This window comes from Podarcis pityusensis (assembly GCF_964106645.2).
Source record: "Podarcis pityusensis genome assembly, chromosome: 7".
Taxonomy (NCBI): Eukaryota; Metazoa; Chordata; class Lepidosauria; order Squamata; family Lacertidae; genus Podarcis; species Podarcis pityusensis.
This window is the reverse complement of record NC_138031.1, coordinates 20,464,536-20,687,509: the sequence shown is the minus strand read 5'-3', so window position 1 is coordinate 20,687,509 and position 222,974 is coordinate 20,464,536. Positions and strand designations below refer to the sequence as shown.

Below are 222,974 nucleotides of genomic sequence, written 5' to 3'. Positions count from 1 at the left end.
GCTTCCCCCATAATCGTGTTGCGTTCGTCCCAACTAAGAAAGGAAGAGGCAAGAATGAGAGAGCAGGTGGTGCTCACCGACACTGCATTGCTCAGGCTGCCCCATTAACGACAGTCACATTATTATTATTTATTAAATTTGTATCCCTCCCCCCATACCTGCATGTCTCATGACTTCTCTTTCGATGATGGGACTCAACACTGGGTTTCCTGGTGCAAGATCCAGATCCACTTAGTTCCAGCAAGGTTGGTCTCCTTGTACCTTAAGACACTGTCGGCACAGTTAGAGGCAGACACCCTCTGCGGATGCCACTATTCACGTTACAGCTTTGTTTCACACGCCCAGAGCTAGACCGGAGCCATTGTGTTTTGACAATACTAACATTTATCTCAAGGTTTCCCAGACTTGGTCTCCAGCTGCTGGCGGTGCTTTTTAAATAGCTAAATAAGTATCTGCTGCTGTTTTTTGCTTTTATGCTGCTGAGCTTCACTGAATTGGTTTGATATCATTGTGTGTGATCTTAGATTCAGAGGAAGAGTTCAAAAAAAATTTTTTTTAAATGCAAAGACATATTTCTGCTCCAGGTGAGATTTAAGCAAAGTCTTAGTGCTGAACAAACTAGCCTTGATTGTAGAATCATTGAACTGTAAGGCACCCAAGTCACACTTGTCAGAGTTCACTGGCAGGCATTATTAATTAATTAAATTTATATTCTTCCCTTACTTTTGAAAAACAAAAGCATCACAATGGGCAAGCGTTCAAGAGAAAAGTGTCAATCAGCACTTCTCCCCTCCTACGATATCCTGTACTGAACAATGTTACTAACGCTGTAAAAAGCAAATACTTTCCTTCTGGGAAATGATATATAATGAACTGAAAAAGGTATTTAAACATACCTTCTTGAAGAAACCAGAGGCCTTTCTCCTGGGCATTGTCGGCCAATTGGTGCCAAAGAAGGACAGAACTTTTTTTATGTATGCCACAACAGCAGCAAGAATACTCATTGCAAAGTATTGGAAGACACAAGATCTACCCACTCTGGAAGAATGGCAGATGAAGGTGATGGACTATATGGAACTGGCAGAAATGACAGGCAGAATCCGAGACCAGGGAGAAGAGTCGGTGGAAGAAGATTGGAAGAAATTCAAAGATTATCTACAGAAATATTGTAAAATTAATGAATGTTAGAATTATGTTGGATAGTAATTAAGTGGTTTCCAGCTGTAATGCTTTAAGGGAATATGAAAAAAGGGTTATAAATAGGTAAAAATTTAATATTATTACTTTTAAAGGATTTGCTGAACCAACAGATTGAAGTGGAATACAAAAAAGGGAGGTATGAGGAGGTCCGGGAAATAAGTCAAAGGAAAATAAGTAATGGAAAATCTGTGTGTTTTTAACTATTTTTATTTTGTATTTTTGTCTCTTTTTTTCATTTTTATTGTAATATTTTAAAAAATCTTAATAAATATCTTATATAAAAAAAAGCAAATACTTTCCTAGTCTTTTTGCTATATTCTCCCCCCCCCCCCTTTTTTTTTTCTTTTTAAAGTTGCCCATCATTTGGATGAACTGTGGTTGCTTTTTTTGTTTTGTTTTCAGGGATGATGTCAATCACAAATGTGGTCAGACAGCAATCCATCTGCATGGAAATATTAACTGCCGCGAATCTATTTGCCAAAATTCCTCCAACATGGGTGTCTGGAAGCCCATGCCCCTTGCTTGAACTTCTTCAAACAAAGTTCACAATAAATCTGACACCCCATAAAGCAACTGCTTCCATTAGCACCCTACGGTTGCTCTGGCCAAAACCCTGCAACTAGATACCTCCACACTTGTCTGCTGCCCAGCCGAGTCTGACTCCATATGAGGTGCTCAGAAATTCCATCTTATACACACATCACTCAATAAGTCACACTAAGTTATCAAGAAAACAGCATATTGCTTCTTCCCCCAAGTTATTTTGCTTGGAATACAGTTGAGGCTTGAATTATCAGAAACAAGAAAATTCAGGCACTTTAAAAAAAAAAGTGTTCACAAGTGGGAAGAACTTTCTGAAATTCCAGTAAATCAGTAAAATGTAGGAGCTACATGTCGCTGTCATTTCAAACGACATCTAGCCAGTGTAAAATAATAAACAAAACTTGCTAGGTCGCATGTCATATACTCTAGTAAAAAAAAACATACACACATCAGAAATTTGCACAAATCCAGAAACCAAAAGAGTTAAATAGCCTAATTTAAAATATGCACATTTTGCTCATTTGCATATACTCACTATTTTCAGTTGTTTTAAAATGTTTTTAATATTGTGTTTTAACTGCCCTGAGACCTATTTCCTAACTCCTGAAAATAAGGTTTTATCAGGTATCACTCAATACCTTTAAAGCCTATAGGCTGCATTCATGAGGACTAGAATCTCATATTATTAAAACTAAAAAAAAATGAGAAAGTATTTGCAGGACAATGAATTCAGTGGTTTTTGCACACAGACTGCTATTTAACTAAAGCCGTTATAAGGACCCACTTCATTATTCTCTTATGGTTATTTATTTCCTTCTCTAGCATAAAATATGCCTACACTGGCAGTTGTGGGATGCTTGTGCGGTTGTGTATTTCACATGGACAATTCCATCCTGTTATTTCCACATCAGGGGAAGCCTCCAAGCTAAGAGTTCTAGACAGCCTAACCAGTATGACAGCACCTCAGAGATCTGAACGTCTGAAGGGTGTCACAAATGGGCCACCATCTGATAAACTAGTGAAATAGTGTTTAAAGGTGAGCACGACCCTTGGCAGCTTTTGCTTGAAGAAATTAATTTCTCCAGAACGGATGTAATTCCTAAGCGCATGTTACAGATGGAGACGCAATTCCTGCTCCAAGCAAGGAACAGCAGTGCACACTGTGCTCCTTTTGAAGAGCTTACCAAGAGTGCGAGGTGAAAAGATGAAGCTAATTTGACAACTCAAGCAATGTCACATGCAATAAAAAAGTATCTATTGATGGGCTCGTTTCTTTGCGTGCGCGTACACACACACACACACACACCGGATCAAGTACAACCATGTTAAGAATAAATACTTCAATATGGATTAGTATCTGGCTGCCATTCAGAATTTTTAAATGATCGTCAACTGCATAATTGCCCAGAGACGGCTCTAACTCGTGCTCTGGTCATTTGCAAGGATTTTTCTTTAAAAATCATTAAAAACAGATAATTCCAGAAGCAACCCACAGATCACACGATATTTTGAGGGGCTTCTAAAAGACAACACACAAGAGAATCTGTCTAGTCAAGGGAATCTGTGCAGTCCAACCTAAAGAAACGTGTCTAATTTCTTGTGTATATTGTGGGAAGGTTGGGCGTGGGTGAGATATGAACCATGTGAGAATCAAGCAGAACGAGGGCAGATTGTGCACCCATTGTCCAACCCCCAAAGTTAGGCTTAAGCAAGTTACATGTTAGCAGCTGCTTGCTTCGTATATATCACATATTCTCAATAAAGCCCTGTGCTTTGTGAGGGTTTGACTTCATTTTATCCGGGGACCTCTACATTGCCCTGCATTAAAAATGGATCTTCAAACAGGACTTCTCAGAAGCAAGTGGGTTAGGAATACCAGCCATTCAAAGAAAGACTGTGTCTTCTGAATAAGTGTGACCTTTTTTTAAGTCAACTGTCCCAGTCAACAGTTCTTTCAGCCAACCAAGCAGGGGGCGGAGAAAGGCTACAAGTGCTTGCTTGAAGAGGCTGTGTATCTTATTAAGATGCTAAAGAGCTTTTCTTCTTCTGCATGATGTGCCATGAAATTGATTAATTAACATGGATCCATTATTGAGAATTCATTCATGCAGCAGTCATTACCTGATCTCTGCTTACATAGACTTAGGATAGATTATCCAATTAATGGGGGATTGCAAGCGAGGAGAGATGGGGCAGGGATTGTTGCGCCGTAAAATCTTAGTCCCTCCCATCCTCATACAGAAGATACGATCTAATTATTAGCTATGCTTGGTTTTTCCTTATAAGAACATGTTTACTTTCGCATAGCTGTCAAGCAAAAAAAAAAAAAAAAAAATAAGAAAAGCCTGAGAGAAGCCCTATAGGAAAACTCTATATACAATGCTTTAAATTTACCTTATAATGCCACTGCACATAACATCATATGCTAGCTTTCCCACTGACCAATTTCATAATTTCCTCTAGATTTTCCAAATAAGGTAGACAGCATCCTTTGCATTCAGTAGAGCAGGGAACCTGTGGCCCTGCAGATATTGCTGGACTACAAATCCCATCAGCACCAGGCAGCATGGCCAATGGCCAGGGATGGTTGTGGAGTTGCAGCCCAACAAACATCTGGAGAATAACTAGGTTGGGGAAAGCTGCTATATGGGGAAAGAGGTGAGCATCTATTAGTAACAGAACCCCTCCTTGTTCAAGTGGTTAAACATGATGTGTGGCTCTTCAGTTAGGAGGGACAGAACCAGCTCTTGTTAACATATGGGCTGATTAAGGTGGGCAATTCCGTCCACTAGTCATCTGAGACCAGCTCTGTATTTGTCCTGTGATTATGCCCATATAATTATGGAACTGTCTAGTCCTTTTTTTGGCACAAACACACTCTCTTCGAGCCCTTCTCAAAAAGTCTTACCTTAAGCCTGGCAGGGACTATTTACAGAGTCTGAGGGCAGGTCAAAATACAGGTTTTTATGAAGGGTGTGCATGTCTTCGTTTCTGAAACTGGGCACACATTTACTCGGGGCCATAGGAGTTGAATGTGCTCATGGAATTAGTGGGATTCTGCGGTCATGCAAGGACAACAAATTCTGTACTCTGATTGTCAGACTGCCGTGAACTCAGTAGCTAACCTCGTTCAATGTTGATGAGACTTTAGGTGGGGATTAGGGTGAGTAAAGGAAGATTTGTATGAGTTGGGGTGAGGGCTGAAATTCCCTGCCCATTTTTGAGGGACCCAAGGGACGGTCTTTCAAAACTTCTGATACCACAACCAACAATGGAGGTTTATCATACCTTCAGCTCTCTGAAAGTACTCATCAGCTGTTGCCAGCTAAAACGAAACAGGATCCCCAATGCGACTGTCATAAATAAGTTTTGATTGGATTAGAGGACAACGCAACTAGATAAGATCGAAATAGCTGTGAAATTAGCACACACGTGGTCTATTGTCTGCTGTCCCTTTATGTGATACTCAAACGTGCCCAGCCTTGAGGGTTGCTGATTATAAAGCAAAATGGGAGGTGGGTGTATTGTCTTTACAACAATGGGAGATTAGAAAGCAGCAAATGCAGCTCAAACCAAGATTGAGAAATTAGGAAAACTGGATTGCTGAACTAATTGCGGAGAAAAGAAAGAAAACGTGTGAGAGATTGCAACATTAGCTCTCCTCAGGCATTTGTAACGCAACTTAAAGTAAACATACGAGAGAGGAGTGAGCCAGCTTGGTCGCATTGCTTTCGCAAAGAGATTCCCTGCAGAGTTTACAACCCTGGAAAAAAATCAGGTTTCTAAAACTTTCCAGTGCTTTCCCCTTCATTACTGCACCTGCGCTGCTTCAGCCAAAAACTAATGTGCTTTTCACCTGAGAGGGTGGAGAAGGGTGAATTACATCCTTATTGAGGACCTCTGTGTATTTTGCTTAATGTGGGCACAGAACTAACATACTTAAACCAATTCGCACATACAGCTCTTCAGTTCAAAAGGAATCCTGCTTTGAGGAAGGGAGCAGAACAATAGCCATTGCTTTGTTGTTACACAACTGCTACTGACCTGTGTGTAACATCTAGCCTGATCCTACCCAGCCATCTTGTTTCGGCTGCAATGGCAACCAATAAGTTTCAAGGTTCGTGTCAAGTTTTTGGTGTTTAATAATAATTCCGTTCAGTCCCTGGCTCCCATATATCTCGGGTCTCTTCATCTAGCCAGTGTGATGTAGTGGTTAAGAGCGGTAGTCTCGTAATCTGGGGAACCAGGTTCGCGTCTCTGCTCCTCCACATGCAGCTGCTGGGTGACCTTGGGCTAGTCACACTTCTTTGAAGTCTCTCAGCCCCACTCACCTCACAGAGTGTTTGTTGTGGGGGAGGAAGGGAAAGGAGAATGTTAGCCGCCTTGAGACTCCTTAAAGGGAGTGAAAGGCGGGATATCAAATCCAAACTCCTCTTCTTCTTCTTCTTCTTCTTCTTCTTCTTCTTCTTGTCTCCAATGTGTTCTTAGACATATAGAGAGAAGAGCACCCCACAACATCTGTGTCCCTGCTGGTTGCGCCTCAGACTTCTTTGCTCTGAGCAAAAGGTTTGGAGGGGAAATCATTGCATGTTCAGCTGAACATGTTCAGAATACGCCACACTATGAGGAGCACTGTGTAGTCTGTTTTCCTAGATGCCCAAACAGGGCCTGCATCTTTTTACAATTCCTGGATGTCAGCATCAAGTTTTCCTCTCAGAACCTGCTCCAAGCTCCACTTCCATTAGAGTTGCCATATGTCCGGAATTTCCCGGACATACCTGGAATACTGCAGTCAGAAGCAGTGTCCAGGCAGAAATTGGCTAAACGTCCGGGGAAATCTGGATATATGGCAACCCATGTTGGCAGTGTCGTTTTTGGCAATTTCCCTTAAAAACAGCTCAAAAATTTTTGGGTCTGGATTTTCACTTTTTGAAATACAGTGGTACCTTGGATTACATACACTTCAGGTTACATACGCTTCAGGTTACAGACTCTGCTAAACCAGAAATAGTGCTTCAGGTTAAGAACTTTGCTTCAGGATGAGAACAGAAATTGTGCTCCGGCGGTGCGGCAGCAGCAGGAGGCCCCATTAGCTAAAGTGGTGCTTCAGGTTAAGAAGAGTTTCAGGTTAAGAACAGACCTCCGGAACGAATTAAGTACTTAACCCGAGGTACCACTGTATGGCAACCCTAACTTCCATGCAAAAGGAATGACGTGACAAACAGAAGAATAAATTCCCTTCTCAAAATCATCCCTTTTATTGGTCTTCTGCAGGTGATTCAAGACACATCTTTTCTGAGTGGTCTTTTCTTAAGCTGGTTAATTTTATTTGTTCTTAACTAGTTCTTTAGATTGTTGAGTTTGTTTTGCTTTGTTGACCTATCTTTATAACTCTCAAGGCTGTGCACCAAGACAGATAAAACAAACAGACTTCAGTAATAAATATATGAAGGTGAGAGGCCCAGTCCACCCTGTGCACACACCCCAATACTTGGGACCTTCCCAATACTTAGAGCACAAAAAGCTTTGAAGACAGAAGAATTACATAAACTGGGCACTGCGAGGAATGGAGTTACCCCAAAACAGATGGCTGTTCTTAAGATATCTCACCAGCATGTTCAAGTTGATTCTTTCACCTGAAAAATGGAAGGCTCCACTCCAGGTCACACAGAACCATCTGTTGGCAAAGCAACCAGAGTTTTGAGCTAGCCTTAAACCTAAAAAAGCTGAGATTTCTCGTAACAGCAAGAGCAAAGATATTAACAAGCCTAGGCTATTAATCCTGTTAAAGTGTTTTCTTCCTAAGGAAAATCCGATTCTGGATGATATCCAAAACCCATCAGTTTGGAACGACTTGGAGTAGTTGAAAAAGCATTTAGGTAATACCCACTTTTCTTTTCTTTTTTTAATCAACAACATTTAATAGTTCCCCTAAGCTATTTGATGACTGAGAAAGTGATAACATTTTATAATGTTACCTGTTCTTCCCGCAGTAGTATTTTAATTTTATGCATTAGGCTCGTATTTGCTTTACTCTGTTATTTTATTTTATTTTTGGCATAAGACCCCAAAGATGGAAAGGAAAAGACACATTAATGATCCACCATATTAAAGACCTGCTCAGAGGACTAGAACTTTTCTCATTTCTCTATGTTTATGCAATCCCATCTGTTTCAACTGCAGTCCCATTATAACAATTGTGAGGAATAGCTCCAGGCTAAAAGCTGGCTGCACATTTCCTTCAAGCTGAGCTGCAGTGATGTCACAGAACATCCACGAACATTCCAACTACTGAGAGGTAAAGGCCAGCCACATGCTATAAAAGTAAAACAATATAGAATGCCAACATTCATACAAATGAAGCCACTGTAAGAGGAGCATGAAGCTGGAGTGCTGCATGCTGTCGGAATCAGGAGGTTAAATGCTATGCTAGATATGTTAGGTACTCGAAAAGTTTCGTAAGCAAGATACCCTTCCAACTGACTGCCATGTATCATCCTTATCTCTTTAGCTTGAGTGGTTACTATACTCAAGAACTGTCACATGCTGGTTTCTGGCTCAGAACATTAATCTCCCCTGGTGTGATATACAAACAAGACTAGATGTCCTCATCCCAAGTGGATAATGAATACCCAGTGTTTCATTTGTTACTGATGCTAACATTAAACAGTAGCAGTGCAAGATCAGGAGCACCATTTACCTCAGTTTGTAAAAACTGAGATCGAGAAGAAAAAGAACAGGACATCCTACCACTTGTCTGCCTCCAAGGTCCCCCAAAACTTTGCTTCTCATTCTGAAGTTGCAGTTAAAACAAATTAATCTGATGGGTTTCGTTTCTTAGCTGGCAGTTCTGCTGTGTCTTCTGTTTATGAAATTAGTGGAAGTTTTTCTTTCATTTCAGAGTTCCAGGGCATTAACTTTGGTTTTACTGCTGCTACGACTGTCATGCTGCAACTGTGGTGGATATTTAGAAGAGCGCTCCAAAATTTGAGGCAATTCGTGGTGTCCTCCCCACCTTCCAGAGAGCTCCAAGTCACTGTCCCAAATAGCATTCATTTCTCCTTGTAAACTCATTACTGGCCTCCCCTGTCTTCAGGCTCAGGAAAACTTGCTGTGAATATTTATCCCATCTGCCCTTCTGTTTCCATCCTTTGGGAATCATGAATATATTTGGCATAATTGCCATTAGAATAATATGATCTTATAACACAGGGATGGACACTCATTCCAGGCCATTTCAGTTTTTGCATGGGTTCATTCACTTCATCATTTGTACTTATTTAAATACATATTTTGTCTCATTGCATCCACTTCTTCATTTATTATACCCTAAGATACATGTTTTCTTATGCATTTTATTTATTTAGAAGCATTGCTAAACCACTTAATATCTGACAAATCTTTATGCAATACACAAATAATACAACAACATACTATAATAAAGAGTGAAATGCAACATAAAAGTACAGTAAAAGAATGCATAATATAAAAACAAGACTTCAAGGATGACAGAATCCAATCTTGAAGGCTCAGAGAAAGTCTGGGCAAAAAAGATATGTCTCTACAAGATGTTCAATGCAATTCATGCATGATGCTTTACATGGCACAGGGAATGGTATTTTACAGTGCAGGAGCAATGGCGGAAAATGCCCATTTGGAGGGTCACTGCCCTGTAGCGTGCAGTGCCATGAGCAAAATTTCCCCGGATGATCTCATTGATCTTCCATGTCTATACAATTAACCTGGTCTTAAGTTGTTCAGGGGATTATATGGTGGTAAAAAGGCCTTTAACAAAGCCCTGTAGCTGATCGGACTTTTGTACTCTTTCTGAGCTGAAAATTGAAGCGCAACAGTCAGAAAGTGTGAAATCCAAAGGATTCCTGAATTAGTCCAGGAGGCACAAACTATTTGTTGTTGAAAGTTGCTTTGAGTTACCTTCGGTAAAGAATAGAAAAGTGGCTCACAAGTTTTAAAAATATGATTATTATTCACTTACAGATGCGGACCGAACAAAATTAATTCTCACAAGGCCAAACAGCTACTTCAGAGCCAAGAGAAGAGGCAGAAGGTTTGCACTGTGATCTTTACTGTGGGCTCCTCAAAATGACCCATCAGGAAATCTAATAATCGACAACTGCATTCTAGTGCAATCTTTTAAGATGCTGCACTCAACATGACCACAGGAAAAAACCAATGATAACACGAAGTTCTTTTGCCCTTGCAGCTGTCTTTCTCCTTCATAAAAGAGAAAGAGGTACTCCAAGGGGTCGTTCTTATAAAGCCACATGGGTATATGGATACACAGTAAGCATGGATGTAAAAGCATAAAACTGTCACTGAAAATCCTGAAAAAAACTGTCACTGAAATCCTTCTATGGCCATGGATGCACATTAAGGCAGAACACAAAAATAGTAAAATGAAATGTCAACAGAGCAAACAGAAATAGAAAGCATATGGCAAAGGCCCACACACTTGACCCAGCCCCACCAAAAATGTCCTCGGTTCCTGATCTCAGTTTAATCCATCACAATCTACTACTGTCTTTGGTTACATAATGTAAGATTTATCCCACGTGTTGATGAGAGTATACAGACTAAGAACATTAGGAAGGGGTCATTTTTTAATAGATTTTTATGCAGAATAGAGCTATCCAAGTCACAGAATATGACTTCCCTCACTACTTCCTGCATTTCCTCCCTACATAACAAGACTGTTCAGACACTGTCCCATATCAGGAGGCTAAAGTGAACACGCCAACAGATAAACTGTAATTAATTTCATTTTTCCCACATAAGAGAACAACAAAAAAGGGCATAATCTATCTCTAATCACATTTGAACCAGGCAGTATTATGACCGTAGAAACACATTGTCCTTACTGCACCTGTACATTAATAAGCTTGATCTAACTTCTTAGGCCGCAATCCAGTGCCCTGTCCTGGCTCCCACCACAAAACAAGCAAAGAATCTCACTTGTAAGAAATAAAAAAGAACTTTATTCAGGCAAGAAGTGGTATAGGGCCCAGGAGCCGCATCTCAGTTCAAGGTTCAGAAGTTCAGAACCAGTGGAAGCAACGAAGATGTCCCAACAAATTTCCCCACCCTGTCTGCCAAGCTTTCAAAGTCCAGCCGCGGCACACTCACTCGCCTTGTTCACCTTGTGGGAATGTTGGGATCAAAAAAACATGCTCCACAGGGATGGGGTGGGCTGCTCCCATCTGTGAAGGCAGCGCATGGACCTCAGCAACAAGCTTGCATCCTACTTTTTGGGCTCCTGTTCAGTCACTGCCTTCTGCCTCCTTGACTGCTCAAAGGCTTCCTGAGCCTTCACTGAGGCCCTTCACTTTGCAGGAAGAATAGGGGTGTGCAGAGAACTGGCATCCCTGGTCCCCCTCCTGAAGTGGCTGAAGTTGTGGTGGAGATTCCTTCCTCCTCCAACCCAGGTTTCCCACCATTCAGGCCTCCTTGGGTTTCTACCTCCTCCTGTATCTACCAATCCCAACCCAATCCCAACAGCATCATGGGGCTCATGATGACTGCAGCCCACTGCTCCTCAGGTTTTTTGGACTCCAACTCCCATCAGTCCCAGCCAGCATGGCCACGTTGTAGCCCCAAACATCTACAGGCCACCAGGGCTGGGGGAGGTTGCTTATTCACATACTTGCCTGGTATTGAACAAAATTGAGTTTCTTTAGGAGAAGAGATGTAGAGGTCGGCTGTCTTGAACTGCTCATGGTTTAAAAACTGACTCTTACCTGATGTTGCTGCAAAACAACATTCTATACAGCATGCCCCAGGATCTCATAAACATGTTCTATATATATATACACACACACACAGTCACAGGCTGTCCTTCAGCACTTGTGTGCTAACAGAACGAGGTGGTGTGTAAGTTGGACGGTTCCTCCGGGTTTTTGAAAAACAAGAGACAGTGTTCTATCTATCTTAGTTAAACAAGCACGGCTTGAGTCAGGAAAAGAGCTCATAAAAACTTTTTGGCATCTGGCACGCTTACCTCCCGGACAGTGCCTCAGGGCCATTTTACATCTTCTGGACTCTGCGATGGTTGGGCATGGTATTGTGTCTTTTGCTGGCTTTTTCACAATTTGCCTCGTCCGCGTTTCCAAGCCCCACTTAAATCCGCAGGTCTTGTTATTTCTGCTGCACGTCCCCCATTCACTCCAAGGGCCCACTTCACAGCCTTCTGAGGAAACCAACATACACAACACAGAGCGCTAGTTAACATCTTCTTGTCATCTGATGCACATAACCTGGCTGCTCCAAAATGAGGAGCAGAGGGTGGGGGTGGCAGAGAGGATGAAGAAATTCAAAACTTCATAAGTGGCAGATTTTACTGTTCAGTGTCTGATGGCTTTATTAGAGGAAATTTCCACAGGCTGGCCTTATTTAATCCCACTAACTCGAAGAGCTGGTTCACAAACAAGCCCTGAAATGTGTTGTGGGGAGGCAATGCAATTTCTAGTCTACCATGAATTCTCCACACCTCCTTCTCTCCCGATCTTACAGTTATCTTCATTTTCCTTCCAGTTGCTTTTGAGAGGTGTTCCAACAATTTTAAATCAGATCTGGGGAACTGTTGCTGGGTTATAACCAGTGCTATTTTTCTAGAAAAAGAGGTGCTAGAACTCACCATGAACACTTCCCTCATTCTCTTAGAATGGCAAAGGTGCCCACCTGAAAGGTGCCAGAACTGAGTTCTGGAGAGCTTTGGCTGAAAGAAAGCCCTGGTTATAACTCCCATCATCCCTGATCATTGGCATTGCTAGTTGGGACTGACTGATGGTGGTTGGATTCTAACATCGTCTGGAGAGCCACAGGCTCACTGCCCCAATTTAAATAGTGGAAATCTCAGGTCTCTTCTCCGTTTGTTTTGTTTTTCTGGTTGAACAATAGGTTTAGATCAGAACACAGGAATGTAAGAAGACATTCAGATGGATTATACCAAGGCAACATTCATATCAATCATACATTTAAAGCTCTATGATACTGTAAGCCGCCCAGAGTGGCTGGGGAAACCCAGTCAGACTGGGAGGGGGTATAAATAATACAATTATTATTATACTTTAAATAGTCATGGCTTCCACCATTGCATTCTGGGAGATGTAGCTTGTTAAGGCTTATCAGAGTGGTAACAGGATCCCTATTTCCCTTCCAGAGCTATGGAAAGATGGGTTCCCTACCAACTCCAAGCAGCCTTAACAAACTAGGCTGGGCACAAAAGCCTTTCGCTTGTTCTTTTTTAGCATTAGGTTTCAGTCTGGTTTGCAGACACGAGTCACCAAGCCACATTAGGCATTGTTTAAAAAAAAGAAAAATGAGAAAGACCATTTCACGGCAACCTATGCTCTCCCTTTTATTAAGATGCAAAGAAAAATCAAAGCAACTCAACACAGGAGTGGCTTCAGAGTATCCTTACTTGGAGAAAAGCCATCAGGTTTCAGAAACAGAGATTTCCCTAGGACCCATTATTTCTAGATTTATTAACGGTAAGAAGATGAATTGCATTGCTCTAATGTTATTATAGCACATTAGCTGTTTCCATCTAACTTATGTACCAAACACTCGCCAAGGTTTTTATGCAGTGAGGTAATGTGTGAACTTGTAAACCTATCTCGATGTCCAGAAAGGTTTAGACCATAAGCATGATCATTATTCTAAGTGTTCAAACAGAAACAAAAAGGCAAGTACGAGACATCATCACTAACGTTTCATGGTTGAAAATGTGGACATTAATTTTATTATTCTAACCCTCCGATTCTCACTGCCTTAGAATTCCCATCATTTGCTGCTGGTAGTGGTTGGGAGGGGGAATGCACAAGAGAAAGAAGTGGAACTACATGCTGTAGAGGGGAAAGAGGAAAGGATGCAATTTTTGAGAGTAGACAGTATTTTTCTCTGCTTGTTTTTGCCAGTTTGCATTTCTTGGTGCAGAAAGTAGTGATCTGACGTGTAGAGATCTTTCCTATTCTAATTAATTCAAGAGGCTTCTGGAAGCTTCTTTGTGTGAGGGAAACAAGCAGAAGGTTCATGATGTTTGGGTTATTTCTTCAGAGAAGCTGAGTACAGCTGGTTTAAACTGGTTCTGTTATCTCTTTCAGTCAAGGTCATGCAGACTATAAAAGTAAGGCCAGAAGGAGCCTGGGTTTCACGTTCTCTTTCTATCTTTCTTCCTTCTGGTGTGGTGTTGTGCATATAGTGTTAAAGCTTAGTCTTAGAGGTTATCATAAGTTTAAGTTAAGTCTGCTGCAACTGGATTTCTTATGGACAGAGCCAATCCTGAATGTACTGGATTTGTGACCATTATGCTCATTTGCCTTCAGTAGCAGTAAAGTTCTACTGGATGAAATACAATTGCCTTTGGTCTATTTTTTGGGAATCCTGCAAAGTGCTCAAATTTTTACTCTGCTAACTATACATTGGAATCTACTCTGGATCAATATTGAGCAGAATTTCATGACAATTTTATGTTCTGTTAACCAGAAATGGCTCACTGGGTGGCATGAATATATGTATATAAGAAGAGCTGGCTGGATGAGGCCAATGGCCCATCTAGTTCAGCTTCCTGTTCTTACAGTGGCCAGCTTGTGGGAAACCCATAAAGAGGATCTGAGCACAAGAGCACTCTTGGTTTTAAAAGGACATCCCAAAAAACAGAAACACTGATTTCTTGGGAACAGGTACCGGAACATCAGGACTGTTACTAGTAAATAGAGAAAGTTGGATTGTATACAAGTGGGTGGCACAACCTAATCAGGCAAAGTGGAAAATAATTTCAGAAACCATTCTGAATCAGTGGGGAGGATCAGAAAGAGGTAATATAGAAGAGATGTTCAATAAGCACTCACCCACACATTCCATGGTCTCCTCTAAAGGTGCAAAGCCGTCAGGACATTCTCCAAAGCAGCGACCCCGGTAGAGATAAAACCCAGGCTTGCACTTTGTGCAAAAATCTCGACTGAAGCAAGAATCACAGTTCTCTATTCTGCATCCTAAGAGGTTGGAATAACAAATTTGTTTATTTATTTCAGGTTTGCAAATTCATTGAGTGATGCAGCAGCAAAGAACATAGCAGGACTCAACCATTTAAGAAGAATGGGTTCAGAGCTTACTCTTAAGAACCTAGGAAAAGCCCTGTTGGATCAGGCCAGTGGCCCACCTAGTCTAGCACCCTGGATTCACAGAGCTCAACCAGATGTGCTTGGGAAGCCCACAAACAGGTCCTGAGTGCAACAGTGTAGTTGTTTTCATCTAGGCTTTTTAAATATATATGTATCTTGAGCACAGTTTTGTAGGAAGCTGTGAAATTGTATAAGTAACCAGCATGTTAGATGTCAATGAGCTCCTGCTTCTTGACCCATTACACCAACCCACAAAAAACAAATGTGAAAAGGGGGTATTATCTCATCCATTGTGTTGTGAACTGCCCTGAGATCTATGGGTGAAGGGCGGCATACAAATTTAATTAATTACATTATTAACTAGCTAAAGGTAAAGGGACCCCTGACCATTAGGTCCAGTCGTGACCGACTCTGGGGTTGCGGCGCTCATCTCGCTTTACTGGCCGAGGGAGCCGGCGTACAGCTTCCGGGTCATGTGGCCAGCATGACTAAGCCGTTTCTGGAGAACCAGAGCAGCGCACGGAAACACTGTTTACCTTCCTTCTGGAGTGGTACCTATTTATCTACTTGCACTTTGATGTGCTTTGGAACTGCTAGGTTGGCAGGAGCAGGGACCGAGCAACGGGAGCTCACCCCATTGCGGGAATTCCAACCGCCGACCTTCTGATCGGCAAGTCCTAGGCTCTGTGGTTTAACCCACAGCACCACCCACGTCCCATACATTATTAACTAGTCAATCATTAATTGATTTGCAGAAGATTTTAGCTAGTGAAAATTAGCAGCATAAGAGAGCATGTTGAATTCTGCTGCCTTTAAGTAATTTGCTTTCAAATATGCACATTAAATGGGTCTTGGCATTCTGGTGGGATGTGAATGGGTGGTCCTGTATCACACAGCAGAAATGCTGGAAGGAAAACTATCGCTATATAATTGTTGCCCTCACATCCAAGAGATGCAACCATCTACAAGGTCAAGTATCAGTTGTTGATTCAAATCTGGTGGGGGGGGGGAATGTCTCATTCAAGTAAATCCTCCCCCCCTTTATAAATGGAAATCTTCCATTTAAAATATTAGGGCTTCTTTTATACGAAAAGGCTGCATGTTGTTACCTGTAATCTTGACTCAGTCTTGGGGAGTTTTGTCCCTAACACCTTCCTGTTTTAAATTGAATGGAGAATACACATGGTGTTTCCTTATGTGAAACCTTAACTTTCCATTTCTTGGCCACAGATCATAGCTAGATAGTCTGCGATACATTTCTTGTGTTTGCCTTTTCTGGCAGCCACTCTCTTATGTTTGGTAGATTCCACGCCACTGGAATGTTTATCATCACATTTTGAGAAAGGCTGACTATTCTTCATATAGCAAGCACCCAAACCAAGTTTTCTATGGCCAGCAAGTTCTGCAGACAAGTGAATCTGAATGCTAGACTTTGATTACTTATATTTCAGTTCCATTAACATGCATTGAATGCATATGTTTAGCCTTAGGTTTAGGGATGTAAATAAAGGGAAAAGAAAACACTACAGGCAACATCACACTTATGGATCATATGTGTCATATCCTCGTTAGAATGCAGGGATTAAACCATAGTTGCCCTGTTATGATGCAACAGGAAACTATGGTTTAAACATAACAATTTATGTCATATATTTATACACGTCTTAATACCAAGGTAGTCTCTAAGAGGTTTAGAAAAATTATTATGATCTCAGTGACAAAACCAGGCAGGCAAGGCAGGAGCATGCAGTTTGTTCTTTGGCCAACAACCCATGGTTTATTGGCCTGTGACTCTTACATCAAAAATGAGCCACAGATTATTACTGAAATCCTAGACATGCCAGCTGAAATTTAGGTCCCACCAAGTTCAATGAGACTTTCTCCTGTTTACGTAGGTACTGGATTCAAGCCTTAAAAGGAGGTGTGCACATACACACTCAAGTTAACTAACAAACATGAGAACACGTCTGCACAACATATTTCAGTTTGCAATGAATTCCAGTTTTCAAAAAGCTGTTAAGGCCCCATGAGTTTTATGGACACAGCACAGTGTACAAATCTAGAATGGTCACAACCATGCTTTTAAAAAACGTTATCTTGTTGGGGAAATAGTATAACACGCAATAGATAGACCCAAAATGGCACATGCTTGCTAGGCCAACATTGGCACTTGCAATCCTTGTTAACTCAGAAAACTGTGGGAGGTTTGCGCTGATAAAATTTGGGGTGGTACACTGGCGTATGGTTCTTCCCCACCATTAAAAACGTAGCATGAGGTAGTGGTATAATCAATCCAAAAGCCACCGTTCCATAATGCAACAGGCCAGATAGAAGCATGAGAATTATAATCAGGGAGACTAATGCAATAATTCTCACATCTAAATGCACTCATAGTTTATCTCTGGGTTGTGTGAAGAAATAGACTCATTATCTGTCCTGAATGACACTCTCACCTATTCAGCTGTATTGGATGGCTGTGGATTCTGGTAATATGAGGAAGGAAGAAAAAACCTTCTTTTCATCCATTTTTCCAATGCCATGCATAATATTATAGACTCCTATTATGTCCACCCTTAGTTGCTTTCCCCCCCAATCTAAAAAGCCTCAAAGAGTGTAGTTTTTCCTCACAGGGGATTTGTCCCACCCTCCTGATTATTTTGGTTACATTTTAGTGCACTTTCCCCAGTATCCTTTTTGAGATGTGGCCATCAGAATTGGACACTGCATTCCAAGTGTGGTCGCACCATAGATTTGTATCGAAGCATTGCTATGTTGGCAGGTTTATTTCCCAACGATCCCTTAGCATGAGATTTGCCTTTTTCACAGCCGCCACACACTGTGTTGACATTTTCATTGAGCTCAATATCTCTTCTTCGGTCACTCGCTCACCGCTGCCAAATATTTCTTATGAAAGCTGGTTTATAATGCTTTTTGTTTCTACCCAGAGTGGTTTCTGATCCAGCATATAGTGAAACGTGTGAGAGGAGGCAGCTTTTCCCCTTTTTCTCTGCATTTATTTATTCTATTAAAGAGAATTTATATGCCTCTTAATCAGGCAAAACCTTTAAGCAGTTTGCATATATCCAAATTACTGATTAAAATCAGTCGTTAAAAAACAAGTTTGCCTTTACAAATTCCAAAATGAAACCAACAGTTCTAGAAATATATGTTATAAAATAAAATTGCATGTTGAAGTTCATGTCAGATTTACCATGTCTGGGTTGCCTTGCTTAAGCCAAATATATTTTTAGTAGGCACTGAACATGGTGCAGTGAAGGCACCTGCCTACGATCAATGAGCAAGGAGTTCCAAAGTGTAGCAAGTGTTGCCACACTGAAGGAGCTATTTCTTGCAAGTGCAAAGCAAACATGGCATGGCTGTTCCCATGAAGACCTTCACCTGATGCTCCAGATCAGCAGTTCTCAACCTATGAGTCCCCAGATGTTGTTGGACTACAACTCCCATCATCCCTGAGCTCTGGTCTTGCTAGCTAGGGATGATGGGAGTTGTAGTCCATCAACATCTGGGGACCCACAGGTTGAGAACCGCTGCTCCAGAGGGTCCTCCAACTCTCTGGAACAAATTTGGAGGAATGCAAGGCAAATAAAGTTGGCAAAAATTGCCTCTCCTCTTCTGTTAATGGAGGTGTGAGTTGGACCCAAAAGGAAACAACTGGAACCATCCTATTCCAAAAAGAGGGTTTTCAACACTGTTCATGCAGCTCTTGTTCTGCTTACATACGTACATTTATTAATGCATAATAAATTGCTATTTTACAGATATGTAAGGGGTGCTGTCGAAAGTGTCGGTTTTCTCTTTCTGCCTCTCTTTGCTGCCAGGGGAGCAATAACGATTAATTTTGTTGTTATTCCTGGATCGGGACACTCCACCAATGTACAGAGCCATAATTTGCAGTTATTTCCTTTGCTGCGTCACTGTTTTTCTAATAGGCTCAAAACTTTAGCCTGAGGCTATCTCCTGACTCCTGTGAGTCGTGCTGAACGTTAGTGTTGTGCATTTAACAGACCCAGAAGGGGTGTTCTCAAGTTACAGGCAACAGCAGTCCAATCTGTGCACACAAGGCGTTGAGCTGCACAGTGAAATGTTCAGTGCTGGCACAATCTATGTACCTGAACTGTTCCAAGCCAACAAGTGTACACAAAAGTTCACACAAATTCTTGCACATGCGTATAAGACTGTTTGTGTTCAGTGTAACCTGCTAACAACCCTATTGTCCAGCAGTGGCTGGTGCCCCTTGGGACTGGTGGGGCCGAAAATAGAGAAACCAACAATAACTGGAGCCAGAGCCATGGATTAGCAGAGTCAACTGATTCTAGTTTTGTCCTCATTCTTTCCCTGCTGAGTTCTGTAAGTGGGAAAACACTTCAAGAGGAGGAAACTGTGCAGGCAGTGGATTGGTTGCAAGCAAGAATGCAGGCAGGTAAGGGTTAACTGGGAACAGATGGACGTTGGTGGGACAGTGCTGCATTTACCCAAATGAAGAAGCCTCTACTGCTCTCCATGGAACAACCAGATTTGGCAGGACCACTAAAACCACACACATCTAGGCCTGGTATAAAGATTTGCTCACAACCCACAGAAGGTCTGGCTCCATGCATACTACTTCACCACAGGTGAAGGAGGGATAAAGAGGAAATGGAACCACTGCAAAAGAGACCAAAGCCTGAATCATAATCATAATATTTTTATTATTTATATCCCGCACATCTGGCTGGGTTTGTCCAGCCACTCTAGGCGGCTTACAGCATATCTAAAAACCTAAAATATCAAGTGTTAAAAAAACTCTCAAAACAGGGCTGCCTTCAGATGTCTTCTAAAAGTTGTGTATTTTAGATGTCTTCTAAAAGTTGTGTATTGCTTGACATCTGAAGGGAGGGCGTTCCTCAGGGAGGGCACCACTACTGAGAAGGCCCTCTGCTTGGTTCCCTGTAACTTCACTTCTCACAGTGAGGGAACCAGCAGATGACCCTCAGAAGACAACCTCAGTGTCTGGGCTGAGCAATGGGGGTGGAGACACTCCTTCAGGTATACTGGGCCGAGGCCATTTTGGGCTTTGAACGTCAGCACTAATACTTTAAATTGTGCTCAGTGACCTTCTGGGAGCCAGTGAAGATCCTTATACGGCAGCCACTTCCAGTCACCAGTCTAGCTGTCGCATTCTGGATTAGTTGTAGTTTTTGGGTCACCTTCAAAGGTAGCCCCACGTAGAGCGCATTGCAGTAATCCAAGCGGGAGATAACCAGAGCATGCACCATTCTGGCAAAACAGTCTGCGGGCAGGTAGGGTCTGAGTACCAGATGGAGGTGATAGAGAGTTGCCCTGGACACAGAATTGACCTGCACCTCCACAGCCCAGGAGGAAGGAGTCTAAATTGACTCCCAGGCTGTGTACCCGATCTTTCAGGGGCACGGTTACCTCGTTCAGGACCAGGAAGTCCCCCCCCCACACACACACTCGGCCCCTGTCCCCCAAGAATAGTATTTCTGTTTTGTCAGGACTCAACCTCAATCTGTTAACCTCCATCCATCTGCCAACCGCCTCCACTCACACAGGACCTTGACCCCCCCTCACTGGTTTTGATTTGAAGGACAGGTAAAACTGGGTATTTTCCAGCCTAAACCCCCTGATGATCTCCCAGCGACTTCATGTAGATGTTAAAAAACATGGGGGAGAGGACAGAGCCCTGAGGCAACCCACAAGTGAGAGCCCAGGGGACCGAACACTCACCCCCAACACCATTTTCTGGACACGGCCCAGGAGGAAGGAGCGGAACCACTGCATAGCAGTGCCCCCCTCTAGAAAGTCCAGAAGGATGTCATGGTCAAATATCTCAAAGGCAGCTAAGAGATCCAGCAAAACTAGGAAACAGCTTTCACCCTTGCCCACTGGAGATCATCAACCAGCACAACCAAGACAGTCCAATGATGGGGCCTGAATCTCAATTGGAAGCGGTCCAAATGGTCCACATCCTTCAGGCATGCCTGGAGTTGTTCCAGGTCACCTACAACAACCATACTTGCTAGAACAATCAGTATGTGTTAAAAACACACACACAGGCATGGAAGTTGTCAGGTTGATAGAAGTTGTCAGGTTGACCACAGCCACTCCTTAAGTATCTTATGTATCTCCACGACAGGTCTGAGGTATGGACTGGAATAATTTTTGACCGGGGGCAGCCCTACGATGAGGCAGAGTGAGGTAACTGCCTCAGGTGGTGAATGCTGAGGTGTAGGGAGTGGACAGAGCTGTGAGCACCATGAGGTCCACTTTACAGCCCCTACACTAGCCTGCTGGCCTCAAGTACAGTGGACAACACTGTTTTTCACCAGTATTGTGGCAAGAGTCAACTAGCTGTCAAATTGGCTTTTGTACGTGCCTTGGGAGAGGGCGCCATCTTTTCCTTTGCCTCAGGCAGCAAAACGTCTTGAGCCGGCCCTGCATTTTACTATGTCCAAGAAAGAGCCCCTCTCTATCAGACCTGCCATAGCGTTGGTTCAAACCTCCTGTGACACGCGGACCAAAACCCAAAGAATTCCTGTTGCCTTGGAGACCATGTGGTGCCCTTCATATATTACTGGACTCCAACTCCCTTCAGGCCTAGCCAGCATGGGCAACAATCAGGGATGAGGAGGAGCTGTAACAGTATCTGGTGGGTACCACGCTGGCTACCCCTACTTTAGAGGGTGATTACTTTTCTTCCATCTGGCAAAAATAAATAAATAAATCCATGAATGCAACTTTAGCAATGAAATTACATGGCACACAGGAAAAAAATAACTCTAAACAGTCTTGCAAATTTGAGATGCCTAGCTCATAGCTAGTGAAGAAAATTAGATTTGAAAATGCACCTTTTTTTCATAATTTTAGAGCTGCTGCATTGAGCTGCGTGGCATTCACACTGTTGTGTTTGGCAAGAGTGGCACTTTTCAATCCATGTTAACATTTTCCCTAAGATACACAGGTTCAAGCGCTTTTCTATTGCAAATGCAAAAATGTTCCAGAAATAAGAAAAGGTCGAAGACTTCTTCTGCTCAAAGATATTCAGAGTGCAAGCGTTTTACACCAAACTCTCCTAAGACCCCCTTCTGTAAAAAACAGTAGGGATTTTGAATGCAGCCAAAGCTATTTTTAAACTGCAAAAACAATGTCAGAGCAACAGACAAAAAAATGTTCGGAGTCAGAAAGGGCATCCAACACCAGGGAAGAAGAATTTCATATTTATTTGTGTATTTTGAAAATGTATGAAAGATAGTAGGGCAGGGTCTTAATAACTTGCAGGATCATATTGGATAACACAGCAACACACAGCAAAAACAGGGCCACCGATATCAGAGTTAAAAGGCAAGATGGTGAGCTGGTTTGGACACATAATATTAAACCATAGTTAAGTGTTTGTGAATGAGCTGCAGTGGCCCATATGCTGGCGAACTCCCCCTTCAGGGTGACCATAAGGACACTTTTGGAAGCTTCCACAGTTTTCAATTGCTTGCTATACCATCTGAATCCATACAAACTGTGGTTGATCTTAACTGTGGTTAGTAGAAACAAACCAACTTCAAGCCATGGTTTATGAAGCCAGCCATTAATCATAGTTAAGGTCAATCTCTGCTTACGGTTCAGCTGACTTTCTAAATGGCAGTTAATCTAAAACGAAAGCAGAACCTTCTATCTCCCCCTTTGCAGCTGTGCCAGAGCTTGCTAAAGCTCATGTTCATGCTAAGTAGCAATGAAATGCAAAGTGGCAATTGACAAGTGGAAAAGAAAACCAGAATACTGAGCCTTGCATGACCCTCTTACAAGCTAGAGTGTCCTAGAGGAGGAGATGGCTGGAACCCTGAACAGGATCATTCCTGTTTGGAAGTGAGAATACAATGCAACATTGAGGGATAAATCCCACTTGCACGTCCTACCACTGAGCTTTGACTCCTCCCCACCAACGCAACTTTTAAGAAGAAGCTAGAGATGCATTTGCCAGAAGTACTTTGCAAGGAAGAGACAGAACTGGGTGATCTCATCCAACACGCAGAGCAGTGAAAGTGAAGAGAATCACATCACCTGCCCTGACCAGATTGAGAGAATCTGTGGCCCTCGAGCTCACATCAGCCTCATCCAACGGTCGTGGATGATGCAAACTGAAGTCCAACAACATCTGGAGGTCCACCACTGAACTAGCTAAATCAGGAAAGAATGGTTAACTCCTTCCCATCTTCAAAGGCCCCCCCAACCTTCATTGACTGGGGGGCCATCTCACAGCAGAGGTTCATATTTCTCTCCAGCCCCAATGCCACTGCTGCAGATAGCCAGGGAACCAATGTTGCAGTTGTTGCTCAACAGGAGTCAGGTGACACAAACAGCAAATAGGATTACAGTGGTACCTCGGGTTAAGTACTTAATTTGTTCTGGAGGTCCGTACTTAACCTGAAACTGTTCTTAACCTGAAGCACCACTTTAGCTAATGGGGCCTCCTGCTGCTACTGCGCCACCGGAGCACGATTTCTGTTCTCATCCTGAAGCAAAGTTCTTAACCTGAAGCACTATTTCTGGGTTAGCGGAGTCTGTAACCTGAAGCGTATGTAACCTGAAGCGTATGCAACCCGAGGTACCACTGTACAGTGGTACCTCTGGATACGAACCGGATCCGTTCGCATCCTGAGGCGAATGCAACTCGCATCTGCGCATGCGCAGGTTGCCGCTTCCGCGCATGACGTCATTTTGACCGTCTGTGCATGCGCGAGCAGCGAAACCCGGAAGTAACGTATTCTGTTACTTCAAGGTCATCCCAGAGCGTAACCTGAAAGCACTCAACCTGGAGCAACTTCAACCCGAGGTATGACTGTACAAGTAAAGGGTTCAACACAGTGCATTACTATGCTTCAGTATATCCTGACTCATCTACTGTCAGATCTTTCATTACTGCTTAATGGCCCTCCAGCTGTTTTGGAACTACAATTCCCATCATCCCTGGTCGCTGGTCCTGTTAGCTAAGGATGACGGAAGTTGTAGTCCAAAAACAGCTGGAGGGCCAAGTTTGGCCACCACTGGCTTAAAGACAGAAAGGAACTTGAGGGCTGAGACAGCTGGAATGAAGGAAAAAAATGAGTATAACAAATCAAATGATAATGATAATGATGATTGTATTTATACCCTGGCCATCTGGCTGGGTTGCTCCAAAATATGGAATATTCAGGAGGAAACAGACAAAAGCTTAATGTGAGAATTAAAATTCATTCATTTTTTTCTTAGGATGCATGGTTTAATTGCACTATACTACTGATTATATTAGATTTAGGGATGAAACAGGAAAACACACAGAGAAATACTGAAGTGTATTATTGCTTCATTAATAATACAAAGCATAATGTTGCTGTTATTGTATGAGGTCACATTATTTGGATTTGAAAGACAAAACAAAACAATCAGTACAATTCCTAAAAATAAATAAAGGGTGGTACTTAACTATGTTTTACTCAGAGCAGACACATTGAAATTAGTGGGCCTACTTTGATCATGCTTATTAGTTTCACTGAGTATACGCTGAGTAAGACACACCTGAATGGAGTCATGCATTTCACTCCCATGTCTCAAACATGATGGCAAGATTTATGAGTGCAGCAGTACCTCAGGTTAAGTACTTAATTCGTTCTGGAGGTCCGTTCTTAACCTGAAACTGTTCTTAACCTGAAGCACCACTTTAGCTAATGGGGCCTCCCGTTGCCACCACGCCGCTGCTGCGCGATTTCTGTTCTCATCCTGAAGCAAAGTTCTTAACCCAAGCTACTATTTCTGGGTTAGTGGAGTCTGTAACCTGAAGCATCTGTAACCTGAAGCGTCTGTAACCCGAGGTGCCACTGTATACAAATCCAAGCAGTCTCGTACCCTGAGATTTCAAAAGAAGTTATTATCCAGTACATTTATCCAAAGGCAGTTTCATAGACATAAAGGGTTTGTTTGCATATAATGCTAAACTGTGGCATAGCCAGCATTGTTCTGTGCACACAACTTAGGGAAACTTGTATCCAAACTTATTCTGCTGGTGTGAGAGCTTGACTACTTTGTGCTCTGAAATCAAAACATGAAAACTTCCAAGAATTTCAATAGTTTTGTGAGAAGTTATCATAAAGTGAATGAAACTAGGCAGAGCTTTACCTGGAAACCTTCGCACCAAAGAAAAAGGACTGGAGCTAGGTTGCAATAATAAGTACACTTATAAGTATACATAAGGCCTGCTGGACACAACTGGATTTACCTCGGAGTCATGAACAAAATTACCCGAGTTCAAGTCCCACTGACGCGCATGGGGAATTGTGGAGAACTGCAGGACTATCTTGGAAGCGACAAAAGGGCATTTCAAGTTAAGCAAGAAGTTCCAGAAAGAGAATTTAATTCATCATGTCAAACTGACATTTCAAAAAATGAGCGCATACTCAGCACCAGAACCAAGATAAATAAAACGGTAACATAAATCATGAGTTCAGAACACAAAACAGTGCAAGCTCCCATTGAAATTAAACAGGAGTTGCCCAACATCAGAGCTCAATGCACAGAACAGATAGCAGGTGTTATCTCTTCTGCTCAGAGAGATGGGGAGAACCAGTGGCGTTTCTTTCTGGGGGGATGCAGGGGGATGCATACCCCTAAATATTTTGTGAATCTTTGTACTTCTGTCCATTTACTGTATTTATTTTTCCCAAATTGAACTATAAAATGGTGATTTTCTTGAGTCAAAATGAGAGTATCCCTAAACATTTTTTTAGAACAAAAGCACTGGGAAGAACAGATTCTGATCTCAAAAATATACAGTGGTACCTCGGGTTACCTATGCTTCAGGTTACATACACTACAGGTTACAGACTCCACTAGGCCAGAAATATTACCTCGGGTTAAGAACTTTGCTTCAGGATGAGAACAGAAATCGTGCAGCGGCAGCACAGCGGCAGCAGGAGGCCCCATTAGCTAAAGTGGCGCTTCAGGTTAAGAACGGACCTCCGGAACGAATTAAGTACGTAACCAGAGGTACCACTGTATGAACACTTACAAACAATTGTAATTGTACCAAGCAAGAGGTTTGTTTCAGTTAATTACCTCCCCCCCCCCATAGGCAGGGAACCTGTGGCCCTCAGTGTTGCTGGACTCCAATTCCCATCAGCCCCAGACAGCATGGCCAGTGGTCAGGGATGATGGGAGTTGTAGTCCAACAATACTGGAAGGGACACAGGTTTACGACCTAAGGGATGAAAGAAGTTCCAATGGATAATAAATTTACAGCCGATTGAGGCTTGCACTTGGAATTGCTTGGGAATTCTAAGAAATGGGAGGGGAACCAATGCACTTTTGACATCAGTGGTTCAAGACAGGACAGTTTTGAAAGGTTCAATCTACCAACTTGATTCAAAATAGCATCTGATAGTATCCAAACACCAGATGAAAAACTGCTCCTTGATCTCAGGAACCATCATGTAAAATGAGCGCCTGGCGTTCTCTGGTCCATGGGGTCACGAAGAGTTGGACATGACTAAACAACAACAAATCTTTAGAGGTGTCCAAAGCACAGTGACCAGACAACTGGAGATTCTTTTAGGAAGGAATGCCTACAATGTATTGGAGTTGTCTACAAAAGTATCGTCTTATGTTCTCCACCCTCACCAATAACTTAGTTTTGAAATTACAGATTTTTAAAAAAGAAACATGAAAGGAAACTCACTTGAACATCTGTTCATGTCTGGGGCTCGCAGACCGTAGTACCCTGGCGGGCAGGAATTCAAGCATTCCCCATATTGCCTCATTCCTTCCCTTCGGAGAAAGAAGAACAACTTATGCTGACATCTGATGCATCCATTGTCCTTTGAGCAAGACAAACAGCCTTTGCAAATTGGATTTGGTCCATAGTTGGCTGTGGAATTAAAAAAGAAGACGACGACAACAACAGTATTAGAACCCAAAAATAAGCATGTGGCAATATTTATCTTCCCTTTAAAAGCCTGCATAGAGGAAAAACAACAACTGAAGGAGAGGGCAGGGAACTTCAGCAGACATGATAGCAAAGTGGGCACTTCCAATTTGCTTTGGAAGTGAAAGCTCCATTCACTTCCCCTCCCCCCCCCCCATGCCATGTGGTATAGTTTAACAAGCCAAAAATTATTACTATACGTGCATAATACTAAATGAAGTTGGAGAGCAACTTAAGCGAAGTCAGTGGACAGTGGTGTACAAATGGGAGCAGCAACAATAAGGATTGGGTTCAAAGGAGGAAAGTGGTTTTTACTTCAGCATAAGCCTACCTTTTCCCCCACGGCTGCATCTGCAGTCTAAATTTGAGGTCATTTAATCTGTCAAAATATGGGGTAGCACTAAATTAATCTCTTGTTGCACTTGCAGAATGTTGCTCAGCACAGGAAAGCTAGTGGACAGAGAACAGTGGATTTAATTTGAAAATTGAAACTAAGAGAACATTCTTTCCATTTGTGATATTTTTAAAAGAATGTGTAATTAAAAAAAATTAACTGTTCTTTTCTAGTTAGAAGATGGCCAAAAATAAAAATCTACACCTGTGAAACTAGCATTCCCTGTTGATTTCAATGGGGCGTAACTTAAGTCTGGATCCAACCCACTGTTGCGTATTCAGGAGGAAAACAAGCAAAAAATGGAAGGCTGAAAGTGGCTCCACGTGGAAGCAGACGAATTCCTGTAGGCCAGGTCTATCAATGGCTATTAGTCATGATGGCAATATAGAACTTCCATAACCAAAGGCAGATTGCCACTAAATACCAGTTGCTGGGGAGGTAAGAGCAGCAAAGGACTATGACTTTCCAACTATGTTTCTGGGCCATAAACATGCCAGTTTAGATCTTGTTTTTGAGAGTTTCCTACCACCAGTTTCACTTCTATATCCCAACTTCTTGGTAGCCCTCCAAGAAATCTTTATCTTATGATGGGACTTTGGATCAGCCAGGGTCTTGAAAGGAGAATCCTTTAAGTCTTAAAAGTTTAAGATGTGCGCCAAGAAGACAACCAGATTAATCCATACAAGGTTTATTAAGTGAAATTCTAGCATAAATAGATCAGTGGAAATTAAAGCCGGCATTAGATAAGACTAATGAGCAAAGACAGAAGCTGCAAAAATAAAGGCTTATGGATTACTGGCTTCTAATGCTTATTTAACAGCAGACCGCATGTAGCTCTTCTGTGGCTCTTGCGCATTTTGAACATTACTTAATGCAGCTTGGAAAGCATTGCCTGTTAAGGGCCTGACGACGAGACAACTGCTTAATGGGCATGTGCTGTGGCAGGATGAAGGAACCCACAGCCTGGAGCTGATATTCCAGTTCTCTGTAGCCAACCATAAAGACTCTCCCAAGGCCTCTGTACTCTCCTTGAACATTTGGCCTGTCCTGTCTTTCTCTTGCACTATCTTCTCTTTGACACCCCCCCCAATCAAGCGGTATATGAATTTTATGAAATAAAATAAACAAATGTACCCGTCTCTGTAACAGAGCGTACACTACTTTTTTAACACCTGAAGTGTTGTGCACACAGGTACACAGACTGTACGCTTGTTGAATGTTGCATGTGAATGCTTTTATGAGTGCGCAGCTTAACTATTTGTGTACACAGAGACGGCACTCTGGTGGAACGTTATGTGTGAACACCTCTAAGGAAGTGTCACTTTGCAAACAAGGAAGGGGGAAAATGGAGACTGTTTTTATTCCCAGGGGCTGATGGGTTTTAAAAACCTTTCCCCCACATCCCACCTTTGTAGCTATCCTCACTTAACACTTTGAACTGGGAACTTGAAGGAAAACCCATTGCAAAAGAAAGACAGGCCAAATCAGTTTCCTGACAACAAACCCATTCTTAAAAACCTTTCCTCTGTCCTCATTTTTAACACAGTACTGTATTTACCCCATTATTCGTGGCTATGAATAGCTCAATCAGTAGAGCGTGGGTAAATAAGTAGTATGATTCTTCTTACGAGTATAAAATTAGTAACAAGTCATTGTGCTTCATATAAATGCATTCAAAATACAGTGGCACCTCTGGATGTGAACGGGATCCATTCTGGAGCCCCATTCGCATGCAAAAGCGAACGCAACCCATGTCCGCACGTCTGTGTGTGCACGGGTCGCGATTTGCTGCTTCTGCGCATGATGTCATTTTGACCGTCTGCGCATGTGCGAGCGGCGGAACCCGGAAGTAACGCGCCCCATTACTTCCGGGTCGCCGCAGTGTGCAACCCGGAAGTACTTATCCCGAAGCTACTTCAACCCAAGGTATGACTGTATCACTATATTTGTCCAAACACAATCTATGTCTAAAAGCAATCTCTCTGTATGTTGCAGGAGTAGGCAAGCCTTCTATCCATCGTTCAAAGGGGGGCATGGTATTATCTTTCCAATGAATCAATTATCAGCCTTCAAGCAGAAGTAAGAGTTAAGAAAGAGAAGAGGATGCTGAACTAGATAGATTCGGCAGGGATCTTATGTTCTTATAGTATCCTACAGGAAGGCATGGATATACAGGAGCACTCCTGCAGTGAGGTGAAGATCACACTGGGCCATTTGTTGCAGACAGCATGTGTGTTTCCTGAGGGAATCCCTGCATTTCTTGGGTGGTTGGAAACACTTGGGTATAAGGCTTGTGCCTGTCAATGACAGAGACATGTAAGTGTTCAGAAATGCATTGGCTGTCACTACAACTAAGTTTAATTGCACATCCATGCGCCTAGGGGAGACACACAAATATATGTCTCCAAAGTATAGTGTCCAGATCAAGAGAAGTAATAGTACCACTCTATTCTGCCTTGGTCAGGCCACACCTGGAATACTGTGTCAAATTCTGGGCACCACCATTTAAGGAGGATGTTGGAACGTGTGCAGGAATGTGTGCAGAGAAGGGCAACCAAGATGATCAAAGGTCTGGAAACCAAGCCTTATGAGGAACTGAAGGAGCTGGGTACGTTTAGCCTGGAAAAGAGGAAGCATGTTTGTTTTCTCCAGCTCTGGAGGGTAAGACTTAGACCAATGGCTTCAAGTCACAAGAAAGGAGATTCCAACTAAACATTCAGAAAACCTTTCTGACAGTAAGAGCTGTTTGGCAGTGGAAGAGACTCCCCACAAGAGGTGATGGACTCTCCTTCCTTGAAGGTTTTTAAGCAGGGGTTGGATGGCCATCTGTCATGGATACTTTAGCTGGGATTCCTGTATTGCAGGGGGTTGGAGTAGATGACCCGGGGGTACCTTCCAACTCTAAGATTCTATAATTCTATATACATGGAACTATATCCTGGTTGGCATTACCAATAACTATCTGTCTTTGCCTATTTCCACTTCTTCCATCACCACTCCCCACACCCTTCTATGTATCCCGCTAACTACAACCTGCACATTGTTGCCATGTACTTATGTCTCAAATATTGAAAACTAAATTTGTTTTTGTCAAGTCTTTTAATATCTGAAATATTTCAGCTTGCTGCTCTGGACCAGCGTTAGTCTCACATGCAGGTGAATAAACAGAGATTTAATTTTTTCCCCTTTGATGGCTTGTTTATTTTGTCTTTTATTGTAAGTTTCAACTTTTTCCAAGCCCCAAAATCTGCAGGGATCCAAAGATGTGGCAGTCCAACAAAAACACAAGCCCAACACCAGATCTACCCAAACAGCAAAAGGCGAAAAAACACACACACACACGTTTGAAGCATTTAAAAAACTGAAGCAAAGTGAAAGAGAGCAACACCTAAAAGTCAAGACGTGCAGTGGCATAAGGAGGAAACCCAATAACATGAACTGGTGTTGGCTACTTTACGCTTGGGACTCATTAGTCATAAAGCTAAATGAGAAACTGAACAAAAAGCAGGCAGGGGTTGTACATTTAGGGAGGACGGGTGGACACTGTTCAACGTGATTTCATAGCTGCCCTCCGAAGCTAGGTTTGAGTAATTGAAAACACAGAGGAAAGGAGAAATTTGGGGGAATTGCTGCACCAACTTGAGAGACTTCATGTATCCAGCTCCCCCTTCACATTTCATAAGAAATAATAATAATAATAATAATAATTGCATTTCTATACTACCCTTCATCCGAGGACAGTTATGTTTACAACATAAAAACACACACACACACAAAATACAGAACATCGTAACAAACAAAAACAACACACTTTTAAAGGCTATAGATTGTTTCATTAGCCAAAAGGCTGGGAGAAGAGGAATGTATTTGCCTGGTACCTAAAGATATGAAATGAAGGCACCAGGGAACCATTCCTGGGGAGAGCATTCCACAAGTGGGGAGACACCACAGAAAAGCCACCGTTCTCATGTTGCCACCCTCTGGACCTCATGTAGATGAGGCACACGAAGATGGGTGCACCTAGCGCAGTATTTGCTGCACTGTATTAAAAGCAGGTGAGTCTTCTATATCAACTGTTACCTTGATCCTTTTAGTGGCAGATGACAGGAACTGAACATGTGGCATTCTTCATGAAAAGCCGAGCGTTATAGACCTTTCCCTTTGGGACAGAATAAGCCAACTGGGGGTGGGTGCTGGATGTATAACTTATTTGCCCATTCTGTTTTCACACCACACTGCTCTTGCCAAACCCCCACATACCTAGTCTTCCCTAAGGGAAAGCAGATATGCCACTCAAACCTTCACACCCTGAAAGCTGCTCCCGAAGCAATGATGGACATCAACTTGGATGCCTTTAAAAGAAGACCACACAAATTCCTGGAGAATTGTTGGCATCCATCTGTCTCGAGAGACAATAGAGGGCACCTCTGGCGTGAAGTCAAACCATTGCATTAATAGCAATAAACTGACCTTCCCGGGGCGCAAGCCTGGGCAGTGTGTATGGAGGTCCTGGCTGTCCCCCTTCTTGGCCTCGCTGATGTGGTCCAAAGGAACACAAGCAATACATCTGACACCAGCTTGGCTGCAGGAGTTGCCAGAAAGAGGCGTACAAGGTGCCATCCAACCACCTTAGCGACTCCAGATCTGTGTAGGCTTTACTCCTTAGCCTTTTCATCTCCCGAAGGTATCCCGCAAGGCAGCAGAGGTTTAGGATCCGAGTTTCGTTCGCCTTCCCACGTTGACAAGCCCCATCTGCCCCTCACTTCCCTCTACAGCACATGTAGAAACCACCTTCTTGACCATTAGACCTACTATTGGTTTCATCTGCTCAATCCGCCTGAGCCTGTCTTTGGTGTTTGAGACCCATTGGATGAAGGCCATCAAATGGTTACCAGTCATGGTGGCTATGTTCTAAATCTACTGCCAGAGGCCTCTGACTGCCAGCTGCTAGGATTCATGAGTGGCAAGAGTGCTGTTGCTTTGGGGCTTTCCATAGGCATCTGTTTGGCTACTGTGGGAACAGCCTGCTGGACTAGATGGGCCCCTAGCCTGATCTAGCAGGCCTCTTCTTCTGCCTTTATGACAGGTGCAGTTCACACTGGGGCTGAGCTATGTTGGCAGATGATTCTCCCAAACGATACCTATTCTATTCTTAGGAGGGACAACTTCCTGCATTTCCGTTTCAAATGATATTGCCAAACGGGGTGGTAGGAAGCTCACCGGGTGATGTGTCCTGCGTCTACACAGATAAAACTATCCTATTCAAGTAAATGTAAATAATGGTTTTATTGTCATTGCATTAGGTCATAACAAATCAGCGGCAGAATTAGAGGAAAACAGATATGCATGGCCTGAAAACAGTATGTAATAAACCAAGTAACTGGAAGAGTAGGGTGTCCCTGGAGTTATTTATCACCGACAGGGGACTATTTCTGAGCATCATTGTGGTTCAGAAATAAGCTGAGCAACTTCATGATGTTTGTGGGGACATAGCTCAGCTGTCTTACAACCCCGGGAGGGGTCATTCCTTGTCAGAGCGGTGATGTTGAGTTTTTTTTACTAGCTCTGCTATGGCTTTATTAGCAAAAAAATTCCAGATATTACCAGTGGATGGTGTAATGGGCTGCACATGAAGCCATGTACCATGGAGCTGAGTCAATGCAGTATACTGAGATGGAGAGGGGTGCATCAGTGATGAGGCTGGCACGGTGCAAATTTGCCAGCAGAATTGGCTGCCCCAGTGCATGTGCACTGTGCCAACCTTGCCAAAGCTGAACCCTTCCTCTGCTGCAGCAACTCATCTCGGATAGAGTTCAGGTGAGCAGTGCAGCCCCACTGTACCATCCCCTGCAGCCAGTTAGAAAACATCTACAAATAAAGGGGGAATTAAAAATTATGCATCTTTTGGAAGCAGTGGGTTGCAACCAGCATTGCTGCTCCACGGCTGCAACTGACTTCTGCAGTGCAAATTCCTAAGCAGTGCCCTGTGTGCCATCAAAATGTTCTCCAGAAGGTTGGGAGGCCCTGTGGAGCCTGTCTGGCAGAAGGCAACACAGGGCGAGATGAGGAAGGGGAAGTTCCACTGTGCAAGTGATGGATATGACCTTGTCATTTTTACGTTTTTATTCTTAAAAGTGCTGCTAGGTTCAGACAAGGCATGTGGAAGTGTGAGTGAGAGACGATGTATCTGTTTTGTAAGGCTATAGCTGATAGTCCATTGCGCTGGGGCTTCAGGCGGGCCAGAAAAACTATCACAAATCATCCTTACAGGCCAAGGAAAACACTGAAACAGCAGTTAAGCTTGATTACAAAACAGCGTCGAGTTAAAAGTGGGTAGCAAGTAAAAACGCTATCCCACTAGGACTCTAGCAAAATAAAATAAAATAAAGTAATTGCTCCATTCTTAGGATAGCCTTAGACCCAACAGGAAATCCAAATTGCCCGATTTCTTTCCCCCCGCCTCACTCCATCGCCAAAAAAAGTTTTGACTTTCAGTTCAAAGTACTTCATTTGTATCAAAGTCAGGCTGGTGTAGATCACTTTGAAACTCCCACCCTTTTCACTAAGAGTCTAATTATGACTGCTTTGAAGCTAAATGCCATGGATATATAATGCATGGGCCTTCCCTTTGGATCCATCTTCCTTTTGAACTCCTCCTTACCTCTTGTGCACCAGCAGTTAAAGTGTGAGTGCAAAATGGAAGGGGTCTATAATTAGCAAAAGGGAAGGGAAATCCCTCGAGATGTTGTTTTTAAAAAGTGTCCTTGAGAACATGCGCTCTTTACAGCTTACTATTTAGTTAAAACACTCAGAACATGAGCTTAACACAGACAAGCTACATTTTTAAAAAAAAATAAAATAAAATTAGTGTCTCTTAAAATCTTTCTAAAGTCTCTATTTCCTAAAGGAAACAAGGACCTCGCCAACTTTAATTATACTTTCCTCCAACTGGAACACTCTGTAAGTCTTAAATCCCTTACTTACTTTTTATTGCCAGTAATTAGGCAGAGCAGAAGTTGCCTTTCCAAAAGACAAAAGCTGTTTAAACATTAGGAATTAGGAGGAATCAGATAACCTACTTCAGCTAATGCATCTTTTTCTAAGCTCTTTTAGACATTAAAAGCAACAACTTGGTTTTCCTCGAATGATATTTTAGGCCACAAACTTGTCCCAGATAAACAAAGTTTTAAATATTTGTGTATCGTTTATATAGTCTTATTCCCGAGAGATATTTAAACAAACTTAAATCCAGGCTGCCTATTTGCAAGGAGTTAATCTGACGAGATGAAGGCTAAAATGTACTAATAAAAGCTGTGTGTTTTTAAGAGCCTAATATTGTGCTAGGTGCATTACAAATTAAAAACAAGACCCCGCCGGAATAATAAAACCTACAGAATAACTTGACTGGCACCTGACCTTAGAATAATTTAGCTCCCCTATGCATGTGCAATGTCTGATCACAACTGAGTGCCTTATTTGTACAAGATTTTTAAGATTTACTTCCATACAGGGGAAAACCTCTATCCACATGTATCTGAACCCACAGAAAGCACTGTTCTGCATTGGAAACACTGCTCAGAACAGGTGTGGGGAGCCTGTGGCCCTCCAAATCTTGAGGAACATCAACTCCCAGCCTCCAAAGCCAGAATGACCAAGGGCCAGGGATAATGGGAGCTGTAGTTCAGCAGCATCTCGAGGCCCAGAGGTCACCCGCCCTGGGAATGATTCCTCAGATTTCAAACAGCTCTTTGCTCAGTAACAGGTTTACAATCTTGAGGAACATACAGGGAAACAAGAGTGAAATAATTTTGGTCCTGTTTAAGAGAAACGGATCTGCACAGGACACCAAGGGGATGGGGAGACTGTATACTGGACATGCTTCAATGGGAACCTCAATAACCTATGTTACATTTTTCATACTCTGTGCTAGACTTAAGTCTGTTCCGCTCTGCATATACGGTCTAACACTGCACCAATGCAACAGGAGAGATTTGAATAACTGCAGATGCAATAGCATCATAGTTATCCCTCCGGCACCTAGATGAATATTTATTTTATTTTATATTTTGCTCTCCCAAGAAGTTCTGGGTAGCATCTGCTGGAAAATAGAATTCATGAGGATCTCAAGAAAAAGCAATTGCCCAGTGGAAACCTCTACCCCAGAAGCCAGTTTATAGGTATCTTTCTTGGCAGGATCCAAGAAAGGTAGTTCATAAGGGACTGGCAATAACGTTGCCTGCTAAACAGGCTCATTAATGCAGGGGTAGCCAGAACGGAGCCCTATAGATGTTGTTGGGCTCCAACTCCATCAGCCTTAGCCAATATGGCCAATGGTCAGGATTGATGGAAGTTATGGTTTCAACAAATCAGGATGGCATTGGCTATTCCTGGATGAATGGCCCATACTTTTCCTGCATGCATAAAGAAGTCAATCACTGAATACAGGCCACCTGAAACATAAAGTAAGGCTGAAAAGGAAACTTCTGCAGTTCCCCAGAAGGTACTAACTTTCGACTTAATATACTTTATGATGCCCAAGTTATCTACAAATCTCAGGGTAGATGCGGCCAAAGCTGTTGGCCACATAACTTCAATTATAGTCTAGACATGCAGATGGGCACAGGTCACAGTGACATGATGTCTGAACCTAGGTGCCCGAGGGCACATTTTAAGTTGGCACTCCAAATCCAATTTTGAGAAAAATTTCAAGTATTGCCGTCATTTGAGACATATTCGGGGCCTATTCAAGAAAAAAACAGGAAAAGCTGACACATTCTTAGACATGGCATTGTAAAACTCTAACCCACCTGCCAACACTTCTGTATGTTAAGTGGGAAAATCTGGCATGGTGATTAAGACATTTCCTATTTACTGGCTCTTTCAATCCCTTTATACCTAATGCTCAAAGCTAAGCTTCGATCCAACTAAGAAAGGTAGATTCCTCCAGCCCTTTAGGGCAAAGCCTTGCAAAAAGCTGGGTTGCAGCGTACAAAGCTCTCAAGCACCAGGTTTTGGAAGCCATGCTAAAGATGGCTTTTTGCCTTCTCAGCCAAAGGATATCCAGCCAAATTCAGTAAACAATATTCCCGTAGTCAGATGTCCAGCTGAACAGCAGCTTGTGACGGCATAGAGCTGGCAAATGCCAAAATGTCAGGCAAATTTGGAAAAGCGCCAGGCATGTACAACAGATGCATCGGGGGAAATGAAGGATATTGACAGGAAGCCAGGCAGGAGTGAGAAATATGGGGAGGATGGCAGGAAGGAAGTGGCGCTCACGTGAAAACAAAGGAGGAATGGAAAAACACACACATAGTTGGAAGTCAAATAATAATAATAATAATAATAATAATAATAATAATAATTTATTATTTATACCCTGCCCATCTGGCTGGGTTTCCTCAGCCACTCCGGGCAGCTTGCAACAAAACACTAAAATACAATAACCTATTAAACATTAAAAGCTTCCCTAAACAGGGCTGCCTTCAGATGTCTTCTAAAAGTTTGGTAGTCATTTTTCTCTTTGACATCTGGTGGGAGGGCGTTCCACAGGGCGGGTGCCACTACCGAGAAGGCCCTCTGCCTGGTTCCCTGTAACTTGGCTTCTCGCAGCGAGGGAACTGCCAGAAGGCCCTCGGTGCTGGACCTCAGTGTCCGGGCAGAACGATGGAGGTGGAGATGCTCCTTCAGGTATAATGGACCGAGGCCGTTTAGAAGAATATAAAAAGGCAGAAGTGCTGGAAGCAGTGTCAGAAACTCAAATATATAAGGTAGGTGCGAAATGGCTCCTTAAACCAAGGATACAATCGCCAAAATGGAATGTCTAGTTGCCATTTTGGGGCAAGATGGCTCTAAAGTCTTAGATGATGGGGACTGATTATCAGTTAAACATCTGGCTAGTTCAGGTGACAACCTTGAGAACGTTAAGGTTAAGAACTTTGAGAACTTAAAAGTCACCTGACAGTCCGCATCTATATTGGCCTATTCCTACCTCTTTTTCTTAATGGTGGCATGGACCATCCATAACGTCAAAATATTCTTCACAACTGTGGGGTAAGTGAAGACAAGCTGCAAAAATTAGCTGTAACATCGTTCGCCGCTCCTGCTCAGGCTGAACAGAATAAGCATGTGGGTTCCAGAAATTCATTCAGATTGTGCAGATAAAATATAGCTGATAGAATTCTACAGGATGGGGTATTAGTGTGTGAAAACAGTCCAGATCCAATGATCCTCAGATGGTGCAGATGTCAGGCAGCATCCTGGAGCCCAGGCATCTTCACCTGGTCACAAGTGGCCGATAGCTAGGTGCAAAATGCACCTGGCCAATTTTGAACACTGGCCGCAAGCACCATGGCTGTTTGCTAACATCAGGGGTGTGGAACTGGATCTGGCTGGTGGGCCAAGTCATTACCTCCCCCCACTCCATGCCCATGACCAAATATGGAAGAAGCATTGGGCACCTGTCAGTCACCTGATCTCATAATGATGTAAAAGGTAAAGGGCCCCTGACAGTTAAGTCCAGTCACAAACGACTCTGGGGTTGCGGCACTCATCTCGCTTTATGGGCCGAGGGAGCTGACGTTGTCTGCAGACAGCTTCCGGGTCATGTGGCCAGCATGACTAAGCCGCTTCTGGTGAAACCAGAGCAGCACACGGAAACACCGTTTACCTTCCCGCCAGAGCGGTACCTATTTTTCTACTTGCACTTTGATGTGCTTTCAAACTGCTAGGTTGGCAGGAGCTGGCACCGAGCAACAGGAGCTCACCCCTTCGTGGGGATTCGAACCGCTGACCTTCCGATCGGCAAGCCCTAGGCTCAGTGGTTTAGACCACAGCACCACCCGTGTCCCTAATATAATGATGTAAAGTCACCCCTTTTTTGTTCACATGGTATGAAATGAAATCATGCAGGCGAATGCACAGCCGCAAAGCCCTTTGCAGTGACCTCCACAAGGCCAGGTGATCAGGCAGCTGGGAAACCCCTTTGCCCATCATGCCACAAACCATTGCTACAGAGCGCTCTGCAATGTGTTGTGGAAGACCTGACAATCAGCTGGTTGTCAGGGCCTTATAAAGTGAGGCATTGCCAGTGTCGCTTATCAGCTGGTGGGCTGTGTCTGCAAACCACTTTTGACTGAGTCAAGATTTTACCTGCCTCATACTTGACACTGTATAGGACATCAGGTATCGGACAGGTGAGTGTGGCATCGAAAAAATGGCCCCATGAGCCAAATGAGGAATCCTGAAAAGGGACTACGTAGGAAGCTGGTAGACTCTCCTTCATCTGAGGTTTTTAAACAGAGGTTGGATGGTAATCTGTCAGGGATTCTTTAGATGGTTCCTGCATTGCAGGGAGTTGGCTTAAATGATCCTTGGGATCCCTTCCAACCTTAAAATTCTATGGTTCTATTACATTATTATGAAACTGTGCTAATTTTAGCTGTTTCCCCATTTCCTTTGTTTTAAACCGGTTTGAGCTGATGCTTTTTGTGGAAAGGCAACATACAAGTAAAACAATGATGATGAATGAGTTAATAAAATACATTTTGTCATTGTAGGACAGCCCCCAGACTGCATTTTGCCAGTATCTTAACATATGGAACTTCCATGCAGTTTCCCACAACTTCTGTGACAGTTTTGCATTTAACTCGTGAGCTCTGCAGAATTAAAACCGGGCATCAGGATGCGTCCATGTTCACAGAACAATAGCCATTGCGTGCAAGAGTTCATCACTACAATGACAAACAAGTGTGTCAAGTTTTGGCTTTAAGTTAAACCACTTCCTCAACCCGGCTTCTTGACTATGGGGATGTGTGGGAGAAGAGCCTTCATAAACAAGCCTGCAGGGGGAGGAGTCCACATGATTCAACTCTGAAACAAACTTTACTAATACTGACGTATCAACACACAACGAAAAGCTACGTTGAGCATCCTGACTGCAGCTGTTCAGAAGCGAATGCAAAACGCATCCATTGTATTCCATAAAAATCTAATGATACATATCACACATAATAAAGAGATAATTTCTAGATCACCACTGAACTGGTTGATTTATTCTATTAAAGGTAAAGGTAAGGGGATCCCTGACCATTAGGTCCAGTCATGGCCAACTCTGGGGTTGCGATGCTCATCTCGCTTTTTTGACTGAAGGAGCCAGTGTACAGTTTCCGGGTCACGTGGCCAGCATGACTAAGCCGCTTCTGGAGAACCAGAGAAGCGCACGGAAACGCCGTTTACCTTCCCGCCGGAGCGGTACCTATTTATCTACTTGCACTTTGATGTGCTTTCGAACTGCTAGGTTGGCAGGAGCAGGGACCGAGCAAGGGGAGCTCACCCCATCACAGGAATTCGAACGGCCGCCCTTCTTATCGGCAAGTCCTAGGCTCTGTGGTTTAGCCCACAGTGCCACCCGCATCCCTCATTTATTCTATTAATCATGCTATATTACAGTGGTACCTTGGGTTAAGAACGTAATTCGTTCCAGAGGTCTGATCTTAACCTGAAACTGTTCTTAACCTGAAGCACCACTTTAGCTAATGGGGCCCTCCATTGCCACCATGCCACAGCTGTGCGATTTCTGTTCTCATCCTGAAGCAAATTTCTAAACCCAAGGTACTATTTCTGGGTTAGCGGACTCTGTAACCTGAAGCGTCTGTACCCTGAGGTACCACTGTACTTTGAACAACAGTTTGTGAAGTTTAGCTTGCCAATACTTACTGGGCATCCATAGTATCATCCGCTGATACATTCAGACACCACTTTGCAGTCACAGACATCAGTACCTGCTTGTGTGTATAAAATTTCATTTACTGCTGGAATACAGGGAGCTGACCAAGTCAGACAGGCCATTGGCCCACCAAGCTCAATATTATTCACTGAAACTGGTAGCAGCTTTCCAAGACAGGGACTGCAAGGGGAGAGTTCTGTTTTTCATTTTATTCCTGAATGCCCTGTTAATTTCATTTTCAATTGTCACAGCAGGCATGTCCAACTCCCAAGAAACTGCAATCTACTCCCAGTATTAAAACGCGGGCAGTGATCTAACCATTATCATCGAAGTGAGGAGGAACGTGCGTGCGGTGGGTTGGTGGAAGGAAGGGGAGGAATGCCCAGAGTTCCTGAGGTTTTTTTAGGGGGGAAAGACCAGAGTTGTTGAGCTTGTTTTAGGGAGGAAACACTAACCATTAACTACAACGCTAACAAGTGCACAAAACAATAAAACCAACTAATGTCGGCAGCAGACTATAAAAGATCACCCCTTTTGGACTTCCAGGTCAGCGCCATCGGCAATGGCGGAGTTCCTCTGACTGGGAGGAACCCGCTCCGTGAAAATCGGGTCTTGCCGCGGCGGCAAAGGCGGAGACCCTCTAAAAATCCCAGGCGGAGGAAGCCTGGGAACGTGGGATTCGGCTGACACCAGGAGCGCCTCCCCTACTCGCAGGGAAACCCTTTTTCGGGGATCCGAAGCGACATGGGGTGAGTGGCGCGGTGTTTTGAATCAACCGCTACTTTTACGGAGTGAAGCCGCACAGCCTTTGCCGGAGAGCGCTGACTTTTTCCTGTGGACAATTGGACTCTAAACAAGTACCCGTGAGTAGAACGGAAAATTGAATTAAGAAACATTTTAATTTGGCACTGAAGCGGGAAGGCTCTAAACAGGAAGTCCGCCTCCCGTTTTTTGTAAATAGATTGAAGCAAAAACTTTGAAAGCTAAAGTCTGGAAAGTCGTATATAAAGGTCTAAATTTCCTTCAGATATTACCACCAAAACCCCTCTTGGAAGCAGGAGAAAAGGGGGGGAATTTTTGACTGTTTAAGCCTGCAGGAGAGAGAGTAAAGAAAGATAAATATCCACCGTCTCAAACCTAGGAACGGGGTGTCAGAGACAGAAATTTATGGGGAAGTTCATCGACTGTGAATGGAACGTCTTTTGACAGATAGTAAAAAAAAAGAGAAACAAATTGACTCCAATGTTGCTTCTTGCATTCAAAAGAAACAAAGTATTTGAAAAATGAAAGTAATTTTTGTCCTGCTTTCAAAAGATGGATACAAATAGAAATTGTCTCCTCTAGAGGGAGCTTGTTAATTTGTTGCCGGAGTTGATCTGGGGATTTCACAGCTGTAAGATTAGGATCGTGAGACCAGACTCTGACCTTGAATAAAAATGTGTTTACAAGAAGTTTTGGTGCTTGCTTTTTGCAAGGCAAGCACCTTGCTGGAGCAGATGCATGAGAAGATGGATTTGATGACTGTTGCAGTTAAAAATTTTGGACAAACGGCGAATACCCATATAGAAACCATTCAGGAACCAGCCCAGGAACTTGTTTTGACAGGGCAAGCGCAAGTGCAGAAGATAATGGAGGAGGTTGCTGTTGAACCTCAAGTAACACAAATGGAGAGATCCGAGGCCTTGCAGGAGCATAAGCCACTGTTCTTGAAGTTTGAATCTGGAGTGGACCAGGGGGGACCTGGAGTTGTGAGGGATCTTAATCTTGGAAGGACCTTGAAACATGCTTTTAAATACTTTCTGGATTACAGTGTTGACTGTGGGGAATGGGACTGTGGGGAATGGGCTGATCTGCTGAGGAGAGATGGAGATATTTTTGGATTGGTGTCCCCCCGAGACCAACCCCCCGATGAGAAAGGAAATTAAGAAAAAGATCAACAAAAGACAAAGTAAAGTGCAGGTATAAACAAGAAGAAGATCTGCAGAAGGGACATGGAAATCACTTAAGAGCCTCGGACATAAGATCACCAGGTTGATGGACTAGATGGAATGGACAAGAAGGACTGACAAAACCCGAGACCAGGAAGAAGAGACGTTGGATGAAAATTGGAAGAAAGTTTTTAGAAAAATCTATTTTGAGAATTAGTGTAAAATTAATGAGTATTAGGAAAAATGTTGGAATGAAACTATTTGGCCTTAGTAGAAATGATATAAGGAGTTATGTACATTAAGTTTTAAGGTTTTTTTTTTCCTTTTTTTTATGGTACGATAAGGTTAAATAAATTAAGGTAAATTGAATGACAGAATATAGTGAAAGATGGAAAGGATTTGCTGAGTTAATTAAAAGGTTAGATCTTTAAGATAAATTATATAATAAAACTTGAGAAAGATGGAAAGAATTTGCTGAAACAATTAAATTAGAATACAAAAAGGGAGGTGTGAGGAGGTCGATGAAACAAGTAAATGAAAGATAAAGATATGGAACATTGGATGTGTGTTTTAATGTTATTGTGGGGGTTTTTTTGCTGTATTGTTGTGTTGTTTTTTATGTTTTTCTTTTTATCTTTGTCATTTTTGTTGTTTTCTTTTTTTCTTTTTTCTGTAATTCTTAAACTTTTAATAAATATCATTTAAAAAATAAAAAATAAAAGATCACCCTTTTGACGCTACGTAGGGACAGAGCGAGGGTGTGTGTGGAAACATTGCTTTTAATCCCGTGATCGACCATGATCATCCAGGGATCTACCTGTTGATCGCGGTCGGCCAGCTGGACACCGCTGGTCTACAGCATCATTACTTTCATTTCTCTCCCTACTAGATCTTTTTTGTTACTTTTTTGTTTCTGTGGACCTGCCCAGACATCCTTTGTGTTTATGATGCAATTGGGGAATCTGTTTGCAACTGCAAACAGTTTTCAATAATATTTGCACCTGCAAAACAAAATCAGGGTGATCATGCTGCTTGTTTCGGGACGGTGCATATACCGTAACTTCCTGATGAAATCCTGTAGCTTTTTCTACCACAAACGTGCTGGCTTATTTTTGTCCCATGTTTGTTGTGCTATATAGTCCTCCAGTCAGCAATAATGTGGTTAGGTTAGGGAATCATAGAATTGTGCAGGTGGAAGGGACCATGATGGTCAACTAGTCCAACTTCCTGCAATTCAGGAATCTTTTACTCAGCATGGGGCTCAAACCCACAGCCCTGAAATTAAGAGTCTCATGCTCTACTGACTGAGCTATAGCATCACAGAATAAACTAGCGCAGGATATAACCACTTGCTAATGCACTATTTTTGTGTTAGGAACCTGTGGCAGAATATTCATGAAATAAAACACTAGCCTGGAAGGACCCTATTTTTATTATTATGGATACCAAGACTGTCATTTGATGTCTAACTCTGGTCTTTTCCATGTAAATGGGACACGTTTTTTAGGCATTGCATTACAAGATGTGCCAAGCTTCAGGCAGGTTGGAGACAAGGACAAGCAATCAAAAAGGAGTGACATCTTCTAAGCTTCCCAACTTGACTGTTTTCATGTCTTTTGAGCATTCAGATCTCTCCTACCTACAGAAGGTTCCCTGTACACATCAATTTGTTGAGCAATGCAATGCCTCCTATGAGAAATGAACGGCAGCAACAAAAATAAAAGATTTCCATTTGTTTCTTCCATCCATTTTGATATCATCATTAATTTTTGACAAACAAATTGGTTAGGCATCTGCTCTGTTTTTCATTAATTGCGAATGTGAATGCACACCTCTCCTTCTCGGTTTCAGATAGGCAGAAATATATTCCACATCACTAGTCTTAACTAGCGATGGAGACCCCCAATATAGTTGCCATCACAACCACACTTACAACAGGGTAACCGTGACGCAGGTGGCGCTGTGGTCTAAACCACTGAGCCTAGGGCTTGCCAATCAGAAGGTCAGCGGTTCGAATCCCCATGACGGGGTGAGCTCCCATTGCTCAGTCCCAGATCCTCCCAACCTAACAGTTCGAAAGCACGTCAAAGTGCAAGTAGATAAATAGGTACCGCTCCAGTGGGAAGGTAAATAGCGTTTCCATGTGCTGCTCTGTTTTCACCAGAAGTGGTGTAGTCATGCTGGCCACATGACCCAGAAAAACTGTCTGCGGACAAACGCCCGGCTCCCTTGGCCAGTAAAGCGAGATAAGCGCCGCAACCCCAGAGTCGTTCGTGACTGGACTTAACTGTCAGGGGTCCCTTTGCCTTTAACCATGAATAAGATTGTACTGTTTGAGCAACTTCACTTACTCATTTTTCCACAGAGATTTCTAGCCACAACTATCTAGTCAGGATCTCAACAATTCTTCCTTATACTCTACGAACAGGAAACTCCCATTTTATTTAATGCATTATTCTGCTCAATTTATGGGTGACAGGATTGCTAGAGCTGGCCACTCAAAATGTTAGTTGTTTTCAGATCTTCACTGCCTCATATCTGATAAGACAAACTTTGCTGTGACTTCGGATGCCTCCAATTAGGCTTTTATGAATACATCATTTTCTATCTGCCTTGTACAGAATGCCATGCAGCTCCCATTTCCATTCTGCTGCGCTGCATCTTCTGTTTATTTGTGCCATATGAGGAATGGAAATCAAGTTGTGAATACAATCGATATTCACTATTTGCTGTTGTTTTCCGTCCGCAAATGATGTGCAATTACACTTTTCCTCACAGAATTTTTGCATTCTGTTTGCTTTGCTTTGAAATAAATGGGGTGGTGTGACATAACTTACATAATTGTGTAGACTGCACAAATTATGAGATTTCACCACAGCGGACAATGAGACAAATAATGTAATTTTTGGTGGAAGATGAACTGCAGTGGAATGGAAACGCTGCTGTGTGTCACAAACATGGGACGGAATAGGAAAAAATTCCTTTTTACATCCCTGCTGAACACACACACATTCCAGTTATCTGGCTCAGGCTGTTGTAGGTTTAAGCAGTTTTCCTTTTTAAATTGAATTTCCTGGCTTCTGATGACATAAGTGGGTCCCTCTGTGTTCAGTTTCTCTGTGCAATCACATATGCATTACAAGTGACTTTACTGTGCCTTATTATAGGAAATGAGGTGCTCTCACTTACCAAACACCAGCTTCTCGTTAAAACTCCATGAATGCACAAACAAGTGTGCCTTTGTCACAGGAGCTCAAGTTCAAATGCACAAGGATCAGATAATGGTTTCTGGTGTGTTTTTTTAAAGGAGTGTACATGGCAGCATGGTTCCACTTAGATAAGAAGCAATCTCAAGAAGTATCTAAATCAGATGCTCTGGGACTAAAATAAGTCCTAAGGGATATATTTAGGCTTTTTCTCCCCCATTTATTTATCATGCACTCTTTCAGCCAGATAACTGGAGCATCTAAACATACACAAAACTAAGCGTTTTAGATATCCACAGTAATATTCTGGTGACGTTAATTGTATCATTAAACAATACCTTGTCTTTCTAAATAAACAAACAATAATGATGCTTCATATCCCAATAAATAAAAATCCCTTCTCTGATCCAACCTGTTATCATAAGTAACATAACACATAAAATTCATAACACAGCACACTTCTAAAAATACACAACATAGCAACCCAATATACAGTGGTACCTTGGTTTACAAACAGTCTGGTTTGCATATGTTTTGGATTACAAATACGTCAAACCCCGAAGTGCATGTCCCGGTTTGCAAACTTTTTTGGGATTAAAACCCATTTTTATTTTACTTTTTTGGGTTACGAACAATTTTTTTTGGGGGGGGAGGCCCCACTGGTAAAAGCGCGCCTTGGGTTACAACCTGTTTTGGTTTACAAATGGACCTCTGGAACAGATTATGGATGTAAACCAAGGTACCACTGTATAGCGATTAATTAATTGCAACAGGAGCAGGTCTGTGGCCAAAGAGTTTTCTGCAGGTGTTAACTGTGGCATCTGTGCTGGTCCTACCTTTGCCCCATCATAATCTCTTGCACCCAGCAGATCTAGGGGTTAGAATTGCTTTCAAGGCAGCCAGCAGGTAAAAAAGTGATCTCCCCATTCTGGCTGTTGAGAAAATTAAATTCACTCAAGGAGCACTTCGTTGCACATTTGTGCTCTTCTACCTGTATGCCCCTTCTCTTCCCCCTCGTTATAAGAGCACGAGAAGAGCCTGCAGGATCAGGCCAATGGCCCACCAAATCCAGTATCCTGTTCTCACAGTGGCCAACCAGATGACTGTGGGAAACCTGCAATCAGGATCTGAGCACAAGAGCGCTCTCCCCTCCTGTGTTTTCTAGCAACTGGTATAAATAATAAATAAATAATAATAATAATAATAATATTTTTTTATTTATATCCCGCCCTCCCCAGCCAAAGCCAGGCTCAGAGCGGCTAACAACAGTAAAAGTAACACAGTTTACATAAAAGCACAATAAATTAATTGAAATACATTCTAAAATCAATTCATTCTAAAATCAATTCAGAGTCAAATTAATGGCAACCATTGGGCTAGAGTTCTATGAGGATTACAGAACGAGGGAGGGGTCAGACTGTGCCTTGGCCGAAGGCCTGGTGCAACAGCTCTGTCTTGCAGGCCCTGCGGAAAGATGTCAAGTCCTGCAGGGCCCTAGTCTCTTGTGACAGAGTGTTCCACCAGATCAGGGCCACGGCGGAAAAAGCCCTGGCTCTGGCTGAGGCCAGCCTAACCCCCCTGTGGCCCAGGATCTCCAAGATGTTTTTGTTTGAAGACCGTAAGGTCCTCCGTGGGACATACCAGGAGAGGCGGTCCCGTAGGTACGAGGGTCCTAGGCCATATTGGGCTTTAAAGGTTAAAACCAGCACCTTAAACCTGATCCTGTACTCCACCGGAAGCCAGTGCAGCTGGTATAGCACCGGGTGAATGTGATCCCGCAGCGAGGACCCTGTTAGCTGGTAAAGGAATATTGGTGATAAAGTATGCAATACTTAGCTGATTCAGCAAAAAAATGAATCGACCATGAATAATGATCTATTTAACATCATTGTGGTTTAAAAACATAATAATTCTTCCAATAATAAAGGGCTGTTCCATGCTTGGTCAATGAATGAATGAATGAATGAATGAAAAGAGGGGGACAAAACTAAGACCTCAAAAAGGAGAGAACCAAAATCATTTTGAGGAACAATTTATTATCCCAACATCCCTGCATTTTATGGGCTGAATATGTTAACAGGAAGTGGTGAACTGTCAGAGGTATGTGTAACTATGCCTAAATTATAGTTGTAAAAACCAGCTACCCCAATTCTTAGAGAACTCCTAGTTAGAACCTACTCAGATTACACAAAGATAATAAAAGGGAATTAAGCTCAGAAGCCAAAGGGTTCCTTTGCCCACACATTAAACATGAACCTAATTACCAGTGTTCCCTGGAATGGCTGTCTGTTGGGCACAGCGCTCTTATGAAACAAAGAAGATTTATTCAGCCTCGTTGCAGGATTCCACAGGGCTGAAACGGCTATCGCTACGGTTAGCAGAGTGTTTTCAATGCCATAAAAATGGCAGCAACGGGGAGGATAATTACTCTGAGCACTTTACTGATAGAAGACATCCACAATAACATAAAAGCAACCCTGCTGGATCAGGCCAAAGGCCCATTTAATGCAGCATCCTATTCTCACAGTAGCCAACCAGAAACCCATGGGAAGCCCAGAAACAGGATCTGAATGCAACAACATACTTTGTGATACAACGGCTACAGTGGTACCTCAGGTTACATACGCTTCAGGTTACATACGCTTCAGGTTACAGACTCCGCTAACCCAGAAATATTACCTCAGGTTAAGAACTTTGCTTCAGGATGAGAACAGAAATTGCGCGGCAGTGGCGCAGCGGCGGCGGGAGGCCCCATTAGCTAAAGTGGTGCTTCAGGTTAAGAACAGTTTCAGGTTAAGAACGGACCTCCGGAACGAATTAAGTACTTAACCCAAGGTACCACTGCACTTGTATTCAGAGGAATACTGCTAGCCAACAGTGGACAGAGAAGAAAATCATTGTGGGTACTAGTCAGTGATAGCCATTATCCCCCAGGAACTTGTCTAATCTCTTGTAAAGCCATCCAAGTCAGTGGCCATTAATACATCTTGTTGGAAAGAATTCCATGGTTTAAGTATGCACTACATAAAGAAGACATTTATTTTTTGGTCTGCCCTAAAACAGCTCTCAACATTCCATGGGAGAAGCCATGGCTGAAGTTCCACCATAGGGCTTTAAATGTTCAAAATGAATGCGTCCCAGGTTATCAAAACGTTTCAAGCTTGCTGGGGAATGAAAAGAAGTCCTCGACAAGACCCAGAAAACCCATTATGCACGCCTTGTTGGAAATAGCTGCTTTTTAATGGCCTGCGGCTAAAAAGGTCCATAAATACTTTTGCTTGACAACAAGGAGGTAAACAGCAAAGCATTGCAGCTTTCCAGTGGGTGGGATTGGAGAAATGAAGGAGGAGGGGTGCACACTCAACTTCCGAAGAATCTGACTTTATAAAAAAGATGGCCAAGTTGTCCCAATGTAAGTTCTCTAAGCCATGAAGTTTGCTTGGTGGAGCTGCATTGTTCTGCTGAGTGGAGAGAATGCTTGTTGTCGGATGCAAGATGCAGAAGTGCAGTATGAGCCATTCAACAGCTAAGGTTTCTGCCCCAGCTCTCTCTCTGCCAGTTGGGAAGGTCTGGCATCTTCCATTCCTAATCTAAGTCCTGCCATGATTCCTGCTTCTACAGTAGTGCATACAGTGGTACCTCGGGTTACAAATGAGAGCCAGTGTGGTGTAGTGGTTAAGAGCGGTAGTCTCGTAATCTGGGGAAACGGGTTCGCGTCTCCGCTCCTCCACATGCAGCTGCTGGGTGACCTTGGGCCAGTCAGACTTCTTTGAAGTCTCTCAGCCCCACTCACCTCACAGAGTGTTTGCTGTGCGGGAGGAAGGGAAAGGAGAATGTTAGCCGCTTTGAGACTCCTTAAAGGGAGTGAAAAGCGGGATATCAAATCCAAACTCTTCTTCTTCTCTTCTTCTCTCAAGCACAGTATGTATTCTTCATATGCTTCAGGTTACATACGCTTCAGGTTACACACTCCGCTAACTCAGAAATAGTGCTTCAGGTTAAGAACTTTGCTTCAGGATGAGAACAGAAATTGTGCTCCGGCGGCGTGGCAGCAGCAGAAGGCCCCATTAGCTAAAGTGGTGCTTCAGGTTAAGAACAGTTTCAGGTTAAGAACGGACCTCCAGAACTAATTAAGTACTTAACCTGAGGTACCACTGTATACAGTAGCTGGAATTGTTGATGATGTCACAAAACTGCTTGTCACTTATTTATAATATTATTACTATTACTATTATTGATTTCATTTCTATACTGCTTTATATTTCTAGGGGGGGGGGGGGACTCAAACCAACATGAAAACATCAAATGAAACAATCCAGAATAAAACATTACAAAAGAAAGTCAAATATAATGACGATTTCAGATCATCTCCTGGTTCTGTTTAGGAACCGTTTCTCCCTCCATGCAGGTGGAAAGGGCTGTTCCAAAAACAGGACTCCCAAAGGTCTTCAAGAGTTGCATGTGCAAAAAGAATTCAGCAGCAGAGAATGCCAGTGTGATGCTACACGCACACACATCCACACACAAAAAGTGTTCATTGTACATGCTAGGAATCCTCAAAGGCACTACCCAACAGCAGGGTGTCAATGATAGTATGTCTCAACTGATAAATACAGAAGCTACTTCCACTGCCAGAGGCTAAAATATCTAAATTAATAAATATTTCTAAACTACAAGAAGGCTGCTCCTTTCAAAGGGCTTTTGGTTTGTTCCCAAAGTAGTTCTGTTTTCATTAGTAGCTCTTTTTCTTTTTCCTTCACTGATGCAGTTTTGGCTTTTAAGCCGTTGTAACACTTGGGGATTACAACATGTTTGTGTTAAAATTATACCCTGCTTTCCTTCAGAAGCCCTCGGAGCAGCATCACATGTGGTCCGCAGCTGATCACTCATCCAAGGCAGCGTACAGAACCAGACCTACTTAGCTTCACCAGTCGGACCTGCTTGCCACTTGCCTGCAAGATCAACTCCTGGGTTCTCCCAAAAACCATTTCAAAGGGATGCGGATCACATCTGCAGATGACACAAAACCTGGGAGGGAAAGCAACTCCCAAAGAACAGAATCGAGATTCACAATAATATTGAGAGGCTGAGAGCACCAGGCCCAAACCAACAAGATGAAATTCAACAGGTATCAGTGTAAAATATCCTACATTGGTACAAAATTATCCAAAGGCACAAGCAGAGGTCCTGATTTCGCAGTAGTACATGTGACGGCGGCGGGACCTCGCTATCTTAAGTTCATCAGTCTCCATCTGGTAGCAGCCACACTTTCCACCATTGCAAACGCTTGGGTGGTAATTCAACTTCAATGTTTCCCAAACTTGGGTCTTTTGGGACTATGACTCCCATCATCCCTAGCTAGAAGGACCAGCGGTCAGGGATGATGGGAATGGTAGTCCAAAAACAGCTGGAAACCCAAGTTTGGGGAACACTGAGCTAGAAACTTGTGCTAGCTAGCTCAAGGATTAGTGCTAGTGCGTCCCATGACATCCTTGATTCTGCTTCAGAGGGCAGGCAGAGGAGAAGGGGAGAACTTTGCAATGTCCATGGAGAAATCCTTGCATGAGATGGAATAATCTGCTTAGTGCTACAACACATATGACTGGTTGTATTTACAGTGGTACCTCGGGTTAAGTACTTAATTCATTCCAGAGGTCCGTACTTAACCTGAAACTGTTCTTAACCTGAAGCACCACTTTAGCTAATGGGGCCTCCTGCTGCCGCCGCACCCCCACAGCACCATTTCTGTTATTATCCTGAAGCAAAGTTCTTAACCTGAAGAACTATTTCTGGGTTAGTGGAGTCTGTAACCTGACGCGTATGTAACCTGAAGCGTATGTAACCCAAGGTACCACTGTATTAAGAATTGGTTCCCACATGCATGCTTGGGTTTAAGGTGTGTCTGGGTCACAAAACGGTTGAAGACTGCGCCCTTAAAGAACTTAAATCATCACTGTGATTGCTAAGAAAGAAGATGCAATCTTAGGCTTCATTGATGGAAGGAGATTGTTTGGACCATGGGTCCATTCAGACTTGGGGGAAACCAAGCATTTGTTTTCCTGCTTATAATGTGAATGCTTCTGTCCTAGTTCCTTACACACCTTTTTACACTGTATTTACCTGCCGTATCATGGAGCTGTGGCTTTTTGATCAATAAACCACCATACTGTACTAAACATCATCCACACCAGAGGATATGGTGAGATACAACAGCAGACATCATCTGACATGTCACAAATCAACTTGGCATCCTTTATGCACACGCACGCTTCTGTTCCCCTATGATTCAGCCAGAAAAGCAGCAGGAAAGAAGCATATACTAGAATATTCCCCCAAATTCCACAATTTTCTGGGTTAACGGGGTTGCAAACTGATTTTCCCTGTAAGTGATTAACATGGAAAGGAGAGATAAACTTGCTCTAGATCACACAATATTTCCAGAAGTGGTTTTTAAATCATGTGAAAGAACACATGGAAACTATTGGGTAAGGAAACATTGAGGAAATACAATAATGTGCTTTCTGAATGCAGCCAATGAGTGGTAATAATTCTACTCAATTATGCACTGGTCAGGACAAACCTGGAGTGCTGTGTATCCACCTATAGATGTCACATTTTAAGGTCACTAGTAAACTGAAGCATGTCCAGAGGAGGGCAATGAGGATGGTGAACCTAGTTCTATGAGATACTGGGGGCACTGTATGAAAATGGCAATACAGTCATACCTTGGATCCTGAACGCCTTGCAAGTCAAATGTTTTGGCCCCCAAACGCCGCAAACCCGGAAGTGAGTGTTCCAGTTTGCGAACGTTCTTTGGAACCCAACGTCCGACAGTGCTTCTGTGGCTTCTGATTGGCTGCAGGAGCTTCCTGAAGTCAATCAGAAGCTGCGCTTTGGTTTCCAAATGTTTTGGAAGCTGAACGGACTTCCGGAGCGGATTCCGTTCGACTTCCGAGGTACAACTGTATATAGGTATATTAACAGAAGAAAACCTGCATGTGTCAAAATACCTCTGGGGTTCGCCATGGATTGCATGCAGCTAAATTTTACTATGACTTGACGCACTGAAATTAATGAACCTATGTTAGTCAGGTCTATTCATTTCAATGGATCTAATCTGAGCAGGACAAAGAATGGTATTTAAACAACCTTCTCAGGGGGATGTATCCATACTGTACTTAAATATATTCTTCCTCTCCAACCCTCACCACCACCACCACCCCAAGAGGCTACATGACAGGCAAGAATTCAACAGTTACAGTTTCTCCAAGCATACTGATGGGGAGGGGAGAAAGTGGCCCCCTCTCAGGCTAGCTATTAAATGGCCCAGATACTTTCTTGCCAGAAAAAAAGTGGAAACCATTTCCAAAATAAAAATAAAAATCAAGAAGCTGATGAAGTGTAGAATTTATTTCATGTGGCCAAAATAACAACAATAACAACAACAACAATAATAATTTATTTATACCCCGCCCATCTGGCTGGGCTTCCCCAGCCACTCTGGGCGGCTTCCAAAAAAATATTAAAATACTGTAATACAAACATTAAAAGCTTCCCTAAAGAGTTCCCATTGCCACTCCACATTTAGCTGTCAGGCGTATGTTTTATCATGTTCAGGGAAAAGGTGCAAAGAATTTATCAGCAACATACTCAAGAAATGAGTGCAAGCGTGTCCCATCAGCCTTGATGAAGCAGGGAAATGCAATCCCTGGCTTTACAACGTGAGCTTCAAAATGTACTTGCATTCCACGCCGAACTATTGTTACATGCTACGTACATACAGAAAACTTCGCTTTGAAGTGGCTCTCCATCCAGAAGCGTTGGAAACAACTATTTCCAAGTGTAGTTAATACGGTACTTGATTGCAAACTGCTTGTTTGCCTTTTCTTTTTCTTTCTTTTTTTAAAAAAAGAGTGCTAATTCCTTTAGGAATTATGAGCTGTTTCTTTCAGCTGCACAACTCAATCGGTCTCTGCCTTACTTGCTGCTGGCTTAAATCTTGAGTGAATTAATCTTGGATAGAAGGGTGTCTATAAAAGAAGGCACTTAAAAGCCCCCATGGATGTTATAGCGCTGATGGTTTACCATTATGTGGTATAGCAAAATTTTATCCTGCCATTACTAAGAGCATACATATGGAGACCATTAAACCCCTTCCTTTCTTGTGGTACAACCCTGAATGGCTGCATTATGCCACTATTTTTTTCCCTTTTTTAAAAAAGAGATTTTAACCTTCACCAGCAGTTCAAAAAAAGAGAGGCGAGAGACCTCATTTGGCATGTCAGAGAAAAGCACAAGAAATATCAGCACTCAAAAATTTTAAAAAAGCTATACCATCTTGCCTGGAATTCTTTTAACAGAAGTTGCTTAAGGGTGTGGATTTTCCATAATAAGATTATTATTATTATTATATTATTATATATTATTATATATATTTAATTATATTATTATAGCGATGCTACACACACACACACAAAATGGGTGAACTCAAGACACTCTGAATAACAAAACATACTTTAACATGTTTTAGTTTAAACTAAGGACAGTTGGGCCAGGTTTAGACATAATGACAAACTATGCTCAGCTTAAACCTGGAAGTAGATGATTTATTCCTCATACTCACAGCCATACAAGAGGAAGAGAGTGAAGGAGGAGAACGTTGGCATCTGAGGCTTGAGCAGGACAGCTTCTGCAACACTTTTAAAAAAATCATCATTCTGCTGGCACCTAAACCATTACCAATAGTCCGAAATCCACAGTTCCAGACTGAATTTGAACTGCCGACACATCTACGCGCCACCGTTTCTAAAGGTGACTGTGTGCTGTGTTCCAATGTGCTTTTCTCAAGCCATAAAGAGCACACAGTGGCATCATCAAAACTCTCAAAGTAGCTGCTTCGATAGTAAAATGGCAATTGTTTCTCAGATGCCGTTGCTAACATTTTCCGGACAGATCCCTGCATGAAAAGAAGCACAGAATCATAGAACTGAAGAGTAGGAAAGGACCCTGGGAATCATCTAATACAACTCCCTGCAATGCAGGAATATGCAGCTGTCCGATACAGGGATTGAACCTGCAACCTTGGCGTTATCAGCACCACGTTCTAACCAACTGAGCTATCCAGAAGGGGCAATTCAGAAGGTGAAGTTTTCCCCAGCATGGAGACACATTGGTGGGGAAAGTTGTGGCTTGCTGACTATGGATGACATTTATTGCATTTATTCATTTGACAATATTTATATAAATCTTTATTGACAAAACAACAACTTCTAAGTGCAGCTGTTAAGGACACAAGTGATCCCCAGCAGAGAATAATAGAGGCTGCATTTTCAGGTAGAAAGTGAGGCTGCCACATGCCTGGCAATGCGCAAGCCCCTGCGGCAGTGCTGCTGCTGTTTTCTTATTCCCAAGGGGATGCTCACCTCTGATGAGCAGATAATCAGTTTTCTGGGTTAGCTACTCAACTCAGCAAGGAAAAGGCACTCCGAAATTGGCACGCAATACAGGCATACTTTAAGTCACAATCACTGAATTTTATCTTGGACATCGCTACCCGGGCATCCTGCCAAGAACATTCAAATATTATCGTGATAAATCTCTCTCTCTCTCTCTCTCTCTCTCTCTCTCTCTCTCACACACACACACACACACACACACACCACAGTGTGGAAGTTGACTACTGCCACAAACCTAGCAAGAGATGAATTCACAGGGCAAACACACACACATACACACAACATTATTAGTCAGACACAATTTTTAGCTTGGGTATTTTATTTTATTTTTTTAAAATGCATATTCTGCGATACCATCCACATCCACCACATCATCAACACAAACTACTGCTGGACATAATTAACAATAAAGGTAAAGGTACCCCTGACCATTAGGTTCAGTCACGAACAACTCTGGGGTTGCGGCACTCATCTCACTCTATAGGCCAAGAGAGCTGGTGTCTGTCTGCAGACAGGTTCTGGGTCATGTGGCTGGCATGACTAAGCCGCTTCTGGCAAACCAGAGCAGCGCATGGAAACGCCGTTTACCTTCCCGCCGAAGTGGTACCTATTTATCTACTTGCACTTTGACGTGCTTTCAAACTGCTAGGTGGGCAGAAGCAGGGACTGAAGAACGGGAGCTCACCCCATCGTGGGGATTCAAACTGCCGACCTTCCGATCGGCAAGCCCTAGGGCTCTGTGGTTTAGATGACAGCGCCACCTGCGTTACTTCATTAAATAAAAAACCTTTTAAACCTCCTGTGAACTACAAACTTCAGAATATTTATCCAGCTTCCCTCCCAAAGTTAGCTAATGAAAAGAGGTATAGTTTTTGAGCAACCTCTCTCTCACTGAGACACAACCATATTGGATGCTCATTACGCCACTTGTGCATGACTTATTAAATCTCAGCAACGGATCAGGGAGGATGATCTGGACTGTGACCAAGGAGTGTGTGTGTGTGTGTGTGTGTGTGTCTTTGGCCAAGTCTTCTATTTAAACAATCACTTGATCACCACAGACAATCTGGAATTCCACAGAGGCTAGTTTGTGGAATTCGCTAAAGGTGAGTGATCAAGCTGGTGTTTTTAATGTTTTACTTTAAATCAGGCTTCCTCAACCTCGGCCCTCCAGATGTTTTGAGACTACGATTCCTATCATCCCTGACCACTAGTCCTGCTAGCTAGCGAGCAAAAACATCTGGAGGGCCGAGTTTGAGGAAGCCTGTTTTAAATCATTGTAACCCACACCCTGGGACTTGCTGGTGAAGAGCGAGCAATAAGTTTAATGATGGTGATGATACTGATAAAAGTTTTTTGGTGAGTGCCTTTTATATTGTGGTTCTGTCAGTATGGCTGTCCTACTAAGTATGTTGCAATTCACATACAAAATTGCCTCTTGATCTTTGAAGTGGAAAAGCGGGCAACATGCTCCTTTCTGACTGCTCTGTCAAGAGCTGCCAGCAGGTCTCACACAGGGAAACTTCCAAACTTCCATGCCAGGATCTGCTGGGGAGAGCCATCCATTTTGTTGAAGGTATTGGATGCAGGCTATATTCTCTCACCCCAGCTTCCCAATAGCCCCTGGTGACTGACTAGGTTAGAAGAGTTTCCAAGTCAGATCTTGGCCCGCGGTAGCTTCATGTGTTTGCTTTTTCACCTCTCCATGTTCCTGACTTCTGGCATCCTTCTCTCCACTCACATATAACAAGCACTAGCAACGTGCAAATCCCACTCTGCTCAAATTGGATTCAGGTCATCACTTATGAGCAACCTCCATGAGTGACAGAGAGAGATATCTATCTTTTCCAAGATTTCTGAATTGGCTTAAAACAACATTTTCGACACATGCCTGTTCTCACAATTGCAACTGTAGCACAAGAACCAACAGTGCACTACCGAAGCCAGGCATGGCCAAACTTGGCTCTCCAGATGTTTTGGGACTACAATTCCCATCATCCCTGATCACTTTTCCTGTTAGCTAGGGATGATGGGAGTTGTAGTCCCAAAACAGCTGGAGGGCCAAGTTTGGCCATGCCTGACCTAAGCCATTGCTCAAGTCTTGGCATTACATAGAGAGAGAGAGAGAGAGAGAGAGAGAGCGCAATTTGGTGTTGGAAGGTATAGGGTCAGGGATGCGGAGCCTCAAGCCCCAAATGCTAGCCAGGCCTCTCTTTCTGATCCTCTGGATTCTCCCCAAGCCGCATCCTATTCATATGCCTCCCATGAAGGCTCCATGCCCTCCTTGGGCATCTTTGCCTGGGTGGAATGTGTTCTTGACCTGACATTGCACCTCTTGCTTGCATGAAAGGAGAGATGTGTAGGTGTAGATGCCTAGAAACCTGTGTTTGTGTGTCTAGAGTGTAGTAACTGTACAAAGTTCCACCCAAGTATGTCTCCGGCCCCACCTACTTCTGGCACACAGCTCTGAGTAGTTTTCCCATCTAAAAATGTGACCCTCGGGCTGAAAAATAATGTTCTTCAGCTCTGGCATAAGTGGTGTCATTCATCAGATTTCATTGTGCAGACTGAAAGACCCAGGATGAGGCCTCTTGTGGGGCCCACAAGCAGGATATGAGTGCAACAGTACTCTCCCCACTGATGTCCTCCTAGCAACTGGTGCTCAGTAGGATACCATCTCCAGTATTGAAAGATACTACACAACCATCTTGGCTATTGACAGAAAGCCATTCTTGGCTTTCCTTCCAAGAATTTGCCTAAGCATTTAAAGACAGCCAGGTTGGTAGCCATCACTGCATCTCGTAAGAGAAAATTCCATAGTTGAGGAATGCACTTTGGCCTGTCTCGAGTCCTACAAAATTCAGCTTCATCAGATGTTCCACATTCAAATTATTATGAGAGGGAGGAAAACGCTATCAACTTGTAACAAGCTCCATTGCCTTTTTCTCTGAACTAAAAAATCCAAAATGCATAACCTTTCCTTGCAGGAGGAAGTTGCTTCAACCTCTTTATCATTTTCAGGCTTGACATACACTCCCCATCAGTTTTCCTTCCCATATGGAAATGGCACCCGATGACAGTAGGTGACAGTGTGGGTACCCAGTACCCACAGGAATCATGGCAGGACCTAGATCAGGAATGGAAGATACCAGCCCTTCCCATCAATCAGGATGCTAAGGACTGGACCAATAATAATAATAATGATGATGATGCAGGATTAAGTAGGATAAGGACACCCAGCTAATAAAGCCAAGCATTAACAGCAAAAATTTGTATTATGAGTTCAAATGATGCTGCCTTAGACTGAATCAAGCACTGATCCATCTAGTCTAGCATTATCTGTTGTCCAGCAGCAATCTCCCATGGTCTCAACTGGGGATCTTTCCAAGTCTTGCTACCTTGCAATACTTTTAACTAAAGATGCTCTAGCTTTGAAGCCTTACTGAGTTATCGCTTCTATTGGGCTCTTCTCCTTATCCGTAAGATATTATTTCACCCTTCCTGTTCCATGGACAAATTCTGCAGCACTGACAGAACAGTCTGCTGGATCTTGAGCAAGGACTGTCCTAACAACACAACCCTTTGTTTCAGATGGCGTCTCTGGCAAGTCTGGAAACTCCTGCCCCCAATTGGCTCAGGACTTCCTACATTTCACAACAAAGATGCCCACAGCTTGGTTGAAGATCAGCACTGCTGCCAGACCGATTGTCATTACATGAAGATCATAGTGACAACAATTGACCCAAACTGGCACTTGGAACAAAACAGGGCATTTTTCTTGAGTACCAATACATGGTACTTAACATCTATTCTGCAACCATAAATCCATAAATATTTCACACAGTAATCACATAATTCATAAGTGACAACCACACGTTTAACATGTTGCAAATGTTCTCATGAGTCACTATCTTTTTCTGTTGTTGTTCTTAATTTGTGGGATTCTTTGAGAACATAATCATCGTTCTAATTACAAGACTAAGTATAGAACACTGGAATTGTTACATCTGCAAGAACATTTGAGGGGGGTGGAGAACTTTTCATTAGTGCTGCAACCCTCAGATTTAAATTGTAATGGAGGAAAGTTTTAAAAATAAAATATAATCCAATAACTATTGCCCAAATTCCAGCCTTGCTTATTAAGAAAGCCTATCACATTTCACAATTGCCAGATACACAGCAATCTGAGAGGCCTTTTGGTACTCTGCAGACTTTAAAGACACAGGCTAATTAAGGTTTTGCATCTTTCCTATATTTTATCCATCAGAACAGGAGGAAAGAGTTTCAAATTTCCACACAACATTTTGGGTTTCTGTTGTTCTAGCACCAGCAGTTCACAAGGTTTTGGATAGGTTACAATCTTCTATAGGACTAAACAGTGCAACCCTATAAAAGCCTAATCAGAATTAAGCTGCACTGACTTACTCCCACGTGAGTATATTCAGAGTTGTAGCCTAAAACTTAGAAAATGGAGAAAGGGAGAGTTGTTCAGTTCTACTCCAGAAAAGCTTTTTGCAACCTGGATTTTGTGTGCTTTTGAACTGATAATACCAAAAGAAGTGTTGCTGGATCAGGCCAAAGTCCCATCTACTCCAGGTAGATCACCTTAAACAGGAAGCTCTGAAGCATAGGCACCACCACCCAGATATCCATGTCCAAAATCCTGCTTCAGCTGCAGAGAACCTTTGGCCCTCCAAATGCTGCTGAACTACAACTCCCATCATCCCTGGCCAATGGCCATGCTTTCAGAGACTGCAGGGAGATGTAGTTCAGCAAACACCTTGATGGCCAAAGCTTTCCCACACCTGTCCTCTCTCTGGTTAAACAAAGAAACATGGAGCTTAGCCACATCCTTTGCTAGCAAATGATGGGTCATAAAATGTGGTACAAAGTGTTCCCCTAAAGTATAATACTAATCCAGCTACATTATCAAGGTTTAATCCTACAGAAACTAGCAAGGCAGGTAGAAAATTGGAACTACCTTGTTGCAGACACTAAAATTCCACTGACCACCATGGAGCTCAAGGGCCTTTTGCTGTGATCATTGATTGCAGTCAAACATCATCACTCCACTGGGCTTTGGGTGGTGATGTAGATACTGCTTTTGCCCATGCCAAAGGACACATCAGAACACATGACATGGCAAGAGCAGGGTCTTTTCCATCGTCTGAGCAGAGCTGCGCAGCTTCACTGATTTTAAATGGCTCTACCCAAGAGCACAAGGCTTAGCAACTTCTGACGGAGCTTATCACAACTTCTGCAATCAATCGCAAGCTACCTGCTAAACTCATCACAGCCCCAGTATGCAATAGTAAGCCACGTTGCTACAAAAATAACGGTCTGCAAAGGTAACCAGCCAGCAGAGGACTGGCTTTTGTTCAAGTACAACAATATATATGAGTATGAGTATGAATATGAATATGACCAAGACCACCAAAATGTTAAGAGGGATTCAGAACAGTAGCAAGGAGTCCTTTTCGGCTGATAATTTCATTTTTAAGAGGTATCACATGACTCACAGCAGACACTGCTGTTAGCACAAGCTGAGGAATTATTTAGTCCTGGTAGATATTAGAAGTTCAGTGTCTAATTTTTAGGGTTTTTTTGTTTTTTTTTACAAGACACAGCTGAAAGCCTTTAAGAGACTTTACATGGGAGTTTCAAGCAGGGTGGGTGGACCATCGGGTCCCACAGCCTAAACAACATAATGGACAAATGAATTTCCCCAAACCACTTCAAATGCAAGAATGTCCTATTGAATCTCTGCAAAGGCTGCTTCTAAGTTTATAGGAAGCCCAGTAAGATTTATTTTTTTTTAAAAGGCTACTCCATACTCACAGGTCCGGTTTGGCATAGGACAGCTTCCTAACCACTTTCTTGGCATTGCCTCAAGATGTGGTAATGGCTAGTAGCTTGGATGGTGGCTAAGAGGATAGGACTGTTACCAGCTATTAGCCACAACAGAGAAATGCAGCCTCTGTGTACAAAGGCAAAGCATTTCTGAATACTAGATATTGGGGGGAAAGCAATGGGGAAAAGCTACTGCCATAATGCATGCTATGTTGTAAGCATCACAGAAACAGTGGGGAAGGACCATAACTGAATGGTGGGGCATTTGCTCTGCATTCAGTATGGAATCATAGAATTGTGGAGTTGAAAGGGACCCCTCCTTATATAGGAATCATTTCGCCCAATCCAGGGCTCGAATCTATGACTCTGAGATTAAGAGTCTCCTGCTCTACCAATGGAGCTACCTGGATATTCCAGATGCAACCCCCAACATCTCCTGGTAGGGCTGGGAGAGACCCCAGGTTGAAACCTTGGAGAGTAGCCAATCATTGTAGACCAGGGATAGAAAACCTCAGCCTTCCTTGTAGTTCTCCCCAGGCCACACCACTCCATTGAATAATGCCTCCTGTTTGCCTGAATGGAGGAGAGAGGGAGGGGTGTGTGGGAGCGTGAGAGAAACTAGCCTGCTGTACCAAGTCAAGATCTGCATTCATCACCCTGCCCACTTTCACTTCTGGACCTACAACTGGCATGCAGTGCATGGAAGGTTGCCCAGAAGGAAATGTGTGTGGGGAAAAGAGGCAAAGCAGCGCTATACTAAATGGACCAATGGTCTGACTCTGTATAAGGCAGCTTCCTTTGTTCCAGAATTCAGGCTAGGCGCAAAACAGCCTGAACCAGTTACATTATCCTTATAACCTCCAGAGCTCCTCGTCAGCTTGCCAGCTTGCTTGCAGTCTAGAAGATGGAGGCTGTATCACTTTAAAATATTGTTACGTGTTTGGATGCCAGAGTCTGCTGGTGCAAGGGCACCCATAATTCTTGAATTTAGTAACAGTTAGAATTAATCAAGTTTTGGTTAAGCTGTGCCAAGCATGGAAATCCCTGGATGTCGCTTATGCCAATGAGCCAGGCCAGCTTGGCAGAGCTAGCTGAGTTGGGTCATGAGGAAGACAAAGGAAGAAGACGGCAAAGTTGCGAACCCATCAGGAAAGCCACAAAAGAGGCCATCGGGAAATTCAGTGCCCTCCAGCTGTGTGTCAGAGAGACAGAAAGGGGTTTGGGATTTCACTCTGGATGAGGTAGGCTGCGGAGGGGAATCGTTTCACTGGGTTAGCAGTCAGAAGGAAGGAAGGAAAGAAGGAAGGAAGGACAGATCATTGTGTGAGCTCCCTGGGACAAGGAGACACAGAGATGGATTTTGGGCTGTCCTTGAATCCATGCTGCACTTATGGGGAAGATGAGACCCTCTTTGAGATGTGAACACTGGAAGCCCCTCCATTGTAGACTCAAGTTGTATATATCTGTAAATAAACCATTTATCATAAAGACACCATAGTCTCCGCTGTGCCTCATTCCAAAAGAAAAAGCAAACCCTGAAATCTTGGACACTGCTCGGCAGAGACTGGGGTGGCATGTAACAATATGATAACACTGGAAACAAGACAACTGCACACACTCCTATAATGTCATAAAAACTTTTGCTCCTAGGTTCTACTGAACAACCAAGGACCCATGCACTTGTTTCACCCTCCTCCTTCAAAGTTACACTTTGGTCAACAGATGGCGTGATTGGGTTAACTTATTTGCCCCTTTTCCATAATGAAAAGCACCCAGAGCACCATACAGAAAACATTCAAAACATGAGAATACAAATTTACGAAATACAGAGCCTGATAGTGATGAAAAACAACTATTAAACAAACACAATAAGTTCAATACTGGAAAAAGAAAAACAACCCAATCTAGGCTTAAGTACATAACTAAAAAGAAAACAGGAATTAACTGACAATATAAAGTTTCTGTATAATTGGTATAATTGGGTTTAAATTTGGAAAATCAATAAAAAAAGAATTGTAAAGGCAAAAAAAGAGTTCTGGTACTGGTCTTCCTGCACTTCAAGGAGCCTGGTTCAAGTACAGTTGAGGAGAGAGATGTTCTCTTCCCAGGCTAGATGAGATGCAGCTGGCTCCAGAGGAGGTTGGCAGCAGCAAAAGAAAATGTTGGGGAGGGCAATGATGGTCAGTCTCTTCCCCAGCCTCCTGGAACTACCAACTGCTGCTGCAGGCCTTAATGGTAAAGGTAAAGGTATCCCTGACCGTTAGGTCGTCGCGGATGACTCTGGGGTTGCGGCGCTCATCTCACTTTACTGGCCGATGGAGCTGGCGTTTGTCTGCAGACAGCTTCCAGGTCATGTGGCCAGCATGACTAAGCCGCTTCTGGCGAAACCAGAGCAGCGCACGGAAATGCTGTTTACCTTCCCGCTGGAGTAGTACCTATTTATCTACTTGCACTTTGACGTGCTTTTGAACTGCTAGGTGGGCAGGAGCAAGGACCGAGGAACGGGAGCTCACCCCGTCGCGGGGAATCGAACCGCCAACATTCCAATCAGCAAGCCCTAGGCTCAGTGGTTTAGACCACAGAGCCAGCCACGTCCCTCTGGTGCAGGTCTTATTGAGGCACATCTTAGCAGCCAAGCAAAGCCACAATCCAACTACTTGCCACCCAAAAAGTAGGTGCAGAGGAAGCAAATTATTGGTGCTATGAAAGCCAACTTTGTCCATTGTCCATTAGGGCTGGCCCTAATTTCATTCAGCCCACAGAGATGAGTGACACAGGGAGTCCTTCCATACTGCAGCCTTAAGAACATATAAAGATCCCCTGTTGGATCAAGCAAAATACCCACTTCATCCAGAATCCCGTTCTCACAGTAGCCAACCAACACCCCAAAACACGTTGCTTCACAAAAGCACCAGTTAATTGCTTTGTGATGTAAGGAATGCCCCCCCCCCCCCAGAATACTACAGTAAAAAGGGGTGAATCTCTGATTGCTCCTATTTTATTTTATTTGAAATTCAAAGGAAAAGAAAACCCACCCCTGCCAAGTGATTGCTTAAACCACTTGGGCATTTAGGCAAGCCCTGAACAGATCTACTTCATGCAAAATGTGCACTCAGTTTCAATAAGTTTTGTTGGTACAGACGGCAAGCTCTTCACCCATTTTAATATCTGTTCATCAAGTTATGATAGGCATCAGTAAGCAACACCGAGCACTCAAAACTTCAAGAATTTCTTGCTCAAGACTCCAGAGTGAAATGAGCAACAGATGATCCTTGTCAACAATTTGCTAGTTGCCTACTGCATTCTGACTACCATATTACAGAATGCACACTTCATATCTGGTTGGTATTAGAGTGCATAATGAAGAACATATTTACATCCTGTATTTTTCCAACTCCATCCACCACGTTATAGGATTAATGAGTCTTGAGTTCACATCAGGAGCCAAATTGTTCTAATAAAATATGAAGTAGTGCTTATCGGCTCAAGAGGCTGGAAGGGGCACAGTTCACATGGTCATCGTCCTCTACAGTATATTTCCAACTCAGAGGAAAATTCAAACAAGACTGTGTTTGACTGCCATTTGCCTCTGAAAGCTGCTGAGGACAGGTTGGGTCAGAGTTCCAGGCATTACCAATTTTACAAAGATCTATGTCAAAGATCAATTCAGTGAGGTTTTTTCCTCCATGTACAGAAAATGTGGTCAGAATTATTAAAAGCTAAACTAGTTATGTGAACCTAAAAGGACTCTCCTACAATCCCGTGAGTCATTTCCACACTGGTAACGTTGGGCAAAATATGTAACCAACCCACTTCTAAGGACCAGTTGATTTGGTTGGCTCAACATCACATGGGCAACACCAGCATACAACCAAACCAGGAATTTGTCCCAGATGTAATTGCAGACATAGCGATTAAGAAGGGGGGCAGGATGTATTAACACGCCAAGTGACATTTCACAGTAGTGGATATTAAGTCCAGTACAGGCAGTGTGCATCAGAGACTAGCTGAGGATTAATTCTGTTCTTCCAAAGTAGTTTGGACACCCACCCAAATGACAGAACAACCAATTGCCTGAAGGTTCTTATTTCCAAAGGTGTCCAGTCCAGTGTTCAAAACTCCCATTGTTCTAGGCGCATTTTGCGACAGGGAATTTTATTAGCGCAAGCAGTTTCTGAGCTCCGGGAGTAGTACTGCACCTAAGATTTCAGATTAAAACTGCAAAGTGGAAGGAAAGGAGGACTTTTTTCTGCCTCCCCACTTCCAGCTACTCTCTGAAGACTGGAGAAGAGACCCTCTTAAGAATATTAGGGGGTGGGCAGGGAAAGGACTAGACCATATGAAAAATGAACATAATATTTTAGCTGCAGTTCCGTCATTTTCAGCTTTGTATTCTTGTTATTAAAAAAGCGTGCCTAGACTTTCCGTTGTTGCGCCCATAACCTAGATTTAAGGTGCCATCTAGCTACTAGCTTTCATATCTCAGTTTCTAATACTGATCCAGTCATAGCTATGCCCATGCACTGTAGTCAATAAAGTTGTGGCCTGATTCGATCCCATTTCAATCATGTTGTGTCTGTTATTTTACCCTCTGTCAGTGAGGTGGAGGAAGAGCAGAGCCTGGGCCTGAAAGTGGTCAAAAGTGGCTTGGCTAATTTTGGACACTGGTTCCAGGACTGCAACTCACCGATTCCCTTTGCACAATGGCCTTCACATCCACATTAGCCTCTTAGTTTAATGGGGATACCTGGCAACTTATTATTATTATTAATAATTATTATTATTCATTCTTTATATCCCACCCATCTGGCTGGGTTTCCCCAGCCACTCTGGGCGGCTCCCAACCGAATGTTAAAAACAATACAGCATTATGAAGTATACCTTGCAACAGAAAATTCACAGAATCCTTATTTAATGAAAAATTCCCAGGACTGGGAGACTGGCAGGGATGCAGGGTGTGGGGTGTGGAACTGAGATGAGACTCAAACTGGCACAAAACAAACATACATTTGTAGCAAAGATACACAGTAAGTTTTTGGTTAGCTACCGAAGTGCCAACAATCTAAGGATTTCCTAGACGACTCAAGGGAAACATATGAGCTACACATGCAATAGTGAGAGAGCAGCGGGGGAGGGCACACATATTTTCGCTCTAAAGTGGAATAAAAGCCACAGAATATAAATGAAAAAGAAGTTAAGACTTTTGTAATTAGAAAGAGCCAGCTGCAGCTAATAAGGGGAAGGAATGTCAAACTGGGGAGGAGGGTTGTTTAACTTTACAGCAAAGGAGACACTGAACCCTAGTAAATTAATGGGTTCTTTCATTGTACGAATTCTGGTTAGAAAAGCTACAAATTTGGGAGAGGGGGGAAGAGAAGAGTACCGGGGGCTGATCTGGTAAGAACACAACTTCTAAATGGAGGTCTCCCAGTCAGGTAAATCTTTGGCAAAAAAAACACTAATCCGTGTCAGGTGACGCTTCTTGTATTCAACCACATCCAGTTGATCTCCTCAAATATTTTCCTTCCTCTCCTCCTTAATCTTTCCAGAGTGTGTTTAAGTAGCACAGACTAATGTTATTTTACCCAAAGAGCCTCAGATTACAGCCGGCTGTACATGCCGTAAGTTTCACTTACTGGTTGCTTGTAAAAGCTATTAGGAGAAAACATCACGAGATCAGGCCCGACTTCAGATTCAGGTTGGGAAAGGTTGCCTTTCGGTGCTTTTCCCCAAAGTGGAGAACTGCATGTTCGTTCCCCTGCTAATGTTTCAGTAAGTCAAGTAAAGGTTGAAAGCTGCTACCTCACGCCCCCCCCCCCCCCGCCTACCCGCTCCAAGACATTTGATGGAAAGAAATTTGGAAGGGAATGAAAATGAGATCTTGAATTCTAACTCCAACTGGCTGGAGAGCGGAGACTTTTTTAAAAAAGAAAAAGAATGGTAAAAGTGACTTAAGAAAGGAATTGCTTCTCTGGGTGCACAGACACATGTATTTTGTCCCACAGCCACAACTGCCCCTGGGCAAAAGAGGGAATGCAGGTTTTTGAAACGATAGGAAAGCCTGCAAAACCTGTTTAGGTGACGCGGAGTGCATGCGCTGTGATCGGATGCGCTCCACAGGAGCTGCCTTCGGGTCACTGAAAAGCAAAACCTAGCATCTGTTGAAGAATGATCATCGCAAGAGGTGCAGAACGCCCTTAGCAAGGAAATTTCTTCAGTTTCAGAAGACTGATGGCCAAGAGAGAAACTGGCCCGATTTTTAAAATTACGAGCAAACCAGAAGACACTTTCCATTCAAACACATCGACACCCAACAAATGTAAATGATGCTGTGTGTTTCAACACTGTCTGCAGCTGACCTGGAGTATTTTCGGTTGATGCATTTCTGACATCAAATATGCTCCTGCCATAACTGAATTTGGTCCATTTGCTGCAACTCACTTACATGCAGAGAACACAGCTATGTATCAAGGAAAGTCAGCTAGGAGAAGGGCCGGGGAATAAATTTTATTCAGTTCGCGACTAAATGCAAACCTACAACATTTGCTCTTTCTGAAACAGTATCTGCACTGAAAAACAGCTAACATCAGAAAGTCACGTTTCCTCCAAATTTTGCTGTGCAATCCTCCAGCCAAGTAATGTGAACAAACATATTGCATACACTGGAGTAAAGTGTGCATATAAACACATATGTTAGTAAAACTAACATACAGAAATGCATTGTATCAGGGATCACTGCTTTGCAAGAAATGTGTGTATTATGCAAGAATGCATATAAACATGTGTACAGTCTTACTTTGGATCTTGAACACCCTGGAACTCAGACGTTTTGGCTCCCAAACACCGCAAACCCAGAAGTTATTGTTCCGGTTTGCGAACATTCTTTTGGAACCTGAACATCCAACAGGGCTTCCGCGGCTTCTAGTTGGCTGGAGGGGCTTCCTGCAGCCAATTAGAAGCCACGGTTTGGTTTTCCAACATTTTGGAAGTCGAACGGACTTCCGGAACAGATTCTGTTTGATGTCCAAGGTACGACTGTATATTAGTAGAAATTCATGGGTGAATTTTCATGAGGCCTTAAAAAAAACAAAAAACAAAACTGGAAGTGTGGAGAAATGAACTGAAGGCTGAAGAAAGACAGAAAAAGCAAGAGAAAGACTAATTGACAAGTTCGCTCATCCCTAACTATCATGCCTATAATGCAACAAGCAACCAAATCAGATCCCAAGGATTCTCTGCTTCCAAACCCTTTAGCGCCACAACTACCATTTTACCTACCAACTCTACAGAGAGTACTCCATCTATGGAAAGTGGCAGGAATACATGAAGCTGCCTTATAGCAGGTGAGGCTATTTATCCACCTAACCTAGTGCTGTGTGGGTGGGCAGACGTCTTTCTCATCACCTACCTGATCTATTTACCTGGAGATGATAGGCACCAGACCTGCAGCCCTCTGCATGCAAAACAGGGCTGCCTTCACACAGCAGCTTATTCCATCTCCCTGATGTCTCCCCAATTGCTAATTTCTGCATCACACTATACTTGAGATTGCACACAATGTAAAAGCCACTTACAGAAAACTAAGCACAGGCAGAGAGGGGAAGTCCTGTTGAACAAGTAGAAACCCTTGTGTTAGCAGAATACCACCCTTGGACTACAGTTTCTGCTTAAAAATCATAGTTCTGATTCTTGCCCAGACATCTAAACACTGAACTCCATTAAAAAGGAATTTGTTCAGGTTACTTTGGGATGTGGAGAGTCCTTTCAAATGTGGAGAGAACCACCAAATCAGCCGCCCCATTTTTAGGTACCCCTCTGCTGCGATTTCCCCTCCCCTTCAACAGCTGACAAGCCGCCCCCTGAAATTAAGCCCCGAAGTGAGACCAACCTCAAATCAACAATTATATCTAACAGTAGGAGGGAGTTGTGGCAACCCCATCTAATTCAGCAGGATTCCAGTCCCACAACAAAGAAACCACAACCCTCCATCATCTCAGCATCCTCGAGTTCTCTGTGCCCAGCTGAACTCAACATTGCATTGATTTAAATTAAGAAAAGGGGGAGGGGAAAAAAACCCTTAACTACTTTCAGACACTTATATTTGCCAATGAAATATCCATGCCAGATTGCCAGGAAGCAGATCCCTGGCTAGAGAGAGACCATGGTTTTAAGCAATCTGTTAGGTGGCAGAACTGAGCCATCCTGGCCCATAGCGTGAACATTCGTTCATTTTGTCTCACTGTCAAATAGGGTTTTCATAAGTTTTGATTTCATTAAAAATCAATAAACTAATTTTATAGGGAAGGAAGAATGCGCAAAAATATATATCTAAGAACGGGAACAACACGGTAGGCAATATAGAGTCAGTATATCACAACAATGGGATTTAAGTTACTTAAAAGCCTTTATACCATATTTACATCTGATCAGAATGATAATAATACAGTTGTACCTTGGTTTTCAAACAGCCTCATTCTCAAACGTTTTGGCTCCTGAACAATCAAAACTCGGAAGTGACTGTTCCGGTTTTCAAACATTCTTTTGGAAGCTGAACTTCTTACGGGGCTTCCACAGCTTCCAATTGGCTACAGGAGCTTCCTGCAGCCAATCAGAAGGCGCGCTTTGGAAGTCGAACAAGCTTTCAGAACAGATTCCGTTCGACTTCCAAGGTACGACTGGAATAATTTTATTATGCATATGCCACCCATCTGACTGGGTTGCCCCAACCACACTGGGTGGCTCCCAACAAAATATTAAAAACACAATAAAACACCAACCATGAACAACTTCCTTGAACAGGGCTGCCTTCAGATGTCTTCTAAAAGTCAAATAGTTGTTTATGTGTTTGACATCTGATGGGAGGGCATTCCATGGGGCGGGTGCCACTACTGAGAAGGCCCTCTGCCTGTTTCCCTATAGCTTCATGTCTTGCAGCGAGGGAACCACCAGAAGGCCCTCGGAGCGTGACCTCAGTGTCTGGGCTGGACAATGATATAGCTCTCACAGGGAAACATGTAACCAATAGATCATTATTTACAAATAAAATTAATAAATATACATACTTAACACTTGTACAGGGCCTCAAAGCACGTCGTCTACATTGTCTAGTTGTAATCCTTCCAACAAACCTGTGAGTTAAGGCAATATGATGGCTCCCCATACTGCAGATGGGAGCACTGAGACAGAAAGTTGCCTTCTGAAAGCCAGCGTATAAGTTCCTTGCTGATGCAAGATTTGCACCATGTTTTGACTCACAACTCAGCTTCTTTGCCACTATGCTAACCAGATGAATGGGTATCCATTCATCCATAAAAGGATCTGAATCATCTCACTTTTTATAGGCATTCCTTTGTTTTGTTGGTTCATTAAAGCCAAGGACCACATCTGTCTACATCTTGTTCTACTGTAGAAAAATCCTGACTTGTACACTTGCATGCTATGTGATATTAATGGCATGAATTCAATTAACATGCACATCTTTTGTTATCCTGTGCAAATAGCAGCCATGGGGCAATCTGAGCAGTTGCAGATGGTAGGGATTGGGATGTGGCAGTAGAGTGTCACTCTATCCTCCAGACAAAAATTGCCTGTGTGGTTGGCATTGCAAGGAAAGCTCCCACTGGTTCCAATGGAGGCTTCCCTTGAAATGCAAATAGCAGCTGCAGAGAGTAATAATAATAATAATAATAATTTTTATTTATACCCCGCCCTCCCCAGCCAAGGCCAGGCTCAGGGTGGCTAACAAGCAATAATAAAAACAAGTTGAATGAATACAACTTAAAAACAAGATTAAAATACAACATTAAAATATTAAAATGCAGCCTCATCACAGGAGGAGAAAGGAAAAAGGAAAAAGAAAGAGGGGGAGGGAATCAAATTGGCTCCAACACAAAGGCCAGGCGTAACAACTCTGTCTTAAAGGCCCTGCGGAAAGAAATCAGATCCTGCAGGGTCCTGGTCTCACGAGGCAGAGCGTTCCACCAGGCCGGAGCCAGTGTTGAAAAGGCCCTGGCTCTGGTTGAAGCCAATCTAGCTTCCTTAGGGCCCGGGACCACTAGGGTGTTGCCATTTATGGACCTTGAGGCTCTCCGTGGGGCATACCGGGAGAGGCGGTCCCGTAGGTACGAGGGTCCTAGGCCGTGAAGGGCTTTAAAGGTCAAAACCAGCACCTTAAATCTGACCCTTTACTCCACCGGGAGCCAGTGCAGCTGGAAAAGCACTGGGTGAATATCAAGGGCAGCCCCGCGTAGAGCTAATTACAGTAGTCAAGCCTGGAGGTGACCGTCGCATGGCTCAATATGTTTTTGTAAGTATATTAAGGACCATAGAAACCTACAAAACATATTAATGGAGTCAATATTGGTGGGGAGGAGTGTGCACACCACAGGCAGGAATGCCTCCACCATGCTGCCTTCGGTTCACATGCAACCATCTGGTTTGAATGCAATCCATGGTTTATGAAACTAAGATCAAGTGCTGTGCTTCCCCTCCTCTCACTGCTGCCCAGCTTTGGCATTTGAGTCCTGGTTAAACCATTTCCCCATTGTGTCCGAAACAGGAAAATTACTTAACATTAGTTTACTAACCAGGATCTGGAAGCATATAATGCAGTAACAGGCTTTCCTATTTCATCATTCATAGATAACATCTGTACAGAGTGACGAACTTGAAAACATTGCTATGGGAAATGTTCATTCTTCTGACTGTAGCCGAGTGTCTTTTGCTATCCATACAGGCTCTTTTGTGGATGGTCACAGTAGGAGAACTTGAGTTCAGGAATAGACTTTACATAAGGGTGAGGAACTGGCGGCTCTCCAAAAGACACTCAGCTCCCAACAGCCCCAGTCAACAAGGCCAAAGGGAAGAGATGATGGCAGTTGTAGCCCTAAGAACCTTTGCAGAGCCCCAGGTTCCCCATCCTTGCTTTACATCCTAAACCCAAAGAGAAATGAAACATCAAAGTTGTGACCCTTTCTCTCACAATGGCTATGTCTGATCCTCAGGTGCAGAGACCGGATGCCATTGAATAGCGGCTGCTGGGGAACAACAATGAGACCAGCCTCTTGCCTTCAGTCCCTGCATCCGGGTACTCAAATTGAGAAATACAGTGGTACCTCAGGTTAAGTACTTAATTCGTTCTGGAGGTCTGTTCTTAACCTGAAACTGTTCTTAACCTGAAGCACCACTTTAGCTAATGGGGCCTCCTGCTGCCGCCAGAGCATGATTTCTGTTCTCATCCTGAAGCCAAGTTCTTAACTGGAGGTACTATTTCTGGGTTAGCGGAGTCTGTAACCTGAAGCGTATGTAACCCGAGGTACCACTGTACGGATGTGGTACAAGAGGGTACCTTTAGTCCAGTCCAGCAACTCTTCTCAGGGTGGTGTAGCGGTTAGAGCAGAGGTAGTCAACCTTTTTATACCTACCACCCACTAATGCATCTTTCTTGATGGTAAAATTTCCTGACCACCCACCAGTGCTCAATGGAAGGAGGATTCAGCTTGTGCATGGAACACCCTACCGCCCACATAGAATCCTGAAATGCCCACTAGTGGGCAGTAGGGACCAGGTTGACAACCCTTGGGTTAGAGTGTCGGACTAGGACCTGGGAGAACAGGGTTTGAATTCCCATTCAGCCATGAAGCTCACTGGGTATCCTTGAGCCAGTGTGGTGTAGTGGTTAAGAGCGGTAGACTCGTAATCTAGTGAACCGGGTTCGCTTCCCCGCTCCTCCACATGTAGCTGCTGGGTGACCTTGGGCCAGTGACACTTCTCTGAAGTCTCTCAGCCTCACTCAGCTCACTGAGTGTTTGTTGTGGGGGAGGAAGGGAAAGGAGAATGTTAGCCGCTTTGAGACTCCTTCGGGTAGTGATAAAGCGGGATATCAAATCCAAATCCAAACTCTTCTTGAGCCAGTCACTCACTCTCAGCCTAACCTACCTCATCACAGGGTTGTTGTGGGGGGGGGGGGTAAAGGGAGGAGGAGCACTATGTATGCCCCCTTGAAGAAAAGAAGGTAGGGTGTAAATGCAAGAATTAAAACCATAAATAAATAACATTCTTATAGAGTATTGCTTTTAAGCTGCTGGATCAATGGACTAAGGAGAAGCACAAACAGGTAGCTTTTCTCAATAAATAATCATTCACCCTCATCCTCAAAATGCTGCTTTCAATCTGCACAAATCCTGCATCCTGCCATTCACATGGTGGTGGGTATAGTTGCATGACACGAGTTTGAAAACCCTCACCTTGATTAGGTTATTCACAGCCTTTTTTCTCCCTGCACACATGCCAGGAGAATAGAGGAAGGGGCAGTTGTGATCTTGGTATATGCCCACCTGCAATGTGGATACACAAACATACACAGTGCCAGGACCACCTACATCTGTTTCCAAATCTGAATACTGTGGGGTATTGCAGACTCAAACTGCAACAAGCTTTTATTTTCAGGATGAAACCAGTTTCTCAAAACGTGCTTTCCAGGGACAAAAAAATTAAGCAATGGATCTAGATTGAGTATGGACTGCATAGAAAAAAGCAAGTGCTAAGTCTCCACTGATCCCACAATGAAATGCGGTGTGTGCGCAGCCTAAGAAGCCGTCGAATGCATTTATCGGGCATTACAAGTTCCCCAAGCAGTGCACTGCACTGCCACGGTTTGCAGAAAGAGCCAGGTGATCCCCATCCAAGAATGCATTAGCAGATCAAAACGACATCAGTGCATTAGCAATCTTGGAAAGCCAGCTCCTGAAAGTGCTATCAAAACACGAGCTGAAAAATCAGGACGGGCTTTTCCTCGTAATTGGTCTGCTGGCTTGCAACCCACATACGTTTTGAAATATTTGCAAGAGGTTTGTGAGGGGAGCACTATCCTTTCCCGGCTCTCCAAGATCTGTGATGACACCTACCTGCAATGCCAGCAAAACAATTTGAGATGTTGGGCTGGTTATCCTACGAATGGAGGTCATCAGAGCGGGGCCTGTTAAGCACGGCTGAAGCACGGCTCTTCCAGAATTAGCCAGAAGCTAATTTTTTTTAAAAAAAGCTTCCTGCAGAAGCACAATTTGATCTAGCAGTGCCCTTCTCTGTGGCCGAGACCTTCCTACCTGGTTGCCTAAAGCCACACATATGAACACATGCACACCATACATTAAAAGCACCCCTCCAAAAACCCAGAGAACTGTAGTTCACTGGTGCTGGGAATCATAGCTTAATAATAATAATAATAATAATAATAATAATAATAATTTATTATTTATACCCCACCAATCTGGCTGGGCTTCCCCAGCCACTCTGGGTGGCTTCCAAAAAAATATTAAAATACTGTAATACATCAAACATTAAAAGCTTCCCTAAACAGGGCTGCCTTCAGATGTCTTCTAAAAGTCTGGTAGTTGTTGTTCTCTTTGACATTGTAAGGAGCAAACAAGGTTCCCATGATTCTTCGGGAGTGGAGTTCTGTAAATGCATAAAGTTTATGCAGCCTCAGACATCCAAGCCCCATTCAGCAAAGGTTCCCAGCAACGCTCTGCCTTGTTTGCAAGCAATGCTAAGCTGAACTATGGTTTAGCATGCTGGTGCATAGTGAGAAAGTCACAGCCACTTTGCTTATCTCCCACTCCTGCTACTCTTCTGGAAGTTAAGCCGTGGTTTGGCTTAGCATTATATCCCAAACCCAGGCTCTTCGTTTGTCTGCCCCCAAACAAAACAAGAATAGCCCTTGGGAACAGAATGTGGCTTGTTTGGAGTAGGACAAACTATAAGCCCAGGATTCAGATGTAAGGCTAACCCAAGCCACAGCTTAGTTCCTGGTAGCACAGGAGGAGAAATGAAGCAACCATGATTTTCTGACTTGCATCCATGCAAAGCCATAGTTTATTTTAGAACTGTGTACAAACCAAGCCACAGTTTCTTCTGCGTAGGTTCAGCCCATTTCCTATTGAGTGCAGGGAAAGAATGAGTAATTAATGCTTGAACAGCTTCTCTTAATTGCCCCAATGTCATATTCTGTTCTATGGCAGGGGAGGGGGTAATTACAGATTCCTCCGATATCTTCCCGTTTTTATAACAAAATATACTATTATACCACTCTCTCGCTTTTTAAGAATAAGGCAAGGCATGCATTCATCCTCACTGCAGAAATAGAAGTTGATATGAAGGTGAGTTAAGAGAGGGCATTCCATGGGTAAAATAAAGACTTACTCATCACTGATCCCACACCCATCAAGAAGCAATCAATTGGGCTAAACCTGCCAATTTAGAATAAAAAGGCACAGGATCCACAAAAGACTCAAAAGTGTGAATTCATATCACTTTGTTTAAAAAGGAACCGGGAATAAATGTGTTAAATTATCACATTAAATCTGGGATGCCCTTTGAATAAGGATGGTGTCATGTGGACAGGGTGGAAAACCTAAACACATGGGATGCACATAACGCACTGCAAACTAGGGTGTGTACAGCAGGGATGTCCAACCGGTCGACCGCAATTGACAGGTCAATCCCCTGGTGCTAGTGGTCAATTGCAGTCGAACACAGGCTCACTTTGAAGGTGACCCAGAAACTACAACTAATCCAGAATGCAGCAGCTAGACTGGTGACTGGGAGTGGCCGCCGAGACCTCATAACTCCGGTCTTGAAAGACCTACATTGACTCCCAGTACGTTTCCGAGCACAATTCAAAGTGTTGGTGTTGACCTTTAAAGCACTAAACGGCCTCAGTCCAGTATATCTGAAGGAGCATCTCCACCCCCATCATTCTACCCAGACACTGAGGTCCAGAGCCAAGGGCCTTCTGGTGGTTCCCTCATTGCGAGAAGTGAGGTTACAGGGGAACCAGGCAGAGGGCCTTCTCAGTAGTGGCACCCGCCCTGTGGAACACCCTCCCACCAGATGTCAAAGAGAACAACTTTTAGAAGACATCTGAAGTCAGCCCTGTTTAGGGAAGCTTTTCATGTTTGATGCATTACTGTATTTTAATATTTTGTTGAAAGCTGCCCAGAGTGGCTGGGGAAGCCCAGCCAGATGGGCGGGGTATAAATAATAAATTATTATTATTATTTTCCTCCACGGTGGAAGAAGTATATCTGTTCTTCAATCGCACACGATCGCAAAGATGGAAGAGGGAGTTATTGCTGCCGGGTTTATTAGTTGGCTATTGATTTATGCTGTGCCCCCCCCCCTTAAAAAAGCTCAATAACTTAACAACTTTGGGTCGTTGTCGTCCCCCCGAAAAAAAATGGGTAGATCACTGGTGTACAGCATTAGTGGGCTTTTGCACTGTAAGGGAACAAATCATAGCAAATTCACAGAGAAAGAATAGCAGCTTAAGCCTGCAATCCTATACTTGTGTCTATTTGGAAGCAAGTCTTCTTGAGTTCTATGGGGCTTACTCCCAGGCAATTGGTTATGGGATTGCAGCCTGCCTCATAGAATTCAAAATACTCCAAAATAATTCTTAACATGACTGTCCCATAACACGAGAGTTCTGGATTACAGCAGAACAGTATCCATGTTCCTTCGGAATAAAGTTTCACTGCGCTCAGCAGGGCACAGGATCACATCCATTTTCCCTCCCCTTTTTTTTCCATCTCTGCAGATCTGTGAAAAACCTACCCCAACACAAAAAAGGGCACATCCAATATTAGAAAGGCTTTCTTTGAGGAGGTATTCCACTTAAAAGCCAAACCACTGACACCACAGAGCTCTAGTGCCGATGCATTAAAACAGCATGAAAAGATTTGGATGGGCAACCTAGAGCCTAATTGTCAGGCAGTGTTTGTTTAATAAAAAACTAATTTTGACAGAGCAGGGAAGCCGAGCTTATTTCTCAAGTTTGGAAGGATAGAGCAAAACGCTGGGAATTATTTGCTCTGGGCTTGCCTGACTATGCAATTGTGACTGTTCCGCTTAATCCTCTGCACACATTTTTCCTGATAGGAATAGGTACCTATCACTATCCTGTCCAAACCTAATTTTGAAAGGGCAGAAAACATGGAACTGTATAACACACACACACATGGAGTTGTGCAGAATAGAGATAAATGTGTGTAAAGCCCATCCGAAAAAATCAGTAAGTGGTTTATAAACGAACTTTATTTAACTGGACACTGGATTGCATTCATGGGGCTGCTCCTGTATGTTTTAAACCAACATGTTGGAAGTGTGTTGCAACACTTTTGTTGCTGTTGCTGTCAATGCAAAGCTACTTTGGGAGGAGACCATCGGGAGCAGAGAGGGGTTTAACCCTTTTGTGCAAAGCCCGTCTTCCCCACACAATTCCAAATGCATGTTTCCACACATTTGAAACCCAACACATTTGGTGGGGGGGACTGGGACAGGCTAAAGAGCAAGAAATCCATGGATGGGATAAAAATTAAGCACCTCTTCATTCTTCTCTGTTGTATATTTCACCATCCCCAAACTGATTTTCTTTGTTTTAAAAAAAGGCACCGATACACTGTTGCATGCATAAATGCATAACATGTACCTTGCCCCTTAATAAAGCTTGTGTTTCTTTCCTCCCCAAATAACTCTAGAGACCCAGCATATTTTATGAATTCCAGAAAGCCCCTAGTGTACATGGCTAGGAAAACAAACAAATTGGATGGTTTGTGAAACTCTATATAGCACAGCCACCATAACCTCCCAGAAGAATATTTGCTAAAATCCAGCCTTGTACATACTGACATATGAATATATATTTCATTCTGCCTGTGTGTGTGTTTTTAAGCTGTATTTTAAATACCATTAGTCAAAAGAAATGACAGATTTGCTTGCCATTCTCAACTGGATGCGACTCCACAGAGGAGATGATCTACGCCAGGAATTTTATTTCATTAAGAAAGTGATATTATGGAGCATCTGAGATCACATAAGAGACACAAGAGAGAGCCAGGAAGGTTCTACATGCCAGTACCCCACAGTGTGTGCCTGATTATTTGCAGATGGGTGTGTGTGTGTGTGTGCAGGGGAAATTGTTACAGGAATCTTAATTCCATGTTTCGGCATTCTGCAGTAAGCATCGCTTTTACCCTCCGCTATACGCAAAGATTAGCCATTAACATCCTAGTACACATTCCTTTAAATTAGCTGAACACTTTGCATTTTCATAGACCACAATAAAAAGCCCAGGAGTGACAGCACAGACTAACTTCAATAAGTCAGCTGTCAACACCAATTCTTATGCAGCCAATATCTGAACATGCAACAAGAAGCTAAGCTAGACTCAATCTCTTTGGGGCAAGCTAGTCATCCCATAAACACAACCACTGGTCTAAGATCAACTCGGGAACATGGGATCAATTAAAACCAGCTTATGGGACTTTCTTTTTTCTTTTTAGCAGGAGGGGAGTAGAAGAGGGGGATAATTCGCACAACGCGGGTTAGATTTAGGTTCTCCTGCTACGCAGTTCTTAAGCCGTCTTGCAAAAGACCGTCTAGCCTGGGGTCTGAGGTAGTTCCACATTTAATTAAAGGCACACACTACAGCTTTTATGTTGACAAAGGAAATTCAACTGGTCACTAATCAAAAGAAGAGTATGATGTTTTAACCACTCACTACCAAAAAAGATAAAAAATAAGTTTAAGCTACCTGGTAGAAAGTGGGGAAAAAATCCGCATGCTACACTTCTACAGAGAACACTACTTTGCACAATTTTGCCATCCCAAATTTCTTAGGACTACTCGATCCTCAGTGCAGTTTTCATGCACTCCTGAAAACCTGCAGTTGTATTTCACAAAGCTTTAGCAAAAAAAGCGACCGGGTTTTAACGTTACCCGACAAAACCTGGAAAAACTTATCGGAGGAGGAAGAGAGGACTACATACAAAATTGATTTTTAAATGGTAGGTGGATTTTCGGAGATAAAAAGCGGGAAAGTATATGCATTCCCTACAGACCTTTTCAAAACGACGCAGGTGAAAAGGTGCAGTGTGTGTTTCTGTCCACATGGGTGCTGTTATATCAACATTTCGCTTGTTCTGTCAGCTACGGCTTCTTGCTGATGGAAAGAGATGATGAAGCGAAACATTTATTGCGCCTAAAGATTCGGTTACTTCCCTGTGTATCCTTGTTAAGCCCAAATACCTGCTCATCCGGGGATTCAATAATATACACCATTTGCTTTTAATTGACATTTCCACTATTCTGCATCTAACTGCTGTTGTTTGCGTGTTTTAATTCTTTATGCTTCACTGCCAGTTTTTAGTTTTTCTGCAGACTTTGTTTAACTGCTGAAGCTATTTTAGCTGCTTTCCAGGTTGTAGTTTGGATGGGCTGGATCCAGACTAAACTAATTGCACTTGAAATAAATGGTGCTTCAGTTACATCATTGCAAACTCCTCCCCCTGATTTCAACGGGAGCCACCTGCAATTAGCAGAGCACAGACGTAACTCAATATGTCTGATTAATTTCATTTTTAAAAATTCTGTCGTGACCCACTATGGAAGGATTATTCCTTTCAGTTTCAATGATATGTTTTAGTGCACAAATTACCTTCCCTTTGCTGTTTTAGCATGATTTTTATATCAATTTCATGTTGGTCCATTTTTAGGCCGTTTTGGTAATATTGATGCTGTTTGTTTTTTTAAAAAAATGCATTTGTTTTAGGGATTGAGTTGTCTTTGTATATTTTCCTGATTTCTGTAAGCGTTGGTAAACAAAAAAATCTAGAAATAGCACAATTTAAAAATCCCTCAAAGACACCCAATAAATACTTATATACATAAACAAGCTGTCATTAAATCAAAGGCCTAACCAAACCCAAACATTATAAGGCTAGAAAGCAATCAAGGCGAGCTCCACACTCCAAGGAACAACTTTCAAGTCATTAGCATGATACAATTTAATCTATATAATCCAAATCTACTACCACTTCCCTTCAGGCAAAGCTTAAAAGAAAACAGTTTTATATTAAAGTCGCTTGGTCAGCTTCAAGGCAACCAGCAGGAAATAAATTAAGTGGAGTCTTTTTTTTTTTTTTTCTTTTATTGAGGCGAGACAATGGGTTTGAGTGCTTCAGAACTTCACTTGGGACACAAACTGCGATACGCACAAAATTCGAACTGCAGTGACAACTGTAGCAACTGATGCCAAGGATCGGAGTGGTGGAGAGTGATCAGCCAAGGGAAATAAAAGAATCTTAGTGTTCTGTCACCGAACAGGAGCTCAAAAAGGATAGACTGAAGATGCAAAGACTGGTCTGTTTTGGACAGAAACAAGCCCTCTCACCAACCGGAGGAGATGTTTGGTTCATTCACATGTTAGGCTTAACACTGATGTATGAGGTCTCTATAAACACACAAGCATTTGTGAGAAATAACAGATTCGTTGATCTGTACAGCTCAATTGTTGCGTACATGGACAGTCAACCTGTGGAACACTACCTGTGAATAACCATACAAATAAACGTGCAGCTTAATCTGTACACAGGTTGTACACCCGCTGACCGTAATGTGTGAACACAGCCCAACACATGGGTGTTTGTTCCTAGAAATATAATCACTGCAAGAACTAAGGGTGCAAGCCTGGATTATTTACCCAGAAGCAAAACCCGCTGAATTCACAATTAGGACTTTCTCTCCGGCGAGTATTACAGGACTGCAATCGAGATAAGAGAGTATGAAGGAATCACACTAGTGCTGGGAAGGGACTGAAGACAAGATAATCCAAACAAATATTCTGGCCCACAAACCAGGATACCACATCAGCCACACCACAAAGTAACTCACACCATTCCAAGCAGTGTGGTTAACAGGAAGTGCAACCAACTTCTATTTCCTGTTTCACACTTCTTTGCAGCATGCCACATGTGAGGCTGGTGCATCTATCCTGCGAGGAGATGCATATGCTCTCCGTGCAATGATAGCTAATGCATCCCCCTGTGAAGATGATGTGAAAAGATAGAAAAAACACGAAACAGAAAGCAAAAGTAACTTCATACTTCCTTCCCTCCCTTGCCCCCCTCTCCAGCTTAAAGTCTCAACAGCAAGGAACACAAAAGACCCTTAAAGTCAGAAGTATATTCATGGAACAGCTTACTAGTCACCTAATAAATAGTCACCTGTCTAGTCGCCCACAGCAAATTCAGATACAGCTCTAGGAAATCAGAGAGTTCCCCCCCCCTCCTTTTTTTGACCATTAATGTGCCATAAATGGCAAAGTTTTAAGCCCATGTGTTCCTTTTTTCCCTTCTTTTTACAGACTCATTTTCAAGGCTGTTTTAATAAAGCAAACTCAAGCGAGTGAGTCAAGCCGCAGAACATTGGGTGAGGGGACAGGGGGAAAAACCAGTGGAAATGGGTTAACTACGTAATCGGACCTGGAGGAAAGTGACTTGCTGTACTCAAACTATCAAATTTCCCCCAAAAAGCAACTTTCTACATCTGCTGGCATAAGTCTTCTGGAAATGATAGGGCTGCCAATCACTGAAGAAAGTGAGAAACAGATCCTCAAGTTATTAGGTAGATCTCAATGAATCACTACTGAGCTGCAACCGTCTTCTTGGAGCAGCAAAGAGTACCAACAGAGAATAGATTTCCCACATTCTCTTGATTTCCCAAACAGGAGAGGCACAGCAAATGAGTTTGTTCTATCAGCAACAGCTCAAAGCAGCAGCATCAAAACAGTCCTGTCATTCTATGCTGTGAACTGGGGAGCAACACACTAAACTAAAAAAAGGGGTGAAATGAATGCCAGCTGATGGAGGGACTAATGGGGGCCACCATGCCTGGCTAGCTGTAGAATTCTCCCCTATTCAGTTGGAGTGAGAATTCCTCGCAACCCTTAAAGCAGGAAAGTTACAAGGTACACTTACAAAAATGCACAGGAGTCGCAAGATCAGCCGTGAAAGTGAGCAGCATTCAGTTGTGAGCACGTATAGCAGACAACCACTATTACTGCCCACATTAGAGGATTTACTGTCACTCTTTGATCACTATCTAGAAATCAGATGCTAATGCTGCAATCCACTGCACACCTAGCGATAACAAAGTCCCACTGAAATCTGTGTGACTAAGCATGTACAGGATCAGACTCTTATTTCCTATAAGACAACCTACTGCCCAGTATACTCTAGGTCTAGGAGATCCATTGAAATGGATTTATGCTGTAAACTCAGACTGCCACACACCATCCCTTACACACACACACACACACACACACACACACTTATTTATTTTTAAAGACCTTATTCAATGACTCTAATTGAAAAAGTTAACCTCTGTCAATCCCCCAGAGGGACCAGCCTAGAGGGAGGGCAGGCATGTTCAGCTCAGAACACCTAGAGCAAAATTATTATCTGCAATTAGCTCCTGTTTCCTTCGCTTGGCCCATGAGCTCTCTACATAGAAAGGTCACATCCTGTACTCCATGTAAACTTGCTTGCAATCATTATCATCCTCCAGCTCTGATTCACAATCGCCAGCACACCGGGGGGGGGGGGGTGTTTAACAACTTTTTAGCCCACCTTGACTGCCGTTCCAACAGAGCAACTACAAAGCATTAAAGCATAAACAGGCCGTTCAACTTCAAGTGGCTAAAAATGCACTTTTCCCACCCCAATCCTACACACCAGCAAGCCAGGGGCAAAACTAGGTTTTATTTCACCTGGGTCAGAGACCCAGTTTGGCACACACGCAACCCATGTGCATTTGCATGTACACACACAGGATGGGAGTCTCAATGGCACCCCTCTGGAGACTTCGCCTGGGCAAAAAAAAACCCTGGCCAGCCTCCCCCCCCCCTACAGCTCTGCAGCAAGGCTGTGGTCCTTTGCACACTTACTGCAAAATCCACAGTGCAGCACAATTTGCTTCTGTGTGAAGGTGCATATATATAGGATCAGCCTGTTACCCACATGCCTGGGACCGATTTATGAATGACCCTAATTAGGATTAGGATGTCTGAATCAGACAGGAAGGGCTCAAGGGCTTTTAATGGGGTATCCCTCTAATGGGAGGGGGGAAGCTTGTGAGAAAAGGAACTTTCTTTTTTCCACCATGGAAAGGGAAGGCCAAATGAACCAAAGTAACCCTATGCAGCCTTTTAAAGCTGGGAGAGACTCGGATGCCATGTCAGCTACTGGAGGCCACAAACGGGCAAAACCAAGTGGGGAAAAGGGAAGCCAGCCAGCTTGAGGAAAGATGTAGAGCCGGGAGGTGGGGGGAGGTCCGGAGTAGCCTGGGTAAGACGCTACTCACCTCTCTTGCTGCGTCTCCAGCGGCCGCCTTGGCAGTGACTGTAATCCATACAGTTCAGGATGATCAAGGCAAAAGAGAAGAAACGGAACTGCATCCTTCGGCTCCGGGGACTCGCGGCAGCAGCAGCAAAAGGACGGGGGCTGCAGGTCGCCGGCAGCGGCGCCGGGGAGTCACCAGAAACCGCCCTCCTTGGAGGCGGCGAGGGGACTAGGCAGAGCGTGGCGCGCAAGGCAGGACCGCAGCGGCGGTGGCAGCAGCAGCAGCAGCCAAGTAGCTCACACGCCTCCGGAGCCCCTTAGTACATCCAGCGAAGTCCCGGCAACTTCCAGCATCTCCTCGGACCTGAAAGACGGAGGAAGGAAATAAACGTTAAACACGCGCGCGCGCGCGCACACACACACACACACACACAGAGAGAGAGAGAGAGAGAGAGAGACATAATACGGAGCGATCAATACTGTAGTTTTAAGGCTGCCTGCAACCCTGTACACTCAATTACCCGGGAGTAAGCCCCGCGGAACTCTACGGGGCTTACTTCCCAGTAGACACGTCCAGAACCGCCCGTTGGGCTTTGCAAACTCTTGGGAGTAAGCGACCTTGACTCCGACGGGGTTTACTCTAGAGTAACCAACCAGACATTGGGCTGCATCGCTAGCAACCAAACCTATTTCGAGGGCTGGATCCGCATGAGCGCGGACAGTGTGGATCTAAGCCATTCCTTTGCTCCGGCTCCCCGCCCCCCCCCCCCAGTAGATCAACCTTTAAGGTTGCCTGGAAGCAAGGTGGGATCGACGCCGCCCGATCCTGGTTATCTCCAGGTTGGGTCCGCTCGATTCCGACGAGCCTCGCAGCCCGATCCTCGACGCGCGTTCTCCGGGGCGCAAACCTCGCGCGGCGTTTCCCTGGCCTTCCAGGTGAGCGCGATGCAGCCGATCCTGCGCACGTGTTTTGGGAAAGAAGCCCGGCCGCTCGCAACCAGGTCCTTTTAAACCTCGTGCGCAGGAAGCGCGCCCCGGCAGGAACGAAACCGCGCTAACCCCAAACGTAGCCACACCCTGCCCCCAATTCAAGAGTCGCGCTGATTCCACTCGACAGGGCAGCCGGGCTCGCCCCCTTAACGACCGAGACGCTCAGAGGTGCTTTAAATAATGCGGGGGGTGGGGGAGGAAGAGGGAGGGGGAAAAGAAGAAGACCGAAAGAGAAACCTCGCTTTGAATCAGGGGCTGGAGAGGCGCAATCCCTTGTCGTTGCGCGCGCAAAAGCGGAGTTTACCTACCCTGACGGCGGGCGCCAGCCTGTGCACGCCGCCGGCCAGCTCCTTCGCTCCCCAGACGGCAGGTCAGCCGAGCGCCTCGCCTCTGCTGCCCACTAAACAACCTGGAAACACGTGGGCAGCCCGGCGAAGTTTGGGGATTGCAGCCGCCCTGCAGTTGCTGCTGCCCGGCGCGCGTTTGGAGAGCCGCGTTCGCCCCCGCGCGCTGCTGCTGCTGCTCCTTCTCCACGGAGGGATCCCGGCGCCAGTCCTACCCAGCTCCGCTGCGGCACAGAGGTGAGCGAAGTTCCCGTCCTCTGGGCTCAGCAGGCTGCTTTCCCGCTACTTCTCTTATAACAGCGTCGCGATCATGTGCGCAAAGCCAGCCCCGCGGCTGTTCGGGGTGATTCCTCCGGCGCTCGCCCGGAGGCAGCGGTAAGCAGATGGCGCTGTGCGCCACAGCATTTCCCCTTGGCCGGCGCCGCCGCCTTCTGAGGCCTTGCTGCTGTTGCTGCTGCCTTTCTCCCAATGCCCCAGGTCAGGCATCTTAGAAACTTGTTTCCCACCAGCGGCAGGAGGCAGTGAGGTGACCCAGGCTTCACCGGTGGCATTGCTGCCTGTCGTGTGCGTACCAGTTAAGGAAGGTGGGAGTCGGTGCTTGCAGGTCACTGGTAGAGCACGTGTTTTTGCATATCCCCGTTTCAAGCCGACAGTCCAGAAGAGTTGTCTGAGACCAGGGGAAAATGCTGCCCATCAGAAAAAAAGATGCCTCGCTCATATCATTGTCCCATGAGCATGGTGGATTAAGTGATCTGATTCATTATGAACTAGGTTTGAATACTGCCCACTTAAAACACAGCTAGGCCATTCTTTTTTCTCAATTCTAAGGTAGTTGTGTCTATTCACTTCAGTGGATCTACTCTGCATAGATAGGACTAGCATTGAAAACCACCCAGATTGAGGGGGGGGGGGGAGATGGACAAAGTTCTGCTGCACCATCTTCCGCTGGTGGAACAGGTGTGTTGGATACCACGCAATGCCTAGCAAAAGTTTGAGATGTTAGATTTAACAGCAAAATTGACATATAAGTAAAAGGGTGGGGGACCAAGAAGAGGTTATGTTGAAATGGAAACCAATTTATTCATTATTCCAGAAGAAATATTTTGCTTCCCCATTCCCAGTGTGACTTCATAACGTTTTAAGGTGTTTATCCTACCATGCATTTAGGTTATATAATTACAGTGTTTTAATGTCAGTAATAATATATGTGAATTATTTAATAAAATGCTGATTTTTGAGTTTTATATATCTCTTGTGCAACAAGTTGACAATTTTCATATCTTTTTAAAAAAGTCATACTGAATCTTGAAGCTGGGAACCTTTCTTTGGCTGAAGAGATGGGTAAAAAGATTTTGAATAAATAAGCAAATTAAAAACCCCGCTACAATCTCTGGATATTTTAAGACTGCAGTCCTACACACACTTAGGCAGTAAATCATATGGAGTTCAGTCAAGCAATTCTATGTACTTAGAATGGCACTGCATGTCATACTGAAAGGGATAAGCACATTTTAAAAAAATAATAATTTGCTTCTTTTTGGCCTCAAAAGCAACAGATACCAAGAAAATTAAAACGTAATGCATCGTTGTTGGTCTTGGCAGTGAGCTCCATTTTTTGAGCAGTGACATAGTCACCCTTTTAAAAATTTTGAAACCTTCCCTTTGGATTGCAGTCTTTGGGAGCAACAAACCTCTTGTAGCATAGCTCCACCGATTATGCTCTTGTGGAAGAACTATGCAACAGAAAAAGATTAACAATGGATTGAAAAGTCAAATGAGGGTGTCGGAGGATCTACAGCTGCCATCTGTGAGAAATTCTCCATTTTGTTCTGATGATAAATGAAGCAGGAAACAGTCCAGGAACTATTGTTGTCATAATTTGTTTGGAGAAATTGTTATAATTGTTACACAATTGTGCCTTTCACTCATATACATGATCATAAGTACAATTGTACCTTGGCTCTTGAACGTAATCCGTTCCAGAAGTCCATTCGATTTCCGAAAATGTTCGAAAACCAAGGCACGGCTTCCGATTGGCTGCAGGAGCTTCCTGCACTCAATCGGAAGCAGTGTCAGATGCTCAGGTTCCAAAGAACATTCGCAAACCGGAACACTTACTTCTGGGTTTTCAGCATTTGGGAGCCAAAACATGCGAGTACCAAGGCGTTCGGGAACCAAGGTACATAAGAAGAGCCTGTTGAATCAGACCAGTGTCCCATCTCGTTCAGCATTCTGATCTCACAGTGTCCTGAACAGTTGCCTTTGGGAAACCAGGGAGCAGGACCCAACAGCAAGATCCCTCTCTTCTCCTGTGGTTTCCAGCAGCTCGTATTCAGAAGCATTGCCTTCTAAAACCGTCTTGTTTTAGCTACTTATAAATTGTTTTCCATTTTATTTTCATGGTTTAGGGGGCTCCTGTGACTTTCTCTGTTCTTATTCAGCAGCTGAAAGGGGCCATTGAAGTAAATGTCTTCTCCCTGCTCCTTAGATGTTGTCGCCGTTGCTCTTGAAGTCAACCGCACCGAAAGCCATTGAATTGTGTCTGGATCCTGCCCATTCATAAGCGTTTCCTGCTGACTTGTCAATTAGTGACCTCCCCGTCTCCAACCAGCAAGGGTTGTGGCCCTGCTTTGTTCTGTGTGTCGTGCCAATCTTTTGGCACGGAATAAATGCCAAATAGCCGGAGCCATCGTAGAAAACGGCCAACGCAGCCAAGTAAAGGTCAGCTTCAACATTTGAAAGTATACTCGGAAACCCTCCATCCATCTGTGTTGTCTGTTTGGCTAGGTTAATCATGAGCCTGTAGTTCCAAACGTTTAAAGTTATCAAGGTTTCAGAGCGCGTTCCTACCAAAAACAAAAAATAAAAACCTTCATTGGGGAGTGTTTATAAAAATATGTCCCAGGGGCATACGCCCTCAGGTTTTTGTGTATTGCTACATTTTGTTCCAAAGTGTGATTGTAATTCCTCTTCCTGGGAGCACTCGGCTAATTCATTCTGGAGGTCCGTTCTTAACCTGAAACTGTTCTTAACCTGAAGTACCCCTTTAGCTAATGGGGCCTCCTGCTGCCGCCCCGCCACCGTGCGATTTCTGTTCTCATCCTGAAGCAAAGTTCTTAACCTGAGGTACTATTTCTGGGTTAGCGGGGTCTGTAACCTGAGGTACCACTGTATTTTATAGCAGTATGGAAGAGGATTTGCAGCTCTGCAGATCAGAAATGTATTCCCCAGTCCTCCATCCCATTCCAGATGACTTGCTATAAACCAAAGATGGAGAGACTTTGGCCCTTCAGACGTTGTTGACTTCAACTTCCAGCATCCCTGACCATTGGCTCTGCTAGCTAGGGGTGATAAGACTTGGGAGGCCAATGTTGAGGGGAGGGCACAGGCTCCCCATGCCTGAGGGGGCCTATGCCAGTTCAGTTCCCCCTTTTCTTCTACCTTCCTTTTTTTTCCAGCTGCCTCATCAACATTTCATGATTCAAACTGCGTTCACTCAAACATTTGACTTGGGTAAGTGAGAGTGTCTCCATGCTGTAACATGACTTGGGAATTCAAAAGGTATTTGGGTTAAATTAATATAATTTAGTTTTGCTTGGTTAGTAGAATGTGTTTAAAAGTGCATAAAAATCATTGAAAATGATTGCCAAGTTCTTGCAGTTATATATTATTACTATTTAGCAATACCTAAATTAAAATTCTTTGGCTTTTGGAAAGCAGCTTATGTGCTTCTTCATCAAATGTAGACTTACCAAGCTAAACGTTGTCCAGTCACAAAAATAATAGCAGATTTGAATTCCTCACACTGAAAGAGATATTTTTAAGACCCCCTCACTGGAGAAATGTGCAAAAATTTAGTTTCACCTCCTAAAATGACACAACTTACAGTGCCATCCATATGTTCCATGCATGCAAGAAGAACCCTGTATGTTATTAGTTCCATGTATTAGTTGCCATAGGCGACTTGGAACAAGACTGGTTAAAAACATCCAATATTGTCAGCACCAATTTTAAATGTATAAAAACAAAATGACAACAAACTGGAAAAGCCACAGAACCTACCTCTACAAGCAAAATAACAGCAACCACCAGAATTCTACTGAATCCGGTTTATCTTCAGGAAAAGCGCTGTGTGTGTGTGTGTGTGTGTGTGTGTGTGTGTGTTTTCTCTGCCAGGAGTGGGGAGGGGAGAGGCAACCAGAAGGGACAATGCCCACGACACTCTCTCAAAATTACAAATTTGCCTGTGGGTCAGGAAGGGCCGACAACGTGGTGTACTGAACATGCCTATATCAGAACATCCCTATTTTGCAATAGAGAACTTGTAATGCCTCACTGGACAGTGAAATGCAGATTTTTGCCAACTGATAATAGCAAAGGGAGTCTGAAAAGAATCTTGGACAATTAACAATGTTTGATAAGCTCCTGACAAAGTGTTTTGACAAAGAGGCTACAGGCCCTGTGGGGCTTGCCAATGGATTTTTTTGGGAACCGCAGAACTATATAGATTCAGCAGTTGAGCAAGCAGCACAAAGTGAAGTCTCACAGCTCTGAAAGTTACAGATAGGTAGCCGTGTTGGTCTGCCATAGTCAAAATAAAAAAAATCCTTCCAGTAGCACCTTTAAGACCAACTAAGTTAGTTCTTGGTATGAGCTTTCGTGTGCAAGCACACTTCTTCAGATACACTGAAACAGAAGTTGCCAGATCCTTCTATATAGTGAGAAGGTGGGGAGGGGTATTACTCAGAAGGGTGGTGGGAATTGGAGATTGGCAGATAGCTGAGATGAGCCTGCTGACGACTCTTAACGACTGTAATAGGTCTTACAGGAAAAGGCAAGGGGTGAGAAGGTGAGAAATGGCTTAGTCATGTATAATGGGATAAGAATCCAATGTCTTTGTTCAAACCAGGTCTCTCTATGGTTTTAAGTTTGGTAATGAGTTGCAATTCAGCAGCTTCTCTTTCCAGTCTATTTCTGAAATTCCTTTGTAGTAAAACAGCTACTTTGAGATCTTGTATAGAATGTCCTGGGAGATTGAAGTGTTCTCCTACTGTAGGAGAACACTTCAATCTCCCAGGACATTCTATACAAGATCTCAAAGTAACTGTTCTACTACAAAGGAATTTCAGAAATAGACTGGAAAGAGAAGCTGCTGAATTGCAACTCATTACCAAACTTAAAACCATAGAGAGACCTGGTTTGAACAAAGACATTGGATTCTTATCCCATTATACATGACTAAGCCATTTCTCACCTTCTCACCCCTTGCCTTTTCCTGCAAGACCTATTACAGTCGTTAAGAGTCGTCAGCAGGCTCATCTCAGCTATCTGCCAATCTCCAATTCCCACCACCCTTCTGAGTAATACCCCTCCCCACCTTCTCACTATATAGAAGGATCTGGCAACTTCTGTTTCAGTGTATCTGAAGAAGTGTGCTTGCACACGAAAGCTCATACCAAGAACTAACTTAGTTGGTCTTAAAGGTGCTACTGGAAGGATTTTTTTTATTTTAGCTCTGAAAGTCTAAGGCCAGTTAGAGGATATCTGTGAAGGTTACAGCAGGTAGTTCACCCTGAAAATTGACCCATCACCGCAAGTTCAGCATGATCCAGACATATCAAGAACACATAGAATCAGAGAACTGTAGAGTTGGAAGAGTTGTTTTTCTTCTGCCTTAGAGCAGTAATTGCGGTTAAACAAGACCAGAATGGTAACAAAAAAATATGGACTAGTGAGCAAAGGGGGGGGGGGTCAGAAAAACAAGCAGCATACTGGTTCTAAGATTAAAACCCCTGACAGTTAAGTCCAGTCGCGAATGACTCTGGGGTTGCGGCGCTCATCTCGCTTTACTGGCCGAGGGAGCCGACATTTGTCCACAGACAGTTTTTCCAGGTCGTGTGGCCAGCATAACTAAGCCGCTTCTGGTGAAACCAGAGCAGCAGCAAACACCGTTTACCTTCCTGCTGAAGTGGTACCTATTTATCTACTTGCACTTTGGGACTCCATTTCTTATATGCAACCAATGACCATTCCTGCTCTCTGCTTCCTGTACTTTAACCACTTAACAGTTCATAAGAGGTCCCTGTCCTGTTGTCCCAGGACTGCTAAGTTTGCTCATGAGCATTTGGTGAGGGACTTAATTAAAAGTCATTTGAAAGTCCAAGTATATAATATCTAGGAGATCACCTGTATCGACATGATAATTAGCAATCTAAAAGGTTAAAGATCCGCCTTATTTACAGAATCCACACCTCTTCTTTAAGAAGATTTGTTCTTCTACTGCATCAAATATATATGTGTGTGTGTGTGTGTGTGTGTGTGTGTGTGTGTGTGTATAAATGTTTTCCATTAGTTTACCCAGAGCAGACATTATGCCAACTCGTCTTTATTTTAATAATAACATTAATAACCCTCATCTCTCTTTTTTGAAAATGGTGTTTGTCCACTTCCTAGTCTTCTGGTGTGGAGACTGGTCTAAGGAACAAGTTACATGTTTTTATTAGATGATCAGCAATTTCACATCTCAGTCCTGCCTACCATGCAGATTCCTAAGTGGGGAATAACCAATATATGCTGAAGTCAGAACTGCTATTCTCTTGACATCTAGAGGGAGCATTGCTTCAACAAGAGTGATAAAATTCTTCATTCAGGCTTCAGTGGTTGATATGATAACACTAATAAATGCAACTCATGATTTCCAAGCATAGATACGGTCTTGGCTGTAATGGACCATGCATCCCCCCCCCCATTACCAAGGCTTTTAAAGTATTAAATGTGATATTTTGTACCCCTTCCTTTCATTAACCATGTGACTTGGCTGTTTGCATTCCTAGCTGATCCAAACCCATCTCCCCCAGTCCGAGACTGGTTCCAATGCCTCACTGCTCAGTTCTGTAGCATTTCTTTCTTGGTTTGCTCTCTTTGGAAGCGCCAGCCAGAGAGAGGTGGTCTTTTGTTGTCTTGGAGGATCTGCTTTCCCAAATGAATTTTGCTAGGCTGCCACGTGGACATTTAAGAGGATTGGCTTGACTTCTCCATGACCAGGTGCACTGAATGAGCAGGAAAAAATTTGTAGGGAGAGAGTACCATCCATTGGCATTAAAATATTTAAAATCACAGGTGGGCAAACTGCAGCTCCCAGAAGCCCTTGGAAATAACCCGTTATTTAATCTCATCAGAGTTCCTTCCTCTTGATCAGTTCCTTTTTTATTATTCTTTTTTTAACAGTCTGCTTTCCCTTCTTTCTATCCAGTTTCAGAACAATCGGAAGGGGCGGTGTTTTATTTGATAAACCGCCCGTTTTATATTTCCTTTTTCTTTTATTCCTGATTGGTATGGCTTGGGAAAAACAAATGTTTCCTCCCAGCAGTCATAAGAACAAATTAGGTAGGAAACAAATTACTTTGACTTGCTTTCTGGAGCAGTTGCCGTATTGGTCTCTTGTAATAAAAACACAAAAGAAATAAACCCTTACTGGAAAGCAACCTGATCAAACTTAGTTCAGAATAGATCTGCCTAGGCTTGAGAACTGAAGCAGGGTGCTGTCATAGCTGTCCCAGATCAGGAAGGCATGTGTCCGATAGTTAACTCTTTACTGACAAGAAAAACACTTAACAGCAGCTTCCATAGTGCTGCAGATACATACGCTTCTAGCCTCTATGCAGTGGTCTATAGGTCTGGGTCCTATGAAGCAGTTGCATCAACAGTGGGGTGCCTCCCCTCTTCCTGCTTATATACCCTGCTCTGACATGATGCATCACTGCAATCTGAGACTGCCCCTGCATTGAAGTTTTCACTGCTCTACCCTTTTCATGCCCCTTTTGGTTCTAGGAGACAGCAGGGATGGGGAAGGTGAGTTAATGGACTCATCTGTCAGCTGAACAGCCTCTTCTTCCACCGCATCTGGTGCACCTTCTTATGCCTTGTTATGCTTAACTCTCCCTCCTCTCCTGGCTCCAGCTTTGCAGGCGATGCCACACTCCATATATCACTGGTCCCCTCTTATGGGCACTACTCTGGTCCCCTGCCTCTGCCAAACACTCTGTAGAGCCCTGCCAGTCCCTGCCAGGTGTTGGGCTTTTGGAGACAGAAACCAGAGTGGAAATTGCTGGTGTTTGTTTATTTGCTCCATATCTGGGATGCAAATCAATCCTGCTAATACAACTGGTATTCACTGCTGTTGCTTTCAGTCCATCATCGATACACAGTTGATTATAACTCTTCCCTGTTTGTATTGCACTGAAATGAATGGAATGGGATTGCCACAGTGGCACTGTAACTTATGTAAGTTGCATCGTTTTGCCTCATCAGACAGTGAGGCAAATAGCATCATTTTTGGCAGACGAAATGCAGTAGAACAGAAACAGTGCTGCGGGCGAGAAACGCAGAGTGAAATGAAAAACAATTCCTTTTTGCATCACTAGCGGGATGAACTTTGCTTAACTTAGTTATTCCAGACCACTTTTGTCTCAGGCTCTGCCCATCATCAGCCATAGACTACCATTAGCATGCAGCCCTCTACAGATCACCCATAAGAGGGAATGACAGGTGAGGGGCTGCCCACCTGCGCTTCTGGCCAGAAAGCTGCTAGCCAGTCAGTATATCTATTGGGCAAGGTGGCCTAACATTTTGCTCAATACAGGCCAGCTCCCTACATTCTTTTGGTTGGAAATAGCACTTATCATGGGCCGCCACCTTTGCAACATTCGTGTATTGCACATGCCTTGTTGAGTGTGTGTTGGTGACAGCTTTCCTACTGCTCATTTTGCATTGAGTACTTTGTTTAAAAGCTTGTATATATTTCTCTATTTCACTTTTGCTTCAAACAACACTTCAGCAAGACTTCCCTCCGACTTCACAATTTGTTTAATACTCCCGCACCCACCGCAGATACCTTTCCGGGGGAGCACAGGAGTTACCTAAATAAATGAATAAATAAAGCCCGAAGGCAACAATTTTGTTGGCAGTGGGTGTTGCTTTTCAGCTCTGAATTGGCACACAGATGCTTCAAGTAATCCAAGTCTTCTCTTTCTGTAATAGAATTGAAAGATAAGCTATATAACAAGATACTGTTTTGATTGAAGCCTTCTCTTGCAGTTTGCGGAGGGGAGGGCAAAGCACTGAGCCAAGAGCAGCTGCCAGGGTGCTTGTCCAAAGTCCCAAATGGACCCCACCCAGGGCCTGGTCACATGACTTTATGCTTCCAGATTAGTTTAGTCAAGGAGATTCCAACTAAACATCAGGAAAAACTTTATGACAGTAAGAGCTGATCAGCAGTGGGATGATCTCTCTCCCTTGGGAGGTTATGGACTCTCCTTCCTTGGAGGCTTTTAAGCAGAGGTTAGATGGCCATCTGTCATGGAGATTCCTGCATTAAATGGGGTTGGACTAGATGACCCCTGGGGCCTTTTCCAACTCTACAATTCCATGATTCTAATAGCTATATCTGGTTTTGTAGAATGAATTTCTGTTCTTGAGATCTGAAGGCATGCACAAGACACTTGGAGGGGCGGGTGTGTTAAATAGTGGTGTGTTAAATAACATAAGAGATAGCCCTTGCTAATGAAATTAGGAAAGCGTCTGTCTATACAGAATCGACACATGTAGAAAAATGTATTAGATTTTTTAAAAACCAAGACAGCAGTGCATCCAATATTATATCTGTTAAAAGCAATTGGGCCCAAGAAGATTCTCGACCACTACCATATGCAGAACTTACATGTAGGAAGTCAAAACTACCATGAATACTACAATCCCATGCACACTTAGTAAAGCGTTATGTTACTGTTGCTATTATCAATTTCATTTACGAATCGCTTCCTATGAAGCATCTCAAAGTGATTTCACAATACACTATATCACAATTGCAGATATAAAAACAATTTCAAAGCCAATACAGATGCCGAGCGGGATAAAAATATCCACTTAGAAAGTTTATTGAAAAAGGATTGTCTTCATCAGATGTCCAAATGACCACAGAGATGGCAACTGTCTGATATGTAACAGGAGGGAGTTCCAGTGGATCAGTGCTGCCACACTAAATGCCTGATTATGGCATTTCAGGACCTCCTGAAAAGATGCTATCTACAGGGTACAAATTGGAACAAAGAGGAAGCATAATCTTTCCCACCGACTACTTCTCCATTCTAACCCCAATAGCATTCCCTCAGTGGGATTCTAGAAAGAGCAGGATGGTCAAATAGCCATCAGTCAGAATATTCAGTCAATGCAATCTAGACCTTCATGTTCCGAGTTCAAGAACATGCTCTGAGTTCAGCTCTGTATAATTAATTATGATTGGTTTTTATCCCACTGAAGAGATCAGTTTCTGGCGTCTTGTTGGAGGGAGGGAAAGGGGCAAACTATTGGGGTGATGTAGGATGGTAGATCTCACACAAGACTGCATCAGACTAAGCTAATAAACCTCTCCAGTCAAGCATCTCTCTTGAAAAGCATGACATACCCCAGAAGTTTAAAGCTGATTCCATACCCTTGTTTGAGAAGTTCTGACTTTTACAATCTGTTTTCCTTGCTTATCTTTGCTCGTAATAAAACCCATCTCTCAACACGCTCATGAATCTATTCGTAGTGAGATCATGCATTTCTAACAAAAGATTACAAGCAGGCTTTCTTCTGCACCAGACATTTTACTGTGCTGAACACTGACTAAGATGTTAATCACTGCTCTGAAGACCTCTTTTTTTTTTGAAATTGTTGTGGATATCCTCATCAGCTGTTTTGACTTCCCTTCCCCTTGGAAAATCGCACACTTCTTAGACGTTCGTATCCTTTTCTTCCTTACATAGACAAAAGAAGTTGGAAGCACCTGTTAACTAAAAAAAAGATTGGCTATTAGTCTAGACATAAAAGAAATATATCAGGACCTGCACCTTCTTCCATACCCTTAGTTTTGTAGACAATCACAATACCATCATGCTATCTACTGTATTTTTCGCTCTATTAGACGCACTGGACGATTGGACACACCCAGTTTTTAGGGGAGGAAAACAAGAAATAAGAAAGGAACGCAAAGCATCCTGAGCTAAGAGGGAGCGCTCCTCCGTCTTCGCTCAGGAGGCTTTGTGGGGCTACCCCTGAAGCCAGGAGAGCAAGCAGGATCGGTGCGCACCAATCCCGCTTGCCCTCCTGGCTTCAGCGAAAGCAAGCCTACTGGCTTTCCTCCCGCAAGAGCCGCACACTCTTTAAAGGGAGCGCGGCTCTTGAGGGCTTTTCTGGGAGGTGGGGGAAGGGACAGAGCTGCCCCCCCTCCCAGGGATAGCCGCAGGAAGCCTCTGCAAAAGCCAGGGATAGTCGCAGGAAGCCTCTGCAGGGGAGCGGGATGAAGGCTCCCCGCTACCCTGCGGAGGCTTCGAGCGGCTAAGCCAGAAGCTAGAACAGTGGGATCGCAGCACGGCCTCTCCGGCATAAGCTGGCCTCTCTGGCATAAGCCAAGACAGCCAGCGGGATGGATCCCACTTGCTGTCCTGGCTTCTTCTTTAGCTGCGTGCAGCCTCTACCGGGCAAGGGGAGCCTTCATCCCCTGCCCGGGAAAGGCTGCACGTGGCTAAGGCTCCCCCAAGAGCCGTGCTCCCTTTAAAGAGCATGTGGAGTATGTGTGCAGCTCTTGGGGGCTTTTCCCTGAGGAGGGAGAAGGGCAGCCCTTCTCCCTCCTCGGGGAAAAGCCCCCAAGAGCCGCACACACACTCCACGTGGCTCTTTAAAAGGAGCGCTGACAGAGCCTCCCGCCTGCATTCGCTCCATAAGACACACACACATTTCCCCTTACTTTTTAGGAGGGGAAAAGTGCGTCTTATGGAGCGAAAAATACAGTATGGTCACTGTATTTCTATACCACCTTTCTACCCTCACCACAGCCTTGTAAAGTAAGCTAAGAGTCAGTGACTGTCTCAAGGTCACCCAGTGAGTTTTATGGCTGAATGAGAATTTGAATACTGGTCTCCTCCGCTGGCAGATGAACTCTGTGTATACATACAAAGATGTATGCAAATATGACATGGAGGCTGGCAACATCAACCCCGCCATGTGAGAATCCCTTGCAGACGACCGCAGTGCTTGGAGACGGACAGAACATGTATCCACAGCAGCAACCAGAGGAGGATTGACTGCCAGGAGGAGCGCAGAGAGAAATGCCACGGTGCATCTGCAGCAGCACAACCAGACACCTTCATTTGCCCCAGCTGCAACAAAACATGTCTCTCTCATATCAGTCTCTATAGTGAAGTGCAGTGGTACCTTGGTTCTCAAACGCCTTGGTACTCAAACAACTTGGAACCCAAACACTGCAAACCCAGAAGTAAGTGTTCCGGTTTCCGAACTTTTTTTGGCAGCCAAACGTGCTCCGTTTTGAGTGTTACACTTCTGATTTGAGTGCCACACTTCCAGTTTGAGTGTTACGCTGAAGTCTGTCTGTTTTTGCTATTTATTTTGTGTTTTCGTTTTCCGGCTTTCTTTGTGACTGTGCGGAACCCAGTTCAGCTACCGATTGTGTGACTGCAGTACATTGTTTCTTGCTTTCATTTTATGGATCAATGGTCTTGTTAGATAGTAAAATTCATGTTAAATTGCTGTTTCAGGGGTTGTTTTTAAAAGTCTGGAAGATTAATCCATTTTTCCTTACTTTCTATGGGAAAACACATCTTAGTTTTGGAACGCTTTGGTTTTGGAACGGACTTCCAGAATGGATTAAGTTTGAGAACCAATGTACCACTGTATGTGAAGATGTGTGTGTGTGTGTGTGCGTTCAGATGAAGGAAAATATCCTCTCAAATGCCCATGTTTCATATCTTAATAGTATTTAAAGTCATTATTAGTGTGATTCAATTTCAGTTTAGAACGCTGTACTTCTACATTAACAATTTTGGTTTTCTGTCTTGTGCTTTTGGTAGTGGCTCTCTTCTCATGTTAGGATAGTAACATGAACATGAAATTTATTACAGTCAGAGACTAGCTTGTGATAGCATAGTAATAAATTCCACCTTTTAATAAAGGCAAGGGTAACACGTAAAGGCTCATTCAAATGCATCATTATACGCTGTATTCATTTCGTCTCATGTAAATAACCCATGAACAGGTGGGTTTTGCATAGACAGTTTCTCTTAGGCAGCATACAAAAGAAAACCTCTGAGGGCCTTGAACCATTCAGAGCCTAGCACTCCACTCACCAATGAAGATGAGTCGGAATTAAAAATTAGAGGAAGTGTTGCAGGCTTCAGAGTCTCCTTAGTGTTGATTTACACCTGATAGAAGATCAAAACAAACGGGATCGTCTTTCTGGAAATATTCTACATCCTTTATTAAAATGGAATAACTCAAACCTGTTTTCTTAAATAATAAAAAGGTCAGCATTACAGAGTGGTATTTTTAGAAATGAGCCGCTTTTTGATAGGGAAAGTATGTTGGCAGCTTCTCGCAGTGTTTACAACAGCATTCCACTTTAATCTCATTTTTAAAAGGGGGAAAAAAAGAATCTTTAAATTATTACACAAGAGCGCTTTTGTTGACTACAATCAAGCAGTAATGTGAAAATTACGCAATCCAAGTTGCTTTAATGCTTATTTGGCAGTTATATAATAGGCCTGGATCCAAAGAATGGACATCTGTGTGCAGGGAGAGGAGCCACAGACATGGCTAGCGCTTGTTTAGCTGCAGCAGATCACAGCCCCAAAGAAACAAGCTGCTTTTTAAGAAGTGAGAGTAACTGATCCATAGCAGTATTCTCACTCAGGTATGCATACTTTCCTTCTCTAGGAGGTTTAACCTGGAACATGGCTCACCCTTCCATCTTACCATGTGTCACCTTTTATTTTCTCTAACCTTTTAAAGAACTTTCAACTCCCAAGTGGATATTATTATTATTATTATTATTATTACAGTTTAAAATCAGCTACGTGGTTCCTACAGTGTGCTTTCAGTGCATGTTGAGTTTCATTTCAAGAAGTGTGCATGCACACAAAAGCTTATACCCAGAACATGAAAAGCTTATACCCAGAACAAACTTAGCTGGTCTCCAAGGTGCCACTGGACAATTTTTATTTTGACTGTGTCAGACCAACACAGCTAACCTACCTGAATTTGAAGGGAAAGATTAACTACTATTAAAACCTGAAACCTGAAATATTCTTGTTAAGATATGGCTAACAGAATAACTGTAAGAAATACAAAGGCACTAGCTATATAGCAAGAGTGGGGAAGTTGTGGTCCTGCAGGTGCTATTGCACTTCCAACTCTGCGACTCCCCACCAGTGTGGTTAGGGGTTATGAGAGCTATAAGCCAGTAACATCTGGAGGGCAACATGTTCCCTACTTCTGTTGTATAATGGATGGGCAGTCCACTAATCCGATACCTTTCCTTATGAAATCAGGGTGGCTATCCTGTGATCTTCCAGTTGAGAGTACAGCTACCATTATCTTGCTTAGCTGGCCTTGCTGGCTGGAGCCGAGGCAAGCTTAGAGTCCCACAACTTTATTAATGTTTGTATTTATACCCCACCTTTCTCTCAAATTCAAGGCAGCTTACAACATCCAAAAACACCACTGCAAAATACAGAGTCATAAAAACACGATAGTTAAGAACAATGGTTAAAATACCTTAAAACGTTTAAAACCAACATTATAGTTTGCCTGGCAAGGCTACCACTGTAAAAATAAACCACCAGCTAAGAATTAGTCTTTCACAACTGTCATGCACTATTTTCAGTGAGCTATCCCCAAGGTATTCCCTTGGCTAGCTATCAACAATTCAAACCCCATCAGTGTGTGTGTTAAGGGAGTGCAGCTGTGCAAATCACTTTACCACAATTGAACTACCTTTGTTGTTTCGTTGCCCATATATATATATATATAGAGAGAGAGAGAGAGAGAGAGAGAGAGCTTTCATTCGAAAGTTTACATTATCCTGAATAATTCAGCATCCTTTGCAAATGTGGCCACCGTACTGTTCCCCTCCAACTCCAGATAATTTATGAAGTTAAAAAAAACATGCCCCTAATATAGATCCTGGGGAAAGCTCATTTCTTAATGCAAGTCCCATTGCACGAAAATCAGCAGCTTATGGTAGTAGTCATTATAGACTATATAGAAGAATAATTACACAGGTTGTATAGACTTCCTTGAAAGAGTAGCTCATCCCCATTCACTCTTCACACCCTTTGATTTTTATCCTGTTACCTGTGCAGTAAATAAACAAACATTGCTTATTGCCCTGATAATTTCAGTTTCCTTTTCAAGATATAACACCACACAGTAATCTACATGTAGATTCATGATAATACTTTTTCTACCTGTTGCTGTGAAACTCTTGTGACAACTGCAACACATTAGATGTTGGCCACTGGTTTCTATAAGACAGGCTACAAGGGAACAGCAGACATCTCTGTTGAAGGGATGTCTTAAATCAAGGGTACCATTTCTATTTATTCTTGGAAAGAATAAGACCCACACCCACTGTCCAAGTATATATAAATCTAGTGCTCATACACAGCAAATTTGATTCTTTATTAAAATAATATCGAATGGGAGCTTAGATCGTAGGGTTTTTTTAGCAATTGTACTTGGAAGTTTAAGCGATTCCTTTAAACTTTAAATTAGATTTCTACAGCTTCTCATGAATTGCTAGCTTTGCTGCCTTGAACAAAAACCTTTTACAAATCCAATTATAAAGATAGACAACCAGTCAATTAAAAGTAGCCAATTTTATTCAAATCAACATGTGCTGCAAAGTCCACATAATTGCCACCTCTTCAAAACAGTACGTAATTAAAGTTCTTATCAAGTTGTCTTTCTTCCCGAGAAGTGTTTCAGTAGAAGCCAGAGTCTTGAGTAGCCCAATTAGGTGCCTTTAAAAAGAAGAAGCAAATTTGAAAGTCAGGACACAAAGTGTTTGGCATTCAAAGCTAATAAAAACTAATTATTTGGAAAATATTTCTAAATCTGCTTTAGTCAGAGTAACACACGTTGCTGTGGATAACTTTAGCAGTGTATACATGAATCTACTTTCAAGAACTTTGGGGCACTAGACTTTCTTCTTTGTTGTGGTGTCCACCATGTGGAATGCTCCCCCAGAGACCAAGGGAGCAACAGCTGCAGGGGGTGTTTGTTGCCAATTGAAAACACCCCTCTTCATGCAGGCTTTCCATGACCCTTAATATTATTAATGCTGCTTTCTGTGATTTGTACTGATTATTGCTTCTACTGGATTTGTTACTCTCTCTCTCACTTTTTTTTTTTACTCTGAATCATTTTGGTATTTCTTTCCATAAATGAAAAGTGGTACAGTAGTCTTTTAATAAATAAATAAAATAAACCTATTCCATATTCCAACCCTAGAGACAAGCAAGTTATATTTAACCATCTCACTGTAATCCTTTATGAATTTCCATTTTGGAGATTTCTACTTAAATTAATAATATACTGGCAGGACAACATGGACTTACCTCAGCCCTACCGCCTAGGTTCAGTTTTTTCTCAATGTTCATAGCTAACATCTGACTCCGGAAAGACAAGCTTTTGGTCTTTTCAATCACTTGCTGATAAGGTGATACTGCATTGTTTCCCATAACAACATGGCCCTACAAAAAATATACACAAATATTGCCTCAAATGCTGAAAACAGGTTTTGTACGGGATACAAAATTTACAGGGTATTATTTGCCTTCCTTATGGAAGGAAACTTATGGGCATACACATTGATGGAGATTTTATTCCCTTCATATTTACGTCATTGATGAACAGGGTTGCCGTTAACTTTCTAATACTCTTGATGTTTAGCGAATGTTACAAAATCCATCTCACCCCATTCTATACTTGGTTAGCATACACAAGGCATATGTAAGTTTTCTAGTACTGTATTTATCCTTCAACAAATTTCTGATCTGCATCTCAACCCATCCCTAAATGTACCAATTAATTTGGGACAAGAGCTGAAAACAGGTGAACAAAAAGCACACTTTCTCCTGGGGATTTGGTCACCAAATCTCTGCTTAAATGCCGGGAGTCCTAACATGAGAATGTAGAGGGGTTGGGGGGTAGGAGGCGACAGTGAGACTAGGAACATGCTGAAAGTAATTATAAAGTACTTATCACATCCTTGATCTTCTATGCCCTCCCCCAGCTTCAAAACCCTGCCCCACTACATTATAAGCAAATTCAGATCAGACTAACAAGCTGAAACATAATGCGTCTACACAAAACAAAATAATAATAGAGGCAAATCAAATATGGCCAAAATAATCAAATCCATCAATCTGAGATTGTATCTAAAATGGCAACATCCATGCATAAGGCAGAAGTAGCAGCAGGCTTGGGGGGACTTATAGGTTGGCATAAGTCCAAAAACTTCAGGAAAAGCCCTGCAAAGGTGGTGGGGCAGGGTGGGAGAGAACACAAAGCAGCCCAATAAGAACTGAGCATGGTAGAGTTCATGAAATGCAGAGCCTGGCACCCTGAGCAGCATTTTGTTGCATGACTCAGGTATACATCTAAAATATTCATCTAAAGCCACCCATTCCATGCATCTTGGAGTGGTGTACTCTTGTTCCTCATTTAAAAAGTGCTAAAGGTCATTTTAGTATAAAATACTGAGCTGCAGGGCCATGGGGGAGGGGAGAAGATAGCAGGAGTCAGCAAAAAGCCCTTCAGTAAAATCCAGTTGGGCAACAACTGTATTAGGAACAACCAAAATGTCACAAAATAAGTGACCACATTTTCAAAAACATGGAACCCGTGGCCTTCCAAATAATGGAACTACCACTGCCATCATACTTGACCATTTGCCATGCTGGCAAATACTGAAGGGAGTTGCAACAGGTTCCCCATCCCTGGGCTAAATGTTACTCAATGCAGCAGCAGCAGCAGGGGGGAAAGCCAACAAAAATACAGAATTAGGCAGGATACTGTAGCCATGAGATCTTGCAGCTAGTAATGAGTTTTAAGAGTTCCCCTTAATAAATCAGATTATGCCGTGCAATGCAATGGGAAACCTACCAATTTTGAATCTATCTTGGCATCAAGCCTTGCGTTCCGAATTAAATTCACAATCCATCGCTCAGCTTCTTCAGGGGTCATATTTAACTTATCTGCCAACATACTGAAGAAGAAGAAAAAATACACTTAATAAAGTTTGAAACATTAGAGAACATGCTAAATAATTGTAAATAATATGCCTGATGATTCCAGCATCTTTGCAAATTTTGCAGTGTTTTAGCCTGTTTTAAACACTGGTATTCTAACAGCTGACAGCAACAAGAGAGGGATACATAGAAAAGCGAAAACACCTTTTTGAACCACAGAATATTCTAGGTTAAAATTCATCCTAACACATATAAAGGCCCTTTAAATTTAGCATCAGGGAGACAACTGGCCGACTGTTTACAATTCATAAAGTTTGATCCACTGTGGACTCATCTGCCCATTTACACTACAAAAGAAAAACAAAACAACCGAGAGGTATTCATAGAAATAAGCTGATGTTATTGTGTGAAACACTTCACTGTCCATCTGATTCATGTTGAGAGCAGCTAATAACACAACCCTTTAGAAATGAGAGAGATTCATAGATCATTTCATGTACACTGTTTAAAAACCATGTTACACTAGTCACAATAGTTTAAATTTATGAAGGAGAAGGCCAATTATAATGGGCCAGAAATTAGAAGGAATTAGATTTGGTTAGGTAAGTAGCTAATCATTAGGACAGCAACACACACTATAAAAGGACTCTCTACACTACTTTTCATTTGCTAAATGTCTGCCTGCTTTTTGACAAAGTAAACCATTGCAGGGATGGGTTTCATGTTAATTCAATTAGTAATAAAGCACTGGGCAGATGGCATTTCTATGTGTTGCCTCAGAACACTTGTTCCCAATATCTGAGAGTCAGACATAGGTTTGTAACAATATGATCGCTCTTTCAAGGAGGTCACTTTATGTCCAATGTTTTCTCAGTTTCTTATTCTTTACAAGAGCCAGCCCAGATCTGCTGCTTTGTCAACAGACACTCTGCAGATGGCATTTCCTGTGGCTTTCTAATAAGTTTTGGGCTCTCTCCTTTTTGGTGCTTCATTTCCTTGAGAATTATAAACTTGAAAATTCCCCTAGCTGCTGGACTTCAGAAATGCTCACTGTTTTTAACCTGAAACCTGGCCAACATGCTACACTGGAACCTCTGTTTTAATCATTCCCTAATGCAATCTCTGTCTACATTCTACTGAAGTTTAGTTACTTTGCCTTCTGGCTGCCTGTGTTAAGACAACATACTTTTAAGTTATTAAATTTGCAGGATTATTCTCTCAGCCGTGGAACTTCAACTACCCAGTAATTTGTTAAAAGTGTTTCCCCCTCCTCAGGTTAAAATCCTACACATGAGACATCTTGCTTCAAACTAATGGTGGTTGTGCATTGGCCAGTGAGCTCACACAGTATCACTGAAAGGGCAGGACTGCCCTCACATCTTTCTACTTGCCCCTTCAGATGTTCAAATTTGTTGTCTAAAGAATAATATGAAAGACCATATGGAAACAGTAACTCTGAAACCAGATTAGGCATATTTATTTACGAATTTTTATCCTGGTCCCTAATACTGAGGTTCCAAACTGAACTGCTAATCAGTTTTAATTATTTTATCTCATTTTAGAAAAATATCTCATACTCCCTCAATAGTTATTCAGAAAACAGTTTTAAATATATTGACTGAGCTATTTATTTTTAGGTGTGGGGTTGCATGAAAATTAAGGTTTGATCTGTGTCTCTTTGGTTTGAGGTGCTGTACTGTTGTTGAAAACAAATTGTACCATCCATTGGGTTACAATGACTAATCAAGCAAGAAGACTCAGTCAAACGCACTTCCTCCCTGAACTGCATTGATTTATTCATATTTCTTCCCCAACAGTCATGTCTATATACACTTAATAGCTTCAATCACTGCTCTTGTCTGAAGCCAGGAACTTAGTGCAGAGGAACTGCACTTTTAAGTTTGATCCTAACAGGTCAGCATGATGTGGCAATTTTGAGAGAAGATCTGAAATTCACATGTCCAGCCTCTCACACACTGGCCGACTATAATGGTGAAGATGAAAGAGAAAACTTTCAGGATGTATGGTTTATGACTTCTGCAATAAAGCTCTGAAATATTTAGTAGAAGGCACCACACCTAACGAGACATGGGAATCTCTGCTCTCCCTTCCTGGTCAGGGCCACTTATATGTGCCTACTGACACAAACAAGCACACACATGCAAGTTAAGATGAGCAGATAGTACTTTCAAAAGTTTTGTCGGAATGATACCCTTTGGGATCATAATGGCACAGAACAAGATTTTCTTTCCATTAATTTTTCAGAACATTGAAGGCACTTAACAAATCTCCAACATCTAAAGTAATTTTAACTCACTGCTCCTGTAGGTAGCCCACGGTGATGTCAAACTTTCTGTGTTATTTTTAAAGGTATAATCAGTTGTTTCTGAAATATACTGCTTGTATATTTGATGGGTGGGCTGGTTTCTTTGCTGAATTTTAGATCTGACAGTAGTTCTTATGGTTCCCATATGTTGTTTCAGATTACATCAATGTTTAAGGTGTCATGCAACTCTTCTTATCTAAAATGTTATTGTTGTATCTTTGTGGCATTTCTAGGATACAAACCACTGAGATTTCTTTGAAATATGAAGTAGTATACAAATTATTCAAATAAATAAAACAAGGACCTGCAACTGCACAACTTCAAGGCCCTTTATCCCTTCAGCTGCTCCCTATGGGCTAGAGGGAAGAACCCAGACCCCTGGATGAAAGCTAGTTACAGGGCGCCATCACCCCTGGTTTAGTACGATGGCTGAATGTTGCCATACTGTTAGTTCTTTTTAGCTTACAATTCAACCACTATTGAAGCAACTTCATGACATTATCCGTTAAGTACAATGTGTTACCAAACTAAGAGAGTTTTCCTACTGAGCTTTTAGTTTTCTTACTTTATGCTGATGCACTGATGGATGCGGCAGAAAGTCTCAAATATAAAGAGACGAGCATTCTCAATGAAGTCTTCCAGACATGCCACCAAGAAGAAATCATTCACAAGAACCTGCAAGAAGCCATACAGGAATTAAAAGGGTGAGAAAAACGCCAAAGCTCTGACAATCACTCAGTTACAAACGCCAAGCCCTTAAAAATATCCTGAAAGGAAAGGTAAAATTAGGACTGTGGATTCACAGTATGAAACATACATACCCTTACCTCAATTAACCCCTTGAATTCTCCCACAGACCACTGGGAGAAAGAAGTAAAAATACCCTTCAAAACACTGTACTGATGAGACTGAGGAAGTTTTCAGCTCACCTAGCCCCAGACAATCTAGTGTTAGGTTGCTGAGGTTGAAGATTAGATGAGCAGGATGCTAATCATGTAGCCCCAGATCTGAGCCATCTCAAGCTACTGTGTTACTGGTAGCAGCACATTTCCCCAATATTCCCAGCTCTCTCAAACATTAACTGACACTTTAAACAAGAGATTATGAATACATGGAGGTTTTTGTTTTGGGGCAATATAATGAATCCGTGGCCAACATATAGGCTCTTTGTTATTAACAAGTGTAATCTTTTAACAAAACTCTTACCGATTCACATTCTCTCAGCTTTTTCTGAGCTCCATCGAAGTCGAAGTTCACATACAAACACTCTACAAACTCTGTTATTGGGTCCTTATAGGTATAGGATTCCTGCATAGTGAAGAATAGTTGTGTGAGTAACTCCAAATTATACCCCCAAACATTTGTATCAAAAAATCACTTATCGCTGGAGTCCCCAACTTGGCACCAATGGGCACCACAGAACTCATCCCGAATTATTATAATAAGCTTCTTACAAGCTTTTGATGTTGCTACTAAAAACAAAGTTTCAACTTGGTATAGGTGCTTCCAGGTGCTTGTTAATTGAGCATTCATCCTGATTTGTTTGCAGAGAGATTAGATCCTATTGCGTCAAATCAAGTGCTATCCCATACTTTCCAGTGGATTTTCCCATTACTTCTTGTATCATAAAAAGTCTGATCTTTTGAGGAAGCAGTTTTGTTGTGCCAGACCTCCTAATCAGTGATAATTGCACAACATGAATTTGTTGGCATGTGACTGATCCCACCCCATAATAGCAACAGTCTGGTAAGGCGCACAGCCTCTGTTCAAATACAGTCATACTTAGGAAGTAGGCATTTTATAATTAGCAGTATGAGCAAAGTATGCCTTACCTGCTGAATAACCTTGACTAAGTCTTTCAGCACTTGCCTACGTTTCCGAACATCTTTGTTTGTTATTACTGCTGTAGTCAGATATCGAAGAATATGTGGGCACATTGTCTGAATTGCATTAAGATACCTGCACAAGCAGAATGTTTTGTAGAGTGAGAAGCAGAAATTTTGAAGGATAGCAGAATATAAGAAAACTCAGGTTCTCCACCTGCCAAAAAGTCAGAAGAGGAAAAAGCCTTGCCTACTGGAGCTCCAGCAGTTTTTATAGTAGTAGCAGTAGTAATTTATTACTTATACCACACCCATTTGGCCAGGTCTCCACAGCCACTCTGGGCAGTTTATGGGCCAACTCTGGGCCAACATAATATTAAAAACACAATAAAACATCAAACATTAAAAACTTCCCTAAACAGCTTTTGTTTTCCTCATCCCACAAAAAACAGGAAAAAGTAGGAAGCTGCCAGTGTCTCTTACAAGATCCTGTGCTCTGGCATTTGCCCATAAATGCTGATCCTTTTGTTTATATTTTTATCCTCACTGAGAAAGGCCTGTTTTTACATTAAGGGTGGCATTCAATTTAAGTTTTACTCCCAGTAGACCCAGCAAAATTAATGGACCAACTTAGTAATGTTCATTAATTTCAATGGTCCTGCCCTGAGTAAAACTAAGTTTAATATTGTCTCCCATCAGTTAGAATCAACTGATCACAGATCAAATCAAGCTCTCGTTGTAATATTTGAACCCTGAGGCAAGTTTACCAATCTAACCATCAGCAAATGTTTTTGAACTCTCTATAACAAGTAAGACTATTGAGCAGGAGTATACAATTTCAAGAACATCATAAATATTTTAAGTTTAAGCTAGACAGCAGAGTTGGTGGTAACATTTGGCTGCTTTTCAGTTTGTTGCAAATTCAGGACATTTCCTTAATGGGCATACTATGTTATTATGTTACTTAAAATTGGTTACTCTCATAAAACGTTATCAATTTCAAAGAGATTGTACTGTATGCTAAATGCTATAGGAATGTTTTTAGCTACTTTTACTTGTTGTTTTTTCATGTTTTGTTTCTGTTGCCATTCCTCCACCCTAGGCTGCACTGGAAGGAAGGCAGAATGTAAATCAAAATCATCATCTCAAACCAAATTGTGAGATGGTAAATGATAGACAAAATATACACTAAATTCCACACAAATTTAACCTCCTAAATTGTAATGTGGTGTTGCACAAAATATGAATTCTATGGCATTAGGCAAAAACAGTATTCCAGAACAAATCAGGATTGACTGAATATGGAAAATGGGTGCAAACTTAAGTGGAAACAGTTGCCATCATAATAAGAGTGCAATAAAATTATTCGGAGTAGAGGTTGTCCGGGACAGTTCAGTCGAGATTAATTCACGCGTACTATTTGTCTATAATGCATATAATGGCTACAACAGATGAATCATATGTCCTTGAAAAACACTAGAAGATGGCAATGAATCAGTGCATTACCTCATGCAACACTGACATCACCACCCAACTACACTGAAATAGACTGTACTCTTAAAATTCATTGTGGCAACTTTAAATGTAATACAATATCAGAGACATCATGCCAAGATGAAGTTACCTATGAAATAATGCCTCTTCCAAGTTTATGGTAGTTGCCACTAAAAGGATTGTACCTGTAATATTCATCCCTTCAGTATTTGATGCATCATAGTACAGCAGAAACCTTTAAACTTGGCACATCAAGTATCAAATTGCTAATCACATAGCTAAGTTTCTACGGTAATGTAACATGAAGCACTTTCTATTAGTACCTTTCATTTTTGTCAAGAGTTATACTTAACTTCATAAATGTAATCAAATTTCTATTCAACTCCTTAGATTTAAGAGTTTACTTCTGTTTCCTAAATGTCTGGGCTTCACATGCTTCCAGCCAGATTCTATGCATGTTTATGTAGACATACCAATTTTTAAAAGTGTAATAGTATATGGAGCTATACTGTAGCCTCAAAACTGTGGAAAGGATACAACACTACATTTCAATTCAAAGGCATAGAACAACCTTCTAAAGTATGTAGGAATGTTTAACATCATCAGGGCAGAAAACTGGATTACTACATTCTTACACATCCCCTTTATTTTTGTAGGTATATATCAACTCACTGGGGCTGATAGAGAAAAAGATCAATTATGTTATCTCTGCCTTTAGGATGGTTGAAGAAAACGAAGAGAGACCAGTGAATGAGCCATGTTCTCTGCTGAAGAGACTGGAGAGGAGAGCTGACGGACTGAAAAAATAGAAAGGTATTTTACTGAAAAGTTTACATTTACAGTATTTTAGTTCTTGGATCCTAAGTAAACTTAAGTTTACAGGAGGGACATTTCCCCCCCCCCACAGCAAAATGCCCATTTTCCAGGATAGTCTCCACCCCTGTGAATTCAGAGGTAGCAGTGGCTACAGGGGGTGGAAGGGACAGAAAACTCTCATGTAATTTTTAGTATTAATAATAATAATAATAATAATTTATTTAATAATAATTTATTTGTACCCCGCCCATCTGGGTCTCCCCAGCCACTCTGGGTGGCTTCCAACAAAATATTAAAAATACAATATACATCAAACATTAAAAACTTCAGTTATCCAGGCATAATGGTTTTTAATTTCTCCCTTCTAGCCCATTTTAACCCAAGATTTCTGAACAATCTGAATTTGACTCAATGGGCGTGCCAAAAGAAACTAGCCATATAAATTGCCACTTAGCTCTGGTGAGCAGTACATTGGTTATAAATTGTGTTGGGCTGCCCTGGGAGAAATAAAGCAACTAACTGATGATGATGATGATGATGATGATAGTTGAGTGGCAAAACTCATCAGTTATTTCCCCCACTGCCACAGCACTGAGCACAATTTCCTGGCTTTGGAAAGGCAGAAAGCCAATTCTATGTATTCTGGCCTCCAATTGTTAGTAGGCTAGACAACAGAGTCCCAAGTACAGGTCCTGTGTACTACCATACCAACCAGGAAAAATCATTCAACATAGTGCCCAGCCAGTACCGTAACTCTGCATACTACTGCCTCCTCTGCCTGCAAGCAATAGCAAGGAGTTGCTGCAAAACTGCAGAGGCACAGCTCACGATGCCACCCCAGGAGAGGTGGGACCCACTCCCTCTGCCATCACAACAGCTTCCTGACATTACACAGTTGACAAAAGTCAGAGGCAGCATGAGTTCTGAAATGCTATAGTGGAACGGTATAGTTGAACAACATGTTTTGCATGCAAAAGATCCCAGATTCAATCCTTAACGTCTTCAGGTCAGCCTGGTAAAGGTGCCTGTCTTAAACCCTTCAGAGCCTCTACCACTTACAAGTAGGCAACCTTTAGTTCTAGTAACCCATGGTAATACAGTGGTACCTCGGGTTACATACGCTTCAGGTTACAGACTCCTCTAATCCAGAAATAGTACCTCAGGTTAAGAACTTTGCTTCAGGATGAGAACAGAAATCATGCTCCAGTGGCGCGGTGGCAGCAGGAGGCCCCATTAGCTAAAGTGGTGCTTCAGGTTAAGAACAGTTTCAGGTTAAGAACGGACCTCCGGAACGAATTAAGTACTTAACCCGAGGTACCACTGTATGAGAACAGAAATATGCCCTAAAAAACACTCTTTCTACACAGATTTTAAACTTTTATTGTATCTTGCCACTTGCTACTCCCCTTCTGAAAGCCAGATTCCCATTTCTTTTAAGCAGTAGGGAATCATCAACAAATCAGTTGATTTAGCTGACTTCCCAGGCACACCATGAAAAAGTTGCCTAAAAAGAAAGACTCCAAGAGCACTGCTAACCATAACTATTTTGAGCAAAATGTGAAGTGATATTAAATATTTGCCAACATCCACCAGCTGCAATTCCTCTTCCCACACCAGCTATCTGTCAATATGTAAATAAAAATAAACTCACATTATTGTCAATTGTCTCTTTCAATCTTGTAAGGTCCTCCATGGCAGCATCCCAGTTCTGCATCAGAATTTCAGATGCCAGCTTTCCCCAGAGTGAACTCAAAGCATTTCTATCTGTTGATGGAACCTGTTTTAAATAAGTGAATCCAATTACAATAACCACAATAATTTAATACTTCTCTAGGTCAAACATTTTGATTAGAGACTTGCTGGCACCAGTAGAGAGAGAATATGCCACTGACATGCCTGTTCCACAATTTTGGGAGAATGAGCTGTGTTTCATTTAGCAAATCAGTTTTGATTTTCTAGGAAACAATCAGCAGCACTAGGCATTTCCAAGGAGATTCAGCTGGAGATTTTAAAAACCAGGAAAGCCTGGAGAATTGGCAGCCACAGCTTCTGCACAGAACTTTCAATACAAGCAATAAGGATTCCTTTGTCAACAATACTTCAGGGTAGTTTGGGGTTTCACGCACTAATTTAAAAGGGTTTAAAGCTTAACTAATAAAACCACCAGCTCTACAGAAAACCTCTGCTAATCAGAATGAGGAAAACCTATAGCAGACTACTATAGTCTAGAGTAATGGCTTGTACAGACTGCTTAACAGGGATGGCTATGGGGGTGTCATGACCCTTTCTGTAATTTCAGCTTAAGATATCATTATATAATAGAGAACTCGTAGAATTACAATATGCACCCTTACAGCTGAGCATGGGTTGTTGCAAAACATTTATTCTTTCTTACTATTTATAAGACACCCTGTAACACAAGTCCACATTTGTGGCAAAAGAAAAAAATACTGTACTGAATTTCAAGTTAGGGTCAATCAGCTTTAGCTGACACAGGGCCAAACTGCAAGTCATTCAGAGAACAACACTCTTGCCTCAAATCCATTACAATGGTACTTTCATAGAATGTGTTTCTCAAAAATCTCACTTAAACAAATTTCTTCTCAAAGAAGAAGAAGAAGAGTTTGGATTTGATATCCCGCCTTTCACTCCCCTTCAGGAGTCTCAAAGCGGCTAACATTCTCCTTTCCCTTCCTCCCCCACAACAAACACTCTGTGAGGTGAGTGGGGCTGAGAGACTTCAAAGAAGTGTGACTGGCCCACAAGTAAACTAGCTTCTCTTAAAACAGTAACAGTTGCATATTTAACCATTATTTTAAAACCTACAGAATATAACTGAAATTCTGAAAGACTGAAGAGAAAATACCTAAGAAATTCTTATTTAAAAAAGAAAGAAAAGTTGGATCAAGCACTGAACATTGCCAGGTCTCCAGAAAGATCTATCCACCTAAACTGTATTTCCTCTGCCCTTGAAGTTTCTGAAATTTGAGCATTAACTACTGCCTCATCAGCTAGTTGTCGCTGTGCCTTGAATGCTACCTCATTATCATTATACTTCCATCCCAGTAACAAGCTTTGTCATTTAACTGAAAGCTGTGCTCAGAAAGATCAGAGAGACTAAATTTGTTGGGGATATCAAATAATGTCATTCATACACACTCCAGAACCCTCAAATAATATTAGAACCATACGTATTTTCATCCCCCCCTAGCTGAGGGTGGGGAAAGACGATGACATTACTTTGCTCAAGTTCGGGGCACAAGGTCATACATGCCATTTTTTACTCAGCTCTGCACAACTTCAGTTGGCACTGCCTAGTAACCTATTTTCAGGTAAGGCTATATTAGAATAGACTAGCTTCAATATGTCAGTCTACCCAACCATTAATTTCCATTTCTAAACAGAATTAAACATTCATTCAACCAGCCACAAAAAGTTCACGGCCCTAGATTTTCTCTTAATTTATCACCACACAAAATGACATGAATAATCAACTCTTCATGTTGTTCTAAGTTGCTGCATTTGTTAACTATTGGTATAAGCCCTTTCCAAAATACAAGACAACTACTCAAACTCTTTCATGATATTAAAAGGAAAGACTGACAAAATTCTCAAAAGCAACCACTAAATTCAGCATTACCAGCTAATTCCTTCACTTTAGTTGTGCCTCAGCACTTTTCTGTTTCTGTAATTAATTTAGAAATTAAATGTTCTGCTATGTATTTTATGTTTTTATTTATTTTCCTATATTTAAGCCCTGTTGCCAGCCCAAATGATACCTCAAAGCAGCTTATACAATACATACAGCAATAAAATCACAATGAAATAAAACAGTATTAAAACAGTGAAGCAATAAGCTACAGTCATAAAAAATAAATCATCCCCATCTGCATACATATTCATCAAGTACAATAGGTAAAATAAGAATCTGCAACAGCTTTGTGGCTAGATCTCACTGGCTGGACTGGTGTGGTATTTGAAAGCCAAGTCAGCATCTAACTTTTCATGTTGCAGTTACAAAGACAGGACTCAAGTGAGGTAAAGACTAAGTTAATTGCAGCAGTGCCATTCTAAGAAATAGTTTTGTTTCTCTTTAGGCAGGTACACTGTTTGAATACAGCTGAGTTGAAAGAATAAGATTTCCAACTTGCTCTCAAAAATCACACACACACAGACACACAAAAGGAACAGTGATTTTGCCAATAATTTAGAGGTTTTGCTAGAAAGTGTCTACCATGAAAGGAGGAAAAAGCAAACTCATATGGATGTCCATTTTGGGGCCCACAAACTTTTTAAAAATATAATCTTAAATTATTTATATATAGAAAAACTTACCAATACTCTAAAGAAGTACAGGTATTCTGCTGCTCCTGAATAGTTGCCACATTCATACTGAAATTTTGCATACCTGTAGAGTGTATCTAGATACTCTTGCCTAAACTGCAAGACAAACAGAACAAATATCAAAAATGTTTCAAGAAATTGCTTTGGAGGTAGTTCAGTCTTGTCTAAATATGCAGCGGAATAATGTAGAGGCAAAGTTCTGAGGGCACAAAATTATTGATGGTAGGGGCTCATGAATTCTCCCCAAGTGCAAAGCCACCATAGCAGGGAGCATGGTAGAATAGAACCTATTTCTCAAATATACTAGAACTGTTTTTGTTTAACTTGCAGGAAGTCTGTTACATTGCAGAAACATTCAAAAAGTTATACTTCAACCACAACAATGAAGCCCTCATTCTGTGCATGCTTAGACAATGCTGAAATGGACAAAATCTAATTAAGACTTGACTTTGTGAAAAGGTAGAATGAGATTTTCTCAGACTTGCCATTAGTAATGTCAGCCAGCACTGATAACCAGGTGACTAGATTGTGACTCAGAGGCCTCAATTTCCCCTTTTAAAAATTCACTTGCCATGCCCAGTTCAGTGCTGACTGAATTCTCATCACTTATCTAGCCAGTAGATGTCAAAACCTTTAGTTGTATTTGCCAGAGGGCTTTCCAGCTTGCATGCCTTTTGAACCAATCAATACACAGGGTTGTATCTAACTAAGACATACTCAGAGTAACTCCTTTGATTTCAATACCCAAATAGAATGGTTAACTTATGGCCAATGGAATTACTCTGCTCCCACTAAACAGACATCTCTCTCCACCTCACAGCTCACACTGTGAGACTAAGCATTAAAATAGCTGCTCACCATAAGTTTAGAACCATTGCATAAAAGAGGTATATGATTTTAATATTTAACTGTGCTTTTATAACCCACCCTGGGACCACTCAGTATAGAAGGCAGGCTACATATACATACATCACAGAAGGACACAATCAATCACATGACCAGTTCTCACATCTGAAGTCCATTTATTTTGCATCATGCATACTTAATTTTACAGATTTAATAATTGATACCTACACCATGTTTGTCAGCCAAGTAGTCAAATAGCATCCGACCATCCCTGTAATAAAGAAGAGTTCACTGTAGTGCTATAAATCACACAAAAACATTACAGAGAGAAACATTTCTGTTCACTGAAAGCAAATTCATTTTTCTACATTTCATATATGTACAAGTGAATTAGTTTTCACTCAAGGCCAACTCTTACATTGCTGCAGCATGCATTTTTGCACGCCACCGGCTGGGTATTATTTAACTTTCAATAATATGGGCACAGGGTCCAATAACCCTCCTCTTGTTTTATGGAGAGTGTTAAGGGCAATATCTCTCTGCCTTAGACAGCATCCTATTATGTCCCGTCACTTGTAATCCTTTTTCCTCTGCAGTAGAAATCAGCACCTGTCACCTCTGAACCAAATACAGCCTTTTAGGGGATAGTACCTAGCTCTGCAATCCCCAAACCAGATGCTTTAAAAAAGGGTATGGAAATAGTGGCAGATGCAGCAGCGGCACTTTCTATCAGGTTACCTCACAGACATGAAATAGAGACATCACCATCATCATATGTACCCCACCCATCTGAGTGGGTTGCCCCAGCTGGGTTGCTTTTAACATAATATACAAAACAACAGAACGTAATAATAGTTAATAATTTTTCTTTTCACTGATTACGACCTCCATTCTGGCTTTTAAAAGGTAGAAGGGGACTTAAAGCACAATCCCAATGATATCTACTCAGTAATAAGTCCAACTGAATTTGATTAAGCTTACTCCCACATAAACAGGATTAAGGCTAGGTACATCGATGGAAGATTGGGAAAAATGATGGAAAACTGAAATAAAATTTACTGCGTGTGCGGCAATTAAAGAAAATTATGTGAAAATGATGTATAGATGGTACCTAACTCCAGTGAGATTAGCAAAAATGTATAAAAATAAAGAAAGTAAGTGTTGGAAATGTAAATCAACAAAAGGGACATTTTTTTCATATGTGGTGGGATTGCAAAATTGTTAAGTACTTGGAAATGATTTATAATAAATTGAAGATGTTTAAAATAACATTTGTTAAAAAAACCAGAAGCTTTCCTACTAGGTATTACAGGAGTGGATATGCCAAGACCGCAAAAAGACTTACAGTCATACCTCATGTTACGTCCGCTTCATGTTACATCCCATGGCGAAACGGAAGTACCAGAAAGGGTTACTTCTGGGTTTCGCCACTCACGCATGCACAGAAGCACAAAATGACATCATGTGCATGCACAGAGGCGGCAAATCGCAACCCGCACATGCGCAGACGTGCCGCTGCGGGTTGCATTCTTGTCATGTTGCGAAAGGGCCTCCAGAACGGATACCGTTAGCAACCAGAGGTACCACTATATTATTGCACAACATTGGAAAGAAGTAGGTGTCCCAGCTAAAGAAGACTGGCAAGTGAAGTTAATGGAATATGCAAAATTGACTTTGAAATTAAAAGGAAGAGATGAAAAGGAATTTAAAGAAGATTGGGAGGACTTTATTGCATATATAGAGAAGTAATGTACACAGGTTAATACGTTAGCAGGATTTTAAAAAGACTTGGACAATAAGTAATTTTAATGATTTTATCATTTAAAATGGAAATGCGGTATGATGATAAACAATGGAACCAGGGAAGGAAATGGGGGAAGTCAACTCTACTTTTTTCTATGTTTGAATATGCATTGTTGCTTTTTTTTTTTTTTTTGGAAAATTAATAAAATAATATTTTTTTTTAAAAAAGTAAAGGTAAATCTTAGATCCTAAGGCAATGGGATACAATTGTCGAAATATCCGAGTTACCCTGTGCAACCTTTCCCAAATGTTTCTGGCTGCAACTCCGAAGAGCCCCAGCTAACATAGCTGTGGTGGGCCTGATGAGAACCTGATGAGTCCAAAACATGTGGAGAGCACTTGATTGCTCTAGTCTAGAGAATGAGACATGATTAGCTAAATGGAGGTTTAAAGACTCAATTTCCCATGTGGAATACATGTCAATCTCTCTCATCTGAAAGAACTTTCAAGTTAAGAATATCAAAAATGTTTGAATTAGGTTTCACAAATTAAAATCAACAGAACATCAGGGGCACATAGGCAGAACTATTTCCATTTCTAATCTAGACGATAAACCATCCTAGTGCTACATAAGCTACAAGCCTACGTACACTTACAAGGTATTTACAACTGGGAGACTTACTTCTGAGTAGGCATGCATAGGATTGCACTGAGGTTCACGCAATTAGAAGATCAAACTTGAAAAATTATCCAATTACACTCAAGTAGCAATTCTGCAAACTTTTGCAGGAATGCAACATCCAAAAGCATTACCTAGTAGACTGCATTTGCCGTGTAGTTTCTGGGTCTTCAAACATTTTGACAATAGGTTCAGTTTCTGCCTGAAGTTGTTTTAGCTGTGCAACAACTGTGGTTCTCTTTTCACGCAAAGCTGATGAGAAAAACAGAAAAACTAAGTTAAGTCATCTATACAAAAAGTTCTGTCAGCAATAGTCAATCAAGCAAGATAATACTGTGTACCCTAGAATTCTCAAATTTTATTCACCTAGGTTCTAATCAGTTAGACACAATTATTAGTTCAATAAAATCTTTTGTTTAAATGTGTCTTGCTCTGTATCTCAGCAGAGTAGCCCACAAGATTCAAGAAAGCGATCTAAACACCCATTCTGAATGCAATGGGGAAAAGTGAAGTTTTCAAATGGGCTCAGACAAAGCAAGCAACAGCCTGAATAAATCAAAAGTACTACTTGCTTACCAAACTTTTAGAATATTTATGGTGTCCATGTTTTTGAAGGGGCAAAAAAGCTTGAATATAGCAGTTTAGATGTATGAACACTTGACTCCAGCTCCACAATACTAATAAATATTTTAGGCCATAAACATTTTATTGAAGAGTTTGGATATAAACTTAATCTGTGCATTGAGAAAATGAATGTGAACAGATTTAAGTGGGAACATTTTAGACCAGAAAAAGTGTGACAAAATCCCTCAGTGACAGATAGATCCAGGCAAATACAAGAGACATTTTCCAGGGAGTCCCAATATTCCACCAATGTGCATCAAGGCTCACCTCCTACCCCACTGCATAAAGAATGACTTGCCTGATAAGGAAGGATCCAATATAGATGAGCTATACCCTGTTTTAGGGAAATCTTGTCATTAAAAGAAATATGGAAGTAGAGAAGAGCCATCTGGTTAACACCGATTCTTTGTAATATTTACATAATTCTAACTGAAGGCATGTCAACTTTGACAAGTGGGGAAAGGAGTGGGTCCTTTCTCATTCCCTACTCTTCTTATTCTCTCCACCCTTCCATTCATCACTGAGGTCACTGCCTCTACCACAACAAGAGACAGGCCAGAACTGTTTTTTCAATGTGGCCCTTCCCCACGCCCCCAAAGCAGACATAGGCTCTAGGCCTTGAGAATAGACAAATGCATCTCCCTTTGTCTTTTGTCTTAGAATCTGTGTTGGGGTGGGAAGAGGCATGCAAACCAGTTCCGACAGTGGGACTCAGAAGCCAAAACATTAAAATATATGAATAGAACTGAAAAAGAACTTTGGTAGAACAAAATGACATTATTTTTTAAACAAACAATTTGGATTTAGTCAACATTAAAGATCAGTACATGATAGTAACTTAAAGTCGTGGGCTTTATTATTTTTAAGGCACGAGGGTTGACTGTAGATCCTGTCACAGTTTTATTTGTAAGTAGATAGCTTACCATGAGGAATATCATCAGAATAAAGGTTTTTGTAGACATCCATAGCAAAGTCCACCATATTGGTGTCACTAAGCAGATCCAGTTTTCCTTGAAGTAGTTCCTTTTCATTGTATATCTGAAAGAAATAAAATAGTAATGGTTTTAAATATTACCTATTACTTTCTATTTAATTTAAAGTGTGTGTTTAAACATTTAGATGTCACCCTTTAGTTTGCACAATTACCAAGGTAGCTCACAATCAAAGTACTGAGTACAATGAAGTCAAAAGAACAAACAGAGCTCTATAATTAGACCCTGCCAATAGTAAAAATATTTAGTTCAGACCTTACCCTGCTGCCACTTGAAACTTACTTATAGCCCTTCAAGATAACAAGGTGAACGAATTCATACAGACTTTGAGAAGTATATTATTGATGGCACAAGGGGAATTTAAGAGAAATGAGATCATGCTCCAATGTTATTGGCTTATAGATTGTATGGTATATATTTCCAATCCTAACCAATCAAACTGACTGAACAAGGGTATTTGAGATCCAACAGACACCACCTGCCCTGTGGGGAGGAAGTAGAGACTGAGGGAGGGAGGTGAAGACAACATTAGACCTTTATCCAGCCAGAATGTGCCCTTGTCACCTGGCCAATTTTACATGTTAAATCATTTCAGTCCTTTAAAATTCTAAACTGCCTTGGCAGAAAGACGATATATTAATGTAATGAATAAATTATTTGCTTCAAGTACCCCAAGAAAGGTTTTATCCAAAACTCAATAGTTTTTCAAGAATGATTTCTTCTACTATTTTTCCATTCAACAGACATTCCTGAAATGCCAACTAAATACTTTTAGAATGTATTGATTCTAATAATAACAGGTGTCAGTTTATTCAAAACAAGGCAGGCACAAAGTGCATCAACAGAGTTATATTTTACTGGAACAACTTGTATTCAACAAATAACTTGCAGGTATTCAAGCTAAACTAAATATAAGTACACCCTTTCTCCAAGTCAGTCAAATAAAGGACACTATTATCCAAATGTCCTTATACAGCTCTGTTCCAAATGCCTTGATACAACTCTTCTACCTTTGCATTTAATCAGCACATAGACAAATCAATATTAAAAAGTACTTGATGTCATCTACTGTTCACATGGGAAAATGGAAAAGTTTTTCATTCCAACTACAATTGTCATCATAATCGTCTTCTCCGAACTGAAGGCTCAGAATGAGACCGTGCGGGAGGCATGTTCGCAACCCACAGTGCTGCGTCTGCGCACATGCATGATGTGATCCGGTGCTTCTGCGCATGTGCAAAGTGCGATTTAGTATTTCTGTGAATGCGCTGAAACCCGGAAGTAACCAGTTCTGGTACTTCCTGGTTTCGGCACGTCCGAAACCCAAAAACGCAGCGATCGCAACCCGAGGTATGACTGTACTAGTCACATATTGCAGAATGTTGGGGGGTGAGGGGTGCTAGGACTGAAAGAAGGTCTCAAGATGGATAAAAATCAATGGGTTTTTCTTTAAAAAAATGATTTTTTATTTAAATCGATTTTTTTAAATTTAAATTTGATTTTTAAAATAAAATGCTTCTGGAGGAAAAAGCTTTCTAAAGATAGTTTTCTATTTAAGTTACATTATAGTTTCATTATAGATGAAAGGCTATTCATCAGGAAATAAGGATTTGTTTTAAGTTTTTCATGTGTGCTAAAACTCAGTCTGTTTTTTTTTTAAACCGTTTAACCACATCAGTTAACAAACATGGATACATATGCTATAATGTTATTGTTTTAGTTAAATTGTTTAAGTTGTTATTAAGGAAATGATTATTTTTCTCCTTCCAATAAAGTACAGCAGAAAAGTTGTCCAAATATAAACAGTTAACTTATTAAACCTCACAATAATTTCATAATTATCTGCCTTTGTATTTCTAACAGTATAACCAAATCAGTAATTTTTTATATGAGTGTAAAAACTACTCTGAAAATTTATTATTCCAAAAATGAAACCTTCATCTGGTTGTAAATACTAAGATTATACCAGCAAAAATGAGTCTTTCTGTAAAAAAATGATTTAAATCAAGTCCACCCTGGAAGGTCTCCAAATGTGTTTAGAGTAAAGGCAGAAATCAAACTGGAAACTTAGCTGTTTCCTAACTAACATGCCACAGCAGATCTTGTGGGCTGCGTCAAGTATTGTGGTATTTCAGGAGGAGATGCTAGTCCAGTTCCATTGGAGGAGCACTCAGGCAAACTATTGACTTGAAACACACCGGGCCATAATGCACTTCATTACTTTCAGAGTACTCTCCAAATCATGAAAAGTAAAGCTAGCACTTTACATATATATAGCCTTTCAAGCATTCAAAAGCACTTCATGTACACTAACTGGTTGTAATCCTTGCAATAACCAAGTGCGACAAATTATTTATACTTCTTACACACCACCATTCCTCCTGCTCACAGGTGGCTAACAGCTCATAAAATGATACATAGATACAGAAGCCCAAAATGAAATTACAACTAATATATACAAATTTAAAAAACAGCAGCAGCAAACAATATACTTTCTCAGCAACAGTGTGCAATTAACTAACAAATGCCAGGCAAAATAAGGTTATAAGGTGGCACCTAAATGCCATTTATTCAGGGGACAATATTATGTCCATCAGAAGGAAGTTCCATAAACAAGGAACTGTCACAGAGAAGGTCCTGGCTTGTGCCACCACCCCAGAATTCTCACTCATCAGCGGCAACATCAACTCTGCAGAGCTTAACAAACATGTCGGGCCATATTCAGGGGGGCACCTTTTCAACTATTTGGATTCTAGGTTGTATTTGGTGTTAGACATCAGTACAAATACTTTGGATTTGGCTTGGTGCCTAACATATAGTATGTACAAAGTTCTCAGAAAAGGAGTGATATGTTTCCCCCTCACTGTCCAAGACAGCAAACTAGTGGCAGCAGTCTGCACTTGCATGAAGACTCCACATTTTCTTCAAGGGCAGCCCCCTGTGGAGGGTGCTGCAAAAATCCAGGCTATTTTAATTCAGGAATGGTCAAAGCTGACAAACCAACCAAATATGGGCTTAAACATTCCTTGACACTGAGGCCACCTTGGCCTCCAAAAATACCTTCAAATCAAGGGGTACTCTCAAGTTATACACTTACTCCTTCATGATGAGTGCTACTCTATCCAGAACAGACCATCTCCCTAATTTCTAGACCAGGGAACCACTGAACTGCAGTACCCCCATCCTATTAGGATTGTTTGTTTACTGGCTTTCATCCAGCCCATCACTGCCTCCAGATATTGGTCCAGCACATGTGCAACCTCTTCTCATTCAGATAAAATGAAGAGAAGATTCAGGTGCCATCTGCATATTGAGGGCACTGCACTTGAAATCTCTGGATGACTCCTGCCTGCTGTTTAAATAACATGTAAGACAAGATGAATCCCTACAGGAACCCATATAAATGCCATGGGGTCAAGAAGCAGTCCTACAGGGATGAATGGAACCACTGCAACACAGTGTCTCTCCAAGAAAATACTATGGTCAATGGTATCAAACACTGCTGAGAGGATGGGCAGAATCAACAGGGAAACACTCCCCTCTCTCCCAAGAAGTGTAATGAACCAGGCTTTTTCAATGTTCTACCAGGCTTGAAGCACAAATGAAGTGAGTCTAGATAACCTGCTTCTTCCAGACACATCTGCTAGCCACCACACTTCTCAATCACCCTGCCCAAAAAACATATGCAACTAGGCAGCAGTTATCTAAACCGTCAGGGTCCAGGTCCTCATTTTATTATTCCTCCATATTCCAGATGGGGGTTTGAGAGAGAGTGGCATGGATCGGACAGTTAAAAATAAACTATGGTTTACCAAGGAGCGGCAAGCTGCTGCACCCTGCTAGAAAGTGCACACCACACTCCTCCCTCCCTTCTGCTATTGCTGAGCTAGGAACAAAACAAACCTGAGACTAGTTTCCTGTTGCCTAGAGAGGAAGAAACTATGAATACTGGTTCACATGCAACAGGAAGTCAGCCTTTGGTTTGTCTTCTCCCTGGCACAGCAACGTCAGGAATTGGGGCTTCCAAGCATGTTGTTCTCATGTTAAACCAAAGTTTATTTTTAACTATGGTTTAATGTGACATCCCTAAGAGGAGTTCGTGACAGAGGAGATTTGAACCAATGATTTTGATTTGTAGCCCTAGCCTCTTATTTTATTTAACAAAATGTACATACTACCTCATCAACAAACCTCTAAGTGGTTTACAAAAATGATATAAAACACCAATAAAATGAAACCTTAAAAACAAGTAAACACAGACTATAAAAATATAGATAATTAGCCTCAACTAAACAAAAAAGTATTTAGCCAAGTTTTTGAAAACAATACCACAAAGCCATCTGCCTAATATATGGCACCACATTACAGGATTGATTCCATGCAACGATAGAATGAATGTTATGGGGCACTTATAAAAGTGTCAGATCAAAGCAGTTGGATAATTTGATCTTTCAAGCCAACTGACTCCAAGCTGTGAAGGACTTTTATGTATGAACATTTTGAATTTGCTCTGAAAACTCAGAAAAGAGCGTAATATGCTGAAAGACAATCACTCCTGTCAACTATCATGCAGCAGCCTTCAGTACTAACTGCAGTTTATAGATCAAGCACAAGGGAAGCCCCACATAAGTGTTTTGCAGTAATCTTGACCAATGCCTACTGTACTCAGACTATCCCAGCCCAAATCACTACATCTGTTGTGCTAGACAAAGCTGATAAAATGCACTCCTAACTACCCAAGCTACCTGGGCTTCCAGTGACTGGAACTAGAAGCACCCCCACACTGTACACCTGCTCCTTCAGGGGAAAGGCAACAGGGCATGCAATTGACCAATTTCTCTTGACACAGGAGCCGCTCGTTCACAGCACCTGCTACAGGGATTCAAGCTCCATATATTTTTTCTCTCTTCCCATCACCTGTCCAGGTCCCACACAGCCTTTCCTGATTCAGATGTTATGAAAAATACGAGTTGTGTTATATCAGCATATTGAAGGCATCTTGCACCAAATGCCCTGCTCCCAACAGCTTCATATAGATATTAAATATTACCGAGAATACAATGTACAGCTACCAGGGAACCAAGAATCACACTCCCAACAATACTTTGGGACCAGAACCACTGCAAAGCAGAACCCCTTGTTCCCAATACCACAGTCCAAGAGGACTGATGGTACCAAAAGCTACAGGGAAATCAAAAAGGCAGAAGGACTTCCCCTGCCTCACTCTTAGTTAAAGTTAATGCTTCAGGACAACCAAGGCCCACAGTCTGATCTGAACCAAGACTGCAATATGGCTAATGATCCAAGTCATCCAAAATGCCATGACCGTCTCCACTCCCTGCCCCTAGAAAGGGGATAATTGTGACTGGACTCTCATCCACATTAATAAATGCGTTCATCTTTAAGGCATCAGGTACCTTGCTTAATTTAAGTAGAATGGGAATCTGGGAGGAAGTGACTTCTACACGTATGTTTGTGTGTACACGCGCCTGTCTGTCTTGCAATACACGGGGGGGGGGGCTGTAGTGTGCGCATGCCCTTGCTTAGGAGCTTCACCCCAGCATTCAATCTCTCTTCGTAAGGCAGCCTAGTACGCACGATGGATGCTCCCCAATTTTCAAGCGCATCTGGCATGGCCTTCCTAGGCGCGCTTCCGCAGAAGTCGCATGTATTCAAGGGGCACGTGAAGAAGAAAAGGCTTCGATGCCAAAACGGAAGAGCAGTTGGGTTTGGGTTAGAATGAGAGAGAAGGGTCGTGCACTCTGCACATGCACAGAGAGCCCTTCTTGTTCTGTAGCCAAGCCTGCGCGTCCTTCCCTTCCTTCAGTCAAAGGGCTTTTATTTTGTTTTATTTGTTTTATTTGAACCCCGCTCTCCCTTGGCTCAGCGCCCTTCCGCCGAAGAAGCTGTTCTGACCGGGCGAGCCGCGGAAACCCGACCAGCGCGGAGAGGCCTCCTGGGCCTCGACCTGGCCTGAGGCCGGCAAAGGGAAGCGACGGAGGCTCCCGGAGACGCTGCCCGGCTCAGCCCCTCACGGGCCCCAGTATCCCCGCGACTCGAGGGAAGCTCACCTCTTTGACGGAGAGGAACTCGAGGAGCGGGAACACCAAGTGCCGGTCCAAGAAGTGCGCGATGCGCGTCGTCAAGTCGTACTCCGCCATCTTGGGCTCCAGGCCGCGAGGGAAAGGCGGGGCTTAGGAGCGCGGCGTCAGGCAAGCCGCTCCTAAGTGCGCACGCGCGGCCCGACTCGAGCCCGCCCTTCCGTACCCGCCGCTCCCTGGCTGAGTCAGGGGTGTATGAGCGTCGCGCCGCGGGGCAACTCCTTCTGCGCACGCGCAAGATGAATTCCTGTTCCCCCACCCCCGTTTTCCAACGTACGTCATACTTTTCCTCCTCCCCTCCCAGACCTGGCTCCGCCTCTTCCCTCGGCTGCCTCTAAGAAGGGCATCGGCGATGAGCGGAGCGTGCGCATGCGCGCCGCCGAGCACATGGACCCAGACGTTCGGCTCATTTATGCGCAGGCGCAAACGAGTTTTGTTGGGATTCGGGGGATGTTGATGCTGATGATTTTGAGTCGTCCGAGTGGCGAGTCCCATCTCACCCGCCGACAATTTCCAGAGGGAGAGAGAATCCTCCAAGTCTGTTGCAGCGGAAGCAGCAGGCATCTTAAATCCATTACTATATAAGCTTTCAGTCTTATGCTGTAATATATGTCCCTGACTCTTATGGTGCTACAGAACCTCTTTTGTTGTTCCACGAACAGCCAGTCGAAAAAAAGATGCATGCATGTGTTCTGATATATTCAGCTGTACTTACTGAATGCTAACTGCACCACAGGCAATGAAATGCAAAGAGGTGGTTGTCTTTGTATCTCAATTTCACTTTACAGAAGCACACGGTGCTCATTTAGTACCTTGAATTTATTCTTTTGTGCCTACTGACTGATCAGGAAACTTATTTTCTGGGTTAGTTTTTTCATGCTCTAGGTCAGGAGTAAAAGAACTGGATCTGTCTGGAGGCCTGGATCTTTACCTCCCCCAGCAACCCCAAAGAAACCACGCCAAGTGGCCAAACCTGAGGTCATTATTACATTAGATGATGACTTCGCAGGAGCTTTCGCCAGTGCCCATCGGCTGGGAGAGAACTTCCTTTAAGGGTGGTGTCATCAGTTGATGAGTGCTGATAGATGCTCTGTGCTCTCAGCACCAGTTGCAGGTGCAAAGGGACATCTAAGGGGATCCTTCTCCATACCCAGATACCTTATTAGTGCTGAGGGGAGTTCCTTTGAAGGTGTGTTCTCAGCACCAATCAGCTGACCAGCACTGAGAGCAACCCCACTGACTAGGGAGTTCCCCATGACGAATTTTGTAATGCAACCAGTCCAGTCAGATATTTACCTGCTCCACACCTGATGTCACATATAGCATCAGGTGCTGGGCAGGTAGGTGCAGCTGGGGGAATTATTAGGCCTGCAGGTCAGAGGCTCCCCCCACCCTACTGCTCTGGGCACTCTCACATGAAGGTTGCAACCTTCCCCTAGTGTCTGGTATCTCCCTCGTGTCTTCTCTTGTACTTGCAGGTTCCACTAAGCTATTATGGCTAATAGACCTGTCCTCCTTGCATTTGTCTATTCTTCCCCGCAGCCATAATTTGATAGAAACCGACATGAATGTTAATAGAAATAATTTATGTGTTACAGAATTAGCCTGATGGTCAGAGTTGTAACAATGACAGGAAATTCAATTACTGTTATGATGTCTTGGAGGAGTAGCTGTTTACCTCAGTTTCCTCACCCATGATAAATTACTTCAGCATCAACTTTATGGGTGGAAGTTCTGGAACGAGATGAATACCATGTAAAATATCTACGTTACCTTTGGTTAAATTCTGCAGCTGTTGTAAGTGCAAAAGATAGACAGGATAAACGGTTGCATGCGCTCCCTCCCCTAAATTGAAGTCGGAAGGATGAGATCTCCTCCCCTGCTGCCACTTCACACCAATTTTAAAAACAGAGTATAATGATTCAGAAAATTCACCTCACTAACATCTGTGTCATCAGAAGAGATTCAGATGTAGGGAAGGGAATAAGGCTGTGGCAGAGAGCATTTTACTTGTGGGATTGCTGAAGGTAGGCTGACAGAGAGGAAGTGGCTGAAGGGTTCTTTAAAGTATGTGACGCTGATCAACTCTTGTGGTGTGCATGTGGGCCACAAGACCTCTTGCAATTGTCATGTTGAAGGTGCAGTTCAGTGTGTGCAACAGAAACTCTTGACTTCTGGAAAGATTTATCATGGAATGCTAAAAGCTGCAGAGCAGAAGTAGCAAGGCTTTTTCAGCCCAAGGTCTGCACTCCCTTCTGGTCAGTCTTCTGGGCAGAGCCGTCTTTAGCATAAGCGCTGCAAAGATCCACCCATCACCCCCCATCCAGAGATGAAACAAGCCCACGGCTCCACCGGTGACTCCGACCACCGGTTATTTCTCTCGTGCGCTCCTTCTACTGTTGCAGCCTCGGGCTGGAGGCTCCTTCGCCAAGCCAACCCGCCTCCAGAGCCACTTGCCGCGGGAAGTTTCCAGGGTTATAATTAATTTGCAATTAAAGCGCGGTTAAGAGAGGAGGCGTGGAACAGTGGTGAGGCTCCCCCCCCCAAAAAAATCTCCAAACAAAACAGGTGTGGGTTAGCCCTCCCTTGGTCCCATATTTCTTTTCTTAGCTGGTTGGAAATGGTTCGCGGGATGATTTTTCTTTCAATCCCACAAACTTCAGCAGAAAAGCAGAGAGCGCCATCGCTGGCGCGGCATGTCTTTGGTAAATGAGTGCACAAAGTCGAAAGTCCTTTAGTGAAACAGTAGGTATGCATTTTGGTAATACCTAGGTATTATATGTATTTTGTTTTTCTGACTTGATCAAAATTATTTCATAACAGGTAGAGCTTAGGCGTCTTCAGCGGCGGGCGCCTGGCACCCCCCAGAATTTGGTGTCCCGCACCCCTTGCACCCCCAGGTAAAGACGGCACTGCTTCTGGGGGGCCACAGGCCAGTGTTGGGCTGGGCCAGAGGGCAAAAGTGGGTGAAGCAATAAATGCAAATTTTGCCGTTCTGCATCAGGCTAGGTTCTATGCATACACCTCTATTTTTCATTCAGGGTTCAAGGACGCATCCAGGGAAAACCAAGGAGGTTGTGAAGCAGGGCTAGCAAGGGGTGTAACCAATGGAGAGTCCCAAGGGCCAGAGTGACTTTCTCATGCTCTGGGTCAGTGATGGATCCGGCCCACTTATGGTTTAACAGTCACTCTCTTCCTATGAAACTCTGGGAATTGTAGCTCTGTGAGGGGAATCAAGCTCTCCTAGCAACTCTCAGCACCCGTAAACAAACTACAGTTCCCAGGATTCCTTTGGGAGAAGTCCGGACTGTTTAAGTGGTATCATAGTGCTTCAAATGTCTAGTGTGGATGTGGTCTTGGCTTTTCTCCCTCTCTTTCTTCCCCTCTCTCTTTCCCCTTTTGTCTCCTTCCCCAGTGGGGAGAGACTGCTCTTGCCAGAGGTCAGAACTGATCACTTGCAGAGAACAGCATGTAATCGTAGGGCCACAGGTTTCCCACTCCTGATATAGAGCCTGGCAAACTGTGGCAGTATAACTTCTGTCTTCTGGGCTGCAGCCCAACAAGTCAGAGCTTGCAAGTTACCCAGCCCTAGCCTAAAGGGAGCGACACAACGAGACAAGTGGGCTTTCGGGTCTTGTAGCACCTTCAAGGCTAACAAATTTATAGACCAGGGTGTATCAGATGCTAATCCATTTAACATATTACTGGATTCTGCTTTGTTTGCTGCAGCGTATGAACACTGCAGTCCTATCTTATGTCTGTTCGGAAGTTCTGTTGATTCCAGTGGGACTTTCTCTCAGGAGTCCTCATAAGGGATCTGTTCCTGAAGGAAGAACTGTGAGGGGAGAGACTCCATCAGGCAAGGCCTCCTTCCACCTGCCTTGCTCTACCCTCTAGTCCCTGCTTCTCAATGTATATTGTATTATTTTATGTACTGTGGCTTGCTGTTGTTTTATTGATTATAGTTTAGATATTATTTATTGTAACTGTTGAGTGGATTTCTGTTTAACTTTTATATGTTGATATTGTTGTTGTTGTTTAGTCATTTAGTCGTGTCCGACTCTTCGTGACCCCATGGACCAGAGCATGCCAGGCACTCCTGTCTTCCACTGCCTCCCGCAGTTTGGTCAAACTCATGCTGGTAGCTTCGTGAACACTGTCCAACCATCTCGTCCTCCGTTGTCCCCTTCTCCTTGTGCCCTCCATCTTTCCCAACATCGGGGTCTTTTCCACGGAGTCTTCTCTTCTCGTGAGGTGGCCAAAGTACTGGAGCCTCAGCTTCAGGATCTGTCCTTCCAGTGAGCACTCAGGGCTGATTTCCTTAAGAATGGAGAGGTTTGATCTTCTTGCAGTCCATGGGACTCTCAAGAATCTCCTTAGTTTATGCTATTCTAATGATTGTTGAATGTTACTTTTTTGATGTAGGTTGCCTATTTTAAAGTTATGTTTTATTATCACATTTTTGTATTGCATTAGTTTGTTATAAGATGTACATTTTTTGTTTCTTCGGCTTGTAAACCGCCTTGAGTATTGTAAGATAGGGAGACGGTATACAAATTAAAAATGATGATGATGATGATTGGGATTAGGATTGCAGCTACCCCTCTGACTATCATTTCTTAGTCTTGAACCACCCTCTGATGCTCAGAGCTTTTGTCATCTGTTAAGCTCTCTCCCAAGCCAATTGCAACTGAGGACTGATTTTTGCCATTCTAGCCATGTGCAATTCTAGCCAGGTCTACTCAGAAATAAGCTCTACTGAGTTCCTTGGGACTTACTCCCAGGTAAGTGTATCGAGTCGCAGTCTCAGGCAGCCACTAATCTTTTCTTTGTGTGGGAAGAGCCATACACCTTTATTCAACAAAGCTTCAACATAATATTAGCCTTTGGCATCTCAGGATTAGCATTCCCAATGAGAGAGGAAATAATTAAAGTCTCTGTGGGTTGGAGGAGCTCTCCCTGGGAGATGGATCTCCTCAGAACTTTTCTTGGACTCAGCAAGTTTCCTTTCTGAATGGGACTGGAGGTATATAAAAGCTTAAACCCGTGAGTGACCTCTGTTAGCTTCTACGCCATAGACGTCTGCATATAGGATCTGAATAGGACCCTACGTGTTTATTATTACAGAATGTTTTCATTACATCGACTGCCACTAAAGTAGACTTTAATTTCCTCGAGACAAAGATCCCTGGGTCTCTCTTTGGGGAATATATAAAATAGTTTGAAAGGAAGGCAATTAACTAAGCCATTAAATGTGCGGCTTTTTAGTTTTACGCGCACTTCACAAAAGGGAAAGGATAATTTATGGGCGGGTAATCGGATTTTGTACTTTGCCGAACATTTGTATTTTATGTCGGGTGAAGACGAACTTTTATTTCTGACAGCCTCCCTACCCGAAAATGGTACCTTGGAGAATAGCTGCTGAGTGATTCAGTGTGATCAACCCAAAAAGGTGAGCTAACCTGAAATAGCTTTAGTGCAAAAGCCATGGGAGGCGTGTAGCTTTTCTCCAGATAAAAGAGAAGTCAGTATACTTGGGGGAGAGTCCCCGCATAGTTTTCACCTCAGCAGGAGAGCATTTGCAAAGATTCCCATGGTGTTAAAGAAATATTGCATTGGAAACCTGTCATCTCTGTTCATTTTCCATGGAGATTTGATAAATACTTGACTCCTACCGCATCACCATCGACAGGATTGTTCCGGAAAAGGCCGCACTGAGACCAAACAAAGCATTCTTTAATGCATGTAGAAGAAGAAGAAGAGTTTGGATTTGATATCCCGCCTTTCACTCCCCTTTAGGAATCTCAAAGTGGCTAACATTCTCCTTTCCCTTCCTCCCCCACAACAAACACTCTGTGAGGTGAGTGGGGCTGAGAGACTTCAGAGAAGCGTGACTGGCCCAAGGTCACCCAGCAGCTGCATGTGGAGGAGCGGAGATCCACCGGAACCACAGAAATGCAAACAAAATCCTAACTTCTATTCGTTTGGGATCAGGAGAGAGATCTTGGGACCTAGTACTTTAATTACTGTGATAGGGGAAAGCTCAGGCTCTCCAGGTCTCTGTATCTGGCTCTTGGGAATCTCCTAAGGTCACATCTACTCCACAGCCATACTCCCTACAAGCCTTGCTTTGCCTCCTCCTTTATTGAAATTTATAAAATTATACATGGCATGGAGAAAGTGGACAGAGAAAACCCAAGGGATGGCTCAGTTGGTAGAGCACGAGCCTTTTAATCTGAGGGTCATGGGTTCGAACCCTACCTTGAGCAAAGAAGAAGAAGAAGAGTTTGGATTTGATATCCCGCTTTATCACTACCCGAAGGAGTCTCAAAGCGGCTAACATTCTCCTTTCCCTTCCTCCCCCACAACAAACACTCTGTGAGGTGAGTGGGGCTGGGAGACTTCAAAGAAGTGTGACTGGGGGTTGGATTGGATGACTATTATTATTATTATTATTATTATTATTATTATTATTATTATTATTATTTTATTGATACCCCGCCCTTCCCGGTTCAAAAACCGGGCTCAGGGCAGCGAACAACAAATTTAATACACTTAATTATAAAAGCAGCATAAAATACAGTATAAAAACATGAATAACAATAAAATTCAAAAATCAATTTAGGGGAAATAAGCATTAGATAATCCCCAGGGTTAGCTGGCTGAATTGGTCCTACTTGGGCCAGCGAGGAGTCCAGGGGAGAATTAGCTGTGGGGTCTCAGAGCGGGTGATCTTCATAAAAGGGGAGGGGGAGGAAAGGGAAGGGAAATGAAAGATCAGACTGAATTCAAATTAAAGGGCAGGGTACCTTCCAATTCTATGGTTCTGTTTTGTAAATTCACACTTAGTTAAATTTAGTTAAACTGTGGAACTCCCACAGGACGCAGTGGTGGCCCCCAACATGGATTATTTTAAAAGGGGATTACACAAATTCATGGAGGAGAGGGCTATTGATGGGTGCTAGCCATGATGGCTACGCTCCACCTCCACTGTTGGAGACAGTACAGTGGTACCTTGGTTCTTGAACTTAATCCATTCCAGAAGTCCGTTCGACTCCCGAAACCACTTGAAAACCAAGGCGCAGCTTCCGATTGGCTGCAGGAGCTTCCTGCACTCAAGCGGAAGCCACGTCAGACATTCAGCTTCCGAAAAATGTTTGCAAACCGGAACACTCACTTCCAAGTTTGCGGCATTCAGGAGCCAATTGGTTTGGCAACTAAGCCATTCTAGAACCATGGTACCACTGTAATGCTTCTGAATACTTGTTGCTGGAAAGCCTCTCCCCCTTCCAGAGGGGAGGAGTTGTGAGCGGGAGCTGTTTCCCGCGTTGGCAGGGGGGCGTTCCGGCCCCTGCTCAGCTGTCCCGGCTGCGCACCGCACCCCCTAGCAGCCAGCCAATCTGGCGGAGGCTCGGGTGGGGTTAGTCGCTCAAATGAGGCCGCGGCAACACTGCCCTCTCACAGCGCTGCTGGTTTTCGTCGGATCACCCACCCTCCCTCCCTTTAGTTCTTTGCTTTGTTCTTGACCTTGCTATGGACCTATGGTTGGCCGCCTTGGTTGGCCAAGGGGCCTGGTAGGATTTTTTATCCAACTGGCAAATTGGCACCGGCCACTTGGTTTTCGCTTACCTCGTAGCAAATCGTCACAACTTTTTAGGTATTGGCGGTTAGGCATTGGAATATGTTTGTGTATTGGAGGGCAGGGTGTGGCCATCGCCTACCCCTCCACTTGATGGGCATTCCGTTAAAGCAGCCTTTCTCAACCTGTGTGTCCCCAGATGTTGTTGAACTACAACTCCCATCACCCCTAGCTAGCAAGGCCAGAGCTCAGGGATGATGGGAGTTGTAGTCCAACAACATCTGGGGACCCACAGGTTGAGAACAGCTGCGTCAAAGAAATCCAGTGGTCGTGGATCCTGTCCGACGCCCTTGCTGGGGGCTAGGGCCATGGCACGACCCCCGGTGACATCAGGAGGAGCTTTCAGTTGTATTTGCATCAACAGGCTCCTCCTACTGGTAGTTAACCCTTGTTAGACTCACCCCTCCCTGAGGGGGCGGAGTCACGCTCTGTTGTTTTATCCAGTGCCTAAGCCAATACCTCTCACATGCCATAGTCAATAAAGTTGTGGCCTTTTTTAGCCCATTAACCTAATATACTGTGTCCATGTGTCTTTCTTATCCTTAAGCGGATGGCGGGTCCTGGAATCACAAACCTCAGGAAGGGAGAGGGCTCTGGTGCTCAAAGCCTGCGTAAGGGTTTCCCATAGACATCTGCTTGGCCACTGTGGGAATAGCATCCTGTTCCAGATGAGCCATTGTCCCCATCCAACAGGCTCTTCTTATGTTCTTAACAGTTCTGCTGTCTTTTCCTCTCGGAAAATGGCCCTGTAGCAGCGCTGGTGCATGTTCCGATGTGTGCGCCGTCCCAACCATGCAATAGCTCATCATAAAACTAAAATACAACTCCAATTTTCATTTACATCCCCATAAATAACAGGCAAAGCTAGATGGACCCCAGCAAACAGGAAGAATATATTTTAGCCTTCATCCCTTAGGCAAGAATTCAATATTATCAAACCTCCCCAAAGGCTGCAACGCCAGGAATATGTTGATAGCACTAAAAGTCTACATCTTGTAAAGCCAGTTGGAAGTCAGTTTAAAATACTCCTATTACCTTGGACCAGAGCCAGACTGGGAAACTGAGGGCTGAATAGCTTCCCAACAGAAAGCATTGCAGTCTGGGAATGATAAATTGCAAATCTTTTAAAAGTTAAACGCTCGGCCGGACGCTTTGCATGTTAATCCGTAAGTAAGGTCCCCTGAAATTAATGGGACGTGTTGCCATGTAAGTGTACATAGAGCTGAAGTCTTGATTAAGTGTTTTCCCATGGTAAGCCTGCTGCCTAAAGCTAGTCGCTCTGTGAAATAAAAGCTTGGTTTTGAGATTGCAAACAGGCACAAAACTGCCACAAGCTAGCAACGTTCTATTTTGCAAAAGTCATTAAGGCAACTTTCACTCCGAGATGTCGCGTGTCGACTTGCTGCCCACAGTGATTTTCTTTTCTTTTTTCTTTTTTGCATCTGAGTTATAAACCTCTCTGAAAAATGGAAGTGCTGACACGGTCTGAACTCCAGTTTCCTGAAAGTGATGCTTATAATATTATTCTGGGAGTCTAATAAGTCCCATTGTGAAAGTAATTTGTCAGTCTAACCCTACTGGCAAATTTGTAAAAGGTCAGCACAGACTATTTGTCAAAGTGAAATACATCAGCTGTTTCATGTTCTGCTTCCAAGATTCGAGTCATCATACCATATTAGGAATTCTCTTTCTTTCTTTCTTTCTTTCTTTCTTTCTTTCTTTCAGGAAAACTGGCTTTTTTCATGGTACAGATGGAGGGAAAGGACCTAATCTGCCCGAAATTGTTTCACTATTTGTTCTAATTCTGCTGGACTGAGTTTTGGAAAAGAAATTTTACTTTCAGATTGAGAGCTCTTTGCAAAACTTGGGGGGGGCCACTAGGGGCACATCAGAAGATGGCTGACAATAACATCTCTCCGACCCACACGAGGTAATTAAGAGGCTGTGATGGGAGTAAACAGCCTCCCGGCCCCCCCAAGCGTGTGTGTGGGGGGACTGCCCTTGCCTGCTGTGCCCTATACCACCCCCGAATTTGAGGGGGTGGGGGCACTAGGCAGAAAGCCCTTGTGCGGATTTCGGCGCTCCTGGATGCTGTCTCTGATTCGCGCCTCTAGCTGCGAAACAAAAGAAACAATTAGGAGGAAGCTAATGCACATATTTCAAGGAAGAATGGGGAGTAAAGACTGCTAACTGAAGAGATCTCTGAGAAACAAGACGGGTCAGAGGAACAGGAATAAATCATGAGAAGACACACCAAGGCTCGGTATGTTCGGCAACGGGACTGGGGGAAAAAAACTTTCCTTTCTTTTCTCTATGTGATTAACCAAGAATCCCCCCCCCACAAGTCACAAGTCAGAAATGCCGTTTAAAGGACTTAAGCTGAGGATTTAAGACTGTGTGGAGATAATTTTCTAACCAAAGCATATTTTAAGGAGATCGTGGAAAGTATAAGAGTTTTGGAATGACGCAGCAAAAAATAGCGTCGCCATTTTGGCAAGTTCTGTCGAAAGACTTATGTCTGGGAGGAGGAATAGGTCTGTTTTCATATTGTGGGTGAGCCTCCTCAGAGGGACTAAAGAAGGCGACAGATTTGCGAGACTAATGATGGAAAGAGTGCTTTTATTTATGAAAGTGATGATATATATGGAAACCATCTCGACATGATGATTGGACGAACGGAAAAATTCACACAGGATTATAACTGGAGTTTATCTGCTTAAGGAGATTATCAGAAGAGATCATAAAGAAAAAAAGAAAAATATACAAACAAGATGAGATGTGGGAACAGCAAGATAGGACTGGATAGAATTATGAACATTATTTGGACAGATTTGTGGATATTAACGCAGCAGCAAGAAGATGATTGGAATCCCCTTCGGAACTTGAAATATGTTCCCCCCAACAACAACAAAAATTTAAAATTCGGCTTTGTAATTCGGAATTTATGTGATGTGATTTGATTTGATTTGATTGGTCGGTTAATAAAAAATATTTTTTTAAAAAAGAGAGCTCTTTGCAAAACTTCAGTCCAGAATGGATTGCCTGCTCTTTTGATATATGCAGTTGTACCTTGGATCCCAAATGCCTTGGTACTCAGACGTTTGGCTTCTGAACGCCGCAAACCCAGAAGTGAGTGTTCCGGTTTCCAAACGTTCTTTGGAACCTGAACGTCCAACAGGGCTTCCACAGCTTCTGATTGGCTGCAGGAGCTTCCTGCAGCCAATCAGAAGCTGCGCTTTGGTTTCCAAACGTTTTGGAAGTCGAACGGACTTCCGGAATGGATTCTGTTCGACTTCCAAGGTACGACTGTACATACAGAGGCTGCCTATTAGTCACTGAGCCAGTTTTAAAGCCCTGAAAAAGTCTGGACCAGATTACTCAGCAAGATGTCCCCACACCCACTACTCACTGACCTGTAAGTGAATTATGATCAGCAGAAGGAATCAGGCTGTTTTTACCGCTGATTATTAGTCAACGCATAAGCAAGCTTTTTCAGTGGTGGAAACAGCATATTGAAATACCCTCCCCACCAAAATACAAGCGACCTTATCAGTATGGGCATTTCACCGGCTCTTTAAAACTAGGGTTCACCTGAATTTGAACCGCTTTATCCACATGTTTCAATTGCTCCATTTTGTTATGCTTTTTAAATTGGGCTTGTTTTAGTGTATATTTTAAATATAGCTGGTTGTTTTTTTAATGTTTTGATGGAATTGTCTAGTGCATTTTCATTATGTATGGGTTTTACAATTGGTTTTGTGCTTGTAAAGCACTTGGAATAAATACCAATAATACATACAACAAAGGGCGCACCTGCAGTTGCTGCCGTATTCAAGTATATTCACATTATTCTTTACCACAGTTGTACCCCACCCTTTCTCCAAGGAGTTCAGGGGCTGTCCCAGATGATGCAATCACCCTCTTAGGCCATGGGTGCTAAACTACAACTCCCATAATCCCTGACCGTTTGCCATGCTGGCTGAGGCTGATGAGAACTGTAGTCCCACAACACCCAGAGGGTACTAGGTTGTCTACATTATGCAAGAATGTCCCATCATTCAGGATCCCAGACCCAGTGTTCCTGCATGACTCATTTGATCTGCGTGTGAGGAGGTTCATGATGTTTCTACAAGGGACAGGGCCTTTTCTATTGCGGTGCCTCCATGTTACAAGTCCATCTTCAAAGAAGTACACCTGGCACTTATACTACAAGTCTTGCAGCGTCACAGCCCAGGAATTTTAATTATCTCCTTGCCCCCAAGCACTTTAGCAATTTGGATTATTTGTCTGTTCTAGTTTCGGTTTGGTTGTTTTATTTCGCATTTCCTTACGTTTTATTGTTTATTCAACACTTTTGTACACAGCCCCGACTCCTTTGGCAAATAGTGGTTCACAAGTATTTTCAAGATATCAGTCTTTAAAAAACCTTAAAAAACTGCCCCCCAGGTATTAAAGCCAAGGGGTAAAAAATGCTCCAATAATCAAAATCCAGAGGAAAAATGCCCCAGGTATCAGAGGTTTGTGGATAGACATTTCTTTCTGATTGCTATGCAGTTTACAGCTCGTGTGAAACATACAACAACCTTTTTAACAAGGCACAATGGCAATAAGCAATGATTTAGGACATTAAGTTGAACACTGTATAGGAATTTGAAATGGACAAAATCCATTCTGTCTGCTGTGTGCTCTGTCCCTCTTCTCGGCCGTGCTATTAATGCCTTTGCCAGTTTTATCGCTATCCGCATTGATGCTTTTGGCTGCTAATTCGTATAATTTCAAAGTTTTTTCCATTAACTGCCATGTATAATTGTAATCTAGGTGGGACCATATAATAGTATTATTAGGCGAAAGGTTTGGCATCACCAAGCAATTTCCTGGAATCTGGGGCCAAAAGCGGCGAAAGCTTTGCCAAATAAATGTGCCTCTATGTAGTAATCCTGAAAATCGAAGCAAAAAATTTCACAAGCTGCTCTGAGAGGTCCTAAGGCTGAATTTAATAGGGCTACTGGTACAATGGAAATTATAGTAGTATTGTGCAGATACATTTGTGTGTGTGTGTGACGATCCATCTTTCTTCTTTGCTTTGGGTTTAGAGGTGTAAGTACTCCTTACTATGCTGTCTATCCACTAAAGACTGGCTGTTAGTTCTTGTCACATGTTCCAGAGACAGGGAAAGTCTCATCTCTCCTTTGTGCGTGTTTACATTGGTCCTTGGGACTGAAACTTGAGGCCTAATCCAGGGACGGAGAATCTGTGGCCTTTTCAGATGTTGTTGTACTCCAGCTCCCATCATTCCTGTCCATTAGTTATGCTGACTAGGACTGATGGGTGTTTGGAGACCAACAACATCTGGTAAGCGACAGGTCCCCGTCCTGGGCCTAATCAAATGAGCTTGAAAGGAAGATGTAATCCACTAGGGCAGTCTATGTGGTGTCCAATGGCCAAGAGTCAAAGATAGTGAGAATCCAACAACGTCTGGAGGGCACCAGTTTGGCTGCCCCAGTCAACTCTGACTGATGGTGGCTCTTTCCCATTATATGCTACCTAGAGATGCTCCAAATTGACCATGTGTCAGGCTTCAGAAAATCCGATCCCCCCTCCCTCATGGCAGGCTTCCAGTAATGGAAATACAGTGGTGTCTCGCAAGACGAAATTAATCCGTTCCGCGAGTCTCTTTGTCTTGCGGTTTTTTTGTCTTGCGAAGCACGGCTATTAGCGGCTTAGCGGCTATTAGCGGCTATTAACGGCTTAGCGGCTATTAGCGGCTTTAAGAAAAAGGAAACAAACTCGCAAGAACTCGCAAGACGTTTCGTCTTGCGAAGCATGCCCATAGGGAAATTCGTCTTGCGGAACGACTCAAAAAACGGAAAACTCTTTCGTCTAGCGAGTTTTTCGTCTTGCGAGGCATTCGTCTTGCGGGGCACCACTGTACAAGAAGCTCTTACCGAGGTATTTTATTCAATATTCACAGAGAGAGATGTCTCTAGGATAATGGCGTTGCTCTGAGTAATCTCCTCCCCCCTTTTACTCTCAGTCGTCAGCAGCTCCACCCCTTTGTCTATTTGCTTTCTGCTCTCCCACTTTCACTGCCCTTCTGGTCCTAGGAGAAGGGGGGTCTAGAATGCTTTCTAATGACAATGTGTCAGCCAGCTGTTCTGTCTCTGCTACTGCCCCTCGTCTTCTTCCATTATCAGCTTTGTCCTTCTTCTGTCTCAGAGTCAAGTTGAACCACTTAACCTGAACCTTTGTCTGCTACCAGTGGCCTTTGCCTCTGCTTCTCACTCAGAGTGGGGCAGGGCAGTGGGGCCAATCATTCTTAAGAGATCAGTACTTTGCTCTCTTTGTTTCTTGCTAATGGTCCATCACCTCCCAAGCCAGTTCCTGAGCATGGAAAACTGGTTTGGCTTATCTTTTTGACACTGCTAGATTTTACATCTGGCAGCTTGCCTCATTGCTTTATTTCTAACATTTACTAAAGCTAAGATTTTAAGGGTGTCTGGCCCTCACAAACTCATAATAGGCCCAATAACCTGTGTCTTTTGCTCAGTGAACAATACACATTTGCTTAATTTGTACAGAAGAAATGGCAGAAAGGGAATAGGGACAAAGAAGGGAATCTTTTTCAAGCCTTCACTGTAGGTGTTCTTCTGGCGATGAGTAGGAGTTCTCCCAGTAATAATATTTTTGCTAATGGAATAGCAAACTGGCACATCCTGTCGGGTCAGACTATTGAATGGGCTCAGCAAACATAGGAAGCATAGATTGTTTTTCTACAGAATTATTAATAACAAAAGCCATATAAAAATCAAATTGAATGCATTTTAGGAAGCCTCATTTTTAAACATCAATGGAAGTGTTAATCAACAGCAGCTGTTTTAATTTTGTATCTTAGTTTCATTTGTGTTCCCAGCGTGGTAGACATTGGAAAGCCTTAAACATCCCAGCCGCTGTTATTTTATTTCTGTGTTTCCAGTTTATGTCCCGTGAACTGTGGGCTTGAGCGCCAGACAGCTCTTCCATTCAAACCTGTGGGAATTGCTTTCAAATGAATGTTTTTAAGTTTGAGCTCTTTCAGGGGACGGGATGCCATTCTGTGCACGAAAAAGTATTGCAACTTTTTCCATTGGCCCCCTTCTATATGACTTAGAACATCTCCTAGGAGGAAGATGTTATGGAAAATTATGGAAGGCAGATGCATTAAAGACAGAGTCAGAAGATACATGCTTGGTTAATCCAACAATTTACCCACTTATCTGCAAGTTTTTTTGTTGTTGGCATCTGTCTGTCTCGAGAGAGGATGGAGTGCACCTCCAGGGGTGCAGTCAAACAGCTGGAGAATCACAGCGCCTGCTGTGGCTGCAGAAACCAGTCACCCTCCTCACTGATGACACCCGGGGCAACCCGCACCCCCTTCCTATGCCACTGGAAGTCCCTAACTCTTTGAGGGTTTGAGACCCATCAGCTACCCTCACCTGGTTTAGCCAGCCCATCAAAACCGTTTCCCGGGGTGTGACCGCTGTCGCATGCTGACAGCTTTTAGGAGCCACAGGGCAGGGTGGGGACTAAAGGTGGACAAACAACCCCAGAAAGGGTTAGTCTTTCTTCATAAGCTGACAATGATAGTGGCTATTCTGCAGTTAACATATAAAACTGCCACCCTGAGTCATGGCATTGGTCGAACCCTGCATTATGTGCTGGGCCCGGGGGTTAACCTGAGCAATGCAGTCCAGGCCCAGTCCCAAATCCAAGGGTTCCGCAAGGAGTCAGTCCAACAGGGCCAAGGCAGGAAACCAGGCAAGGTCAGGCACAGGGTCTCAGGCAGATTCTCGCAAACAGCAATGTTACTCCCGCAACCTGGGGCGGGGTCTGACAGCCTTTTATCTTTGTCAGGGTAACGGCCGGTCCTGATCCCCCGGTGACTCACCTCCCTGTCTTGCCTGAAGGTGACCACTCCTCCTGCAAGTACTCAGGTCTCTCCTTCTCTCAGACCTTAGTCTCTGCAGCTCGGGAGACATCGGTGGGTTACTAGACGCAGAGGCCGCCTCAGCCTCTCCTGACCCAACTGGTAGTGGAGCAGCTGTAAGTGATGGCCCAGCTGGAGGCAACGAGGTCATCCCCACATCTGGAGCCAGGGCAGGCTCAGGCCCCTGACTCAGCCCAGCTGGTGCTTATTGCAGGGGAACCTGTGCAGACTGGGGATCTTCAGAATCAAGCCCCAAACTAGGTTCAGATGCCGCCTGAGGCAAAGGATCCGGTGCGGACTGAGACTCCTCTGGTTCCGAGCCCAAGTCCCAGGCCATCACACATTAGCTGTTATGACTGGCAAGGGCTTAAGCAATGGGAAATCTTTCCTTATTCCCTGCCTTGGTCCTAGTTTTCTGGAGATGCTGAGGATTGAATCTGGGATCTTCTGCATGCTGCTCTCAATGGCTGAGATACTGCCTCTCCCTTTAAACAGGGGTGGGGAACCTGTGGACTCCAACTCCCATCAGCCTCAGGCAATATGGCCAACTGTCAGGGATGATGGGAGCTGGAGTCCATGCACATCTGGAGGGCCACCAATTCCCCACCCCTGTTTTAGACAAATATAACTGACCAGCCAGCTAGTTCTGAGTTGTTTGAGAACTATCACACCTATATCACACATAATTTGGTACAAGACGGTCAGCATTTATGAGAATCGCTTCAGGTCATTTCCATTCTAATTGTGTGTGTGTGTGTGTGTGTGTGTGTGCGCGCGCGCGCACGTGCTTTAATGAGGTGTGTGTAATGTTTTGCTCCTGACAAAGCAAACCAAAGTCCTCTCAGTAGAGTGAAGCAACAATTATTTCTAGACATTCAGTATGATTATTTCTCTTGCCTGAAACCTTTTCAGCACAGTTTAATTTTATTCCTTGCCAAAGACTATATTTCTTTTTCACAAGGGCAGCCAATGTGCAACTGAGCTGTGGGATCCAGATCACAGATCAGCACAGACACATTGGTATCTGCACGAAGCCCAGAAATGTTAGTGTGTGGTCCTCCTACACACCGCCATTGTATCTGTCTTTGTAGTTACAGTGTGCCTTGTGTCGAGGCCAGACTTTTACTGCAGTCAGATCTTGTACCTGCAGCCAAATCTGGGGATCAGTTCAGGGCCACTGCAGATAACCTGAGGGGAAATGCTTAATGGAGGAAAGTAGTCCAAGAACACAGTGCTGACTAGGTGAAAAGTGCAAGCAGGCAGAGACCAAAATGCAGGTTGCAGCTAAGAGGACAATCCAGGATCTGGGAAGAATGCAGGAAGCAGCAGGGATACTGAAGGAAGGCAACTGAAAAAATGCTTGCTTGTACATCTGTGCAGGGAGACTCTAAGCTAGGTGCCTAGAGGACAGCAGATGGGAGTTCCTGCTTTGCTGATCTGGCAAGGACAAGAGGCCAAGCTCCTGGGATGGCTGCCCGGTCAGAAGTAAGGCTGGGCGATATCTGGTTTTCAACATTGTAATACACCACTATCTAAACATCACAACATAGTGCTGTATGATGATGTCTGAAATAAGGAGGGCGCTAGGTAGAGGCATTGGCTGGCTTCACAGTTTTCCCTACATTGTGATTTTTGCATAGCATCCGAGCACACAATTTTTGACATTGCCAGGTCAAAAATTATGAAACCAGTACAGTGGTACCTCGGGTTACATACGCTTCAGGTTACAGACGCTTCAGGTTACAGACTCCGCTAACCCAGAAATAGTACCTCAGGTTAAGAACTTTGCTTCAGGATGAGAACAGAAATCATGCTCCGGCAGTGTGGCAGCAGCAGGAGGCCCCATTAGCTAAAGTGGTGCTTCAGGTTAAGAACAGTTTCAGGTTAAGAATGGACCTCCAGAACGAATTAAGTACTTAACCCGAGGTACCACTGTATCATGATATGGACTTGAAACCGGTTTTGGACAATATATCACCCAGCCCTAACACACATCTTGATTCGTGATATGTTGCCAGGTCAAAAACTATGAAACCAATATCACGATATGGACTTCAAACCGGTTTTGGACGATATACAATGGTACCTTGGGATGCGAACAGGATCCGTTCTGGAGCCCCATTCGCACCCTCAACATAACATAAGATGCGACGGCGCGTCTGCTTGTGCACTGGTCGCATTTCGCCGCTTCCCCGCATGCGTGTGATGTTATTTTGACCGTCTGCGCATGCGTGAGCGGCAAAACCCAGTAGTAACGTGCTCCATTACTTCCGGGTCGCTGCGGAGCACAACCTGAACGTGCTCAACATGAAGCGTATTTATCCTGAGGTATGACTGTATCAATATGCTGCCTAACCCTAGTCAGGAGGGTCTAATTCAGGGATGGGGCTCTGGATGTCATTGGGCAACTCTGCATTAGACCCACCCAGCTACACATTCTGAGCATATGTAGCTTTGACTGACTCACTAGGTTCGATTCCAGGCTCTTGCTCGGCGATTCCAGCTTCTTTAGCTTTGCAGCCCATTTCTTCCACGGCCTGCTGTGCCCGACAGGTAGGAGGTGCCGAGACGCAACCTTTGTTTCAATGTTAGAAATATGTCCTGTTGTGCATAAAGCAGCTCAGGGCCCAACATCTAAATAAATATGGTGTCTAATTAAGGGTTCGTTTATCCTTGGCCAGTCCGGCATGATCAAGTGTAAGCAGGTCAGACCTGCCAAGTGTCCGACTGATCTGCCTGCCACCCACTTTGAAATCTGGTCTCCAGACTTCATTCTGGTTACTTTCACTCTCGCTGAGTTTTCCTAAACAATGCTGTTGGCAAATAAGTGAGCTGTTCAAGGAGCAGCCTTGAAAGATCCTGGCGATAGTAGGATGGGGCAGGCAAGCACTCCAGTTGAGCTGTATGTGAATGGGAACAGCCATTAAGGTGCTGGAAACTGGGGCTCAGTGAAAGTCAGAGAGGAGAGAGAAACAGATGTAGGAGCTGGCAGGACCACAGTAGTCCAGAAAGCCCATTGTGGTTCAAGAAATGGATAAGGAAAGTACACCAGGATCTATGTTTGCAAGAAACAAACAAGCAAACAAGCCACCTAGCGGTTATCAGACCAAGGACCTATTCAGTCCAGCATTCTTCTGCCAACAGTGGCAAGCCAGATACTTTTGGAGAGTAATAATCACAATGTCATTTGGTCACTATGGCTAATGCCCACCAGTAGGCTCATATGCTGTAAATTTGCCTAATCCTGTGAAATTTCACCACCAGAGGTGGTGCAGTGTCATTTGATCAAGTCACTTCAGCGATGATCCATTGTCAGGGACTGGCAGGATGCCAATGAGCGTAAACTGGGGGAAGCAGGGTTGGGGAGAGAGAGCGGCAGTGGTCTATGGGGACCTATACCAGCCAGGAGGCAAAAATCAGAGGCAGGGAAGCTTCAGAGATAGAAGAAGAGGAGGACGAAGAGGCAGGCCAGGCAAGTGAAGGGCTGAATGCTTCCTCACCCTCTCCTGCACCACTATCTCCCAGAATCAGGAAAGAATTGAAGCGGGAAGAGCAGAAGCAGCTTCTACATGGGTGTAGTCTCTGGCTATGTGCATGCAGCACATAAACTGGTGGAGGGGTGTGGTTTCTAGTTGCTGCAACTTCTCCATAGAGTGCGGACCAGGGAATAGCTGCCTAGACACCAGATTGACATGCATAGGTATCCAGAGCTGTAGAAGCGACTGTGTTACAGTATTTTTTCGCTCTATAAGACGCACTTTTCCCCTCCTAAAAGGTAAGGGGAAATGTGTGTGGATCTTATGGAGCGAATGCAGGCTGCGCAGGTATCCTTGAAGCCTCTTCAGGGCAACGGGAGGAATGCTCCCCTGCCCTGAAGAGGCTTGGCTATTCCAGAAGCCAGAACAGCGAGAGGGATCGCTGCTTTCGCTGTGCAGTGATCCCTCTTGCTGTTCTGACTTCGCTTCGCTGGAGAGGCGCTGCACAGCTTTCCCTCTCTGTGCAGCGCCTCTTCAGTGCTGAAGAGGCGCTGCGCAGAGAGGGAAAGCTGCACAGCGCCCCTTCAGCAAAGCGGGAGGAGAAACGGAGCCCCTTCCATTTCTCCTCCTGCTTTGCTGGAGGGGACCTGTGCAGAGAGGGAGAGAATATTTTTTTTCCTTGTTCTCTAAAACTAGGTGCGTCTTATGGTCGGGTACGTCTTATAGAGCGAAAAATACAGTATCTTTGACAATAAAGAGTCAACTCTGCCTTGTGAATTCCTTTGGCTGGGAAGTGTCCTCGGCATCCATATTTTTATAGTTATTTCAAATGGGGTTTCATGTTTTCACTTTGTAAACCAGTCTGATATTTCATGATATGGTGGTTATAGAAACAAGCAAATGAACAAACCTTTTGCCCACAGTGCCAAAGCATCTACTCACCAGCTTTGTTTCAGTTCCTGTGCTTTCTTACCAAAATCATGGTAGAGTCCCCATTTATCATGCTAACAAGCAAATCTAAAAATAATAATGAAACCAGTAATCTGTGGATGTTACGTCTACAAATGGCTGCATATTATGGTAGCTATGAACCACCAGCGCCCAAAATACAGAGGCAGAATGCTTCTTACTACCTGATGCTGATGACAAATAATTGGGTCAAATAACTGGGAAACACAAACACATTCATGGATTTCTTTTCAGGTTCCAGAGGTGATCATGGCTGGCCTCTGTTAGAAACACAATCCTGGGCTCTGGTCTGATGTCAAGGGTCAGCATTGTTGGACATTTCTCAAGAGCCCAGACCCCAGCAGGGGATCCACTGGCAAGAGCTCGCTGGCTCTCCTTCTCTTCCCCATTGCAACCCGCTTGCTCTCCCACCTCTCACCCTGTCCCAGACTGTCTGTAGGCGTCCCAGCACCATGGAGAGCTCCTAGTGAGCCACTTGATCCAATAAGAGTTGGAAGCAAACAGAGCCCAACTGAGCTTCTTTCTCTAATACACATCTCCCGGGTGCCTTCTGCCCCCTTTGTTAAGAATTAGATTCTCACAAAGGACCAACCCTCTGGCTTGAGGAGGAGCACTTGTCCTGTGCTCCACAGCATGCTGCCTGGTGTGCTCCATGCAACAGTGGATCAAAGTTGTGTATAGGAGACATTCAGTCCTTAGACCCACTGTCAAGGATGCTCCTCAGCCGATAGTTAACTGCTGCCTCTGCTCTTTCCACTTCAATTCTCTTCTGGTTCTAGAAGATAGTGATCCAGAGAGGATGGGAAAGCACCCGGCCCTTCACTTGTCTTACCTGCCTCTTCCTTCTCTTCCTCTTGTGCTCCACCCTCCAGTTTTGACGTTTCCTCTGCCTCTGGCTCTTGCCTCCTGGCTCGTACAGGTCTCCACAAATCACAGGTCCCCTCTCCAGCGCCCTTCCTGAGTCAGACTGCCAGCTCCTGACAGGCAAACATGAGGGTCCTATGCACCCTGGTGCTGCAGCGTCTGGTTCAGTGGGCTACTGCCTGCCATCTCAGATTCAGTGATCCCCTGATCTGTGGCATCAAGATCACAGCCAGGAATCTGATCTGACTCCTTCACTGGTAGTTCTGTATGCTCAGACAGTGCCCTGGTCACTGATAGACTCCGGGAACACAACATGGGCAACACTGGTGGTGAGAAGAGAGAAGAGTAGATACCAGTGGCTGCTTGCTTGCTTGCTTGCTGACTGGTTAAGAGCTGTAGCTCTCTAGCAACTGCTATAAGCTGCCCAAGGGAGGAGGCCAGCAGAGTACTCCACCGCCACTCAGGACAAGTGCCTGCTCATCCTCCTCCTGAGCTTAGTGGCAGGGGAAATAGGGACTGGCAGGGGAAATAGGGACATTCCGGGATCAAATCAGAAGCCAGGGTGGCTTTTGTAATTCCGGGACTGCCTCTGGAAAATGGGGACACTTGGAGGGTATGGAATAGGCCAAATATTTTCTTGTATGGCTGCACATTCCGCTTCACTGATGGATTCAGTGCTGATTTGGGATGCCGTAAGTGAGGAGGGAGGCTGGGGCCCTCATGCTTTGTGATCCCAAATACCTGTGAGAACATTCAAATAAATACACTCACTTCATTTATTTGAGTGTGTGATGGTGCAATCGTTTAAACAAATTAGGCGCCTGTGTTTATTTGATCGCCCCTCCTGTGTCCCGCTTTGAACATGTTGCTCCAGTACACTTGCTTTTTCTCTGCAAGAGACGAGAGAGAGGGAGAGAGAGAAATTAAAATGCCACCCCCTTCTCCACTGCCTAATGTTATTGTAATGCTGTAGGAGAGATTTAAAATACACAAAAAGCCAGAATATTTAAAAATTATGACTCCCACAGGGCCTGTAGCTCAACCATATAGCACATGTGTTGTATATTAAGGTGGTGGTTCACAGTTTGTTTTTGTTGGACAGTCCTTTGGGATGGAGTAGCAGGTGAGGCCTCCCACTTTCCTCTATCTTCTACAGCGGGGCAAACACAGACTTGAATGCTCTGGTAGCACAGAATAGAAACCAGGAGGTATGTGTGATGGTGGCTCCTTCCGGTGCTCAAGAGAGATCGTGTGAGGAAGGAAAGCTGTGCATTGCCCTTCTGGGCTCCACAACAGGAGTTCCAAGTGTGTACCTTGCTCCAACAAAGCCCTTGAGATGTCTCCAGTGCTGAATGAGCACAATGCCACCCACCCAACTGGACTTCTGCTTCCTGTTCTCACCCCGAAGAAGAAGAAGAAGAAGAAGAGGAGGAGGAGGAGTTTGGATTTGATATCCCGCCTTTCACTCCCCTTCAGGAGTCTCAAAGTGGCTAACATTCTCCTTTCCCTTCCTCCCCCACAACAAACACTCTGTGAGGTGAGTGGGGCTGAGAGACTTCAAAGAAGTGTGACTGGCCTGAGGTCACCCAGCAGCTGCGTGTGGAGGAGTGGAGACGCGAACCCGGTTCCCCAGATTACGAGACTACTGCTCTTAACCACACTGGCTCTCATGAGCCTGCTCATGAGGGTCCTCTAACCCTTCAGAGCTGATTTTGAGGGTGCATGGGAGGCTGAAGGGAACAGGAGATGAAGATAATGTTTTCTTGGGTGCATTGAAGTCTGCCTTACTAGCAGAACTGCAGCAGCAGAGTGAGCAGAAGGCTTTGATGCTCCCAGGACTAGGACCCCACCTCTCCTGGACTCTGGAACTTAAAGGAGCAACCCTCCAGGTGCATTGTCTACAGGGCAACCTGTGGGTGTGAGTCCCCAGTGTGAAGGAGGCTGGTTCTTTTGGTGGGATGTTTTACCTCCACTGTCCAAGTCCTTATGACTCTGAATACCAGTTGCTGAGAATCTGTTGCACTCAGGTCCTGCTTATGGGATCTGGCCAGCCACTGTGAGAGCAGGATTCTGTACTTGATGGGCTTTTGGCCTGATCCAGCAGAACGGTCAGGAGTCAGGATCAAAGAGCAATGGGGTTCAGAGAGCAAAGCAGATGGCAGCACAGATAGCACGAATCAGGACTGAAAGCAAGACCAGAAGCCCAAGACATACTAAAGCTCAGGAAGTCCTTGACGCTCATGTCAAGCTTGACTTCAAAAGCAAGTTAAATATATTCCTCACTGCACAGGAGGAGCTAATGGTTGGCCTGAGTGGGTAGAGCCAGGTCAGATCTGAAAGCTGCTTCCCTGCAAGACTTCAGCTCACCACAAGGGGCAGTGGCCAGCAGTTCCTGACGCCTCCACTCATATATTTGGATGAAACCCCCGTGATGGATTGCTCTGTATGCAATCATGGAACTCATTGAGGGATCACTGTATGGAAAGGAAAATGACTGTGAAAAGCTGAGCCAGTCAATCGTAAAGAAAAAGTACGAAGCGACACTAGTAAACACTATATAAGCTGCCAGCGCCAAGACTTAGATCATTGGATATCTTCCAAGGAGCGCGGGCTCATTTGTTTATTTTTGTAATGAAATACTGTACAAGAAATACGCAAAAGATTGTAAAACGAGCCTATAGCTCAGACATTGTTTATATGTGAACATAAGATATTTGGGGGCCGTTGCCATCGTTTAAAGAGAGAGGAGGAAAGACCTTGCAAAAGAGTTCTTTCCAGTGTTTAGATAATTCCTATCTGTTAAATTGATAAGATTTATTATTAAGAAAACCATAAACCATTTCTTAACTGTTTGGAGGCTTTAGGCCTTTTTTATGATCCTCCACGATAGCTCAGTAGGGTTTACTAAATAGAACTACAACAGTTTCATGAGTAATTGCTTTCCCCTCCATTTTTCTTATGTTAATGGTCCACATGTCAACTCCACAAGGCTGCAGTGCTCTAGTTATACAATGAACAAGCATGGATTATTTGAATATTTTTATCTGCTTGTTTCTCCCGTTCCAAATTGTCACACTAGTGTCTAGGCAAATAGTCCAGAATCTCATCAAATTTGGATGTTGGTACCAAAGTTTGAAAGGGACGCGGGTGGTGCTGTGGGTTAAACCACAGAGCCTAGGACTTGCCGATCAGAAGGTCGGTGGTTCGAATCCCCACGACGGGGTGAGCTCCCATTGCTCGGTCCCTGCTCCTGCCAACCTAGCAGTTCGAAAGCACGTCAAAGTGCAAGTAGATAAATAGGTACCGCTCTGGCAGGAAGGTAAACAGCGTTTCCATGCGCTGCTCTGGTTCGCCAGAAGCGGCTCAGTCATGCTGGCCACATGACCCGGAAGCTGTACGCCAGCTCCCTTGGCCAATAAAGCGAGATGAGCGCCGTAACTCCAGAGTCGGTCATGACTGGACCTAATAGTCAGGGGTCCCTTTACCTTTTTTACCAAAGTTTGACCGATGGAAAGTTGACTTATATCGAATCACACCATTGGCTCCTCTAATCAGTTTTGTTGACACTGATTGGGAGCACTTCTCCATGATTTCAGGTGCAGATCCCCCCCCCCCCAGCCCTATCTGAAGTGCCAGGGATTGAACCTAGGGACTCAGCTAGACTGGTAAAGAAAAAAGCAATTTATATGTGTTGCATATGCAATATAACATTGTGCCACCATATGACGATGTGGAGTCCTGTTTTTCTCTATCTTTTTTCCCTGTTTAAATTCACAATGCTTTAACCTGAAACGCTTCTTTGATGTGTCTAGATCTAGCCTAGGTTCTGTCTCATGCAGCACATGAGAGACACTACTGATTTTTGACCTTGTCCACTGTTCAAGGCTCAGTGGAAAAGACAGAAGCTACAACAATGCCATGGGGCCTGGAACAGCACTGCCTTATAATCCCCTTGAATCATTAATTCTCTCCCAATGACTCTGCCTGCCATTTCAGATCTTCCTGAGTAGCCCTTCTGCGGTCAGGACCTGGCTACTGGAGAGAGGAGTTTTTTTTAATGTGGCACACTCCAAGCTGTGGCTCTCTCTGTCTCTGAGTGACACATTGGTCTGGCAATATCTGTTAACTTTTCAGTGCCCGACAAAAGTCCAACCTGTTCTCTTATGCACTCAATGGCAATTAAGCCTTCTTTTTCAATTGCTCTGTTGTTTTAACGGGATTGCTTTCTTGCAGATTTTAATAATGGATGTATATATTTTAATGGGATGCGGGTGGTGCTGTGGGTTAAACCACAGAGCCTAGGACTTGCTGATCAGAAGGTTGGTGGTTCGAATCCCTCCGACGGGGTGAGCTCCCGTTGCTCAGTCCCTGCTCCTGCCAACTTAGCAGTTCGAAAGCACGTCAAAGTGCAAGTAGATAAATAGGTACCGCTCTGGCGGGAAGGTAAACAGCGTTTCCATGCGCTGCTCTGGTTTGCCAGAAGCAGCTTAGTCATGCTGGCCACATGACCCAGAAGCTGTACGCCGGCTCCCTCAGCCAATAAAGCGAGATGAACGCCGCAACCCCAGAGTCGGCCACGACTGGACCTAATGGTCAGGGGTCCCTTTATCTTTACCTTATATATTTTAATCTTGTAACGTGATTATATTATTGTATCTTTTAATTGTGTGTGTATCTATTTTAAAGTCTATGTAACTGATTTTTATACTTTGTTAAGTACTTAGAATCCTATTTTGGCATTAGTTTAAAATAATAACAATGATAATAATAGTTTTTAAAAGATCCTTTTAATTATTTCTAGGTGCTATTTTATCTGCTGGTTCTATTCTTCTGGTTTTATTTCTGCTGTTTTGGTTGTTTGTACCTTATTGTATTTTACTGACATAAAAAAATACTATTATTACTATTACTATTCAGTGATCAACAGTGGGAGTCATATTCAGAGTAGATCTGTTGAAATAAATGGACTTAAGTTTTTTGTGTCTATTGATTCATTGTGTCCACTCTGAGCATGACTTAATGCTGGATCATTTAAGGTGGATTTGCATTTGAACCAAAATCCAAAATCACCAATTCAAGCTGGTGTATTTTGATTCCGATAAATTATATCAAAATTCTTTCTTCCTTTCCTGTTAATCAGTTGTTGTATCATGGATGTTCTTGCTACAATTAGCATGTGGTTGTTTTGCCCTTAAGGTAACCAGGTCTCAAGCCATTCTCCAACCTGGTGCCCTTGAGATGTTTTGAACCACAGCTCCCATCAATCCCAGTCAGCATGGCTGTTGTCCAGCCTCTGTCCTGGAGAATCTGTGGCTGGCAAACCAGCCTTAGCCTTATATGTGCATCCCAGCCACTAGCCACCCTTGAAATATTTTTCACTGTCTCCGCCATACTTTTGGTAGCAGTCTTCCTCCAGGCATATATGAAGCTGAAGTGATGATTACAATAAGAGGAATTGTAAGAGGCTTTCCAGAACTGGGGTCAGGGATGACATCTCCATAAATCACTTGTAACCTTAACACAGACAGTCTTATAGGAGCTTTCCTGTCTGATGTAGAATATACATAGGTTAAAATATTCCCATCATATTTACCTTTCACTCTGAGGGTTACAGAAACCAAATTTCTGTCATCAACAATTATTAATGTTCCATTTTACCCTGCAGAGACTTTTAATAAAGCATTAAGCACTGCATTTGGACAGGCAAGGGCTAAAGGGAGAGAAGATGTGGTCCAAATATATAAAAGTGAAGGAGAGAGATATAAAATCTGAATATATAAAAGTGATGGAGAGAGAGAGAGAGAGAAAAGAGAATGTGTTATGTAGCATCTGTGTGCCACATGTACATAAATCACAGTGGGATTCTAAACATTTCTTCCTTCACCTACATGCAACTCAGCTTTTATAGTTCATAATTGTACTAAAAACATTATTATTTTTCTAACTTTAAAGTGACATTTGATCAAGTCTAGAGGAGAGCCATTGCAAGTTGACTGTGGACTGGGGACTTGTGAGACCCTCATGAAGCATCACTCTTATTTCATCACATAAAGTCTGGGAGTGAAGTAGATGAAAAACTCTGAATCTTAAGAGGATGCGAAATAAACAAGGTAACACAGTTCGTGGTCAAGAAACGTGGTCAAATGAATAAACAAGGAGGCCCAATCAAATAGTTCTCTGCTGTTAGCAGTCACCAATATTGGCACCCAGAGTACTTTACATCTAAGGAAGAATCAGCCTTTGGAGCAAGTTCTCATGCTCAGTTGATTGGACAACCCAATCAAACAGGTAGTAAAGGTAGCTTGCCTGAGATCTAGGATAACTGGGAAAATCCTGTAGGAGAACACAATTCCCTTCTTTTCAAATCCAAGCCCTTGGGAGTCAGCTAGCCCTGGTCAAGCCCTGCTCCATCTTTTATTTCCCTCTAGAGAATAGAGCAAAAAGTGTCCATTCTCTTGTATGGAGCAAGGGTGTAGAGCTGCATTGGGGGAAAGCATCAAGGTGTAGGGCACACAACTCTTCCTTTACTCAGGGTTCTGTTGCCTCACATGTCTAAAAGCTTGCCAGTCTCCACATGAGCTCACCTTTTCACCAAAATAATAATCCTAGAGACCCTTCTGCACATGAGTGGAGGCTGGTCCCCTAGGCTGAATGAGAGACTGTCTTGCTCACCTCAGTTTTGCCCTTGTAGAATTCAGCAGGAGGATGGGGACAAAACCAGCATTAGTTGGCTCTGCCTGCCACTGGTTCTGGCTTTCAAGGAGAAAACACAAGTCCTTCTCCCTTCAGCTGTAGATAGTTGACAAGATGGGTCATTGGATGGGTGCACTTCAATGTTGGGATGGGAAAACAAAATTAGGGCAGAAGAATAGCATGAGCTGGCTAAGCCCTTAGATACACAAGAAGCCAGAGCGTATTCCGGAGCGTATTGGTCCAACCGTGCCATTTGGCATACTGAAGCAGCCACCCGAGACAACAGATTCTGAGGGGTGGAGAGTAGACAATGTTGTGTGTGCCCCTTAAACTAACCTGCTGTCCTCAGATATAGTGGAAGATGCTGTCCCATTTCCAGTGTTGAAGTAAGATTCACCGGTCCACCCAGCTGGCTTTGGTATGTGGAATGAGTCGCACCAAAATGTCTTGGGCCAACGCAACCCTGCATTTGACTCTACAGAGCTGGGCGCCATGGAGCATGTTATTGCCATGGATTTGATACCTGCCTATTAAAAAAATATATAGGCTAGTGTGGCCCCAGGTTCAGTTGATCTGGGAGAAAATCTGGATTCAAAATGGCACCCAGTGACATGGGGAAACCAAACTACTCAATTTGCAAAGGTTAACTATCCCAGGATTTGTCAGCAGATGTGTAGATTTCACAAAGAACTACCACTTGCAAATAGTTCACTACAGAGCCTAGATTTCCTACAGGTTTCTTTTGGGTCAGAAACGCGCCTCACCTTGTTTATATGTTGTGAATGCAGGTAATGCACAGAATATTTCTGTTCCTGTTTCCCAAATCATACAAAGTCCAATGTATTAGAGACAGTAATGGGCAAATAATGCTTTCAGGACTGAGCTAATGGAAGAGGCTCAACAACTTGCCAAGGAACTTTGTGGAGTTCTGTGTACAGTTAATATGCCAAAACAAGCAATAATAACAAAGGCATGGAGCCCACCAACAAATGGGATAAACCCATAACAGTTGGAGACACAGTTGTTGAGTTTAAAATAAAATGTTAAAGTTCAGTCTTTTACATCATTTGAACCTGCTTAGTCAATATTTGCCCTTTGTCCACAACTATATGAATGTAAGCAGAGCTCTGCTGGATCAGACCAAAGGCTCAGCTAGTCCCGCCTCCTGTTCTAACAGTGGCCAATCAGTTGCCCATGAGAAGCCTGCAAAAAGAACTTGAGTGCAACAACACTCTTCCTCCTTCTGATTCCCAGGAACTGGCTGCCTTCAGCTCTAACCAGGTGGAGATTGAATCTTACCTGTAGACAGCAATTTATAATGCAAATGCTTTAATATGAGCTTACGCTTCATTTTTGAAATAGTTTTGGAGTGAGTAGAATTGGCTCAGACACCCATCCTTCAAAAGCAGACTTATTTAGTGTGCTGTGGAATGTTGATTTCTTCCAGCAGATGCTACAGATTATGGCTTGTCTACTCCATTTACAGAACCGGGGATAATAACCTGTGAACTTCTTATAACACGTCACTTATTTGAACAATGAAGGGGTGGATCAGAGGACAGAGAGAGACACCAGCTCCTTTGAAGGTGAGTTGTTTTTGGTCCAAATCTCTTTCTAACTGTGATAGTTGAATGTAAGGACAATAACACTCTTTACCAACCTTGTGCCCTCTGAGTTTTGGGGACTCATGATCCCTTGTCAAGAGTCAATCTGGCTGGGGTTGATGGGAGCTGTGTATTTCCAAACATTCAGAATGGGTAAGGCTCCAATAGTAGTTTTTTCTCTGGTGGTTATACCATGTGATCCTATGAAGGAACACAGTGACATGAGAATCACACAGTAACCAGCAGGGAGCTTTGGATTAAACATGTTGAAATCCCTCACCACACTGAGAGCCAGTGTGGTGTAGTGGTTAAGAGTGTTGTGATACTGCCAGGGAGACAGAGGCCATCATGGTTCCATGTCGTCTCCGGACGATCCATCGATCTCCCGTAGATACAGTATCAGTCAATTAGCGACACGAAGCCTCAGAAATAGCTTGCCACATTCCAGAGCTCGTGCACGCTCTATCAGCAGAGTTCGCACAACGAAAGGCGCACTCAGGAGAGCATTATTTACAACTTTATTCAGCGTTGATCAGAACAAAGAAAAAACATGACTGCCTGCTTCGATGTCTCAGGCACAGAGAGAGAAAACAACAGCTATAGACAAAACAGAAACTTCCTGTGAACAGGAAATACGCAGACTCTGTGACTCACAAAGCCTGCTCCCTTTTAAGGTGGAACGGAAATATCCTAACAAAGAGCAGTAGACTCGTAATCTGGGGAACCGGGTTCGCATCTCCGCTCCTCCACATGCAGCTGCTGGGTGACCTTGGGCCAGTCACACTTCTTTGAAGGCTCTCAGCCCCACTCACCTCACAGAGTGTTTGTTGTGGGGGAGGAAGTGAAAGGAGAATGTTAGCCGCTTTGAGACTCCTTCAGGTAGTGATAAAGCAGGATATCAAATCCAAACTCTTCTTCTTCTTCTTGTTTTCACAAGTTGATTTCAGCCTTTGGATAAAGCCCTTGGAATCTTGTGTAAATGAACCTTTGGGTACTAAGTACATGACACAGAAAATGCTGCAAATTATTATTATTATTATTATTATTATTATTATTATTACCCCGCCCATCTGGCTAGGTTTCCCCAGCCACTCTGGGCGGCTTCCAACAAAGTATTAAAATACAGTGGTCTGCTGAACATTAAAAGCTTCCCTAAAGAGGGCTGCCTTCAGATGTCTTCTAAAAGTCTGGTAGTTGTTCTTCTCTTTGACATCTGGTGGAAGGGCGTTCCACAGGGTGGGTGCCACTACCGAGAAGGCCCTCTTCCCTGTAACTTGGCTTCTCGCAGTGAGAGAACCCCCGGAAGGCCCTCGGCGCTGGACCTCAGTGTCCAGGCAGAACGATGGGGGTGGAGACCCTCCTTCAGGTATACTGGACCAAGGCCGTTTAGGGCTTTAAAGGTCAGCACCAACACTTTGAATTGCGCTCGGAAACATACTACAAATAACTATATAACAATAATGGTTGACGGGTGTTGGGTGTTGGGTATGTTTAGCCTGGAGAAGACAAGACAGAGAGGTCTTATGATAGTCATCTTCAAATATCTGAAGGACTGCCACATGGAAGGTGGTGCAAGCTTGTTTTCTGCATCTACAGAGGATAGGACTCAAACCATTGGTTCGAGTTATAAGAAAGGAGATTCCGACTAAACATTACAAACTACTTTCTAACGCTAAGAGCTGTCTGGCAGTGGAATAAACTCCCTCAGATGGTGGCAGACTCTCCTTCCTTGGAGGTTTTTAAGCAGAAGATGGATGGCAATTTGCCATGTCTTATCTAACTGAGATTCCTGCATTGGAGAGGTTTGGACTAGATGATCGTTGAGAGTCTCCTCTAAGTCTACAGTTCTATGATTCTTTGAACTGAGATGCAGAGGCAATTTGGTCAGCTTGCAGTTGTCAGGAAGAGCCTCATACTCTCCTGAAGCAGTCCCCACTGAGCCACTGCCACATGCCAGTCTGCCTTCATAACAGGAATTGCCAACTTCTGGCGACCCATAGGCACATATGGTCAGGACCCATAGGCACATATGCATGCAGGAGCCAGGCCCTGTGACCAGTAGGACTTTGCAGGACTAGGGCCTTCCTAAGTTTGTTCTGAAGAGGCAAGGTGCAGCCGCACAGGTGAGGCCGATTGGTAACTCACAGCACCAGGTGGCAAGAGCCGGGAAGGGATATAAGGTCAGCATTTCCCTTCGGCTCTTTGCCACAGCAACACGCTCCCTGCCTTGCTGCATTTGGCTCCTTGACTCCTTGCTTCTTGATCCTCTGACCCCTGACTTTGTGACTCCTGGCTCTCTGACCCTTGGACTCTTGGCTTCCTGACTCCTGGCTTCTGGACTCCCATTCCTGCTCCCACCCTACCCCTGGTCCAGACGACCCCAGCTGGGACTTTGATCGCCCATGAACCAGACCGTGACACATATGCAACACCAGAGGGGCTGAATTACACACCACACACAGACCCTGCAACCAATTCCATTAGCTACCATAGAATGCTTCTTTTGAGTCTAACTTGCAGAGGGAGGAGAGAGAACGCTGTGGGTACCAGGGAAGGCTTCTGCAGGTGCATGGGCATGCGCCCATGGGCACCGTGTTGGTGACTCCTGCTCCATAATACGCAGCACAAGAGGAGGTGGAAATGCTGGTTAAATGCTCACAAACTTGACAAAAATAAGGGTGGTGTTTTTTTTTTTTCACTGACTCAAAACTAGACCCACAGCTGAGCTCTACATAACCAAATGATCCAATTTCCAAGTAGGAGAAAAATCTCCATGGCATTCTGTACAATCCCCATGAAAAAAAGTTGTTTTTTAAATAATGAAAGCCAACTAATGAAATGAGTATTTCACAGCAAAGGCCCTGCCTAGAATTCATTGGGGTAAAAGGGATGATAGTGTCTTTCCTTCATGGAAATACTGACAAATGTCTAGACTTTTGAAAGAAGGACTCCAGAGGAAGAGATAAGTACCAACTTAGCTTTCTGTTATAAAAACAAAGCTGAAACACATTCAAATGTACAAAAGAAGCAAGATGTATTGATTTAGCAATTTAGCAATTGCTACGAGTGCTCTTTAAGGCTAAATGATGCAGATGCAGGGTTTCCCCCCAGTTGCAAGCATCTGGAATATTTTTTTAGTCCTTTGAAAACAGTCGTACTTGAGAGAATTATGTCTATGGTTAGATCACACGAGCACCACTCTATGAGCACCGGAACTCATATCCACTTGCAGGTCCTAGTATTCATATGCTTTGAAATGGATCTCTGGATTCATAATAGCTAGGAATTTCCTTTTGCTAACCACTGGAAACTGAAAATCTGAAGATTCATCAGCAGGTATGCAAAAAGCAAAGCTTGACCCATAAGGAAAATTCCAGGTTGGTGCAGAATGTCATGGCTAAAGAAGTGCAGAAAGACGATTCTCCGTATTGATTTGTTGCACCTTGAGATCTTCATAGCAAAAAGGATGTTTTCCAATAAATAATAATAATAATAATGATAATAATAATAATAATAATAATAATTTATCATTTATACCCCACCCATCTGGCTGGGTTTCCATTACTAATGGTTTAGTAATGCTAATAATATTTTATTATCCATTTAATTTGTGAAATCTTGAAGTGATTCATCATCATCATCATCAATGAAAATGATGCATTAAGACAATTTCAAATCCAGTGCAAACTGGAATAAGAGCCTCCGCTTGAAAGGCTTGTAAAATGAAGGTCTTTGGTATGTGATGAAAAGATAATAGACATGCCTCATATGCAAGGTGAGGGAGTTCATAGGGAAGGTGCCACCACACTAAAAGTCTGATTCCTGAATTGTGCAGAATGGACCTCCTGATGAGATGCTATCTGCAGGAGCACAGTGATTAGCTGGGTATATAAGGGGTGAGATGACCTTTTAAGAATCCTGGTCCCAAACTGTATAGAGCTTTTACATCAATACTGACCCCTTGAATTTAGCCCATTAGTAGCTAACTGGCAGTCACTGTTCTCTCTGTAAAGAGATAGCAGAGTGAAATATACTCGGAGTCAAGCAGTGATTTCATGCTCTTTACTGCAGCTCATAAAACAGTGAATTGAATTTCCCCCCAAACCTCAGGCTTTATATACCGGTGCATTATCTACACGATGGGGTACTGTCTGATTGGCTGATTCTGCTTCCCACCTGGAGTCTGATTGGGCTGCTCCTGCAGGCCAATCAGTTGTTGCATTCTAGGATCCTACTGGCCTAATAGGCTGATTAACTTCCTCCTGGGGCCTGATTGGGCAGCTCCTGCAGGCCAATCAGGTTGTTGCATTCTAGGATCCTACCTGTCTATTGTTCTTGGATCCAAGCTCAGTACATAACACAGAGACAGCCCTACTGACAAACAGACAACTTAATTTTTCACTGCAGGTCATATTTTAAAAGAATTTAAATGATTCACACTGTCCACTGAATGTCGCCTAGTTGCATAGACTAGTCCTGACCAGTTCCCGGAAGTCATGGGGGCGTACAGAGATTGCTCTTGTGCTCAAGTCCTGTTTGTGGTTTTCCCACAGGCATCTGGTTAGCCACTGTGAGAACAGGATGCTGGACCAGATGAGCTACTGGCCTGACCCTGCAGGCTTTTCTGAACAAGACAATTTTAGAGAGGTTCTGTTGCTTCAAGGAAGCTTCCTTGGCCTGCAGCATACCCTCCAACATTTCTTTGATAAAAATAGGGACATCCTATTTTTGAATTATGGTGCTGGAGGAGACTCTTGAGAGTCCCATGGACTGCAAGAAGATCAAACCTATCCATTCTTAAGAAAATCAGCCCTGAGTGCTCCCTGGAAGGACAGATCCTGAGGCTGAGGCTCCAATACTTTGGCCACCTCATGAGAAGAGAAGACTCCCTGGAAAAGACCCTGATGCTGGGAAAGATTGAGGGCACAAGGAGAAGGGGACGACAGAGGAAGAGATGGTGGGACAGTGTTCACGAAGCTACCAGCATGAGTTTGACCAAACTGCGGGAGGCAGTGGAAGACAGGAGTGCCTGGTGTGCTCTGGTCCATGGGGTCATGAAGAGTCGGACATGACTAAACGACTAAACAACAACAAATTCCATAATAATAAGAATGTTATTATTATACCCCACCCGTCTGACTGGGTTGCCCCAACCACTCTGGGCGGCTTCCAAAATATATAAAAACATAATAAAACATTAAACATTTTAAAACTTCCCTATTCGGGACTGCCTGCAGGTGTCTTCTAAAAGTTGTCTAGTTACTTATCTCCTTGGCTTGAGAGTCACATAACTCCGTACCCTCCAACATTTCTCTGATGAAAATAGGGATGGCCTAAGGAAAAGTGGGACATTCTGGGATCAAATCAGAAACCGGGATGGCTTCTCTAAATCCGGGACTGTCCCTGGAAAATAAGGATACTTGGGGGGGCTGCTGCAGGTCATTTCACTGACCAGAGCAGGATGGTGGTGCCAGTCTTGGGGCTGTTCAAGAGCAGCTTTAGGTCATGAGACAAATGACCAATGGATACAAGGCAAACATGTTTGTAACATAAAGTAGGATTCAGCTCTGAGATCCCACCTGTGAGAGCTGAAAGCTTCCACCAGCCCCCTCATTCACTCCCCCCAAGAAGAAGAAGAAGAAGAAGAAGAAGAAGAAGAAGAAGAAGAAGAAGAAAGAGCAAGTTATGCAGCTAAGGCTGTGCTCAGTCCTTCAAGGAGGAGTGGAAACTGAGAGACCTATCAAGTCCCAAATAAAAGCCAGACCTTTATTTTTCCAGTAATGGAAAACAGTGTTTGGCACCCACAGTGGAATTTAGGGTTATTCGCTCTAGTCCAAACCGGAAAAAAGGAATCTCCCAGAATAAATAGAAGTGAGAATTAGCCGCATAACCAGAGTAACTGGAAAGAGTAGAGCGACCTCAGGAAATAACTAGAATTTGAGCCAAAGCCCATAGAAGTGAATGGGTGTTTCCCATATAACACCACAATGTCAAAATAGATATTTCTTCCAGATCGTATCCCCAGCATTGGAACAATTAGTAAATATTCCTAATTATAAAACACTTAAGAACCTAAAAATGCAACCCCAGGGATTTTTTATTAAATCAGAGCGCTTATGTATATATTAGTTCTTTTAAAAAAGAAAGAAAGAAAAAGAAAAAGAAAGGGCCACAATGTAAGTGGAACACTTATTTCAGATATAAACGTGAACCCAAGCAGTATTAAGTTTTGGAACAGGTCATAAATTTTTAGCTATGATTCCAGGTCTATCCAACCTTTCTAGTGTAGGGAAAATATTTGGAGAGATATAAAAGACCCTGGAATGAGCCCACTTTCTCAAGATGAGTCTTCTATATGGTAGGGAAATAAGCAAATATTTCCCACCCTCTGAAGATTTCTGCTAAAGATCCAATACCCAGAGAAATGACATCCAGATTCAAATGGTATTTCAGATGTTATTTCTGATTCTTTGGCATTCGATCCAGAGTTTCCATCACCCGCAGTGGCTCCCATTGGAACTTGGATAACTTGCATCAGCACATTTCTGAGCACAATTCAAAGTGTCGGTGCTAACCTTTGAAGCCCTAAATGGCTCCGACCAGGTATAACCGAAGTAGCGTCTCCAACCCCATCGTTCAGCTTGGACACTGTGGTCCAGCTCTGAGGGCCTTCTGGCGGTTCCCAGCAACCAGGCAACTACCTTCTTGGTACGATAGTTGTGCCTATCCTGCGGAACACCCTCCCATCAGATGTCAAGGAGATAAACAACTATGTGACTTTTAGAAGACATCCCTGTATAGAGAAGCTTTTTATGTTTGGTGTTTTACTGTGGTTTTATAAATTGTTGGAAGCTGCCCAGAGTGGCTGGGACAACCCAGTTAGATGGGTGGCATATAAATGGTGTCTCCGAAAATTTTTACACATCACTTGGGAAGACAGGTGAACCAATGCCAGTGTACTGGAAGAAGCAGAGATCACCAGTGTCGAAGAAACGATCCTTCAACATCAGCTTCATTGGACTGGTCATGTTGTTTGGATGCCTGATTATCGTCTTCCTAAGCGACTACTCTATTCCAAACTTTAAAATGGAAAGCTGGTGGTCAACAAAATGCTGGTGGTCAACAAAAGAGGTTTAAAGACTCTCTCAAGGCAAATCTTTAAAATGTAGTAGAAACACCAACAACTGGGAAACACTGGCCTGCGAGCGCTCCAGTTGGAGAACAGCCTTTACCAAAGGTGTCATGGACTTTGAAGATGCTCAAACTCAGGACGAAAGGGAGAAATGTGCTAAGAGGAAGGCACATTTGGCAAACCCTCACGGTGATCAACTCCTGCCAGAAAACCTATGTCCCCACTGTGGAAGGACGTGTGGATCCAGAATTGGCCTTCACAGTCACTTACAGACACACTGTTAAAACCGTGTTCATGAAAGACAATCTTACTCGGCTACGAGTGATTGGCAAAAAAGAATATAAATAAATTATTATTGTTATTGTTGTTATTTTTATTTTAATAGATTTGCTGTCAGGAGACTTCATTTACAACATCTGGATTTACGTATAAGCTAAACAAGCATAGCTTAGGGTCCCACTCTCTTAGGGGCCCCAAAAAAATTTAAAGAAAAAAACACTGGATGTACATTTCCAAAATATAAGATAAAAAACAAATAAAATAAAACCTACATACAGCAACAGTGTTTTGTGTTGTATAGGCTCCTATGATGTAAGTAATGGGTACCGCCTGCTAGCCTGCTCCCTAAAATATCACTGGTTTGCTCATTTCTATATATAGGGTGCCTACATTCTGCATGGACTGGTTGAATGGCAACGTGTGCAACTGGCTTTAGATACCATTAGGTCCATAAATGACCATATAGCATATTGATGCTTTTGAACTGTGGTGCTGGAGGAGACTCTTGAGAGTCCCATGGAGTGCAAGAAGATCAAACCTATCCATTCTTAAGGAAATCAGCCCTAAGTGCTCACTAGAAGGACAGATCGTGAAGCTGAGGCTCCAATACTTTGGCCACCTCATGAGAAGAGAAGACTCCCTGGGAAAGACCCTGATGTTGGGAAAGATTGAGGGCACAAGGAGGACGAGATGGTTGGACAGTGTTCTCGAAGCTACCAGCATGAGATTGACCGGGCTGCGGGAGGCAGTGGAAGACAGGAGTGCCTGGCGTGCTCTGGTCCATGGGGTCACGAAGAGTCGGACACGACTAAACGACTAAACAACAACAGTATATATTCAACACACAAAACACAGCAACAATTTGTTGTTGACAAAGGACAGCTGGATATATAAAGGGCCCCATTACCTTCAGTAGATTAGGGCCTCATCAAACCTAAATCCGGCCCTGCCACCGAAGTGGCCTGTTGCCTGCTGAAGTCCCATTGAAAACAGCCAGAGGCTGTATAGCAGCATGCCAAAGTCCCACTGAAGATGGCCAGCAGTTGCCAAACGGGATGCTGAAGTCCTGTTCAAAATGGCCAGAGTCTTGCAAAGCGGCTTGCCTTGTCAAATCACTTCCACAGCCATTGAGAAAAAAACAGCAGATTAATCCAGAAAGCCTCCGAAGAAGGAGGATGTGGAAGCTGCTACTTGTTACATGGCTTACGCTACGCCGCATGAATCATCCTTAGCTGTATAATCAAGTAATTGTAATTGCTTTTAATAATTTTCGGCTAAAAAACTATGATAGTTGTGGACAGCTATAAATAACTGTAATGAAACACGTTATTTGTGCTGTGCCTTTGCATGCACTTGTTTAGCTCTCTTGCTGCTAACTTGAAACATCTGCTTCTTTAGAAGTCGAGAGGCATTCCACAGCAACAAATAGAGCTCTCAAAGTGACTCATGTACTAAATGGCAACATTTGACAAGATTCAGCAGTTGATTTCTAGCGGGGAAGGAGGCTGTGGCGAAATGGAAAATTCAGTATGTCTTCTTTAAATAATAATCATAAAAGAAAACACCCATCTGTCTCACATCATGCTTATATAACAGCACACCGCAAGCTACCACATCATATGGCAAGGGGGCATCTTTAACAATCCCCACTTCCTTTACCTCCAAATCAGATCCAGAGCACAATAAGAACATAAGAGCTCTGCTGGATCAGACCAGAGGCCTCTGAGAGAGGAGGAAGAAAATGGCCATTGTGGCTAGTGGCTGTTGATAGCAGGATCTTCCATGAATTTTCAAGGGCCGCCTCTTTGCATATGGACCTATCCGGACCCTGAGATCATATTTTGAGTCCCTTCTCCATGTGCCTCTTCCTTGAGAGGTCCAGAGGGTGGCAATGTGAGAAGAGGCCTGTTCTGCAATGGCTCTCTGTTTTTGGAATGCTGTCCCCAGGGAGGTTCACCTGGTGCCTTCATTATACACCTTTAGGCACCAGGCAAAAGCGTTCCTCTTTTTTGACCAGGCCTTTGGCTGATTGACATCCAATGCCCTTTAAAAATGTGGGGGGGGGGGTTATTGGGTGTGGGTATAAATTAGTATTAGTATTAGTATTATATTTTTAAAGCCATCTTCAGCTCATCCGCTTTTGCTTGACCCATATATTTACCAGTTAATTTCACCGGGTCCAAGAGCTTTTCTTCATTGTTCTGCGACTTTGCCTTACAATATAATAAATAATAATAATAATAATAATAATAATATATAAAAAATACCCTGCCATCTGGCTGGATATCTTTCCTTACCCGACAAATTAAAACTTTGTTAAGCAAAATCTCTCTTTGGATGTTCCACATATCCGATTATGATCCAATTCAGTGGGTTAGATTGGATTTTCCCAAGGCATAGCCACAGAACAAGGAGAAAGGCTTGCAGACTTGGAGGAGTTGATCAGTACACAACACGATCAAAATATGGGTCAGGCAAAAAATGCAGATGAGCATCTTGTAGAAGCATGTTCCTTACATGCCGTGTGAACAAGTGCTTTATTGCCTGCCCCGAATCTGCCAACATGCAGCTGTGCTGGATAACACTATGTTCTAGCATCTGGTATATACAGAGAGAAATGGATATACAGTGGTACCTCGGGTTAAGAACTTAATTCATTCTGGAGGTCTGTTTTTAACCTGAAACTGTTCTTAACCTGAAGCACCACTTTAGCTTATGGGGCCTCCTGCTGCCGCCACGCCGCCGGAGCACGATTTCTGTTCTTATCCTGAAGCAAAGTTCTTAACCTGAAGCACTATTTCTGGTTTAGCAGAGTCTGTAACCTGAAGCGTATGTAACCTGAAGCATATGTAACCCGAGGTACCACTGTAATAGTTGGGAATTGTTTGCATTTTTAGTGGAACTGGGGAGGGATGCTCTGCCCATTGAGATCAAGGAGCAAGAAGGAAATGGGGGAACAGACCTATGTGGATAAGCTCAACATCAGGATTTCCAGAAAATTCCACCCTTAATCACAATTCCCTCCCCATCTCATTTGTTTATCACAAAAATAGCATAATAAATGTGGAAAATATCTACAACATATGTTTCATTGTTAGTGGTCAGTGTACAAATTCTTGGTTCATGAATTGGTTTAAAGAATTAGGAAGGGGGAAGAGAGGGAGTGGGGAGTGGTGTGGGGGGTGGTTATGCGTCTATTCTTCTACTTAGTGTATGTGTGGGGTTTTGTGTCAGTGTTACTTGCATGGGTTCTCTTACTATTCACTTGTAGTAATCACGACATATTTTAATCATTGTCATTCTTACAAAACCACATGGGCAGGATGATTTATAAGTGGTATCTTTTAAAAAATAAAAATAAAAATGTTGTGTTAGGAAACCGGAATTTCTGCAGCGTCACACCTGACAATCCCTGCACAAACTCGCTGACTTGTGTTTACTGAGCTAGCAGTTTTCAGTGTGATAAAGACCTTAAATCCCAACATTGACCTGAGCTTTTATTTCAAACCGTTTGCCCATGCTGTCATGGCACCTGGTAGACGGACAAATATTTGCAAGAAAACCACTTGCTTGGAACAGTCAGGCCTGGGTCGCCCCCCCCCCCCCCGCTCCTTGGTGGGTCCTTGCCAGCATTAGGAGGACATAGTACAATATGTTTCTATGTGAGTCATTTGCAGTGACATAGATGTGCTCTTGTGCAAGGCTCAAAAGCAGCTTTAAGTGTGCCAAGATGGGAATCGTGGTCTTGTTCCTTAAGAAGAGACATTTTTAGGCTGGAAAGTTTTACATTGGCTATCTGTGTGTGATAGGGTCTGTGTACCAAAGACCTCTCAGATTTATAAGGGGCAGGGAATGAGGGTGATCTGGGCTGAACTCTTCCTCCCTTTCCCCTGGCGATCTATTGCCCGTGACCACCTTGGCTCATTCCTGGTACCAGAATTGAACTAATGACAAGAAGAAGAAGAAGAAGAAGAAGAAGAAGAAGAAGAAGAAGAAGAAGAAGAAGAGTTTGGATTTGATATCCCGCCTTTCACTCCCCTTCAGGAGTCTCAAAGCGGCTAACATTCTCCTTTCCCTTCCTCCCCCACAACAAACACTCTGTGAGGTGAGTGGGGCTGAGAGACTTCAAAGAAGTGTGACTGGCCCAAGGTCACCCAGCAGCTGCATGTGGAGGAGCGGAGACGCGAACCCAGTTCCCCAGATTACGAGACTACCGCTCTTAACCACTACACCACACTGGCTCTCAAAAAAGGGAAGAGCTATAACCACTGATGGAGGTGGAATTTTTATTCAGTTCACATTTAAAGGCAAAAGTACCGAATTCACACTTTATGAAAAGCAAAACAACAACACCCCTCGAAATTGGCATTTATCCAAATTTTGCAATGCAGCTCTCTGGCCAAGTGGTGTGTACAAAAATGCACCTAACAAGGTAATGCTTCTGTATGAATATGTAGTGAAAATAACATGCAAAGATGGATTCTTTGCAGAGGAAATTGTTTTGCAAAAGTGTGGGCTTTAGGCAAAATTGCATCAAAACAAATATTAGGTTATTTTTTATTTTGTTTAAATTTTCATATTTTATATAAATGTATAAAAAGCAAGGGACGCAGGTGGCGCTGTGGGCTAAACCACAGAGCCTAGGACTTGCCAATCAGAAGGTCGGTTGTTCGAATCCCTGCGACGGGGTGAGCTCCCGTTGCTCGGTCCCTGCTCCTGCCAACCTAGCAGTTCGAAAGCACGTCAAAGTGCAAGTAGATAAATAGGTACCGCTCCAGCGGGAAGGTAAATGGCGTTTCCGTGCGCTGCTCTGGTTCGCCAGAAGCAGCTTAGGCATGCTGGCCACATGACCCGGAAGCTGTACGCCAGCTCCCTCGGCCAATAAAATGAGATGAGCGCCGCAACCCCAGAGTCGGTCATGACTGAACCTAATGGTCAGGAGTCCCTTTACCCTTTACCTATAAAAAGCAAAGGCAACAACAACAACAACAACAACAACCACAGTTATTATTTATACTCTGCCCACCTGGCTGGGTTTCCCCAGCCACTCTGGATGACTCCCAGAATTTATAACATGATAAAACATCAAGCATTAAAAACATCCCTAAACAGGGCTGCTGTCTTCTAAAAGTCATATAGTTGTTTATTTCCTTGACATCTGATGGGAGGGCGTTCCACAGGGCGGGTGCCACAACCGAAAAGGCCCTCTGCCTGGTTCTCTGTAACCTCACTTCTCGCAGTGAGGGAACTGCCAGAAGGCCCTCGGCGCGGGACCCAGGAGATGGAGTGACTCCACCTAGTCCAGCATCCTGTTCTAACTGTGGCCAACCGAATGCCTAGAGGAAACCCACAAGCAGGACCCAAACACAACGACACTCTCCCTTTCCTCCCTTTGCCCCCAGCAAATGGTATTCAGAAGCATTACTGCCTCTGACAGTGGAGGCAGGGAATAGCCCTTGTGGCAAGTAGGTGTTGATAGCCCTCGCCTCCACAGATAGCCTCCTACCACTTTTCTGTGCATTTAGCCAATGAGTGAAGCCACAGTCATGCTTGACACATGCTACAGAGAAATTTTAGAGTTACACATCATGTGCTCACAGTCTTCCACGCTGTTTAAATTATAGTAATCATTTCAAAATTGCACCTATTCATATAAATTAGCACATGCAAATCTGCATCTCATTTTGCCCTCTTTTTTTGTAATGTGGCCACCCCAGAGCCACTGGCAGTTGGTTTTATTCCCATCTCCACCTCCTTTACCAATGTCTATAACTGCCCCAAGTCATACAGAGCCCATGGTTACAGTGAAAATGCAAAGGTAAAGTAAAAGGAGGGGACGCGGGTGGCGCTGTGGTCTAAACCACTGAGCCTCTTGGGTCGGCGGTTCGAATCCCCTCAACAGAGTGAGCTCCCATTGCTCTGTCCCAGCTCCTGCCAACCTAGCAGTTCAAAAGCACGCCAGTGCAAATAGATAAATAGGTACTGCTGTGGTGGGAAGGTAAACGGCTTTCCACGCACTCTGGCTTATGTCATGGTGTTCCGTTGCACCAGAAGCGGTTTAGTCATACTGGCCACATGACCTAGAAAGCTGTCTGTGAACAAATGCTGGTTCCCTCGGCCTGAAAGCAAGATGAGCGCTGCAACCCCACAGTCTGGACCTACCCATCCAGGGGTCCTTTACCTTTATCTTTTGTAGTAAAAAGGTAATGAAACAATGTTTGCCTCTTCTTAGACCCTGCCACGGTTATATAACAGAGTGAGGCAGGTGTATCAGGTGGGAGATGTTAGGGAATGCAACAAGTGGTTGCTGCTGGAGCCTGGGAAGTGCCCCCTAAGATAGTCTTCTACTCTCCGGTGCAGTAGAGCAATGTTCTTCAATCTTGGCTCCCCAGACGTTGTTGGACTGCAACGCCCATCATCCCTGACTACTGGCTAAACTGGCAGGTGATGATGGGCATTGTAGTCTGACAATGTCTTGGGACCCAAGGTTGATGAGCACTGCAGTAGAGGGCACTGCCCCGCCACCAATGTTAAAATAATGATCTATTCCCGGTCCAGTACATGAAACAAGGGCATGATCTCTTGTCTTTTAGCCCAGGCAGCAAAATTTATTGGGCCAATGCTAGCAGACCTGTTGACAAAGTAAGAATGCTGGTATTCTACCAGATAGATAGGTATCTTGAGTATTACTTTCTAAATCCTATTGTGGCTAGGAGCTTGGCACACACATCTGACAGCTGTTTTAGAGCTAGGAACGCACAGTATAGGTAACATCTGGCACAGCTGACATTGGCAGTGGAAAAATCCAGTTTATCTTTGGGGACTGCTGGAAGGGATTTGTAGTAATTAAGGCCTGATCCTGCAAGAGGAGTTCACCAGGGACTAAGGCTCTGCCTGAACAGCTCTTTTATCAAGGTCACAGGCATGTGTTGCCAATGGCAGTGTGTGTTAGGGAGGCATAGCTGAAGATAAGGCAGCTTTCAGCAACCTGGTGCCCCTCATATGTTTGTTGGATGACAATTCCCATCAGCCCCAGCCGGAATGACAGTCCAAACATAAATAGGGCACCACTTTGATGAAGGCTGCTTTATGGGGATAGCTCGGTTGCTCAAAGCTGACCTGCCGAAGGAGAAAACAATGGAAAGCAACAGGAAAAGGTCACAACTCCAGCTTTTCAATGATGAGGACCAAAGTAGGTTTTGAAAGATATATATGGTGATACATATCACAGATGATCAGATTTCACTTACTTGGTATCTATAACATTACAATCCCATTAGTCTTCTATTCACACATAATGCCTGCCAATTCAATATTTGAAATATTTCTAAGACTGGGGGAAAATATATCTATATAACAAACCTTAATATTTTTGTACAGATTGTCCTGTTCTTTCTCCTCCATTAATGGGAGCTGGAAAGCAACAGAAACGTATTCAGGGCTGGTTCCAGAATAATGGTTTCCCTCTGTGCGTGTGTTCTGGAAGGAGTCCCACGCAGGAATACATGGGGGGAATGCATGTTGCATCGGAGCAGAACATTTGCAGACATCTTGCTGAGATCCACGAGCAGGACTGGCAAACAAGGTCACCGGGGAGATTTCCCAAATTTCAGGGCTATTTGAGGGGAATTTGCTTGCTTGAGTGCTTTTTATGTGTGGAATCCAGCCTAGCGCTAAGTGAACATTCCATCGGCGCAAGCATTTCTGCTTGCGCTACAGAATGTTTCCCACCTGCCCCTCCTAAATGTGCCCCCAAACCTCCAAAGCAGATGTTGGGAGGATGGTGGAAGAGGTCCCATTGTGCGAGTGGAAACTTTTGAGAGGACCGGACAGGTTAGTTGAATACTACTCTATGTGTTTTGAGAAAGGCCTGTCTCAATAGCACGGTTTTTAGGAGACGTCTAAAAGAAGGCAGGTGTGATTCGTGCTGAACCTCTACCAGCAGGGAGTTCCACAAGGGAGGGCCTGCCACACTAAAGCATCAGTCCAACAGAAGCTCAGGGACATTGGGAACCACAAGTAGTGCTCAGTGATCGAGGCAGAGCATAAGGCATCAAATGGTCCTTAATGTACACTGGACCTAAGCTATTTAGGGCTTTGTGAATTAATGCAAGACCCTTGAACCTGGTCTGGTAGAAAACTGGTAACAATTTCAGCTTTCTCAGATGCATTCTGAACTAGCTGCATCTTCTGGACCAGATACAAGGACAGCCCCACACAAAGCACGTTACAGTAATCAAATTTTCCGATGTGAGAGAGTGCCATTGCTGCTGGCATACTCACTTTGATTGGGTATCTCTTGTTATCTTGCAATAGCTACTCTACAGTAGCTCTACAGTAGCTCTACAGAACTCCACAGAAGCAAGAAATGAAAGGATATTTCTATATTTCAGCCAAGCTGGATAACTTGTGTGAGATTATTTTGAGTTGAGGAAAAGCTGTGGCTTAGGGGGGAAAAGTAATCTAAGAAAATTTGGATTTGCTTAGCCAGCTCTCTTTTGTTTATATACTGGGTCTTGTAAGTAAGAAGTGAAATAGAAGATAAATGGCTACTTTTTAACCAAATAATTGTTATTACAAAACCCTTAATTCATCTGCTGCACACATGGGCAAAATCAGGATTTAATTTTTTAAATTTTATTTTCATGCTTAAAGTAATATTTTACTTTTAATGTAAAATATATTATGCTATGCTCTGTTCACAAGAGCCTTAAAATATCCAGTGCTCTATACTATTGGAAACTGGTGGGGTTTAACTTGGAGAAGCCACAGTCAATGGAAGGTTGGGTGGTCTGGAGCTTATTGGACACCCAGATATTATATGGTTTCCAGAAAGACTGTGGTTTAATTGTGGCCATTTCATTTTGATTCCGAACACTGAACCATTATTACACATACATATTTTACAGGAGAGGTAATTGCAACTCCATTGGCCTCAACATGATATAATTAAAAGATTCTGGCATTTGCAATTATCCTGCACACATCTGCAGCTTTGTATACTTTACACCTCTATGAATTATACATCACCCGCCCACCCCTAATTGAGATTAACAAGGAGATGGTATTGTCACACACACGCACACCGATTGGAGGTTAGCAAGGAGACCATGTTGTCAGTCATTATGCCTCACACATTTTTCAATGCAATGTTAACCTTGTTTATTGAGAAATAAATCCCACTGAGCATCGTGGGGCTTGCTCCCAGGTAAGGCGGCAGTCCTATAGGCAAGAAGCTGGCATAAAGCAAACTCAGTAGAAGTTAAGCTGCCATAAAGTACATCGTATCCAAAGTGCATTCAGGAGCAAGGATACTTCTGGTTGAGCTGGCCTAAGCCTGGCAGGGGGAAAACAAGCTATTAAAATGGTGTTTGGGTTATACCACTCTTTTTGCCAGCTTAACTCACGCTGGGGTTGCCAGGCCATGTGATGGATCTAAATGGGCTTAGGATCCAGCCTATTTCCGCCCCCCCCCCACTCCATCTCTGGTCCTGGCTCTATCCTGCCCCCTTTTCAGGGCTGACACCAGCTTAAGATCTGTCAGGCATGGGTTTGGGAACATGCCTTTGCTGAGATACTGTGTTTGTTGTTGTTTAGTCATTTAGTCATGTCCGACTCTTTGTGACCCCATGGACCAGAGCACGCCAGGCACTCCTGTCTTCCACTGCCTCCCGCAGTTTGGTCAAACTCATGCTGGTAGCTTCAAGAACACTGTCCAACCATCTCATCCTCTGTCGTCCCCTTCTCCTTGTGCCCTCCATCTTTCCCAACATCAGGGTCTTTTCCAGGGAGTCTTCTCTTCTCATGAGGTGGCCAAAGTATTGGAGCCTCAGCTTCACGATCTGTCCTTCCAGTGAGCACTCAGGGCTGATTTCCTTAAGAATGGATAGGTTTGATCTTCTTGCAGTCCATGGGACTCTCAAGAGATACTGTGTAGAGTCACCCTTAAAAGTATAGTCAGGACAGGGATCAGTGAGAGGCAGCAGCCTTATCTGTTCTCTGGGAAATCAGTGTTGCATGAAGGAAGGATCTAGCAGGGTTCAAGTCTTATAGCATCTATCCAGTATTCAGAATGAATTATTGCTGCAAGTGATCTCAAGGAACCATGGGATTGTTCCTTATGTGTACATCTCATAACCTAACACTTCATTCACTATATGAATGGGAAAGGAGAATGTTTGGTAGGCTTCACTATAGTTCTCCCCAGTTGCTCCTAAGCCAGTTCATTTTTTAAATTCTTCTTCTCTTTTACTTGCTGATAATGGCTCTTCTTGCAGCAGATTCACCTGTCATTCCTTGATGAAGCAAAACCATTCATCCATTGCACGGCTCTAACTGGTGCTGCGGAAATACATTCCCCTAGCAATCAAGGCCCTAGCTTGGCAAAGGATGTCTGAATGACCTCTCAAGGGACATGCTAATGTGAAAAACATCGCTGGGTCATTCGCCACCACTCCATCTTTGTGAGCAAACCCTCACCTGGAAAGCTCCTTAGAGTCACATCTCCAGGCTATCAAGTATTTGAATGTAAGCTATCATCGCTTGGTGATGAGGCGCTTAAAATGCAATGGCATAACAGGGAAAGGTATAAGGCATGCAATGTTTTCCCAGGCCTAAGAACCTACTAGCCTGTATGCCATGCACATGATATAACTATCTGCTAAAAAAATACTGCATATCTCCTTTAATCCCAAAAAATCCAGTAGGTGACTTTCTTGAGCTTCTTTTGACTGGTTTTTTTGTAATTTAAGTCTGCTGTGTTGCATGGAGGTATGTAGCTTCTTGAGTTCAGCAGTGCAACTGTATACACCAGATAAGGGTATCTAACAAGAGAACATTTGTATTTATTTCTACCTAGCACTTTTTCTCAGCAGCACACTTTCTTCTGGCAAACGCTACAATGAAGTCTAAGGAGGAAGACATTACAAGACACGTCTCCTGGTGAGATAGTACTTCCCTTGGATGTTGTGCAAGCTGCAAACCCAACAGCCAAATGACATCATCCGTCTCAAAAACCGCAATGATGCATCCTGGAATGTCATCTTGCAATTTAAAAATTAGGCTTATATGGTCAAGAAGCTTTCCTCGGTTCCTGTAAATGTCCACACATATTTAATATTGTTTTCATATCATTTGGACACTGTTCTCCAACACAAATGGTGTGGCATTGCGTTTATTAAACAATAAGGATTTATGGAACGTTCTAAAACACTTTGTTTTTTGAGAATTAAAGCTCTTACAAATTCACTCAAGCACCAAACAGAATGAAGAGTGCAAATTATTGCACAAGAAAGTAATAGCTCTGGTGTATCAGGACCATGGCCCATCTAGTTCAGGATCCTACCATGGTCAAACAGATTCACTTGACAATACCAGCAAGCAGGACCTGAACACAATTGGATTCTCCTCTGTCTCCAATAGTGGATATGGAGCATAGCCATCATGGTTAGAGAAATTCATGGAGGATAATCTGTGGCTACTAATACTCTCGTAAGAAAGAAGGCACCTGCTTTAACTTCAAAATGGTGGAAGCCGTAAATACAAACTCTATTATATTTAATTAGATCCTGTTTGAATCTGCCTCTCCCACAAACCTAAAAACTGTAGCTAAGCAATCCTATACTCACATAACTGGTAGAAATCCCCATTGAAACATTGGCAAGTAACTAGGGTCCTCCTCTGAGGTCACATCTAAATCTGTAATGGTTCTGCCAGGGAGTTAGTGGGATGCCACAACTGGTTGTCGCAGGATCCTGGCTACACCAGGACATTTCAGGGTGGCCTGGAGTCTTTCTGTCAGCCTAGTTGCACACATGTTCCCTGGATGCTGATGGTTTATTAATTTATATACGTACCGCTTAAGGCCAAAGATACCCTAGGACTTGCCGGTCAGAAGGTCGGCGGTTCAAATCCCCGCAACGGGGTGAGCAAGTAGATAAATAGGTACCGCTCCAGCGGGAAGGTAAATGGCATTTCCGTGCGCTGCTCTGGTTCGCCAGAAGCGGCTTAGTCATGCTGGCCACATGACCCAGAAGCTGTACGGTGGCTCCCTCGGCCAATAAAGCGAGATGAGTGCTGCAACCCCAGAGTTGGTCACGACTGGACCTAATGGTCAGGGTCCCTTTACCTTTAAGCATTTTACAAGTCTACATAAACATTGAAATAAAAACATCCACAATTAAAATGCAACACAAAGCAATCCCATTCGAACATTAAAACACTCCCATGCCATAAGCAATCCAATTAAAACAACACAGCAAATTAAAACCGAAGACGGGCTCAGAAATCAAGGGAATGCCTGTGTGGATGGATACATCTTCAAAAGCCGGTGGGATGCCAATACAGATGGGCCCCTTTTTTTATGACAGTAGGGAATGCATCTCATAATGCCTCTGCCATTTGTGAAAAGGCCTGCCTCTGCATCACCACAAGCCCATTGCAGGATGAATCATGTTCCATTGGCTTGTGCTCCTCTTGAAGCAAAGCAAAAGTATGTGAAGGGATGCCCACATGTTGATAGTGCCATGCAATATCTAACTTGGTGTTGATTAATTTCAGTTGGGAGCATCAGATTGAGAAACTGCTAGTGAACCCCAAGCAGTGGAACTCTCAACACTGGAATACTTAAGAAGACAGAAGGTCAACAGCACTTTCTTAGAGTGAGTAACCAAATATTGTTAGGAGACCAGTAAGTCTTTCTTTCTTTCTTTCTTTCTTTCTTTCTTTCTTTCTTTCTTTCTTTCTTTCTTTCTTGATCTACCTGGGAGGGCTCTTCAGTGGGAGGTAAGCCACAACAGAAGACTCTGGCAGTAGTTTAGTCAGGCTATGGGGAGGGTAAAGGAAATTGAACTTGTGCTGAGATTTTAAAAAGTACCCCCTCATTTTAAAGACCAATGCCTCTTGTTTATTTAACTTAATACTATGTTACATTGTATAGGTATAATCAGGAGCTGCTAAGTATAAAGGAACTTGAAATGTTACAAAGAAGTTTCTCAGGTGCATTGATGTGTGTGGTGTGTTAATGTGTTGCAAGCAGGCCCTCCCAGCTCTTTCCCCATTTGGACAAATGGATTAGATTGTCACCAATATTTGAAAACACAGGAGCTTCTAGTATAACAGAAAACAAACTAGTAAGAAGTTTTTCAGTTTTTGGAGAACTGGGGGAACATCCCTGCAAATCCCAATGATTAAAAAGGCTACTGTGAAGAATGGAACCAAATTATTAGCAATGTAAATGTGGTGTTTTGTTGTGAAAGCAGCACACGCTGGGTGCAATTCAGTATATACTTACTTGTGAATACGTCTGATTGAACTCAATGGAATTACTTCCAAATACACGTTTGGATTGCACTTATAAGCATCCAAATCCTAAACTTTTCTATTGATCTGGTTTGTTTGTTTGTTTTTGCAGTAGTATAACTTATAGTCTCTGCCTATTGTTTAAGTATTTTAATTGTGTATTTCAATTATGAATGCTTATACCTGAATGCTTGTGCAATTGATTTAATGCTTAGCAGCATATTTTGGCATTATTCAATAAATAAATAAATGAATAAATAAATAACTTGACGTGCTAGATTTTCTGCTAAGAAAATTTGGTACAAGTGACTTAAGCTTATCAGCCATGCCTGTACATAAGAGAGACTATGCTATATTCCATGAGACAGAATGAAAATGCTGCACAGCTACACCCAAATAAGATTCTCGTTTGAAGCCAAAATAAAATTGCATTCTGCTTGCAATTCAGCATGCCGACAGAAATCCGAACCTGATCTTTATTCACACCAGGATCCAGTCCAGTAACCACAGCTTGAACCAAACCACACAAGTCTTTATCTGTTGAGCTCTTCAATACCCCAGTGAATGTGAGCTATACCATGAACTCGTTCTTATAGAGTTTGTCAGAAGACTGCTAACTTAACTCCAGCTGTCGATGACTCTTCAAAGAAAGAGAGTAAGAGATAACATTCCAGTTAAGAAGTTCCCTTGACTGGTTTCAAAATAATTCGGCCACTTACATTTTCAGAGATCACTCTATTACTTTGCACACAGAAGTTTGAAATGGTAAATACTGAAGACAAGGGGAGAGGAGAGATTCTTGCTGCATGGGGTAGCTCAGTTTTCGACAACTTGGAAGATTTTGAATCTAAAAAGTGTGTGCATTTGTGTGTCTTTCTTTTGTATTATATTGTGGTATATATGGTTTTGTGGCATATAAATTGAAAAAAGGCCTTTATTTTGTAGTTTTTCACAATACATTACAGCTATGCTTTAGGGTTGAATAAAATTTGCAATCTCAATACATTCCTGCTTTTCTCCTCTTTGGGTATATGTAGGCCATAGGGAGCTGCTTTCCAAAATCTATTATCACATTCACACCATATATTTAAAGCACATTGTTTCCCCCATGGAATCCTCAGAACTGTAATTTACATCCCCAACACCCTTAAGAAAATACAATTCTCAGGATTCTTTCAGGAAAGCAATGTGCTTTAAATGTATGTTGTGGATTTGACCTTAAAAACAGCGGTCTTCTCTATCAGGTGTGATCTGATCCTTTAAACTAAAGGGTGTGAACTTGTATACAAACCATGTGTTCTACCACTGAGCTATGGGCCCCCCATGAATTTATATTACAAATATATGGGTCAGCTTTGAGTTAGCTGCCTATCATCCATCAGTTCTATACCACTTTTAACTCTCATTGGTTTTGTCCAATTTTTTTCCCCCTGAGAATGGTCACTTTTTGAGTATTCCCTGACTCCTTCTCTCAAAAATTATGCTAGAAACATAAATTAATAATAATAATAAGAAGAAGAAGAAGAAGAAGAAGAAGAATTTTATTATTTCTACCCTGCCCATGTGACTGGGTTGCCCCAGCTACTCTGAGCAGCTTCCAGCATACACAGAAACAAAAAATAGTTTCTATGTAAGTCTAGTGTGTGCATAAATCTTTTGACTAATAAACAGTAGAAATCCACGCAATTTGGGTTGTGGGAATTGCCAGATAATCACTAGGAAGATGCCCTGTAACTGAGAACTGAGTCACACAACCAATTGTGTGGCATGGCTCCCCCCCCCCCCCCTTGATCATTGTTCTGCACAGCAGAAGATGAACCATTGTTCTCCAAAGCAGAAGATGAACAAGGCAGCATGAGGTTGAGGGGCAGGGAGGGGATAGAGCTATGAGTGCCATGAGACCCACTCGGTACCCCCTACACTAGCCTGCTGCCCTCCAGTGCAGTGGAAGATATTAGCCTTCCACTACCATTGGAGTAAGATGCAACTTCTAGTCCAACTGGCTTCCATAGGTGCCTTGGGTAAGGACACCATCTTGTCTTTTGCCTAAGGGCTCGTTTCCTACATTGTATGGAACTGACATCCTGATGGGATGGGATCTGCAGGTGGTCTTCTCTTCCAGAGCGCAGCAATTGGCTGGCTATATAAGGGGTGAGACACAGAGCTTCATCATAGTTCTTCTTCTTCTTCTTCGGCGATCACTCATAGCTGAGTAAGATTGTCTTCCATAAACACCGTTCTAACAGTGAGTCCGTAAATGACTGTGGAGGCCAATTCTGGATCCACACATCCTTCCACAGTGGGGACATTGGTTTCCGGGTGGGAGTTGATCACAGTGTGGATTTGCCAAGCGTGCCTTCCTCTTAGCACGTTTCTCCTATGGGTTGAACCATCTAAAAAGAGTCATAATGAGGGAGTATGTCTTCTTCATCCAGAGGTGCTTTCACTTCTGAATCATTTCAGGTCCAAACAGCACATCTAACACATTTCTTCCTAAGGCAAACTGAGTGAGAATACAGTCCTGGACCTTCTCCATAGCGATTGTTTGCCAGATCATAACAAGTCATAGCAGTCAATAGGAAGAGGCTTGTGACTGGCAGATGGCCAACTTTCTAAAGGGACACTTGAATAGAACTCTGGGTCAGTCACTTTGACTCAGCCTGATCCCCTCACAAGGTTGTTTTAAGTACAAAATTTCCATGTATGCTGCACTGAGCTTATTGGAGGTGGGACACGGTACAAAAGTAATAAGCTACAAATGAAAAGTCACAAAACATTCAAGTTTGCCAAGCAACGACACTGTTGTTAGACAACATCTCTCAAAACCACAGGTTAATGGTGTTATTTGATCATGAGCAAAAGGTGTGGTGTGGTCCATTTGATTTTCTTCAAGCGTGCTTAACATTTATGGACATCTGCTCTAGGTCAACTGCTCTTCTTGCACCAGTGATATCAGATTATCAAATGCAAGACACATTTGGAAAATCACACTACCAGGGAGTGGAAGTTATATCATACAGCACAGAGGTTCTGCACAAAAGTGCATTTACTCTTGGAAGTGTGCCGTGTTTATGGGCAGGCCCCATACTTCAATCTAAAGAGCTAATTCATTAATAGAAACCTTCAGGAAGATATGGCAAAAGGCAGCTTGACCTATATGACTGCAGAGCTCTTTTAAAGCTATATGGTTGTATGACTCAATAGGTCTCTCTTGGGTTCTATCCCATATGTTATCACAATAGAGATTCTCTTCCCTACTCCGCCCGTATATAAATATGGTGTTTAATTAAATAATAATAATAATAATAGTAAGATGGTATTTAACTGAATATATTTAATTAAGACTCTATGTCAAATCCACTATATATATATATATATTGCTAGATCTGTCTATTGTATTGTCCTTTTAGCTGTAAAACTAATACTACATGACATTCACTAGCCAAATCCTGTTTTTCTTAAGGGTTTGTTCGTGTTTTGTTTTTTTGCACAAAAACCTTGCTTCTCCCTAGTTAAAATTTCCATCTGTGGCTTCAGTTTTAGAAGCCAGGAGATGAATAGTCAAACTGCAAAGCGAAGGCTTCTGACTTAAAGAGCTTGCTTGAGCCAAGACTGGCACACAGTCCTCCCAGACTGTGGAGAAGTTTTAGCTAAAACACCTTCAAGTTTGGTTATTTTATGGAGTTTGAGAAGAGTTTGACTTTATGTGGTCAATCCATCATCGACAAGCAGCTACAGATTTCAGAGATTCGGCAGAGTAGAAATAGAAAACTGGCCATGTGCTGTTGTTAGGCCTTGGCCAAGCTTGAAAACAAGCACAGCAGCTGGAGTCTGTTTCCAATGGTGACTGGTGGCCGTTGGGATTGGTAGGGAGACAGGAAGACCAATAGAAGGTATGACCATTGTCAGGCTTCAGGGAATCGGCTCCCCCCTGCCCCCGGGGCAGTAGATAAGCAGAAAAAAGGAAAAGGAGTCTTCTTACCAGTTAGAAACTTTAATGATCACAGCGAGAGAACAAAGAAACCATTTCCTAGGAATGGCAGTGCTCCCAATTAAGAGTTCCACCCACTTCCTCCTTAGTCACCCAGGTCACCACTGCATCTTGTAACCTGAGTTCGTAATCTCTGTGCTTTCTGTCCTGCCACCTTAATCAGCTCTTCTGGTGGAGGAATGCTTTCTGGAGACAGTGAATCTGTTAACTCTCCCTCTCCCAGTGCTTCTTCTCCTAGCTGTTTCCCATCCTGTGTTTCCCAGCTTCTGCCTTCTGAACTATGCCCTTCTTCAAACCAAATCTATACTTGTTCTCCTGCTCCTGGGAAGATTCAGGATCCTGATCAGGAGCAGAGGGAGGCTCCCACCATTCCTCCTCAGTGCAGCCCTCCTCAGCACTGTCCCTGACAGCCAGTGACAGGCAAAGCCAACTTATCCTAGTTTTGTCCCCATCCTCCTCCCTGTCTAGAGTTACCTTGGAATTCCACCTCAACACAGTCATGGGAAAAAGAAAACACCCTCTTTTGAGTTGTGTTGTTTTACACATCAGGACAGATAACAATCATCTGTTCCTTAGCAGGTCTTAAAATTAGGTAAATATAACATCTGATGAACAACAACACATGACATATTACACTGTATGAGGCTTTACTTCACCCGGGTCAAAGACTCACTTTGCCACACACCCACACACCACATTTGCATACAGCCTCAATGGTGCCCTTCAATGGAGGCTTCACCAGGGGCAAAATCCCTGCTAGCTCACCTGTAGCTATGGTTCTGCCACCCCTTCATGTGCTGCAGCTGACTTAATCCATGAAATGTTGTGCCACAATAAATCTAGTCTGCCGCAAGACTCTGCTGTTTTTCCTTTCCCTTTGTCGGGACTTTCTAGGGTCTGGTCTGGATAGCCCTGCGGAGTCATAGAATCATAGAGTTGGAAGAGACCACAAGGGCCATCGAGTCCAACCCCCTGCCAAGCAGGAAACACCATCAGAGCACTCCTGACATATGGTTGTCAAGCCTCTGCTTAAAGACCTCCAAAGAAGGAGACTCCACCACACTCCTTGGCAGCAAATTCCACTGTCGAACAGCTCTTACTGTCAGGAAGTTCTTCCTAATGTCACTTGACACTAGTCACTTGACACTAGTCAGGCTGGGCCTATGGAGCTGAGTCTGCTCTGTTGCCGCTGGAGAACTAGAGTGCTAGTGGTGCAGAACTTACAGGGCCGGCCCTGCCCATAGGCACTGTGGAGCAGGCAGGGAGTGGTGGCAAGGTACTGAAGTACAGAGTTCTGTGTGCCACACTGCCTGCCCTGAGTCTTCTAAGATTCAGCTGCCCACCCAGGCAGTTTCTGTGCTTTGAAGGGGTGGCAGTCATCTTGTCCTTTGCCTCAGGCAACAAAATTTCTTGGGCCAACCCTGAGAACGTAAGGCTTCCATCTGTTCTTTGGCCTCTCGTGTCAGTCTGTTTCGAAATCTCATACGTCATAGTTCTCCTTGTGCTGGGGTAGAGAGTGGAGGCGGGGAGTCACATGACATCATTTATGCTCCAAGCCATCTTTTGAAGGACTCCTCAGGCCTGCGGGAATGGTGGATGAAATAAAAGGAAAGCTAACTGAATTTTGGTTAAATGACTAGTTTACTTTCCAGTCTGCGACAACATTCCCTAAAACATCACTGCCTTCCTTGCTCATGTCCTTCAGTTTGACAGAATGTTTTGCACAAGTAACGGATTTTAAGTTTTTGGCCACAAATTGACTTACACTAACACATTAACCTCCTTGTCCCAAAGCAGAGCTCACAGGTGTTCCTTAGTATATGTTTGGAATGCATGGCCTTGAATTTTACAAGGGTTTGTTGCCAACTTTTTAAATAGAATCAAGCTTGCTTGCAAGTCTGTTTCAGGTATGTGCTCTAACAAAATCATCTCCTGGCTGAAAATTGTTGGTCCCCCCACCCCTCTGAAGATGGAATTCATTTTCTCTTGCAAAGCTGCCTAGGTTAAGTGGTCATTGGCCAGGGCCTAGACTCCAATTTGATCTTGAATAGAGCTCCCCCCCCCTTTTAAAAAAAAAATATTTCCAGTGAAGCTGGTCCTTAACCATATGGCCAGAATTCAGTGGTAGAATGCATGGTTTGCATTCATTATGTCTCAGACTCAACCTCTGGCCTTTCTAGTTAAAGGATTTCCAGTACAAAGGATTGGAAGCAGGTTACATGTGTGTGTGTGTGTGTGTGTGTGTGAGAGAGAGAGAGAGAGAGAGAGAGAGAGAGAGAGAGAGAGAGAGACTGAGCTCTAGAACTATTGTGTCTCATGTACCTAGCAATGCCCCATTTTGAAGGAATTTTCTGGAATCCTAGAAAAGCAACTTCCAATCAAGGAAGCCCATTCAAATGGTTTGAAGATAAAATGCCTCCTTATCTTTTGCAGTTATCCCTGACCATTGTAACTGCCTGGTGTGTGATTTACAGTGCTATCTTACTCACAAGGTCCATTGAGTGTGATGGGACTATGTGCGCAAGATTGCAGTCTTGAATTCACTCCCTCTTTTTGACCCTGCTAAAAATAAGACTCCATCTCTCAAAACCTGTGTGTAACTGGGATGACCCTTAATCACAGTGGAGTTTGCAGTAGTTGTGTTTCTCTGTTGAGCAAATGTGTGCAAATTTCAGGTCTAATGTAGAGTGCAGAAGCTCCCAATAACTTTAAATGCATGAACAGCACATACTAGAATGTCTCTAAAAAGTCACTCTGGTGCCAGGATGTGGTCATTTGTGATCTCAGCATGTATTCAGGCGCTCTCCAGAACAGTTAACTGCTCTTAAATCTCCTAAAAAGGTCACTGCACTGATTTTATTAGCCACTGTATAAGTATCACATTTTTTAAATAATACAGCATTGTGTGAATAAAATCACAGGTTGCTCACACACCTTTCCTTTCCTTTTCTTCCCTCCTTATATTATAAATAAGGTTCACTGGGAAGAGATGGAGAGTTCAGAAATAATACCAGTACTCTCCCACCCCCAATTTCTCTACTCAGTCTTGGCAGCATCAACTGCAAGATGACTACAAGTTTTGAGAGCCATGAATTGCATGGACTCCGTCTGGTTCTCTGGGAAATGAGCCTTCATATGGAAGTGGTTAATTAATGAAGTCACAATCTGGTTCCTTTTTCCATTGAGGAAGAAACCTATGCCAGTGCTATATTGTCCATGCCAAATACAGTCTCTCTCAAACTTTCAAACTGGTGTGTACAACCAAGGCTCAATAAAACAAAGTCCATATTGTGACATTTTGTGGTGGCGTTATAACCCCTACCCATCATAGACAAATGGTGTAAGATCTGTAGATAAATCATTAAGGATCAATCCTATGCACACCTACTGTAGAGTAAGTTCAACTGAACTCATTGGGCTTAGTTCTGAGCTGACACGTTTAAGCTCACATACCATGCCAAAGTTTTGTTTTTTAAACCCATAGCTACTTAGCCCTAAGCACAGGTTGTCCACCTCACATTTAAAACCTAGATGAAATTGTGTGATGGAAATTTCACACCACCCGCATGAATACTACAGAAAACACCTGCAGCAATCTGCAGCAATTATGCCTAAAATGTGGAACAGCCCTAAAACCTAGTAGCAGTGTGATCCACTGAATCTGGTTACCTCATTGACAGTTCAAATCTTACCTGAAGGCTGATTCTGTGGTGGTGGGAATCCTTTATTAAACTGTAATAATTGCTTGGTGAGGTGCACATTGCCATAACCACAGGCTCCGTTCCCTATTTAGCTGGGCACTGTAAAGGTGGGTGCCCAACTGAAGGCTGCACCACCTCAATATTACCCTGGAGTGAAAAATAAATAGGAAAAGTTTGAAACATGCTTTTGTGAATCAGCCTTCTTGCTTCTTGCAGTTACCATGGATTTCTATACGAGTATGTGTGTGAAACAGTGCGAAGGATTCCAGAAAGTATAAGGACAACGAAAGATGCTTCTAAGTTTGAACAATTTACCACAGCAGTTACTACCCAGTGTATGTGGATGACTATGGAGGTTTGGTGGGTTTTGGAATGGGGCGTGGAAGTTATAATAAAAATTTTCCCAATCATGCGTCCTATTTTGTGATGTATTATATGAGGAAGACTGAAATATATGTGTGCGAGATTATGCAGTGGGCATTACTGCACCATTTAAAAAGTTTGGGAGGAATCATGTGCTCATTGCATGTGTAAAAGACAGCAAAAAGTTATGTTAAGGAGCCTGAGATTTTACAATGGGACTTAAATGCCTATGCGAGATGTTGATGAAAACACATGTGCGAGTTTCTTTCAAGTATGAAATCACTGCTTTTTCACATAACTTGCTATGGAATCAGTTAAAATGCTGGAAATCCTGTACTTTTGTGGCACAGGTTTTACTTGCCAACCAGGATCAAGGAATACGGAAGGATAAAGAATCACAGAGGGGGTACATATGTATGTGTCAAAAAGTACCAGTATGAACATCTATACAGTAGGCTTTGATGTGAGGACACCATGAAAGGGTGATAAGACAACTGTGCTCTGTCATAATTAGTTATGTAGGTCCATATATCTGCATACAATGGGCAGGTGGACATGGGTGGACATGGTAGCCTCTACAATACTCCATCATCAGGACTACAGTGTGGCAATGAGGGCAGCAAAATAGGCATACTTTGCTGCCTCTGTTGCATCCTTGAACCCTCCAGCAGGGGCAGACTTTGGTAATACTGTGCCCTGGGCAAGGGCAAAATTTGTCAACTTCCTCCCTCTCTCCTTCTGTTTTGCGCATTGCACCCCTTTGGGTTGGTGCCCTGTGCAGGGGGAGCACTGCTCTCCAGGGAGGTCTGGAGATAGTTTTCTGTGGAGGGCACACCAGAAAAGCCTTGAAGGGCCACTGCGACACGTTTGCACAGCACTTTTGAGGATAAAGTCACGCGCCTTCCAAACAACCTTGATGTTCCTCTCCTGTATGCCATTTCCCACTACTTCTATACTACATGACATTGGGTGTGTCTTGTATTTGGGCTTACTACTGCGGTTTGCTGTTTCCGTGATTCTTGTGAGCCCTTTGGTGTCCATCTTTGGGTGAAGAAAGATGGGAGATAAATAATACACACTTGTACAAAAGAAAACGCAGTTAAGAGTGAGCACCAAAGAGGCAAAAAGCCCCAAAGGTTAAAAGAAAAAAGTCTGTGCTGCTTTTGGGAGGGGAAAAATATTTTCCACATAGTAAATTAAATTAATAATTTCACATAGCAAATTAAATTAAGAATTCCCCCCTCCCTCTTCTCTCCCTTTCCCTTGCATGTCTTTTTCTTTTTCCCATCTCAGGACTTTGTTATAGCAATCCAATAAGAAATATGGAATAAAATAATATGAAATAAAAGGCGGGCGGGGGGGGGGGAACAGCCATGTTGTAACATCTAATTCGCTGGGCGGTCTCTTGTGAATGTGCTTTTCCTTTATGAGGTAACGTGGCGTGCCTTGTCTTTTACACTGTAAACCTGAGGGCAGGGAATATATACCCCCCCTTTTAAACTATCTGTACGTAAGTGGCTGTGGGAATCTCCCCCCACCTTTTTTTTTTTTTTTTAATAAACACATCCTCTAAGGAAGCAAGCAGCTAAATAAAACGATTTCTAAACCCCTGGATTGAAAGCCGCGTATGAACAACACCCTTCACCCAGGTCGTCCGCCTCAGCGAACTGTAGACCGAGAGCGAAAGGCGCTTTTAAGGCCAACCTGACGCGAAGAAGTTCGCTCGCTTTCCCCGCCCTCCGCGCGCGAGCCCCGCCCCCCAACCAATCAGGTTCGGATCTGTCAGCGGTGGAGCTCGGGGCGGGGGCCAGGGCGGGGCTCCAGGCGGTCACGTGGCGCAGGCGAGGCGTGAGGGGAGCCCGGCAAGATGGCGAAGGTCTCGGATATGTACGATGTCACTTGGGAAGGTAACTTGCCGGCCGCCCGGCCGCCGTGTGTGTTGGCTTGGCAGGGGTGAGAAGGGGAGGGCGCGATACGGGCAGACCCGGGGTGAGGTGTGGGCACAGCGACAGCGGCTCGAGGGGGGGGGGGAGGCGCCCGCCGCTTCAGAAGGATAGCCGAGGCCTTGCTAGCGCCTCCCCTCGCCAGGCGAAAAAGCCTCAGCAACTTCACCGTCTCTTCAGTTGGGCTAAGAGTCCTTTAGGTGGTATTCTCGAAGCTGATCTACGCACAGAATTAACCCCATAATGGCCTCGTCCGCGTGGGGCTTGCGGGGCTGCTTACCTGGTGGGATTTGCGTCCAGGTGGCGCTGTGGGTTAAACCACAGAGCCTAGGACTTGCCGATCAGAAGGTCGGTGGTTCGAATCCCTGCGACGGGGTGAGCTCCCGTTGCTCGGTCCCTGCTCCTGCCAACCTAGCAGTTCCAAAGCACGTCAAAGTGCAAGTAGATAAATAGGTACCGCTTCAGCGGGAAGGTAAACGGCGTTTCCGTGCGCTCCTCTGGTTCGCCAGAAGCGGCTTAGTCATGCTGGCCACATGACCTGGAAGCTGTATGCCGGCTCCCTTGGACAATAAAGCGAGATGAGCGGCGCAACCCCAGAGTCTGGACCTAATGGTCAGGGATCCCTTTACCTTAGGAATGTATGGAATGGCGATCTCTGCAAGTTTACAGCCTTCCTTTTTCACCTGTCCTCTCGTGGTACAAAAACACAACGAAACAAGGACAGACTTAATCTTTCCCCCTAGCATGAGTGTAGCCAGGATTTATGTTAGGCAGACAGCATACCTCCCTGTCAGCATTCTCTGCCTGGCTCTGTAGCAGATTCGGAATGAAATGTCTCGACAACAGTTGTTTTGAATTACATTCTTTTGACCCCAAGTGCTCAAAAATATGTCATAATTTTTCTACAATGTATACTTTTAGTTAAGTGTTTTTTATTTATTTACTTGATTCGGCAGCTGTCCCCCTGGCTTCATATACCCCTAGTCCTGTTTATCAGTGAATTGAGATTTTTCTTCTTCATTAAACCCACATTGGAGATTGAGGGTGCAGAGCTTGGAGGCGAAGGTGGAGACTCTCCCTCCATCTGACTTCAGGACACCCATCTTAAAATTATCTCCTCTGAAAAGCCATTTCCTTTCATTCTTTTTACTAACTAAAGATTGATAAATTACACCTTTACCGTCACCCCTTCATTGGCTTTTGGCCTCCCCCCCCACTGTAAAAAATTGGGATTGTATGCTCTTTGGGGCAGGGAACTTTGGCGCTGGGGGTCAGAGAGAAGATACAGTGGTGCCTCTCAAGATGAATGCCTCGCAAGACGAAAAACCCGCTAGACAAAAGGGTTTTCCGTTTTTCGATGTGCTTCACAAGACGAATTTCCCTATGGGCTTGCTTCGCAAAACGAAAAAGTCTTGCGAGTCTTGCGATTTTTTTTGCTTCCCCCCCTTTTTCTAAGCCGCTAATAGCCTTTTAGCCGCTAAGCCGCTAAGCCTTTAATAGCCGCTAAACCGCTAATAGCGCTAATCCGCTAAGCCACTAATAGGGTTGCTTCGCAAGACGAAAAAACCGCTAGACGAAGAGACTCGCGGAATGGATTAATTTCGTCTTGCTAGGCACCACTGTAATGAAACTTTGTAAAATGCCAGGTGGAGTGATGGGGCTTTATAAGTAAGGCCCTGTGAGCAGCAGCTGAATAAATCCAAGGACATGGAGATGGTTGTATCATGCGGTTGTTGGCGACAGCCTTGAATATCACTGGTTGGGTCGCAGGTTTAACTTAATAACTAATAAGTTAAAAGTATTGCTCTGTTGTAGGTATTTCTTTTAGATCCAGGTCTTTCTGTATGATGGATGTGTATACGTACTTTAATAAACTGAATAGAGGGAAAGATTATGAGTCACTGGGGTAGGGCTTATAAACTTAATAGCGTTTAGCTTATTTTTTGTTGCTATTTTGTTAATATTGTTTTATAGATTATAAATGCCTTTTTGATTTGATAACCATATAATATGACTTAACACAGGACTTGTGATACTCTGTTCTGTTATTGTTATTCGTTTCTTTTAAGCCACTTTGGGATTCATTTGGATGGAAAGTGGCATAGAAATGCAAGAAATAAAATCAAAACCAAATCAAATAATCATAGTAATATAATGCATTACTATGCAATAGAGGAGTTCATTACAGAGTACTGCTTGTTTGAAGAGCTTTACAGTGCTTCATGACCAATATATTTGCTTCCATATTGCAGTTGAGGGCTTGAGGCTTGGACAAAAGTAGATTGCCAAGGCCAACCAAAACCTGGGTTTTCCTGTTTTTCAGCTCGTACTTTCAGCTGCTACATTCCATGAATCGTAAGCATATACATCTATAAAAAAGCAATGAGGTTGTGGTCAGTCTTAAGATTCTTGCAGATTCATCTTGTGCATATTTACTTGGAAGAAAGATCCACTTGGTTCCAATTAAGGGCATGCGGGATTACAGTTCTAATTTGTTGCTTTCTTCGTAGCTTCTGAAATCGTTCTTGTGCTTGTATATAGTTCTTACTTGAGTGTTAAGTAAGAATTCAGACTACAGCAGGGTTTTCCAAAGTGTGGTCTGTGGACCACCAGTAGTTCACAAGCTTCATTCAGGTTGTCTGTGGCATGTCCGCATTAAATATTTATAATGATTTTAATTGTGTTTTTATTGCCTTTTATTTCTTGTATTGTGTTTTATTGCATTACAATTTAAATTCCTTAGATAAAAATGCAATTAAAAATTATACAGCATCTAACATAATGCATTACAGTTGCTACTACAGGCAGAATAATCATTAAGTAATTCAACAAGATGTAACTATATTTATTTATTAATATGCATACTTACCTACTTCATAATGGAAACCTAATCGTATCTGCTTTCAAAGCTGTAGAAATAAAAAGCAGAAGATTATTGCCATCCATTTTCCTCAGACTGGAAGTATTTAAATGAGCCAGTGTGGTGTAGTGGTTAAGAGTGGTGGACTCGTAATCTGGTGAACTGGGTTCGCATCCCCTCTCCTCCACATGCATCTTGGGCTAGTCACACTTCTCTGAAGTCTCTCAGCCTCACTCACCTCACAGCGTGTTTGTTGTGGGGGAGGAAGGGAAAGGAGATTGTTAGCCGCTTTGAGACTCCTTAAGAGGAGTGAAAGGGGGGTATCAAGTCCAAATTCTCCCTTTAAATAGGATTTATTTTTAAAAATGTATTTTATAGCCTGTCCAGTATCACAGTACAGTCATACCTTGGATCCCGAATGCCTTGTGAGTTGAACGTTTAGTTTGTGAATGTCCAAATGTCCTACATGGCTTCCGATTGGCTGCAAGAGCTTCCTACAGCCAATCAGAAGCCGCAGCTTGGTTTCCAAACGTTTTGGAAGCCAAACGGACTTCTGGAACAGAATCCGTTCGACTTCTGAGGTACCACTGCACTGTCATGTATTACTAGCATTACTTGTTATTGTAATTCCGTATTGTGAAACCATAGAGTATGGAGGATCAAAAGACTAAACAGGTTAATCCCTGGAGGCAGATCACCTAACTGCCAGCTCCCTATCTAAACAGCATCTATTGATAAGATACTTGAGCAGTGGGGGTAATATTTCCGTATGCTTGTTTCCCATGTTGGTAACTTCTGTAGGAAGCAGTTGTGTGGGTTGGGCAGAGGTAATTCCTCCTGCATCAGTTTTTCCAGGCCCCTAAAATGTGGCAATATTGATGTTGTATTATTATTTATTAAATTTCTAATCCACCATTCATTTGACGATCACAGGATCACAGGACAGCTTTTGCTGCGCAGCGATCCCTCTTGCTGTTCTGGCTTCTGGGATTCAGAATATTTTTTTTCTTGTTTTCCTCCTCCAAAAACTAGGTGCGTCTTGTGGTCTGATGCGCCTTATAGAGCGAAAAATACGGTAAAAATGCACAACATAATAACAAACAAAAACAATACCCCCCCCCAGTTTAAAATGCCAATCGATAGTTTAATTAACCCGTTTATAGCAGGCCCACAACTTATACACATTATACACATTTAACTTGTGCACATTCAGCTTTACACACATGGCAAAAATTAACATTAATAAGAAGGGGCAGAAAGGGGGTGGGGTTATGGGGAAAATAGTTTTGGCAATCCCACCTGCCATTGAACCCGTTGAGTTTTGACTGTACGTGATTCTGGGTTTAAGGTGTGATCCCTGGAAAGTAACCCCCACGTAATTTGCAGGTTTACTGTAGTTCAGGGAACAATCGCTTTCATAAAACTAGTTTCTCTTGTTCATAAAATCTGTTCATAAAATCAAAACTGTGAATGGAGATTTTGTAATAGTTTCAAATATAATGTTGACACTCAGAAATGCATGCAGTTTATGCTCTGTAAGTTATCCAGAATTGCCAAGGAACTTCTACCCATCTGTGCATGCTTGAGATAATACCAGGCCTGCTTATATAGTCAGTGTTAATCAAAGCCTCTGTTCATTGCTTTCCAGTCATTAAATATTTCACATGTGAGTTCTGTAAGAATTCTTGAGCTGTTGCTGTCTGGACCCAGAGAATTGTCCATTTTTAACATGTCATTAAGGCCTAAAACTCTCTCACCACTATTTGCCTCCATTCCTCAGACTCCCTTCCTGAAAAGGTTTGTTTAGGCACAGAGATCTGCCTTACGTCATTCACTGTGAAGATGGATGCAAATAATTCATTCAATTTCTCTGCAGTATCCTCTTCTTCTAGCACACCTTTGACTTCCTTGTTGTCCAGAGGTTCAACCATTTCCCTATCTGGTTTCCTGCTTCTAATGTACTTAAAGATTTTATTCTTGATGGTTTTTAGCAGTGCACTCATTTGTTTTTCATCCCTTATTGTCTGCTTGTATTTATTTTGCCTAAGTTTGTGTTCCTTTTTGTTTTCCTTATTTGAGCAAGACTTCCACTTTCTGAAGGAAGATTTCTTGCCCCTCCAGTTGATTCCATGATCAACTATTTTAGGGCACAGTCTATGCAAGTCTAATTGAAGTCATTGTTACAGTGCTTCTTCCTTTGCATTCCTTCTCTTTACTTTTATTCTTCATCTTAATTAGAAGGGAGGAGGATGTGGCATGTGCCAAGTCTAAGGACCAGATAGAGCAGCCTGGATGAAATATATGTAACGTTTTTTCTTTCTTTTAGAGAGTTGGAAACAATATTCAGATTGTAGCCTATGAAAGTATAGGAAAAGAAGTACAGAATTTGACACAGTATACAGAAATTATTTGTGAGAATTTCCTGAGTCATTCAGTGGCCTGATAGGCATGTAATGACAAGCCAGAATTATTAGTATTCATTTCATTTCTCTGCTGCTTTATATTTTTAAGAAAAAATCTCAAAGTTGTTTACAGCATATTAGAACATCAACTAAAACAGTCCAGAATAAAACATTACCAAAGAAAGACAAATAATGTATAGTACATTCAAAGCAACATAATTTGCCGGAAACTAAAATATTATCTTGATGCTTTCAGAATAAAACATTACCAAAGGAAGTCAAATGTAAAATGCAAATGTTAAATATCATAACTAAGAATAAAGTATTATCATAAGCATAGAACATATTTGCTGCTTTTGCTACCAGTCCTGCCAATGGTAGTTCTTGGCTGTGGAAGCATAGGCTCAGTGACCTGGGTCTGCCCTAAGAGACAGCCAAGATGTTCCCTGGTCTCTTCAGCATCCACAACTTTTGTAGCTTGAGTCAGTCAGGGTTCCGCCCTTCCAGGAATTACTGCCAAGAATTATGCAACCTATGGTTTACCAGAAGTGAGGAAGCATCCTGGTGCACACTGCTAACATTGCACCTGTCCCCTCCGCCATTTGCCACACTGTGAGGAAATAAACTAGAGCTCTAGCAAGCCATTATTTGCAAACCAGGGCAGTAGATTTGAAACTTAATTCCACAACTTGTTTTCATGATTAAATTTGGCTGACCGAGTTTAATTTAAGATGGTGGGCCACTACCACCATCGTGACAAGCTGAAAGTTGATATTGTTTCCCTACAGAAATCATCAAGCTGCAGCACTAGACTGCAATTTCTGCATGCTTGCTTGGGAGTGATCCTTCTAAATAAACATGTACAAGGCTGAGACTGTCGGACATTTAATGTGCTTGTTTTCTTACATTAAGTGATCAAATGACAAAACATGGCCTGTCTCATATTTTTCCATCACTAGATACCCTATACTTTAATATTCAGTCATTATTACATTTGAGAGATATAATGGCATGGAGGCTTTAGTAGTGGCTGAGTAAATTCATGGAGGAAACTTCCATTATTTTGTGTATGTTTGGACTGTCAGTCCTTGCACTACATTCAATCGCATGCTTTCTGTCCAATCTGTTAATTTCCAGAGGTTGTATTGAGTCAGGAACCATTTAGTTTTTACTCAGGCACATGAAATGTAACTCTGTGGTGGTTTTGGTTGTCTTTTAAAATAAAATCTAGCACAGTTCTATTTCACCCCTCCTATTTGTGGAAGGAATCATATGTGGGGTAGGAATGGGGTGGACTGTAGAAAGAAATCTGTTTGATCTAAAACTTACAGCTTAACTTGTAAATTTTGAAGTGACAGGAAGACCAACAACTTCAGTCTTGTCTTTTTCTATTAAAATGTAATTACAAATATAAGTTGTTTTGCATTTAAGATGTGTATAATAGGCAGAATAAAAATACTGTATACTAAAACAAACCAAAGGAGTCCCTGCTCACACAATACCATCTTTTGTCACCTTTGGCTTTCTTCATCATGCAAAATTGATCATCTTTCCCTCCCTCCCTCTCTCTATTTAAGATAAAGGGCTGTGTCTGTGCTTGTGTTGCTGACCCCATCTACCTTGCCAAGCACCACTCTTCCCCCCCCCCCGGCAAGTGTTAGAAACTGAGATATGAAAACCAGGAGCTAAATGGCACCTTAAACCTAGGTTATGGGCGCAACAACGGAATACCTAGGCACACTTTTTTAAGAACAAGAATACAAAGCTGAAAATGAATGAACTGCAGCTAAAATATTATGTTAATTTTTAACACGGTACAGTCCTTCCCCTGCCCGCGCCCCCCCCCCAATATTTGTAAGAAGATCTGTTCTCCGGTCTTCAGTGAGTAGCTGGAAGTGGGGAGGCAGAAAAAGGTCCTCCTTTCCTTCCACTCTGCAGTTTTAATCTGAAATCTTAGGCGCAGTACTGCACCCAGAGCTCAGAAACTGCTTGCACTAATGAAATTCCCTGTTGCAAAATGCGCCTAGAACAATGCAAGTTTCAAACACTGCCTCCCCCTTTATGACAACCTCCCTGCTTCCCTTACACTGCAGTGGCAGCCAATGTGGCAGTGAGTGTGGGGCTCCATTGCTTTCCTGGCTTCCCAACACTATGGGCTCCATTGCTTAACAAGAAGGGGAGGAGCAAGGCATAGGGAGCTTGATGCATCATGCCAGAGCCAATCTGACTCTCCTGCCACCATGCAGTGCCTCAAACTCCTTTTGGCACATGCCTCCCCCTCTTGGTAAGCAGGAGTGACCTGCAACTGCACAGCAGTTCCCTTCAGTGGTGGAGGGTTAGGAGGGAAGTGGCGGGTGTCATCAGAGCAAGACTGGGAAGCAGTTCCTGGGGAGCTGCCCTAGTCTAACTGTGCCTCCATGGTTTGTTGGACCATTACGTCTCTCTTCACTGCTCCCTGCCACTAAGGGAGGTGGGCTGGTGAGCTATTGTCACTCTGTAGTTCATAGCACCACCTGTCTCTGCTCAAGCAAATTGCAGTGTGGCAACATCCTTATGCAGACAATTTATAAAGGGTGAAAAAAGGCATCATTGGGCAGGATATAACAGCTTGAGTTCATGATGACTTTCAGGTCCACCTTGACTGATTGATTATGTCACCTTGAGTTTGAGATGGATTTTTATGTCTGCTGCCAATGCTGTTTGGTTATTTATACATATTTTTCAGCTCAAACTGCCATGCTTTTTTGCAGTCTAGCTTTCTGTGTTCTTGTCAATTATTTATTCAGAAACTGCGTTTTTCTGTGTGATTTTGGATGCTTTGAAAGTGTGATTAATAAGGATTTAAAACTTCCCCATTGGTCATTTCCTCATAATAGAAGATGATGTAATGTTCATGAAGTGTAATGACTACCCTATTTAAAAAATAGTTAAAAGTGTACATAAATGTTGCCATATTAATTTTAGATATAATTTTAATTTTTTGCATACTCCCTGAGACCATGCTTTTATATTAGTTTAGGGAATAGTAGTGAAAATATCTATGTACATTGCTATTCCAATTTTATAATTCTTACTGAAATAGAAAGCAACCAATGGCCTTGGAATAATCTGTAGTTTATAGGAATAATGAAAACAATCCAAGAGTTCCCAGATGAGGCAATAGAAGAAAATGATCTGTTTCGTAGCTAACACAATGAAGCAATAATAGTATATACTCATTTTGAGATGAAACTTGTTCCTACTTCTCTTCAAGACTCAAAGCATGTTCAGTTATATGTTTGCATTGGGAAATATTACCCAAAGCAATTACAAATCTTTCATAGAGGCAGCAGGCAAGTTGAAGGAGTAATAATCATAAATGTGCATTATGACAAAAATAATAAAATCAAACAGAACTTGTCAGGTTCAACTCCATTATGCATTAAGCCTGAAATTCAGCATTTTGACTGCATTATGTTTCTGGCATCCATAAAGGCAGCAACACAATAATCAGTGAGCATCCACATGCTGTGAATATGATCAGTTACCCCAGTGCTAAAAGATATTGAACAGCAAGAGGAGAAAATTTTGACTTTAGACATTGGCCCGTTTCATCCATTACTCCAAACTATGGTTTAACATGAACAAGCAGGCATGGTTGGTGAACACTGCTCAGATCTCGCCTGCCCCATTTCGCCCTATCCCAAGTCAGGAAGAAACAAATTAGTGCTGGCTTAGTGCTACATGTGAACCACCACTTGTGGTTTGTTTGTCTCCAAATAAACCATGAGAGGAATCCAAGATTTCTTTTTGTTTGGGTTTGTTTTCTCCTGGCTTCAGAAAGGGAAGAGTGTGGCTTGTGTGATTTGAGCAACCTGCGCTAGCACACTTACTCATAGACACACCTTGGCTTACAACACAAGACACACCTTGGTTTACAACACAAGAATGGGCCATCTTTACACGTCTTTAGCTGCCAGGCGAAAACATTTCTCATCACCCAGGCCTTCGGCCACTGAACAATCTGTGGCCTGTTAAATGTGTGTGTGGACTGTATTGCGATAATTTTATTATTACACTGAGTATTATGTTTTTATTATTATGCTGAGTAAATTATGTTCTTAATGTACACCGCCCTGGGATCTTTGGATAACGTGCAGTATATAAATTGAACAAATAACTGAAATAAATAAATGGCTTGCAAACTGAGATTTTCTGCACAACCAGCTCAAAATTACTGGGGTGGGGGGAAGGCATAGCGGATACCTCACATCCGTTACCTGGCTGTAGGCAGGTGCACATCAGTTAATTGAGAACCACACTTTCAGCTTTGGTAAGAACAATTTCTCATTAAATAACCTTCCTGATCTTCCTAGAATTATAATTACATCAATTGCCTTGAATGATTGGAAAGGAAGCAGGCACCAGACTTGGTCCATGTTTTTGTTTCCTCTTTCTGGCTACTCTTTCTAGCCAGGTGCCTAATATGATGACCACTTGCAGGCAGACAGTGTTTTGTCTCTGCATAGAGATAAGATTCTCAACCTCTAAATGTGCTGTGTATTGCTTCTCACATTTTGCACTTTTGAATGCTACTGATCAGTATTAAAAGATGGCAGATGTGCTTGGGAGTTCATGATGTGCTGGTTTTTCACTGTATAAGGGATAAGACTCATTAGCTAATACTTGTAAACCTAAAAGTTTCAATGTTTATTTTATTTTCCACAAACATAATTTCAAAGCTAGAAACTTTAAGTTACTAAAACAATTATTATCAAACAGAAAATGCATATACCAATTCTTTTCAGAAATGTTGATTAGGAATTGTCATTCCACTGTTTCATTTTTGTTTTTTGTTTTTCAGAGATGCGAGATAAAATGAGGAAATGGAGGGAAGAGAACTATCGGAACAGTGAGCAGATAGTGGAAGTTGGAGAAGAATTAATTCATGAATATGCAGCTAAGCTTGGCGATGACAGTAGGTCAAAGCTGTTTCACGTCTCTTGCCGTCTTTATTCTGTGCAGCTGCTTTTATTATTACCTGATTGATTCTCCTATTACACCCTCAATATTATTTTTCTTTTACTTCACTTTTCTTGTGCATGCTGATGTATGGTACGCCCATAAAGCTCAACATCTGCCAGTTTTCCTGACTCTTGATCTGCTTTCCAACTTAAGGGTGTGGGCAGGGAGATGTATACCTAATCGGATGTATAGCCTGGCCCGCTAGTCATGCAAATACATTTGAGAGAACCCTTGGCCCAAGCATCCTTGGCCAAATTTCACTCATTGGTTGTCTTCACTTGTTTGAAGGATGGCTAAGTTTTGAAATGGAGACAGAAGGTTATTCCTGAAATTTAACCATAACTTCAGCTACGTGAAATCAATATAAGAGTTGCTTTTATTATAGCGTTGGGCATGAGAGTCTAGGGCGTGCCTGGATTTTCATTATATACAATAGCTCTACATCATTTGGGGGGGTCGTAAGTGCACAATACTAATTCTCCCCAGACAGAAACTTGGCACAGAGCATTTTATACCAGAAGGGAATTGTTTAAAAAGAAAGTCACAATAATGCAATACCTCTTTTTATATAAGCACAGGATAAAGCATCAGAGTGTTTTATGGCAAGAAAACTGTATAAAGTTGACCAAGGCTCTTATGTAGGCAGGAAGGGAATAAGTATCAGTGATTTGTTTTTAATGAGCTCATTCTACTTTCTCTTTCTTTCCTTTCTATAACTTAGTTAACCTAATTCAGACAGTATGAGCAGTTCATTTTTGGCAAAGGTCTCAAAGATCAGAACGGGTGTACCCTTCTTTATTTAATTTTAGGAAGTTTTGGTCTCAGTAACACTGACATTATACAAAGAGAGAGAGGGGAGCAATATTTCTGAAATGGGTTCATTTCTTAGAACACTCGACCAGAGGTCTTTCAGTTTCATAAGATGTTGCTAATAGATCTCATAATGATGAGCATTAGAATATTTTTTTCAGAGAACAACTTAGTGGCGAAATTCTGTCCATTCAGATGTTACTGAACTACAATGCCCATTAGCACTAGCAAGCATGGCCAATGGCCAAGGATGATGAGAGTTGTAGTTCAGCAACATCTGGAGGGCCAAAGGTTCCCCAAACCTGGCTTCGGTATACACCTGAAAGTTGCATATAATAGCATAGCACAGTCACTTTCTTATTTGGTTTTGAGATTTAAAATTTGAAGTGCCCAAGAAAACAGGCCTGCATATGTTGTCTCCCGAGTTTAATGTAAACTCAGTGGGTGATAGAAAGGGCAGTGATCTCAACAGGGAAGTTGAGTGTGCTGTTTTTCATCGCCTTTCACTTAGTTAATTTATAAATGAAACATATTTACTTCACTCGTTTTGTCTTTTCGGAGAATCACTGACAACAGTAGATTCCCTAATTAATAGTGTTCATATGATGTATATGAATGAATCCTCCATATGTTCCCTGGTGTCATATCCATTTTTGTTTCCAGAGGCTCTGTAGTTTCTATTCTAAGAAGGCAATCTGATTTCAATCAAGAAGGCATAGAACATAATAGCCACACATTCACTGAAGTGGTAAAAGCCAAAATGAGAGTGATTGTTGTGTTGTCTGTGGATAGTAGATTTTCATTGAGGGGCAATCTGTACCCTCCCAAACCTTTAGTTTTTACACAGAACAATTCTAAGTATGTGTGTATCACAGAAATTTGTACACTTGTCTATTTCATGTGAATGGCTTTCCTCTTGAATGCCAAACACTCTCAGTATAATAGGGTAGTTTTATTTATTATTATTCATTGTCACTTACAAGATAGCATTATATGACAGTATAATATACAGCTTCAGTCAACATAATACACTTTATTCATACAACCATTCACCCACCCAGTCTCACTCACTCGCTCACTCACCTCATCAGGCATAAATTAAACTCAGTTTAAACATATGTACCCACCATAGTGCTGTATCTCCTTTACATTTTTTTTCGCTTTGTGCCACCACTGTCAAAATTGGTGATATCTCTGGGAGCTACAAAAAATTGCTTGGGGTCCTGATCCAGCTCTCAGGCCAGGGTTTAGCCATCCCTGACGTAAAGGAAAAATTGGAGAAGAACAGAGTACCAGAATTGGTGAAAGTGTCCCCTAAAAACTGTTGTTCTGCCAAACCACCAAAGTGCTTTTTGAAATCGGGGGAGCTGTGAATCATTTCCATAGTTGGTTTGTTATCATAAATAGCTATTCTGGTGTAGTAGTACTGTATTGCATTGTAATATGGAACACTTTACAAAAATGCTTACGCAGCATAAGCGAACAGTATAGCTTTTAAAAGTGTTGAGTAGCACATATTAATTTTGAGCACTAATTATGACAGGTCCAGGTTTCTATGAGAAAAAAAGAGAATGTAATTTGTTTTAGGTGTTTTGAAAAACATACTGCCTCATTTCATATGACAGATGCATTTTTGTGTTTCCTAGTCTGGATAATATACGAGCAAGTGATGATTGCTGCATTGGACTGCAGTCGGGATGACTTGGCACTGGTAAGTAGTCCAGCTGACCTCTGCTGCAAATGTAGTGGCTTGGAACACTGCTTACCGCAAAGGATTCTCCCATTCTCTCCTCCTCCTGCAGCTCTCTATGCCCCCTGAAAAGCTGCTCCTGAAGCTTGAGGTACCCTTTGGAATGGCATGGTGTGCAACATAGAGGGCTGCAGCAAGAGAGGGAATTGGTGAAATCTGGAGAGGCTGCCTTGAGTGAGAGGAAGCACCTTTTTAATTTACACAATGGGAAACTTTTCTGGGTAATTTTGTGGAGGTGCAAATAGGTGGTTCTGGATGGTCAGTTTATAGCACAATGTGCTTTTGGGGAGCTAGACAATCTCTCCCCCCCCCCCCCAGTGGTTTTGTATTGCATTTGTCCAGCACTCTACTGCAAAATTCTGTTGCAATTCTTTTGTTGTCTTGTGAAGTTCTAAAAAGTTTTGTGTTCTTCAAAGATTAAGAGCTCATCTTACTGTTCCTCATAGGCATGGAGGTGTCTTTAAGAATAGAATGATAGGTTGGTATTCAATGAAATCCTACTTAGAGTAGACACATTGAAATTACTGAACTTAAATTAGTCCTGTCCATTTACTTCAGTGGGTTTGCTTTGAGTAGGACTCATGTTGAATGCCACCCATAGTATTTCTCAGCATATCCTTCCTTTCCTACCACCACTAAGTTATGGCCTGGCATTTCTGTAGTAAGCTGCTTTTAAAAGTTTACTAATTTTAATTTTGTGCACTCTTCCTCTTCAGTGCTGGAGTGCATATTTTTCCTATTTATTTTTAAGAAACAACTAACAACTGTCACGTTCCATCATGAGAAATCTAGCTTCCATTTTATACTGATAAACTATTGCAGTTTAGGTCCTTCAGTGAGGCTAGCATGAACACAAGCATTATGGGAAAACAAATACTGAGACTTTTTTTATTGTGTAGACCTGGAGGCTTGTAGAACCTTAAATGAAATAATGCCTACACCAATATTTTGCTTATAATTATCACAGGTCTTTCAAAAGTTCTAAAAATATTTACAGCTACAGTACTTGGATACAAGCTGGGTACCAAAATAATATGTTAGCTGCTATGTTGTAAAGAAAATGTTGATACAGAATCTCAGTGTATGTCAACTTTTCAAATGATTGAAAGGTACCTCTCTCAATCTACTGATTTTTTTGTGCCATCTACAGTAAATGTTTTGCATGTGGGTTTCATTGCATAGCTGCTACGGAAATGTTTGTATTATGGAAATCCTTTTCGTTTTGGTAAAAAAGGAGGAGACCTACAAACTAGGGAATTTGATACTTTTCCTCTAACCAGCAACTTCTGGTGAAAGAGCTATGTAAATGTTCGAATTACGTATACAGAATTTTCTTGCTGTAAGTTTGTTCCTTAGTTTGGCAGTGGATGTGAGCTCAAGGAAAAGTATAAAGGGAATGTGAGAAAAAGATCATTTATGAATTTTTAAGCTAATTGTAATTTCAAGAATAAGAGAGTTGTTTTTCTTTATCAATACCTTATGAACACAGTTTTGGAACAATTTTATTATATTAGAATATCTCATTCTGATATCTCAAATATGACTGGGTTTGTAGAAAGTGAGATGCAGTTAACATCACTGTTCGTTCAGGAGATCTTGCCAGTATCACCCAATAAAAAGAAAGCCATGATAGAATCATGGAGTTGGAAGGGGCTTGTAAGCCATCTGTTTCACTCCTTCCTTGATGAGAGAAATCCAGAGCTAGAGCAACCTAGCTATCCAACCTTTGCTTGGAGACTTATGGTGGGATAGAGCCCATTCCCTAGGTATGGTTCTACTGTCATAAAACTTACTGTTAAGAGTTTCCTAATTTTCAACCAAAATCTGTCCTACCAGCTGTATATAGAGCAAGATGTGGAGAATGATAAGCATGTTTTACAACATAAAGGGTTTTTTAGAAGGGGGACCCTTTTGTATTGCATCACTTTACCCATGCACTCATATCCTTTCTGTTGTCAGTGGAAACCACTTTTGAAATATTTCAAATAAACTAGGACAGGGTTTTTGTGTATATGTAAACTGAGTTCAAGATGGCCTGAGGTGATAGTAAAGGAAGTAGGTTTATTTTTCTTTGAAATTCACAGTTTAATAAAGTAAAATAGCTTTCTAAATCAAAAGTAGTTGGTCTTCTTGTAATTAGAACCCAGAAATGAACCAAATCAAACAGTCTCTGATTGCTTCAGGGGCAGTGGGTCTGTCCATGATGGAGGGCTGTTTGATCCAGTTGGGACTCTGGTGATTTTCACATACTCACTATAATCCTTGGAAGTCCCATTCTCTCTCACATACTCCTCAAGGGCACAGCGGTGGGGGAAGCCTCACTTTCCGGGTTCGGCTGATGGAGTCCTCTGCTGGATCAAGGAGCCATCCATCAATAGTGGGTCAGCGTGGGATACAACTCAGTTGACTTCAAGCCACAAAGGGCACTTTGGCTTCCAAGTAATGCCCCAGGTTTAATAGCACCCAAACTGTGAATCTGATATTTTAGGGATAGTGTAACCCCAGAATGAGCATCACTCCCCCCCCCAACTGCAGTTTCAGCTTATTGTCCCCCAACTGGTCCATTGATGATTGCAGGCAGTAATTTAGCACATCTGCAGCTTCATCTGGATATGATAAAATAGAGAAATAATGACGACACCTCACTCAGCATCTTCTTTTGATAGTATCAGGACAAAATGGAGTCTTGTGGATCACCATAGTGTGATCTTATACTATGGAAGAGTAATAATATTTTGGGTACCAACTTCTGGAACTGATTGTCAAGATAGGGACAGAAGCCTGCATGCAGTGCAATTCCTCCAGTTCTGACCCCAGATGGTTCGTCCAGAGGGGATACCATGGTTACTGGTATCAAAGGCTTCTGAGAAGGCCAGGGGAATCAACATGGTTGCATGTTGTGCACTCTCACTTGGAATAACAGTTGCCAAAGGTAGTGTTGTACCAAACCCTAACGTGAAATCATATATAAATAACCTGCTTCATCCAAGAGGCCTTAGAGTTGTATGACCACCATCCACTGGAGCACCTTATCACAAAAAGGCATATTGGTAACTAATTGGTATTTGGCACAGTTGTCTGGGTCTGGTGGGCCCTTCCCCAAGAATGGTTGCTCATATTCTTCTTTAACATGCAGCTCACAGCGAATCACAAACGCCAGGACCCAACCAGCCAGCCAACCCAACCTTGGTTGCTCTTATAAGTCAAGACGGGTGAGGATTAATCCTAGAAAGTTTTGCTGTAAGGGTGCCAGCATAAAGTAGTTACCGTATTTTTCGTTCTATAGGACGCACATTTCCCCCTCCAAAAATTAAGGGGAAATGTGTGTGCGTCCTATAGAGCGAATGCAGGCTGCGCTGCTAAGCCCAAAGCCAGAACAGGAAGACGGAGCACTGCGGAGCGCTCCGTCTCGCTGCTCTAGCTTGGGGACGGCTGCGCGCAAACCTCTGCAGGGCAGCGGGGTGCCTTCACCCCGCTGTCCTGCAGAAGCTAGCAAGGCTGTTCCCAAGCCAGAACAGCGAGACGGAGGGCTCCGTCTCGCTGCTCTAGCTTGGGGACGGCTGTGCGCACAGCCTCTCCAGGGCAGCGGGGTGCCTTCACCCCGCTGTCCTGCAGAAGCTAGCAAGGCTGTTCCCAAGCCAGAACAGCTAGACGGAGGGCTCCGTCTGGCTACTCTAGCTTGGGGACGGCTGCGCGCACAGCCTCTGAAGGGCAGCGGGGTGCCTTCACCCCGCTGTCCTGCAGAAGCTAGCAAGGCTGTTCCCAAGCCAGAACAGCGAGACGGAGGGCTCCGTTTCGCTGCTCTAGCTTGGGGACGGCTGCGCGCAAACCTGTGCAGGGCAGCGGGGCGCTGAGCTCCAAAGGCTTCAGGGATCTTTGAGGCTGGCGGTGGGGGAAAGCAGCGCTTCCCCCCACCGCCAGCCCCACAAGCTCTGGTGAATGTACCTTGAACGCACCTTGTTTTAGAGGGGGAGAACAAGAAAATATTTTTTTCCCCTGTTCTCCCCCTCCTATGATCCGGTGCGTCCTATGGTCCGGTGCGTCCAATGGAGCGAAAAATACGGTACCTTCAAAATCATCCTTAGTTCCCTGTGGCTTCACAGGATCAACAAGAAAGTTTGAAGGCAGAAAGTTGCATTAAACTTCTATGTTGCGCTGATGGTTATCATGTTTTCATATGTGGTAGTGAAGTTATCTGAAATATTTTAGAACACATAATAAAAATAGATATGAAGAACATTTCCCTTTGTTTTACTGAAGGGTTTCCTAAAGGAACCAACCAACAAATTCACACCTGTTGTTGTTTTTTTTTTTTTTAAAACACACTAATAATTGCTGCAGTAGTTTTAAGTTTGAACTTCTGGCCCCAAAGTGTCCTATAAGAAACACAGCATGATGCAAGCACTGTGACTATTTGGTCTCCACACCAAGAACAGTTTAAAGGCTTAATGAAAACTTATGCAAGCACTGTGACTATTTGGTCTCCACACCGAGAACAGTTTAAAGGCTTAATGAAAACTTATGATTTTTATTGTTCTGCATACTTAGTTGAAAGGACATTCAAAATAGCCATAATTCTGACTAATCTTTTGCCACAGCTGCAAGCACCTGATACCAGAATGGGGTTTGCGCTCTTAACTTCCTGACTAGGAAACTCAACAAGTGTGAGGCTTCTGTTATGAAAAAATAGGTGCCATTGGTTCCAGATGAAGTGTTTTGCAATTTCTATTTGCTATTCATCGTAGTTTTTAGGACTGTTTCTACCACATAATGGCTGTTCATAGCTTGTTGCAGTATCTCTCTCCCTCCATGCATGACCTTAGTTCACAAATAAAGATCCTTCGTTTGATAGACAGTGGCAAAAGAGCACACCATGAGGTCAAATTCACGGCTGCTTGGGACAGCCACCTGCAATACTTGTGTGTGAAAAGATAGTGTCTGCATTTTCTTTGCCTTAGATGAAAGTAGGACCTTGTTTGCAGTTGCCTTTAATATTTATTATTCATTTCCTTTCTGGCTGCCCTCCCCCTTAAATGAGAAAATTGAATAGAAGGGGGGAAAGCAGGAAAGTCTGTCATGAGTTTGAGCTACCTTAGTTAAATGCAATTTGTGCAGGGTCTGAAACCATACTTCTTAGAATACTCGAATGTGCCCATTTTAGAGCGTTGACACAAAATGTATACCAAAGGGCACAATAAGCTAGAGGGGAATATCCAGCACGACACCTTCTAGATATTGTTGGACTTCGTTTCCCCTCATCACTGACCATTTGCTGTGTTGGCTGGGGCTGCTGGGAGTTGGGAGTTCCAACATTAAACAGAGTATCACAATTGCTACCCCTAGAGTTGATTTGCAAGGAACACTTCCTTCTTTGTTATTACTAAAACTTTGATACACGTTCTTGTTAACCTTTATTGGCTATTGCCTTCTATCACCTTCCTTTGGTACATCATGATTGCTTCGTCACTGTTCAAAACAGTAATAAACTGTTCAAAAGTCACTTTCTAGGTTGTAGATTTAGTCAATTAAGGGCTTAATTTCTCTGCATTGCATAACTCTCCACAGGAGTGCAAATTGCATTATGTGGTTGAAGCTCAAAAGAATTACCTTGTTTATAAATTGTAGGGTTGTTTGGGAGTGGGGTGTCTTTTTTTTTAAACTGACTACAGGATATTTTTGTAGCATGAAACCTGGGTTCTGTCTATGTGTCCTGGTATCTCTCAAAACATTGCTGAAGAAGTGTTGATATGGTACTTTAGTGATGTGTTAAGCGAGACTGCTGCCAAATGAGCTTCTCAGTTACTGTTCTCAAATAAACATCACTCAGATTTTGGTTTCCAACTTGAAAGAAAACTGTGTTTTTTACCTCCCCCTTTTTCTTTGTGTTATTCTTAAAAATACAGTTTTGTCTTCAAGAGCTAAGACGGCAATTCCCTGGGAGCCATAGAGTTAAGCGGTTAACAGGCATGCGATTTGAAGCCATGGAGAGGTAACTACATTTTAAAAAATCTTTTCCAGACACTGCATTAAAAAAAAATCTGCCACAATCAACATTTCTGTGAAGGGAGTAAATTCTGTGCACATGGAGATAGGATTGTCACTTGTATACAAATAAATTTTAGCATGGAAATATTTTAGAGAATTTGATATAGTTGTTACATAAGACACTTTAAAAAATTTATGTACAAAGTTTCTAAAATGTATTAACCACCTTAGACTACAATAACACAGTCACTTTCTTTCAGTGGTGGTCCTTCTTCATAAGATAATTTCATCTACTCCAGTGTAGATTTGGAATATTGAGGATTTATGTTTCTTCCTAAATAAGTCTCTTTACTTTAGATTTTATAGAAGCAGTTGAAAGCAGACATTTCTGATAGTGAAATAAATGGGACCCTAAAGGGACTCTTAGCTTCACACAGTTATAATCATAAACAGGTCCTCAGTATTTTAAATCTGCTGCCCAGATTTGGGCCATATAAAATTCATTAAAATGTTTCTGGTATGTGTGAGAGAGACAAACTTGATAAAGGTGGGGGGGGTGAGAGAAGTTGAGACCTCTTAATTCATTTTTTAATTGTTGTTGGCATCTGTCTGGCCTGAGAAACCATAGAGGGCACCTCCGGGAGTGAAGTCAAGTTGCTGGAAAATCACAGCGCCTGCTGTGGCTGCAGAGAGCAGTAACTTGTAACTGCTGCATCTCACATTGTTTTTGCTACTTTAGCACCACCGCAGTGACCTCTCTGCAGGGTGCAAGCCTGGGCAGTGTGTATGGAGGTCCTGGGCAACAAGACTCTTCTTGGCTTTGTTTATGTGTTACAAAGGAAAGCAAGCAATACATTTGGCTCCAACTTGGCTGCAGGAGTTGACGGAAGCAGGCCATCCAAGATGCCACCCAACCGTCTTAGGGACTCCACTCCCAATTTGCTTAGGGTTTACTCTTTAGGCTTTTTTTCTCCCAAAGATGTCCCACAAGGCAGCAGGTAGCATTCCCATAAGGAAATTTAGATTGTATGTACTGGAGGTAAAATAGAATGTAAGCATGTGACATGGCTGCCTGCTTTCCCGCAAGCTGGAGTTCCCCTTGCCCCAGTGTTGTCTTTAATACTGGGTCTGGAATATGGCAAAGGAAAGCATTTGAAAATGTGACATATGTTTGAAGGCTGTTCTTTGAAAGGATTATCGGTACAAGAGAGAATATTCTGGTGATGAAGAAGAGAAGCCATGCTTCAGGGACAGAGTGGGCCAGAATCAAATTATTTGTTCTGCTAGCAGAAACCAGAGCAAGGACTCCCATGAGTGTAACAGGGCTTTCTTAGCTCTCCTCCCCAGTCTTCTTATCACTATATTGAATTCCACCCAAAGTTTCAGTTTAAATTATTGGCATCTCTGTGAGAAGGGCTTTCTAAATTTTGCAGAGTGACTGCTAATCAGAGTATATAGTACTGACTGAGTGGATCCTTTGAGTGGTCCAGAATCTTGAAGCTCTTTCCTTTGTTGTCTTGGCCAGAAAGTAAAGCTGATGATAAAAGTATATTTTTATTCATTTTTAAGATTCAAAGCCCATTACTTTGAAATCAAATGATGTTCAAGACAGCTTAGAACAGTTTTTCAGTAATGGAAAACAAGAAACAAACCCACCCATGGAGTTACATCATCATCATCATTTTAGTTGTATCCTGCCTTCCCATAGTTAAAAACTATGCTGGAGGCAGCTTACAACATGAAAGGATTTACATAATTATAAATATAACAAAAGTAATCACAAACAATACAGAAAACACATTGAAAAGTACAACCAAATTTGAACACAATGAGTAAGATGTTGAACAGAGTTTGCCATCCAGGTTGAATCACGTGCAATGAGTTGCACATGCAGAGGGGTGAGTTTTGAATCTTGAATATATTTCCATTCAGTTTAATGGAACCTGGTGTGCACCAGTTGTGTCCCTGTGCGTCTTTTGCTTGGTTGGGGTGAAAGGCTCTATATGGAGTTGCTAGAGCTGTGTTGAATTAAGCTGCAAATATTTTGTTTGTGCCTTATAACAGGTATGATGATGCAATCCAGCTATATGACAGGATTTTACAAGAAGATTCAACTAATACTGTAAGTTGAACAGATAAATGACATTTGAGTTACATACTTCCTGCCAGTACTGTTGAACTTCCTGGGTTAAAATTTTTGAAGTGGGAAATATCTGACATTTGAAGTGGGAAATATCTGAATTTAATATATTTCTTTGATAGTGTACTGAGTTTATATCAATGTTTCTCACCTCTACCAATATATGTAGCACATTTCAGAAGGCAAATTAAAGAACAACAGTAGTTCAGTGTATTAGTTTTCAACTCTTTCCAGTTTGTTTCCAGTTTGCAATTTTCAATTGTTATTTTTTTGTGAGGGGGAAGTGAAGTAGATCTGCACAGTTTGCTGAAACAAGTAGAAAAAGTGTTGTCGTGTTTCCCAATCAGAGATTAAAACAGTTTCAATTTCCATGGCAAATAGCTGAAAATCTGGCCTGAATCTAGGGATGCCCTTCCAATCTCAGAAGGGCCTTTCATCCAGCAGTATTCAGCAGAGGTGAGTGAAATGGGGAGAGATAGTTCTCACTGTCCTTCCCACCTCCCTACCATAGTCTGGACTAAATGACTGGAGAAAACTCAAAAACAGCGTGAGAGGTAGTACATGGGTTTATAGCAAGGAAGGTGAATCAATGAACATTGTCTCCTTTCTGTTTGTTCATGGAAGGACACCTTTGGCTCCAGCCCTTTGTTCTCAGGAATCTATCTGACTAATTTTCTTGTTCAGTTTAATTTAAATGGGCCCAGCCTTCAGTTTAATATAAATAGTCATAGCCTTCCATTTTATAAGTGGATTAGAGAAGACAAGGTATGTATTTATTTTTAGCTTTTAGGGCTAGTCCTTCTAATGAAGATGATAGAATGTGTACTCATGCTCATTTTACCTGTCTATGTTAACTGTAAAATGTTTCCTGGAAAATTTTAGCACTGAAAGTCGGTAACTTTGATTGGAGGCTTAATTTCCATGTTCTTGGATTAGCTGTAAATGAAGAGACAACTTTATAGGGCCAGTTATTGTTTGAAAGGTTGGAATCATGCTTTCCTATTACTAGATTGGAGGTTTAAATGTGAGTTTTATTTAACCATATTTTTTCCCTTTCTGAGTTGAGACAGAGAAGCAGCTGTAAATTAAAAACAGTGGGTTGATTGGAACTTTACTCATGTAGCATTGGTCTTAAAAATCTTTATTGGTTTGGGAGAAAAAAATGGATCTAAATAATCTTGTTAGCTGAAAATAAATGGTCCAAATTGCAGACAGTTTTGTAGCCTTTTTAAAACAAGTCCAGCTGAACATGGTGAACCAAAAGTAGTAATTTTGATGAAAAGCAAAACTCCTTTCAGTGCATTCTTAATATGAGTAGTTGTCATATTGGGGCCAGTTGAAAATATTGTTTAATTTGAATTCATGCATTATGCCAGTTGCTTTGTAGAGAACATGATTTTTTAATAGTCCAGGAAGATAGGTAATATGGAAATGCATTCACATGCTGGCTACAAGGTTGTAGAAAATTATTTTTTTCATACTATGTGTTGTGACAGATATCTATTGGACAATGAAGCCTCCAATAAACAATAAGATATAATGCCTCTGGAAACATTTTTAAAATGACACTGTTCATTTCACGCCCATCTTTGTACTTTTATATTATTTCTGCTGACTATGAATCCTCTCTTACTGTTTCCAAAAGCATCCTGAATTTGCCAGACAGTAATTCTGAAAAGAGTACTATTACATATTGAAATATTAGAACATCTGATTACTTGCATTTCTTACGCTTCTTAAAATTTGTACAATGTTGAAGAAATTCCTATTCTTTAGGTACTGGCTAGTTTGATTTTTGTATTCTAAAGAATGAAGGTTAGGTAGAAAGTTTTGATAAATTGTCAGGTATTGGAGTTGTTTATATGTCATCTACCTGTTAATTATTTCCATGTGCACATATGGCTGCTGTAGGAAAATAAATGCTTCATGGTTTTAAACTGAAACTATTGCTGAGTTTGTCTTGGCACTAACTTGAGCTTAAAGCAGTCTCTTCTGGTGTGCTGACACATGGAGTTGCTTAGATATATTAAACATTTTCTCTTGTTTGGCAAGTGAAACATAGACTTTTGTTCACATAAGTCATGTAAAAATCATGCATTGCAGGAGCTGACAGTTTGAAACAGGAAAGATAGGGGCTGCACAAGGATTAAAAACAACTTTAATATCCAACAGCTTTTTCCATTAGGGTACAGAGAGTTGTAAACTAGGTTATGTAATAGAAAAGTGCATCCTAGCGCCAGTCATTATTGCATTCTACAGCTATGAAATGAAGATGGGAGCAAACATTTTAGCATTTGCTAAGAGCTGTTTAAGTAAGACTTCAGTTTCTAAATTAATATGAAAGGGTCATTTAAAACCCTAAATTAAAAATGAGGCACTTGAAAGTCATAGTTCAGGTGCTATGCAAGGACCATGTAGCCTTGACATGTGGTGAAAAAACAGTTGTGAGCAATATGTCTTATGTATGTCCAGGTTCTGTTATACTCCATTAGCTTTAGCCAGTTGAATCCTTGGAAAGGAATTCATCTCTTCCTCCAAGCTCTTGATGTGCGTCTTTTAGATTTCCAGTTTGAAAATTCACTGCACCAAGAGCGTTCTCCAAAAAGTGATCCTGAGTTACTGGAAAAAAGCAGATGAAGTTGGGTTCTGAAAGTCAATCATATCAGGAGAAACTGAGTGAGTGAGAGAAAATGAGTGCAGCGTTTGGTTTCCCATATCTCCTGGTCTTAGGGATTTTAAACTTCTGGAAACGAGTCATTGCTTCCTACCTCCCTAAAAAGTTTCAGTCATTTCAGTTAGAGAAAACCTTCCAATATTGTGTACCCATCATAATGCATGGATCAACAAAAAGGAGGTGATAATCCTTTAAAATGTTTATTTACTATATGAAATTGAGATATAAATTTGTTTTTCAATGTTTAACAAATATAAGCAACAACAATTATTATAGTAAAATGTGGAAGTCCTAGCCCTGTGTGTTACATATACTGCTGTGTTTCAGGGTTTTTTATGCTTAACACTGGTTTTCTGACATGCTAATAATTTTAGTAAATTGAGAAGTATTCAGGTCTCAGTTGTGCTTTCCAGTGTTCTTCAAATTCATTGCTTTACAAATTCATTTTTGGAACAGTTAACATATAAAGAAGAAGCACTTGTATAATATATTTTTATAATTAAGGCATAATAAAGATTCTGAGTAAAAGGAGATCATACTCTTTCAAAATGTTCTTTGCTTTGTTTCTCTCACAAAGCAAGGAGGACAGATGATTTTAAAAAATATATATTACAGATAAGATTAAGACTCCTCCCTGTCTTAATTAATGGCATTAATGTATGAAGCAAGTATGTTATTTCATAGTTGGGGACTTTGCAAATAAGAGGGAGTAAGTATGATAATCTTTTAAAAGTCTAGAATCAAATATGTGTTAGATTCAGATGTACATGCATATTAAACTTCAGTATTGTATCCTGAGTATGTTAGAATGTAGACTGACTGTTTCAGCTGTTGCTTTTTGATGTTCCTTTGGTGAACTTACTTGCTTTTTATTTCAAATGTTGGTCACAGGACAGATACTGGTCAGTGGGTGCTGAACACGGAAATATTGTCCAAATTGTATAACAAAAATTATTCCAATAAGCCTAAACTGGTCACTGTCTGTATTAAGACATTTATCCAAAGATCTCAGGGCGGTTCACAGCATAAAGATACAAGTGATCAGGAGGGAATCTCTACCTTGTCACTGTTAATGTCAAGCAAATGTACTTTTACTGACCAGTCCGCAACCACCAGTTCAGTGACGCCAACAGTGGCTGTGATATGCAGTGGTACTGCTTTACATTGGAGTTGGGCTCTTTGATTTTATGAGCTACTTTGCCATCATCATGCATGCAGGTACACGTGTGATCTGTGTTCCATGCCAAGGAGCTTTCTTCCTTTGGCAACACTTCTTTTTAATACACGGATCCTGGAGGTTTGCCATGAAACTATTGAGTCCAAAGTAAAAAAAATCCTCACCCCAGCATAATGGTATCTTCCTTAACATTACAGAAATCCAGAGGAATCCAGTGTTCCATCTTTGGAGAAATAACTTAATCTTCACTTTAAAAAGCAATGTTATGAGCAATGTTAAGGATTACAGGTTTACATATTTTCTGCTTTGTTTTGTGTGTTTTTTTCCTTTTAAATTCAATCTAAAATGTAGCAGAGTTCTTTCTCATGAAAGTCATCACCTTCAAAACCCCCTCCTGGTAAAAGCTCGTTCCAAATTTAGTGTCAGTTTCTCTTGTTAATCAAATGCAGAAGTTGACACATGTTCAAATCCTCACTTCACTTTGAGTCTACTTAAGGCTATTTTTTTTTAAAAAAAAAAGAATCATGACAAATGGAGGATTAGTTCTTGAGCCAAATTGGGGATTATTGGCCTTTTTTAAACGAATAGTTTGGAATGGTTCATTGTTTAATAAAGAAATATGGGATATACTAAAGCACCTTGGCTCATTTGATACTAATTATAGCATAAGTGTTCCTTTAAGATGACCTATATCTTTCCATTAAGAATGATGGCTTTACAGAGCCAGCCAGTAATCTCTGTAGGGTTTTGTTCTGAATGCTGGGAAATGGATAGGGGGAAATTCTATGTCACCAGTTCTGCACGGTCAAGCAAAACGGATCTGGTTGCAGACACATTTTGACCAGGTCCTGAAGTACATTTTGAATGAAAAGCCGGGGGGGGGGGGTCCTCTTGTATGTCAGACTAGTTCTCAAGAATCTCTTGTTTTGAGATGAATTCCAAATACTTTTACAGACACATTCTAGCTTATTGAAGTGAATCATTTTCTCACTTTCCTACCCACCTAGTGAAGAATACTATCTGAATACTTTTCCGCTGGTGGCAATTCCATGAATCAGTTGTCATACAATTAGAGATGAATGGGTTTCCTTTTTCTGGTTATTTTAAAAATATATATTGTTCTACATTTAATGCAACAGGTAATGGAATACATAGTAGGGCAGAAATAATAGTTTCTGTTGAAATGATTAGATGATAGACAGGTTTGATCTCAACAAGAATTTCTGCAGGTTTTAAAAATTTATGTGAAGCTTGAGTTAAACAGTACTGACTTGGCTTGAAAAGACTATAGACAGTCGAGGTTGGAGCAAGTATGCTAAGTAAATTGCATCACCTAAATATCATCTTAAGTATTCCAAACAGTTTTAGCTAAATTCATTATACTACTGGAATAGGATAAAAAGCCTGTTCTTCAAACCACCATCAGTAAGCCAAGAACAAACCTTGGCCATAGGTTCAGACATAACACTAAGCAAGGGATTATGGTTTGTTTCTCCCCAGCATTAGTGGGGAGGAGTAAAGTGGGTGTGATTGGCTCGTGAATGACCAACTGTTAACTGTGATTTATTGTGATGTCTGAATGCTGCCAGTTTGTATGTCCTATAATATAGGAACAGTAGGTTGTGCTTTCTCTTTAAGTATGGATTGTGCAAAGAATACTGAACTGTAGTTCACATCAGACCTTTTATGCGTGTTTGTGTGTGTAGGGAGGGAGAGAGCGAGAGCGAGAATAGTTATGGCTTTTTCAATACAGCAGTTAGTTTTCATTTTGGAAATTGCAGTGTATGAAATAGCTTTGATTCTCTAAACCTGCCAGTCAATTCCATGTTTTTTCAACTAGAGGGTACCCATTCTTCCATGAGGGATGGTGGATAGTATAATAGGATGGGGCACAAACCATTTTACGTCTGTTTCTGGCAGTATACAGTGGTGCCTCGCAAGATGAAATTAATTCGTTCCGCGAGTTTTTTCGTCTTGCGGTTTTTTCGTCTTGCGAAGCACAGTGTTGGGAAAGTTTTGGAAAAGCTTCAAAAATCACCAAAGTCTTTAAAAACCTCAAAAAAGGCTACCACACCGCGTTCTATGAGTTGCTCCTAGAAGTCAAGTCGCAACTGTATTAACGGTGTTAAGAAAAAGGAAACAAACTTGCAAGACGTTTCCGTCTTGCGAAGCAAGCCCATAGGGAAAATCGTCTTGCGAAGCAGCTCAAAAAACAAAAAACCCTTTCGTCTAGCGAGTTTTTTGTCTTGCGAGGCATTCATCTTGCGAGGTACCACTGTACCTATAAGCAGTCAGGGCTCTAGATGTTTGGAGCTATGATCTGACTTGGATTGTTGAAGGAGATGAACGGCGTCACATATTTAGAGGGGTGTAATAAATGCTTGATTACTGTGGAGTCTCTTAAAACTGGTGATATGCAAGCCAGTTGGCCAAGCACAGAAAGGTATTTTAAGTTATAACAACAGAAGATCTATCGAGTTCAGAATTTTACAGAGTTTCAAAGAAAAGCCCCTTCAGTAATAACATAACATGGGCTTTCAGTATAGACAATGTAACTTAATATATCGCTATCTAATGCAAATAGACAATATAACTTTAATATATTGACATATAGCAGTAGTGTTTCACTACTCAAAACATATTTTGAAGGGGTGTTTTTAAAAAAATTATTTTTGAGGGGATTGAGGTTGCAAAAAGAAGGGGGGTATTGAACAATTAAAATTCCTGGAGTTCAAGAAAGTTGCTTGGTTGTAGAGCAAGGAATTCCATCTACTGCATGATACAGGTGACCTTAGAACCTGGTATTACACACTCTCGACCAAACTTTGTAGTCCTCTGATGTGATCAAATGTCTGCTAGGAGTTCGTGCAAGATAATGATCAGTTTATACATGTGCTCTAGAAAAGGATATAAGGTTTCCCTTAGCAGGAGGCTTAGGGGTCTGAATAGCTTCTGTTGTGTGGGAATTCTGTGGTTTACAAATAGAGCAGCAGCCGCTGGAAAGTCTGATTCCAAACCATTTGAGGAGGCCCTCCTTGTGTGTTTCTGAAGGAATGGCATTCAGAGGTGGAAAGAAAGAACCCCTCTCATGGTAATGAACTGTCAGCTCTGCGGCTGTAAGTGAAGACAGTTTTTTAAAAGCTGGATCAGTTGGCTCGGTAATTTGCCTGATGGCTTATGTTCCCAGACTAAAGTTTTAGGGTGTGACTCTTTGTTTCCCTATTATGAAGTTGTTAATTTGATGAAACAGCCGCCAGGTAACTTGAAGGTGAAATAGTTGTGTTAGGGGAAACTGAAATGTTACAAAATTTTGTGTACTGTCAGAAAACCTTCGTACAGCATTGTTGTCATTTGCAACAAGCCAAGATGTCTATTTAGTTATGTAATGCTACTTTAAATATAATATTTTTTTTCAAACCTAGGGGAAATTGTAGTGAAATGTCCTCAGTGCCTGGCTATCCCTGAGACACAGAGCACAAGAACTGATAGGATGGCAGACCTTGGACTGCATAAAGATTAGCATCCCCTGCTGCGTTGTAATTATCAGAATCTGGACAGTCACTTATTTGGCTGAAATGATTCCATACAGTTTTCACATGAAAAGTAAAACCTACGCAATGTGACAGCAAGGAGTTTTTAAATCTCTCAGCAGGATGTCATAGGGTATATTTATAAACTCCAGCTGAGCAGTTGCTCTGCAGTGGAATTCCTCCGGCATTGAGATAATAATTTGCACAGTCAAATTGCCTGCTTCACAAAAACCCAGGGAATTATGAGCACATAATCCTCTGTTAATGTCAACCCACAGGCAGCAAGAAAGCGTAAGATTGCCATTCGAAAAGCCCAGGGGAAAAATGCAGAAGCCATCCGAGAGTTGAATGAGTATCTGGAACAGTGAGTGTTTTATAAGAATACGTATTGTGTTTTGCTATTCTGATAAATCTTTTTTAATTAAAATGGAATTTACATTTGATTTACTACTTTTTCTTCCATGCTGTTCATTTTACAGAATTCTCCATGTTTTGTTTTGTTTTTAGATTTGTTGGTGACCAAGAAGCCTGGCATGAACTCGCAGAACTTTACATCAATGAACACGAGTAAGTTATTTGCGAAGCCTATAACTAAGGGTGTGTTTTTTATGTATAAGGAAGAAACTAGTAGCTAAGGCATCTGTTGGAAAATAAACAATTTCATTTTAGTAGGATAAGCAATATCCTAAGAAGCCTTTTGTGGCTGCCAGGTCCCTTTATTTTCTTTTTTATTTAAATGACAGAAAATTGTTTTTGTGTTTGTTTTAATAGTGATGGGAATAAATTTCACCTAGTAGGTGAAATTGTCAGGGGGGGAAAAACAGCTGCAGTTAGCTAGGGCCGACAGGTTAGCAACATTACTTAAATTGTTTTGCTAGATGCAGGTACAAATGTTCTATATTTAAGAAGTGGCATGCATGAACTGTATGTAAGGTTTAGGCATTTTCTTCTTTGAGGAATCATACTAATGATATGGTTTGAAAGTCTACTCTAGTGCTTTCTTCAAAATCTGCAAGTTTAAAATGGGTGTTTGCTCTCCTGGGTAAAAGACACCATGCAGTCAAGAATGTTGAGTGTTGGACGAACTTTCTTATTGGATATTTAATGTTTTTGTTAGCTTTTTATTGCTTTAGTGACAAGAGGAAATCCCAGTGTGAGTGGATTAGCTCAAAGCCTTAGTTCAAGTTTTCTAATATCACGGCATTAATTCTGACCTTCATTCCATGGCAAATAATTGTGGTTTTCTTCCGTCTTTATTTTTTCAGCCCAGGCCTAAATTGTACTACGATATTTCCTTCCTTCCTTTTCAGAGAATAGGCAAATAATGAGATTCTCAGGAGAAAAGGCAGCCATTCCATTGGGTTTCAAAAAACAGCTTTTTCTCACAGTAGAAATAACGTGAGCTTTTTGACAGTAGAATTTAATAGATAATGTTAGTGTTCAGATTTCCAGTGTGTGTCAATAAATTGTCCTGCAACAAACATCCTAATTTTTTTGGCAATATTTAGTACTATAATAAACTTTGTGGTCTCAATTTAAGTCATACTCAGAGTAGACCCATGGAAATCAATAGGCAATTAAGTCACTGATTGATTTCAGTAGGTCAACTGAGGATCAAGTAGGATGCCGCTTTTACTATTTAATTAAGTGTCAGCAAAATGTATGGAATCCATATTAGTTTGCTTACATCCTGAACAGCAGTCTCTTATGCAACATTAAAGAGTAATAATTTTATTGTGGCAGAAGCTTTCCTGTACTAAAGCCCGCATAGAAAAAAAGGCTAATGTGCACACACATACATTTTCAAAGTTTGTAAACATTAGGGGGGAAAGGCAGGGTGGATAAAATTAGAGGTGACTTAAAAAATAACAATGAAAAAGAACTTATTAATGCAAGCACATTAAACTCTATATTAAAACTCACTTTACTTCTATCCAAAATGCTGTTTTGGTAAATTATAAATACTAATGACAATAAACCAGGGGTGGACAGCTTTTTTCTGTTGAGGGCCACATTCGCTTGGCCATAATCTGTTCGACTGCGTACTGGCAGTGGCCAAGGCCAGAACCAATTACTATTTCTCTTTCAGACACTTCCTTCTGTTTTGCATTGTGCCCCACTCCACCCCCACTTTTTCCGCTTTCTGCCCATGGACTGCAGGTTCCCACCACTGTTAAAAAGCAAATAATATGAACACCTACTTCCCATCTCATAGAAAGTGCTGTTTTGTCCTGTAATTACCAAGTCTTGCTTCTAAATGTTCTACGCAGAAAAGCTACAGTTTAGCAAAGAATAAAGCGTGCCTAAGATAATCGGTTTTAAATGGGTTCAGCCACGCCTAGCGTCGTGCTTGATTGGGTAGTGTTCAGCTTAGTTTTACTCAAGAGTAGAGCTGTTGAAATTAGTGGACCTAACTTAATCATGTTCATTAACTCCAGCAGGTCTACTGTGGATAAAACTTATTTGAATACCACCCTCTGTCTTTAAATGATCTTGGTTAGTGTGTCCTTCTAACGGCAGAGAATGTGCCAAGGACAGATCTGTAATGCACTAGTGACTCACCTGTTGCTAAGAATATAGAATTCCTAGGTGTCAGAGGATGTGGGCTGCATGAGCAAAGGTTTTGGCTAATGTCCATAGACTATTGCAATACTTTGTATGTAGATCGGCTTTGAAAACAGTCTGGAAAATGCAGCTGATCCAAACTAGGGTTGCAAGACTCTTAACCTGGCCTGTTTGATCATATTCCAGTGATTTACAAGATGCACTTGCTCCCAGTCCTATAGCTTAGGACCTGGGTATTTGAAAGAACACCTCCCACTTGTATTTACCTCATCCTTCCCCTTCAGAGGGAGATTGTGCAGGGTTTGTCAAATGAAGTGATGGGGTTGTAGTCCCGCAAAATCTAGAAGGCACAATGTTGACTATCCATGCTTCAAATCAATCCACCAGACCAAGAGACCATGGTGGTGACTGATATCAGATTGTCTTCAGTAAACAGCAAGGCTTTTTGTGTGGTGGCTCTGCTTTTAAATGAGTTTTTGAAGGCCAGTCTGAGGTCTTGCTTTTAAGAGTAAAGGTGGTGCTTTTCTGTTCCATCCTTTGATGCTTATCTTTGCCTTTGTAAGCCTGACTGCTGCTTGCTCTTGTAATCATTTTGAATTTTAGCATCACTTTTGAAGGTTTTTAATTCTTCAGTTTTATGTAGGCTGCTATAGGAACCATTGTTTGAAAGATAACTAGAAATATAATAACTAATTAGCAGAGTGTGGGTTTGGGGCTTGCATTTGCTGCGGTAACGTGCAATAGTGTCTTGAGTGTGCATTTTTTCCTTCTGCCTTAGCAAAGGCTAATGGGAATGAAGGGCACCGATCTTAGCTGCCCTGGTGAAAATGTTTAGGGAAGCTTTTAATGTTTGATGGATTACTGTATTTTAATATTTTGTTGGAAGCCGCCCGGAGTGGCTGGGGAAGCCCAGCCAGATGGGCGGGGTATTATTATTATTATTATTAGATACTAAAACTGGCTTGGATCTAACCATTTTCCAGTTACAGTTTGCCACACAACTACTGGTGCATGTCTTTGAAACACTTGTTGGTCATATTCTTGTGAAATCATCTGTGCATGGATGTTGCTGGCAGCATCTTCACAGCAAATGCACTCCTTTCCCAGCTGTTGCAATTGCAGGAATCACTGCTGGCTGTGTCCTTGCACAGCCTAGTTTCAGCCAGATGGATGGGGTACAAATAGGGTTGCCATATTTCAAAATGTGAAAATCTGGACACAAAAGTTGTTGGGCTTGTTTTTTATTTTTTATTGCAAAATTAAGTTTCTGAGCTATTTTTAAGGGAATTCGCCAAAATCTACAATTCTGACATGCATTGCCATGCATTCAGATTTTCCCGGACATTTCAGCAATTTCCGCCCAGACACTTTCCTGGGTACAAATAATAAAATTATTTTACTCACGTATTATTATACTTACATTTCTCCACATGGCCCTATATCTTGGAAGGCATGGTCATGTCCCTCCCACACATAGTAGGTTTAAGTGTTGCAGAGCAGGGGGGAGGTGGAGAGAGTAGAAGTGCGAACAAGTTTCAGGAATATTTTCTCCTCTTCTGCTGTAGTGTGTGGAGTGGAACTGGTAAAGCTCATATATCGTGGGATAATGAGCCTCAGATGGGCCCTGGAGCAGTGTGTCTTGCTTGTGAGTGAGTCCCTCTTTGCATATTAATATCAGAAGAGTATAAAGCATAAACTGCACTACCTGTGCTTTTGCTTTCTCTTCTGTATGAAGAAGAAAACTTTTAGTATAAAAACTTCACTACAGTGGTACCTCAGGTTACAGACGTTTCAGGTTACAGACTCCGCTAACCCAGAAATAGTACCTTGGGTTAAGAACTTTGCTTCAGGATGAGAACAGAAATCGTGCTCTGGTGGCGCGGCGACAGCAGGAGGCCCCATTAGCTAAAGTGGTGCTTCAGGTTAAGAACAGTTTCAGGTTAAGAATGGACCTCTGGAACGAATTAAGTACTTAACCTGAGGTACCACTGTATTGCTGTGCTCCTGTAACTGCACTAGTGGTGATAGTACTAGTAATAATAATAATAAGAATAATAATAATAATAAAGGTGTGATTTTCTGGTTTTGTTCTTCAGTTATGCAAAGGCAGCCTTTTGCTTGGAGGAACTCATGATGACTAACCCCCACAACCACTTATATTGCCAGCAGTTTGCAGAGGTGAGTATTTCAGGAGAGTCTGGGTAGCTAGCAGTTGTCTTTGCTCAGTGGCCAGTTGGCAAGGCATGTTGTCCCTGCAGTCTGCCCACTTGTTGTCTCCCACGGCTTCTACTGCATTCTTTTTTTGTACCGCTGGCTTGCATCCTCATATTTGGTTAGCGGACAGTTGTACTGAGACGTTTTGTTTTCCAATACAGTGGTACCTTGGTTTACAGCCATAATCTGTTCTGGAGGTCTGGTTGTAAACCAAAACAGGTTGTAACCCAAGGCGTGCTTTCGCCCATGTGGCCCCCCCCCATTGGTTGTAATCCAAAAAAAGGGACACACACTTCCGGTTTTGATGTGGTTGTAATCCAAAATAGTTGTAATCCAAAGCAATTGCAAACCAAGGTACCACTGTAATTGTCATCTTGGTTCTTTTTTAATAGTTTAGTTAAGCATCAAATACCCCTTACACGTTTTAACTCCATTCCTCAAGCTGCATTAGTCTGGTACTCTTTTTACTCTCAGAGGAAAAGCTCACGTTTCCATTTCTGGGATTTATTATAAGTGGAGCAACTTTTCATACTGTTAAATTAAACTTGCTCATCAATCTTGCATTTGAAATAGGTTAAATATACCCAAGGAGGGCTTGAAAACCTTGAGCTCTCAAGAAAATATTTTGCACAGGCGTTGAAGCTGAACAACAGAAACATGAGAGCATTATTTGGACTTTATATGGTGAGTATGAAGGCATTTAATCCCCCCCCCCCAAATAATTAATTTGATATTTAAAGTTATGCAAGTGGAGTTGAGACAGAAAAACATGCCATGCTCCTTGTTTCAAGTGGGATGTCAGGTGTGATGCATATCGGGTTTGGCTTGTTTCTTCCTAGCCTTAGCAAACTTTATATAACACCAACAAATAAAGCAACTTTTCTCTTCCTGTCATTATAGGCAAGCACATCTTAGTGTCATCGAAGTATTAAATCAGTTATTTAATTTAGCAATTCTATTTCAAGTACAGTACAAAAGTATTTAGCTGAAGCATTAAGGTAGCTAAAAATTCCTACTAATTAAATTGTTCTATAGCTTCTTGCAAATTTTCAATAGGATCTTAAAACGGATCCATTAGAGAGAAAGACTTGTGAATTTTTTTATACTCTTAGTGTAAACATGCCTCATTTTACTGCATGAAAAGTTCCGATTATGTGCACGCCAAAGAACTTCCACTTCCTCCTCTGTCCTTTTTCTTCTGGCTTTATTTTGGTACCTTCAAGAGTTTTGATACGCTAAGACTTATTCTCCAGTGTACATGATGACTTCCTATACAGATAAAATTTCAGTGCAAGAAAACTGTCCTTAAACTATCACGTCATAAGTGCACAGATCTATTTCATTCTGTGCCCAAGTACTGTACATTTCCATCCATACTCTTACATTGCAAGAGCCACACACATTGTTTTCACTTGTTATGGGTCAAGCTTCTCATGTGGTTGCTGCTCTACTTGCATGTCAAGATTGGGAGCTAGGATATATGATCCTTCCTTTTCCTCCTCCTTCTGAATGTCCTGTTAGGAAACTGGGCTTGAGAACTCATTACCACAGAGAAGCAACAGTACTGAGGTTCCCTTCTTGACGATAAGTTCTTGGGAGATAAAGGCAGGACTATAATTGGACAAACCTCAAGCCTTTTTTGCGGGGCGGGGAGCCCTCTATTTTGCATTCAACTTAAAGAAATAAGTTTATCACCAAATGCACTCTGGGGTGAACCACCATTTGTGTTCTTGTTCTGTTGTGCAAAGAACAGATAATGCGCATACAGCTGCTGTAGTGACAAAGCTTTCTTATTAAAAAAAGGCACTAAGTAAAGGATTCTCGGTATTTGAAGTGCTGATTTCCAGCTTACACGCTTTTTATAATAGTGCTACAAATTCCTTCTAATGTTACTTAAACAGCAGTGCTATGGAATTTATAAGCATAGGGATACTTAACGATTAAAGCATTCTTTTATTGCTGTCAGCATAGAGGCTCAAATATTGACTTATCTTATGAAACTGCAGATGAAACCTTCTCCCTCTCAAGGTCTGTGGCGACGCTTGCTTTTACTACCTGTTGACAAGTTTGAGGTTCTGTAACGCTGCCAGATCAAATAACAATTTCCATAGAACTAGCAGTAAGGATGCGCCGTCCTAAATGTTCGCATTTTCTGGAAACGAGATCATTCCTGCTTTGTTAATGTTAACAGCAAATCTTCTTTTGAAGTTGTTACATTTTGTGTTTTAGAACTTGTAACTTAAATAGCATGATATTCATGCACATTCAGGCCTTCGGTTTTAGAAGTCTTGCTTCCAAGTTTTCTGACTTGTTAAGGGTATGGCTGGAATCCAGAGAGCTGCTTTAGACGCAACTCAGGGCTTGCGAATGCATCATGAACATTTGAGTTTGTCTTTGAACAGCAGATCCCTGTGCAATATACAAACTGATTTAGACATTGCCCTGCCTCTCAAAAGTGGTTTGCAAAGTGGCATGGGGAACTGCTATTTGCAGAGATATTAAAAATTCACTGCCGTGCCTACCTTGGAACAAAAGAGAGACTAGCAGAACCACAGTGTGCAGTTTCTTACTTGCTTTTTTTGTTATCAAAAACCATTAACTTAAAATGTATTTTTGCTTTAATGTGTTTTGTTTTAATACCTACGCTCACATTTTTCCCGTTGCACTGTTTTATCATGTTCCATGTGTATTCAGGTTTATTTTGCAAGATTCTGTTGATGATTTGTTTTTTTGTCTTCTTTCTAGTCTGCCAGCCATATTGCTTCCAATTCCAAGGCAAGTGCAAAAATGAAAAAAGATAATATGAAGTACGCTGGTTGGGCAGCAAACCAAATAAATAGAGCTTACCAGGTGAGTATTGTGTTAAAACTCTGATATGCTTCATGCATCACTTTACAATAGACCTTTTCACCTTGTTTGCCTATGTGGTAGGCAAGTGGAATGGGGAGGCAGGGGTTTGTGATAAAGTCATAAAGAGGTCATGAAGATTTCAGAGAATAACATAACATTAGGACAAAAGGAATTTTATTTTGTTTTCCATCTTTTTTAGAGGATATGAATATATTGCAAAAGTTGTCTAACCTTTGAGTGTATAGTCTGAAGGAATCCTTGTGCATCCATGTGTGCATAAATTTAAGTGTCTGCTCAACTATAAATATAATTAATTTCTGGGAACATTACCATATTGCACCATTGCAGTTTGACTGTAAAGCCAGTAACTTACCTTAGTTTAATTAAAAAAAAATAGTTTGATAAAAGAAGCTATTATTTATGGGATATTTGGTTGGATTTAATTGCTTAGCTTTAATCAGTCTTGAGATGTTTTGAACTGTTCCTCTGATTCTGTTAAATTGATGGTATATATAATTTATCTCTGAAGATCACAGTGTAAATTTGAAAACACTGCTTGTATTTTATTTCTCCTTTTTTGTAAACTTATGGTCCAATTCCATAGTTATGTTGGAGCTGGATCAAAATAATTGCAAATTGGCTCCTCTCTCAGTTGATACTTACCAGAACAGTTCACATTTTACATAACTAAAATGTATTTAAAACAAATGTCAGAACTTCTTTGTGACTTCATATGTTTGTGATGTATTGCATACTTCAGCTGTATTTTAGCAGAAAAGTGACAAATACCATATCTAGCTGAAAACTGCAAGGGGAATTTCAGTATGTGAGATACAATTACGTAAATTAGAAGTTGGCCAAAATCTCAAGTTAACACCCTACTCGGGCAAAATGTACTATAAGAATCTTTACTGAATAAAGACCAAATCCTGGTTGAGCTGTGCGTATTGTATGGTTTGGTCTGGTCTGTTTCTATATTTGCACTGAAACCACTGAAGAGCCTGAAGCAAAAGGGCTGAAAAATTGGTAGGTGGCTTTCTTCACATTGAGCGAATCTGTTCTCAATAAGTACTATTCTGCTAAAGGTTGCTATCTTACAAATGAAAAAAAATGAACATGCCAAATGATTCTTTTAAGGAGACTCGTATTCTGTATGGCAAAGGTAGCTAGTCCCCAGTTCAGGGGCCTGGTCCAATCTCCCAATCAATTCTCTCCCCTCCCTCAAAAAAAAACCACACACACAAAAAACCCCCCATCCATTTTGGCAGCTGCAGGGAAAAGGAAAATAAAATCAAGACACAGTGCAGAGGTGGGTAGAGCCCAGTACCCTAATGGGGATGCTGGTTGCCACCTCCCTGTTGATCTAGTTGTGTGGATCAGCTCAGGAGGGGCAGTGTGTGTGTTAATGAAAGAGTTTGGGATCACCACACCCACTTTGGGCCACATGTACTTTGGGCATGCAGCTCCAAGTGGGTTGGATAAGGGTGAATGCAGCCCTTAAAACAAATAATGATGATGATGATGATGATGATGATGATGATGATGTTTTATATACGTTGTAGTGTGGCCACTATGGAATTTAAGGGGAAAGAATTTAAGGGGAAAGTTGTCTTAACTGTTTGGGGCCCTTAAAATAACTGCACTAATTAATTGTGAACTAATGACATAAACTACAATATATCTAAATCACTAAAAACTGAAGAATCTTCGCTTGTGTTCTGTGCGCTTAACATCAAAGCAAAATATAGGTTCCTATTCCTTCAATTAGTTTATTGTGTTTGTAATGGAAGCATTTTAGCAGAGAGGTGCAAGTTTGATTAACGTTAAGTGTTTTTTGTTTAAGCCCTTAATATGATCCACTCAGTAATTTCACTGATAAATGCTTTTGGACACATGACTAAATTCTCTAGTGTTAGGCATTCACATGTTGTTTATTAGCGGTGAGGTGATTCTGTTACAAACCATTTGGGACAGAAAATTTAATCATGATTTCAGAGAGACGGGGAAGTAAAAGCTTTGTCATCAGCTGAATTGGTGCCTAATGCTGGAGTACACAAAATAATTGGTCATAAACTAGAATTCGAAGTGATTTAGATGTCCAACTAGGCTTTTATTGATTGTGACACCATTGGGCTTTGTTTGTTCTAACTTGAAGCCTATGCCAATGTCATTAAAGGAAGCCATTTTTCAAGTTAACAAGGGCCTTTCCTCTTGTTACTGTCTTATGTCAGAGCTGTCCTAAGTGTCCCTAAAACGGAATAGGCATAGTACTAATTATTTTGAGCTCCCCATTCCTTTAGCAGTTTTCAAATCAAGCACAAGGTCTTTGAAATTTTTCTATAATCAGTTTCTTAAGCAGTTAAACCTCTGTAAATATATGGTTGGGGCTGTCTCCACACACACACACCTGGCCCCATTTTTCACCTTCAGTCTTCTAAGATTTGGGGTTAAGATTACTTAATCTTTGAATATGGTCCAAGGGGGTCAAAGGCAGGTTAACAATTCTTCCGTCTTGTTCCAGCTGGAATATTACCTGTCTTACCACAAAATTTTGTCATCGGGTCATGAGACATTTGCTAAATTGTGTTAATTATGAGAGAAAAGGAACACATCATAAATCAGGAAATCTCGTATGCAGGACAGCCATAGTACTTGAAGAAAAGAAAAAAAGCATTAAACTGGAAATTTATTGGGTGTTTAGATGTTAATGTTAGTTTGAGAATAGGCCATGAAAAAAAAAATTCGATAGTGGCAAGCCCTTGAAAAGAAATTACACCTACAAAGGAATGGTATATATGTTGCAATACATGGTTTTAACCAAATTACCAGTTAGGAACTTCTTTGACATAAGCCTACTTATTTATTAATTAATAAATAAATAATAAACAGGTTAATTTTTAAGAACAATAACTGTCTGAAGTGAATGGAACGTGAACATCTTAGCACAATTCCTGTTTACAGCCACCTGAATAATTCTTAGTAGAATGTATCATTAGCTGGTAAATCTTCTACAAGTGATGAAGAAAGTGCTGGAGCTAGCTCATTGTAGGTACAATCCACTCGGCTGTTCTCCTGTGCAAAATCCTTTGAAAAGTATTAGAGCTATTCAGGAGTGTCATTGCACGTTGCCATTTGTACGTATGCCCTGTTAACACACAGCATATTTCCCACCGGGGTTTGCCCCTTGAAATTTGGATGGAATAGCCCACCCATTTATCACTGCTACAGCCATATGTTTGCCTGTATAAATAAACAGCAAACTGTAGGACATTTAGTTGGTTGCATGTAAAAACAACCATGTGTGCCA

The 222,974-nt window shown here is 42.5% G+C and overlaps 3 protein-coding genes and 2 long non-coding RNA genes across 12 annotated transcripts in view; 2 read left to right on the top strand and 3 right to left on the bottom strand.

The window, feature by feature from the left end:
- RSPO2 (R-spondin 2) overlaps positions 1-84,287 on the bottom strand; it is a 104,001-nt gene extending 19,714 nt beyond the window's left edge. Inside the window, exons 1-5 of one of the 2 annotated variants that reach the window (XM_081012853.1) lie at positions 83,877-84,287; positions 82,605-82,946; positions 26,605-26,793; positions 14,610-14,753; positions 11,759-11,947 (exon numbers count right to left, since the gene is read on the bottom strand). In XM_081012853.1, the coding sequence (XP_080868979.1) occupies positions 11,759-11,947; positions 14,610-14,753; positions 26,605-26,793; positions 82,605-82,698 (616 nt within the window). In that variant the 5' untranslated portion in view covers positions 82,699-82,946; positions 83,877-84,287. Of the gene's footprint in view, positions 1-11,758; positions 11,948-14,609; positions 14,754-26,604; positions 26,794-82,604; positions 82,947-83,363; positions 83,706-83,876 lie in introns of those variants that run through there. The other variant, XM_081012852.1, reaches the window with a different exon arrangement.
- A 15,324-nt stretch (positions 84,288-99,611) lies between these two features.
- EIF3E (eukaryotic translation initiation factor 3 subunit E) lies at positions 99,612-123,919 on the bottom strand. The gene is made up of 13 exons (XM_081012706.1): positions 123,761-123,919; positions 117,621-117,735; positions 116,208-116,325; positions 113,880-113,922; positions 112,797-112,901; positions 110,113-110,238; positions 108,318-108,442; positions 106,161-106,287; positions 105,535-105,636; positions 104,894-105,003; positions 101,917-102,019; positions 100,368-100,502; positions 99,612-99,770 (listed from the first exon to the last, which is right to left on the bottom strand). Exons 1-13 carry the CDS (start codon positions 123,848-123,850, stop codon positions 99,732-99,734), a joined length of 1,338 nt encoding a protein of 445 aa, XP_080868832.1. The 5' UTR covers positions 123,851-123,919; the 3' UTR covers positions 99,612-99,731.
- Positions 123,920-152,682: 28,763 nt separating this feature from the next.
- On the top strand, positions 152,683-174,822 carry LOC308480936. Of its 6 annotated transcripts, none has more exons than XR_013988319.1 (4): positions 152,683-152,980; positions 171,268-171,350; positions 172,968-173,068; positions 174,077-174,822. It is a non-coding gene; the product is annotated as an uncharacterized lncRNA (long non-coding RNA). The 6 variants fall into 6 exon arrangements; XR_013988320.1 differs by having other exon boundaries at positions 174,157-174,812; XR_013988322.1 differs by having other exon boundaries at positions 171,284-171,350; positions 174,198-174,706.
- Positions 174,823-178,839: 4,017 nt separating this feature from the next.
- On the bottom strand, positions 178,840-182,508 carry LOC308480954. Its single transcript, XR_013988352.1, has 3 exons — positions 182,196-182,508; positions 181,392-181,547; positions 178,840-179,280 (listed from the first exon to the last, which is right to left on the bottom strand). It is a non-coding gene; the product is annotated as an uncharacterized lncRNA (long non-coding RNA).
- A 1,030-nt stretch (positions 182,509-183,538) lies between these two features.
- Positions 183,539-220,619, top strand: EMC2 (ER membrane protein complex subunit 2). Of its 2 annotated transcripts, none has more exons than XM_081012839.1 (10): positions 183,539-183,670; positions 193,812-193,925; positions 196,429-196,493; positions 202,436-202,521; positions 204,582-204,639; positions 212,317-212,402; positions 212,546-212,605; positions 216,700-216,781; positions 217,391-217,501; positions 219,563-220,619. In XM_081012839.1, exons 1-10 carry the CDS (start codon positions 183,631-183,633, stop codon positions 219,689-219,691), a joined length of 831 nt encoding a protein of 276 aa, XP_080868965.1. In that variant the 5' UTR covers positions 183,539-183,630; the 3' UTR covers positions 219,692-220,619. The 2 variants fall into 2 exon arrangements, with proteins under 2 accessions (XP_080868965.1, XP_080868966.1); XM_081012840.1 differs by lacking the exon at positions 183,539-183,670 and adding an exon at positions 186,040-186,061.
- The last annotated feature ends 2,355 nt before the right edge of the window (positions 220,620-222,974 follow it).

Excerpts from the sequence above, each read along its gene's own strand:
- EIF3E (XM_081012706.1), bottom strand. The coding sequence starts at position 123,850 with ATGGCGGAGTACGACTTGACGACGCGCATCGCGCACTTCTTGGACCGG. Across the intron at positions 110,239-112,796 it reads TGTACTTCTTTAGAGTATTG|GTTCCATCAACAGATAGAAA; the intron begins GTAAGTTTTTCT and ends TATTTAAAACAG. Across the intron at positions 106,288-108,317 it reads CTTTTTCTCTATCAGCCCCA|GTATCTTAATGCAATTCAGA; the intron begins GTGAGTTGATAT and ends CTGCTTGTGCAG.
- EMC2 (XM_081012839.1), top strand. The coding sequence starts at position 183,631 with ATGGCGAAGGTCTCGGATATGTACGATGTCACTTGGGAAG. Across the intron at positions 193,926-196,428 it reads AGCTAAGCTTGGCGATGACA|TCTGGATAATATACGAGCAA; the intron begins GTAGGTCAAAGC and ends TGTGTTTCCTAG. Across the intron at positions 202,522-204,581 it reads CGATTTGAAGCCATGGAGAG|GTATGATGATGCAATCCAGC; the intron begins GTAACTACATTT and ends GCCTTATAACAG.